We start from the raw sequence: 288,358 nt of genomic DNA, 5'->3' as shown, positions 1-288,358 counted from the left end.
CCACTCATCCATGAAACTCGCTGAGTGACTCTGGGTCAGTCACTTATCACTCAACCTAGCCTACCTCACAGGGTTGTTGTGATGATAAAGATGGTGATGTACGCTGTGTTGGGCTTCTCAGAAAAAGAGTGGGATAGAAATGTAAAATGAAGCAAGCAAGCAAGCAAATCAACAAACTTCTACATGTCTATCCAATCAGCTCTTTAGTAATAATAGTAATAATAATAATACAACACATGAGCTACAGAAGGCCACACTACTCGGAACAGCATGAATACTACGACACTATCTTTAATTTTTCTTTAGTTATCCTAGACCCTTGGAAAGGGCCTGATAATTAAAGTATCAAATCCAGTCAATAACATCTGGTAGACTGTGTGTAAATAGATAATAAATAATAATTATAACAACAACAACAACAATGAATGAAATGGTCTAGACCAGACATTATTTTGCTTTGGTCCACTCAATTTCACATAAAAGTCTATGTGGCTAAGGAAAAACTAGAGGAATGAGGAAAATAAAAGGAACTACTTGCTCCCCCCCCCCACCTGCTCCCGGCACCCTCAAGGTTTGTAGAGTTTTCAAGGTATTGAATGTGGGCTAGTAGTGCCATGATAATGGCAAGCAGGTCGAGAGGAACAGGCCCAGGAACATAGGAATCGGCCTTCTACGGAGTCAGACCATTCGTCCATCTCGTTCACTATTGTCTACCCAGACTGGCAGCGGCTTCTCCAAGATTGCAGGCTGGAGTCTCTCTCAGCCCTGTCTTGGAGATGCTGCCAGGGAGGGAACTTGGAACCTTCTGCATGCAGAGGTTCCCAGAGCGGCCCCATCCCCCTAAGGGGAATATCCCACAGTGCTCATATGTAGTCTCCCATTCAAATGCAAACCAGGGCAGACCCTGCTCAGCACAAAGGACCATTCATGCCTGCTGCCACAAGACCTGCTCTCCTCCCCTAGAGTCATCCTGAGCAATGATCAGCTGCCCACAGCACTTGAAACCTCCCAGCACTCCTGGCAATGAGGCCGTGGGAGAATCACATTAAGGGTTTAGCTCAGGAGGGCAGACCAGACGTTGGCTGGGAAAGATCTGGGCACACAGCCCCATGAATTCCCCTCCCCCTGTCCTTATTTAACAAGAGCCTCGTGCACATAAGGATAAATGAGGCTTGTTGTAATCAAATCAAAGGGCTGCTTTGTAAGGCTTAATTTCTGCTGAATTCTCAGCATTCTTGTACCTACCACCGGAGACACCCACAGGGAAACAACAGCAGCCTCTCGACCCCACGCAGGGGGAAAAAACCCCACTGGTATTACAGCTGTTCCTTGCCTTTGAGCAAACAAAGTCTCCAAAAACTCACACACGCTTCACATTAAACACAGTGTGTCCCATTTAAAATGCCGCCATTACGCTAATGGCTTTGCCAGACTAGTGTTCTGGATGGATTGTCATTTGCTTGCTGTAGAGCGGCTACAATCTGTTCTGCAGTGAATTGACCATCCAAATTAATCACTTTAAAAATCCCTAGAGGCTTTACACACAGGGCTTCTGCCCCGAACCTGCTTCAGAAGAGATGGTGTGCGTTCACACACCAGCCAACCCTACCTCGAAGTCCCCTTTGAGATTCTTGGACCTACTCCACACACAAATCGGGCTTTGTGATGCGAATTCTAGCTTATCTTGACCTATTTCCGGATTTTAAAACAAGCCGGTTTTAAGGTACTTTTTCTGAAAATGCTGGAGCAAATAGGGAGAGGAACTGACGTAGAATCATTAGCATGATAAGAAGGATGTTCTCTTTAGAAATGCAGATATCGCTCTTAAGGAAGCTCTCACTCTCCCCTGCACCATTGGCTAGAAGGAAAACACAGAACATGCCATGTGAACTTGCATCAAAACAAAACCTGAGAGCAGAGAGGAGGGGCTGCTTCCCTCAGTGCCTCAAGTGTCATTCGAAGGGGCTTCGCTCAACATTTACCCTGCAGCCTGAAGCCATGTGCAAATAACTCCCTGGCGATGATGGGAGTTGTGGTCCCACAACAGTTGGAGAGCCCAAGGTCAGTCACCCCTGCATTATGTCCCATGCTGGGCTTTTATTCCCTGCAGAATCTGCTCCCTGAATGGAAGGGAGGAGAGCTGGTCTTGTGGTAGCGTGCCTTGTCCCTTTTTCTAAGTAGGGTATTCCCTGGTTTGCATTTGAATGGGAGACTACACTTGAGCACGGAAAGATATTCCCTTTTGGGGATGGGGTTGCTCTGGGAAGAGCATCTGAGGTTCCAAGTTCCCTCCCTGGCAGCATCTCCAGATAGGGCTGAGAGAGACTCCTGCCTGCCACCTTTGGAGAAGCTGCTGCCAGTCTGGGTAGACAATACTGAGCAAGATGGACCAATGGTCTGACTCAGCAGATGGCAGCTTCCCTATGACTAGCTACAGCCCTGCTTTTCTGCCTAAGAATAAATCTTGCTCTATGACTAGAACACAGAATTACAATACCGAATCAAAAATGAAGATATTTATTCATTTGCTACATTTACTGCACACACTGAAGTTCTTCTCACGATCCATGAGAAGAGCTTCTGCTGGTCTTGCAGGGAGAGCAGGCTTAGCCCACTCTCCCCGCAGATGAGCAGCCGCTTGTAGCTGGGTGGCCAGATCAGCCGTCCACACAGCTGCCGGCTCTGTCACGGAGCCAGTGGAAGCTGTGGGGTTTGGGGGCCGCACGGCCCCCGGGAGTCCGAGGACGCCCGGCATGAGTGCACGGGGCATCCTGGCGAGACCCCCGAGCCCAGGAGGCTGCTTGCAGGCCTCCCGGCAGGGTCTCCTTGTGTGTTGCTGCAGCACGGAGCCACAGCAGCAAATGAGCAACCAAACAGGTTTAGTGGAGTGCTAGCTCTGCTAACTTTATTTAACGGGAGGGGTACTTTAGGCACTTTGCTGCCAGGAGCCATGTGACTCCTGTGGCCGCAGACGACCAGGAGAAATCAGGCTAGGCTCCCACGCTAGGAGCCAGCATGGTGTAGTGGTTAGAGTGCTGGACTAGGACCGGGGAGACCCGAGTTCAAATCTCCATTCAGCCATGAGACTTGCTGGGTGACTCTGGGCCAGTCACTTCTCTCTCAGCCTAACCGACTTCACAGGGTTGTTGTGAAAGAGAAACTCAAGTATGTAGTACACTGCTCTGGGCTCCTTGGAGGAAGAGCAGGGCATAAATGCAAAATAATAATAATTATTATTATTATTATTTCTCCTGGTCATGTGAATAGCTTCACTGTCTCTCTACTAATGTATTTAAGGCAGTTTACAGTTTAAAATTATGGCATACAATCTAACAGTGGTGGCACTGGCTGGTGGCTCCTGAGACTGGAGTGGGCAGGGGGGGCGCTAGGCAGAGCAGGCGATGGGCAGAGCCAGGGATAGTGAGAGGTGGAGCCAACTGAGGGGCCCCCCTCTCTCCATGCTTTGCCATGACCCCTTTCTCTCTCTCTCTCTCTCACCAAGCCTATCCCTCTTCTATCTCTCTCACACACACACACACCAAGCCCCACTCCCCCAAGCCTCCCTCCCTCCCTCTCACTTGCCAAGCTTTGTCATCCAACCCCCACCCTCTCCCTCCCTCCCTCCCTCCCGGCACAAAAATAAACACAGGAAGATCAGACTAACAACAGCCAGTGAACACTCCTGAGCAGAGAGCTCCCTCCAACCCCTCCCCCTAACTGCCTGTTTTACTGTTACTGGCTGGAACAGCCTGCTCATCAAGCTGCTCCAGCCAGTCTGATTGCGAGGGGATGCTGGCCTGGCCCCGCCCACAAAAGGCATTTAAAATGGGTGGAAAATGCAGTTCCTTGTGGCTTCAGGGGCTGTATTTTCAACCCAATTTTTACTTCCTTGAGTGGGCGATGCCAGGAGCTGCCCACTAGGGATCAGAAGCTGGAGCAGCTAGATTAGCAGATGTTCTAACCAGGAAGTTACAGATAGGGGTGTGCACAAAATTGATTTACCTGGTTCAGTTCGAATCTGAACCAGACTCGAACCGGACCAGGCATGTTCGATTTTGTCACCCCCAAACTAGAACTCCTGCTCAGCTCGAACTCGAGCTGGTTCCGGGTTCTAAACTGTTATATATATATAAACGTACCACTAGGTTTGGCAGTCTCCGGCAGGTGGTGCCGTGGGGGTGGGGTCTCTGGAGGGTCCCCCTTCCCCTGCCAGCCTCCCCCTGGTCTTCTATGGGCCGTTTTGGCCCTCTCCATAATCATGGTGGCCATTTTGGAGGCCGCTGCACATGCACCCTGGCCATTTGCATAACCGGATCATGAAAACGGCCCAACGTCTTCTAGGAGGCAGGTGAGCCTGTGGGAGGAGCTCTTGCCACCATCTCTGGCTCTACCACTATCTCTGCCATCCTGCCACACAGTGGTGGTTTTAAAAGGCAGAAAAAAGAGATTTAACTCCCCCTGCAGCTCTTTCCTTGCCGGATTCTCCTTTACATATATCACCATTGAGCCCCTGAAGCTGGAGTGGCAAATCTTTGGTTGCCTATGTGGGTGGCAAAAAGCTTAATTCGACCTTTCTTTCCGCTGAGTGAGACCATGTGGGCAGGGAGCTGAAAGGTTACTCCTGCCCTGCAGATTTCAGCGGGCCTGCTACTGACCTCTCTGCCCACTCCAGTCTTTCCTGCCACATGGTCTTGGATAGGAAAAGAAAACTAGCCTAGGAAGAAGACTCGAAGTGATTGCCTAATCCCAAAAGACAGTTTTTTTCTCAGAGCAATCTGGCTAGGGTTGCCATATTCTGGCTTTCCAAATCCGGGCACCTAATCTGCATATTATGTAAATTGGCTTGAAAATAATTTTGCCTATGCAGATTAGCAGCTGCACTTTCCAGTTGATTTGTATTTGCTCTGGATCTCTACCAACAATAGTTGGGGAAGATATCTTTGCCTGACCATTTTCCTTGACAACAGAACAAAAATAGAAATAAACATTGCACAGCTTATTATTATTATTAAGTTCGATTTCTATACCGCCCTTCCAAAAATGGCTCAGGGCGGTTGACAGGATAATAATAAATAAATAAGATGGCTCCCTGTCCCCAAAGGGCTCACAATCTAAAAAGCAACATCAGATAGACACCAGCAACAGTCACCAAAGATACTGTGCTGGGGATGGATAAGACCAGTTGCTCTCTCCCTGCTAAATAAAGAGAAACACCACATTTTAAAAAGGTGCCTCTTTGCCAAGTTAGCAGGGGTTAATTAAGGCTGCAGTTCTGTACACACTTATTTGAGAGAAGATCGGATTGAAACCAAAGGTGTTTATTTCTAAGTAGGCATGCATTGAACATAAAGCCAAGAAAGTCCTTAAACATTACAATACACAGCCTGGCAGGCAGGTAGTGATTCACATTAAAAGCAAGATATCTTCTCAACTGCCTGAAAGAGATCCCCTGCTGATAGCAAACAAGGCAACATTCCTCAGAGGATTACTGTACTTGTAAAACCCTGTCAGCTAGCATCCTGTGCTCTTCCTCTTTTAATCCAAGCCCAGTGGCAGAATAGTGACTGTACATTTTGCTCCATAACTCAGCTTCTACAAGGGCTAGATCTTAGCTTCTTCTTCTTCTTCTTTTAATGAAATCTGAAATCTGGGTGAATCGAGGTGGGCAAAGCAATCTGGGTGAGATGCTTGAAATCCGGGTGAAACCTGGAATTCCAGGGGACATGGCAACTCTAAATTGCAGCGTGGTGAGAGAGCCAGCGTGGTGTAGTGGTTAGAGTGCTGGACTAGGACCAGGGAGACTTGAGTTCAAATCCCCATTCAGCCATAAAACTAGCTGGGTGACTCTGGGCCAGTCACTTCTCTCTCAGCCTAACCTACTTCACAGGGTTGTTGTGAAAGAGAAACTCAAGTATGTCGTACACCGCTCTGGGCTCCTTGGAGGAAGAGCGGGGTATAAATGTAATAATAATAATAATAATAATAAATCTGGCCCATTTTCTGAATAAGTTTGAAAACGCCAAACAAGCTTCATTAGTAAGCAAACCAACTAACAACATTAATTACCTCTGTAAGTATTTGATGTATAGCAAAATCCTTGCTCTCCTAATAATGTTCCTCTTTGCCACCTCTTTGTTCCTTCAAACTAGTTATTCTATCTAGAGTCAAACCTGGTGATTTCCCAGGGACAGGTGGAGCCTTTGCAATAGCACACCACATATTTGTGGGGGAACTTGAATTGTTAAACAAAACCAAAATGCTGAGAGACAAGTCACCTGTGCACTCAAACATCCAAGAATCAAAGTGAGAACATTCTCCTCCTGTTTGTTTCAGATGCAGCTTAAGCGTGAGTACAAAGCTTGCCAGGGGAAGCGTGTGAGGATACGTGTGTGACCTTCTTTTATTCAGTCCTGCCCTGGCACATTTCTCTTTTTTCCTTGGCTATAAAGCCCTCATTTCCTGCCTCTTCATGATATCATGCTAATTGGATTAAGAGAGAGGTGCTCATTATCAAAAGAAAGAGCTAGTAACCAAGGTGGCCCCAATTACTTGGTTGCAAAACCTTGGATAATTTAATAGCAACGTTACAATTACTGCGCCTGCTGTATTAAGTGGAAGGGACACCACTGGCCGATGGTGATGCTAAACCTCCCCCTCCCCCCGCCCAACCACACTGAATTTCTTTATTGCAAGGTGCTAATGGGGGAAAGGCAGTTTTTCACATTCAGCAGCCTTGAGGGATTTGATTGCTTTCCCTTTCTGGAGGCACTTTCAAATAGGGGTGTGCATTTTGGAATTTTCTTGTTTTGATTTGTATCCGAATTGAAACATCCCCGTTTTGTTTTGTACCCAAATTTTCTGAATCCGAATCAGCCCTGTTTTGTTTTGCAGCCAAATTTTCCGAATCTGAATCCGAATCAATTTGGATTTTTAAAAAGGGTCCCAGGGCAAAAAGAGTGAGTGGTGGTGGTAGTGTCCAATGGGTGGAAGCTACCACCCAGATTTCAAAGGAATTAGGCAAAGGGCTGTTGTTTTTTTAAAGTTTACACATCTTTAAGAATTTTCCCATAGGGAATAATGGGGATTCTAGCAAATGTATCGCTTCAAATCAAGGGGAAAGGGATGACCCAGAGCAGAGTGTGGTGGGTGGTAGTGCCCAATGGGGGCAAGGAAGCTTCCAGAATTATTTCAAAGGAATTGGGCAAAGGGCTGATCTTTTGTGATTTGTTGAAGTTTACATGTCTTTAAGATTTCTCCCATAGGGAATAATGGAGGTTTCAGCAGCCCCATAATTCCACTTGGGGGGGCGAGGGGTTGTGTAGTGCACGTAGGGTGCCAACCACCCCCACACCCACAAGCCTGTGGGGTACTGGGTTTTGTTGTTTCTGAGGTGTTCATTGTAGATTCTCTGGTAGCATATGAGATTTTCAGTGAAAAACAAGAATCTACTCTCATATGCTACCAGAGAATCTACACTCAGAACACCACAGAAACAGCAGAACCCAGCACCCCATGGGTTAGCAACCCTTCCCCTGGCCAATGTGGGGTCAGTAAAGAGTGGGAAGAAGCAAAAGAGCCAATGCGGAACAAGGAGGGAATTGTCAGCAGGTCAGCCCATGATTTAGGTCATGATTAGAAGGCTGGAAGAGTGGGAAATTCAAAGAGATGTCAAACACAAAATGGAGACTGACTCAGAGATCACCACAAAATGGAGGTCCGAAACAACAAAACGTTTTGTAGCTGAAACAGGGGTGTTTTGTTTTGTATACAAAACTTTTGGATCTGGAAAATGGGTGTTTTGTTTTGTCTACAAAACACCCGAAACAGGCTGTTTTGGGTACAAAACGTTTTGTATCCGAAACGTTTCGCACATCCTTACTTTCAAAGATGAAGCAGGCATCCCAAGGTGTTATTTCCTCTGTTGTTTCTGCTGCGTTATCCTTCGAGTTTTAGCTAAGACTGGGATTCTCCCATGTGGGTTCCCAGTTGTTGTTGTTGGACTACAACTCCCTTCATCTCCAGCCACATCATCGGAAGCTTCACTTTGGAGACTTATTATTATTTTTTTGTTTGTTTTACATTTATATCCCTCTCTTCCTCCAAGGAGCCCAGAGCGGTGTACGAGATACTTGAGTTTCTCTTTCACAACAACCCTGTGAAGTAGGTTAGGCTGAGAGAGAAGTGACTGGCCCAGAGTCACCCAGCTAGTTTCATGGCTGAAGGGGGATTTGAGCCCTTTGGAACATGCCCCATGAGGTAGGGGTGCTGGCAACCCGCCCTCCTCACGGGTGCCTGGCTAGGGTTGCCAACTGGGGACTTTAATAGAGGACATGCAACTATTTTGGGGACCAAACAACTTTTTTTTTCTTTTTTTTTTGCATTAGGAGGGATAGAGATTATTTTGGGGACCAAACAACTTCTGTGTTTCTTGTGGTCTCCAAAGTGCTGGGGAGCAGCTGGAATATGTTGTTCTCTCAGAACACTTTGCTCTCATCAGCAGCTTCTCTTCCTTGGTCTCCTTCCCCTGCCAGCCTCCTACTGACTGACCATCCATCCAATAGGGAAGCCGGATTGGAGCTTCTGCTTTAGTGGCCGGTTGCAGAGCTGCGTGATGCAGGAGCACAGATAGGTGGGCCCAGCACGTGCAGCTGGCTTCCTTCATGTGGTGGCGGCAGTGAGAAGTTAGCAGCTACCCCTGCTAACTGAGTAAAAAGGTGCCTTTTAATGTGGTGAATCTCATGGGGAGAGCAATTGGCCCTATCCATCTCAGCACAGCATTCCTTTAGGTGCTGATGCTGGTGTTACCTTGTGTTTCTTTTCAGATGGCGAGCCCTTTGGGGACAAGGGAGCAACTTATTATTTTTATTTGTTTGTTTGTTTGTTCTATTTGTACACCACCCCAAACTGTTGTCTCTGGGTGGTTTACAACGAAAACAAATTAAAATGGACATAAAACCCTTAAAACGATTTAAAGTCTGTTAAAAAGCTTGGGTGAAAAAAATGTGTCTTTAAAGTCTCAAGAGTTGTCAGAGATGGGGAGGCTCTTATTTCAGCAGGGAGCACATTCCAGAGTCTCGGAGCAGTCAGAGAAGACCACGTGCTAGTGGCAACTGCAGACGAGCTTCTCCAGATGATCTCAATGGGTGATGGAGCTCATAGTGGAAAAGGCATGCTCTTAAATACCCTCCATTATCTCACAATTTTTCTTTGAAAACCATTGTGAAACCTTCTGCTGAAAAGCAGTTTATAAATGTTTGTAGTTGTAGAGAACAGCAAGCGAGTGGGAGACCGTCCGTGCACGCACCACTGCGCCAGCATGCAAAGAGCCTGGCCTGGCTGCCCGGCCTCGAGCCAAGAGGTGAAGTTGCTGGCCTGGTTGGGGAGAGCAGGTTGGGTGAGGGAGACAGAGGGCTGGGTGGTAAACCTAACCAGGAGATGAATTTACGGTTCAGAAGCAAGGGCCTTGAGAACTCTGCACCTAGACAGCAGACTGAGCAGACATACAGCTCACCTGGTCATCTGTTTCATAGAGGTGATCTGTATTTTTTGCTTGCAAATTATCCAATTTGTGTATAATACCAATAAACATATGCGACTTTTAGGCGAAGTGAAGACTTTGTCCTCTATTTCCATGTTTTTGTGATGGATATGGATTTTTTAAAAAACCATCGGCACCTGGCAACCCTAAGCTTTGCACACTTGGATCAGAAGCTTCCCATCAGAGCCTTTCAAAGCCTTTGGCAAAGGCGCAGTGGAAGCGGAGGGGAGGGTGTGATGGCAACCCCCGCTCCTTGCTGGGTGTCTTTGCAGAGTTTTGCAAAGGTTGGGTGGGGATGCTCCCATCAAGCATTTGCAAAGCATCTAACCTAAAGGATGATCAGTCTTTGCAAAACATTTTGGCAGCCTTCTCTGCTTTCACGGGGCGGGGGGTGGTGTTGGTGTTTCATTTCAGAGCCTTACAAGGCTCAGACTGAGAGCTCACCATCAATGCTTGTAAAGCTCTTTGCAAAGAGGTCACGCAAGGGGAGTGCTGCTGGCAACTCTCATTCCTCACAGGGTTCCTTTGCAGAGCTTTGCAAAGGTTGGGTGCGAATGCTCCCTTCAAACATTTGCAAAGTGTCTGGAGAGGCACCGTGTGGGGAGGCATGTTGGGGTTTGTGATTAGTTACCAAAGCACCAAGGAAGCGACCACTCCAGTTACAGAGCGCAGAGTTTTGTTTTTGCAGCTATTTAAGGAACACATATGGAAATGACTGTAGAGTCTAAACTAAATTGATTTATGGGTGAAGTACATTTGAGAGAGGAAAGACCTGTCCTATCTATTAGCTACATAATGAATAGGTAGGGGGAGAGCGGGGTGTGTGTGTCCACCTTCTCTCTAGGAGGAAAGGAAAAGGACTGACCAGAGGCGTAACTATAGGGGGGGGCAGGGGGGCACGTGCCCCGGGCGCCATCTTTTCTGGTCATGTGGGGGGCGCCGCCATGACAAAAAAATATTTTTATTTTATTTTTTTGTTAATACAAATGTTTCCTGCTCAGTGCAGCAGCACTGCAGCAGTCAAGGGAGCGCATCGGCGCCCCCTCCCCCACGAGCAGTCCCTTCCGCACTGCCCACGCCCCCCCCCATTGCTTTGCTGGCACCTGGAGGCCAGTCAGTGGCCTGGCTTGGCGGCGGCGGGCGCTTGTGAGGAAAAACCTAAGTATAATGTAGTATGTTGGGGGGGTGGGGGGCGCGGGGGGGGGCGCCATTTCAGTGCTTGCCCCGGGTGCCATTTTCCCTAGTTACGCCTCTGGGACTGACTTACTACAGGAAGGACCTGAGGAGTCAAGGCAGGAGTCATAGAGTAGAGGCAAGCAGGGACAGGTAAGGAGACCCTCACTAGCTACCTCTACTCCCAATGCCCCTAGTGGCCATTAGGATAGTTGGTGCAAAAGATCGATGATGCACTGGAACTCCATCTCCAACACGGCCGTCTTCCCATCTTGTGTGACGCCCTTCCAAGGCCTTGCGAGGGTCTAGTGGAGATGCTCCCACCTGACTTTTGCAAGCCTTTGGAACATGGAGTTAAGGAGAGGAGGCTACTGACTGTCAGCTTCTTCTCACTAACCAGCACTCCTTTGGTAGCCTTGAAAGGTGGCCCAGGGCGTTTTCCACACAGGACTTGTAAAGCCCTTTGGCTTGGATCGCCTCCGGAACGGAGGGGTGTGTGTTCACCTATCGGGCAGATTTACCCCGAAGTCCCTGTGAGCTATCGGGTAGCAGTTTACACACCATTCGGGTTTTTCACTGCACGTTAGAGTGTAGCCCGATTTATATCCAGGGTAAAAATAAAATAAAATTACTTTTTGAGTTGGTTCTTTTTGGACAGCTTCCAGTTCTCAGTAAAGCCTTGCAGTAAACCTGCAGGAAAGGCCTGCTGTGTGAAGAATGCCCAGGTGACATTCCTGCTTTTGTTATTGAGTTGCAAGATTTAAAACGGACTCTCTCTCTCTCTTTTATTTTTGGTTGCTTATTTGTCTGTCACAGTTTGTGGGAAGCTTATTCTTGTCTTTGAAAGCCGGACTCTGTGATAAGCGAAAGGACTCCTCATCTTGCGTCTCCAGGCACTGTGTGGCATTTTCCAGGCTTCTGTACTCTCCTTTTTTTCTTCTCCGACTGACAACAAGGCACTGTAGGCTGGGGAAAGCGTTGCTGCCTTTCTCGATTGTGTGCTCCCCCGGCTGGGTGTCGTTTAACCCATGATGAGCCCAGGAAGCGGACAGAAAGCCAAACCTGAACAAAACCAACCAGCCAAGTTGGCAGTAGTGGCTTGTCCTAACGAGCTGGGAGGTGCCAGACAAGGCCCAGCTGCTTCTGGTTAGCTCCCGTGGTTCCTCCCATTCATGGCTGACCAGTCATCAGATAGAGCTGTGCAGCTGTGCTAGAAATGAGCACAAGGAGGCTGGGGGGAAACACAGGGGCGTCTGGGAAATGTAGTTCTCCTATGGGAGTAGTTTGGGGTGGAATTTCAGACACCTGCGCGCTTTCCCCCAGCCTCCTTGTGCTGATTTCCAGCCTCTCCTGCATCAGTCCTCACCCACCCACCCCTCCAGATGCATGCACTGTTCTCCCCCACCCGTCCAGCCTCCCCTGTCCCAGCGCTGGATCAGAATTTAAATAACTGCACCACCTGGGGCAGTTGCCCCACGATCGGCTGCCTCTCCGTGGTGGTGGGGGGAGGAAATTCCAACACTGGGCTTTCGAATAATCTGACTGCACAGAACCAGTAATTGCCATGCATTGAGCCATTCCTAAGAGATGCGTTGGGGCACAAAGGTCTGCCGGAAAAGTCTTAGTATCATAGAATCATAAAGGGCCAGTTTTGCCAATACTCTCTGGCTCATGCGATTAAAAGGCAAATGTACCAAAATCATCATGATGTCTTTTGCGGATGTCACAATGCATCCCTTTATCACATGTGGGGTGGTGGTCCTAAGCGTGGAGATGACCTAGGTTCTGCCACCGCTGCATCCCCCCAGCCCCGGCTCCAGTGACTGACGTATGACGCAGGGCATGTTTAGCCATGCCCCTGCAGCATACATCATATATAGGGGGTGGGGCTTCACTCCCCATGGGAGTGGGGCCACATGGGGCCACATGGCCCTGTTCGGGAGCGAAATCACCAGCACTGAATTCTCAGAATGGCCGGAGCTACTCTCCCTGCCTAGCTGCTCTGGCCGTGCTGCGAACACAGCGCTGGCTGATCTAACTCCCGAATGGGGCTGCGCGGCCCCGTTTGGGAGCGAAATCATGCTCCCATCTGATGTCAGATGTGGGGGCGTGTCTGGGGCCACAAGGTGTGGCCCCTGATTGGTGGTGGCCCGTGTTCTTTGTACCCGTTTGCCCAATGGTGGCTCCGCCCCTGGGTGGACAATGGGAACTCTAGTCCAAGAACATGAGGCAGTGATCTTCACTCTTTTTCAAACTCTGGCAAAAAACCACAACTTTCAATGTGTGAACCATTTCCCACTGTGTTGACCTCCACACAGTACTGCACTTTTCTCAGCGCTGTGGGCCCCTTCAAGAGAGCTGCACTTGCTTAAGAGCTCTATGGGGAAAGTGCTGGAAAGGAACCATTCCCCAGCACTGAGTGCATGCTTTCCAAGATGGTGCAGAGGCCCAAGAGGGCTCCATTTCCCTTAAAAGAGCCCCACCCCCAGGGTGCTGGGCAAAGTGCAGCACTGCCCAGTAGGGAAGATGGCCTCCGAAGGGTGCTAGGGGGACTGCACAGAGCATTCCACTTCAGCTGAAGCATCATACAGGCCCAATAACCAGTTAGTTAGGGAGCAGCACTGAGAGTGGAAAGGCACCCGTCACTGGTCCCTGGAGCTTACAATGAAGAAAACGGGGGACCCAAGATTAAGAACGTCTGTTCTAGAAAGTCAGCCATTGGCATGCCTCAGGGCAACACATTTCATACATGAAAGAACTTCCCATTTTTCAACCAGGGCACTTTCCAGACTAGCTGCTCAACAGCAGAAAAATGCCTCTGTTCAGGCATGTCGCATTTGAAGTGTAACCAGCAGGGGGAGCAGTCTCGCGGAAACTAACAACCCAAAAACCCAGCAACTTTCTTATGCGGGATATATGATGTCCTAGCTCTATATCTCAGCGATTAAATTCAAAACAAGGCATTGGAAATATGAATGGCACCCTGCTGTCCTCTTTGGGACTGCGGTGTCACAACACAGGAAGTGTGGAAGCACACTTCTGAGATACACCATGACTCCATTGCAGGGTCTAATCTGGAAAGCGCCCAGAAGCAAGTTTATTTGATGGGCCTCTCTTCCTCTTCACGCGTTCTTCTCCCCAGCATGAAGGACTAGAATAATCAGTTATGCAAAATTACATACCAGTTTGCTGCGGTGTGCATAGTTATTCTCATTGCAGAATCCAGAATCCATATTGCAGAATTTTCTCAGGGCAGAATGTGGGTCACATTGAAACAGAATTTGGCCTGGTTAAGCCAAGAATGTACATGGCTCTGATTTAAGTCTTCTGACTCGGATATATTGGCAGTAGCTTATTTTAGCTCTTAAGCTTCACAGGCCGCAGCTTCAAGCAATTGGTAATGTTAGCAGAGATCTTTCACAGGCTAACAGTCCTGCAGGACAGCGTCCATCTTTGTACCTTTGCAAACGATCGATGCAAAGATCACTCAGCCTCTTATGACATAACAGTGGCACGAACAGCAGGGGCAAACCCTTGCCTGTGTGTGTGACAATATGAGGCCAATGGAGAGTGACCTGGAGAGGAGATCACAGTGCATGGGGACAGCCGGCAGAGACAAAGGGTCTGAACTTGACAAATGTTCCAGAAGGCAAGGGGGGGAAAGAGACGCTTCCCTGAGCAATGTGGAGGGTCACGGCGACAGTGAGAGGACCTGAATTGTTCCTTCTGTAGCCTGCTAAAAAGGGAGGAAGAAAGGATATACGAAGCTCATGTACTCGTCTCATTCCACAGTCACATGTGCAGCTATTATCCATCCATTCATCCAATTTATATACCACTCATCCTAAAGTGTCTCGGGACAGTTTACATTAAAATCAAAAACACATAATAGAACAATTAAAATTAAAAAACAACAACATTTAAACCAGATTAAAAGTAATTAAAATTAAACTAGGTATCATTAAAAGCCAGGCTAAAAAGGTGGGTCTTTAAGGCTCTCCTGAAGGCCTCCATGGAAGACAATCCTCTTATATCCATGGGGGACACGTTCCACAGCCTAAGGGTGACAACTGAGAAGGCCTAATCCCAGGTTACCACCAGAGGAACTGGTGGCACCTGAAGATGAACCCCTGCTGATGATCTTATGAATGGTGGGGATCTTGAGGAGAAAGGTGCTCTCTCAAGTCACCCTGACCTAAGCCATTCAGGGCTCTAAAGATAATAACCAGCACTTCATATTTTGCCCATATATCGGCAGCCAATGCAGTTATTTAAGAACAGGCCTCGGGGGGAAATTCAGATGCCCTCAAGACCAATCTGGCTGTCACATTTTGAATTAACTGATGTTTCCAAACTATGTACAAAGGAAGCCCTACATAGAGTTCATTGTAGTAGTCCAACCTGGGGGTTACCAGCTGGTGTACCACTGTTTGCAGGTCATTCTCCTCAAGTAATGGGTGGAGTTATTGAATCAACTGTAGATGGTAAAAAGCATTTCTGGCCACAGCCTCAACCTGAGGCACCAGGATGAGGTTCAGGTCCAAGAGCACTCCCAGGCTACACACCTGTTCTTTCTGTGGGAGTGTAACCTTTTCCAGAACAGGAACTTCTACCCCATCTTGCAGATCACAACCCCCAATAACGAGCACCTCCATCTTGCTTGGATTCATCTTCAGTTTATTATCCCTCATCCAGCCCATTACTGCCTGTAATTAAGGGGCTAATGCCATTTCCTGATATCAGTGACAAGGAGAAATAGATTTGGGTGTCATCAGCATACTTATAACACCCAGCACCAAATGCCCTGATGACCTCACCCAGTGGTTTCATGTCGATGTTAAAGAGCATTGGTGACAGAATGGAGCCCTGAGGGACTCCATATATTACCTCCCATTTTGAAGAGCACCTGTCACCAAGTTCCACCATCTGAAATCTACCAAAGAGATAGGAGAGGAACCACTGTAAAACACTGCCTCCTTTCCCCAAATCCCTCAGGCAATCCAGAAGAATACCATGGTCGATGGTATCAAAAGCTGCTGAGAGATCCAAAAGAACCAGTAGAGTTACACTCCCTCTGTCAGTTCCCTGGCGAAGGTCATCTATCAGGCCAACGAAGACCATCTGAGCCCCATAGCCTGCCCTAAAGAAAGTTCAAAATGTGCCTATGTAATCAGTTTCCTCCAAGACTTCTTGGAGCTGGGTCAGCCACCACCCTCTCAATCATCTTACCCAACCATGGGAGGTTGGAGACTGGCCTATAATTATCCATCACCAAGGACTCCAGAGCAGGCTTCTTAAGAAGAAGTCTAACCATTGCCTCCTTTGAACAAGGTGGCATCCTGCCCTCCCTCAGTGAGGTATTAATGATATCAACTAGACTAGCTTCAACAACCTCCCTACAAGATGAAATCAGCCATGTTGGGAAAGGATCCAAAGAACAGGTGGCAGGCTGTTCTGCTCCAAGCAGTTTGTCTACATCCTCAGGAGTCACGAATTGAAACTGATCCAATCTAGTCTTGCAAGAGGGATTGCTGGACACCTCCCTAACTGGCCCTGCAGAAATACTGGAGTCCAGATCAGCCCGAATGTGAGAGATTATATCTGCAAAGAACTCATTGAATGTGTCAAAATGATGCATTGTTTCCGGAAACAGATTTGAAACAGAAGGGGGGTTGAGTTAAATCCCTAACAATCCAAAACAGCTCTGCTGGACGAGAACTTGCAGGCTCAATACACAGGGGTGGATTAATCTTGTCCCATAGGCAGCCAAAGATTTGCCGCCCCAGGGACAAGAGTAAGGGGGCTTGTGGGGGAGGGAAACTTCACTCTGTTTTTTTACCTTGAAAAATGCCACTGTGTCGCAGCGGAGGCTCCGCCTGCCTCCTATCATCACAAGAGATGAGGTCAGGCACTGGAGGATGGTGGCGAAAGAGGTCCTCCCTCAAGCCCGGCTTACTCACAAATGACACAGAGCAGGCGATTTTGAGCGATGGGGTCTCGGGGGAGAGAACAGCAACCAATAAATTGGGGTGAGAGGGCGGTGGGTTGGTGGTTTGCATTGTCCACAATGGAGTTTATTCTGCAGCGTAAATGTACATAGGGGTGAGGGAAACAGATCTAGGAACATGCCAACAAATGCTGGGGGAAGACCCCAGGTGCCGGACCAGAGAAAGATCCAAGGCTAGTTATCTGTTACTCCAAGAAGGGATATTACTGACTTCTTAGGAGGAATATGTATATGAGGGTGGGCAAACAATCCTGGGGTTTGGTTCATTGTGACAAAGGATGCCCCCGGATTTGCAGACCAGGGCCAAACAGTCAAGGAAGCCTCAACACACTTTTGCCCTGTGCCGGGTAGGGAGTAGCCTTCTCATGAGAGGGCCAGTACATCAAAGAAAAACAGAGGCACCATGTGCTTCAGCTCTCTGTTTGACTGCACTCTCATGAGGTAGACCTTCCAACTATAAGGGGGCTGCCGATGATGTGGGGCTCCCGGTATTTCTGGTTAATAATAGGACTCATGCTCCGGACCATCCCCTCCCCACTCAACCCATGGTGTCTGGTCTGCTTAATGTGTCCGAGCGGTTTAGCAATAGCAATAGCAATAGCACTTACATTTATATACCGCTCTATAGCTGGAAGCTCTCTAAGCGGTTTACAATGATTTAGCATATTGCCCCCCAACATTCTGGGTACTCATTTTACCGACCTCGGAAGGATGGAAGGCTGAGTCAACCTTGAGCCCCTGGTCAGGATTGAACTTGCAACCTTCTGGTTACAGGGCGGCAGTTTTACCACTGCACCACCAGGGTGGGAAGAGTTAGGAAAGACCAGGGATGGATCCTACGCCCAGAGCTAAACAAACTGGGCTGAGACAGGCGTATGTAAATCGACCACTGTTTGTTGGGGACACCCTTACCCCAACATTAGACCCAGAGTTACCAACCCAGAATTATATGGAATCCAGGCCTGTATCTGATTTCATTTTATTAAGGAATCAATTAATGCCTGAATTCAGATTAACTGACCCAGGTCTCATGAATTGCCTCTGGACAGATGGTAATTGCTCTGTGAAGGAAGAGGCAATCCAGCATTGTTTATCAATGTTTGTGAAATGGGTAGTTGAGAGACAATGGCCAGGCTTGGTTTCCAGTCTCACACATATCCAAATGCTATCACTATGAAATGCCTTTACAGAAGCATGGCAGGAAGATTTACACACACTAGCAATTTGGATATGTTGGTGCCTAGCTCATTCATGTTGAATCAGAACTCATAGCCCAGTGGGCTAGGTTGGGCTCTGATCTTTGCCAGTGCTACTGAACTCCTTGCAACAGGAATTCAAATTGAGTAAAATGATTAAACTCCTAAAAGCTGCCTGAGCTTGCTTTCAGGTAATATCTTTGGGAGAAGCTAAGAGTTGAGCTTGCATTCCCTCTTACAAAAAGTCTGTGTTAATCATTGGTGATTGCTCTGCTTTGCCAAAGGGGATAATCCTGTCTCTCTCTGAGAGGTATTTGCTATGTAGAATTAGAAGTATCGTTATATTTTATTTTATTTATTTTTATTTATTTTTGCATTTTTATACCGCCTTTCGTTAAAATATAGCCCCAAGGTGGTTTACAAAAGTTAAAAACATACAATAAAAAATATAAAAGTTATACCCCATTGCTGTCTTTAGAAATTCCACCCTAGGTAGATGCACACAAAAGAAAATGATTTAATTGTTGTCTCACACCTATAGCTGTGATTCTTCTTTGCTAACACCTTTTAACACTTTCTGGGGACCAGGCACCAGAAAAATCTGGGGACAAAAGAAGAGGCCCATTTGCAAGCTCAAGTATGTAGATTTGCTTTGGGAATGTCAGTAGAACAATACTCTGCCCAAGGACTGTTAACAGAAGATGGGATCCAGATCACCCTGCACTGAGCTAATATCCTGAACTAATATTAATAATTAAAAAACAATATCCAGAGGGTAACAGCAATTAACACCTTTTGTGATCCAGGAAGGAGGATGATATTTTGAATAGACTCTATGGAGATCAAAAGGTAGAAACAACTACAAGAACTGAGCTCAGAGGGCTAGCAAGCTTTGCCTAACCAGCAGATCTTTGCTCAAGTGCGCATCCTGAATGCCTGCTGCCTAGCTGCGTAGTTAAGCAGAGGCCTGCAGACAAGAGGCTGCTCAGTGATTCTTGCCGCAGGGCGAAGAATCAAGGGCTGACTCTGTCTGTGAAATCCAGCACCAGCCTTTTTCCACCTGAAGCCTGCATCGCTCTCAATCCCCAGCAATGAACAAGCCCTTTCAAGCCTTCTTCGTGAACCTGGTGAGATGTCTATTCAATACATAGCCCAGCCTGCTCCCCCCTTCCCTCCTCCCTACTAATCACTGCCACCCCTTTTCCTAGGCCCTCCCTTCCTTCTTCTTCTCTCTGTTTCTCTCTAAATGCTTTATTAGGATTTGTTAGACAGCTGTAATTATTGATTGCACACACATATGATAGCTGGACACATCACACTACACCTGAACATCTATCTATCTATCTATCTATCTATCTATCTATCTATCTATCTATCTATCTACCTACCTATCTATGCACAGATTTATAGACATCCCTCTATACAGTTGGAGGAGTGTCCATGGGAACTTTAAAAATACAGACAATGTTCAGGCATGCAAGGCAACCAATGTCCTGCTGCCCAACCAGACAACAAACACAACACCTTTAAAATGATGCCTTGCTGAGCAGCCACGCTAGATGAGGTGTTTTGTGAATGAAAGGGTTCCTTGCATGTGCATCTCTCTGCTCCTTCCCCAGATGGAAGCTGTCAAAACGTTTTTTATGGTAATTCGAAGTAAATATCCTGCATGCCGGGCAACGCACCAAGGTGTGTATTGCAGGTTGCTCAAGAAATCCGATCTTCAATCCCTCTTGATGCCAAGCGCACAAGAAACCAACCATCCCTTCCTTGGAGTAAGTCAAGTTTTGCCATTGGAACCCTTGTCTTTCAAATTTCAGCACAGGAGAAGTGCCACAAAAAACCTGACTTGCTAGCCTCCCACCTTCCCCAAGCACACAAGTCCCATAGTTGATGAGTAGGTGCAATGGACAGAGACAGACACCAGATTTGTTGGGCGACATGTTGTCTCTTTAATAAACTGGACCACAAGAAGGTTGCCATGGCTGGGATTTCTTCTGGCGTGTTCCTGATGTAGCTTTGATGAGAACTCCACTGTGCACAAGGTCAGCACATTGGTATTTCTGATAAGCGCCCTTTGTGGGAAAACAACCTAGTTGTTCAGTTTCTTGTGTTACCTGGACTTCATGTGTTTGTGCACAAATCACTGCAGTCCTGAATTGCTGGAGTACTCTCTTGCTTTCGCCACCTTGGCATCCCACCCCATTTATTTATTTATTTGAAATATTTATACCCCGCCCCTCCAGTACATTACTGCTCAGGGCAGCTCACAAAATTTATAAAACAGTTACAACATAAAATCAGACTAATAAAATTAACCAAATTAAACAAGTTAAAAATCCAAGCTAAAACCACAATCACAATTAGCTTTTAAAATTTCAAATTAAATTCTTAAAGCTAAAAACCAAGAACTATATATAAAAAAACTAACGAACCTACCAGATATATGCAACAGGTGAAACATTAAAAAGCCTCTTTTAAAAGATGTGTTTTTAGTTGTTTTTTAAAATCACTGAGAGAGGGAGCATGGCGAAGCTCTTCAGGGAGGGCGTTCCAATGCCAAGGGGCCACAACCGAAAAGGCCCTGTCTCTATTCCCTGCCAATTGGATCTTTGTTAGTGGTGGGGCCATGAGCAGGGCCTGAGATGATGAGCGGAGGGCCCTGGCAGATTCATATGGGCAAATGCGGTCCAACAGGTACCCCGGCCCCAAGCCATGTAGAACTTTAAAGGTCAAGCCCAGCACCTCGAATCTAGCCTAGAAGTGGACTGGAAGCCAATGAAACTGATGCAGGATGGGTGTAATACTCATGAAGCGACTTGCACCCATGAGCATCCTCGCAGCAGCATTCTGAACCAGCTGAAGCTTCCAAACCGTCTTCAAGGGCAGCACCACGTAGAATGCATTGCAGTAGTATAATCTGTACATTACCAAAGCATGAGTGACTGAGGTCAGGTCCAACTTCTCCAAGTAGGGTCGCAGCTGGCGCACTAGCCATAGCTGGTAAAAGGCACTTCTGCACACCGTCGCACATCCTTTTAGTGAGAATGGACAAGGGGGACCCATAAGACACAGGGGAAAGCAAGTATTCACCATTGTATTTGTTTCCCTTTAAATGCAGGAACTGCAGGGATGCAGCATCCCTGCAGCCAAGCAGCAGCAGGAGGAGAAAGGAGACTTCAGAGGGCGTGGTGTCAGCTCTGAGAGGCAGCCAGCGAAAAATGTGGCTGCCCTGGAACGGACACATTTCTGGGCTCCTCTGTGCTGACCTCACAATGGCAGTGGGTGGAGCTTGCGCACAAAATCAAGGTCACAGTGGTGGCAGAATTCGGATGACACAATGCCGCCTTCTAACCTCAGGTTTCTGCACTGAAACTCACTACAAACCAAAGGTTCAAATTCAGGTTTGGGAGCAAAACTGGAGCCGCGGTTGAGTGATGAAACCACAGTTTCATGCATTCGGATGACCACAAACTCAAACCTCTGGCACATTTACCTATGGTTTGATGTGGTGTCCGAACACGGCCTCAGTGTCATGTTTTAATGGCGTGGATGTTGTTGTCTTTTCATGGTGTTTAGGGGACGTGCAGTGAATGGGTTGTGCTCTCAGGATGTGATGATAACAGTAGAATCCCATTCTTGCTAGAAATGCCGAGAGATAATCGCTGGTATTATGTTGAGATAATAGTCAGGCAAGGAGTTGGCATTTTCCCCTGGGGCGTTAACACTGAATTCTGGGGGCAGCTAAAAGCCCTTGTACCTCCAGGGAACACTTCACGGCTTTGAAGACTCAGTGCGAAAAGGATGCATAAGCTTCAGTACAGAACATTGAGTATAACCTCCCCCGTCCCCAACAAACAAATATGAACCTTCGTGGAAAGATTTTGCTTATATTACAGGTAAATGAAGGAGTGTTTCCAGATTGCAAACTTTACTGAGCGGTGAGAGTGGGGGAGTGGGAGTGGCTTAACTTAGCTTGAATTAGGACAAGAGTATATAAATCACCTTTATGTACAGTACATATCGCTGAATGGAGAAGAGAGCTTGTCTTGTGGTAGCAAGCATGACTTGTCCTCTTAGCTAAGCAGGGTCCACCCTGGTTGCATATGAAAGGGAGACTAGAAGTGTGAGCACCGTAAGATATTCCCCTCAGGGGATGGAGCCGCTCTGGCAAGAGCAGAAAGTTCCAAGTTCCCTCCCTGGCAGCATCTCCAAGATAGGGCTGAGAGAGATTCCTGCCTGCAACCCTGGAGAAGCTGCTGCCAGTCTGTGAAGACAATACTGAGCTAGATAGACCAATGGTCTGACTCAGTATATGGCAGCTTCCTATGTTCCTATGACCGTAAATAAGCAAAAACTGAATAAATTTAGGCCCTTCACATTGCTGCTGCTACCACCCCCGCTGGCTTCACCTTCCCTACCGTCTCCTCCACCTCTTTCTCCTGCCTCCATTAACCAGCACCCACCTAGTGACTGGGCACCCATTCAGCCCCTTGCTAGCTTGCTGAGGTGGGCAGAGCTTTTCGTTTCTCTTGTGCGTGAGTGAGAGAAGACGCCCGCCCCTGCAGCTTCTTGTTTCGCGCATGTGGGAGAGAAAGGAACTGCTCTGCCCTGCTCGCCATCTTGCCAGCAAGCTGGCAAGATGAAAGGTTGGAAGGGGCTCCTCCTTCTCTTGTTCCTGCCAGAACGAAAGGAACCGCCTTGCCTGGCTTGGCAAGCCAGTGCGAGGCTGGAGGAGGCAGGGAAAGAGAAGGCTGGGTGGGAAATGGCGGCAGCAGCAGGAGGAGGTGGAAGAGGCAGGGAAGGCGGGGGCAGTGAATGCATCCTCGTTCACGTGGGGCAGAAAAGAGAGGGGATCCCTCAAAACCATTTTTAAAAGTGCAACTTTTATTTAAAGATGCATTTATTTATTTTATTTATTTATTAAAACATTTTTATACCGCCCAAAACTTACGTCTCTGGGCGGTTTACAACAGGATAAAAACAAAGTAAAACATTTGTTAAGACAAAAATGGGGAGGGGGGAAACACACACATTACAACAATTAAAATTTTTTAAAATAATATTGTAAAACAGCATTAAAACCATTAAACTAACCCTAACCCTAACCCTAACCCAGTGGGCGGTGGGGTTCATGCAGAAGAAGGCGTTCCCTTAAATACCCAGGGCCGAAACTGTTTACTACACATTAAGGGCAAATCGTCAAGAAGAAAACTCAATCATGCCTCTGGCTGTTGCTGTACTGAAGTCACTTTAAATTCCTGCTTCATATGAACAAACCCTGACCCTAAGAATAGGGATGTGCTGCAAAATCACCATTTGAAAAAGCCCCAGGCTGATGCTTACAATCCTGGACAGAAATTCATTTCATAGATCTTCTCCAGCTTGGTCTCCAGATGTTGTTGGACTGCAGCTAGGGGGAGTTTTAGACCCACGGCATGTAGAGATGCCGTGGGACTAACCTCAGCTCCTGAGGTTGATGTGGGGGTATGGCCACCACGGGGCGGGGTGTGTGTGCGTGTTTGTGCTGCTAAGGAAGGTAGCAAGTGAAGCCACCGATTGCATTTTTTAAAACAATGCTCAAAGACATGTCTATTTTTCAAGACCTTTAAAACACTAATCAGTGAATAACAGCTGCTTTTAATATTGCCTTTGTTGTTGTTGTTGTTTTAGAAACAATTTTTCTGGGCCATCTTTTGGCTGTTTCTAAAAGGGAAAGGCCCGGGGGTGGGTGGGGGTGGGGGAGAGATAGAACTAAAACAAATAAATGAATGAATCAGAGTCCCTCTTCCTTTCTGGGTTTCCCTGGCATTGCCTGGACCTGGGTAAAAAGCAAGGAGAAGGGGCTTGTTTTACAAGCTCCTCTTGTCAGCTTCATCCAGTGATCTGTAAATCAGTCTCTAAATATTTACCCAGTGCTCTTCGCTGGAGTTAAGAGGGAGTTTATTCTCTGCTCATCTGTGCAGGCATATGGTAGCGTGGCGAAACGACAGTGAGTTGTGGAGCGTGAAGCAGATGCCCCAGTTATTAAGAACAAACCAGCAGACCGGTGCTAAACAGGTATTTACTAGACAGGGCTCTGTGTCTTTGGCACCAAAATTCCCATATTCTGCAGGCGCACATCACTGAGCGTGGCACATCGTTTTTCTGGATTACTTCTAGCAGCGTCATCCAGAATGAGCCATTGCTGGGTCCAGTGGAGCTGCCGTATGCAGGAACCTAGAGCTACAGACGCCAGGTTAACTACGTGTATTGGGGACTGTGGTTGGCTTCCTGGGACAGACACCGATTTTTTGCTTTTTTGTGTGTGTGCTTGTTTTTTGTGGCTAGGGAACCTAACCCTTCAGTTCTCATAGCCCTAACACCCTGTTTATCCACTGTTTCACTATCCACGCCCCTCCCCCATGGAATGCAACCCCCGCAGATGACGGGGTTTTCCTGTAACATAACCATGTGCACTGCTCTGGGTTCCTTGGAGGAAGAGTGGGATATAAATGCAAATAAAATAAATCAGGCCCAGAGCAACTCTGTTCACTCTTCATTTGACTCTGCGCAGAGAGAGGAGTTGTCCTTTTTGACTCCTGTGCAGCCTCCCTTGGTAAACATAGTTTCACAAGCAATTTGCTCTGCATTTGTTCAAAGTATAAAAGCAAACAATGGGTGTTAGTAGATCAATTAGCTTATGTGATATATTTTTAGAACCCCCCAATTGATTTTCTGAGGGAGCCGATCAAAAGAGAATGCTTTGAATTATTTATTAGCCTGAGCTTATATGTAATGTCTGAATCTACAGTGCTTGTTTGCTTGTTAAAGCTTAAAATAAGGGCAACAGTCAGCTGAGTTTTCTGCAGGCTGGCATTCAGCTGCTTGGTGGAGATTTCCTCCCAGACCTTAAAAAAAAGAAAAGAAATTCTGATGAAGAATGTCTGCAGGATTTGGTACAACTCAGCACTGGCCAACCTGAAGCTCTGCAGCTGTTTCTCTTGCTAGACTACAACTTCCATAAGGATATAAGGACATTAGGACGGTCCTGCTGGATCAGGCCCAAGGAAGCCCATCAGGCCCAAGGAAGCCCATCTAACATAAGAACATAAGAACATTTCCTCATCAACGACTCCTGAGGAAACTTAGCAGTCATGGGATAAGGGGACAGGTACATGTGTGGATTGCTAACTGGTTGAAAGACAGGAAACAGAGGGTAGGTATCAATGGAGAGTTTTCACAGTGGAGGGAAGTAAGAAGTGGGGTCCCCCAGGGATCTGTACTGGGAGCGGTGCTTTTTAATTTATTTATAAATGATCTAGAAGCAGGGGTATGCAGCGATGTGGCCAAATTTGCAGATGATACCAAACTCTTCCGGGTAGTGAAATCCAAAATGGATTGTGAGCAGCTCCAAAAGGATCTCTCCAAACTGGGGGAGTGGGCGACAAAATGGCAAATGTGGTTCAATGTTAGCAAGTGTAAAGTGATGCACATTGGGATGAAAAACACCAACTTCAAGTATATGCTGATGGGATCTGAGCTGTCGGTGACGGACCAGGAAAGGGATCTTGGGGTTGTGGTGGACAGCTCGTTGAAAGTGTCTATTCAATGTGCAGCAGCTGTGAAAAAGGCAAATTCCATGCTAGGGATCATTAGAAAGGGGATTGAAAATAAAACGGCTAACATTATAATCCCCTTATACAAAACTATGGTGCGACCACACTTGGAGTACTGCGTACAATTCTGGTCACCACATCTTAAAAAGGACATTGTTGAACTGGAGAAGGTACAGAAAAGGGCAACCAAGATGATCAGGGGCCTAAAGCACCTTTCTTACGAGGCAAGACTACAACACCTGGGGCTTTTTAGTTTAGAAAAAAGACGACTGCGGGGAGACATGACAGAGGTCTATAAAATCATGCATGGCGTGGAGAAAGTGGAGAGAGAGAGATTCTTTTCCCTCTCACACAACACTATAACCAGGGGTCACTCCATGAAACTGATTGCCAGGAGGTCTAGGACCAACAAACCGAAGTACTTTTTCACACAACGCGTGATCCACTTGTGGAACTCTCTGCCACAGGATGTGGTGACGGCCAACAACCTGGATGGCTTTAAGAGGGGTTTGGATGACTTCATGGAGGAGAGGTCTATCAATGGCTACTAGTCAGAGGGCTGTGGGCCACCTCCAGCCTCAAGGGTGTGCCTCTGAGTACCAGTTGCAGGGGAGTAATGGCAGGAGAGAGGGCACGCCCTCAACTCCTGCCTGTGGCTTTCAGCGGCATCTGGTGGGCCACTGTGCAAAACAGGATGCTGGACTAGATGGGCCTTAAGCCTGATCCATCAGGGCTGTTCTTATGTTCTTATGTTCACTTTCTCCACACCATGCATGATTTTATAGATCTCTGGCATGTCTCCCCGCAGTCGTTTTTTTTTTCTAAACTAGAAAGCCCCAGGTGTTGTAGCCTTGCCTCATAAGAAAGGTGATCTAGGCCCCTGATCATCTTGGTTGCCCTCTTCTGCACCTTTCCCAGTTCTAGAATGTCCTTTTTTAGATGTGGTGACCAGAACCATCCCTAGCTGTAATGCTCCCCAAAATGTAAATCAATGTGCACAATGTTGGAGGGGAGACTAAAACGTACTTGCACATCTGAACAAGACTTCACACTTCTCTTTGCCTCAGAGTTGTTTATTTCCCTTTGCAAATGTGGGAGGCAAGCACAAGGAACAACAACCAGAGAATATTTGAGAATATTCACCTTCAAAATCCACAGAGGGGAACTGGGATGTAGGGCATTGATGGGATTATTTTCTGCAGCTTTTTGCTCTGGGAACTGGGCAAAATGGGCATGCAGAAAAGCCCATGGTAGCTATCCAAAGAAAAGGACATCATGTCTTCCTTCCAGGATTTTGCTTAAAGTTTTTATAAGGGCTGGCTAAAGTTGGAGGGATCCTCAGCCATTTGCCTTGGTATGGTTCCCAAGCCTTAGTGGTCCGGAGTACTGCCATTTAAAAAAACCAAACCCCAACAATGCTGTATTATCAGGTAATGGTATAATCTCACTAAATGCCTACCTACAGGGAGTAAAGGGTTGGATGAAATATTGTTTGTTTTATTTAGTTAACAAATTGAATCTGAGTCTGAACGAGATCGAGCTGCTCATCTCGTGTGTGTGTGTGTGTGTGTGTGTGTAGGGTTATAACTCAGATAATGTGATAGAACGTCCTGTTCTGGATGGGGCTACACTCCCCTAGAAGGAACAGGTACACAATGTGAGAGGGCTTCAAATGTGGGTGATATTGTTTCGGCCTTGCCACTATTATATGAGGTCATGCACATGACCTCTTACCTGGGCCGATGAGGAGGGCTGCCTGCCTCCCGGTACACAAGTAAATGGGTCTCCAAGTTTCTGCCGCTCACGTGGCACACAAACCACGCCGGAGCATTTATGGCTGGCAGAGCGGGGACCCAAAGGGGGAAGTCCTCCTGTGCATCCCTCAATGCACCGCACCAGGCTAAAGGCCATGATTAAAAGTCTGGGCAGGGCAGAAGTGCTGGGATTAGACAGGGCGGTTAGGCAAGGCAGAAGTGCTGGGATTGGGAGCAATCACCGCACTACACATGAACAGCCTAACCCCGGCTGGGCTGCCCTCGCCTGGGTTAGGCTGCTTGTGAGAATAGCCTTAATCTGTCTTGGAATCCTGCAGGGTAGATTGCTGTAGTGAGCTCAATGCAGGGCTGCACCCGAAGACACGTTGTCCATGTCATTTAGTCCAAAATGCAGCAGCACAACTGCAAATTGGCACTGCTGAGGGTAGATCTTGGAGAGTTCCACATTTGGGGAGAACATTCCCTGGGATTCTGGTGCATTGGAGTCGCTGGAGCATGTTTTTCTACATGGTGTTTTCGATCAAGAAATTTGCTTCCTCTGAATCACACTAGTTCTATGGGATTTTCTGAGACACTTTATGTCAAACATCTGCTTTCAGCCCCAAATGCCCAGGTTATGAGTAAGGCGGCTATATTTTGTGCAGCTGAGCACAGAACTTGGCCGGAGTTGATGGCAAATTCGGATTAGGTTAACTTAACTTTTATTGTCTCTATATTAATTTAGTTATTTTATTTGTTTAGACTGTAAAGTGCTGCTTTTTTTGCTGTGTTAATTTCTGCTGGTCAGGGACTGAACATAAGAATGCAAGAATAGCCTTGCTGGATCAGACCAAATTCTTATCTAGTCCAACATCCTGTTTCCCACAGTGGCCCACCAGATGCCTCTGAGAAGCGCACAGGCAAGAGGTCTGTGCATACCCTCTCTTCTGCTGTTGCTCCCCTGCAATGGATTGAGAGGCCTCTTGCCTCTCACCAGACTATAGCCACCAGACATTGATAGACTTGTCCTCCATGAATTTATCTAAATGCTTGACTAACAAGCAGAAGGTTGCTGGTTCAAATCCTCACTGGTACTATATCAGGCAGCAGTGATATAGGAAGATGCTGAAAGGCATCATCACATACTGTGCAGGAGATGGCCATGGTAAACCCCTCTTGGATTCTACCAAAGAAAACCACAGGGCTCTGTGGGCGCCAGGAGTCGAAATTGACTTGACGGCGCACTTTACTTTAAACCGCTTTGGGAACTTTTGTTGAAAAGCCGTATATAAATATGCATCATATATAAGCAATAAATATTGATTGATTGATTGATTGAAACTGGCACTACTTGCTTGGACAATATTACACCAGTGTTGAGAGGGCTTTGCTGGTTTTAGGTGGCACCTTAAATCTGGGAACTCTTATGTGTGATCCAGGTTTGTAGAACATCAGTCAAAGAAGTAGAGAATCAGCAATTACAACTACTATGTGATTAGTACTTATTAACTAGCCAATTAGTGGAGATGTCATTTGCAGAATGAAGGCATGAATATAAATGAGTGTGTTTCCACCTGACACAATTGCATGAATATATTCATTCATTCATATGAATTGTGCATTCATTGCACTTATGGTCAACACAAGGGATTGAAGGTTACATTCACCTGATAAAACCAGCAAGCCTATTGGGGGGCAGACAGGCGGGGAATCGGCATGGACAAAGGAAAGCCTCATGCGGCTTTCCTGTCCTCTGTCATGGATGCCAGAATGGCACAGAGCGTTATTTTATACAAACTGTGGAGCCAACAGCTCTGTCCCATCAGTTGCGCATACTTAATGCTGCTTGCTAATTAAAGTAATTATTTACTTTGGGAAGTAGGGAGTTGTTTGTTTCTGAGCTCTCTTAAGAGTTTGCGGCACTTTTAAATAGGATACTCAGTGCAGGAAGCTGCTTGGGGCGGAAGCAGCATCTGGGAAATCCTGCATTGTATATTTTAAATATCAAATGATTATCCTCGGTTTACGAGGAGAATTAAAGTGCTTATCATTTTCACTCTTGCACCAAAAAGGGTGGAAATTACAAGTTGAGGCAGCCACCTTAACTTCTGTACCATATAAGCATTTGCATTGCTCAGTTTTACCCTGCGAACTGAGCAAAGAGGCACTTTTTAAAAGTGGTGATTCACTTCATTTAACAGGGGGAGAGCAACTGGCCCTATCCATCCCCAGCACAGCATCCTCCAGTGGCTGTCGCTGGTGTCTATCTTAAGTTTCTTTTTTAGATTGTGAGCCCTTTGGGGACAGGGAGCCTATCTCTCTCTCTCTCTCTCTCTCTCTCTCTCTCTCTCTCTCTGTAAACCTCTTTGAGAACTGTTGTTGAAAAGTGGTATATAAATATTTGTCATATTTGTATTTGTAAGCAATAAAGACTTTGTACAGACCCATACATTATGCTGGTTTACAAATTAGGCTCTGCGCACCCACATTTTGCCTCGGTCTTTCAGTTCAGCATTGGGCTGGGTAGGAATATGGCCATGCAGAAATTCGAGAGGTTCAACTCACTAGCTAGAGTGCAGCTGATGAACTGCTGCCTAATGGGTCTGTTATGAATGTCCATTTATTTACAGCTGAAAAACCTGTTGAACTGGAATGTATTATCTTTCATTTCCCCCCAGCTTTTTCAGTGCAAGCTTTAAAATTGCCATTCCTCAAGCTTTTCTCAATGGCTATGCACCACATTTGGACAGGTGCTAGTGTCTGTCACCTAGTTATTCAATGCTAAAATTCAGGCAGATTGTACAGTTTTTTTATGACTAATAGAAAGTTGCACTCAGACTGCCTCTTCTGTATTTGTCTGGGTAAAAAGTTGCCCTTTTTTTTTTTTAAGATCACCATGTCTGTGGGTGCCCTTCTCTAATAATGTTTGTGCTTACAGTCCAATACAAACCAAATTCACAGCCCACAGGACGGGGTTCTTGGGGACCTCAATGGAGGTATTTTTTGGCCAATCCACCATGTTGATTTCAGTATGGTGATGGCTCAGACGCTAGGGAAAACCCTTTTCTAACTTATGTACTGACAGTCAAATACAAACCAAATTCATAGCACATAGGAGTGAGGTCATAGGTAAGAATTATCATATTAAAAGAAGTGGAATGTAGGCTGCATTAGGTCTACTTAGAAAAACTTGTTTTTGTTAGGTGACACATATTTTATTATGAATAATCAAGTCCCACTTCTGCTATGTGCTGTGATCTATGCCAGACGTTAATCCCCCATTGGAAATAAAAGCAAGTTCAAACTGTAAGAACTTTGGGAGGAAAATCAAACAATATTTCTCAAAAACAACAAAAGCATAATTTTGGAATACGCTTAAAGGAACATAAAACCCCCCACACAGATGACATTCATTCATTCATTCATTTTCATTCATTCATTCGATTTCTATACCGTCCTTCCAGAAATGGCTCAGGGCGGCTTACACGGAGAAACAACAAATAAATAAGATGGATCATATTATCCTTGTGTAAAAAATGCCTCAAACATGCGAAGCGGTTTCTTCAGGGTCTTCCCAGACTAGACCCTACAATGGTGTCGGGACAAATCTCGGAAGTGTGCTTCCACACTTCCTGTGTCATGACACCACAGCCCCTACGTGGACAGCAGGGTGCCGTTCACAGTTCCGATGCCTTGTTGCGAATTTAATAGCTGCGATTTAGAGCAAGGGCATCGCATATCTGGCGTGAAAAAGTTGCTGTTCTTTCAGGTTGTTAGTTGCTGCGAGACTGCTGCCCCTGCTGTTTACGGCCCGAATGCAACTTGTCCGAATGGAGGCATTTTGCTGCTAATGAGCAGCTAGTCTGGAAAGCACCCAGGGTAAGTTTTCAAATTGATGTGTATCGTTCGTTTCCCAACGGATCTGCACCGCATTTGGACAGGTGATAGTTCTGCTCACTCTGTGCCAAGTTTCAGGTGGATTAGGTGATTTGGTTGGATGTTACAAGTAATAAAATGTTTACAACTTAATATGGTGGAATGTTTTGTTTACGACTCACCCAGATGCTTTCATGTTTGGTTACTTTTGGGATATCAAGGCAGATCTGAGGACCAAGGCACTTCCATTTTCAACATTTTGGTGTTTTATTTAGCTGTGGATCAGTCTGCTCATCAGTCTGCATATCTGCACCACTGACCTACAGAGCCAATCCAGAAAATACTTTCCCAGTTCATGTGATTAGAAGGAGTATGCACCAAGAATATGCCCATCTTGATGTCTTTTGCAGGTGTATTCTTGGTGGGACATAGGAATACAGGAAGCTGCTGTATACTGAGTCAAACCATCCGTCCATCTAGCTCAGTATTGCCTACACTGACTGGCAGTGGCTGTCCTGGGTTTCAGGCAGGAATCTTTCCTAGTCCTATCTGGAGATGCTGCCAGGGACTGAACCTGGGACCTTCTGCACACAAAGAGGATGCTCTGCCACTGAGTTATGGCTCTGTTCCCGTGGAATTTTTCTTATTGTTATGGGATGTGTCAGGAGGGCATCTGGAGAGTGTTGGGTTTTCTGTAGAGAATGTCCTGATGGGCACACTCAGGGGCATCGGGAGCTCATCGGTGGCTGTGGGACAAGCACTAAGGTGTGGGGGAAAGTGGGGGGCAATCCTCTGGTGTCCCCCCAAAGTGCTCAGGGCCACGGCGGCTAGAGGATGCTTGCCCCCCCATGCCATGCAACTGGGCACACTCTCAGTGCGCTCCCTTTCTGTTCATGTGTGTTTCCAGGAGGCTGTTGGGATATCTGTGGAGTACCTCCCAATAAACACACTCATGGCGCACACACACACACCCTGTTTATGTGTGCTGCCAGCTGTATTGTTTTAATCGGCCCAGGATCAGAGCTGTTTCTGCTTCATTGAACTTCTTTGGTTTCCTTTGGTTTCTTCTTTTGTGTTTTAGTTGTTTAACAGAGGCAAGTGACTTTGTTGTTTCCTCCCCCTCGAGGCCTTCACAAAACAGATTGAGAAATCTCGTTCAGTTCCTTCAATTCAAAGGGACAGTGGCTGGTATCACAGTATGTGAGATCATTCAAAAAACCAAAAAAAAAAAAAAAAAAGAGGAAACACACAGAAGAGTGTTTCGGCACAGAAGTGCTTTTAGTACATTACAGAAACGAAATGTTTTACAAGACCAGCTCTGCATAATTATTATTAGTTGCTTTCCTCTCCTGCCCATTTTCCAAGCAGCTCAGGGTGGTGTCCGATATTCACACCCCCTCCAGTTTATGCTCACCGCAGCCTTTCAAGTGGAGCTCAACCATGAAGGTCATAGACCTGGAACCAGGTCTCCCCACTACTAGCCTGACAGAATGGTTTACATACCACACACTCGCCCATCATTCTAAGCAAGGTGCACACATGCTGTATCTTGCCTGTGGGTGCTGGGTGCAGAGGTGGGGCTCCTCACGCCTCCAAAGCACAGCATCATGGCCGCAGCGTTGGAACAGGGGTGAATAGTTCTGTTCCCTTTTCCTTTTACAACAACCCTGTCTCCAACTTGGCCAAAAGTTCTCTGAGGAAAACGTTTGGCCCAGCCTTTTAAAACCGGCCCAGATTTAAACCAGATGGCTGGTTTTTGTTTCGTTCTGTTCTGTTTTCTCAGCCTTGGTGGTTATGCTGCAGACTTTGCTATGTGAGGACTTTGGCTTGCAGGGAGGGGGGAGGGGGTACAGGAGAAGGGATACTTTTAGCAGCTTCAAAGAAAGGCCTGATTCACGGATGAGACTGGCAACAGGGAGCTCGTGTGTCCAGGGGAATCTGTACAGGGTTTAAAATACTCTGCGGTAAACACAAAACAACTTCAGAAGAAATTGCCACTAAGTAGAGGGAAACGGTGAAGCTAAAAAAATAAATTAAAAAGAAAAAAAAACCACCCAAGGGGGCTATTTAAAGGGTGTAGTTTAGGTTGCCAGCAGTATTTGGATGCTACCTCAGGAAGGGATGTAGACATAAACAGCTGATTAGATTTCTAGGTAGCTACACAAAGGGTCACTGTTCTGTCCAACATCCTGCCTGGAGAGACAGCTAAATAAGCAGGTCCAGTTACAATGATGTGGCAGTGGATGGGTCCTTCTCCTTCCATGGTTTTCTCAGGAGGGCCAGCCAAGTCGTTGTGTGGGACGGAAAGTTCCACCTGAATCAAAGGAATGTGGATCTACCTGTGACTCAGCAATAAAATTGGCTTCTGTGCCTTGGCATCAGGTAGCATCCCTGGTTTGTCTTCAAGGAGGCCTCAGGTGCTGAAAATGCTTCCCCACAATGCACTGCAAGTGTGCTTTTGTTTTGCATGGAGGTCCAGTTTTTAAATGGAGCTGTATTGCTACTCAGTGGACACACCTGCTTGCCAGTACAGGGCTGTGGGCAATCAAGGTAGAAGCCACGGTAGTGGGCTGCCAAGGTTCATGCTGAGTCACAGGCCAGCATTGCCAGGGAGCTCTACGAGCCATTGGCCACACCTGGAGTACTGCGTACAATTCTGGTCACCGCATCTAAAAAAGGACATCGTAGAACTTGAAAAGGTGCAGAATCGGGTAATGAAGATGATCAGGGGCCTAGAGCATCTTCCTCCTTATGAGGCAATGTTACAACACCTGGGGCTTATTAGTTTAGAAAAAAGACGACTGTGGGGAGACATGATAGAGGTCTATAAAATCATGCATGGTGTGGAGAAAGTGGATAGAGAGAAATTCTTCTCCCTCTCACATAACACTAGAACCAGGGGTCATCCCATGAAATTGATTGCCGGGAAATCTAGGACCAACAAACGGAAGTACTTTTTCACACAATGCATAATCAGCTTGTGGAATTCTCTGCCACAAGATGTGGTGACAGCCAACAACCTGGATGGCTTGAAGAGGAGTTTAGATAATTTCATGGAGGAGAGGTCTATCAACGGCTACTAGTCGGAGGGCTATAGGCCACCTCCAGCCTCAAAGTCAGGATGCCTCTGAGTACCAGTTGCAGGGGAGGAACAGCAGGAGGGAGGGCATGCCCCTTTCAACTCCTGCCCGTAGGCTTCCAGCGGCATCTGGTGGGCCACTCTGTGAAACACGATCCTGGACTAGATGGGCCTTGGGCCTGATCCAGCAGGGCTGTTCTTATAAGGTTCAAGGCTTTGTGCAGTCCTCCACCAGGCTGCTGCTCATTGGCTGAAGTGAGAACTGAGGCATTATTGGAGAGGCGTGTGCATATCCTTCCTTCATTGTCTGTAGTGGCCATGAACAGGAACCTGCAAGCTTCCATGGGGCATCTGGAGAATGGAGGCAGCATGGAGGCCAGGATTTCATCACCTCATTAAGCTTCAGGTGGACAATGTGCTCCAGCAGACCCTGTTGCAAGAGAGCCCTTTCATCTCTCCTGAATGTTCCCTGATGTTCCTTTCTGGGCTCCACCCCTTCTGGTGCCGAGTGAAGATTCTGAAAAGGGCAGCCCCCGGGGCCGGAGCTGGTCACTCCCTTGCCTGTCTGCCATTTCCTGCTCTTCGTGCAACAGTGAGTAGGCACTGGGGAGTGAGTGTCTGCCTTGTTTGCTTCTATCAGACATTAATAAAATAATTTTTAATGTTATAATTTAAGAAATATGCTATATGTGTGATAATCTAAAATAATTTAGTGGTCTAATGCTTGTTGGTTATCGCACTTCCTTTGCACTCACTGGTCAAAATTTATAGTTTTTGCATTTATAGTTTTTATGCATGTATTTTATAGTTTTTAAATTAGATTCATTTTATATTTTTAGCTTAATGTTTTAACTGTCATTTTATTGTGTATTTTTAAACTTTTGTAAACCACCTTGGGGTTGTTTTTAACGAAAGGCGGTATATAAATTCAACAATCAATCAATCAATCAATCAATAAAATACTGAGAAGTGGGAGGTGGTTTCAGCCGTTGAGCCAGCTGAACGGCGGCCTGGGTCTGGCCCCACAAGACGGCCCCCTCCAGTTACGCCCCGTGCATGTGGTGTCAGACGCACGAGTTCGCGGCTCATGCTCCAGAGGAGCCCAGAGCGAACTCCCCACTCCTGCCTGGGCTGCCGAGAGCCCGAGTGAATTCTCTGTTATTTCAGGCTTTGTTATTGTTGTTATTTTCTCTCCCTGGAGGAGAGAAAGGGGGAAATGTCCTATTGGGCAGCCAGTGCTGCCCGAAATAACCAACAGAGAGGTCGCTTGGGCTATTGGCAGCCCAGGTGTGGGAGCGGGGAGTTCGCTCTGGGCTCCTCTGGAGCTCGAGCCATGTCCCCCTGCAGGCTTTGGCGGCCCTATTCATTGGCGGCCCAGGTTCTTTGAACCCATTCGTACAACGGTGGCTACACCCCTGTGTGCTTTGCTTCTTACTGCGCAGTTGGGTAGAATCCTGCCTACACTAATTTCCTTGTGTTTCCACAAGTATGAGGGCTAGAGACTTTGGGTTGTTCAGACCTCATGTGGAACCATGGTTGAAGCCTGGCCCCGTACAACATCCCTGAGCCTTGGATGCAGGTACTCGCTTCTCTGTTACTCGTGCAAGTGCCTGCTTCCAGTTTAGGTCAGAATAAACCAAGATCAGTCATGATATCTGATCTCGGTATATTCTAACCGACTTGAAATAAACCGTGATCTGTAACTCACTTCAGAACTTTGGTATACTGTGGTTTAGGTCAAGTAAGTAGGTTGTAGTAAACCAATATCAGTTGGTTTCAGAGGTGCAGCTAGGTAATTTGGGAGCCTGGGCCGAAAGGCTTTTGGAGGCCCCCCTTCCTCTGCAAATTAAGCATCATCATGTTCGGCTGGGCGACCACACAACCCAGGACAGACTGGAGATGGTTCGGGGGCTCCTAGGGGCTGTGGGAGCCCTGGACTTCGGTCCAGGGCTAAGAGCACCTCTGGTTGGTTTATTCTAACTTAAATCAGAAGTAGATACTTGTGTGGGCAAGAGAAGGGGGAGCGCATGAGCCTAAGTCCTGGGAGTGTCAACCAATAAAGCAAGGGCGGTCAAAACCATTTTGCTGCCTGAGGAGAAGGCCAAAATTCCAAGGGTGACCTTAGCTGTAGCTAAATTCCTATCAGTTGCTGTAAGAAGGAGGAAGCAACCTGTGAACCTATGATGATGGAAGGTCTGTTTCGTAGCCATGGGGTGGGGTTATTTTGGGAGGAGAGCTGGTCTTGTGGTAGCAAGCACGAATGGTCCCCATTGCTAAAGGGGGTCTGCCTTGGTTTGTGTTTGGGTGGGTGACTACATGTAAACATTTTCAGCTGTAAGATATTCCCCTTAGGGGATGGGGCCAGAGTTCAGTGGAAGAACATCTGCCTGCTTGCATGCAGATGGTCCCAGGTTCACTCCCTTGGCAGCATCTCCAGGTAAGGCTGAGAGAGACTCCTTCCTGAAACCCTGGAGAGACGCTGCCAGTCGGTGCAGACAATACTGAGTTAGAAGGACCAATGGTCTAACTCAGGGTTTCTTAACCTTGGGCCCCCAGATGTTGTTGGACTACAACTCCCAGAATCCTCAGACATGGCCTTTGTGGCTGGGGATTCTGGGAGTTGTAGTCCAACAACATCTGGGGGCCCAAGGTTAAGAAACCCTGGTCTAACTTGGAGCAAGGCATTTTCCGATGTTCCTTTGGGTCAGCTGATGTTCTGTATGTACTGCGTGGCCGGTCTTACGCTGCCATATCTTATGTCATGGCTATGATTGCTTTATTTTTATATCTGGTCAGTGCAATAAATTTACTGACTGACTGAGGCAAAGGATGGTACCATTCCTGCCCCCATCTGTGGGGGCGGGGAGGCACGGTAGGGAGCTCAGAAGCTAGGTTGCCAAGGCAGTGCCCGAGACACATGGGCCCTCTCAGATTTTGCAGGCAAACCAGGCAGTAGTAACAGAAGTGTTCTTCGCTCATGTTGGAGGGGGGGAGAGAAGAGGTGCACCCCAGTGGGGTGAGGAGGGGGCTATGAATATGGATGGCAGTGAATAGGATAGGACCTAGTGTTATGGGTGTCCGTAGGACTTTTTCCAGGGGAGGCAAAGGCTGCAATCCTATACTGACTATCCTGGGCGTAAGCCACATTGAATTCAATGGGTCCAAGGTATTTAAGAGTACACCTTCTTCTTCATGAACCCCACAGCCATCAGGGTCATCTGGTTGTGGTTGCCACTGGCTCAGTTGGTGGTCACTCAAAACTGGGCCTTATCTAGGGTTGTCCCAGGACTTTGGAACGTGCTTCCTAGCCAGATTAGAATCTCCCCTTCTTTGGATGCTTTAAAGCATTTAAACAGGTATCTGAAAACATACCTGTTTAATCAGGCTTTTAATTTATAGTTTTAAAGGTTTTTTTAGGGTTTTTATCTAAATTTTTAATTGTTTTAATTGTATTAATGTTGGAATTATTATGGTGTTTTAAACTGTAAACCTTCTCGATATTTTTATATGGGGCAGTATAGAAATATGCCAGTATTATCTATCTATCTATCTATCTATCTATCTATCTATCTATCTATCTATACATCGTATTTGTATACTGCTGTTTACAATTACAGTTTACAGGGTGGTATACAATTTAAACAAACAGCAACTAAAACCTAAAAAAACATATAAAACAGATTAAAATTACCATAAAACAAACATTAAAACTTTTAAAACATCATGAAGCCTGATAAAACAGGTGCCTTTTCAAAAAGATCTGGAGATGGGGAGATGCTGATTTCATTGGGGAGCACATTCCAGATCCTTGGGGCAACCCTAGAGAAGGCCTGGTTTGGGATCACCACCAAGTGAGCCGGTGGGAAACTCAGCTGGACCCTCCCCCAATTATCTTAATAGGTGGTGGGGTTCATGAAGAAGAAGGCACTTTCTTAAATACCCTGGTCGCAAGCCATTCACATAAATAAATAAATAACTAAATAAATAAATAAGACAGTGGGATGGGCTCAATCCGGGGGCTGGGGGCTGGGATGGGACTGCCCTCATTTGCCTCCCCACCAGACGCCCGTCGTGGATAATGTGTCCGGTGATTCCTACCGTTCCTGGCCAGCTGAGTGTGTGCATGCCAGACCAATGGGAGGCCTCTCTTTACAATGTCGTGGCATGGCATATATCTTGCATTCTGCATATTGTTAATCTGTTTATTTTCGGTGTGTTTTTCCTAAGCTTTGGGTTTCATAAAGCAGAACCCTTTGGGCTTCTGATAAAGGGGAAACAAAATCTAGACGTTTTTGTTGTGGTAGATTCCCTATAGAAGCCCTTCCTAATGGACTGATAACGACTCCATAAACTATATTCATTTTACAGAAGCAACATTGCGTTTCTCCTTCATCTGTGTTCTCTTTGTTCCAACATGGGGTGGGGTGAAGGGTGGGCTGATTAGATTCTTGGATTTCTGAAAAGCTTTTCTTTCTTTATTTTTTTAAAAAGAAAGCAAAAAAAAAAAAATCACCATCAGACTGCAAAACCTTTTGAAGATGATTCTGTGGCTGACGTCTTCTGGATTTGGAAAGGATGTTGTGTGTGTGCCCTCCCAAAATGTTCTGGCCCTGCAGGCTTCCTGGACCAGGTCCAAAGTAACTAATTAGATGTTAGATGCTACTAAGGGCCTTTCTGGAGACTTCTGCAGGCTTTGCTCGGTGCAGTTGGCAAGCTGTAATTTGAGCGGAGAATGCTGCTGTGCAGTCCGCGGCTGATGTCAATGCATCCTATTTAAAAAGCAAAGACAAACAGAGATGTCCCAAATAACCCAGTTATTTACCAGTGGCTTGGTGTATATTTTTAATCTACTTGATGCAAAACAGAGACAGAAAGACGGAGAGAGAGAGAGAGGGAGAGAAGAAGGGAGAGAGAGAGAACTACTAACTGCAATGCTTGGAAAAAATCAATTTGCAGTCTGTGTTCTGGATACAGTTGCAGGACTTAAGTCCTTCCCAAACCCTGTTTTCATTGTCAGTGTGATAAGTCCCAGTATATCCGACATGACAAGGCCCAGTAGAGACAGCGTGGTGTAGTGGTTAGAGTGTTGGAGTACGGCTGGGGAGACCCAATTCAAATCCCTGCTTCTACATGATCCCCACTGCACGTTAAGGTCATCTGAGGAGGTCCGTCTCCAGTTGCCACCGGTTTGTCTGGTGGCGACGCAGAGACGGGCCTTCTCTGTAGCTGCTCCTGGGCTATGGAATGCACTCCCAGCAGAAATTCATAATTTGAGATCATTGCTGCCCTTCAAGAGAGCCCTTAAAACCTATCTATTTGGCCTGGCCTTCCAGAGTTTTAAATGATTAACTGTTTTAAACTGTTTTAAACTGTTGCCCTGATTTTCAGGGCTTTTAGCTTGTTGGTTTTATTGTGTTTTTATATTTTGATTTTAATTGTTAATTTGTTTTAATTGTTTTTATCATGTTGTGAACCACCCTGAGCCATTTTGGAAGGGCGGTATATAAATTAAATAAATAAATAAATAAATAAATAAATAGTCATGAAACTCACTGGGTGACTCTGGGTCAATCACTTCTCTCTCAGCCTACCCTACCTCACAGAGTTGTTGTGGGGATAAACATAACCAGATCGATCCCTCTGAGCTCCTTGGAGGAAGAGTGGGATATCAATGCAAATGAATGAATGAATGAATGAATGACATCTGACACACACCTGCACACTCGGCAGCCAGTTGAGCATCCAAAAGGGATGCAGGCTCACTGCTTCCATCTTACTCACTAGCACGTGGATGCTTCGAGCATTCTAAGCACTGCATCAGAGCATAAGAACATAAGAACACAAGGAGAGCCCCACTGAATCAGGCCAAAAGCCCATCTAGTCCAGCATCCTGCTTCATGGAGTGGCTAACTAGGTGCTCAATGCCCCCTCCCATTGGTGTCCCCTAGCACCTTGTTTTCGGGGGCATGCCACCTCTGATCTTGACAGAGATATTCGGCTATCAAGGCTAGTAGCCATTGATAGCCTTAGAGGTAGGGCAGAATTGAGGCAGTTGACCAGTGGGTCAGTTGCTGTCACCGTTTCCGCCCTGGCTCCCTCTTTCATGGCTGGGTGTGGTGTCTTTCTGCCCCCTCTCTCTTTCTCAGTGCCCAGTGAGGACTCCCACATTCTCCACAAACTCCATGGCTATCTCATCATCGACTACTGCTTTATATGCCTCCCTGCACTCTCAGTGGGTCTTGCAAGAGTCCAGGGTCTCGTCTTGCAAGATCTCAGGCTCTTGTGAGAACCAGAGGCAAGACACGTTTCCTGCCAGGTCGCCCTTCCCTTCTGCATCTTCCTGGGCATGCCACTCATCCCTTCCCAAACCATGTGAGATGGGTCCCAGTGCCACCGTGACCCGGGCCTGGTCCAAGGAGACCTCAGGCAGCGGGGAGGCATGGCCATAACAAACAAAATCAGTATTCCAGCAAAAGGCAACCCATGATATACAAATCCCGATAACATATTCAGCCCTGTTAAGATGCCCATAAATCCTTATTTGTATGTTAATAGGTTTCAAATTAATGCTGAATCGCTGCCTAAGAATTAATGCTGAGTCGTCACACACCTTTCCATTGCATCTGATTAGGAGGTGTGCCTCATTCTTGCACAATCTCAGCTCATCTGTGTTCTCCTGAATACTGCTATTATTTATTATTTTATTTATTTAGTTATTTGATTTCTATACTGCCCTTCCAAAAATGGCTCAGGGGTGGTTTACATTAAAACAAAACAATTAAAATCAATTAACAGTTAAAACAGAGACTATAAAACACCATAAAACAATTAACAATTAAAACATTCAAAACAATTTAAAAACCCTGGAGGCTTTACACACAGGGCTTCTGCCCCTAATCCCCTTCCGAAGAGATTGTGTGCGTTCACACACCAGCCAAACTTATCTCAAAGTCCCTTCGAGATTTTTGGACCCACTCCACACACATACCGGGCTTTGTGATGCGAATACTAGCTTATGTCTGGGCTTATAAAATGCTGGTTGCAACTTTCAGGCTACTTTTTCTGAAAAAGCCGGAGCAAATGAGAGAGGCACTGATGTAGAATCATTAGCATGTTAAGAGGCATGCTCTCTTCAGAAATGCAGATCTATCTCTGCAGGAGCTCTCTCTCTCCCCTCCCCCCTCGCCACCATTGGATAGGAGGAAAATACAGAGCATGCCATGTGGTCTTGTTTCAAAAGTAAACCAAGAGCAGAGGGGAGGGGCTGCTTCCCTCAATGCCGTAAGTGTACTTCGAAGTGGCTTTGCTCAACGTTTACCCCGAAGCCTGAAGCCAAGTGTGAATAACTCCCCTAGAAAATCAGGTTACAGCAAGTTAAAACCATTTACAACACATTAAAAACCCTGGAAGGCTAAACAGATAGGTCTTGAGGGCTCTCCTGAAGGCCAGTAAAGAATTCAAATTACGGATTTCTGCCAGGAGCGGATTCCACAGCCTAGGAGCAGCTACAGAGAAGACCCGCCTCTGTGTCGCCACCAGACGTACCGGTGGTAACTGGAGACGGACCTGCTCAGGTTTGCTTGCCCGTTACTCTTGTAAATGGGCCTGGCAGTCCTTGAATCAGAAAGCTGAGGCTTGGAAGGACCAGACGTGACCACTCTTATGACGTAATGGTCACAGTTGGGATTGTTTTCTCCTGATGGGTTAAAGTTCATCTGTTGACTAGGCAGATCCAGCTGTCACCAGCATGAGTTCTTGCGGGGTGTTGCAGCTCCCTGGGCAGAAGTCGTGAGCAGGGCCTGTCTTCTAGCTGGCCGCTGGCTTGCTTGCTTCATCCCACACACCCCTCTGCCCCCACCCCCTCCTTGCCTTGCTCTGCCCTGTAACTGCTGTGGCTGTTCAAGAGGAAGCTTCAGGGGCCTAGAGCTCCTTTCTTATGAGGCAAGGCTACAACACCTGGGGGCCTTTAGTTTAGTGGGGGGAGACGACTGCGGTGATAGAGGTCTATAAAACCATGATAGAGGTCTATAAAACCATGCATGGTGTGGAGAAAGTGGAGAGAGAGAAATTCTTCTCCCTCTCCCATAACACTAGAACCAGGGGTCATCCCATGAAATTGATTGCCAGGATATTTAGGCCTAGCAAATGGAGGTACTTTTTCACACAACAGATAATCAACTTGTGGAATTCTCTGCCACGAGATGTGGTGACAGCCAACAACCTGAATGGCTTTAAGAGGGGTTTGGATAACTTCATGGAGGAGAGGTCTATCAACGGCTACTAGTCGGAGAGCTATAGGCCACTCCCAGCCTTGGAGGCAGGATGCCTCTGAGTCCCAGTTGCAGGGGAGTAACAGCAGGAGAGAGGGCATGCCCTCAGCTCCTGCCTGTGGGCTTCCCAGCGGCATCTGGTGGGCCACTGTGTGAAACAGCATGCTGGACTAGATGGGCCATTTGGGGCCTGATCCAGCAGGGCTGTTCTTATGTTCCATCCTGGTTTCTCAAAAGCCCAGAGACCCAAAGCAGCGTTCACCATGCATGTGAGGGTTGGCTTGGGCCTGGTTGGTTGCAGAGGGAATTCTGCTCCTTGCAGCACTGTCAAAAGCAGCCTCTCAGGGAGACAGAGAGGTTGGCTGGCGCTGAGGATTGCTGCTCCTGAGCTGCTGAGGGGAAGGAGGCAGAAGCTGCAATAGAGGATGGGCAGCTGTTGGGCAGGTTCTGAGCTCCTCAACTCTTTCCCCACTCCCGCTGTATCCTCAAGCCAGTGTGGCTTGTCTTTCGACCCAGCAGATCAGCTGCCTCCGTGGCTCAAGTTAAAGACAGGGTTCCACAGTTCTTAGCTGGGAGTGGGGCGGGGCAGGACACACACACCAAAGTCAAACTTTGACTGGGGCACTGCCCTTTTCGCCATTGGGGGAAGCAGGATTAACACCATTGGGGGAAGCAGGATTAAATATGGTGCTACTTGAGGGGTGAACTCCGTCTCGCTCACCTGGTAGTAACTCAGAATTGGTCCAATTTCCCCCCTCTCCCAAACTGGGAAGTAACTGGGTCATTTCCAGTGTTCCCTCTAACAGGGATTCCCAGATGTTGTTGTCTTCTACTCTCAGAATCCCCAAGCAAAAGCCATTGCAGCTGGGGATTCTGGAAGCTGTAGTCAAGAACATCTGGGAATCCTTGTTAGAGGGAACACTGGTCATTTCCCAAGCTAATATGAGACGGGGGCGGGGGGAATACCTGCAATACTCTATCTACCTGATCCCCACCATAATTAGTTCTCGCAGCCTTCAAAAGATGTCCTTTCCTGCACTGGGAACAGTGGTGAGAGGTGAGTGGTTTGTTGCCTAGACATGTTGCACTGGAATGTCACCCAGGGACCTCAGTGCATCAGGAAGAAAGGCACAGTGGCTGTTGGGAGTTGTAGTCTTTGTAGGGGCTACTGCCAGAGGGATGCAGGGGCAGATTGGAAAGACCATCCTCTCCCTCACTGCCATCCTGTTGGTCTTGTAATGCCATCAAGATAAGGGACCACACAGGGCAAAAAGCCACAAACAATAACAAAAATCCCCTGTGTCAGACAAAAAAAGTATGTGTCTGAAGAATACCACCAGAATCTGTGCACCTGTAGGGTACAAAGTTGTGCACATGTACCTAATATTGGGAAATTGGTTGCCCCTGAAAATACCATACACAATATAGTATGAACAAGGACATTTACTGCATAAATCAAAACCAAATTAAAAATGGTTACAATACTAGTTAGTATGGACATTCATGGACATTAGCCTTGGGTATCATTTCGTCAGAATTCAAAAACGTATTTATTCTGATATATGTGTACATATGGTTTTTGTTCATCATTTATTCATTTATTCATTCATTGTTTCATTTTTCCTATTGGTTATTATTAGGATTTTATTTGGAGTTTATCATTATCCTTTACGGTGTTGTGACCATTTTTTACATGTACATGTACACAACTTTGTACCCCACAGATGCACAGATTCTGGTAGTATTCTTCAGACACACACTTTTTTGTCTGACACAGGGGATTTTTGTTATTGTTTTTGGTCTTGTAATGCCAGCAGATTAGGTGAGTAAAGGTCCATTTGGGAAGGTTTGAAAGCTGGCAGAGAGGGCTAGTGGGAAGGGGGTGGTGAACTTTTTTTAACTTGAACTTTGGGAGGTTTTGAAGCTTGCTTCTCCTTTATGGAGCAGTCACAAAGGAGGAAGACGTTTCAAAAACACCACATATGAACCACAAACTAGAACCTCAATTAAAAGGAAAAAAGAATACAAATACACATATAGGAAATAATCTGTATTATTAATACAACAAATATTTATATACCACTTTCAACAAAAGTTTCCAAAGCAGTTTACATAGAGAAATAATAAGAAAGAAAGAAAGAAAGAAAGAAAGAAAGAAAGAAAGAAAGAAAGAAAGAAAGAAAGAAAGAAAGAAGGCTCCCTGTCCCCAAAGGGATCACAATTTAAAAAGAAACATAAGACAGACACCAGCAACAGCCACTGGAGGGGTGCTGTGCTGGGGGTGGATAGGGCCAGTTACACTCCCTCTGCTAAATAAAGAGAACCACCACGTTAAAAGGTGCCTCTTTGCCCAGTTAGCAGGGGTTGCCCAGTTAGAGGGGGGTATGAACTGTATCAAACGTATAAACTGTACACAGTATTTATGTCCTTATCAAAAGCTTGAACTGTACTCAGTACTTCATCTCCTAAAATAAATGCAGATCTTGCTAGTCTTTCCTCCCGGTCTCTCCTGCTGTCTCTCCCCTTCCTTTGTTGTGTTTCCCCAGCATCAAATTCTATATTTTAAGTTCCTTGTGGCAGGGATCTGTCCTCTTATGCTTCATAAAGCACTGGACACATTTATGTCCTCCTCCTCCTCCTCCTCCTCCTGATCGCACAAAGGCAGCTCATCTCTTTTTGTTACTCTTGTTTTAAAGAAGGAATTGAGACCAAGCTGTGCCACCACCACGGTGTCCCCTTTTCGTGCCAATTAACTTCTCTTGTACAAGTGCAGGCAGCGAAGTGGCGTGCCAGGAGATGGGCGAGAGCGGCATGTGGCCGAGATGCGACCCATTCTTATCCTCACTGACAAGGATGAAAGATGCCATTGTGTGCACTGAGATCCTACCCCCATGCCAGGGTGAATGGACAGAAGGCTGGAGTCAAATATTGGGCTCAGGGGTTAAAGGAACTTATCACCATAGAAGGACCACTTAAAGGACCCACTTTGTCTCCTGGGTTTAAGAGATGGTCTTTCTGGAGAAATGCTTGCTCTGCTTGGGGGAGGAGAGCTGGTCTTGTGGTAGCAAGCATGAATTGTCCCTATGTTATACTGGATTATCACCTGAAAGGCAGAGGTCTCTGAATTTAAGATGGCCCCCTGATATCTAATATCAAATAACTTGGAAAAAACCTGGTCTTGGATTCATGTAAATACAGTAACTGCACCAGTGCACCAGGGAAATGACAATTGTTGACACCCTTCTCTTCCCCAGGAAGCCCTGTGCCACCTGAAAATATGTCCCTGAGGACGGCACAACCCTTGGGGACATATTTTTGAGGGCACATAGTACTTCCAGGGGAAGGGCATTAAAAATGGCCCCTTCCCTGGTGCATTAGTGCAGTTAGCCTGCTCCTCTTGCTGCACTCGTGCTTCCTTGCTCTGTATGTCAGCCATTGTTTTTATCCAGTTGTTGTTCACCTGTGGGAGGGCTAAGTAATTCCAGGGTGGGGTGAGGCCTGGCTCCAGGCTGGAGGAGCTCCTGAGCTGAGGACCTTCTACTTCGTAGATGGGTCCACCTCGGTGTGGCCCAAGTTGTAATGAGGCCCCCCCCCTCCAATCTGCAGATGGGTGCTCAGCATTCTCAAGCCAAGTTTCCAAGGCAGCTGCCTGCAAACATTCCCAGACTATGCTACTAATCCAGGCATTGACAGGAGAGGAGTTCCAAGCTCACGTGAAGAGAGGAAATCAGAGGTGTGCCCCAGAAAAGTGAGGAGAGGAAAATGGAGCAGCATGCCTCAGAAGGGTGGAAGCAGACAGCTGGTGTTTGTCACACACACACACCCACACCCATGCACCACTGCCTGAGACAAACAACTCACTCAGCTTCATGGAAGCTTGTCCCACTGAGGTCCCACTGAGGTTGTGGGAAGCTTGTCCCCCTTGTCCCACTGAGGTTGTTCATTGGGATTTACCTGGTGGCACCAGGCAGCTTTTAAAAATTTGACCCTTTATAACTTCTCACCACTTGCATCTGCAGCAGAGGTAGAATCCAGAGGCCTCCAGTCCCAGTCTTGGGTTCTCAGTGATGTCCTGGATGCAGCATCATTCCAGGCCCATGTGAGGAAACCAAAACGGAAGCCTAGAGCTTCACATCCATCAGTGGTGGTGAAAGGTTGTGGGGTTTTTTTAAAGTCAGAGAGAGAGAGAGAGAGAGAGAGAGAGAGAGAGAGAGAGAGAGTGTTGTCCAGAGCAGGCACAACCCAACGGTTTTATGCACCAATGCTGGACTTGGGTGGGGTATAACTGTTTTAAATACATAACTATAACAAAACATATTTAACATCTCCTGAATGCCTGACATCTCTGTGGCTTTCGGTTGTCACTGAGCAGACCAGCAAGAGAGCCTGATTCAGACATTATGCTGAACACCCGTCTGAATACTTGTACACATATTTATGTGAGTGACTGTATCTGGGTTCATTTTAAAAGTGAACCCTTCAAATGCATGGTACAGAGAGGAAGTGTACTTCTGTACCTGCGTTCAGCATAACATGTGAATGATTGGACCTGTGTACAGATCTGTACCTGTGTACACTGTACACTCCTTGTATGAGTGTTGAACATAACGTTGAATGCACCTAAAGCCTATCTGTTAAGTACTGTTTTCCTAAGCATATAAAAGGCACCAAGTGCACCCTTGAGATTTTCTACCGATGTGCTATCCTTATATGAAAAGGAATGCTGCCCAACGAAATGGAAAGGATGAATGAAAATATGTCGCTTCCGTGGTGGCTGGATGTGTTGCTGTTGTTTTGTGCTGGGAGCTGGGAGCTTATTTCCCTGCCAGCCTAGTTGTATCCATACCCCGTTGCTATGAGTGCCTAGCTGGGCAGAGAGAGAAATGCTTCTTTCTCCTCTCTGTCTTGCATGCATGTCAAGCAGGTAGTTTGGAGGGATACCGAGAGAGCTTGCTAGCACCGTGCTGGAGTATTTTGTTTTATGTGGTAGGAGGCATCTCATTAACAGCAACTTGAGAGGAAACACACCACTGGCAGGTGGAAGACAAATGCAGCAGCAACAGCATCATTTATCAAATCAAGGGAGGGCGACCTTTGCTATCTAGTTCAAAGGGAATAGAAGGCTTTGAGCTTGAACTTGCTTGGAGTAGAAAGCGCCTGTATAGCCCTCTGAAGATCTCCAGACAGTGCTTTGCCTGGATTAATCAAAGAGTACGTTTTGCAAGTGCTTAACCAGTGGTTGGTCTAAATTTCACACACACACACACACACACACACACACACACACACACACACACACACCCCGTATCACTGACTGATGTACAGAGCAAGGATGCCAACTGACGCAGCAAGAGAGCACTCTAGCAGAACTTCCCAAATGCTCCAGTGCAGCATGGAAGTGGCAAAATACATCCCTGAGGTTGTGTATCCCTCAGGGGCAGATATTTGGGTGGCACAGAGGGCTTCCTGGGAAAGGGGAGGGTGCTTCCCCACTGCACCGGTGCAATTAGTGGAGACGTTCTGTTCGGCTGCTCTCTTGATGCATCAGCCCATCCTTGCTCTATATGTCAGCCATCACAATTCTTTGTCATTCCCCTTTCCTTTTATTATTTATGTATTTATGTATTTGATTTCTATACTGCCCTTCCAAAAATGGCTCAGGGCGGTTTACATTAAAATAAAAACAATTAAAATCAGTTAGCAGTTAAAATAAAAATCTATATAAACAATATAAAACCATTAACAACTAAAACCGTTTCAAAACCCTGGAAAACCAGGCCAAACATTTACAGTTTAGAAACAGCTTAAAAACCCTGGAAGGCCAGGCCAAACAGCTAGGTTTTAAGGGCTCTCCTGAAGGCCAATAACGAATTCAGATTACGGATTTCTGCAGGGAGTGCATTACATATGCATAGGGTTTTATAAAGGTAATCTCCCAGGAGTTCCCCCTTTACAACCCCCACTGCAAGTAGAAAACTAGCTGAGGAAAGAGAGGGATGGGTCAATCCTTTCTTTTAGTGGTGCTACTTTCTTTTAATGATGTGAAGCTTTTAACATGGGGGAAAATTTAAAAATGGTACCATGCACATAAGAACAGAAGAACAGCCCTGCTAGATCAGGCCCCCAGGCTATCTAGTCCAGCATCCTGTTTCCCATTGTGGCCCACGAGATGCCTCTGAGAAGCCCACAGGCAAGAGATGAGGGCATGCCCTCTCTCCTGCTGTTGCTCCCCTGCAACTGGTATGGAGAGCCATTTTGCCTCTGAGGCTGGAGGGGGTCTATAGCCTTCAGACTAGCAGTCATTGATAGACCTGCCCTCCATGAATTTATCTAAACCCTTCCTCAAGCCATCCAGGTTGCTGGCTGTCACTCTTCTGCACCTTTTCCAGTTCTACAATGTCCTTCATAAGATATGGTGACCAGAACTGCATGCAGTACTCTAAATGTGGCCGCACCATAGATTTGTATAAGGGCACTATAATACTAGCATTCTTATTTTCAGTCCCACACAATACATAATTAATCTATGGAATTCTCTACCACAGGATATGGTGATGGGCACCAGCTTGGATGGCTTAAAAGGGGCTTAGACAAATTCATGGTCTATCAATGGCTACTGGTCTGGTGGCTGTGGGCCACCTCCAGCCTCAGAGGCAGGATGCCTCTCAATACCAGTTGCAGGGGAGCAACAACAGGAGAGAGGGCATGCACATACCTCTTGCCTGTGGGCTCCCCAGAGGCATCTGGTGGGCCACTGTGTGAAACAGGATGCTGGACTAGATAGGCTTTGGGCCTGATCCAGCAAGGGTATTCTTATGTGGAACCTTTCCCCCTTTTTGGTCTACTAATTCTATCGTGGTTTTAAATAAACACCATGCATTCTGGAGTGAAGTGACTCTCTTGATTTTCCCTTTCCGTTTTCTTTTCACCAAACTACTAATTTTAGTGAAGTTTCCTCTTCTGAAGTTCAAAGTGCCTGTATTAGACTTCCTTGGCGATTCTCTCCTCGCATATAAACTGAATTTGATCACCCTGTGGTCACTGTTCCATAATGGTTCCACGCCATGACATCTTGCACCAGGTCCCGTGCACCCATGACCTGCAGTGATGACACAGTCCATCATGCCAACTAATTCTGCTGTTAAGTGTAGGCCAGGTCTCACTGGGCTGTGTGAATTAGCAACAAGGGTCAGCTAGCCAGTGTGCATATGCAGGGCTTTTCAATACTGGCTGTGGGGCCCAGGCCTGCAACCACAGCACCTGATACTGGCCATGCCCCCCCATGTGAGGAGAGCTGGTCTTGTGGTAGCAAGCATGAATTGTCTCCTTTATTAAGCAGGGTCTGCCCTGGTTTGCATTTGAATGGGAGACTACATGCCAGCACTGTCAGATATTCCCCTCAGGGGATGGGACCGCTCTGGGAAGAGCACCTGCAGGCTTGCATGCAGAAGGTCCCCAGTTCCCTCCCTGGCAGCATCTCCAAGATAGGGCTGAGAGAGACTCCTGCCTGCAACCTTGGAGAAGCCGCTGCCAGTCAGTGTAGACAATATTGAGCTAGATGGAGCAAGGGAAGAAGTCACTTCTACTCAGTAGAGGGCAGCTTCCTATGATCCTGTGTTACCCTCCCAGGAACAAATGACGCCAGTCCACCTCCTTTGTGTGTCTGCAAGGTGGGCCAGTAGAGGCTGATGAAGGGCCATGTGGAGGAGAGAACAGACGTTGGGGGAGAGGCCACCCCACCTCCCTCTCCCTGGGGCCATTGTTCTGCCTTCTACACACCTTTGTCAGCTGGATTTGGGGGCAGGGGTGGGGGTGCACTGCACAGGGCCTGGGGGGCTGTGAGGGCTTGGGGCAAGTGCCCGGTCCGCCTCCACAAAATGGGGTGTGTGTGTGTGTGTGTGTGTGTGTGTGTGTGTGTGTGTGTGATGGCTTCAGAGATGCTTTTGCCATCACCAGCACGGCTCAGAGACTTGATGCTGGCTTCCAGTCCATTTCTGGCCCCAACCCAAAGTGCTAGTTTTAGCCTTTAAGGCCCTCAATGGCTTGGGACTGGGTTACCTGAGAGAGCACCTTGCTCCATTTGTCCCTTCTCGGACCTTAAGATCTTCTTCGGAGGCTCTGTTCTAAATGCCCCTGCCAAACAATATGAGGTGGGTGGCTACTGAGGGAGGGCCTTCCCAGTGGTTGCACCTGTTTATAGAACAGCCTCCCCAGTGAGGTTCGCCTGGCACCCATCACTTTGTTCTTTTAGATGCCAGGTGAAGACCTTTCTGTTCACTCAGGCTTTTTAAAATTGATTTTTTAAAAACAAGTTTTTAAATTGTTTTGTTTTGTATTTTTTTTGGGGGGGGGGAGTTTGTGTGTTGTGATTTGATGTGTTTTGCGTGTTTTTATTGGATGTTTTAATGTTGTGTTGTGAGCCACTCAGAAAACAATTTGTTATGGGGCAGCTAAAAAGTGCTTTATTTATTTATTTTTATTATCTACTTATTTACTTATTTATTGACATGAGCAGAGACATAGGCAGTAAATGCTGACTCCAGAGAAACAAAGATCTCATTTTGATGCAAATGCACAGAGTGTGAATAAACAAAAATAAATACAAAATAACTCTTCTTCTGTAGAGGAATTATCTCTTTCTGGATGCGCTTATCAAACATTTCCCTCTGCAAATCCACTTTTCATATATTTATGCAATACAATACCAACAACGCCTGAATCCATTTCCCAATGAAGGTGAGACGGACCTATGATTTTTACAGGTAGTCACAGTGGTTTCCCCCTTGACCAGGGACTTTTACACACATGGCTATTAGCTCGCATCCCCTCCGGAATGGAGGGTACAAGTCCACATATCAGCTGGATTTCCCCCAAAGTCCCTGTGAGCGATCAAGGAACAGTAAACACCCGATTCTGCTTTTCCCTGAATTACTGCTGCACATTCTAGCTTGGCACAAATTATGTCTGGGGTAAAAAAAAATCCTCTATTTGCAGTAGCTTTTTTTTTAAAAAAAACTGAGCTTTCTGGTATGCCCTCTTACTTCTCCCGCGATGTGTGGAGGGGCTATTGCCAGTAGTTCGGCTTCCCCCCCAAACTCGCACTTTTGCAAGACTAAATGAAGGGGAGTTTGACATCTGTGTTGGGTATGGTCTGCTCTGAGTGATCTGCAATTGCAAGTGCTGGGGGCAGGAGGGCTTGTGGCAGATTGATGAAATTCTGTGGAGGGAGTCCAGAGCGGGAGGGAGGAATTCCTGAGTTAAAGGCAAGGCTTGCTATTGCTGCTCCTCCAGTCCTTTGGCTACTTTTAATTCATATATAAGTCTCTGGCTTCGTCTTATTGAAGCCTGGTCACCATAGGAACATAGGCTTTACATATGCAGATGTTGTTAGAGGATGCCTGGAACCTAGCAATGGAGACTACAGGTTCGATGTGACCTGAGTCCTTTGGGTCTGAGCTGATTCCACCAGGCCCGAAGCATGAAGCCATGTCTGAATATCTCCTTGCAGTGAGATCCCAGCTCTGCCAGTTGTATTACGGATGTACCTTCTACACAATGGAATACTGGATCTATTACAGTCTTCCCCTTCTCCATGTACATAAAATAGGAACACGGGAAGATGCCTTATACCAAGTCAGCTCAACATTGCATCTAGCTCAGTATTGTGAGGAGAGGAGAGCTGGTCTTGTGGTAGCAAACATGACTTGTCCCCTTAGCTAAGCAGGATCTGCCCTGGTTGCATATGAATGGGAGACCAGAAATGTGAGCACTGTAAGATATTCCCTTCAGGGGATGGAGCCGCTCTGGGAAGAGCAGAAGGTTCCAAGTTCCCTCCCTGGCATCTGCAGATAGGGCTGAGAGAGATGCTTGCCTGCAACCTTGGAAGAGCTGCTGGCAGTCTGTGTAGACGATACTGAGCAAGATAGACCAACAGTACATGGCAGCTTCCTATGTTCCTATGTCTACACTGACTGGTTGTGGCTCTCCAGGGTTTCAGGCAGGAGTCTCTCCTAGCCATACCGGAAGATGCCTGGGAGTGAACCTGGGACCTTCTGCATGCAGATGCTCTTCCACTGAGCTGTGGCCCCATCCCCTAAAGGGAATATCTTACAGTGCTCCCATGTAGTCACCCATCCAAATGCAAACCATGGTGGACCCTGTTTACAAAGGAGATGATTCATGCTCGCCACCACAAGACCACCTCTTCTCCCCAGCTTTCCCTTTCAATTTTATTGTTAAAAGTGGTTTGTGTACATTTATTTGTTTATACATCCATCCTCCAACTTGCAAAAAATAAAAAATAAAAAAGTATCATGCTAAAAAGGATACAAAGAAAGATGCTAGTCATCTTGCTCTGCTAGAACAAAATCCCAAAGGCCACTTTGGATCCAAGTCATCCCCGGTCAGATTCTGGCTCTCTGTCCATTGCCGTGCATGCATGCTAAGGCGGCAGTCTCTCCTCCCTCTGCAGGGAAGAGATGAAAACAAGGACAATGTCTTCACCGGCTAGAGACCTGAAGACCCTGCAGATTGTCAGAGGGATCATGGCCTCTGCGGGTTGGCATTGTTACCACCAGCAGCCGCTTCAATCCATCTGCCAACTCCTTCTGCCCCCTCCATCTGGAGGGAAGAGCCTGAGACATGGACCAGGCCAACAACTGCCAGCAGGGACCAGGAGACTCTGCAGATCAGCAGAAGGGTCCCCCCCCCCCGTGCTTGTGCAGAAGTGTGGAATGGTTTGTTCCACTGCTGCGAACCTTGCTGTGGTGGTTAGGACAGAGTAGCCCAGGGACTGAGAAAAGGGAAATTTGACAGCTGAAAAAAAGAGTTGGAAACTGGAGTATTTTATTGATCAATCTGATTTATAACTTGCTCTATCCCAGAAGCTCAGAGCGGCTGACAGCATTTACCCCAAACCTCGCCATTAAGGTGCAGTTAACGTTCTTTTGATTGTGAGCTTGATCTGTATCAACGAATGCAACCTTTTTGGCTCAAAAGCAGTGATCAAGTGTGTTGCACTTACTCCCCAAGCATTTGTACCCCTTGAGCATTAAAGTCAGACACGGAAAAGCCTCAAGGGGGCTCTTCAAGCCATTGGCGGAATGCTCAGAGAGCGGAAAGGCAGCTCTCCTGCAGCTGCTACCCCGTCCTCCTCCCCAAGGGCAAAGAAAACATCACTTGGGCTGGGGGTAGCAGCTGGCAGAGAGCTCCAGCCATATTGGGAGAGACTGCAGGGACACGCTCAACTACAAGCCCCATCACCGCTCGCAGGAAATGCCTCTCGGAGCGTCGTTTTCTGCAACCGCAGAGGTCACAAGCGGCCTTTCCCGGAATTGCTGGAGGTCTCTGCTGACTGCTCCCCTGCCCTTCTTTCCTGAGGGCAGGTGTTGGGGTCAGACTTGCCCCCGTTGGAGTTTCACCTTGAACGGGTTCATGCTGGTCATACTTGAGGTAAGAGACAGAGGTTTTGACTTGCTCTTGGTAGGCATTTATTGATCGATTGCCCATTCCAGGTGCAGCATGGCTCATTACTGTGATGGCCAGCCAGGTGCCCTTGTTGCCATGAGGTCATTCCAGTGGATACCCTCCAGGCAGCCGAGGGAGCATGGCTCTGAGGGATGGCTGTTGTAAGTTGCTGCCCTGCTTGGCATCGCACCTGCTTCCTGGGTCTACCAACACTGACCATATGCCCACCACGGGCTCAAAAAGGCGAGCCAATTGACCCTCCGTCAGGGCCCCCGCACATCCTCTGCATGGGCCAGATGCACTGGAGTCATGCTGGTCCGGTGACGGCTCCCATGACATCCTGCTGTGAACTGCACAGTCCCCAGGTGCCACCACCAAAAGGACCCTGCTCATAGCAGGGTTGTTTTTTGTCCCGGGGGAGGGGTATGGGATAGCAGCCAGCAGCCAGCTGGGAACGTGAGCAGGGCTGAGGAGACAGGTCAGCTCAAGGTTGCATTGAATATTCGCACCATCTCTAAATAAAACACATCCAGAGTAAAACAGCACCACTGGAAACTTCCAGCATAAAACCAATCAAATCTGGTTGGTCACTGTGGGAAACAGGATGCTGGACTAGATTGGTCTTGAGCCTGATCCAGCAGGGCTGTTCTTATACTATGTTCTTAGATCTAAAGGCTTGGACCAATAAAAGGGTTTTCTCCCAGTGCCAAAAATAAAGTAGGGACAATGCCAGGCAAACCTTTCTGGGTCGCGAATTGCTTTTTTTTTGTTTTGCAAAAAGTAGGGTGCCACACTTGAAGAGGCCCTGTCTCTGCTCATCACCCAGAAGGCCAAGTTGTGGGGAAACACACAGAGCAGGGCCTAAAAGGATAAGCAATATCTGGACAGCTTTGTGTGGGAGGTGGTGAGATTTTTTGCTGAACTTGTTCTTCAGTTCCTTGAGGATCAAAAGTTCTGATTCTGCAAGGGTGTCTGCATTTCCAAGCAAACCTCTCTGGGGAGGGAATTGTAAAAGCAGGATGCCGCAATTGAAAAAGCCCTCTTTCTGATTACCAGGCAGAATGGGGGAGACAGAGAGATACACAAAACAGAGCCTTCTAGAGTCATCTGAGGGCAGCTTCATGTGAGAGGTGGGTGGTGAGACTGTTGTCAAACTTGTTCTTCTGTTCCACGGAGAAGAAAAGCTCTGATTCTGCAAGGGGTGTGTGTGTGTGTGGGGGGGGGGTTCCTGCATTTCCAGTTCTCTGTTGTTCTTTCTGGCTCCTTTTGGCCTCCTGTAAAGGCTTTAGCAGTGCTGTTGACCTCTGCTGCAAATAACTTGATCCTTTCCCCCAAGCTGAGAGATGGCTGCTTGCCAGGACCTGATGCAGAAATTTCACCTCGGCATAATGGAGCCCTGAAGCCTTCGTCTCTGCTCCAGTAGCAAATTAAACACAACTTTGTGGCTTCAGCGGTTTGCTGGCAAGCAGCAGTACAGATCCCCCTATTAATACTTCATGACAGGATTCCTCTAGAGTTTCCTTGGCAGCCAGGCGTTCTTTGGCCTTAATTCCACTTGTAGCAAAGGAAGAAGAAAAAACACCAAAATACTCCCGTACTAACCTCTCCCTATGAATATTTGTATGACTGCCAAAGAAACTCTAGAACAGGGGTTCTCATCTTTGGGTCCTCAGATGTGGTTGGACTACAACTCCCATCATTCCCAGCCACAATGGCGTAGCCCTGCTCTAGAGGAATGCTGTCATGACGTAGTCCCATCCCTGGGAGCTGTCTCTCATGATCATTTGCTCTCACGATCAATCGAGCCAATGTTAAAGGCAGAGCTACTGGGGTTGGTGGAGATGTTGGCAACCATTGTACAGGACTGATGCACAGAAGTTGGATGCTGGTTCTTAATCATTTGTTTCTGTCGCCTAGGAATCTTTCTTTCTTTCTTTCTTTCTTTCTTTCTTTCTTTCTTTCTTTCTTTCTTTCTTATTTAATTCAATTTTTATACCGCCCTTCCAGAAAGGCTCAGGACACTTTACATTAAAACAAAACCATTAAAATCAGTTAACAATTAAAACAGAAATTATAGAACAGTGTAAAACAACAATAATTAACAATTAAAACATCATAAAACAGCAATTAAACAATCAGAACAATTTAAAAACCCTGAAAGCCAGTTTACAACATTCAAACCCATTAAAACAATATTAATTAAAAGTTTGGGTGAACAAGTGCATCTTTAAAGACTTTTTAAAAGCTGTCAGAGATGGGAGGCTCTTATTTCATTAGGGAGTGCATTCCAAAGCCGAGGGGCAGCAGCGGAAAAGGCCCGCCCCTGAGTAGCCACCAGACGAGTCGGTGGCAACTGCAGACGGACCTCTCCTGATTATCTCAGTGGGCGGTGGGGTTCATGATGAAGAAGACACTCTCTTAAATCCCCAGCGCCCAAGCTGTTTAGGGCTTTATACACTGTAGGTTATAACCAGCAGTTTGTATTCTGCCCGGAAACATATTGGCAGCCATTGTAACTCCTTCAGTACTGGAGTAATATGGTCCCTCCGAGATGACCCAAAGACCAACCTGGCTGCAGCATTCAGGACCAACTGTAGTTTCCGGACTACATACAAGGGCAGCCCTACATAGAGTGCATTGCAGTAATCCAGTCCGGAGGTTACCAGCAGATGTACCACTGTTTGGAGGTCGTTCATCTCAAGAAATGGACGCAGCTGGCGTCTCAGCTATAGAAGGCACTTCTGGCCACTGCCTCAACCTTGGTTCACCAGGGAATTTGAAATAACTTTTCCAGTCCTGTTTGTAGACACCACCAAGTTTAGTGTCTCCCTTAGGGGAATGGGGCCATAGCTCACTGTCTGGTGGAGCATCTGCTTTGCAGGCAGAAGGTCCCAGGCCCACTCCGTGACAGCATCTGCAGGCAGGGCTGGGAAAGACTCCTGCCGGAAACCCTGGGGAACTGCTCCAGCCAGTGTCAAGAGTACTGAGCTAGATGGACTAATGGTCTGGCTCAGTATAAGGCAGCTTTTTATGCTCCTACAATTACTCCCCTGTCCCTACATCTACACTCCCTTGTCTATACATTTGCTAGTGCAGGGGAACCCCAGTCCTGGGTCCCCAGATGTTGCTGGACTACGATTCCCATCATCCCCAGCCACAATGACCTTGGGGAACTTTCCTGCAAGTGCTAAAGCAAGGGGCCCCAGCCTTGTGCCCCCAAATGTTATTGGACTACAACTCCCATCATCTCCAGCCACAATGGCCTTTGGGGATGAAAGAAGTTGTTGTGCAACATCAGGGGACTCAAGGCTGGGAACCACTATGCTAGTGCAAGAGCCGGCTGGACTCAGGGGTGGAGCTTCAATTGGGAGGATGGGCTCAAAGAACCCAAACCACCCAGATTCTGGGAGCCACCTGGCTTGCCCCTTGCCTGAAATCTGGCCAGCCTCATTCCCAACTGGCTTTGTTGTTGGCTGGGTATTTTTCTTCTTCTCTCCCTTGCTGGGGGAGAGAAGGAAGAAAACACTCAGCCAACAACAAAGCTGGTTGGGAAATGACCTCTGTAGAGCCATGCGGGGCGGGCACTTCTGGGTGCCGGCCACGCCCTCTGTGTGTGATGTCACATGCAGGGGGCGAGGTCGGCACACGTGAGGGAACGTCAGGGAGAGGGGTGAACATGAACCCGCAGAACATACTTACACAGCTCATTAATCAGGGATGTAACTTTATGAAGAATAACACCTGAATTTGTGTTCCTTCCCTTCCAGATCTCTTTCTCCTGGTATTCTGCTTGTTAGATTGTAAGTCTATTGGCAGAGAATGTGTTGGTTTACAAAAAAGAATATTTGTACAGTGCCTAGAAAACCTTTGATGCTTTATGAAGTATATTAAGGAATATGAAAAAGAATTAATAAGGGTTAGGGTTAGAGTTTAAAGTATTTGAGAGCAGAGAAACCTGGTTCAGGGCATTCTATCCATTTGCAACATGGGAGCAAGGTATTTTAAAAAGTGTGTGTGTGTGCGTCTGTCTAACTTGTCCTATTAATTTCAATGGGACTTACTTCCGTCAAGTAATTGAGTCAGGATGCCAGCCAATATGTACTGTATATTGAAACATAATAGACCATAAAACATATTATAACAAGAAGCAATATCAATGTACTGAAGCTAACAATATGTAGGATGCATTATTTATAGGGTGGAACTCTTCTATGGCTTGATAAAAATAAATGTTTTATGACGATGATCCCAGCTAGTGGTAGAGGGCAACAAAGACGGAAAGTGTGGGGAGGTTCTAAATTCATGCAGGGAGCGGGGGCATAAGGAGCAGCGAGGGCTGAACAGATCTGGATTTGTCGTCTCGCATCCAGCACAGCCGTCGCTTTTGTGCTTCCTACCTCTTGGCTGAAAGTGTTCCTTGTTAACAGTAGCGCATTTCAAAACCAGGAGAGAGAGAGGAAGAATAAGCTGCTTTGTCTCTGTGGCCCAACTGTGCCAGCCGTGTTCTGTGGGCAAAGGGCAGCGGAGGGGGGAAAACCCAAGAGAGAACGGACCCCTTCAGCACCAAGGTCTATTGATCCCTCCATCAGCACGAACAATGGGAGACCGAGCACGGTGGACGCAGGGCAGGCAGCTGCGACTTGGAAGCAGCCACCTTAATTTGATCTGGCAGATGTGTTTATCTGGAGCTGCAGGCGGGGCTGCCACAGTCAAAATGTGGATCTGGAGCACACGAGATGCTGCGGATTGTACGGGCAGAGGGGCACCTTGCAACTGCCGCGGGACTGCTTCCAAAAGTGGCAGCAGGCCCGTATCGAGTGCCTCCCCTTTGCTGCATCGATTGCAGCTTATATCCTGACATGATGTGGGTTTCTCTGCCCATGCTATGCATCATTGGCTACCACTCGAGGGGGTGGGTGGGAAATGCTCTTTGGGGTGAGGTCAAGGTACCGAGTACGCTGCACTACATGGAAAGAGACGCTGCACTGCCATTTGCCAGCCGTTCCATGGCGCTTTCCAGATTAGACCCTGCAACGGGGTCATGTCGGATCTTGGAAGTGTGCTTCCACACTTCCTGTGGTGTGACACTGCAGGCCCTGTGTGGGCGGCAGGGTGCCGTTCACATTGCCGATGCCTTGTTCGAATTTAATAGCTGAAATATAGAGCTAGGACGTCGTATATCCGGCCTAAGGAAGTTGCTGTTTTGGGGGGTTGTAAGTTTCCACGAGACTGCTCCCCCTGCTGCTTACGTTTTCAATGCGACTTTCCTGAACAGAGGCATTTTGTTGCAATTGAGCAGCTAGCCTGGAAAGCACTCATGCTACTTATAAGTATTCTTAGGTGGGGGGAAACAGACAACTGGGTGGTTTCCAGATAGCAAGCCTTACAAGGCAAAAAGTGGTGTAAACTATAAACGGCAATGTGCTGTGTGCTGAATTCAAACCGCAGTTTAAATCTGTTGTAAGCTACAATGGGGAAATACAGCTATTTTTCTGCGACACATATACAGCGTTATAGGACTACAAAACAGCAACAAAATCCAAAAGAAGGCATCGGAAATCTGAATGGCATCTTGCTTACAGCGCAGGGACAGTGCAGGAAGTGTGGAAGCACACTTAAGGGATATGTTGTGACACTGGTAGCGTGCAATCTGTAAAACGCCCAGTAGCCTGGTCCTGAGATTTCTTTTTGGAACTGATATTCATTCATTCATTCATTCATTCATTCATTCAAACCTTTTTCTATGTTCCATGCTCAAAAATTATGTGCTGGGTTTTTAATTGTATAAGTGATTGCTTTAACATACAATCTATCTGCATAAAGGTACAATTTAATTGCCTTTTATTTATGCCAGTGAATCTAGGAAAGCTTCCAGATCCTCCACACTTGAAGTTCTCCCTAGATTTTGCCTCTCCAGTTTACCAAGCACTGTCTCTGAAGTGCAACTCATGTGTTAAGAATTCTCCACTGATGCACTGATAAAACACTACAAAAAAGTAACCAATGAGATTGTATGTACAATCGTGTTGAGATGCTTTTTGTGTTTTGCCCATGTGAAAGAGCACATGTCCACATCAACAAACACTGCATGTGCGCGTGCGCGCACACACACACACACACACACACACACACACACACACACACACCAATCTTGATGCAATTATATCTACAATTACATGGGAAAAACATGTAAATGAACTGAAGGAAATATATGCTACTGCAAACAGTGAAGGCTCCCCATTCCAAAACTAATTTCAAAAATTCTTCTAGTTAAACCAGAATGCAGAGCAGTTGTGGCCCCCAAGCCTCTTTGTACCTGAGGCAGAGTGCCAAACGTTACCCACTTCACACATATATTGTCCACTCCTCTTCCTTTTTTTTCAAGTGGCGGAAGCAGCAGTAGCCACCACTGTTTGATTGTGCATAGGAACATAGGGAGCTGCCATATACATCTAGCTCAGTGTTGTCTTCACAGACGGCAGCAGCTTCTCCGAGGTTGCAGGCAGGAAGCACTCTCAGCCCTATTTTGCATACTGTATGCTTTGGTAGTTTGTTGGTTCAATAAAAAAATCTTGTCCTATAAAAAAATAAATAAATCTTGTCCTATTTTGGAGAAGCCAGGGAGGGAACTTGGAACCTTTTGCTTTCCCCAGAGCAGCTCCATCCCCTGAGGGGAATATCGTGCAGTGCTCACACATCAAGTCTCCCATTCATATGCAACCATGGCAGACCCTGCTTAGCTAAGGGGACAAATCATGCTTGCTACCACAAGACCAGCTCTCCTCTTGCACATGCTCAACTTTGCCTCCTCTGCTTTCTCTTCCTTTGCGGTAGCAATAGCCGCTGCATGATGTGTACGCCCTCCTCCACCTTGTTTCTTCTTTGCTGCTGGGCTGATTATGAGAAGGGGGAGGAAGCAGAAGAGAAAATCAGGGAAGGCTGTTAGAGTACTGTAGACACTCTATGGAGCATCTACAGTACTCTAATGCTCTTTCCTTATTTTCTTTTCTACTTCCTTCTCCTTCTCACAATAAGCCCAGTGACAAAAGAGGGAGGAGGAAGAGGAGAACACATGTGCACCCCATGGCAGGCAGTGGTGGTAAAGAGGAGGAGGAGGAGGTCAGAAGAAGAAGATCAGGAAGTAAGGAGCTGTGCTACCACTTGGTGAAGAGCCGCTTAGAGGGTGGTGGGTGGCAAAGTGTGACAACGGGAAGCATCTTGGTGCCCCACTGGCATCCTGGTAATCTGCTGCTTAAGGCGGGACTGACCCTGGTCTGGCAGAGTGGTCCAGAAGATGAAGACAGGAATGGAATGGGGGGGAATCCTCTCATCCCTGATAGCAGCGCTCAATGTTTCTTGGAGAAGGGTAATGCCCCTTTGCAGCAGCAGGCAGAAGGAGGGGATCAGATGGTTGGTGGCGGCGATGTCAATCCCTGCCATTGACTTTTTAGTGCTGAGAAGTGCCTGCAATAACCACAGCTTTGGCCACATAAATTAAATTCTGGATATCCTGCAATGCTACAGTTCCATGGAACAATCAGTTGCAGCTCCTGATATATAACTGGTCATGCGCTGGAAAAGCACTGCTTGGGAGAAATAATCTGCACTATGCAGTTTTGGTAGGAGGACAATGCCAGCCTCCCCACCCCTCCCCCCCAAGAGAGAGTTGCAGAAATGATCCAAAGTCCACCTCCATCTGTAGGCAGTGACCTTTGCATAATTGGGGACTTGTTTTGTGCAGTGAAAGTGTCGGGTGGCTGCCTTGGTGTGGTTGCTTGCAGTCTTCCCTTTGAGGACACGAATTCCCAACATGATTGATTGGCTGCACACTTTTAACACTGCAAGATTTATAAGCAGTGAGCATTGGCTGGAGGCCCTGTGAGGGGAGACGTGCAGGCTATTTGGATTTCTGGACCACGACTGCAGATAGAACAGGAAAGGGGCTGCAAGATGCAAGATGTGGCTGACAAAAAAATATGTGGGCTTGGTTGCACGCAAAGAAGCAAATCCATGTAACGAAGCCATAATAGCTCCTTTTTTCTCATTTTTCTGTAAGCAGTGTTTGCTTGGCTCAGGGTATCTAAATATCTTTGCTACCAGACTGTTTCCATCTTTCTACTCTTTCACACAGCCAATGAAGGTTAGGAAGCAAATGCAATTCAGGTTCAAGAACGAGCGAGAAAGGAATGCTTGTTTGCTTCCCAGTGAGAGCAATTAATCACTGGAAGAATCCACTGTGCATCCTCCATGGTATGCATTATCCAAGTGAAAACTAAATGCACATATAAAAGCCGTGTTCTTGTACCGTGCCTAGACATTGTATGTGCAAGCAAAGACACAAAAAAGTAAATAAATGGTTTTAGCCTAACTCAACAGCTTGATTTGGTCGTAACAGCTTAAATAACAAGCAGCACCCCACCAACCCAAGAGTGGGGTTCACACAGGGGTTCTGTTTGATCCCAAAGCCTGTCCTTCTGCTAGTAAGCAAGGAGAGGCTCTGTGGCTATTATGAATTGTGTGTGTCAGTACTGCTGCAACAGCTCTCCCATTAGGAATGATGGGGAAATGGTCACCGCACCACTGATGCAAGTCTTAGTATCCATGGGGCCCCTCTGTGCTTGCTAGCAGCAGGGATGGGCTTTGGAATCAAATGGAATCAGCACTCCTGCCCCACCCTTAGATCACCAACTATGTGGTATGTAAGCTACAGAGAGGAAATGCTGTCTGCGTGTCCTGCATTCTGCTACTGACATACAAGGCTCTCCTGACAGCAGTCAGGAAGGATCATGACTGATTGAAGGCTTTGAACTTATGGGTGGAGACAGAAGTAGGTACTTTGAGGGGTGACTCAGTTGTGGGTCCACACTCATCCCAGTTTAGACAGACGTACAAACTCCCAAGCTGGGTTCAGTTTAGGAGCAACTGGTTCTTCCTGTTTCCAAGGAGAAGCCGGCTGTGCAAGCTGCTGATTGGCTGGCTCTTGCTGAAATTGTGAACCCATTCCCCCCACCCCAACCCAGAGCAGTGCTTCAAGTTGAAACAGTAAAGGTGTGTGTGTTTTAAGGATGTTGAATAGATTATTTTAAAATGGATAAACATGCTGGGAGACTGAAAAGGGGAAAAAAGCTTCTAAAAAGCCTGTCAAAGGCATGGGAGGGAAGGGCATAAAACCAAAAACAGCTCTGGATAATAAGCTAGGTATGTGAGACAATAAAGGTAGAGAAGAGAAGAGTTCACCCTACAGGAGGTCTTCCAAATGGCAATTTACTCCTGCTTCGCTACTATTAGGGTTGGGGGGAATTCAGAGGAGGAAGGCATTTACAGCGACTTCGATAGGTTGCTGTTCATACAGCCAGCGGCATTATTCAGCGATTTTCCTGACCTTGATGCAGAGTATAAGCATCTTTTGAAAGTTGTACTTTGGGGATGTGTTGAAAACATTTGCGTGGGATACTTGGTGCTTTTGTGGAGCCATAGGGAGAGACCCATGGGATAAAGCATGGGACGCCTCCCAGTTCCCAGATGCGCTTTAGCCCCAGTTTTGGGCTCCCACATGGCCTCCGAGTTTGCCTTTGGGAGAGGGGCAGTGACAGCACCTCATTCCTCTTCTCCCTCTCAGTTCTCACCGCCAGAATCACAGGGAAGCCTCCAACACACTCCTGAAGGCTCCATTGCCCTCCTCTACTGCTGGCCCTCATAATCAGCCGAGCAGCCCTTCAATGGTTTGCATGGCACATCGGGCAGGTCTTTTGCCAAAAGTCTTTGCCCCCATTGGGTCGCATGCTGCATTGCCCCCAAGCCCATTCCTCACCCCCTTCTCCCGGTGCAGGTTCTGGGAGGCTCTGTTTGCCGAGTCCGGTATGCACCCCATGGCGTTATCCGCCTGGGGCGTCGGGAGATGTGTGCACAGCCGCAGACAGTCACGTCCAACTCCCTGGGTATGTCTGGCAGACATCGCTCCTGGTGGCTCCCGGCAAGCATTGAGAAGATAAAGAACAGCCATGCTTCCTCCACTCTTTCTCCCCACCACACAGCTTTGTTGCAGGCATTGCCTGTACATTTCCATTCCCAAACCTATCCATGCCCCCAGTAGTGTGACTCTCACCTTCCCCTCTTTTCCTCCACGCAGCCAGCCAGCCAGCCAGCCACCCACTTTGTGCTGTTGCAGCATGGCTGCAAAAGCCACCAGCGCCCCAGAAAGCGTGTGCCATTCAGAGCCCAGCGGGGATCTCCCACTCGCGCAAAGGATGGTGCCTCTTCTCCTCTGCCTGCCTCCTGGCTGCATGTTTTGTGTCTGTTGCAGGAGCTGGCCGGGACCCCACAACCACAGGACGTGAGGAGAACCGATTGTGTGGGTGCACCAGCTCCAAGACAGGTAAAAGCTCCAGAAAAACATGCTGTGTATCAACCAGAATGGGACTCAAGTCTCTCTGAATTGCCCTGCAATCCCTCTTGCACACCCACCCACAGCAGACACAGCAACAATGTGAACGACCCCAATTTACTCTGATGTATGCGATTTCTGGTTCTGTTTGCTTATGCATGCTTTATATACTCTTGTCCTAACTCGTCCTAACTTACACCAGTTCCCCACACAGTAAAGTCCCCAGTCTGAGAAGCCTCCAGCAGAAAGGTTCACTCCTGCTCCTGGATGAAGATAGATCATGTATATGTATTTTTTGCACAATGCTTTTTCTGTTTCCAGTCTGTTTCCGGGTACAAGTCAAGGTGCTGGTTATTACTTTAAAGCCCTAAACAGCTTGGGTCCCAGCAGGTAGTTTAGGGACCCTCTGCTCCCAGCTGAATCTACCCACCTGACTAGATTGGCTGGGAGGGCTCCACTCTGTGTGCTGCTGCCTGTTTGTCAACCACCCAGAATAGGGCCTTCTCAGTGATTGCCCCCAGACTGTGGAACTCACTAATGGTTGAGACCTGTATGGCTCCCACCCTTCAAGAGGGAAGTGAAGACTGCCCTTTTTATTCAGGCTTTTGGCCAATGAGCTGTCAAAACGAAAAATGTGAGAAGCCATATATATATAACAGTTGCAGCCAACTATAAATGTTAAAGAGGAAATGAGGGAGGCGATGAAATTCATTGGTTATTGCGTGTATGAACTTCATTATGCTTTTGTGTTCTTTTCCCTCCTTCCAGTGTTTTTCCTGTATGTGATATTGGGAGTTGCACAGGATTGGTTGATTGCCTCCAGTTCTTTAGCTGAATCATGGTGTGGAGTTGTAGTTTAAGTACAAGACCCAGCCACCTTCGTATAGCACTGAGGATGATGTCTTACACCGAAACGTTTGCTATTTTGCTGTTTTGCTGCATCTGTGGTTTAGTTTTTAAGTTTTTAAACTTTTTAAGTTTTTAAACTTTTAAACTTTTAACTTTCAATTGCATGTTAAAGAAGGTCATTGAAAAAAGCTTTGGAGTTTGGAAACGCGTATCTCATCGCCCTTACACCATCTTAATTGTTTCTAGCTTGTTAACTGCCTTGGGGTCTTAGGACAAAGGGGAGTATATAAATATACATATAACCCTTCTCTAATCTGAGTGGTAAGAGAAATGCAAGGGACAGATAGCCTCTACTGGGTTTCCTTTGAAAGAGAGATCGCTGGAGCCAAATGGCATTTCTTGCTTTGTCTACAAATATGCACTTAGAACCTACGCAGAGGCGACCTGGTCGTCCCTGCATGGCCGCAATTCCATGACTCCTTACCAGATTCTCAGGGCGGATTCAAACCTAACAGTGGCAGGCCAGGTTCTGCAACTGCGGGTCCCAGTGAGCAAGCACTCCTGGCGGTAGTCACAACTTCCACTCCTGCTAATATCCGGTCCCCCAACTGCACTTCCCTCGGAGAACCTGACAACGGAAACTCAGATTTGGAGTTGGTTACAGATGCTGGGTTCCAGTGGCACTCTTACCCCTGGGCCTCCTCACCCCCTGGGGCCCCCCAAATCCTCTTTAGTCTGTCCTGGGTGGTGTGGTCACTGCTGGCCCAGAGATTTTTTTAACCCGAGTGTTAAAAATGCTGCATGTGTCACTATGTGTATGTGTGTGTAGGGGGATGATGCTTAACTTGTGGGGGGGGGAAGGGGGGAGGGGCAGGCTTCAGCAAGTGGGGGCCTTCCAAAGGCCTTTAGGTCCAGGCTCCAAAATAACCTAGGTGCACCTTTGTTGGGTTCCCAGAGGGAAGTATGGCTGGGGGATCCGACATTGGTGGCTTTGGACGGCATTCTTGGTGGCTTCGTATTCATTCATTCATTCATATTAAAACTTTTATACTGCCCTTCCAAAAGGCTCAGGGCGGTTTACATTAAAACATTAAAATCAATTAATTAAAACAAAAATTATAAAACAGCATAAAAGTATGGCATGTTGGGACCAGAACTCATCATCAGGCCCCTCCCTCCTCCCTGACCTCTTCCGGAACAGAAGGGCAGCAGGGGAGGCCGCTGTCCAGAGCGGCGGGGAAGAGAGCTCCTGGCCTCACCTGGCTCTCTACTGCTTCCCCCTTACGTAAGTGCTATATTAGATTATTAGAGACTTGTCAAAACATTCATAATTTTTCGGGGGACCGGTATGATTGAGTTTACTTTACCAAAGTGGGGCTGTAGGCCCAGGCACTGGATCTTGTAAGTACCTTGCAATGCCTCTTTACACACACACACACACACACACACTGACACTGTCTGAGGAGAGCTGGTCTGGTGGTAGCAAGCATGACTTGTCCCCTTAGCTAAGCAGGTTGCATTTGAATGGGAGACTTGATGTGTGAGCACTGGAAGATATTCCCCCATAAGGGATGGAGCCATTCTGGGAAGAGCAGATGGTTCCCAGTTCCCTCCCTGGTGGCATCTCCAGGATAGGGCTGGGAGAGATTCCTGACTGCAACCTTGGAGAAGCCACTGCCAGTCTGTGAAGACAATACTGAGCTAGATAGACCAAGGGTCTGACTCAGTATAAGGCAGTTTCCTATGTTCCTCTCTCTCTCTCTCTCTCTCTCTCTCTCTCTCTCTCTCTCTCTCTCTCTTATAATATTAGACTTTTAAATACATAGATAATTATTCTTGGGGGATATGATTGAAAGGGAGACTATTGGCCTGGGCTCCCGATCTTTTAAGTACCTAACAACACCCCTACACCTACACACACACACCCACACACACACCCCTCCCCTGAGCTTGGCGTGGGATCACTTTCTCCAAGCCCTCATGGCAATCTTCTTCAAAAGCACTCAAGAGAGAACTCCAGCTGCCTCTTTACTCAGATGCTTGGTGGTCTGTCATTATTTGCTGTAACTGTTTTAATTGTATTTATTGAGACTCATATATATCATGTATAAAAATGGAATGAATGAATGAATGTCCAGTTTGACTGGGACAATTATAATCTAGGTAGGACAAACAAACAAACCCAATTGTTTGCTACGTAGTACTGGAGAATACCACCACTAATGGTGCTGCAGGGAAATGACTTGATTAGCAAGCCAGGGGTTGCTGGTTCGAATCCCTGCTGGTATGTTTCCCAGACTATGGGAAATACCTATATCAGGCAGCAGCGATGTAGGAAAATGCTGAAAGGCATAATCTCATACTGCGTGGGAGGAGGCAACGGTAAACCCCTCCTGTATTCTACCAAAGACAACCACAGGGCTCTGTGGGTGCCAGGAGTCGAAATTGATTTGACGGCATACTGTACCTTTACGGGAGAATACAGCTCTGTTTTTGATCATGATTTCAGCTCTAATATGTTCAATGGGCAAAGTCTTTCTTTCTTTCTTTCTTTCTTTCTTTCTTTGCATTCCTCTGGAGAAAAAGCCCTGTTTACTGGAGACTTGTCACGGCCCCTTCTTTTCACTCACCAAAGAAGCTTTTTCTTCCCTTTCCTTTCTGTCTTGGTTGCCCCCTCTCTCCTGATGGTACTGACAGTCACTGGGATGCTCTTAGCTTGCCCCTCATCTCTAGCTGATCTTGAGGAGACTTGTGTGTTTCATACAGTTCAGGCTGCTGGGTGGCTGTATCTGATGCCATTTCTGATTGTTCCGCAAAGCACCAAGAGGAAGGTGCCCACTCCCGTTACAAAGAAGTGCAGAGCCTGATTGTTGCAGTTCGTCAAGAACAAGGGTGGAGATTGTAGTGCAGTATAAAGTAAACTGTTTTCCCTCTCCCTTAACACTAGAACCAGGGGTCACCCCATGAAATTGATTGCTGGGAAATCTAGGACCAACAAACGGAAGTCCTTTTTCACACAATGCATAATCAACTTGTGGAATTCTCTGCCACAAGATGTGGTGACAGCCAACAACCTGGATGGCTTTAAGAGGGGTTTTGATAACTTCATGGAGGAGAGGTCTGTCAACGGCTACTAGTTGGAGGGCTGTGGGCCACCTCCAGCCTCAAAGGCAGGATGCCTCTGAGTACCAGTTGCAGGGGAGTAACAGCAGGAGGGAGGGCATGCACATATCTCTTGCCTGTGGGCTCCCCAGAGGCATCTGGTGGGCCACTGTGTGAAACAGGATGCTGGACTAGATGGGCCTTCATCCAGCAGGGCTGTTCTTATATTCTTATGTAAATAAGATTTATAAGAGTTACGTACATTTGAGACAAGAAAGGCCTATCCTAACTACGAGCTACTTAGTGAATAGGAGGGGAGAGACAGAGATGCTCCCATCTGCTCTCCAAGGAGAAAGGAAGTAGACCTGACTCGCTACAGGAGATACCTGAGGAGTCAAGGCAGGGGTCATAGAGTAGAGGCAAAGCAGGGACAGGTAAGGGGACCCTCACTAACTACCTCTACTCCCAGTGCCCCTAGTGGTCATTAGGATAGTTGGTGTGAAATGTCAATGCACTAGAACAGGGGTTCTCAGCATTGGGTCCCCAGATGTTATTGGACTTCAGCTCCCTGAATCCTCTGTCCCAGTGGCCTTTGGTTGGGAATTATGGGAGTTGAAGTCCAATAACATCTGGGGACCCAATGTTGAGAATCCCTGCACTAGAACAGGGTTTCTTAACCTTGGGCCCGCAGATGTTGTTGGACTACAACTCCCAGAATCCCCAGACATGGCCTTTGTGGCTGGGGATTCTGGGAGTTGTAGTCCAACAACATCCCAAGGTTAAGAAACCCTGCACTAGAACTCCATCTCCAACAGTCTTTGCTTTCTAAAAGTCAGGGGTGTCTGAGAGGCAAAGAGCTGGATGGGGAGCCGAGCAGGGGCAGTGGGTGGGGTGGGTGGCAGCGTGAAGCCCCTTGTATGAGTTCACTACCAACTCCCCTGGAGGAGAAAAGGGGAGCGTGTGGGGAGGAAATGTACTTGTGAGCATAAACTGAGAGGAGTGAAAAACCTCTCAGAAGTAAGGCTTGGTACTCTCTATAGGAGTATCGAATGCTGTTTGCCCTGGTTCATTTTATCCCATCCTTCATGCTAATGGGTGGGATATCGGAAGTGTGCATGAATTTAAAAGGTCTGCAGCAAAAGATGTGGCTGGTTCTTTCAGATCTATATGTGCTTCCTCAGCACGAATACCTCTTCTCTCTCCCAGTTTTTCCTCAGTGGTCCTGAGACCCCTGCCTTCCCTTGACTCCTTTGGACTTCTCCACTCCCCAATCCTTGTGTTGTATTCAGGCACTGTGACTTAGCTGTGCACTGTCCCTTTTAGCACAACCAGCCTCTGGATCTCCCCACTCTCCTTTCCCCTTGGTCTAGGACAGGGGTCCCCACCCTTGGGTCCCCAGATGATGTTGGACTACAACTCCCATCACATGAAGGCCATCAACATCTGGGGACCCAAGGTTGGGCAACCCTAGCCTAGAAGAAACCCTGCTACAGGCCTGTGTTTAGAGCTCTCCTAGGAAGCTGTATATATCCTTGTTTAAGAATCCTGTTGCCTTTCCAACACCTTTTCAGAGCCTGAATAAGTATTGAGGTTCCATGGTCAACAGATTCCTCCCCTCCGCCCACATTTCCTAAGCCCCTTACTTTTCTTGGGCTGCTGCCTTCTTAGCCCTGGACTCTTGCTTTCCCAGGGTTGCCATATTCTGGCTTTCCAAATCTGGGTACCTAATTTGCATATTATGTGAATTGGCTTGAATATAATTTTTGAGCAGAATAGTAACTCAACGTTTTGCTCCATAACTCCGCTTCTACAAGGGCTAGAGGTTAGCTTCTGCTTCTTCTTTTTAAAATGAAAGCTGAAATCCGGGCAAATCAGGGTGAGATAAGCAATCTGGGTGAGGTGCTTAAAATCCGGGTGAAACCCGAAATTGGCAACTCTATACGCCCATGTTTCTTCTGTTGGAAGTGAAGGACTTTGCTCTGTCTCATGTCTCAATGACAGAGGGGGACAGACTAGTGAGTCAGAGGGCTAGAGAGGTCAGGACATTGGTCATCCCTTCTCTACTGCTCTGACATTATCCCTTTGGTATGTAGATTGCTACTCTCAGGGACACTTCCTTCCTACCTGCCTGACACTTCCTCTTTCTTCTTCTTCCCTTCCTTCTCCCTTGCAACATGCAAGCTCCTCTCTCCCTGCACTATGTGTGCAGAGATGCATCCATGTGCATCCAGCTAGCTAGCTAGATTAGAGATTCTATCTCTCCACTTTACTATCTAGAATGGAGTTCACTAATAAATACTCCTTATATTGATTTGAAACTATGAACTGGCTCCAAGTTATTTTGCTCTCAGCATACACGCATGCCTGGGCAGACTCCGCTGTGTTGTGCCTCTGTGCACTCTGCTGTATTAGAAGAGTATCTCATACCAGAGAGAATTCCCAACGTCTTCCACCCCCTCCTTTCCTAGGGCTTTCTGCCTGCCTTGCCTCTCTCAAGGATCCAACCACCTCAGGTAATGGCAGCCAGAGATCTTTCCTCTAGCCCCAGCTCTTTGTCAGAACCTCCTTCATTAAGAAATAATCCCAGAATACATTTCAATATAGGGAAGTCTATGTTTGTGGCCAGATATCTTGCCCCACAGGAGAGCTGGTAACCCCCAGCATAGGACTTTGTCACTTCAAAACAAGAGAACAACTTCTTTTCCTTCTCCATTCTCCTTCTTCTCCTTTCTTCGTCACTGCACAGTGATGCCAGTGGTCAAAGAGGAGTTTTGCCAAAGCTATTTGCACATGTTGACGAGGAGGAAAACTCCTCCACAAAAGGCCTCCTTCACCACTTTAGGAAGTCAGCATGAGTAATCCCAACGCGCAAACCACGAGATATTTAAAGTTCTTGCTGATAATTGACTGCAGCTGTGAGAACACTCCTCAATGACTGCCGCTGCGGAGCTGCCGAGAAAGTATTTGTTGCTTCAGTTACAAGAAGGAATTTCTGCAACTGCTGGAAATAATGGTTACTGTGCCTCACAGCAGGAGGCCGCGTTGGGGAGGGTGGGTTGACCCGCAATAGATCAGGATACAGATTGAGGCTTTCTATTCCCAACCTGGCCTACCAGGCGCACAAATAAGCAGGTTTTCACATCAAGTGGGCTTGACATATGGGGTGGCCTAGCAATAGCATGACTTCAGAAAGTGTGAGTGATCGGCCATTACTCAGAACGATACACAGAGAAGAATGAGAGAGAAAAGAGCAGAAGAACCATCCACAGATGGATAATCCATGATCCTGCACACTTAGGGCAGACAGAAGATAGACTAGGATCTCCTGGCACTGGGCATACCCCTGCTAACTGGGCAAAGAGGCACCTTTTTAACATGGGGGTCCTCTTTATTCAGCAGGGGGAAAGCAACTGGCCCTACCCACCCCCAGCAGAGTACCCCTCCATTGACTTTTGCTGGTGTCTGTTTCTTTTTAGATTGTGAGCCCTTTGGGGACAGGGACCCATTTTACTGATGTATTTATTATTTCTCTATGTAAACTGCTTTGGATACTTTTGTTGAAAAGTGCTATATAAATATTGGTGGTTGTTGTTGTTGGCTGACTTAAAAAACAACAACAACATTTACAGTGGGTATTGGAAAGAATCACCCCCTTTCAGGGGCGTAGCAAGGTTGGAGTGGGCCCAGAGACAAGATTTTAAAATGGGGCCCCCCCACTCAAAGTCCAGGGCCTCCGCACACCCCAGGCCCCCAAGGATTTAAGTCTGATATTCCAAAATAAGTATGCTGTCTGGAAATACATTTCACTGAATACACACACGCACACGTTACAATATACAGTGATATACATTGAGTACTATACATTTGTTTTACTTTTAATGCCTAGAACACACTAGAAAGATGAATGATTAAAATGGGCCCCTCGCTGCAGATTAGCAAAGGAGACTTTCAACCATGCAGGGTGAACCTATGTTTGTTTTCTCAGAATTCTGAACAAATTCAGTCAAGTTTGATTGCAGGAGGTTTTTCACAGGAGGCTTTTAAAGCCCTTTAAGACACATCTCCTCTGGAATGGAGGTGCTGCATTCACATGTTGGCCAGATTTACCCTGAAGTCCCTGCAAGTTATTGGGGAGCAGTTCACACACAAGAAAAATAAAATAAAATAAAAGCAGAAGACATGCTTCACAGTTCTCACTCAGACCTTCTTTCTGGGTTGCAAAACAACTTGAACATAAGTGCATTTATAAATGAATGAATAAAATAAATATAATACTGTTTCTTCCAGAAGTTTTTGTAATTTTCTGCCATGAAACAAGCCACTTATAGGACTTTTTAGATAGTTTTTTTAAGCCAGCAAATTTTCCAAGCTGTTTAAAAATAAATATTCAGAGACTTCTCAGTCCCTCCCCCCCATATCAAAGCCCTATGGCAAGCAGATCCCTATATATCCGGGTGGGGGGGTGGGGAAGGTAACCACAAAAAGGAGTTCACACTCTACCTGGCAGCAGGGGGTCTTCTGCTGCAGAGAGCAGTGGTGGCCACTCTGGCTGCCTCCTCCTTCCTGGCTGGCTTGGGCCCTACTGGAGTTCAGGCTTCACAGAGGCCTACACCAGACCTCCGTGGAAGCCCCGCCCACCCGCCGATCAGCTGAGAGGCGGGAGAAAAGGAGCTCTTTGCAGCGTGTCTGCTGCTCGATTGCCGGCCAGGAGAACAAGCTGGAGAGACGGCGAACAGGGCAAGTGGCTGAGGAGCCTTGGGGCTGGGCAGGGGGCAATGGGGAGTCACGTGAGGTGCCTCTGGGGGGCCCCTCCAGGCAGTGGGGCCCCCAGACAACTGTCTCCCCTTGCCCTATGGTTGTTACGCCTGCCCCCTTTGATAGACCTTAAATTCTGGTTCCCTTACATCCTGAAATGAAAACACAAAGAAAATTCCCTTCACCAGCTGTACTTATCCAATGCAACCTATAACATCCAACTGAAAAACATCACAATTACAGTCCAGAAAAAGTGTCAGAAATAAAAAACAAGAATTACTGAGATTGAAAAAGGATCATCCCCCCAATGTCAATATTTTGTTGAACCACCTTTTGCTTTAATAACAGCCTTGAGTCTGTTGGGATACTTCTCTATCAACCTTGCACATCTAGACGGAGCAATATTTGCCCACTCCTCCATACAGAACTTTTCAAGTTCGGTCACATTGGATGGTAGGTGTTGGTGGACTGCTATCCTCCCTGGATCCGGTCGGCCCTCCAAACTGGATGGAAGAGCAAGGAGGAAGCTGGTAAGAGAGGTTACCAAGAGGCCAATGGCCACTCTGAAGGAGTTAAAGGACTTCATGGCAAAGAGTGGTTGTTCTGTGCATGTGACAACAATTTCACGAGCGCTCCACAGATGTGGCTTGTTCGGGAGGGTCGCAAGGAGAAAGCCACTTCTCAAGAAAGGCCACATTAAAGCTCGTTTGAGCTTTGCCAGAAGGCACCTTGAAGATTCTGCTGCCAAATGGAAAAAGGTCTTATGGTCAGATGAGACCAAGATTGAACTATTTGGCCTCAACACCAAACAGTACACTTGGCGTAAATCCAACGCAGCTCACCATCCATAACACACCATACCTACAGTGAAGCATGGAGGTGGCAGCATCTTGTTGTGGGGGTGTTTCTCTGCCTCAGGGACTGGGGCTCTCGTTAGGGTAGAAGGAAAAATGGATGGGGCAAAATACCATCAGATTCTGGAAAAAAACCTGCTACCCTCTGCCAGACAGTTGAGGATGGGCAGAAGATTCACCTTTCAACATGACAACAATCCGAAGCACACAGCAAAATTGAACACAGTGTCTGAAGGAGAAAAAAGTGAACGTCCTCATGTGGCCCAGTCAGAGCCCAGACCTAAATCCCATAGAAAATCTGTGGGGAGATTTGAAGATAGCAGTCCACCAACACCTACCATCCAATGTGACCGAACTTGAACAGTTCTGTATGGAGGAGTGGGCAAATATTGCTCCGTCCAGATGTGCAAGGTTGATAGAGAAGTATCCCAACAGACTCAAGGCTGTTATTAAAGCAAAAGGTGGTTCAACAAAATATTGACATTGGGGGGGTGATCCTTTTTCAATCTCAGTAATTCTTGTTTTTTATTTCTGACACTTTTTCTGGACTGTAATTGTGATGTTTTTCAGTTGGATGTTATAGGTTGCATTGGATAAGTACAGCTGGTGAAGGGAATTTTCTTTGTGTTTTCATTTCAGGATGTAAGGGAACCAGAATTTAAGGTCTATCAAAGGGTGTGATTCTTTCCAGTACCCACTGTATATCCTGCTCTTCCTCCAAGGAGGCCAGAGCAGTGCACATGGTTATGTTTATGCTTACAACAACCCTGTGAGGTAGGTTAGGCCAGGCATCCCCAAACTGCGGCCCTCCAGATGTTGCTGAACTACAACTTCCAGCATACCCAGCCACAAAAAATTGTGTCTAGGGATGCTGGGAGTTGTAGTTCAGCAACATCTGGAGGGCCGCAGTTTGGGGATGCCTTTGTTAGGCTGTGAGATAAGCCAACTGGCCCAGAGTCACCCAGTGAATTCCATGGCTGAATGGGGGTTTGAACTCAGGTCTCCCTGGTCTTAGTCCAACACTCTAACCACTACATCACACTGATTTGTAGATCACCAAGAGTTTGACGATTAGAACCACAAAAATTGGAACCCTCCACTTTTGAATTAGGTCGCCAGTTCAGTGAACACCAACAAGGAGCATGAAAGGACTGTGAGCTCAATTCTGGCCCTGAAAACAAAGCTAGGATTCATGATCGGCAGGAACTCGGATGCAGAGCTGTAGCTGTATATGCAGGTTACACTACTGTACGGTTCATGGGATGCACTAGCAAATGACGGGCTCCTTCCTCCGAGTCAGGTTTGTATCGGTTTGCAGGGTTCTCAACCTTGGGTCCTCAGATGTTGTTGGACTACTACTCCCAAGGCCTTTGGCCATTGTGGCTGGAGATTATGGAAGCTGTAGTTGAACAACATCTGGGGGCCCAACGTCAAGGGAGCCCTTGGTGTCCTGGCTCTTCCCACAGAGCCATTATTTTGCTCCTGGCTCTGGCCAGTGGACCTCACTCAGGACCCTAGGAAAACAAGGAAGCAGATTTTGCAAGCCCAAAGTGTGCCCACATTTGCTTTACAGTGTGGAGACTTTTCCTGTGTAAAGGAAACCCTCTATGTTTGCCTTGGGACCCAGTGCATTGCAAAGGATTCTGGGACAACTCCTTGGCACGTGCTTAGTTCATGCATTGCACCTGCAGAGTCTGCTTGGGTTTGCCTTCATCATGCTGCCTTTCCCGGAATCCCTTGGTCCATCTGGCTCAGCATTGTCTACTCAGGGGCATAGCAAGTTTGGAAGTGGCCCTGGGGCAACAACACAACAAACAACAAACAAATATTCCTATACCGCTTTTCGACAAATGTTCCCAAAGAAATTTATGCAGAGAAAACAATAATAAATTAAGCGGATGGATCCCTGTCCCTAAACGACTCACAGTCTAAAAAGAAATGTAAGGTAGACACCAGCAATAGCCACTGGAGAGATCCTGTGCTGGGGATGGATAGGGCCAGTTGCACTCCCCCTGCTAAATACCATATAAGAGAGACACCATTTAAAAAGGTGCCTCTTCGCTCAGTTAGCAAGGGGCAAGATTTGAGGATGAGCCCCTTTGCCGCCTGCTGGCCTTCCTGCCTCCCGCCCTTCACCATTCACCACCTACTGCCTGCCTGCCTTCTCCACCTCCTGCATTGGCTGAGATGCAACCTCGTGATGTCACCGAGCCATAGGGTTGCCAACATTTCATTGCCAGAATGAGGGACACAAGTTTGTGGGGGCTGGCCGGGGAGGGGGAGGGGCCCAGGAGGCGTATGGAATGGTAATCAAGAGCCTGAGTATCGCTGATGTCTATGTAATTGAATTATATGCTACTGAATAAATGAGGGACATATGCTGCCCCTATAGGGACCAACATTTCATCCCTGAAATGAGGGACATCCTGCGTAATGAGGGACAGTTGGCAACCCTACCGAGCCAGCCCCAGCTTAATGAGGCAGGGCTGTGCCATCTTGCACCAGCTGCTGCTGTTTCTCAGCAGGAACAGGCCGCTCTTAAAGGGAGCTCACTGAGCAATGGCAGCAGCTGGTGGGAGTTGGGGCTGAGTGCCCAGTGCAGCGGGAGGGGGGGCGCGGCTGGCAGCCCTTGGGGACCTGTGGCCAGGCTGCAGCAGCGCCCCCTGATGCAGTGGAGGCTACATGCCTGTGTCCACTCTGACTGGCAGCAGCTTTTCAGGGTTTCAGACAGGAGGTCTTCCTTGATGCCAGGGAGTGAACCTGGGACCTTCTGGCTGCAAGGCTGATGCTCTGCCACTGAGCTACAGCCCCATCCTTTGACTCTTCCTTGAGAGAACCAGTCCTCTTGCTGAGCTACTCCTGGGTGCTTTCCAGACTAGCTGCTCAACAGCAGCAAAATGCCTCCATTCAGGCAAGTCACACTTGAAACTTAAACAGCAGGGGGAGCAGTCTCGCAGAAACTAGCAACCCGAAAAAACAGCAACGTTCATATGCCGGATATGCGACGTCCTAGCTCTATATTGCAGCGATTAAATTCGAAACAAAGCATTGGCAATGCGAACGGCACCTTGCTGCCCACGTAGGGACTGCAGCGTTACAACGCAGGAAGTGTTGCAGCACACTTCCGAGATACAACGTGACCCTGTTGCAGGTTCTAATCTGGAAAGGGTTGCAGGTTCTAATCTGATCAGCTTCTGTGGAATGCCATGCTGCTCTGGAATACGTTCCTAGAAGCCACATTTTACTGGGCAGCAGCACTAATTATTTTTGTGACTGTAGGATTGTAAACAAACTGGAACAGGTTCAGAGGAGGGCCGTGAAGTTGATCAAGGGTTGGCTCTGGAAACTGAGGAAAGGTTGAAGGAACTGGCCATGTTTAGCCTGGGAAAGAGAAGACTTGGGGGACAGGGGCATGATCACACCTTCCAAATACCTGAAGAGTTGTCACATAGAAGAGGGCGAAGATTTGTCCTCTGCTGCTCCAGAGGGCAGATCTAATAGGCTTATGTTACAGGAGGGTAGACTCAGCGGAACAAACCATAAAACAGGTTACATAGGGATTGGGCGGTTTGAAGTGGGTGGGTGGGGGAGTTCCCCAGAGCCCCTGTTCCTATGGTCCACCCCCCACATTGCAGCTCAGTGACAAAGACTACTACAACAATGACAACAGATATTTATATACCGCTCTTCAACCAAAGTCCTCAACACGGTTTATATAGAAAGTAAATCATACATAAATAAGATGGTCTACTGTCCCCAGTGGGCTCACAATCTAGAAAGAAACATAAGGCAGATACCAGCAACAGCCACTGGAGGGAAGCTGTGCTGGGGTTGGATAGGGCCAGTTGCTCTCCCCCCACTAAATATAAGAGAATCACCACTTTTAAAAGACTCTTCTAGTTCTGGCAAGGCTGGAAAAATACTAATTCATCATTGGGGGAGGGGCATGCTAACTAATTTTGCCCTGGGCCCTGCAAAAGACATCCCTGCCTAGGAGACTGGTAGGCTCCCTCCAGCAGAAGCTGGACATCCATGTGTCGGCGATGCTGAAGCTCCAGATTTCTGGCACTGAGCAGGAGGTTGGGCTCACATGACCATTTGGGGGGTGGGCTGGAAGGCAGGTGAGCTCCGATCTGTCCGCAGCAGATGAGGATCACCTCCATTTGGGTCTGCAAACCCAGGAAACAGACGATCAAGTCAGCTGCTGGGTCCATTGCTGAACTTGGTTGCTGCAAGCCCTGCCTTTCCATAGAAAACCCTCCCAGGGCATGTATGCCTTCCTAGCATGCTTTGTGCTGCCAGCAGACTGGAAAAGCCTCATGACATCAGTGGCTGCCCTCCCATTGGCTGTGAAGGAGCAGGAGGCTGATGCAGCCCTGTGAAATCTGCTCCAGCTTCAGGATCATAGAGTGTGCTTTGCAGGGGAGCATGTCCCTTGCTGATGGCTGCTCTGACCACCGATCTCTATGGCTGCTGTGCAGGGACAGGTGGGCAGGGGGCCGTTTGACTGGGTAGAAGGGGCACATGGATTCTCATGACCAGAGAAATCAAGGTAGGAGGCTGTCCTCTCCTCCACCCTCAGTGAAAACGTTGGGTAGCCCTGCTGGAAGCAACTGTGGCTGGAGGGATTTTTGTGGCTTCTGACATCGTGCAAATGTGTTTAGCCTACTCTGTTCCCTCTAACAGTGATTTCCGGTTGTTGTTCACTACAACTCCCAGCATTCCTAGCTGCAATGGCCTTTGGCTGGGGATTATGGGAGTTGTAGTCAGAAACATCTGGGAATCCCTGCTAGATGGAACACTGGTAGCCCACCTTGTAACCTGACGTTAACAGTCATGTGAACCAGCCTTTTGTATAGGATTGTACTGTGTATTTTTAAAATGACTGTATTTTTTGTGGCACACTACCAGTTATCTCATGGCACACAAGTGTTGTGTTTGTTTATTTATTTACTATGTTTGTAGGCTGTGTTCCAGTTGTAATGGCTCCCGAGGCGGTTTACAATAAAAACTAATTAAAACAATTTGCAATTAAGTCTATTCAGGTTTAAAAATGTTCCCTGGCATACAGTCTCTGGAAATTACTGCCCTAAATTAGAAACCAGGCAGGCAGTCTCATTCTGTTTTTATCTTTGCAGAGTTCCTGTTGTGGTGGTGCGGCTGTTGTTTATTATTTAAATGTTTAATAATATGAATAATATTACATGGATATTCCTTCTAACAAGGGAAGTCCAGCTCCCCTGTTCTTTATTATCTACCTGCTGCTCCCCACTTTGTTTGTGGATGAGAAGCTTCTTGCTGCCTCTCTGACTTCTCTCCTTCCTTCCCTCCCTCCTTCTCCTTTCTCTGGTTTACAACAGCGAAAATGTAATTTCAAGATGAAGAGGCTATTATTCCAGCTCACCCTCTTTGCCTCCTCAGCTCAGTAGCAGAGACAGTTCCGCATAAGTCACTGTCAAAAGAACAGACATACACTTTTTGAAAACAAAAAATGCATTAACCCAGTGCTGAATTTCGGCACCCCTGAGGTTATCTCTGAGCCCAAGCTGGATCCATCCCACAAATCCTCAGAGTCATGCAAGCAAATGGGTCTAACCTCTTGCTCTAACCCAAGAAGAGGGGAGTTTTATATCTTCTGTATTTTAGGAACTGACCTGTAATTTTCAACATGCATTCCCATAACATGATGTATTTGCATGTCCATTTAAAGTAAACCTAATCCTGATGCCATTATGCAAGAAAGGAGGCACCCAGGCCAGGGAGCTCTTGTCCTCAGCTCCTAGAAAGGCCAACAGCCTGAGACATCTTTTAAAAAATCCTCTGTAATTTGCTTCTTTTAATATTGTAAACCGCTTTGGGTGCCTTTGTCAAGGCAGAAAGGTGGTATTAAAATATAGTAAATAAATAAATAATAAATAAATCATGCTAGCACCACACCTATAGCGTCACAATTTATGTGCAATTCCTATTACCCAGATACACTCCAATATCCCACAGCAACATGTTAATGTTCTTATTAGGTTACCCTCTTTGTACTGGTAGAAAAAGCCCACATGCATTTTGAGGTAAGAAGAACCTCTTCCTCAGGGGAAAATGTACACGGTTATAAAGGAAAGACTTTTCTCCAAAGGTCATTTTTACTCATGTACATTTTCCCCTGAGGAAGAGGTTCTTACCCAGGGCTGCACAACTTTGGCCCTCCTGCAGATGTTGCCCTATAAATCCCATAATCCCTGATTGTTACTGCAATCCCTGGGGATTATGGGAGTTGTAGTCCAAAAACAGCTGGAGGGCCAAGTTGTGTAGCCCTGTTCTTACCTCAAAACAAGTTGGGACCTTTTCTGGCAACAAATGGTTGTCGCATCGCCCCCTCCTCCTGTCTTCCTTTCGCTTATATCCCTGTGGTACCATCCCTGTTGTCTATTTCCACCCTCTTTTCACACCAGGGACCACTGTTTGAGAATCTGGTCACAAAATTTAGAAGTACTGTGATCTATTCTATCTAGTTATCTTTTGTGTTTTGTGGTTTCGATGTTTGTCCCAGTGGGGAATTCTGTAGAGAGTGCGGGGGTTGGAGTCAGAAAGAAAAGGGAGCGAAAGGAGAAGGAGCAAAAATGGAGTTGCTGAATAAACACTTCATTAAAGCAGCATAAGATTTCTCCGTGTTTATAAGTGATGCAATTATAAAATGTATTGCAAAGAGGGTGTTTGTATTTTTGGTTAGTATATTCTAGGAAAGGGGTTCCCAACCTTGGTTCTCCTAAGATGTTGTTGGACTACAGCTCCCATGATCATTCCCAGCCACAACAGAGCCTTTCCCCCAATTTCGGAGGCCATTCACAGGTGGCCAGGACTTTCAGAGGCTTTACCCCATGGTTTCCACAACTGGCAGAAAAACTGGAAGATTTGGTGTGAACACCACAGATAGGAGCACTGGACTCTAGGGTTTGGGAGAAGTACATGGGCATTGGGCAGAAGACCAGAGATAGGACACATGTTGAAAACAAGGCTTGCAATGGTCATAGGAACCAAAGTGTTTTGTCAGTGGGAGCATGGAGGGAAATAGTTCTGGAGAACACCAGAAATGGAATGCAGCAGCTATGCCGAAAACTGATATTTTAAGAGCTGCACAAACTTTCTTTGCTCCACACTTCAGTCTCAGTGGTATCTTTCTATAAATGTTGCAGGAGCAAATATTGCATTGCTGGTCAGTTCCAAAACTGGGGAGAATGGGGCCAGGGGACCCATGTTTCCTCTCTCAGCAATCCTGCTGGGGGCTGTCTTGTATCTTGCCTTGGGTCCTTGAGGAACCTAAAGGAAGATGATCTGGGCTATATAGCTTTGGATGTGTCCAATAATATTTATCGATGCATGTATGGGGAATGAAGTTCGTTTGATTTAGAACAGGCAAGAGCAGAATACAAACCCCAAGGTGTCTGCATTTGAAGTAAAACGTGGAAGATATGGGGAAGCTCCGTGAAAGATGGCTTGCTGGTTTCGTTTTATTTCTCACATGGTTTACCAAAATGGGTTTGTTTACTCTGACAGTGACTTATGGTGCAGTTTTCTTAGCGGCTGCCTCAGCCTAATAAAGAAGATAAATCTGTAATAATTCAGCTCCCGGTTTTTAATACAGTCTCATCCTTCTTCCTCTTTCTCCCTGGAAGCTGATAGGAAAACCCTTGGTGTTTTAAGATTAGCTATTTTCCCCCATTTCCCTCTTATCACTGGAAAGGATGGGCAGATCTCCACCAGGGAAATTAAAGGAGAGAGACAATTTGAGTCATGCAGAGCTCAAACCTCTCAGCCAAGCAGGCTAATCCTTGGGTGCTACTGGTGGCAATTTGAAGGAACATCCCATCTCAAGCTGGCATCCTGTGTTCTACTGTGATGGGGCTGGCATTTCTTGTAAGGGAGTCTCCCAGCTCACTGCTTTTCCATTGTGCGCTTCCCTTTGTGACCCATACAAATATGGATGTGAGTGGGGCGGGCGTCTCTTTTTGGCAGTACCTGTACCTCTTTTGGAGGGACTGCCCCTGTTTTACAGTATCTGTCCCTGTTTTGCCCCTATCATTCAATTTCTTCTAGAACATTTATTCCTGAACAGGAAATGTCTCTAGCGCACATGGAGGTAAATGCATGCCTATCTATCTGTCTATTTATTTATTTATTTACATTTATATCCCCCGCTCTTTCCTCCAAGGGGCCCAGAGCGATGTACTACATACTTGAGTTTCTTTTTCACAACAACCCTGTGAAGTAGGTTAGGCTGAGAGAAGTGACTGGCCCAGAGTCACCCAGCTAGTTTCATGGCTGAATGGGGATTTGAACTCGGGTCTCCCCGGTCCTAGTCCAGCACTCTAACCACTACACCACAATGGATATGTATGGATAGTAAGGTGCTATGAAGTACATAGCCTGCTATTTCTTGCAGGGAAGAGGCTATAGCAGAGGGGTAGAACATCTGCTTTGAGTGCAGAAGGTCCCCGGTTCAATTCCTGCCATCTCCGTGTTGGGTTGGGTTTTGGAAGGGATTCACTTGATTCACTCCCTGGAATCAGTGTAGACAATACTAAGCAAGAATGGACCAATAGCCTAACTCAGCCTGAAGGTATTGGGGCGGGGCAGGGGCTTGCTGGGTAACCACACCCTAGGCTTGTTCACATGACCACCATTAGGGTAGGAGGAGTGCCTGGCCAGGGTAGGGGAGCTGTGTTGGTCGCTCCCGATCAGCAGTCATGTGCACCTCAACGTCAGGTAGGAAGTGGGGTATGTAAGCATGTACAAGGTGGGAACTGGGTTGGACAGCTCGTTGTCCCCTTTTAGTAAAATGCTGGGGGTGGAATCTGGGGAGGGTGCGCCCATCCAGCCCAGTGTCCATATCACACAAGGTCCCTCTCCCCTCCTCCTACCCTGACATTTGATTGCACAGGACTGCCGACTGGGAGCATCCGACACGGCTCTCCTACCCTGGCCAGGCACTCCTGTGCTAATGGTGGTCATATGAACAGACCTATTGTGTTGAAGAGTCCCTCTCGCTATGATCCCTTGCACTCCCCAGTCCAGCACTCATCTGAAGGGGCCATCCAAAGGTCATAGGAACATAGGAAGCTGCCATATACTGAGTCAGACCATTGGTCTGTCTAGCTCACTATTGTCTTCACAGACTGGCAGCAGCTTCTCCAAGGTTGCAGGCAGGAATCTCTCTCAGCCCTATCTTGGAGAAGCCAGGGAGGGAACTTGAAACCTTCTGCTCTTCCCAGAGCGGCTTCATCCCCTGAGGTGAATATCTCACAGTGCTCACACATCAAGTCTCCCATTCAGATGCAACCAGGGCAGTCCCTGCTTAGCTATGGGGACAAGTCATGCTTGCTACCACAAGACCAGCTCTCCTCCCTAGACTAGAAAATCCTCCCTAGACTAGAAAATGTGACGTTAATTGTGTCTTCTAGATTGCTGTTCATCCTCATCCTTGCAAGAACCCATTCAGAGAACGGTAATTTAGACAAACCCTTTGAGAAAAACTTGAAGGAACTGGGCAGGTTTAAACTGGGAAAGAGAAGAGGAGGAGAGAGGAGAGCTGGTCTTGTGGTAGCAAGCATGACTTGTCCCCATAGCTAAGCAGGGTCCACCCTGGTTGCATATGAATGGGAGACTTGATGTGTGAGCACTGCAAGATATTCCCCTCAGGGGATGAAGCCGCTCTGGGATGAGCAGAAGGTTTCAAGTTCCCTCCCTGGCTTCTCCAAGATAGGGCTAAGAGAGATTCCTGCCTGCAACCTTGGAGAAGCTTCTGCCAGTCTGTGAAGACAATACTGAACTAGATAGACCAATGGTCTGACTCAGTATATGGCAGTTTCCTATGTTCCTAAGATGGAGCGGGGTGGGACATGATGGCATTCTTCAAATATCTGTAAGGCTGTCACAAATAAGAAGGCAAAGGTTTGATCTTGGCTACTCCAGAGGGCAGATCTAATGGGCTAAAATTACAGGAGGGTAGATTTGGGTTGAATATTACTTGTTGAGCAGACAGAGGAACTAATCAGTTTGGGATGGGTGGACTCCATCTTGCTGGAGGTCCTCAAGCAGAGGCTGGGCAGACATTTGTTGGGGAAGCTCTAGCTCTGCATTCCCTGTGCTGAGAAGAGGTTGGACTAGATGGCCTCTAAGACCTCTCCCATGATATGATGCTATGAAATACATCATTGGACATGTTTAACATTGTGACTAATTTGCCCTAATAAACAAACCATATGACCCCAAAGTTCTCAAATCAGAAGCTTCATTCTGAAAGGCAAAAGAAAGTCGGCTCAGAATATCCACTCCATCTTGTAATCTATTAATTTTGACATTAATAATATGATTAACTGCTTTTATCCAGTTGCCTAAAAAAGAGGAAGAAAACAATGAGAGAGAGAGAGAGAGAGAGAGAGAGAGAGAGAGAGAGAGAGAGAGAGAGAGAGAGAACTCCATCTCCCCACCAACTCCCTAAAGAGAAAAAGCTGAAAAGCCTTTGGATACTTGTTAAGGCTGCAAAGATAAAACAACATATAAATAACTCCAAAGCGAAACATGGACTTGAAACATTTTCACTTTAAATTGTTCATAAATAAGAGGGTGTTAAAAAATCCCTGAAGAGCAAAAACAACAACAACAACAACAAACCCCAGCCGTTTAAGGCCATCTATTTTCATCTTAGAAGATTAAACAGAATGGAAGTGGGCTGGAACAAAAGACTTTACACTGTTGTGTTCAGTTGCTGGTAAATCAAAGGCCGGAGGAGAGTTCCTTCACCTCAGCTCCACGGTGTTAAGTCTGATTCCACACAAGAAGCGATGCTAGGCTTGACTTGATGTCCTTTCTCCAGTACTGATGCGTGGCTTAGAGCCAAAGTGTCCAACTGCATGTCATACCCATGTATCTCTTTCCCTTCATGTCCTGTTCACTGAAAAGCAGTCAGGAGCATAAGAGAGCTAGGCAAAGCAAGTCTTCTTAAGCTATATCCCCCATGGTTGGGAAAGCAGATGTGGGATGGATGCTCTTGCTAGGTACTTAATATTGGAGAGACAGCTCCAAGAGCATCAACTCTTTATACCTTCTGTCCTATTGACCACTAGGGGCATTGGGAGTAGAGACAGCAAGCAAAGGCCTTCCTCTTTGTTTCCCCTCTTGTTCTCTCTCTCTTCCCTCTGGCTTCCTCTGTTTGGTAGACTGAGATTCCCTCTCTTCTTCCTACCTGATTGCTGCATTTTTGAACCCCCTTTCCTCCTTCCTTCTTCTGCTCTTGCACTATGAAGGCAGAAAGCCCAGGGGCACAGGCTTTCTGTCCAAGTATATAACTTCCCTAATAAACATTTACAAGTTGTTGGACCTTGATGGGCTTGGTTTTTCTCACACACGCTTGCTCTGCTATAATTGGGATCAATGAAATCCCTCCCCTACAACACTTTAAAGATTCTGGGCATGGGCCCACAGGGTAGCCCCTGGGCATGAGGGCTAGCCACTGCCTCTCCACTGAGCCCAGCAGCTGGGTTGCTACTGGGCACAAGGCCAAGGGCCCCATGTAGGGAAAGAAAGCTGTCAGTGACTGGCTCCCCCTCCTCTTTGTGTGCAGATGAGAAGGGGAGAGACAGTGTGCGGAAGAGAAAATGGGGAGAAGGTGCTCAGCTCTGCCCCCCACCACTTCCTTTACAACCTGTGGAATTCTCTGCCACAAGATGTGGTGACAGCCAACAACCTGGATGGCTTTAAGTAGGGTTTGGATAACTTCATGGAGGAGAGGTTTATCAACGGCTACTGGTTGGAGGGCTGTGGGCCACCTCCAGCCTCAAAGGCAGGATGCCTCTGAGTACCAGTTGCAGGGGCGTAATGGCAGGAGAGAGGGCATGCAGATACCTCTTGCCTGTGGGCTCCCAGCGGCATCTGGTGGGCCACTGTGTGAAACAGGATGATGGACTAGATGGGCCTTGGGCCTGATCCAGCAGGGCTGTTCTTATGTTCTTAACTGCATGGAGGGTGAGGGAAGCTCAGAGAAAGAGGAGGCAGTGATGGGGAGCACCTGTTGAGTTGGAACTTTTAATCCCAGTCCAGATCACATCCCCTTGCCACTGCTTCCTACTCCATAAAAAAAAAATGTTGTAGGTGGTGGTGGGGGTGCAGGGGGTGGGCAGGCAGGCAAGAGGTTTGGGGCACCCAGCCAAACATTCGGAACATGTGCTCTTTGTACCCAGTGCTAGCAATGCTGATGGGGATGAATCTGAACAGATTCAGCAGCAGACTATAATTAGCCAGCGATCACATTTTAAAAAAAGACTACTACTATTAATTTGGAATATTTATCTACTGTAAGAAAACTCACAAAGTGGATTTGTAAGAAAATTCACAAAGTGGTTTACACATAACAAAAGGAATGTGAAGATGGTTGCCTGTCCCAAAGAGACTCACAATCTAACAAGAAACAGGAGGGAGAGACACCAGCAACAGCCACTGGAAGGGACGTTATGCTGGGCTGAATATGGAGACAGTTGCTAAAATCCCCCTGCTAAATAAAAGAAAGCCACCACTGTAAAAGGGACCCTTTAACCAGTTAGTTGGGGTGGTTCCCAAACTGTGTGCCACAAGGAAATCTGGAGATGGTTCTCGGTCCTCAAAGGGATCACAGTCTAAAAAGAAATATGAGGGAGACACCAGCCACTGCAAGAGCCCTGTGCCTAGGGACAATTGCTCTCCCCCTGCTACGTGTAAGAGACCCACCACTTTAAAAGGCCCTCTTTGCTTCCTCTTCTAAAACAAACAGTCTTTAAATGCAAGTTGTCACACATGCATCCACTGGCTCTTGAGTCGTATAAAGCTACTGTCTACTGAGTCAAATCTCTGGTCCGGCAAGATCAGTCTTGTCTGATAGCAACTCTCCAGAGTTTCAAACAGGGGTCTTTCCTACCTGGAAGTATCAGGCACGGAACCTGAGACCTTTTGTATGCAAAGCCTGCCCTTCATACCTGCTGCTGAATGCACAGGTGACAGGGCCACACACTCACCATGCCACCACCTGCTCCGCTTGTGATCTGAACATGATTTGAAGGTGCGAACAGGCCAGAACTGTGCCTGAATGTTGAACTGAATGTTGACACCAAATTAATCCCTTTATTAAGTGGCTTTCAAACTTTGGTCCCCAGGTGTTGTTTCCAAGTTCACAAGAGATTACAACTCCCATCATCTGCAGTCACAATAGCCTTCAACCATTGTGGTTGGGGATGATGGGAGTTGTAGTCCAACAACACCTGGGGACCCAAGTTTGATAATTCCTGTGCAGTGGTGGAGCGTGACCGCCGGTGGCCCGTGTGGGGCTGCGGCCCCACTCACCCCGCCCCCCACATCTGATGTCAGACACGGAGCTAGCCATGCCCCCGCGTCTGACATCAGACGCAGGAGTGTGGTCTGGCTCCCAAATGGAGCCACAAGGCTCCGTTTGGCAGCAGATGGAGTCTAGCTCCTGAAGGTGCCGTGCAACCCCTTCGGGAGCTAAATGAAGGCTGGCGCTGCGTTCGGAGCACAGCCAAGAGCGGCTGTTCCCTGGGAAGAACCAGGGCCCCTGGAAGAACGCGCGGCCCCTGCAGGAGCTACCTAGGCTGGTGCTTGGGAGCAAAACCAGCACCCCCGCGTCTGACGTCAGACCCGGTGTGTGTGTGTTGGGGCCGTGAGGTGTGGCCCCTGATTGGGCACGGCCCGGGTTCTTTGAACCCTGTTGGCCCAATGGTGGCTCCGCCCCCGCTCCTGTGCATCTCAGTGTTCAATGCATAACAAACCATTTCTGAGAAACAAGCAGGCCAGTTCTTAATTCGGGAAATAACCAGGCCTGCTCAGGCAGAAAGGCTGCCCGTGTGGTTCAGGCACTCTGACATACTGGCCTTTGAGACTGCCAATACAACCACTTTGACAGATGCTGCGGTGTCTATGAAGGAATGGACTGCCCCGTGGTCTGTTTCCAGCATTGAGGTATACTGCCTCTAAACCAGGAAGTTTGCTTTCTAATAGCTGTAGATATAGATAATAAAATAAGAATCCGCACAGTTCTTGTGTGTTCACTGTTAAACTGAACCCACGAACATTTCTGCCAGAGTTTTGCATTGTATTTGCTCAAAGCCCTTTTTTGTCCCACCAGGCTTTTGGATGTAGTGCCAGTTCTTTCCTGCTGCTCATGCAGCTGACAGTGCTGTTTTTAGAGCTGCACTCATGCTGTATAGCCTTGTGGCTTACACCAGCTGCTCAGCCAGGCAGAGGTGAAAGTGACCAGTTCTGCAAAAATAGGAGAATTTGTCAGAGTTAAAAGTACAGAAGACCTTGTCACACCTTCTCCCGCTCCCTGCCCACACATCACTTTCATCAATGAATATCCCAAGTACATTTATTAATCTTTAATAAATGTACTGCTATGTCTTATTTATTTAATAAACTGCTATGTCATTCTTCCTTTTCACTTACTATTTCTTCCTACTGACTGCCTCTTTAGATGCATAACACCTTCCACGTTTGTTATGTTGTCATATCTGTCTATAAGTGGTTTTATTGTTTTTGTGTGTTTTTAAAAAATTTTTATAAAGAACTCCCTAGGGTCTTTTTGGGTGGAAAGGTGGCTAACCAGTTGCTTTCAGAAAGCCCACAATCATGGCATTTGGACAACAGCACTCCTCCATTATTGACCCTCAGCATCTGGTGCTCAGTGGTATACACTACCTGGAGGTTCCATTTACCTATCACGGCTGTTCCTGATATAGCCACGGTCTCCCACCGTAAATTGGCCTAACCCCGCTTTCTAAACCCATCCAAAAGCCTATGGCCACCACACCTTGTGGCAGTGAGTTCCATGGGTTATATACATGAGAAGAACTTTCTTTGCTTGTTCGGGATCTCCTGCCCATCAGTGTTATCCTGCCAGAGCATCGTGTTATGAGTGTGGGTGGAAAACTTCGCTCTCCATTTGCACCGTTGGCATAAGACCTGCGGGGTCATTCAGTGCAAATCTTCCTCTCAGTTGCGCGCACGACGATGAGGATGGCACCGCCTCAACCCTTTCCCACGACTCCAGTAGGCGGCGCTAAATCGTCCCTCCGCTCCGCCTCTTCCCCCGCCCCGTTTCTTAGGAAGCTGACGTCAGTTTGAAAAAGGCGGAGGTCCCTTTAAGAGCCTGCTCCTCTCGCGTCCCTTACTCTCTGTTTACATAACAGAACGGACCAGACCATCGCAGGTACCAACGGGAGGGAAGAGAGAAAAGAACGCGAGGGGGGCGTGGCCTCCACGCCTCCCTGGCATCCCTCCCCTTCCCGAGGCGCGACTTGGTCTCTCCCGATCCCCCTCTGGCCGTGGTGGTTGTCGTTGGGAGCTCGCGCGGCGGCCGTTGAGGAGAGACGCAGCAGCAGCAGAGTCTGCGCCGGCGGGCGCAGGAAGCAAAAGGCGCTCCGGCAAAACTCGCCCGACCGCTCGGGGAAGAGGGGCCGCGGAGCGGGCTCCCGCTGCTTCATCAGCATTGTTTTGGTGTTGCCCCGCATGGGATTATAGTGGCGACAGCAACGGCGGCTGCGGCGGCCCCATGTTTTCTCCCAGCCAGGAGGAGCACTGCGCGCCCAACAAGGAGCCCGTCAAATACGGGGAGCTGGTGGTCCTGGGGTGAGTGGCGGCGGCGGCGGCTGGGGAGGGGGGCTGCTGGAGGGGAGCAGCAGCAGCAGCAGCAACGGCCCGGCGGGCACCCGTGGGGGGGGGGGCGGCGGGAAAGGGGGGCGTCCTTTGGGGGGGGGCTTCTCGTGGTGTGCGGGGTGGTCTCGTCAGGCTCGGCGCCGGCGGGGGCTCCTGTGTGTCTGCGTGTTGTGAGGAGAGGGTGGGAGGAGTGACCCCCCTCCCGGGTTGAGGTGAGTGAGGGGCGCTAGTCTCGGGGGCCCGTCTGGGTGGGGGGGGCGGCTTCCCTTTGCCCCTGGAAGGGACCTTCGGGAGAGGGCGCTGATTCGAGAGGGGTTTGCTCGTCGTCTCTTTAAAAAGAGGGGGCTTGTTGGGAGTCAGGAGGAGGACCCTTCTCTATGGCGTCTGTCGGGGGAAGGGGATCCCTGTTCTGGGGAGATGTTAATTCCAGAGACGTTGCTCTGCGGGAGGCCCTTGGAGTTGGGGCGGGGGGGGGCTGCTGCTGGTGGCTGAACCTTTGGGGTTGTGGAGCCCAGGTGGGGGGGATCTCTGCTCTGGAGCCCCCCTCCCCACCTGGACGGAGAGAGCTGGGGCTCTTCCTAAAGGGGGGGAGGAGGAGAGAGAGAGTACGATGTCTGTGGGGTCTAGTCTTCCCACCTCTACTATTTTTTTATATGCTGCTTTTCAACCCAAAGTTTGCAAAGCGGTTTATATGGTGGTAGTAGTAGAAGAAGAAGAAGAAAGAAGGGGATGATAGTTCCCTGACCTCAGAGGGCTTACAGTCGAAAAATAAACACAAGGTAGACAGCAGTAACAGTCAAGAGGGCTGGGAAGCGGAGGGACGCTGCGCTGGGGTTAAAATTAGGGCCAGTTGCTCTGCTCTCCCCCGGAAAACACGAGAATCGCCGCTTTAAGAGGTGCCTCTGTGCCCAGTTAGCAGGGGCTGCTTAGGATTCAGGGGAGTCTAAGGTAGGTGGAGAAGAGGAAGGGTCGCCTCTTGGTGAATCAAAACATCTCTGGAGTGGGAAGGGGTTTGGTGGGTGGGTGGGTGGGCTTCTTTGAAGTAGTGGGAGCAAGACAGAGGACGCATTTGTTCTTGTAACTTCATTTTGTTACAAGGGCTGATCTGAAGAGTTCAGGAGGTAGGAGTTGGTGCGATGGTGAGGCTGACTTCATAGGGGAAGCTGAAGGGTGCTTAAAGGGCTTCTTTTTTTCAAAGAAAAGGAAAGCCCTGAGGGCTCTGGAAGGGGGTGGGACTTGGTTGGGGAAAGCATCTGGCAGGCGTGTGTGTGTTGGGGGTGGGGAATTGCAAAGGTCAGCTGGGAAGGAGGAGCGAGAGAGACGAGTTGATGGCAGGGGAGACCCCTGGGAGGGAAAGGCTTAGGGGTTGGAAGAGGAAACAAGGAGCTATGAGGGGGACCGGGTGGGTTTAGTGAATATGCTGGAGGGGAAGGAAACAGGGGGAGGCGAGGGAGGGGCAGGCAGGTGCTAGCATGTGTGCCTTGTGTTGAAAGTTAACGAACAGAGACATCAAAAAGTTGACCCACTCCTTTGGATTCTTAGCTCGTGTTGAGCTTTAGGAGAGGCATCACATTTTCTAACCGTGGACAGGTGTTCTGCTTGGTGCTCATTTTCCTCCACTGGTGTCCTGCATCTTCTCCTTTGGATGTAATTGTTAGAGCATATGAAAGGAAACCTCTCCTCAAGGAGGGAGAACGCTTCTGAAATCTTGGGCACAGAGAGGGTGACAACTCTGCTCCTGTATGACGGCTATGTGGCCCAGCTGTTTCTGGGGCTTTGTGTTAACCAGAAGTTGTGCACAACTTGTACGGGATGATGTGCTTGGACTAATTAATCCCTATTCCAAGGTTTATGCAGTTTTTTGGAGCCTGTGTGCGCTTCTGGCCTAAAGTGTACCTGAGGGCTGGATTTCTGTCCCTTCCTTGGCTGACCCTGCAGGATTGCCGAGCATAATAATTGTTCTTGTTACATGAGAGCACTCTAGAAAGTAGAGGGCTGCGTATTGGACCTCTGAGGTATGCACTGCACTGCTTCAGGATGAGGAAGGAATCAGTCCCTTGGTGTCTGGTAACAGAAGAGCTGCTTCCAGTTTCATTAGCTCTCTCAACATGTAAACTTGCAACATTCCTAAGCATGTAGTGTGATTCCTAAGCATGTAGTGTGATCACAGCAGCGATGCATACAAACAATATCTTTCTAAGTTTGTCACATTCAGAGGAGTGTGCAAAAAGGAGATTACGCTTCTCTGCTCAGATCCCAGTCTGCAAATGGTTTCTATTGGTCTTCATGGTGCTTTTCTATTTAAAGGCTTCATGCCATCCACTTCCTGCTTTTCTGGCAGTGTATTATTCACGATGATGATTGTTCTGTTTCCCCAGATGCTCATGTCGGTAGTGGTTGGGATGAACACTGGAGGATGGGGTGGGGACGGGACATTTGAGAAATGGAAGGACATGCCTACTTCCATGGAAATTCCATAGGGAGAATGTTATCTGTGTAATCTGTCTTGGTTTTATGCTCTTGCCCTGCTTTTCTAGCTTCGAGCCTCTTTGAGTGCTGCAGAAGCTGATGATGAACGTAAGGCAGCTTAAGCCCTTGTTCACTGAGCCCCAACGAGTCCTGCAAATGTGTCTAATCTTGATAGCCGAACGTGCATAAAATGTACAGCAAGCAAGTGAAGTTGTTCGATCAAATACCCAAAGCATGAAAACGGACTGTGGAGCACAGTCTGCTGCATTGAAAACGCAGCCCTTCTGTGAAATAATGCTGTTGAGTACATTCCAGTAAGCATTAGCCATTTTTGGACATATCAGAGAGGATGTAGGATCAGTGGGCTGAAAACAAAACCAGTAGGAAAAAACTGCTCTGACTTGAGCCTTCTGTTCTAGGCAAAGCTTTGTAGCCTGTGGTGTGGCTTTCTTAACATGAGTGTGTTTGGCAGCAAGAAGAATCTGTCAAAATCTGGTTACTAGGGAATGGATTATTTTAGCAATTGCTGTGAAAATGTAACTCTGCTTGAAATACTTGAAAGGCCTGAGTTATGGCAAAGCTGTTTATCTCAGTAGTTTCAGGTGGAAAAATCCATGTTAAGTTGCTAACAGCAGAGAGTGGTTTCCTTGGAAAAATGACAGAGGTACCTTGAAAACTAACATGTTGTAGCAAAATCTTTTGTGGACTATAGTCTACTTCATCAGATGCATGATGTGTAATCCTCAGTAGGCAGCTAGCTGGGGTATCAGATGGCTAGAAGTACAAGGGGCCTAATCTAGAGACTCGCTTTAAGAGTGTAATTTTAAAAATAAGTTTAATCAAAAGTATACAAAATAAGACTGGTCTGTTCTGTATAAATAGCAAAAGAACACTGTTGGCAGATACCGTATTTACCCAAATCTTAGTTGAGGTTTCTCCTAGTTCTTGCCTGTTAAATATGAGGGTGGGTGGGTGTCATCTTAGATTCAGAGTCCTCTTTCTTTTGTGTAAATACAGGTATAAATGGTATTTAATCTCTAGCTTTTAAGGCACCATCTTATGTTTTAGAGTAGCCTTTTATTTGAGTAAATATGATAATGGCATACCATGTTGGGAATGAGCACGCTTCTGATTATATAGGTGACATTATTGTGTCCTGTAATGGTATTGCCTAAGTAGATATGGAACAGAGTTGTCATCTGGGTTTGTGGCAGGGTCTGGTCTCAGTTATATAGTTTAATGAGTAGCTTTTTAAGATTAGGGGTCTGTACAGGCTTACCACTTAAGGCCTGTGACAGAGAAGTGTCATTGTTTAGGACAGGCTGTATATGTTGGAACAGTTTTAGTTGAGAACTGTCGGTGACGGCTAGTGGTGGTTTATTTTTTGCTTATGGGTCTGTCCTGTAGTAGGATGTCCCTAAGTATGACACATCAGAAATAGCTACATTCAGAAAATACTGGGAAAATGTTGTAATCTTTCAGGACCTAAAAGTGACAATTCTTCTTCAGAAAAATCAGTTGAATTAGAACTTGAGGCTTTATGCCACCTCCCTAGGTCTTAATTGAGACAAAGGGCTTTTTATGGCATTACATAGTTAACTTAGGGTTATTAGGAGGTTATTGCCTATTTCTGCTTTTGTGAATTTATCTTGTGTACTTTTAAGCTAGTCACTTAAGACTAAGCCCCTTGCATTTCCTGCCATTTGACACCCTTGTGTCAAGTGGATATTCCCTTAATATCTATGTGTTGCTTAGTGAGGATTTATTATTCATGTTCTGACAAAGTGAATTACAGTTCACAAAAGTTTATGCTAGAATAAATTTGTTAGCCTTTAGGTGCCACAAGCCTTTGTTTGGGCTGCTATAAAGTAATATAACTACCCCCTCAGGGAGTGGTTTTCACCATACAACTGCACCAAGAAAGCAGGGATCTCATCTATCCTGCTCAGGTTGTCATTTGTGGAAACCTTGCTTAATGTCAAATCTTTAATTTAATTAAGTGAGATAGATTCATTTTGTGGTGTTAGCTTCTTCCTTGTACGCTGTATGAGTAGTCTGCTCATTTTTTCTGTTTTGTCATTAAAAAAAAAATACTGAAAGTGGATAAATGCAGGACACTTGAGCTTTGTGTATATGTACACAGACACCCACTAAAAATGTGTGTAAACTTTTGCTTTCCATGAACAAATGTATCTTCCTTTAGTTCAATGGAGGTTTTGTATTGTATTATGATGATGAGCAGGTTTTCCTCTTCTTTCTCTCTTACTCCAGAGCGTGAAATGTTAGATTTAGGGTTTTGTATTGCTTTGAGTGTATTATGATCTCTAATACCCCCCCCCCAAATAATGGGTTGTGGAAGTATTTGAGATTTCGTATACTATGTCTGCATAAATGGATAGTATTAATTATGTTATAAAAATACTACCCATCAGCATTCCTAAAACTTACTATGCTATTGGACTTGTTTCATGGAGTAGTACCAGTAAGATGTCTAATCCTGTCTTAATTAGATTGTAGCAAACCACATTTTCAAATGCAGGGAGACATTAGTCTATGGCATGTGTTGTATTGTGTATATCAAGGGTGAGGGTTGGGATGGAGCCAAAAACAATTTACAGTAGTCTGCTTTGGGGGAACTTGAGATTTATTAAGATTTATTAAAAATGTCTTTCTGAAATGTCTTTTCTCAGACCCCTTTACAAGATGCTTAATCATTCAGCAGTGCCACAAATAGCATTATGCTATTTTCCCCCAGAATTGGATCATTAGTAGGAAATAATCACAGAACAGCTTGAGCATCTGTTCGGCATTCTAAAAAAGTAGATGGAATAAGTCATCTTATGCTAGTACCAGTGCCTGAAAATGAAGAACTGCAGGTAACAAGGTTTTGAATGAGATAATCACATCCTTGGAGGATTAGAAATACTTGAATGGTTTGTGGTTTGGAGGTGTTAATGTATCATAACAGTGCATCTTGTTGTGACAGTTGCTGAATTATGGGTATAGTAAAATGACCCATTTAGCTGATTTTCTTTTTTTCATTTGCTACTTAATTTCCTTCAAGTGCAGGAAGTAACTTGAAAAGTATGAGAGCTGCTAGGTGGAGATGAATGTTTTAAAGGAAAATATGCTCAACCTTCTGAGTTGCCTCTGTTCTTCACTAACTTCTTTACACTTAACATTCTGACCTGTGTCTATACAGGGATAATTCCATATATGAATGAAAACTTGGGGTGGGGGATGAATTGTGCTGGAAGAACAGTGCACGCTTCCCAGAAATAGGATCTTGTTTGCAGCCATGATTGCTTTGCATGTTAATCTGCTCTTAGGGTAGTCTAAAGCGTTTTAACTCTATTGCTCCAAATGTTTTGTTAACCTTTTTTGTGTGTGTGAATATAAGTGATGTGTTGGTTCATGTTGTGAGGAAGGATTTCTTGTATAGGTATGTCACTGATATTGTTGTGAATAAAAAACAAGTTTCTGTCAGTTAAACCAGACAAATCAAAATGACAAGCTGCAAAAATGATCTATGTGATTGGAAAGAGCATCCTGTTGCAGAGTTGTCTGTTCCTCAGACTTCCTGTATATTTACACTCTACCACTTCTTGGGTTTCATTTCTGAGGCAGGTTGGTCTGCCTCTTAATTAGCAGTGTATTTCATATATGAAGAATATAAAGTGAATCTCAAGATAATTCTAATGAACTTAGCATGTCATTTTGATTTTTGGGGGGTGGGTGGGGAGTACAGAGTAAAAGTAATAAAAATGCTGAAATAAAAAAACATTTTTATTTCAGCATAGATACATCAGTGGTGTGGGTATTCCAGGAAAACTTTGAATTGGGAAATATTCTCATATTTTCTTTGGGGATGATTAGATTAAATATAGTGGGGCCAGATACAGAATTTGTAAACAAAACTAAAAGAATGCTATCTTTACATGCTATATAATATCTCAAATTTTCAAAAGTATTGACTGAATAGTTGATCAGAAGGAAAAAACAAGTAAAGTGCATTTCATATGGTTTAAATACCATTGAAACAAATTTATAGCTTTACTTGGAAATTTTTATTGGGATACTCTTAAATATTTTAAGACAGGACAACTCAATAACGAACTTACTTGCATTGTTTAACAAAAATGAAAGCACTGAAGAAATTGTTAAACTTAATTTTACTACTTCCAAATTTTTATATTCACTTACTTCCTAGTGATATTCTTGTGAAAGTTAAATACAATTTAGGGGAGTTTTAATAACCATATTATCCTACTGATTTAATGAAACAATTCATTTTTAGCAGTGTAATTCTCCACTGAAAACTTTTTTGCCCCACATCATGGATGAAAATGCAGACCTGCAGTTCTGGATTAAAGAATAATTTTTCCCCCTATACCGCCCAACATATACATCTCTGTATATGAATGTCCCATGAGAACAGAGCACTCAATTAATTGTGAAGATGATTGCATATGGCATAAAGTGTTTATGCAGTACAATTTTATTATGATCACACATTTTGAAATCCCTTTTTCTTGCAGGAAAGCTTGGCTTAAAAGTCACTGGGCTAGCAGCCAATAGTTTATAGTTAGACTGTCTTTCCTGGTATGGCTGTTGGTGTGTTGGGCTGTTTCTTCTTTTAAGTAATGACAGTACCTTACTGCCCCGAAATTACTCTCGTCCTTTGGGGATGATTAGATATTTAGGTGACAAAATGCTTTTCACAAATTTCCCTAGTAGTTGACAGCCATTACCAGAACCAGGTCCTCTTCAAATAATCAATTTTTACAGAAGGTATAGTATATTAAAGGGACACTTGAGAGACTAATCCTTTGGATTGACTTGTTCCTCAGGCAGAATACTTTGATGCAGAGCCCATGTACTTCAAAGGGATTTAAAATTTGGCAGGCAGATTCTGTAGTCCAGCTAAAGTGGCTGCTGTGCTTCTGCTTGTACCAGTGCAAACTATTCATCATTCTATGCTTGGCCAGCAGTACCACACCAACAAAATTAGCACAAAATTGAAAACTCTGAATGCAGGAACTGTGATACACCCACAGGGGCCATAGCAGCTGAATGGTGTTGCACAGTCCACCAGTCGTGACAACCTACTCAGAAAACCTCCTGAGCACCAGCACTAACTGGAATGCCACAAAGTCACTCCTGTGTTGCTAGCAACACCTAGTCTGTTTCCCTTCTCCTATCTCTTCTCCCCCCAAATGGCTACTAAAGTTTGCAGGGATAGGAACCTCTTGTCTTCAGTGATGCAGACTAGTGCGTGAAGTGTTGCATACATGGGAGCTTCAAATTCTGAAGAGATTGTAATTTTCTCCTACCTGCATTATTTCTTCCCGATGCCATTTAAAAATTGACACACACGGTCATTTACAGGTGTCATGGAACACTGGACAGTGTGGTGTGCTCTTAGTCACCTCCAAAGGTGGGGCATTTAAGCTCCCTGCTTTTGAAGCTGACTTGCTCTATAATGCACTGGGTTGATGCACGCAGTGTGTACAGGAGGGACATGAGGCTGGGGGAAGAAGGAAATATAAATAAATAAAAGTTTGTGCACTGGTGTTGCTGTTGCAAAAAAAAAAAAAAGCGGGGGAAGTGTGTCTGTTGGGGTAGGGGCAGTCTGCCTTAATTTTTTTTAAATGTAAGTGCGCCACAGGATGAAAAATTGAGAAACACTGATCTTCATTATTGAAATTCAGGGGTATAAGAAGGCGGTGGCAGCATGGTAATTGAAGCAAGATCAGGTCAAAGCAGGTAGCCTCTGCTCAGATTCTATACATTAGTGTCTGAGTGCTTTATTAAGGACTGGAAGAGCCAAGTTTAAATTCTGCTGATCATACTGTGGTGTTGTCACATCTCCAAACTTGTCCACCACAATCATGTTTGTTGATAAAACTCAGTATTGCTTCAGATATTTTCAAACTAGGTCCTGTTATTGCGTATAGATTCCTGTGCAAAGCCTTCGCACAAATTTAGTAATCGGCTTGGTGTTGATTTGCACATGGTTCATAATATGAACAACATGACAGTTTGATCATGCTGGCTATTCCTACTGATGTTTGGTGTTAGAAGTTCTAGCTGGAGCAGAGCGTCAACATGGGATGACTGGAAGTGGTTTAAGTGATTCTGTTTTCCACAAAGCTAGATCAAAAGCATTGTGCACCTAATAGGAAGTATTCCTAAATATTGTGTAGTTACTGTGTATTCCAGGAGTCTGCATTAGAGATTATCATAAATGGAGAAATGTAAACAATCTTTGCACATCTTGTAGCCATTGTTTCTGGGCCTTGAGTATCATTTAGAGTTGTTTCATTACTTTGTTGTAATGCATGGAGGCTTTTGCTGTGTGAGTCTTATTTAAACAAGGGTTTATGTGGCTAGAAGTTTAAACCAGTCTTGACTAAACACAACATTGGTTACTGGGGCCTAGAGACAGGGCTGTTTTGTTTGTGGTCCCTTTGCTTTGGAATGCCCCCTTGGAACAGCTTGCCAGGCTCTATCTCTCAGGTATTTTTTAAAAAAAGACAGCTAAAGATCATCTTTTTAGAGAGGCCTTTTAATGTTTTATCTGCAGCGTGTATTGGATGGGTTTTTAACTTTCAACTTTTAAATTTGGTTTTATGTTTTAAAAAAAACTTTTATCTGTTTTACTAACTTTGTGAGTCTCCCTGAGATTGCACTGGAGCAGTGGGATATAAATATTTCTCCCTCGAAGTAGGAGGTCACGGCTCACAAAGGGTTAACTTCCACTCCTTGCTCCCGATAGACAGGAAATCTCAGGTGTTTTTCAAGTAGCTGAAGTCCGTCCCCCTTCTCCCAGCATGCTCAGGTGTGATTCCTCAGTTCCTTCCTGTCTTCGCTCCTCATCAGACATACACCTAGGCTCCTGCCCAAATTCTAATCTGCATTCATCCTTCTACCGGTGAGCCTTTCCCCTTTCTACAACTGGGCATGGGCAGCTAGCAACCTGGGGACACCTTAGCAGGTTCCCACAGAAAGCATTGGGGCGGGGGTGGTCAAAAGAAGGCCCTTAAACAGTGCCGCCGCAATTTCCCTGCCTCTCAAAGAAAAGAACCCCCCCCAAGAAAGGCTGGGGGGAGGGGAACAAGGGACCCTAACTGCCTTTTTTAGTCCTCAAACTGAGAGTCTCGATTGCTCCTTAGAACTCCTCTGAGCATCACTGTGAGGTGAGGTCTCCTCCTGCCTGCTACTGCAACTACAGCCTTACCTCCCTCCTGGACTAATTGGCTCAAGCCTAAAATTGTCCTAAAATTGTGCTATTCTGCTGCAGCAGCCACTTAATGAAGGGGTCCCCCCCAACTCCCAAGTTACACTCAGGGGAAAGAGGGCTGGTTTTCTCCCTGTCCTTTCCAACAGGCAGCAGCCCCTGGAGGGGCCCCTTATCTTGATCCCTGCCTCAACCCCTGTGGCTATGCTAATCCTCTAGGTCTCAGGTTAACCTTTGACCATGACTCAGTGCTAAGCATCTAGCAATCCCCCTCCTATTAAAGAGGAGGAAGTACTGCAATTATCTTCGTTGCTTAGCTTACTATGCTAATTCTCAGGAAGCAACCAATAGGATTTACCAGATGAATTCTAAGCATGGCTAGCACTTTAATGAGGAGGAAGTACCTCAGCTAAATAGCTGGGGAGAGGAGGCTGTCTCTTGATAGCAAAGGTGAATCTCCCCTTTGCCTAGCAGAGTTTGCCCTGGTTTGCCTTAGCCAACTCTCTTCCGTCCTCTAAAGGAGAGCTAGACTACTGCCAGTGGGAGGACTGCAACATGCAGAAGGTCCCAGGCTCAGCCACTGACAGCATCCCCCAGTAAATTCTGGAGAATTATTTGGTTCAATATAAGGTTACTTCCTATTTATCCCTGCTTCTGGCCACCTTAGTTGGCCTGGCCTCTGAAACGCGGGGGAGCTGCCCAGCTGGGGTGATGCAGACATGAATTTCTGCCAGCAAGGTGGACTTTGGGCATGACGCCAACATGGGAGGACCTGAATGACCTCGACCTGGGGTTGGCAACTCTCTCCCCAAACAAGGGGAGCTGGCGTTTGGGAGAAGCCTCTGGCCCCTCACCCATGCCACAGGTGACTTGGTGCATAACAGATGCTGTGAGGAGAACCCAGTTGGCATCGATCTGGGGTTGGCAGCCCCCTCCCCAAACATGGGGAGCTAGCATTTGGGCGAAGCCTCCAGCCTCTCACCCATGCCACAAGTGACCTTGGCGCATGACAGATCCTGGTTGGAGAACCTTGGTTGGCCTCGACCTGGGGTTGGCAACCCCCTCCCCAAGCATGGGGAGCTGGCGTTTGGGCGAAGTCTCTGGCCCCTCACCCACGCCACAAGTGACCTGGCACATAACATATCCCGCGAGGACCAGAGGCATCTGCTCAATGAGCATCTTGATGCGCTTCCGTGCTCAGCGGTCAGTGAGCGGGCAACCAGGCTGCGCCTACAACGTGGACCCATGTGCCAGATGGGCCACAGAGGCTACCAGACAGGGACAACAGCATGAGGCAGTAAGTCTGGATCCTCAACAGGTGAGTGGTGCGTGCGGAGATCAATCTACTCCAGTAGCCTCTGAGCCCTCCACCAGCCACCCGGTGGAGGTGATTGTGATTTCAGCTCCCGCAATGGAGCTATTTATTCCATCAGCCTCTGATCCCTCCACCAGCCACACTGTGGAGATGATCGTGATTTCAGCTCCCATAATGGAGCCCTCTACTGCTGAGCTTCCTGTTCCCATGCTGCAACCTCTGTCGGAGAAGAGCGTTGTATTTATTTGGTGGTCCCCCCTCCCATCTCCTAGACGCCTGCCCTCCTGCTTAGTCCCTCTATGACTAAGCGAGATAATTTAGATACAAGTCGATTGCAGTGATTCGCTGCAACAGCGGGGAAGCCTGAGGCTGCACGTGGCTGGTGAGTCAGCAGTGGGGAGTGGGGCTCGACTCTCTCTGGCCCCTGAGTCCACCCACTCTGGACCACAAAGAAAGGGGAGGTCTAGCTGGTTCCTTCCCAGGACTCCTCCGACCTTGGGGGTCCCTTGACGCCGAAATTGCCGGTGGAAACTCACAGGCTATTGCTACGTCTCAGCCTAACACCACCACGGCCCCCCTGATCTCGGAGACCACAGCGGCAGTTGGGGTGAGGCCATTTTCCTCACCACCCCACAGCTCAGCTGTGCGGTGGTGGATGGCGGGCCTGTGGCGCCCCCACTCAGGAGGATGCAGTTCTCTAAGGCTAAGCCCACAATCTATGATGTGGTCCCTCCCTTTACATATGGTTTTTAATCATATTTATTTTTCCCTTCTAGGCCTTCACGCGGGGTATCTGCACCACCCCCCTTCTGGGAAGCCAGGAGGGTTGAAGCCATTCCTGCTTTTTCCAGCCAATGGGGCTTGTCCCCTCCCTCGGGTGGTCGCTTCTGTGGCCCCTTCTGTGGCCCAGTCACTGTCTACATAAGAGTGGCCACTAAGAGGGAGGTACATCTAAGGCAGCCGCCTTAGGTGGCGCAGCAGGTAAACGCTTGACTGGCAAACAGAGGGTTGCCTATTTGAATCCCCGCCGGTGCTGTGTTGGGCGGCAGGGATGCAGGGCGGTGCTGAGGGCGTCGTCTCGTGCTGTGCGGGAGTGGGCAGTGGTGGCCCTTTCTTGTGTTCTGCCATGGACATCCACACGGCTCCTAGGTCCCCAGAGGATTGCCAGTGCAATCTTCTCTTAGGTTAAAACCTGCAGCCTGGGCCACTGTGTATAGACCGCTGGCACTAGCCCCATCCTCAAACTCCATCTAACCAGTTGGCCAGTTCTGTGGCCTTATGCCTGATTCAGCTCTGTACGTCATTCTTAACCTGCCTAGACTGGGCATGTGGGGGTGACAGCACTATGCACTCCCTAGCTATAGCATGGGACACTGGGCCCATGTTTACTTGGATGATATTCTTCAGTCACACAGTTGTCTGGTGGACGGGACCAAGAACCAGCTCCAGCCATCCAATGCATTACTGCACCTGGGGGCCTGGTTCATCACCAGAGCAGCAACCATATCCCTCCCCACAGACAGGAGGAAAAAGATCTGCAGCCAGATCCGACCACCCTTGGTCGCAGGTGGAGGTCTTGACACTGGCTCAGCTTCTGTGGTCTTCTGCCAGGAGCAAGGGGGCATGCACGCCTGGCAGTGAGCACCGCTGCTATTCCAGACATTATCACAACTGCTTGTTTGGGAGGGCCTTCTGCTGCTGCAAGTGCAGCAGTTCCACCTCTGGGGGCCCTCCCCAGTGGTGACAAGAGGAAACTTCCTGAGGGAACCTAACAGGGTCACTGACATGACCTACGCCAGCCTGACCGGCTGGGGGGGGTACATTGCGAGGAGCTTCAGTGCAGGACCTCTGGTTCCCTCAGGAGGCCCTACACAACATCATGGCTAGAACAAAGAGTCATCAGGTTGGCTCTAGCCCATTTCTCAGTCCGCTTACAGGGGCGGCATGTATTGGTGAGAACCAACTACATGATAGCCAGGGCCAATGCGTATCCAAGGGCGGACCAAATCGATCCTGATGAAGGCGACCAATGCCCCTTTTTTCCAGTGGGCAGAAGGTCACCTAGCTTTGATCGGGGCAGCGCATCCAATGTCCAGGCAGACTGGCTCAGCTGCCAGACAGTGGACCAGTCGGAGTGGGCTCTCCATCCCGAGGTGTGTGTTCACATACAGCAATGCCTGAGGATCCCCAGGTCGATCCGTTGCGACCCTGTTTGCGATCTTTTGTGTCCCGCAAACAGCGGGTGTAGTGGTTAGAGTGCTGGACTAGGGCTAGGACCGGGGAGACCCGAGTTCGAATCCCCATTCAGCCATGATACTTGCTGGACAACTCTGGGCCAGTCACTCTCTCAGCCTAACCTACTTCACAGGTTGGCTGTGAGGAGAAACTTTGGTATGTAGTGCACCGCTCTGGGCTCCTTGAAGAGCGCATGGTGTAGTGCTTGGTGTGCTGGACTGGGACCGGGGAGACCGGAATTCAAATCCCCATTCAGCCATGAAACGAGCTGGGTGACTCTGGGCCAGTCACTCTCTCTCAGCCTAACCTACTTCACAGGGTTGTTGGGAGGAGAAACTCAAGTATGTAGTACACCACTCTGGGCTCCTTGGAGGAAGAGCGTGATATAAATGTAATAATGATAATAATAATAATAAGTGGGAGATAAAATGTTAATAATGATAATGATAGTAGTGATGATGATGATGATAATAAAATTAATAAACAAGCTTCTCCACTTCTTCACGAGGGCATGGACGCACTCGACTCTCCTTAGCTGCAGGGTCTCCTGGATGACCTCACCTCGGTAGGTCGTCGTCCAAGGCTGATGGCACAACTCTGACAGAGAAGGGCACAGGTAATCTAGGGGCCCCACTCTAAGGCAACCATGGTTTGCCGGACTGGTACCCCTCTCTGTCGCGGCCTCAGTGCCTCTACTGCAACGGCCAGACCTTCTTACCCAAGGGCTGTTGCTTCAGCTAGACTGGGCATGGCTCCACTACATTCCTGGAGTTAACCGCACGCTGTTAGCGAAGAGATGGTTATTCCAGAACGGTGCAAGACACAATCTGGGCCACTAGGCGCCAAAGCACCAATAGGAATTACCAGATGACTTCGGCCGTCTTCCTCAGAAAGGCTGCCTTAGATGGGCTAGGCATAAAAAAATTGAGAGATGCTTGGCCAAAGTCCCCCAAGATCCGGCATTCCCTTCCTACAGGCAGGCCTGGACCAGGGCCTGAGACCCATTACTCTGAAACAACAGACCTCGGTCTTAGCTTCGGTCCGGAGCCTGAGGAGAGCAGGGAGTATTCAACTCTACCTCTCTTGTTTTTTTGAGGAGCTACCAATATCGCTCTTCCACTGATTCATTGCCTTTCTTCATGGAACTTCAATAAGGTCCTGAATGCCCTCACATGGGCCCCTTTTGAACCGATTTAGTCTATCCCGCTAAAGTAGCTATCTGACAAGGTCCTCTCCTAGTGATGATCACTCTGGCACACAGAGTGTCGGAATCGGGGGGTGCTCTCGGTTCGAAGGGAGCTCTGCGTCTTCCAGCCAGACGTGGTGGTCCTTAAGACGTAGGGTCCCTTGACCCTACCTTGGTCAAAATAAAGAATTAAATATATTAACAAACTCAGTCTTCCAAGCCCATACATTCCCTTGTATGCTTGTACACAGTTGGCATTCCCTGGAGGGTTGCAGGGCCTGACGTACCTACATACAAAGGACCTAAGGCGGTCCGAGGTCCTCCGCGTGTCCTTCCACGCGACTTCACAGGGCTCTAAGGCGCCTAAGGTGACCTTAGCTCGTTGGCCGAGGGCACGCATCACCACAGCCTACCAAGCCCCGTCAACCCAGCTTCCATGGGGCATCATAGCGCACTCTACCACAGGGCAGCCACCTCAGTGGCTTTCACAGCACAGGCACCGCTGGGGGAAATATGCCGGGCATCCACATGGCCTGCCATTTCTCCCTTTCTAAAGCACTACAAAATTGGGGGATGGGTGCTCCAGCAAGTGGTACAGAACTGATCCACTTCCCCCCCATGGTAACTTATAACTGCTCTGGTAAGTCCCTTTGTGAGCCATGACCTCCTACTTCAAGGGAGAAAGAAACATTGGCCCTACCGTGAAGGGTTCTTTCTTCTCTGAAGTAGGCGGTCATGCGGTCCACCCATGGATCAGGGACTAGTGTGGTGTCAGGCCATGCCTCTCTGCACCAACCTTCGGGACTAATAGTTCCGATGCTAATCTTGGAACAACCTCCGTTTCTACCTTGATTAATATCTCAGGGCTTCCGTCCTCTATCCTACTCCCTTTGCGTGCTAACCTTTAGTTCCACAACACTGGAGTTCCGCAGCCGAATCATCAAAACTGTGGAGTTCTGCAGCCAAATCATGAAATGCGACAGTCAGAACTGGGGAATCACACCTGAGCATGCTGGGAGAAGGGGGACGGACTTCAGCTACTTGAGAAACACCTGAGATTTCCTGTCTGTCGGGAGCAAGGAGTGGAAGTTAACCCTTTGTGAGCTGTGACCTCCTACTTCAGAGGAGAAATAACCCTTCACAGTAGGTCCAATGCTTCTTTCTAACAAGACTTCACACACTTTCAGAATGCAAATTTAGGCTTTTGCTTGTTGCTGTTTATGAAACTGTAGAACTGTTTGGAGATGTGGGACTGTGTGTCTATTGCACACCTGAAAAAAAGACCCGAGTTCAAATCTCCATTCAGCCATGAGACTTGCTGGGTGACTCTGGGCCAGTCACTTCTCTCTCAGCCTAATCTACTTCATAGGGTTGTTGTGAGGAGAAACTTAAGTATGTAGTACACCGCTCTGGGCTCCTTGGAGGAAGATCAGGATATAAATGTAATACTACTACTAATAATGTATAATCTCCCTGTTCTTTGGAAGCTAGCCATTTTTCCTTACTTCTGTCAGCCTGGGAAGCATGAGTACTGTTTCATCTTTTTATTCATCACAATGTGGGGAGAGCTTCAGGTTGATCACTGTACTGATTCGCAGTCAAGGCTAAAAATATTTTGCTCTTAAATTGGGTCATTGGGAATATTCTGTCTAGTGACCTCTCACGTTGGTAATGGCTCTTCCTAACAATAATAGCTAAACACCTTCCTCTAGTGTGTCTTGAGTAATGCATCTTCCTCTTTACTTCTGTGAATATTCACGATTGAGCTGGAAGGGACCAGAGCAGAGGTCCTACAGTCCAGCCTTTTGCTTGGGGATGGGACCCTTAAATTGCCACCACCCCTCTCCCCATAGAGCTATTCATGCTATTCCACAAGCAGAGGGCAGGTGCAGTGCAGAAAGCTACTTGCCCAGATGTGGCATCAGAACCATTTACGCTGAGGGTGTCTGTAAATAATGTAGTTCTTTCAAATAAGCTGAGTAACTGCCCTTCCTGTTCCTTTTCTGTCTGCAGTTGGCAGTACATTATCTACTGAAGTGTTTGGAAGGACCTCTGCTTACCCTCAGAAGGCTTGCTTCTCAAGTTACTTTATTAAAAAAATGGTGTACATTTTAATGAGTCTGAATATAGGAGGGAACTGCAGTATCTGCAAGGAAAGAACATGCATATGGCAGAACTTCAGAGTTTCAAAATTCACAAGTCTTTGCTTTTAAAAATCGGGTGTGTGTTTCATTTCTGGCATTATATGAAAAAAGTCTGTAGACAGTTTGTCCTTATTCACCTACTGGGGGCAATGTAAGAATCACTCTGTGACCTATACTGTGCACAAAACTCTGTTGAGGGTTCATAGTTTAGTGATAACTTTGTTCTCAAATTCTCTTTAGTATGAAGTATTGGGTCTCTCTAAGCCACCTAATGGCACACTGAGAAATGACTTGACTAGCAAGCCAGAGGTTGCTGGTTCGAATCCCTGCTGGTATGTTTCTCAGACGATGGGGAAACATCTATATCGGGCAGCAGCCATATAGGACGATGCTGAAAGGCATCATCTCAGCTTGCGCGGGAGGAGGCAATGGTAAACCTCTCCTGTATTCTACCAAATAAAACCACAGGGCTCTGTGGTTGTCAGGAGTTGACACTGACTTGATGGCACACTTTACCTTTATTGGGTCTCTCAGGACATGACCCCTGACTTAATTTCTTGAGCCTTTGTTCCCTCCCCCTTTGACATAAATATCCAGTCTTTTACCCTGATCTACCTTTGCTAGAGAGAATGCGTATTAAATGAAATGGGGGTGGGGCTTTGAATATGCTTCTATCTTAGCCTTGTTGAACTGTGGTATAGAGTTTGGGGGAAAACGAAGTAAGAGATTTGAATTTATATCTTTGTTTCTGTACAGAAAACCATAGTAAGTTTTCACACATTCTTGGCTTGGAAGTTTTGTAGCCCTGATGTTGGTTTCTGAAGATGGCAGAGTCTAGAGGCTCCTGCTTCACTTGAATTTTCAGTTAGCTTAGCCTCTCTGCAAAAGAGGCTGTTACACCTGGATTGAGTTATAGAACAGCTTTTTTCAGTTGGCAAACATTTTGGCAATAATGTCACTGTTTTGTGTTTGCTTGTTAAAATGGAACATCAGAGTGAGAATGTACTCTGTATTAACCCCGCCCTGGTAACTGGATGAAGAGGTGCTTTTAAAAGTGATAACTCTTGTTTTTAGCAGGGGGGTTGTAACTGTTCCTATTCATCCTAGCATCACATCCCTCCTAGTGGCTGCTGCTTGTTTGTCTGTATTTCTTAGATTGTGACCCCTAAAGGACAGGGAACCATCTTCCCTTTTCCTCTTTCCATGTAAAGCTTTTTGAAAACTGAAAATAGTTATGTGAAGTATAATATATTAAAACGTGCGTGGATATAGGTAATTGTATCTGTGCTGTTGCCTAACTAAACTTTAGTAGAGTAATTGAATGAGTTTTGCTTGGTTAAACATGCATGCAAGTAAAAAGGAAAAGTCTTGAGAAGCACTTCCATCATACACACGGTAAAGGCAGCTTAAAATATTTTTGAAAATACAATATATAATTCAGTTTACATTTGAGCAGAATAGCAGCAGGGCCAGTAAATACAAAGATTGAACAAAACATTCAGGCAAAAGGCACGCCAAATGCTTTCCTAAGCAGAAATGTCTTTAAATGGTGGTAGGGGTAAAAAAAAGAAAGAAAAACAGAGAGAGCAGGAGGAACTTTTTGAGGCAAGGGGTTATGAATAAGACAAATATTTATATACTGCTTTTCAACAAAAGTCCCCAAAGTAGTTTATGTAGATATAAAGAAAGAAAATGGCTCCCCAAAGGTCTTCACAGTCAGTGTTCCCTGTAACAGGGAACTCCAGATGTTGTTGACTACAACTCCCAGTTTCCACAGCTGCAATGATCTTTGGCTGGGGATTTTGGGAGTTGTAGTCAACTACATCTGGGAATCCCCTTAAAGGGGAACACTGCTCGCAATCTTAATAAATAAATAAGACACCAGCAACTGCCACTGGAGTGATGCTGTGCTGGGGGTTTAGGGCTAGTTGCTCTCTCCCTGCTAAATAATGCAAATCTCCACTTTAAAAAGATGCCTCTTGTTCTGCCTTGACTCCTGCTCTTTTTCTCTTGTCCTCACCAACTGAAGCTCAGTCAATGGTAGGACCTGCAAAACTGTCCTAAGCTGACCAGAGACCAGACAGGGTCATCTGGGAAGAGGCAGAGGCTTTCTCAAGCTGTTTAGGGTAGGGCTTGACAAATCCCAGATGTCAGGGAACCATGGCACCTAAACTAGGGTATTCAGAGGCAGAGTTATTTGTCCAAGGCCCCCTGTTTCTGTTCCAAGTATGTTACTTGTAGAGGAGTTAAAGAGAAGCCCACTTACTCCCCTGCCCCAATGTTAACAAATGTCTGTTGACAGGCTCTTAAATTCTTGGGCTAGATCCTAGATTCAAAGAAAATCTGTCAAGGCCTTGTTTAGGGCTTCAGAGATGGTAGCCAGCACTTTGAATTGTACATGGAAACTAATTGGCAGCCTGTGAAAGTGGGATAACGTGCTCCATGAAACTGGCTTTGGTTAACAAACTGGTGAGAGCATTTTGGTCCATTGACGTTTCCAAATACTTTTCAAAGGCAGGCACACATAGCATGCATTGACCATAGCCAGATCTACTTTCTCCAAGACTTGTGTTGTCAAGGGGAGCACTACCCAATTCAAAGCTGGCTGAGTCCCATTCACTGTCCTTTTGACTTGAAGCACTTCTTTCTGTTCTCTCTGGATTAAGCCAGAGATATGAGTCTTCTAGAAAACTTTACATCAAGTTATGATGTAACTCGATGTTTTTTTAAAAAGCTTAAAAAAAACACTCCTCATGCAGTTTTTTTTAATATTTGGGTTATTTTCGCATCAACATCTTGTTTTTGAACCCTAAAAGGTTTTAACTAGTCAATATTTGTTGTAAAAAACAAACATGACCCACCATATTTTCCCAGAGCTCTTCAAGTAGCCAACTCAGGAAAACTTCATTATTTATTTATCATATTTATATACTGCCTTATATATACATCTCTAGGTGGTGTACATAATCCAAATTACAATATAAAAACAAAAACAAACAAAACACTTTCACAGAATAAAAATAATTAAACAATTCAGAGTGAAACAATTAATTTTTTTTATTTTGGTTTTGATTTGACCTGTGTAGCCAGAGCTCTATGGAGAAAGTGCTGGGGAGGACTAAATTTTTCTGTAGTTCTCTGAGTGCATCCTTAATCCTGGGTTGTATTCCAAATCATGCCTCAGGAGACAAGAAGTAAAGTCCAAAGCTGTTGTCCAATATCTGGTGTTTAGGTAAGAGGTGCCAGAAAACCCCAGTTCCGGACTGTGGAGCCAGGTAACCGTAGAAGCTATACAACGAGACTTTTAAAGTACTGGACTCTGCAAAAAAGAACCCTTCATAGGTAAGACCAATGTTTCTTTCCCAAAATTCCTTGCACCTTCCAAGATGCTCTAGGGCTTCCTGCAGTTCATTTTAAGGGTGTGCATGGATCACTCTGTGCAAAGATGGGCGATGGGAACGGCTGCCTCCACATGGGGCTAGAGTGAAGTATACATGCTACAGCTGCAGCCCTTTAAAACCAAACCATTGGATAGGCCTAGGGATGTGCACAGAACTGTTTGGCACTCCATTCTATGAGCGCTGAACTGCTTCTGGCAACTGGTGTTTGAACTGGGGCAGGGAAGGCGCTGCCTACCTGCCAGTCCCTGCCCCCCCACTCCCCCCACACTGGCGCTCTTCCAAAAAATGGGTGTGCGGGGCTGCAGCATGCCTTCTTGCAGCTGGGATCACATGTGTTGTGCATTTGCATGGTCATGCTGATCCTGACTGCAAGGAGGCACGCTGCAGCCCGCACACCTGCTTTTTGGAAAAGCGCTGGTGTGGGAGGAGCAGCATGATGGGGGTTGGCAGGTAGGCCACGCCTTTTTGCCCCTTAAAGCGAACCACCCCGCCCTCCCGGGAGTGCATGGAACTGGTTCCGTGCACATTCCTATATAGGCCTACCAAGCATAACTATTGAAAGGAAAAGTAGTTTTAGTAGCTTTGACTAGGGGCACTTGCTCTTAGCCTTCAAATCTGAAATATTTCTCTCTCCTCCTTTAACACTCCACTTTGTGCTCCTTGGTCTGCTATGGAGTAGGGGCGTAGGAATGGTCAAGGAGAGTAGAGGAAATGATAGAAACATAAGATAACTACTTAACAGCACCTGTCCCTCTTTACTACTTCTAGGTAGTCTGGTAGAAGTAGGCAAGCATCTGATTTCTGTGTCTAGCTGTGGTTTCCTCCCCTGCCTCAATCTTGCTCCCTTCTCTTTATGCAAGGGGTGTGTGTGTGAGAGAGAGATGGCCGGGAGGGGTTACAGTTCATAAGAAGCTCTGCAGAATAGAGGGAAAGATGTGCAATAAGAAGAGACAGACAAAATGGAGAGGGGATCTGAGTGGTCTTTTCTACTTGCTTTCATATTTGCATATTCTTTGCTGCAAGGCTTGACAACTGATAGGCCAGGTGATTCTGGTTTTTGGCTGTATCGAATTACTGCTGTGATAACTATTTTTGAATGACACTTTTTTGCTATTGTGCTTCAAGCCAGAAGACAACCTGACTTTCAGGTCCTGAAAGGACCTGATGTCTCCAAAGTGTGCTGCAAAGAAGGTAATTTTTTAGTTTGCATGGAAGTGGAAGAGCCAGCATGTTGCTAACATGTAACTTTATAGCAAGCTTTCCAGGAATCACTTTGCTTAAAGGACATATACACATATGTGAATATGTCGGGATCTATACCATTTGTATTGTATTGGTGAAGCCCCTGACACTGTTTGGCTGAGCTAGTGTGATGGCTTGGAGTGTTCATTTACACAGAGAGTAGAACAGTCTGCTGCTAAATTTCTGTAAGTGAAAGGAAATTCATCAGTTTGGTTGGGATTAAAACATCACATGGGGTGCTAAGGACTGAAACTAAGTGATAGGAGTCAAGGATACTAATGTTTGGTTCACGCATAATTTGAAACCATGGTTTGGCATTTATGTGCCTAAACCTTAGGCTTGTGCATTTCTCCTGTGCTAGGTTTGTGCTAGCCCTGTCCTAGGTTTGTGCAAATTATAGTTTGCTGTTGCATCCAAACTGGTAAACCATGACTTGCAATCTTAGTTTGCAGGACACATGCAAACTGTGGTTTGCCAGTTCTGTGGTGGTAGTTAAAGATAGTGTTATGCTGCTTTTTGCGCAGGGTTTGACAAAAGTACTGTTTGTTTAACCAAGAAAGTTGAATTGGGGAAGGGGATGGCATGAGCCTGAGGCTTCCTTATGTAACTTCAGGCCATGATTTGGCATTGTGTGATCTGAGAGTAAGGGATAGGGGTGTGCACGGAATCGCAGAGCTGCCATCCGGCACTGGGGTGGGTTCCTTTAAGGGTGGGGAAGGTTTACTTACCCCTCCCGCCGCTTTCCCCCCTCCAGAGCTCGTATTTATTGTAGTAATTGGGGCAGCAGGATACCTCCCTGCCGCCCCTTGTCCCTCTGCAATGCAGCCTCCAGGACGGGGTGGGCGCGTGCGCGGCTCTGCGAAGGGAAGAACCTGTTGCCGAGGCACTCACGTTTTAAAAGGTAACTGCTGATGCCAATGGTAAACCCGAACGAGAAGCTGGCACAGCACCGAGCCGGCCTCCGGAGTCTCTCCGCTCGGCGGCTCCCGCATCCTGAGCTGCCGCCAGCAGCCACTGAGAGGAGCTCTGCCAGGGAGGACGCACCGACGCGCCCAGTCCACCCTCACTTCCGGCTCCCAGGTGACTTCCCCCCACATACAGTGTGGCCTGATGGGAGGAGGAGAAGGAAGGCAGCCACGCTATGGGAAATACCAATATTGGGGAGAAGTGATATAGGAAGATGCTGAAAGGCATCATCTCACAGTGTGCAGGAGATGGCAATGGTAAACCCCTCCTGTATTCTACCAAAGAAAACCACAGGGCTCTATGGGCGCCAGGAGTCTAAACCAACTTGACGGCAAACTTTACTTAATAGTCATGTTAGAGTAGGTTTATTAACAGGGGTCCACATACTTTGGCTGGGCTCAGTAGCCATGCATTATTGGTAGTTTTCACTGACCCTTGCTTCTCCAAGTCCTGTAGAAAATGTTCAGAAGAGGGATGAGGGAGTTCTTGTATGTGATTTTCTGCTTCTCTCTGCTCCAGAGCACACTCACCACAGTGTTGTTGCATTTGTTCACATAAGTGTACACTACATGTGTGTATCTGTACTCCTAAACTGACTTGGAGAAACTTGGCTCAAAATCAAATTTGCAAGTGTACATAGAAAACTAAGAAAAGTTATTAGGGGCAGAATGCATATGTGGGTAATTTGGCAACCTTGATACTGTCACAGTTGCATAAGGAGTGAAGGCAGCTTCCAGGGAATAGATAATAGGGAAGGGGGAGTGAAGGTTCTAACAGCCTAGCAGCTAGCAGGCATTGGTAGTGTAGGAAGGAGGAGGAAGTGGGGACAGAAGAATGAAGGGGAAAGAGCCTGTCCACATCTGCTGTTTCATGTGTAATGCCAAAAAGATGACTTTCAGCCAGGAGAATATTTTGGGTCCCCCACAAAGGTGTTGCTGAAGCAAGAACAAGGAAAGGCATGGTATTAAGGTCTGTGGCCCTACTTGTGCCCACCTGGGTTTCCTGGCAGCCCTCAGCAAGCTCATGTAGGGGATAACCTAGCTTCTGTCTAGAGGTTCTCAGGTGGTTAGGCACAGGGATGCTCCCATGGCAAGCCTCTGCAGCGAGCGACCCAACGACTCAGATTTTCAAGAACACCCAGGACTGTCTAGTGCAGGTCTCCTGCAGGAGGCCCATATAAAGAATGCTCAAAGATAGTGATTTCTGCCCAGTAGAGATTTGGGATCTCAAAGTCCACTGTTCAGCCTGGGGCTCAGGCTTAGAGGGGAAGGAATTTGAGTACACAGTGGGTAGGTTCCGATACAGTAACAGGCAGCTTGTGCCACCCGGCTTCCAAGACAGCAGATACACTTCCCAAGAATCTTGAACCCATGTGTCTGGGGGACATGACTCTTTATAGAGTTATGTCCTCTGCATAGTCCCTAAGGCAGGAGAACTTTAGGTTTCAAGCTTGACAAAAGGACCAGGCTTGAGGATGGCATGGGTGTAGCAGTGGCCATTGGAATGAAGCATGGAACAAAAGAGTTTCATTGTGCCAAATCTGTGTAATTGACTTGGGACTAGAATTTGATTGCATTCTGGAGTGCTTTGACTTTTTAAGGGCTCTTCAGCCTCAATCTTTTTTGCTGTGTCAAGAACTGAAGTTTCATTAAGAATTCACAGAATTCAGAAGGCATGTGTAACCTTTTGCTAGGCAGTTTGTACAATGGTTTGATCTCTTTGCTGCTAACTTTAAAAGTGGTAATTCTCTTATATTTAGTAGTGGGAGAGCAACTGGCCCTATCAACCCAGCACTGCATCCTTCCAGTGGCTATTGCTGGTATCTGCCTTGTGTTTCTTTTTAGATTGTGAGCCCTTTGCGGACAGGGGACCATCTTATTTATGTAGTATCTATTTTTCTATGTAAATCGCTTTGAGAACTTTGGTTGAAGTGCGGTATATAAATATCCATGGTAAAGTTTAAAGTCGTAAAGATTGTGACACAGCTACTTGATCCAAGCAGAGATGAATTTCCTTTTGGCACCAAGTGCCTGTCTATGCTCTGTTTCTGTGGCTTTCTGTAGAAAGCCAGTTTCCCAAAGAGAAGATTCTGATGTGCAGGGAGAGGCTAACAATCAGGTGGAGGAGATCACAACCATCCCCTCTTCCCTCAGTCCTGTGCATAGCCCAGAGGACTTGGGGAGGGGAAAGTATAACAATGTACTGAAGTTTGGAGCAGAAAGAAGTTTCTGTATGCTCTAAAGATCAGCATGATGCAAGAATCTGGGAGCTATGAGGAGGGGATCTGTTTTCTGGGTGAGTTTGCCAGGAGCTATTGCCCCTGATGAGACTCCTTATGTAGACTTCTTAATGTCACACAGATGATATTGAGTTTGTTGCTCCAAAGAGTGCTTCAGTTATATTGCAAAGAAGGTCGTGGCAGGGTGGTCTTGAGAACCTTTTTGCTAACACACTTTGTTCTTGAATACAGAAGAGAAAGTGCCTCCAGGCTTGCTCATCACAGACAATGAATACATAATTGTACGTGTTTTACAAAGCACTAAAAAGTCTTGTGGGAGGAAAGCTGCCTATATCTAGGAATAACTCATTAAAAAGTGTGTGGGCAGAACATGGATTGCAGGATGATTTCAGGCTGACCATGATTGTCCTATACATCTCAGTTTCAACTGACTGTACTGTCTTCCCAGTTGCTGAAGGACTTGTTCCTTCTGTTTTCCATACTATTGTCTTCTGCGCCAGTGAGAATATTGTTAATACCATCCTGTATGAGGACCTAGATTGTGATTCCCAGCTGTAGAGTGCTCTGGAAGCAGGTCAGGCTGGGTGGAAAGCATGCAAGAAGGAAGAAGCCCCCACATCCGGAGTAATGTCCACCTAGGTCTGTCTTGCCCTAAGCTTTTATTTCTTTCTAGGAGTTTTTAAAACTTTATTACAAGTGTATGTTGAGAAGCAGTGGGTGGCCCTGAGAGGAACTATGACAGGCAAGCTGAGCCTTGGCTATGGAAATGAGCAAGGTATGTGCTGGACTGCAGTGGATGGTAGAGCAGCTGCTTGGATTCCCCTCTACAACATATTTTTCTTGTCCTGGGATGGGATTTTATGGGAAGCCGGCCCAAGAGCTCACCACCAGCACTGTTTCTCTGTTGCGCTCATCTTGTCTGTATTTCCCTAGGCCTGCCCGGGAGAGGGGACATGTTCTCTTGAGGATAGGAGGACTTTTCTAGGTGGGTTAGCTGTTGCCTTTGATTAGGAACACAAGGTTGAAAATCTTTGTGACTGAGGGAGGGGTTTTTTGAGCTCCAAAGAGCTTAAGTACTATTTTTTAGAGTAAGAGAGAGAATAAGTGAAAGAAATGCTTGAAGAAAAGACTTTTATTTCAGTCAGCAAGTGGGCAAGGTAATCCAGGATACTCTTTCAATTCAGTATTTGCCCTCTACCTTCTCCTCCATTGGTGTCCTAAGTGCCCCCCTCCCCTTTACTGCTTATCTTTTAACTTATCCAAAAGCCTGGAGAAGGATTCTTCGACGTGGTCTCTGTGCTTTACATGAATGGGCTTTGCACCTGCACAGAGACAACTTTGGAGCTTCCAAGGTAGAGTTCTGCTTTTTGGCGGTAACCCCGCCCCCTCGGTATATAGGTGGCTGCACGGCCTTCCCCCTCCAGTCTTTCTTCATCTGCGATCGATGACACATCGTTGAGCTCTTCCTTGCTATACGCTTTGCAAGTACTGCATTCTCCTTCCCTCTTTTCTCCTCATTTTAGTTCAGTACTTCCCTTCTTTAGCGTTTTTATTTCACCCCCGGTAGGCCCCCCCCCGGATAACTCTTAGTTTCATTTTTTCCACCTCGTCGTGGCCTTCGGGCCTGGCGTTCTGCGGTTCCTTCGCCTCTGCTTCTCTTCATTTACCTTCTTCAGCCTATGGCAAAGACTACAAAATTTAAGCAGTGTGGTCACTGCAAATCCAAGATCCCTTCGACCGACAGCCACAAACTCTGCCTTTTTTGCCTTGGCGAGTCCCATAAAGTTGGCTCTTGCATACACTGCACGGCCTTTACCAAACAGGCGCGCAAAAATCGGGCCTCTCAACTTGTTCTTGGCTTTGGGAACAGTCGTTTTCCCCTGAGTAGGAGATCCTCAGGATGGGTAGTGAACTGAGCATGCTCGAGACAGAACTGGACCACGTGACTTGTTTGTGGGCGTAGTCTCCTCCGTCCTAACCCCAGTTCCAGTTCTGTCTTGCTCTGGATAGGATGTTTTGGGAGAGAGCTCATGCAGTTAAGCCTTTTCTTCAGTTTGTTTTATTTATTCTCCTTAATGACCAGCCTCTGGCTACTGAGGGAAACAGGAGTCACAACTCTTCTGTGTCTGCCTGGTGGTTTCCCTCCCCCTCCCCCCTTTCCCTTAATCCTTTTAGCTTGCATTCGATTTGATTGGCTACCTACTAAAGTATTTGCATTTGTTTGGAGGGGTTCCCTTCGCTTGCTCTGCAAGGGTGGTGAAGGGAGCTGCCTCTATTTGGAGCCAACAAACAAACAAACAATCAGATAAGATTTCCTACTCCAGTTAATCCTTTTTTTTTAGCTTGCATTCGGCTTGATTGGCTACTTACTAAAGTATTTGCATTTGTTTGGAGGGGTCCTGGTCAGCGGGACAACGGAGTTCGCTCTCAGAGTAACTCTTTCAGGGCTCAGCATTGGAGCTCAGGCTTCTCAGCTGCAAACGTGCTTTCTCAGCTCTTGTTGTTGCCGCGCTTTACTCCAGCATGACTGCTCCAGCTTCCCCCTCGACTGCATCCGTGGCTCAGACAATGGAGACGGGGACCTTGGGGTGGCACTTAGCCAAAGCCCCCAAGAGGTCCAGGCGCAGTGGACGCCAAGAAATAGAGGTGCCAGCCTGAGTGAGGCCTTCCAGCATCTGAAAGGGCACAACGTACTTTTAAGGGAGCGCCTGTTGATTCAGGTGGCCAGCTGGAAATCAAAAGCGAAAGCAAGCAAATAGCGCCAAGTGGAAGGCTGAATCAAACAAGCGCCTTCGCTTTGAGGGAGATGCCCAGAGCCCGGTGGGCACTATCCTGGCATCTCATCCTCCGGCCATTGGGGCCTCAGCGTTTGAGGGGGAACTGGCTGGTCTGCACATTCCCTCCACGCTTCATGATGGATCGCTCACACGCTCCCTGCACAGCCTCAGCAGTCACCTCTGTAAGTAAAGTCCTTTTCTCACCCAGGATTCTCAATGGCTGCGTGAGGTCTTTTTCGGAGCAGTGGGAGGAGAGTGGTCTTGTGTCAGCAGGCATGAATTCCCCCCCCTTTGCTAAGCAGGGTCTGCCCTGGTTTGCATTTGAATGGGAGACTGAGCGCTGTAAGATATAAAAGTTTTCCATTGAGCCACCCACAGCCTTGCCTGCTACTCCCCTAGCATGGCCCTTACCAGTTCTGCGGGGGCCTCACCCCTTACACGCAGGGACACGCGTGTTGTTTCCACCTTTGCTTGAACCCAACCCATGGCTCAGGGGTTTTTTCCTCTGTATGAGCATGGTTGGTGTATGCCCAGAGTTTTTGCCATGCAAAACCAAGAGAAGGTGCAGGGATTCTTTCCCCTCTTCCTCCCACCCTCACTGGTGGGACAGGAGTTGTTAACGCCCCATGCTCCCCAGTGGAACCAGTGTGGTGTAGTGGTTAGAATGCTGGACTAGGACCGGGGAGACCCGAGTTCAAATCCCCATTCATCCATGATTCTAGCTGGGTGACTCTGGGCCAGTCACTTCTCTCTCGGCCTGGCCTACTTCACAGGGTTGTTGTGAGAGAGAAATTTAAGTATGTAGTACCCTGCTCTGGGCTCCTTGGAGGAAGAGCGAGATATAAATGTAATAATAAGGCGGCCTTCCGGTCTCACACCGGGTCAACTTGCACCATTCCCCTTTTCCCTTCCCCCCCAGTCACCTCAAGTGGTGCAGCAAGGAAATGCTTGATTAACAAGCAGAAGGGTGCCAGCTCGAATCCTGTAGCTATACAGGTACCAGCGAATTACGAAGAGCCCAAAAGGCATCACCTCGTACCCTCCCCTTCCCCAAAGACCGAGGAGGCCTACAGCCCAGTTACCACCTGACCATCAGTCAGAAAAAGGGGCTCCTTGCAATCTCTGCCTCTGGACCTTACTGGGCCATTGGAGCCAGACAAGGAGGAAAGGGAATTATTGGGGGGGTGCGTGTGTGATGCTGCTCATTTCTAACTCTGCCAGACCTTTTTTCCTCAGCGGAACTCAGAAGGTTTTACTGTCTAAGGCGCAGCGCACAATCAGTGCTGTCTCCCCGTCGAAAACTGCAGAGCCGTCTTCGTCCCTTGACTAACAAGTTTTCCCTGCAGCTGATCCGGTAACATCCACAGTTATGTTCCCCCCTCTATTTTGCAGGGTGATGTGCGCGGAGTGGCAGCGCCCGGCCTCGGCCAAACCGATGGTTGACCTCCCCAAGAAACATTTCCAGCCCCAGGGGACCCCTCAAAACCTTTGGTCATGCCTAAGGTTGTCCCTTCCGGGGGCTCAATTGGTCTCCTACACTCAGAGGATAGGGACCTCTCTAGCCCCAGGATGACAGGCGCTGACACTCCCTTCTCTTGAAGGTCCGAGACACCTTCAGCCACGTCCTTCAAGATATGCACCACCAACCCCATCTTGCTTGAGCGTTCGACTCTGGACCAAGGCACTGTTCAAGGTGGTCCCTCCTGACCGGCCTAAGGTTTCACCAGGGCATTAACTAAATGACCAAGACTGCTGCTCTTAGGGCCAAGTCTAACTTAGATTGTACACAGTCGAGCCATAGCGGTGGACGTGGCTGTATACAGGTCATCTTGGCTTAAGACCTGAAATGCTGACGATAATTCTAAGTTTCCTTTGATTACTGCTCCACTTGTGGGAGCTACCCCTTTTGGTCCCACTTAGACCCGGTTTTTGGTCGAAACATAGGATAAGAGTAGGCTATGCCTTCTCCACACAGAGAGCCCAATGGGCCCCCCGTAGTTGGTCCGCTTCTCTTTCACCCTTACAGGCAACACTACTTCACACCGATTCCAGTGGTACAGCTCTCTGCCGGGAGGCTGAGTGCGTTAACTTAGTAGCCAAAGGCCACAAAGATGCTTTTCTGTCAGAATGTATTATATACCCTGTTTCTCCAAAAGTAAGACCTAGCAGTAATTTCTGATGTACCGCTAATATGCCCTAGTGCATTTTTGGGGGCTAAAATTAATATAAGACACTGTCTTATTTTCAGGGAAACACGGTAGGAAAGTATAACAGGATGGCATTGGAGTTCTAAACTTAATGGCCTAATATGAAGCCTCGCATCTTAGAGATATTTGGTGGATAATAGTAGACCTGGAAAAGTTCTGGGTGAAGATGAAGGTTCCCGACGAACGTCTTGGTAATTTCAACAACCAGTTATTAATATTTGAACTTATTAAGAGTTCTAAATATGTTACAAATCCACCTTAAGTACCACCTTTAAGATCTGGGGGATTTGGCATAAAATTTTTGCCCTCCCATATTTCCCCTTGTTAACCATTTGTAGTCATCCCAAATTTCCAACTTTCGACTCTCCCTCCCGGATTACTTGATGTCTGGGAGGTGTCACACAATAGATTAAAGGATTTTTATTATTTCGATACGCCAGTTGATTAGAACCATTTTGGGAGAAGTTTACGAATAAGCATTGCTCTTGGTTAAATTTTCTTCAGTTTCACTCCTCTATTTCATATCCTGATATAGTTAAGCAAGCTAATAGGAGTTTGACTATGTTTGTGGAATTAATATTAAAGGCTTCAGAAGACTCTAAGGGCCTGATTTCTAGATTATAGGAGATTGTAATAAGCCAATCATCTGATCCATTAACTGGCCTTCAGTTGGCTTAGGAAAATGACCTATAGCAAACTATTAGCGACTTACTATGGAAGGGATACCAAAATGGAAGCTGCTGTTTTTCTACCTCTTCCTGAATTAGAGAGTATTTTGTTAAGCTCTCTCTCAGGTGGTATTTGACCCCTTCTAGAGCAGCCCACATCAATCAGAGTTGGTCTCCATTATGTTGGAATGGCTGTTGTGATAGGGGTACATACTTCTGTTTATGCTGGTCTTGTCCTGCTTTTGGACAGAGTTGCCTCTATTACATATATTTTCGGAAGTTAGTTTGACATTATCATATAAGGATATTATAGTTTTTATGTTAACTGAGGCTGGATTTTCCATTGCACTACGTTGGAAGCATAAAACGATGTCGACTTCTTGGTACCAGTCTTTGTGGCATATTACCATATCTGGGAAAAATTGACTCATATTATTTGTTTTCGAACAGATCAAGCTAATTCTCCTGATTTTTCTTTATGATCTGGTCAGTTTTATTCTGTTCACAAATCAAGATAATTTTAGATATTCTCCTCCATCTAATTATTTACATATCTGGAGGGATGGTTAATGGATGTTTTTTATGTATCGGTTTTACTATTATGTGTATGTATTGGCAGAAAGAAAGAAAGAAAGATACTACAGGTCTAGGACACCATTCCGGCTTCAGACACCAATCAACCAATTGAATATATCAAGCCTCCTGGCTTGCCTTCCGCAGAGGGTTGTTCTCACATAGAGAGATCCACTCCCCACAGGGGTGCCTGAGGTCCTCACCTTTCTCCAGGCTGGCCTAGACCTTCCTCTGCAACCAAGCACCCTGAAGCACCAAGCCTCCTTACTAGCCTCGGTTTTGCCAATTTTTTCTTCCACTGACTTGGGCCAACCGAATCTGCACCCACTCTCATACAAATTCCTGGGGAAGCGACACACCCGTCTCCTCTCTAGTCAGGAGTTCTTTGCCTGGAACTTCAACCGAGTTCCTAAACGCTCTCATGAAGGACTCCTTCGAGCCAATTGCTACCAGTCCACTGAAGCTCTTGTCTTATAAGGCCCTCTTCCTGGTAGCTATTACCTTGGCTCAACGGTTTCTGAGCTAAGTACCCTCTTGGCACAGAAGGTATATTGCACCTTCCAGCTAGATGCAGTGCATCATGGCCTGAACACCACCTCCCTCCCAAAATGTTAATTCTCACTTTCATATATCCAGAGTTGACATTCTTCCTTCATTCTGCCTTTCCCCTGTCCAGCCAGGGGAATGATTATAGCACAAGCCTGATGGGCCCAGGGCTTGGCGTTCATCGCACCAGACACATTCACAAGTCCAACACTCTCCTTGTCTTTTTCCGTCTCTCCTCTTTGGGGAACAGAGTTTCTAAGGGCACCTCGACTGGCAGGATTGGATCATGCATTCACCTGGCCTACTCGGATCTAAACATTCAGTTCATGGCGCGATCGACCAGAGGCACAGCTACCTTTGCAGCCTTTTTTCAGCCCATCCCACTATCGGGGATCTGCAGGGCAGCAGCACTTGGCCTTCCGCTGCTCCGTTCCCCTAGGCACTATAAGGTTCTGACCACTCAGCGGCACAGGCAGCCTTGGGGCGCACGGTGCTTTGACAAGGGGTTTGAATACATCCTTCCCATCCCAGGGATTAGTGTCTTCAGCTTGGGCACATCCCATCCTGAGGATCTCCTACTCAGGGGAAAAAGGAACATTGGTCTTACTGTGAAGGGTTCTTTTTCCCTGTAGTAGGAGATCCTCAGCCCCACCCGGATGTATTTTCGGGAGCTAGATACACAGATGGTTAATGGGGCCAATTGGAGGATGGCCCTGATCGGGGACGGAGGCAGCCCCTCAGGAGTAGACTCCTAGGCTGTTTTTTGCACTTGTCTGTCTTATTCTCTAACCTCTTGTCCGAGTTCTTCCCACTTTTTTCTTTACCTACAGCTTACAGAGTACTGACACAGAGCTCTCTCCACTCGACATACCACCTCGCTCAACAGCCCTGGAACTGGGGTTAGGACGGAGGAGGCTACGCCCACAAACAAGTCACGTGGTCCAGTTCTGTCTCGAGCATGCTTAGTTCACTACCCGTCCTCAGGATCTCCTACTACAGGGAAAAAGAACCCTTCACGGTAAGACCAATGTTCCTTTCCAACCTATGGGCTCGGACAAACTGTCCACCATGCAGGTTTCGTCCAGTACCTCTCCTGAAGCCCGGGGCTTACAGCCCATTTCAGTCCCTCCGGGAGTCTCGGCAACTACCCCTGAGGTGTGTGTGCCCATTGATCCCGCAGCTCGGGCTTCAACATCGATACCGAAGAGTTCGGTGGCAGTGTCAATCTCGACGGCGGCCTTGATTGGACCGTGTTCCGTCCAGCCATCCAAAAAGAAGAGGACCGTCGCGCCCCTTCTGAACCTGCAGCAAAAAAGCACAGGTTGACACACAATACTGAATGTCGATCCTGAACTCTACACACTGAAACTGTCCTAGATACTGTGGTTGCTTATGACTCCAGCCCACACAATCCTGTGTATGAGTCCGACCACGACTCTCAGCCTGAGGAGCTCCCTCCCGAACAACCATGCTGCTGGACCAGCAGGGAGTTGGAAGCTGCTCTCAACGAGCACTATGGCAGACAAGTTGAGGAAGAGGCTGACTACTTCTACGCTCATCAAGAGGTTCGCCAATGCCATCGGGCCTCCACGGCTGCGGAGCTGCCCCTTCGATGTTCTGTCTCCTCTTGCTCTTCTGCTCGGCCTCGGTTCTGCTCCCGAACCCACCTTCGGGATCAACAACTTTGCCTCCTCCTCCCCCTCCCCGGACCACATCTCTTCTGCCTCCATGGGTTCCACCCAGAAACTCGCGGGTGCAGGCGGCCATGGCTACTATTGTCCCCCGACTCCAGGCCAATGCCTCGGCTCCGGATTCGACCCCTTCAACCTCCGGTATCGACCGACGCGTCGGACTTGTCTTCGGATGAAGAGGGTCCGGAATCCTCCTTATCTGATGAGATATTTCTGGGATCTTTGCCCCCTTCTTTATTGCTGGACCTGAGACCCAGCTCCCTGTCGGAAGACGTCCGTGTTTATACAGACTTTGTCTCACGTATGGAAGCTTCCCTTGGAGTCCAACTGTCTCTGGGAGACAAATCTGAGCCGGACCCTCTTTTTCAATTAATCGAGGAGGATGCCCACCAATCGGTATTGTTACCGTTGAACCCGTCCATTCTCAAAGTGGCCAAAACCTGTTGGATCAAACCGTCTTCTCTCCCACAGACTTCTAAACGGCTAGACTCTTTTTACAAGGTTCATGCTTCCACGGAACAGGATGATTCCTTCTTAAAACAACGTTCTTCTACGGATTCGATTGTGGTCGAATCCTCCCTTTCCAAATTTAGGGGCTATACCTCTTCCACCCCACCTGATGAGGGAAAGAAATCAGATGGGTTTGGAAGACAATTATACTCAATTGCTTCTTTATTGACCAGAATCACAAACTACCAGGCACACTATGCCAAATATCAGTCCTTTCTTTGGGACCATGTTGCTCCGCCAATCATACTCTTCTAAACAGTACTATCAACCCCAGGACAAGTCCTTTTGCTCCAACAGATATCAACCTTACAGAAAGTGCTCCAACTTCACCGAATCCAAAATGCAGCTCCGATCTAAAGGTTCTCAACCCCCAGCCAAGGGACAATGACACACACCCTCTACCCCACTGGGGAACCAGGCTCTCCATCTTCATTGCCGCCTGGGAGAACATCACCACGGACTCCTGGGCCTTGACCAAGAGTCCAGGATGGGTTATGCTATAGAGTTTGCATCAGTCCCTCCATACAATTCTCCGTTGTCCACTCCACCCACCCTGACTTTCCTGCAGGAGGTTGACTCTCTACTTTCCAAATTTGCAGTAGAACTGGTTCAACAATCTACAAACCCCGGTATTCCATTCCCGGTACTTCACTGTTCCCAAGCGAGACGGCTCCCTTCACCCCATCCTGGATCTCCAGGAACTCAACTCTTACATCACCTACCGCAGGTTCCGTATGGTCACGATCCCTACAATCATCTCCCTTCTGCAAGAGAACCAGTGGTTCGTTTCCATCGATCTCAAGGATGCATATTACCACATCACTATCAGACCTCAGCATCGTCGTTTCCTCCGCTTTCAAATAGCACACAACACCTACCAATTTCGAGCACTTCCTTTCGGACTGGCATCTGCGCCCTGGGTGTTCACCAAATGCATGGCCCCGGTGGTGGCAGCCCTGCAACAACAAAATATTCAAATTTTTCCACAACTCGGCGATTGGCTCATGGTAGCTCACGATCCACAATCCCTCCTCAGAGACCTTCACACGGTCATCACCCTCCTCTCCAATCTGGGCCTGCAGGTGAACTATGACAAGTTGAAGCTCACACCCTCCAAAACCATAGAATATCTGGGGGTCCTCTTTGACTCCATGCAATCCAAGATCTTCCTTCCTCAATGCAGAACCCAGGCCATCCTGGACTTGTCGGCCCACCTACTCTGCCACCCTACCCAATCAGCTCACACAGTGCAGTGCCTGCTAGGACATATGACCTCCACCACCTGTGTCCTCCCTCACACCAGGCTATGAGCCAGACCTCTCCAGCACTGGTTTCTCTTTGTATTCTTTCCCCACGAGGACTCCCTCACTGTCAAACTGATGCTTCCGCCTCCGGTTCTGTGCTCCCTTCTATGGTGGATGGACACGGCCAACCTCATCGCCAGCTCCCCCTTCCATCCTCCCCGTCCAGCCCTCCTACTCACCACGGATGCATGCCTGGACGGTTGGGGTGCCCATGCCAACAATCACAACATCCACGGCATCTGGACCCCGGTGGAAGCCTCCCACCATATCAGTTATCTCAAACTCTTAGTGATATTCAAAGCCTTGAAGGCCTTCCTTCCCCTCATACGGGGCTCCCATGTCCTCGTCCAGACGGACAATACTACTGCCAAAGCTTACCTGAACAGGCAGGGCGGCACCTCTTCCACCCCCTCCTGTTCCTGTCCATGGACCTATTATTTATTTATTCGATTTATTTATTCAGTTTATTCGACCTATGGCTTTGGTGCATTCACCACGATATCACGCCTCTGGCAATTCACATACAGGGACAGGATAATGTCACGGCAGACAGGCTGAGCAGGACCCCAACAACATCTCACGAGTGGCAGTTACATCCCTCCACACTCCGCTCCCTCTTCCGCCATTGGTTCCTCCCAGAAATAGACCTTTTCATGTCAGAAGCAAACACGCAATGCCACCAATATTGTTCCAGGTCCAGGATCGGACCCAACTCCCTGGACGAACCATTTACCCTTCCTTGGACGAACCGCTTTGTCTTCACCTTTCCTCCAATCCCTCTACTTCCTCGAGTCCTTCAGAAGCTCTCCCAGGACCTCCCGCACTGCATCCTCATTGCCCCGTGGTGGCCCAGGCGGCCCTGGTTTCCCCAACTCCTTCGTTTATCCAACTATCTATACCACCGCTTCCCGAACGTCCCTCACCTCCTCTCCATGCATAACGGTCACCTTCTCCATCTGGACCTACAGTGTCTCTACCTCACAGCCTGGCACATAGTCCCGCCCTCCCGGCGGACCTGCTATGAATAGTCCAGGCCTTGCGCAAACCCTCCACAGTCTCCTTTTACTCCCACAAGTGGACCCGTTTTCAAACCTATCTAAACGACAGAGAAATTCCTCTACATACTGTTTCTGTAGAATATATTTGTGCCTACTTGCTATCCCTCAAGCAGGCCGGACTTAAGATCCCGTCCTTGCGGGTCCACCTGGCAGCCATAGTGGCTAACTCTCCCACCTCCACACCCTCGTGATTCCAGCATCCCACTGTTAAGCGCTTCCTCAAAGGTCTCACTCACCTTTATCCGGACCTTCCGGTCATGGCCCCGGCCTGGGACCTGACCTTGGTCCTCTCTTCGCTGATGAATGCTCCCTTCGAACTCATGGCTACAATTTCTCTCGACCTCCTTTCCTGTAAGGTAGCCTTCCTCACGGCTATCACCTCGGCCAGACGGGTTAGTGAACTCAAAACTCTTAGAGTTGACCCTCCTTATCTCACCTTCCACAAAGAAAAGGCCGTCCTGTGGCCGAAAATTGCCTTTCTTCCAAAAGTAGTCACTTCGTTCCACTGTTCCCAACCTATCTCCTTACCTGCTATCTAAATACCTCTTAAAGCCATCCAAGCTGTTTGCTGTCACCACATCTTGTGGCAGAGAATTCCATAGGTTGATTGTGCATTGTGTGGAAAAAGTACTTACTTTTGTCGGTCCTAAATTTCTTGGCAATCAGATTCATGGGATGACCCCAGTTCTAGTGTTATGCGAGAGGGAGAAACATTGCTCTCTATCAACTTTCTCTACACCATGCATGATCTTATAGACCTCTATCTCCCCCCCCCTTGTCTTTTTTTACAAATAAAAAGCCCCAAGGCGTTGTAGCCTTGCCTCGTAAGGAAGGTGCTCTAGGCTCCTGATAACCTTGGTTGCCCTCTTCTGCATCTTTCCCGGTTCTACAATGCCCTTGTTAAGATATGGTGACCAGAACTGTGCACACTACTCCAAATGTGGCTGCACAATAGTTTTGTATAGTTTTGGATTATAATATTAGCATTAACCCCCGCCCTCCAACTCCTTCCTAATTATTCCAAGCATGGAATCAGCCTTTTTTCACAGCTGCCGCACATTGAGTTGACACTTCCGATGAGCTGTCCACCGTGACCCCAAGATCCCTCTCCTGGTTGGTCACTGACAGCTCAGACCCCATCAGGGTTATATGTGAAATTGGGTGTGTTTCCCCCAATATGCATCACTTTACATTTGTGGTTAAAATGATAGCATTTGCCATTTTGTTGCCCACTCCCCCAGTTTTGATAGATCTTTTTGCAGCTTCTCTCACTCTCTTTTGGATTTCACTACCCTAAATAATTGAATGTCATCTGCAAATTTGGGCATCTTGCTGTTTAACCCAATTTCTAGATCATTTATGAACAAGGTAGAGAGCACTGGTCCCAGTACAGATCCCTGGGGGATCCCACTTCTTTCTTTCCTCCATTATGAAAACTCTCTGTTTATTCCTATCCTCTGTTTCTTGTCCTTCAGTCAGTTAGCAATCCACACATGAACCTGTCCCCTTATCCCATGACTGCTAAGTTTCCTCAAGAGTCTTTGATGAGGAACTTTGCTGAAAGCGTTTTGGAAGTCCAGGTATACTATGTCAACTGGATCACCTTGATCCACACACGTTGACACTCTCAAAGAAATCTAAAAGGTTTGTGAGGCAAGATTTACCTTTGCAGAAGCCATGCTGGTTCTCTCCCAGCAGGGCCTCCTGTTCTATGTGCTTTATAATTTTATCCTTGAGGATGCTTTCTACCAGTTTGCCTGGAACAGACATTAAGCTAACTGGCCTGTAATTTCCCATATTGCCCCTGGATCCCTTTTTGAAAATAGGTGTTATATTTGCTACTTTCCTGTCCTCCGGTACAGAGCCTGATTGCAAGGATAAGTTCTATATTTTAGCAAGGAGGTCCGCACTTTCACATTTGAGTACTTTGAGGACTCTTGGATGGATGCCATCTGGCACTGGTGATTTGCTAGTTTTCAGTTTTCCTAGACAGTTTAGAACATCATCTCTTGTCACTTCTATCTGACTCAGTTCTTTAGTCTCCATCCCTGAAAAGCCTGTTTCAGGAACAGGTATATGCTCAGTATTCTCTGCCGTGAAGATGAACGCAAAGAACTCCTTTAGCTTCTCTGCAACCTTCATATTCTCCTTAATAATCCCTTTCACTCCCTCATTGTCTAATGATTCAACTCCCTCCCTGGCAGGTTTCCTGCATCTGGTGTATTTAAAGAAGTTTCTGTTGTTCTCCTTGATGCTTTTAGGTAAATGTCCTTTCAAATGGTCCCAGAGACCAATCTGGCTGCGTTCTGTACCAAATGTAGTTTTCGGACTATGTACAGAGACACATAGAGTGCATTACAGTAGTCAAGTCCGGAGGTTACCAGCATATGTACCACTGTTTTAAGGTCCTTTACCATTAGAAATGGACGTAGCTGACGTATCGGCTGAAGCTGATAAAAAGCACTCCTGGCCACTTACCTGCCAGGAGCTGCCTCAGTTTGAGAAACCAGGGCTAGCTTTGGGTCCAGGAGCACTCCCAAACTACATGCCTGATCTTTTGAGGGGGGCGGGGGTTGTAACCCCATCCAGAACAAACAGTTCTAAACCATCTCATGGGTCCTGAAACCCACCCCCCGTCAGTGTGCCATCAAGTCGATTTCTAATTTACCTAGTCTAAGTGTGGGTAATTGAAGTCTCCCTAAAATGGCTTTCTAAAATGGACAGGTCTCTTGTGGGGGTTGGGGGGCATTTATTTTTATATGTTATAATATATGTAGGTCTCCAAAGGAGATGGCAAGTAACATATCACTTCATTGTGTGTGTTTTCCCCTTACATAAAAGATTATGGAGAAGCAAAAATGATGAAATATGTGCTTGTATTTTTCCTCCTGTGGCTCATAGCTTGTTTAGTGTTGTGTATGCGAACATTCATCTTTAATTATAATTTGTGAGTATATAATTATTTCAAGTCTTAGTGGAGAATGTGTAGCAGTTGGGGGATTGTTGGCTATCAAGTGTTTTAATCCAAAACAGTGTTCTTTGTGGTATGTACAATGGAGCTATTGCTTCCTTTTATAGTCATGCTATACCCTGTATTTGCTTACAACTCTTAGACTAAACACTAGTTTGTTTGTTCTAAAATATGCATTGAAATTTATAAGGAACTTTCATAAGAAATTGTGCTGCCCTCCTCCCCCTGCATCTGCTATACCTGCTCATGAGGTTTCAGCCCTCCATGCTGCATTCACTCCCTGCCTGGATATAACATTGTAATTCATGGATGGCATTAGCCTGAGAATTGCAACTGGCAGAATTTAGTAACTTGGGCAAGTATATTGTACCATGTCACGTTGTCAGGCTTCAATGTCTTTGTTCTCCCTGAGATGCCTAAAATGTGGCATCTGGAATGTTCCAATCAGCTTCATGGTTATGCCAGCAGAGTAGTCAGTTGATTGGAAAACTCACTTGTGTGTGCTGTGCAATGGCTTCCTTGGGAGCAGACACTGTTTAAAGAAACAGCATACAATTTCTTTATTTCATCATGCTTTTTAGAAAAGGACTACTTCTGTTGTGTTTGTCTCTGTTGAAACTAGCTTTGCTTACCACAGAGAAAGAAGCAAATTATACATCTCAAAATCCGCATATCCTCTTTTCTACTTCTGGTTTGCTTTCCCAGTTAAGAACATTCAAATCTGCATGTGTTCCCCCCGCCCCCCAAAAGTGTAGCTTATATTTTGAATTAGTATTGAACAGAGAAGTACATGGAAGTGTAATTTCCTATGTCCTCTTATTGAGAACTGGAAAAATGTTTCAAATTTCTAGCAGCCAGCCCCACAACAGGTTTTCACATTCTTACCCTGAGGTATGACAAAGTTTTGGGGAATGAAGTTGGGAACACTCATGAAGTTGTGGAAAATAAATGAGTTTGCTATGCCTTTTTGTGGCCTCACCAACTGGTTAAAGTGCTCAAACACTGCTGAGAGATTAGGATCAGGACTGGTTCTTACTTTACATTTGAAGAGGCAGTGTAGTGAATGATACTCCATGTTTGAAGCTATGGGAAAATGTAACATGAGGCAGAGAATATCGGTGTCTGACTTGGAGCAAAGACCTGTGCATGACATGACCATTAAAAGGTCGTCTCTTTCCAGAGCTGAATACCTTGATTTTACTAGCTTTCACTCTTGCTCTTGTGTCAACAGGCCTTAAATTTATTTTCTTTGGATCTAGGAGCCAACCCCCAAATTTAGAACAGAGTCAATGGACTCACTTGGAGCCGTGGTGGACAGCTCATTGAAAGTGTCGACTCAGCTGTGAAAAAGGCTAATTCAATGCTAGGAATCATTAGGAAGGGGATTGAAAATAAAAATGCTAATATTACAATGGCTTTATACATAACACTAGAACCATGGGGTCATCCCATGAACTTGATTGCCGGGAAATTTAAGACCAGCAAACAGAAGTATTTTTTCACACAATGCATAATCAACTTGTGGAATTCTCTGCCACGAGATGTAGTGAGAGCCAACAACCTGGATGGCTTTAAGAGGGGCTTGGATAACTTCATGGAGGAGAGGTCTATCAACGGCTACTAGTTGGAGGGCCACCTCCAGCCTCAAAGGCAGGATGCCTCTGAGTACCAGTTGCTCTCAACTCCTGCTGTAGTCTTCCAGTACATTTGATGGGCCACTGTGTGAAACAGGATGCTTGACTAAATGGGGCTTTAAAATGGGCTTAAACACATTCATGGAGGACAGGTCTATCAGTGGCTACTAGTCTGGTGGCTGTGGGTCATCTCCAGCCTCAGAGGCAGGATTCCTCTCAATACCAGTTGCAGGGGAGCAACAGCAGGAGGGAGGGCATGCCCTCACCTCTTGCCTGTGAGCTCCCCATAGGCATCTGGTGGGCCACTGTGTGAAACAGGATGTTGGACAGATAGGCCTTAAGCTTGATTGCACAGGGCTGTTCTTATGACAGTTTACAAAATTACTGGGTTTAGTGATAGACATTGTGGAGAGGGAGGGTAAGTGAGTTTTATCTCATTTACAAGGAACGTACTTGGAATAGAAACGGGGCTGCCTGGAATGTTGCCGACATCTGGTAATCCCTGTTAGAGGGAACACTGCTTCTACTATCCTAGTCTAGGTGCCACGGTTAAATTTCCACATACTTTGTCTCCATGGCATCTGGGATTTGTTAAAACCCTATGCTAGAAAAAGCCAGTTAAAGTCTGAAGCGATCATTCCCCTATTTTCTTTGAGTTCTTATTCTGTTCCTCATACTTGTAGTATTTTGAATACATTGCTGTGGGACACTTTTGAAGGATTATTTAACTTAAAATTCAGTGAAGTAGTTGTATGGACTACTAGTGAGTCTGCACTGATAAAGTACTATCTCTAATCCAAGCCTTCTCTGGAGGTCCTGGATTCAGTTCCTTGATTCCAGTTTATTTCATGTTCAAGGGTTGAAATATGGGTTGGTCAGAGAACATGTGATACAACCTTGCAGAAGCTAAACAGGTCGGTCTGATTGGCTGCTTGGGTATCCATATACCCTGTATTAAGTTCGATAATGAAAGAAAGGAGGAACATAAACAGAGATGTGGGTTTTCTGGAAATCTTTCAATTGGGAAACTTGCCCATGCAGCTCTTTCTCATTTGTATAACATCCCCCCCCCCCGATAAACAACAAAAACAACCCCTTCACTATGCAAATTCTCCTGATGCCCTAAATAGATTGTGATCTGATTAGGCTTCTCTTTTGTCCTATATTTAGTAAAAACAAAATGAAACACAAAAACCCACAGTGTATCTTAAAGTTTTTTCCCAAGTAGTTGAACTGTAATATTTGATTATCGAAAAAAATTATAAAGACACTTATTGGCATGTGTAAAACATGTGTAAAACATGTGTACACTCTCATTCATTCCTAGGGATAATCCTGAAAAACCATGCCTGCACCACTAGCAGCCCTGCTTCTGAAACACGGATATTTGTGTGGGTCAGGGGGATATATGAGAGAGAGAGAGCGGGAGAGAAGCCACTGCCACTAGCAATCCTAAGGTTCCCTGCAGAAGCAGGCAAGTACAACATTTTGGGAGCAGCTGCATTTTGAGACTTAATTTAAAAGGCAGGTTTAAAGTAGCTATTACAAATGTGTGAAGACCCTGAGATGACACACACATGTGGCTCAAACATCAGAAGGTCCTCATTTGTGTGGACAGAGCCTTGACCTCTGAATACTGTATATTAAGATTCACTTGTCATTTGCTTTCTGTCCTTGTTCTTTCCCTTTTATAGCAAACTGATGGGAAGCTAGTATAGCAAAGTAGCCTGATAAAGCATTCTTAATTCGTCCTCACTTTTCCTGCCCCTTTCCTTTTTCTCTACTGTTCAAAGAATGGCATGGAAGGCTATACTTCTTATAGCAATAATCTTTCCTCATCTTAGAAAGTTGTCCTCATAGTTGGAGAAACATACTTCTATATCTGCTGTGCTGTGTGATATTTTGTTAAATTTCTGGTGCCATGTTCCTTCGCAGACCACAGGAATGCTTTTTAAAGATAACTGTCTTCCCCTACTGTGATCATTTTTGAAATGAATTAATTTGTCTTTGACCCACTCTGTAGATAGTAAAAAGACTGCACAAAGTCATGGGAGTCTTCTGATATACGAAGGATAAAAAGGAGACACATATTCTGCCTAACCTTATTGAGCTTTTAAACTGTTAAATGATGCTTCCTGGTCAGATATGCTAATTCTTCTTTGTGGTCTCTGCTCTGGTACACATGTTGAAGTTCTGTGATGGTGGAGAGCATTCTGTGGGAACTTGCTTGAGTTTCAAGATTTCCCTCTCTAATAATAAAGATTATGATGATGATGATGATGATGATGTGAGTCATCCAGAGAACAATTTGTTTTGGGGCAGCTAACAAAGTTTATTATTCTCCCTCACAGGCTGCCCAACTTGAAGATCCTTGTCAGAGGCTTGTCTCATTGCTCTCTGAAGTGAGGCAGATGTTATGCATACCCCAGTCTTCATAGCTATACTGCCACTGTATTATGCTGTACCCCAGCTTTCATAAAGTTTTGCTGTTTTATTTTAATCAGTTATACTATAATAGCTCTTATAAATGTGAATGCAGGAATATGTATGTCAGCAGCTAAGCTACATCAAGGTCATCAGACACTGAATGTGCTGACAGATTTATGAATGCCTTGCTGGGTGGGAAAACTACAACAAGAGTGTTAGATTATCGGGGTTCTAGATATCTTGTTAATCACTTCTGTGTATTAACCCCATCGATGGAGTAATAATGAGCTTAATTCTGTAACCTTGCACTTATTATATTAGTATAATTGTTTTTAACTGTGTTAAATGGTTCTGAATTGTGTTAAATTTGTTTTTATATTCTTTAATCTGTTGGTTTTAAATGGTTTCAGTTTTTTATATATTATATATATATATATATATATATATATATATATATATATATATATATATTCTGCTCACAAAAAGTGTATTAACTTGATGCAAGACCATATATTCTACCAAGGCAAACTTTAAAAAGTAAGTAAATGTGCTCTGTTTTAGTTTTATTTTATTAAAATTTTCTTATATACTGCCATCTCCAAAGACTCTAGGTGATGCACAACAATAATACCAATAACAATTTTAAAATAATAATAATATTAAAGGGCAACCACCTGGCAAAACAGGTGGTCTTAAGAAGGGCCTTAAAAGTAGCCAGGGAGGGGGCTGAACGAATCTGGGTATGTTCCAAAGAAGAGGGGTGGCCACAGAGAAGCCTCCCCCCCAGGCGTCACAGCGGGCCCCCCCCCAGGCGTCACAGCGGGCCCCCCCCCAGGCGTCACAGCGGCCCCCCCCCAGGCGTCACAGCGGCCCCCCCCCAGGCGTCACAGCGGGCCCCCCCCAGGCGTCACAGCGGGCCCCCCCCAGGCGTCACAGCGGGCCCCCCCCAGGCGTCACAGCGGGCCCCCCCCAGGCGTCACAGCGGGCCCCCCCCAGGCGTCACAGCGGGCCCCCCCCAGGCGTCACAGCGGGCCCCCCCCAGGCGTCACAGCGGCCTGGGACATTGAGGACTAGCTGAGAAGACCTCATAGGCTGGAATATAACTGGCCGAGAGAGACGATCCCAGAGATATACAGCTGCTAAGCCTATAAGGGTTTTGTAGGTGAGAACCAGCACTTTTGAATTGGACCTGGAAGCGAACAGGCAACCAGTTCAGCAACCGTAAAAGAGGTGTGACACTATCAAATCTACAGCCACTCATAAGGAGGTGGGCTGCTGCATTCTGGACTAATTGAAGCTTCTGAATAATTTTTAAAGGCAACAATAGTTAGAGTGCAATACAGTAAACTAAACGAGAGGTCACAAAGGCATGAGTTACTGTTACCAGGGCCTGCCAATCGAGAAAAGGCCGTAATTGGCGAACTACCCGAAACTGGGCAAAGGCACCCCTGGCCATGGTCTCCACCTGCTCTTCAAGCAGGAGCCGTGAGTCCAGAAGGACCCCGAGATCACTAATCTTTTCTCTCAAGGGAAGCATAACCCCGTCAAGAGATAAACTCACACATGGCAATTGGCCAGATCGCAAACTGAACAAGAACAACTCAGTCATGGAGGGTCTTTGGCCCACCCAGGTCCTGAGAGCCTCTAGGCACTGGCATCACCTGTTTCGCCAGGGATAGAGATATAAAGCTAAGTATCATCAGCATATTGATGAAAACCTACTCCAAACTGGCAAATGACCAGACCAACTGGTTTCATGTAGAAGTTTCATGAAAGTTTCATGTTAAAGAGAATGGGAGTAAGGACCAAGCCCTATGGAACCTCACAAGAAAAGGGCCAGGGCAGAGGACACTCACCCCCAATTGACACCGACTGGAATCGCCCAGTGAGATAGGATCGGAACCACTGAAGAACACTGCCCCCAAGGCCCTGTTTTCTAGCATCAACTTCTTTTATCCTACTACGTACAATCCAGCTCCCTTTTAAATCATCAATATGCAAACTTAATTCCAGCAATAGTTCAGCTAATATTCAACTAAGAAGTTAATTTTCAAAAGTACATATTTCTGTCTGGGGAAAAAGGAAAATCTCCTCTCATTCCGGATTTGGCTTGGCATGCAGGTCCCCCCAGAGATTGTGTATTTTTTCCCCATGGCACTATAGCATCCATTATTACTTAATATGTAAATATATTATAAATAATTTATTAGCAGAACTCCTACCTCAGCGGAGGCTGGAGCCAATTATTGTTCATCTTTGTAAGTTCCAGTAAATGTGTTCAAAATTTATATTTGTGCTGGTTAACTCACATTAATTATGCCATGTTACTTAACCTATTGGAAAAGTGATCAGTAGGAAGGCAAATTGCTTTGATGTGGCAACCAATCTCTTGCAAAGGCGATCTTGCTTCTTAGAGCCAAAGCAAATTGGAGCTTAGTGGATAAGATACTGGTAAGGCTGTCAAGGGCTCACCACCAGAACTCAAATTTTGCCATTTAATAGGCAAAGAGTAAATAAACATAAGAATTAGGGTAATTGTGAGCACAACTGCAAAAATGGTTTTCAAGAACCCAGTGGGCTGCTGTGAAGAGAGTGGAATGTGAAAGTTCTGTTATATGAACATGCTTGTGCAACTTAAGCTAAAACTCCATATCTGCTTAGTAATCTTAAGATTATGTGTCACAGTAAGTAGTAGCAAAATATTTTGTCTTTTATAACTTGTATTTTTCTTTTTCTCCCATTGTTCCAAAGTGGTCCTAGTTTTCTTAAGCAATGTCTAAGTTTACATTATATTTATGAGCTTGTAAAGTATATTTTGGGAAAATACCTTGAGTTGCCTCTCCGCCTGCTGCTTGGACTCTTCTGCGGGGAATCGTCTCCCTCCGAGAGTGAGTCCCATTCGCTGCCACCCACTACCACCATGTGGGCTCTTGCCAGGGCAAGATTGATCTTGTCCTTGCAGATCTAGCCTGCCCTGGCAAGAGCACACGTGGTGGCAGTGAATGGGACTCGCTCTCGGAGGGAGACAGAAGAGCCCAAGCAGTAGGCAGAGAGAGGTGGTGGAGGCAGTGGTGGGTGGTGGGTGGGAGAGAAGAGAAGCCAGGCAGGCAGGCAAGGACTGGAGGCAGTGGGGAAAGGCAGTGGGGGGAGAGCAGCAGCTGCAGTGTGTGGCTCTTAAAGATTGCTGTGTGCGGGGCTTGGAGGGAGTATGCGCATGCAGCTGTGCTCCTTAGAGGGAATGGTGGACCCAAGCCCAGACAGGTGGTGTTGGAATGTTCATAACTATAAGATCTGGATAGTGGTTCCATGGATGTGAAGGCTGGCCCCAAGAGCAGTCCAGGACTAAGAAAAATATAAAACCAGAAGACTCCAGACTCAGTTCTTGGAGGGCAGGTGCAGAAGATGTCTTCTCCCTCTCCAATGCTGCACCGTCCCTGCACCCCAGCATAGTGCAGCTCACCTTTTCTTTGAACCCTAGCATTTTTTAAAATATCTTTTTATTATTTTTCCAACAAGATAACAGAAATAGAAAAGAGACATAGAAAAAGAAGAAAGATAAAAGTAACTTTACAGTGAAGATTTTTTGGACATCTCATAATTACATACATCAATCGAGGTGTTCAGCAGCCCTCTGTTCTCCACCTTCCAAAACACACACACACAACCACCCTTGCTAAGAATTGTAAAAACAACAACAAACCACAGAAATAACACTTTAATTAGCTGTCTATTCTAGAAAGAAAAACCAAATCTTGGATGAGGATGTTGATCCTGTGCTTAATTGTAAATTATGAAAGGCTCCCAAATAGAAATAAATGTTTCATCTGAAGTATTCCGTAAGTAAGCAGTAACCTTAGCCATAGAGGCATATTCCCATAACTTTAACCACTCATCTACAGTCGGGATTATTTGTTGTCTCCATTTAGCAGCATATAAGGTCCTGGCTGCAGTAATCCTATACAAAGATAGCTCCGTATACTTGGTAGGAATATAGGATTTAGTCATATTTAACAATGCTCCGATTGGCGGGGCTAGAGATGGGGCCTTTTCGGTTGTGGCCCCTCATCTTTGGAACACCCTCCCTGAAGAGCTTCGCCATGCTCCCTCAGTGTTTTTAAAAAACATCTTAAAACACACCTTTTTAAGGAGGCTTTTTAATATCATTATTTTGTTATATCTGGTAGGTTCTTTAGCTTTTTATAATTTTCGGTTTTAATTTGAACCTAATAATTGTGTTTAATCTGACTTTTAAAAAAAATATTACTTATATCTGTGTCTATGTTGTTGTTGTTAGCTGCCCGAGCAGTATTGCACTGGAGGGGTGGAGTATAAATATTTTAAATAATAATAAACAAGAAAACCTCTGGAGAATAAGAAAAATTGATGTTTAAAATTTCTTGCATCTTACAGTGAATTTCCCCCCCAGAATTGTTGTGCTTTGCTACATGTCCACCACATATGATAAAATGTTCTCGCATGGCTCTTACACTTCCAACAATCTCCAGAGTAATTACTGTCCATCATTGTAATCATCATGGGAGTAATATACCATTGAAAATACATTTTTTACCAATTTTCCCTTCAGGTGCTATTTGCTGTAAATTTAATGTTCACCTTCCATTGATATTCCTATTGTTGCATATCAAATTTGAACCTTAGCATCTTCATCCACCGGAAGAAATCTTGATCTGGCCAATCAGTTGGTTTCCCTCAGCTTTGATAATTAACGTTTCCTGTTCCCCCTCCACTTCTCCCTTTCCCCTTATAACTATTGCACCTCTCCAAAGATCTATTTCCTTAAGTAAAATTATAACAGAGATTTCTGGGTTGGTTGGTTCCTCACACATCCATTGGGTAGATCCCTCTCAACTCTTGCATTGAAGGAGCATAATGATCTGCAGGAACATTGGCTGCTGTAAGCTGGGTAGGTAAGCCTCTTCAGAGCAAGCAAGCCCCGCACCCTTCTAAAATGGAAACGGGTTGGTTGGTGAAGTCTCCAGGCAAAAGGGTAGGTAAATCTCCTCTGCCATAGGGAGTAAGCCTGCTTGAACTTATTGGGTGAAAACTATAGTCCAACCAACTAGCTGGCAAGGTCCTTCAGGCAGTAGCGGCTGGCAGGTATTGGAGTGGGGTGGGGCAGGGGAGAAGCTGGTCACTGAGTCGGAAGCCTAACCCCACCACACACACTTTCCGCCAAGTCAGCGGGCTTGGGTATTTACCCAAGCCTATCGTATCAAAGAAAACAGAAAGAGGGAAAAAGAGAAAAGCAGGGGCAAAAGTAGTTTTGTGGGGGAGTGGGGGGAGAAGGCAGAAAGCAAAAAAGCAGGCAGAAAGAAAGAAGGAAGGGCAAAAGGCGGAAAGGACATAAGGGAGAAAGCAGGGATTGCATTCCCCCTCCCACCAAACAAACAAGCTAGTAATAGCAATAGCAATAGCACTTACATTTATATACCGCTCTATAGCCGGAGCTCTCTAAGCGGTTTACAATGATTTTAGCATATTGCCCCCAACATTCTGGGTACTCATTTTACCGACCTCGGAAGGATGGAAGGCTGAGGCAACCTTGAGCCCCTGGTCAGGATCGAACTTGTAACCTTCTGGTTACAGGGCGGCAGTTTTACCACTGCGCCACCAGGGGCTGGTGGTGCAGATTAGCTTTACCAGTAGCCAGGGAATCCTCCAGAGCAGGGAGCTTCCTCCAGCCCCTTCTCCCCTGCCTGAAACTTCCTCTTTTGGTCTTACTGGCTGGAACAGCTGCTACTCAAGCTGCTCCAGCCAATCTGATTCCTAGGGGGCTCCTCCTGGCACTGCCCCCAGGAAGAAGGGGAAAATGTATTAAAAATATACTCCCTGAAGCAACCAGTTAGTGCATTTTAACCCATTATTTAAGTTATTTGTTTTCGTATATCTGATCCCCTGGGTCAGTCAGGTGACAAATGAATATGAGCAGGAGGCAGAGGAAAAAAGTAAGATGTGGGTGGGGGGAGGTCTGCCCCCGTCATGGAGCAAGATGGCATTGCTGAGGGTTTGCAATGAGTCTACCCATTCCCCAGTGGAGTGTAAGGTGTTCCTGACTTGCTGGATGCCATGCCATGCCAATATGCATACAGAATTAATGACATGAGACACACTTCAACACACATCCTGACACACCCACCCACTCTGCCCTATAGAGGTGAAGAGAGAGATAAATATTTTATTCATTTATTTGAATATAGTTTCATGTAGCTAAACCTAATTGAAAACAACTGGTTCATTTATGTGTATTCGCTGGTCCTAGATCTGCATATGTAAAAGCAAATGATGGATCCAAAAGAGAATGTTCCCTTTGTTCTCCTAGCTTTGTTTGCTCCGTAACCAGTTAGTTTAATCTTTTAAAATAGTGAATATGGCATCCCTTACTATGAAGATAAATAGCTGGGCATAGCCCCAGATGGTTGAGAATGTTAAAAGCCTTGCATAATTGAACTGAAATGCATTTAGTAGTGTTTAAAATTGCAAGCTAGATGCCATTCCAATATTAATGGCATACAAAAGCTTACAGGAAGATGCCTCTGTTATGTGTTCTTCTTATCCATCACCAAAGGAGCAAATATTGCAAGTTTTCTGGGGGCTACATGTCTTCTGGGCAAGATATGTTTGAAATTTCTGAGGCCTATAGTGATGAAAAGCCACAACTAAACATGAATAAAGACTAGAATTTTGTGCATCACATTGTATTTGTGTTACAGTATGATACAGAGATCAGAGTTCTTTGCCTTCCTAGGTAAAACCCATCACTGAACCCTTGTTCTGAAAGATGAAGTCCACAAGCAAAGTTAATGCCATTTGCATACTGATCAGGTAGTTTCCCAGCATAAATATTGTATGACAACAACACCTATATGGTTAAGAGGTATATGTGATAAAAATTTCAAAACTCCAGGACATGTAGGAGGCTGTAACGAAATAAAAAATGTATTTGGATTCTAATCTTGGGCTGTGATACCATGACATCTTTCTGAAAGTGTGTGAGTTTGAATCTGAGCTTTCAGATTCTGAAGTGGAGTTAAGCATCAAATTTGTATTTGGCAAGCTGAAACCTGTCGGCATATTTCTCACAAAGTGTAGGAGGTCATCTAACGATGGGTTGTCTTATTCAATGTGCTCCTTTTAGATAGGTTTGTTCTCAGGCAGATAGATCAGGTGATCAGCCCGGTAGTCTGGCCTCCTTACCCAGCAGGAGCAGGATCCTCCTAGTCTTGCTCTTAAGATAGTTACCACGAGAGCTCTTGCTCCCACACCTCTGGCTTCCAGCTTCTTATCTCTCCTTTTTTGGTGAGACAGATCCTAGTCTGTCTCCCCCCGCCCCCTTCCGTATGTACTGTATGTATAATCTATCTCCACTCTGTACTCTTCTCTACCTCACTATGGATTCCTTTCAGGCTGGGGGCATTCTTGTAGTTTCCCTCTCTGAGGAGCCCACTTCTGCTGAAAGTGGGCAGGCCCCTACCAAACTAAAGGCCACCAGAAAGCACAGGCATTAAGGTTAAGATATTTTGTTGTTTCTAGTTAACTGTTTTAATTGACAGTTATTCCAGTGGCTTATATAGTGCTTCACTGACATTTTTGAAGTACTTGGCTTGATGTCTGTGGTAATAGAAGCGTCCCAGTTTTGCATGGCTTTATCAATTTCATTTCTTCACAACATGTCTTTGATAGCACAATGAAGTAATCTGTAATTCTGGTTTCTCTATTGCTTTAGGGAGTGACTCTAAGTCCAGTGTCTGGGGAAGGCCAGGGAAGCTATGGAATAACTGTAAACATCTATTTTATCATCTTACCTGTCATGGCGGCTGCTTCTTGTGCCCTGGAAACATGTTGATCTTGAAGCCACAGGGCTGGGACCAGTGCTGTCTCACTAAATGTTGCACTCTCCTAGCCCAACATATTTTGAGTGAGAAGAAACCATCAAAATTGGATTCTGCTCACATGTATTCAACATGCATACCTCACTGTCATGGGATGAATTGGGGAAGCAGCTTCCGCACTGCTATAGCAAAGTGAGAATCAGGTCTAAGGAACTGGGGGTGCTTCAGCTGCAGTGGCACAGCAGGGAAGCAGCTTGTCTAGGGAGCAAGAGGCTGTTCGCATCCTAGCTGGTGTGCTTCCTAGACTGTGCCTAGTAAATATATATTTGTAGTCACCTATATCGAGCAGCAGCAATATAGGAAGGTGCTGGAGGTGGATGCTCACTTCAGTGACGATGATAAAGGCATCATCTCATATTGTGTGGGAGGAAAGCAGTGGCAAACTACTCTTGTATTCTTCCAAGAAAACCACGTGGCTCTGTGGTCACTAGGAGTTGACACTGACTTGACAGCACTATCTTTCCTTTTTTCTTTTCAGCTGTTTATTTTGGTATCTTAGCTGGTCTTGCGATATTAAGCATGATTTCTCCCTTTTACTAAGCAGGGTCCACCCTGGTTGCATATGAATGGGGGACTACAGGCATGAGTACTGTAAAATATTCCCCTTTGGGGGCGGAGCTGCTCTGGGAAGCACATGAATGTTCCAAGTTCCCTTCCTGGCTTCTCCAAGATAGGGCTGAGAGAGATTCCTGCCTGCAACCTTGGAGAAGCTGCAGTCTGTGTAGACCATATTGAGCTAAATGGACCAATTGTCTGACTCCTTCTATATAAGACAGCTTCCTATGCTCCTATCCTCCATGTTGTGGCTTTATAAAAGAAGTGTTGCTTTATTCAGTATCATAAGCAGAAGCAAAGTACCATTGGAAAAAATTCTCCAGTCCCTTAATTTGCGAACTTGGACAATGTATGGAAAACCCATGGTTTTTAAAGCATCAACACCACCTTGTACGACTTAATAGACACACTCCCCCCCCCTTTTTTTTGGTGGGGTCCCTGCTTGAATGCAGCTGTTGGGCCATGTTCCCTAAAACCTACTGTAAGATGACAAGGAGAAACATTTGAGCATTTATTTGTGTATTGATAATCTTAGTAGTCACTTGTAATGCTTGATAAGTAAAATACTACAAAGAGGATTGTAGTACATCATGTGCTAATCTATAAAGTGGGGGTAGACAATGTGTGGCTCTCCAAATGTTGCTGAACTACAACTCCCATCATCTCCAACTGTAATAAATTGTGGGTGGTGGTGATATAGTTCAGCAACATCTGGAGAGCCACAGGAAGGGAGATCTGGTTCCTGGAGTATACTGGGAGAGAGGATGGACTTTCTACTACCTGAAAATCACCTGAAACCTTCCTGTCTACTGGGAGCAAGGAGTGGAAGTGAACCTTTGTAGACAATGATCTCCTACTCTGAGGAAGAAAACCCTTGTCTGGAACCTTGAAGAGCTGCTTCTAGGCACTGTAGACAATCCTGATCTTGCTGCTTCTAGGCACTGTAGACAATCCTGATCTTGAAGTCCATTTGGCAGAATGTCTACACTGAATTTATCATGATAACCTGAATTGCTTCAGAATGTACCATGAGAACAAATCTACAGAAATGTAGTTACTGGTCAAAACATCCAGTGTTCTTGCATGGTTCAAGAAAATCAGGATAATGATTGAAACGCTTCTTAGTAATATGAGATATTATGGAAACATATTAAGTTATACTATGTACAGTGGGCAGCATTCAGAGTGGTGCTAGCAGAAGATCATTAGTGCAAGCCCTTTTCTTGGGTCTCTCCTTGCTGTAGCCCACTGCTCATGTCACTGAAAACCTTTCACTGAAAACACTGAGACCTTTGCAACAGCAAAGGGTGCACCACAGGAGGGGAAGACCCTGGAAACAAGGGTGAGAGCATTTCCATAAGCTTTGCTTTTCAGCAGCATCAGGAGGCTTCAGTGAGGGAAGGGGAGTTGTGCAAAGGATTTTTGCTAATGTTCTGCTAGTGCCACTCTAAATGCTACCCAATGCCTCGAAAGCCCCAGATTTTATCAAAAGTTGGTCATCTTGCCATCAGATGTTTGGGAGTTTGCTCACATTCTGAAGATGAAATATTTTCTCGATTTGAATCTTGGCTGCCTCTGTCCATAAAAAAAAATAGTCTAATATTTCTGTTAGTCTATTTTTTAAATGTTAACCAAGTACTTGGTGTGATGGGCTGTTGGTGGTTATGTTTTGAATCTATTCCCTGATGGTGGTCTTCATTTTCTTGGACTTTGAGCTCTGTCTACATGCCTTCCTTGATGTCACAGTGGGTATGTTGGGAAAGACATCCTTCTGACTGCCATTGACTTAACTCCTCTGATCCTGTTGAGATGCTTGCCAAACTGGAATCAAGCAGTTGAGTGCATAAAGAAACATTAGAATTTTATATTCTGAAGTTCATGAGGAATCTGTGATAAGTTAAACTGTTTCAACTAAATCAGTAGGTCATGAGCTGCCAAATGATGCTTCATTGGGATGGATGATCATTCTGGGAGCCTTTTGCTGGCAAAGGGGCAGATGGCTTCTAATTAAGTACGGTACTTCAGATAAGCAAAACTTCGTTTCAGTAGCAAGGAGTTTAGTAAATAGGAGTGTACAGAATTGTGAATCTCAGCCAGTTCAAGTGTTTTGGAATGAAAACAATACTTATTAGCCAAGTCTCAGCTGCAGAATGCAAAGTTTATGTAGTCCTTATGATCACTGCCTGAGCCACTTCCAGCTTTCTCTCCCAGTGTATGCCAAATAACTTGGGGTAACGTCTGTGTTTTTTTCTTACTAGGTACAATGGCTCTCTCCCAAATGGTGATAGAGGACGTAGGAAAAGCAGATTTGCTCTCTATAAGCGACCCAAAGCAAATGGCGTCAAACCAAGCACAGTTCATGTGATTTCAACACCTCAAGCATCCAAGGTATGTGACTCCCTCCCCACCTCACCAAGTCCAGAGTCTCAATGCTTACCTTGCTAGGTGGTGGCTAGCTGAGTGTGTTTGGCCTCCATCTGCTCATTCCTTGAGCCACTTCTTGCTGGAAGATATTTGGTCCTTGAGAAGATGTTCTTGACTCTTCAGTTCTATTCTCTCATCATAGGTGGTCAAGCAACAATCTTTTAGGGAAAATGTCATATTTATGTTTTTTGGCAAGAAATTGCACTTGCTTGGTAAATGTAAATATGTTTTATTCAGCTAATCATATAATACACTAATGCTTTAAGGGGAAAATAGCTTTGCTCTTTTTTTGATAAATTGTCTACGATATGCAGATGGACATTTTGGATGTACTGTTGACTGTATCTGTGGCTAGAAAGTAGAGGAAATGTAGTCTCTGTGCATACCCTGATAGGCTGAGGCCCAGATGGCTGGATTTAAGTGGGTAGTAGACTCAGGGGTGATTATACCCTAACTGGGAAAATGCCTAGGCACATACAGTTTTATTCTGGTATCTAAGAATCTGAAACATTCTCAATCCCAGAGTCTAGTTAACAGTTGTTAAATACATTGAATATTGCTCCAGCTATAAGTTCATATGGAGATTCCTAAATGAAGGAGCAATGTGAGTCTGAGTACTCAAGCTTCCATTCTTTGCTGTGATGGCAATTTAATCTTGGTTATCAGAATGGTACTAGTCTGAACAACAGCCAGCTGTACTTCATGGATGTTGAATGTTTTTCTCATGTATTGAAGCTCTAGTGTTAGACCTAAACATTGTTGTTAATTCCTCTTTTGTTGCTTAGCTGATAGGAAAGCAGGTAGAAAAGAGTGAACTCCTCCTCTAAGATGGAGAGAAGTTGAGGTCTGTCTAATGCGGCTGCAGATAAGAGTGGAACATGAAGAAAGGAAAAACCAAACCAAACTGCTGTTATATACTGTAACTGTGGCTCTGGTCTGGTGTCTTGGAGCCATTGAGACCCCCTGCTTTCTTACCAGAAGGCAAAACTGGACTGGGGATTGGGGGCAGAATCCTGGACTTCTCTCCTTCTGGGTATAACAACTGGATTAGCTCGGCCTTTTGACTTGGAAGCGTTTAGCTCTTTTCTGCTCATAGAATGGAAAGGAAAATGTGATGTCCAATTTCATGTTTTGAATCCAGGTGTAGTAAGTGTGTAAGAAAGATGTGGTCAACAGAGGAAAGAGTGAAAAGGAAGGAGGAATGTGGGCAAGTGTAAGGTAATGCACTTTGGGACAAAAAACTCCAATTTCAAGTATACGCTGATGGGATCTGAGCTGTCGGTGACTGACCAGGAGAGGGAACTTGGGGTTGTGGTGGACAGCTCGTTAAAAGTGTCGACTCAATGTGTGGCAGCTGTGAAAAAGGCCAATTCTATGCTAGGGATCATTAGGAAGGGGATTGAAAATAAAACGGCTAATATTATAATGCCCTTATACAAAACTATGGTGTGACCACACTTGGAGTACTGCGTACAATTCTGGTCACTACATCTAAAAAAGGACATCGTAGAACTTGAAAAGGTGCAGAAAAGGGCAACCCTGATGATCAGGGGCCTAGAGCACCTTTCTTATGAGGCAAGACTACAACACCTGGGGCTTTTTAGTTTAGAAAAAAGACGACTGCAGGGAGACATGCTAGATATCTATAAAATCATGCATGGTGTGGAGAAAGTGGATAGAGAGAAATTCTTCTCCCTCTCCCATAACACTAGAACCAGGGGTCATCCCATGAAATTGATTGCCGGGAAATCTAGGACCAACAAACGGAAGTACTTTTTCACACAACGCATAATCCACTTGTGGAATTCTCTGCAACAAGATGTAGTGACATCCAACAACCTGGATGGCTTGAAGAGGGGTTTGGATAACTTCATGGAGGAGAGGTCTGTCAATGGCTACTAGTTGGAGGGCTATAGGCCACCTCCAGCCTCAAAGGCAGGATGCCTCAGAGTACCAGTTGCAGGGGGGTAACAGCAGGAGAGAGGCCATGCCCTCAACTCCTGCCTGTGGCTTCCAGTGGCATCTGGTGGGCCACTGTGCGAAACAGGATGCTGGACTAGATGGGCCTCCTTGGGCCTGATCCAGCAGGGCTGTTCTTATGTTAAAAGAGTATCAAAAACAAATGCAAGATTAGTCAAGAGAACGGAAAACTTTATTATATCAAACATTTAAACAAACATGGATAAACAGAGAGGCAATAGTAAAACTGGATTTTACTGGAGGCTTTTGTGTTAATACCTTTATTGCAGAGATAAGTGGAAAGCTATAGAAGATGCAGTAATGCTTTGTAAATGATTTGCCAAATGAATTTATTAAATAGGTTTGTTTTAATAAACCTCAAAATGAATGCTACTTGTGATGAAATTACTCTATTGACTTCCAGTCAAGTCCAGGTGCTGTTTTAGTGTTTGAGTATTCTAACAATTGCTTAGGGTTGTGGTAATAAGTTGACCTAATAATTTGATCATTTCTGGTGAACCAGGAGTTGTGTGTAAATAAGGGCTACTCTGACATAGTTATACAGATGGCTTGAATGTCCCTCAGGGCACTTGGATAGATGCGGTTGCATTATACAAAGCACCTTGTAAGAAATCCAAGGATCAGGCTATTAATGCCTTTTGCTTAAGTTTTCTATTACACCATTAAGACAATTATTTTGTGCTCAGCAGAGGGAGAAATATTTTGAGTCCTGATATGGTAACTTGGGGTAAAAATTTGGCATCCAGCTGACCATTCTCCTATTTAGGCATTGTATACTGCATTTTAACTTGTTTGTACATCTGTTTTGCTAAAATTGACTACCAGAGCTTAGAAATCCGGTCTGAAATGAACATTTCTGCTCGTGTGTACTCTCAGCTTTCATGATACAAGAGGGAAATGGAGAGGGGGAAATGCAGTACCATATTTTCTAACATCTGGATTTGAGAATACATAAGCACCTGCTGGAGGTTTATTGAGGATGCCTGAGGCACCTTGTTAGCGAAAAGAACAGCTTCATACTCATCACCTATCTGTGCACCTTGAATTTTAATGTGTAATATAGTGACTTTTGTTGTTACAAAGACAATAAGTTTTAAGTGTGAGATGGTAATTAAAATTCTTCACTGTTTTGCATTTTAGAACTTGGAAGAGGAAAGAGATGCCAGGTTTAGTATGGCTCTCTTGCACTTTCTTTGAACCCTTATGAAAGATTTTGTGCTTTTTAAATCTGTTTAAGGTACGGCTTCTGGATGTCTGCCCGGGGAACAGTGATGAAATGGGTTGCAGCAGCGAGAGCTCTTTCCAAAGTGCAAATGCAGATTTGAAGGTCTTAAAAAAAACCCCAAACCTTCTTGGACAGCTTTTCTGAGAGTTTAAGGAGCCTGAAACTAAATCAAGAGCGTTAGAAACTATTTTTGCGTGTTCCATAGAAACTTGGTTTCCAAACTGTTCAACTCAGATGCAAAGGAGTGAAAAAGCATGCTTTGTCCTTGGAAGAAGCTTCTAGTTTGCCTTGAAAAAACCTCTTTGGTTCTACTCTACCTTTTTCGGCATTAGTCTTTATCATCCATAAGAGACTAAGTGAGATTTTCATTTCATGCAAATATTAACATATTCTGGCCTCATGCTTTTTAAAAAAATGTATAGTATATATTTCTACTTTTTTGGCCATATGGAGGAGGATATATTATTGACTTTACGTTCTGATCAAATAAGAGAGATTCCTCTCACATCCTGCCTTTTTCTTTGTGAATGTTCTAAATATGGCTTGTTCTGCTTGAGATTACTTCTTGACCTGTTGGCTATATCAGTGTGATACTGATTTGAGATTTGCATCTGAAGGCAACCTTGCTATAGTGGCTGCAAGTCCAGGTTTTCTTCCCGGAGGAGCAGAATGTCTCTACCTGTATTACTTTTCATTCTGTCAATAAGCAGAGCTTTAGTGAGGCATTTTAAAACTGCTTCAAAACTATTGAAATGAGGACGAATGTAGACCATCTGCCAAAGCATGCTGGACTGTTCTAGTACAGAATTGTATGAAACTGCTAAAAAAGAAAGAGTGATCTTGCAATATTGTGTTGAAAGTAGAGTGCACATTTTTAAAAACAGCTGGTATGTTAGCAGTAGCTTCAGGCTGTTTAACATTGTAATCCTGCTATCTTGGATCTGTGTGCTGTTTAAAATTCTGGATTGACATTGCTCAGGGGAAGACTCCAAGAAACTATTTCCGTCTTGTAAATAGCCACCCACCTGCTTGCCTGTGGTGGGTAAGACTTGCCTCCAAGGTATCTAGACAGCAAAGCATACAGATACTGGAAGAATTGTGATATTCTCTTTCAAGCTGTAAATATGCCACAGATGATTAATACAACTATGTATGGCCAGGCTGGTGGCTTCTGTGGACTCAGTTGTAAGACCATTTTGTTGTCATTCTCATGTCTCCAGCAAGACAGAAGACAAACTGCTTGTGGAAAAGGAGATGTAGATCTACCTTTTCTGAACATTTGAATTAATATCCTCCATATGTTGATCATCTGCAGCACAGCTGGATTTTATATAAGAAGGGAAAATCCTTCAAACAGCTCTGCAATACAAATGCCAAAAAATGGCCAGAGGGGTCTTGGCATTGGATGGCTTAAAACTGTTTTGGTTTCACATAGAAGTACTAGAGCTACCTATTTATTAATGAGTAACTCCTAGTGAGGTGTATTTCATAAATGGTTATGTGAGCTCTGCAAGTGTTTCTCATGAGGCTACTCGTGAGAGTAGAGTAGCAGAAGCAAGTCTTCTCTTCTTCCGAATAAGGGTAGCGCAGCGGGGAAATGCTTGACTAACAAGCAGAAGGTTGACAGTTCGAATCCCCAGACTGTGGGAAACGCCTGTATCGGGCAGCAGCGATATAGGAAGATGTTGAAAGGCATCATCTCATACTGCATGGGAGTAGGCAATAGTAAACCCCTCCCCCCCGATATTCTGCCAAAGAAAACCACAGGGCTCTGTGGGCGCCAGGAGTCGAAATCAACTTGACGGCACACTTTATCTTTAGTGCAACATCTGCTGCAGTTTTAAGCACACTTACTTGCATTGGTTTGGCTTTCCTGATCCTTCTAGTCTTATTATTTATTCGATGTATTTGAAAAGTCTTCACTTTCCTAGCATACGTAAGGATAAACTTTGGCTTTTGCACTCCTTCATTTGAAAGGGAGGAGTAGCTCTTCTCTCCCTCTTCCCCCAGGTTGGCATCAGCAGTTCTGAGAAGTGATCTGCATAGACTCCTGCAGTCCTGATTCAGTTTCATGCTGATACTGGGCAACTAAGTACAGTGTTATAGGTATGATTTCTGCATGACCAGTGAGAAGGCAGGCATGTGTGGTCTCTTGTGCTGTATTACTGATATAGATTTGAGGAGGAGCCAGATTTCTCTCTAGATTAGCAGTAAAAGCAGTAAAAGCTGGCACTTTGATAGGGTATGGAAGCCTTTAAAAAACCAAGGCTTTTGCAAAAATGTAGCTGGCACTCAGTTTAGAAGTTCTTAGAAGCTACTTTATTCAGGAAGACTCTGGTCCATACTCTCATGTGTTTGGTTTCTAGTTAGATTTATATCCCACCATTCAACTTGCTGTAAACCACCTAGAAACTTCAGTAATAGGCAGTATACAAATTGGTTAAATAAATAATGCATAAATAAATATTCAAGGTGACTAACAAAATTTGCTATTGCAGAATGGCTTGGGTAAAGGAGGTTGCTGATTTCATTCTTCTGTGCCAGTGGAGCCTTTTTTGTAGCTTCAGACATGAGCAACTGGGTGTGAAGGGAATGTATCTTGTTGCCTGATTTTAGTAGTAAACACATGGCTAGTCAAATCCACGGAAGCTGGGACTATCCCCATGAGCTGTCACAAAGTGGGGACTGAAAGAAAATAAGATTGTTTTGACAATAACTTGTGGATTACTTGAGCCTACAAAACATGGAATGTAGTATCAACTCAAGCCTTGACGTTACCCTAACTGAAAATGTGGTCTTGCATATGGGAAGAGAGGTCACAAGGCATGGTCTGAAGGGATACTAGATATCATCTGGCCAGTGCCCAGATGGGAGACAGAGTTATGTGGGGAAAAGGTTGGATATAAATGTAAGCAAATTGAAATAGATAAGTAGAGAGGGTAGTCCTTAATCTTTGCTTTCTGGGTACTATATCTTGAATAAATTCTGAATTTCTTTACAAATGAGTATGCCATTTGGAGAATATCTTGTGTGTGCCGTTTCTTTTTCTCCTTAAGCCATGATAGAGCCAGCATGGTATAGTGGTTAGAGTGCTGGACTAGGACCGAGGAGACCCAAGTTCAAATCCCCATTCAGCCATGAGACTAGCTGGGTGATTCTGGGCCAGTCACTTCTCTCTCAGCCTAACCTACTTCACAGGGTTGTTGTGAAAGAGAAACTCAAGTATGTAGTACACCACTCTGGGCTCCTTGGAGGAAGAGCGTGATATACTGTAAATGTAATAATAATAATAATAATAATAATAATTCCTCTTGCTTGGTGGTCTGGGAGCAGGAGGAAGCAACAAACTTGTATTTCTCTCCTAAAGAAGACATCAAGCAAGGGAACATAGCAAAGATATAATCAATTAATTAATTAATAGTTAAATAAATAAATAGATAGATAGTTAGTTAAATAAATAACCAAGAAAACAGGAGGGGGAGGAGAAACTGTTAGGGATGGAGATTTTCTAGGGTTTGTTTTCTGGCTGGGTAGAAGTGTTTGTGTCTTTGTCAGAAGAGTAGCCTGAGCAGGGGATTTACTCCAGGTGAGTACTTCAGCTTGTGGGAGGGGACACATTCCTGAGCATAGTCAGTTTGTCTGCTGGTCTTGAATACAATGGTGAAGGCCTGCGAGCATAGCAAACAGGGCATTATTATTATTATTATTATTATTATTATTATTATTATTATTATTACAACATTTATATCCCGCTCTTCCTCCAAGGAGCCCAGAGCGGTGTATTACATCCTTGAGTTTTGTGGGAGTTTAGTGGGAAGTGTGCAGGGGAGCCTGAAACAAGTCCGCTTGATCACTAGGAGCCCAATAGGAAGAGAAGATAAGTACTACTCTCTGCTTCATATTCTTGATAAAGGAAGTTTGAACATTTGAACATTTAAATAGCACCAACACAGCTAAGATCCAACTTGCTAATAAACTATCTCCAAATACTGTGAACAGCCAACAAAACCTGTTACTGTTGTTACTATTGTTTAAAATATTGATACCCCACCCCTCCAGTGCACTACTGCTTGGGGCAGCTCAAAACAATAAGATAGACACAAGATACAGTAAAAATAATAAAATTAACTAAATTAAACAAAAAAAGTTATCAGATTAAAAGCCACAATAATTATTAGGTTCAAATTAAAGGTCATTTTAAAAGCTAAAAGCTAAAAATCATAAAAAGCTAAAGAACCTACCAGGAAAAAAAAGTTATGAAGATAGAGAGGGGGCACTTCCCAGTGAAAGTGTCGCATGTATGACTATTCCCAGTGTCGCATGTATGACTATTTGCTCCTTGGGCAGAAGTCATGGGTGTGTGCTCAATGAAAGGAGCTCCTGGCTCTCAGGGAACATGTTCATTGCCTCGAGACCAAGGTGGTGGATCTGGAGAAGCACAGAGAGGCATGTGGACGAGACCTTCAGGGATGTGGTAGAGGAATACCACTCCAAGGCCGATAGCTCTTCTGCTGTCAGGGAGAATGAAGGTCTCGGGCAAGGAGGACATTGGTCTGAGGAAGAGGGAAATGCTCCGTTAGAAGGGACCCCTTCCATGGACGATGAGCCCATATCCTCTCTCACAGGGGATACTCCTCCCAGGGGGTTGGGAGCTCCTTGTAGTGGGGGATTCAAACATTATAGGTATAGAGAGGTGGGTTTGTGACCCACGTGTTGACCGCACGGTGACTTGCCTGCCTGGTGTGAAGGTTGCGGACATCATGCAGCGTCTAGATAGGCTGTTAGACAGCTCTGGGGAAAAGACAGCTGTCATGGTTTACGTTGGCACCAACAATGTGGGGAAATGTAGTCGGGAGGCCTTGGAAGCCAAATTTAGGCTGATAGGTAACATATTGAAGTCCAGGACCCCCAAGGTAGCATTCTCAGAAATGCTACCTGTTCCATGTGCAGGTTCAGCTAGACAGGCAGAGCTGAGGGATCTCAATGTGTGGATGAGACACTGGAGGGGTTTAGACTTGTTAGGCACTGGGATACATTTTGGGGCAAGAAGGCCTGTACAAAAGGGATGGGCTTCACTTGAACCAAAATGGAACCAGACTGCTGGCGCTTAAAATAAAAAAAAGGTTGCAGAACAGCTTTTAAAATGACGCCTGGGGAATAGCCGACAGGAGCTGGGCAGTATCCAGTTTGGTAAATGGCATCTCTGGTCCCACAACCCCTGTGCATGGTGTGTGAGACAGTGGGCCCCCCAACCAGAGAGACTGGCATCCGTGGTGACCACCACCCTCCTGGGGGTTTCCAGTAACACACCCCTCTTTATGGCTGGAGAAAGCCACCAGAGAAGAGAGTACCTGACCTTCCGAGGCAGCCGAAGCATCAGCTGCCGTCTGTCCGTAATGGCCCCTTGATGGGGAAGAAGGAACCACTGAAGCGGTCTTTGCAAGGGTGCATAGGATTCAGATAAAACAGAAGGGTACAGAGCAGATCCACATAAAAAGCAGACAGGAGGCTGTGCTAGCTTGTCAAAGAAATCAAAGAGCTAAAAGAAAGATAGCATACATCAGCTGAGAGATTCAGCATATAGGTGCTTATATGCCAATGCCAGAAGCCTCCGAGCCAAGATGTGTGAGCTGGAGTGCTTGGTTGCGAACAAAGAAATAGATAAAGTGGGCATAACAGAAACATGGTGGAACAGTGAGAACCGGTGGGACACTGTTATCCCTAGATATAAACTCTATAGAAAAGACAGAGAGGGGTGCCTTGGATGTGGAGTAGCACTGTATGTTAAAGAAGGGAATAGAATCTAACAAGCTAGAAAACCTAGGATGACATGAGTCTTCCACAGAAACCCTGTGAGTGATAATACAAGGCCTGAAAGGAAATGTCTTGCTGGGAACGTGCTATCGCCCTCCGGATCCAAATGCTGACAGTGACTGGAAGTTACAGAAGGAAATCAGAGAGGCGTCAAGGAGAGGCAGGGCTGTAATAATGGGTGACTTCAATTACCCACACATAGACAGGGTAAATTCACAGTCAGGCCATGACAAAGAGGTCAAATTTCTAGATATGCTGATTGACTGTGCCCTAGAAGAGTTGGTATTGGAACCAACCAGAGGGAAGGCGACCTTGGACATAATCCTGAGTGGCACCCAGGACCTGGTGCATGATGGAACTTGGTCATCAACCCATTAGGGAACAGTGACCATAGTGCGATCAAATACAATGTACATGTGGGGAGAGAATCACCAAGGAAATCTATCACAAACACTCTGAATTTCAGAAGAGGAAACTTCTCCAAAATGAGGAATATGGTGAAAAGAAAACTGAAAGGGAAAATCAGGAGAATCACTTCACTTTAGAAAGCATGGAGTTAACTCAAAACCACAATACTAGAAGCCCAGTTAGAATGTATACCAAAAAGGAGGAAAGGTATGGCTAGGGATGGGTCTGGACCGGTCCGGAGGCCATTGTAAAGGCCTCCGGACTGTCCTGACTGGTTTGGACCTGGCCAGTCCGGTCTGGGTGGAGGGGCTTCCCCTAAGGGTGGGGAGGGTTTACTTACCCCTCCCGCCACTTTGCCCCTTCCAGCGCCCGTATTCTCTGTAGAAATTGGGGCGGCAGGATACCTCCCCGCCGCCCCCTCTGCCTCCTCAATGCTGCCTCCAGGAAGGGGTGGGCGCGCGCACGGCTTCGCTTTGCAAAGATCCTGTTGCTGAGGGACTCATGGTTTCAAAAGTAATTACTGCTGCCAATGGTATTAAAGCCGAACGAGAAGCCAAGCCGGCACAGCATGGAGCCGGCCTCCACTCCGGCGCCTCCCCCATCCTGAGCCGCCGCCGCCCAGCAGCCACTGAGAACAGCTCCGCCAGGGAGGACGCGCCGATGCGCCGCGGCACCCAGTCCACCCTCACTTCCGGCTTCCATGCGACTTCCCCCCACATGCAGCTGTGCTGTGCGCACGCGCCCACCCCTTCCTGGAGGCGGCATTGAGGAGGCAGAAGGGGCCGGCGGGGAGGTATCCTGCCGCCCCAATTTCTGCAGAGAATACGGCGCTGGAGGGGGCAAAGTGGCCGGAGGGGTAAGTACACCCTCCCCGCCCTTAAAGGAACCCACCCCACAGTGCCGAACCGCAGCTCTGCGGTTCCGTGCACACCCTTAGGTATGGCAAACAGGTAAAGTCGAAGCCATAAAAGGGAAGAAGACTTCTTTCTGAAACTGGAAGGCCTGTCTAAATGAAGAGAACAGAAAGGAATACAAACTTTGGCAAAAGAAATGCAAGGTGACAATAAGGCAGGTCCAAAGAGAGTTTGAGGAACATTTAGCTAAAAGCATCAAGGGGAATAACAAAAATTTCTTTAAATACATTGGAAGCAGGAAACCTGCCAGGGAGGCGGTTGGACCGTTAGACAATGGGAGAGTGAAAGGGATTATTAAGGAGGATATGGAAGTTGCAGAGAAGCTAAATGAGTTCTTTGCATCCATCTTCACGGCAAAGGATACTGAGGATATACCTGTTCCTGAACCAGGCTTTTCGGGGATGGCGGCTAAAGAACTGAGCCAGATAGAAGTGACAAGAGGTGATGTTCTAAACTGTCTGGAAAAATTGAAGACTAGCAAATCGCCAGTGCAGGATGGCACCCATCCAAGAGTCCTTAAAGAATTCAGATGTGAAATTGCCAATCTCCTTACAAAAATTTATTTATTTTATTTTATTTTTTACATTTATATCCCGCTCTTCCTCCAAGGAGCCCAGAGCGGTGTGCTGCATACTTAGTTTTCTCCTCACAACGGCACTGTGAAGTAGGTTAGTCTGAGAGAGAAGTGACTGGCCTAGAGTCACCCAGCTAGTATCATGGCTGAATGGGGATTTGAACTCCGGTTTCCCCGGTCCTAGTCCAGCACTCTAACCACTACATCACACTGGCAATAATTGGATAAGATTTTAACTTGTGGTCTTGGCTCACAGTCTCTCAGCTATTACTGTATACCCTTGTAGACAAAATGAGTTTTTGTATTTGAAGGTAAATGCTTTGGATGCAGAACCATGAAATCGGAAGAAAATGGACAATTATTTGATAGCAGTCAGAGCAGCAGGAGACCTTGGATTTCAATGGAAAATCCATTGAAGGGGAGAAGTAAGCCCTAACCACTAGCATTGAACTTGCAATTTTGTATTCAATATAAATTTCAGAAAACAGTCTGTGAAACGTGAAAGAAGCTTGAGGCAGTGAGCAAGAACCAAGGCAATGAGATGCAAGATGGATTTTTCACTCTTATGCCATGTCATTAATCACTGTCAGCAATGTTTTCCTCAGGCTGAAATGGCAAGCTGTAGTTGGTTTCTTATTTATATGAACCAGTTTGCTCAGGGCACTACAGTAGTTATCTCTGATCTGTATATAGAAGACTAAATAAGTCGCATCTGCTCTGCAAAATAGTAAAAACTAGAGCTTAAAGTAGTTGTGTGCATTTATATGTCAAGTCCCCCAACACCTGATCTCTCACACACATGACCAAGAAACAAAGCATGGGGTGAAGCTTTCAGATGCAAGTGGGATTGATTCTGATTGGCTAGGGGCAAGAAGCACATGCAAGGAGCCCAAGTGCCTGCCTCTGCTTTCTCCCATGTAAGTGAATAGCTGTTTCAGTATTGGTCATATTGTTACTTTGATAGCAAAACCTGTTTTGTTCCCACCCCTGTCATTAAGCAGGCCAGCCCTCCCTGATAGGGATTCTGTAAGAGGATCCTTCTGTTCAAAGATAAACTCGTATGTAACCTGCCTATTATTAAAGGGCTGAATTCTATCACATGAGCACATGATACTAAAGTAATTGTTGAATATACTTCCTGGCCCCCTTCCTTCTGAAGTGATGACTATAGAGATGGACTCTGGCAGATCGAATACTCTCTCCAGGGTAGCCCGCCTGGTGCCAGATTTGATGTTCACCTGGTACAAAAAGATTTATTTACCCATGCTTTCTAGATTGCTGTCTAAGCTGGGTTTCATTTGATGTTTTTTACTGGTGTGGTTGCTGTATTATCACTCTGCTCGGGTTTTTCTTTGACTGTGTTTTGTATGTCTGTGTTTATGTCTACTCTGGGAGCTTTGTTAAACGGAAGGGCAGCATAAATGTGTGATGTTTGAATTTGACACATTTTGCTAGTGAACAATTCCCCCTTTCTGTGATGACATATGACTCAGTTGTTGATAGGAAGGAGTGATGCTGGAGGAAGAAAGGGAAGGTTTTTTTCAAGGTAAGGATTGTAAAGGGCATTACTCAATAATTACTTCCTATATTTAAATTCAAAATAACCAGTAGATTGCAACATTGGAGGCCCTCACTCTGATGAAAACCCAAGTTCAGGAACTGAGTTAATATTCAAACCTCAGAAAAATAATTTTCATAAACATGTATACCAAATTTTATTGTAAAAGAGGACCAAAATGGGGGTGGGGAACCTGCTGGTATTTTGCTATATCTTATAACTGGACTTGACAAATCCCAAGCATCAGGGAGCCATGGCACCTATACAAACATGTATGCAAACCTACTTTTATTTTGCATAAAATTGCTCAATTTACGCAGTTCTTTCTGAAACACCTACTTGGTTTGCAACAGCTACAAATCTGTCATCCTTCTGAAAAAGTAATTGAAACTTAGTTATTCAAGTGGGTAGTGTGACTTCAGTTTTAAAAGAAGGGATTAACTACAGATAATTTGATTTGTGATTAGGATAATGACCATAGAAATTATTTTACCTGGAACACACTATTAGATCAAGACACTTCCTACTATAAGATCTATCTATCTATCTATCTATCTATCTATCTATCTATCTATCTATCTATCTATCTATCTATCTATCATTAAATTTGTATACCACCCTTTCCTTAAAATAATCCCAGGGCGGTTTGGGATAGGATCATGGTACCCCTAGAGCAGGCCTGCTCAGCCTAGACTCCCCCAACTGTTTTTGGACTACAACTCCCATAATCCCCAGCCATAGTGGCCAATAGCCAGGGATTATGGGAGTTGTAGATCAACATCTGCAGGAGGGTCAAAGTTGAGCAGCCCTGCACTAGAGGCTCCACTGAAGCTAGTGAGGCTTTGTGCCAGTTGATGAGCATCTTTTTGCACAGAACTCCATGTATTTGGGATGAGCACTGATTCCAGGTGTTTTGTTTGTAGCTCTATAATTTGTTGTTCCATGTTTGGAATGTCAAATGCTTTTCTTATACTATTATTCTTCAAAGTGGTTGACTCTGAACACCGGTAATTTACAATTGAATCAATTAAAACAATAATTGCAGAGGGTATCTGTGGGGGGTGGGGAGATGGTATTGTGTCCCTGCTAGATGTTCCGGTTGCTGCTTTATTCCCTCTGTAACCCATTCCTCCAGTTACCCCAAGTGTCACACATACAGATACTTTAGTATCTGCATTGTGCATGCCAGAGACCACCACCTGTGGCTGCTCTGCAGACCTAAAGGGCTGCTATAGCAGACAAACAAGGAGTAGGAGTTTCTGTTCCCTAGGACAGGATTCCTTGGTCTTTAACAGGTGTGTCCCCCTTTCTGTCTCAAAGCTTTGGCTCAGGTACCCCACGCCCTCAGCAAAGAGTTGTGACACACAGAAGTAAATCTTGCCAAAGTTGGTGGGACATAAAATGCAAGCCAAATTAATCTGTTTTGGAATGGGGGTGGGGGTGGGAGAGAATTTGGAGTCTTTGGAGACTTGTTGCCAGGGGTCTGCAGCATCCTCACTAGGGATGTGCACAAGCTGGTTGGCCAGTTTGAAGGGGGGGGGTATCTTTAAGGATGGGGGAGGGTGCTATTATTCCTCCTGCTGCATTTCCTCCACCGGCACTGCCTTTTAAAATGATCTGGTGGGGTGGCAGCGTACCTCCTTGCCACCCCGGTGCTGCCTCTGGACTGGAAGTGGCCGAAAGTCCGCACATTGTGGGCACTCAGGGCAGGCATTTCCAGTCCGAGGAGGCACCAGGGTGGCAAGGAGGTACACTGCCACCTCACCGGACTGTCTTAAAAGACAGCGCCAGTAGTGGAAACACGGCGGGAGGGTTAAGAGCACTCTTCCACATCCTTAAAGTTATCCCTCCCACGTTCGAACTGCAGGCACCGGTTCCATGCACACCACTAGTCCCCACCCCTCCTTCCTTGTGCTACATGCTCATGCGCAGTCCATTCCTCCCTCAGCTTGGCTGACAGGCACAGCACCTAGGGAAATGCTTAGCATCAGCCTGTTGGGATATGCAACAGCTGCAGCCTAACTTACTGTGTATAGTTTGCATGTAATCTTCTATAAAGCCAGAGGGGGCACTGTAGTTTCCTCAGTACTGGTTGGGCTAGCTAGGAGTTTCTATTCTACTTCCTGTTCCTGTGTGTGTCAGCAAGTTCTGTACTGACATCTGTTTGTCTCACAAGTAAAGTTATCTTAAACCTTTCTCTGGTGTTTGTTCTGAAACCACGCAGACAGCTCACATTCTGCAACAGAACCAGTATTTCTTTAATTGCTGAGCTTGTCAGTCAGGTTGAGGGACAGGTGGCTAAGCCTGAGCACATAGCAAGGAGGGAGGGATGCGGTCTGAAACACCCCTGTTATCCCTTTTTTGGAGAGGAAACAGAGAGTCAATAGTGCAATGTGTCAGTGAATTGGGGAGGTAGGAGGGTTTTATGTATCCCCTGCAATGCTCCAAAGTGCTCCCAGGGTTCTTGTATCCCTAGCTGAAAATCTCTCTTCTAGGACATCATTCTCCCCCAACCAGTGTCCCGGCCAGTGGAAGGCTGTAAGGAGGTAAACAGAACAATACAAATACATTTTAGCACTTTTCTCTTTGTCCTGCACTGCTTGCTTGTGTAGCCTTTGGCTTTCAAAATAGATACCGACTTTATGGCAGAACTCCTTTACCTTGAACTGCATAGAAGGATGAATTTCAACAGGGGTAGCTTCATTTATTTCTGCATCAGCTGCATTTGCCAAAGAAACTGGTGCTTCCTTAGAAGTGTTTTTGACAAATTCTGGCACTTCATTATGGAGGGGTGGCTTGGATTTTAAGGAACAGTCTATGTATATAATTCTCTAAGGTGTACCCATGACTAATCCCGTATATGTCAGCTCTCGCTAGAGTTTGTGAGTGGAAGCACCGTGGTGATTGGGCAGTGGGAATTCCATATGCAGATATGGAGGAGGAGCTTGTTATGGTTAAGGTCAGTTGGAATGCAACTGTTACTTGTTGGAAGATGTTCTTGATTGTAGAGGAGAGGAATCTGTATATACATACGTGTGTATGTATGTATATAAATAATAAGGGATAGTGGACAGGGGCCTGCGAAGAGAGGGGTTGTGAGGGAGGAAAGAGCCCTTTCAGGTGAAAGAGGCTGCCATTGTGTGAATTAGATGAGGAAACAAGGAGAACAAGATTTGTTAACTCAGGGAAGGAGTGGGGAGAGAGAGAGAAGGGAGGGGAAGAAAGACAGGGAAGAGCAAGTGGAGGAGAAAGAGAGAGAGAAGAAGATGAGAGGGGGACGGGCCCGAGCCTGTCAGCGGCCTATGGGGAATGAGTGGCTATGGCAGCAGCATCAGCAAGGGAGGGCCCAGTCAACCTCTGCTGCTGCCTGGGGCTACTGAGGCCATTGACAGTGGGAGGCAGGCAGGCAAGAGATGGGTCTGGGCCTGCCTGAGGGGAATGAATGGCCATGGTGGCAGTGAGGAAGGGCCCGGTCAACCGCTGCTGCTGCTCCTGTGGGGAGGAGCAGGAGAGGGGCTCAGGTGATGGTGGGGAGGTCTTTGGGGGTAGGGGGCTGCAGCTTGGCCAATAGGCACCAGCAACGCTGCAGCTGCAACCAAGAGGGGTGAGGGATATGGCATAAAGGGATGGAGGAGTGACCAAGAGGCTGAGGGGAATGGAAGCAGAAATGTGGCTCAGGTGAGGCTGGAGAGATCTCTGAGGTGAGGAGGGCTATGGCAGGGGATGAGGAGAGCAATCGAGTACTAGTGCACAGATGCTCTGCGCGGGTTAAGCTAGTAAGCATTAACAGCTTAAATATTTGTAGCCTACTTGCATCTGTGCATATATATGCTTGTAAAATTACCATCTTCTGGAAAATCCTATGTGCAATGTATGAATGTTACCATTACCTTTTCAATGTTTACGGTCCTTGCAAACTTATTCAGCTGTATTGGATAAGAGTTGTTATCTTTTTGCAAGGAAAAACATGTTACTCATCTGCAAGCGGTATTTTAAATTAGTAGGGTCTCTAGGCAAATGCTGCCTGCTCCCCACCCCCACCCCTGTACAGCTTCCAAACTAAAGGCAGAAGAGCGTTAAAGAGGGAATAGCATCTGTAGCAACAGGAGTTTCCAGCACACTTGCTAGGAGAGGAAGTTGGGTTCCCATCAGTAATTGGTGGCAAAAATGGCATTTTCCCAGGGCCCAACCATATTGTCCCTGTGCAGCAGCTCTTTTGTTTTGTTTTTAAAAGAAAGATGGAAGCAGAGTTACACTTCGTTTGGTTCTGAAACACAGTCGTGAGGGAAGATATCTCAGTTCCTTGCCAGAACTACTGTATGTAATGTTTTGTTTTATGAATAAAATAGAGCATGGACATGTGCTTTTAAGTTACTGACCCTTACCTGATGTTTATGGTTGTATGTCAATAGCTCTGTCCTTGTGGCTGCTCTGCCAAGAGGCAAGCCAGAGTTGACATGATCCAGTTTTTAGGTGGCTCTTGTATGGGACTTATCAGCTCAGGAAATCTGTAGGTATATTCTGGCTTTAAATCCGCTCTCTTGAGTTGCTTGAAGAAGTAGATAAAAACAAAACCGGAAATTCCAACAGCATTCTTGGAATTCTTATAGCTGCTTTATCCTACAAAGGGCACAGTCATCATCCAGTTGATGTCAGTGGTAAAGCTATTGAGATGAATAGGTGAAAATGTGTGTGAAAACTTATATTCCAGTTTTTTGTGCAGTTGTCTCTTTCCTCCTGGCACTCTCAATGCCTTGATTTCACATGTGTAGCTTTGTAATGTGTCTCTGTGCCGATCTTCTGTGGTGGGGAGGTGTGCAACTTACCAGTCCCCCTTCTTTTTAAATAAAACTACTGGAGAGAGCACTTTATTTTTTGTTTTGATTTGATTTATATAACACCCTTCCTAAAGTGGCTCAGGGCAGCTTACATTAAAATAAAAACATATAAAGCAATTAAAGCTAAAATATATTTAAACTAGATTAAAATTAAAACTAGATGTCATTAAAAGCCAGGCTAAAAATATAGGTCTAAGGCTCTCTTTAAGGCCTCCAAGGAGGATGATCCTCTCTTGTCCACAGGGAGTGTGTTTAACCCAGGGGCTAATTTGTTTTCCGCCTCCACTCTGTGATTTATCAAAGTCTATGTGGAGGTCAGTCTTTTCTGAATTGCCCCACTTGCCTGAAGTTTTGCTCAGTGGAAGATATTCTGTTTGTAAAATGTAATATTGTAACGTCTTATATTGACATTAAAATTACACTAGAAGTGGCAGGTTACGTTGTAAACTGTGCTGCGGTCATTACTGTGTTCAAGTTATGTGTGTGCTCATAAGCGGGCAGTGTGCACTTCTGCAACTTCTGGTTGTTGATAACATTGAGTGGTGTATTGTTAGCTGTTGTGTTAGCCGTTTATTGTGCATTGGGAATTACTAGTAGTAGAATGATCAAAACTGTACACTGATAGCCAGTTTGTTTCTGGGCCCAAGTGGTGGTCATTGTCTTCAAAGCCCTACACGGTCTGGGACCAAGTTACTCTGCCTCCACTGCATATACAGGCCAGTGGAGCATTTCTGTGTAGCAAAATCATTGCTTCACACATTCTGCTGTTCATTGGGCAGGGGTGGTGGGTGGTGGTGGGAACCATCCTCCACCCGTTGTGATTCATTTCAGCATCATCACTTAACATCTTTGCCACCCCATAACTTGCCTTTGCCAAGCACTGACCCACTCTTCATGAACATGGGGAGCAGCAATGGGTTATCAGCTCGAGCAGACTTAACCCTATTGCCCTCTAGCAGCATTTTCAATTTGCTGCTGTCAGCATCTGATTGGAGGATAAGCGAGTTGAATTTACTGTCGTTGGTATAAAATAGGTATAGTATACACAGACTGCATTGCCCCTACTAAGAGTATAATGGCCGTGGACTGAACAGATGGAAATTTCCAAACCATCTGTACAAACAAGCTCCACAGAGAGTTCATTACAATACTGTAGTCCAGTTGTGGTCAGTGTATGCGTAATTTAAGGTACATCAGATAGGGCCATTTATCAGCCAAAGGTGATAAAAGGCTCCTCTGGCAACTGCTGCTCCCTGGAAATCCATGAATAATTCTGGGTTTGAGAGCACCCCCATACTATGACTTTTCAGGGAGTGTGCAATCCCATCAAAAGAGGATTATAAACCTCCACCCAGATCAACATAGTTTTAAACCAGCAGCTCCTCTGTTCAGAATTTCTGTGTGAGGCATCTTACAAGGCATAGTGTTTCTCCCAAGATACCACCTATTATATTGTTCTGGACGAAATTCAACATTTTAAAAAACCAGATTTCTGGCTGGACACTTGTTATAGATGCCTCAGCCAGAAATTTAGAAGATGGAATATGGCTAGTGCCTGTACCCATTGAATGTCTGCCTGGATGCATACTCCCCAGTTTAGTGTTGAGCAGCAAGACTAAGGAATAATGTAGGTGCATGGAGGAATTGTAAAGCCAGCAAAATGTAAGTTTACAAAAGCCTTTATAGCTTATATGGTGAAGATGACCACTTAATTTGCCATTTCTATGCTTTTTGAAGTAAAAATGACAATTGTAAGTACCTTAATGCTCATCTTAAATCAAAGAAGTAAGGTTTAATTAGGTTGTGTGTGTGTGTGTGTGTGTGTGTGTGTGTGTTTTTGAACTGTCCTTGTTTTTTGAAAGGAAAATGACAGGAGAACCTTGTTACTTGCAGAACTGCTATTCGCGGTTCCACATATCCACGGGGTGTCTTATTGACATTTCCATTATTCACGGATACTAATGGGTTAAAACCCACATATCTGCAGTTCCTAGAGGGTCGAAAGTGACTTCAGAGGTCACTTCCAGCTGCCATTTTGTCTTGAGGAAGCCAAGAAGAGATAGGAGGTACCATTTTGTGGCTCATTTCTGGGGATGGGGGAACCCAGACTTTTTTCCTTGATTTTTCATGGCTTGAGGGGCATTGTGTCTTTTGGGGGACATTCCTGGGTACATGGGGGACCCACAGAGCATGCCAGAGGAAGTTGTGGCCCATTTGGGGGCTTTAAAAAAATCCCCCCTCCACCCTGGAACATAATCCCACTTTCCCCATAGGCCTAATGCCTCATTACCCACAGTTCCATTACTTGCATTAGTAGGTGAGGAATGGAACCCTCATGAGAAACAAGGTTCTCCTGTACTAAATTATATGTGTGTGCTGTTTATGTGGAGGGGTGTGTGCATGTGTGACATTTTTACCTCTATAACTCTTAAAATTGGCACAGCACTCTTAGAATGTTCAAACATCACCTGTACTATCTTATTAAATGTGCACAGAAATGTGGTGTACTTCTTTAACACAACCTTTTCAAGACCTTGTCAATATTAAATAATTTCAAAGGTTGACCCAACAAATCCACTATAGATTGAGCTAATACTTTTCAGAAATCCATTGCCCATAAATCTTGCAACTGTTTAGCTATGGTGGTTACATACAGGTGAAACTCGAAAAATTAGAATATCGTGCAAAAGTTAATTAATTTCAGTAATGCAAATTAAAAGGTGAAACTGATATATGATATAGACGCATTACATGCAAAGCGAGATAAGTCAAGCCTTAATTTGTTATAATTGTAACGATCATGGCATACAGCTCATGAGAACCCCAAATCCACAATCCCAGAAAATTAGAATATTGTGAAAAGGTTCAACAGTCTAGGCTCCAGGTGTCCCACTCCAATCAGCTAATCAATCCATAACACCTGCAAAGTGTTCCTGAGCCTTTAAATGGTCTCTCAGTCTGGTTCATTAGGAATCACAATCATGGGAAAGACTGCTGACTTGACAGTTGTGCAGAAAACCATCATTGACACCCTCCATAAGGAGGGAAAGCCTCAAAAGGTAATTGCAAAAGAAGTTGGATGTTCCCAAAGTGCTGTATCAAAGCACATTAATAGAAAGTTATGTGGAAGGGAAAAGTGTGGAAGAAAAAGGTGCACAAGCAGCAGGGATGACCGCAGCCTGGAGAGGATTGTCAGGAAAAGGCCATTCAAAAGTGTTGGGGACTTTCACAAGGAGTGGACTGAGGCTGGAGTTAGTGCATCAAGAGCCACCACACACAGACGGATCCTGGACATGGGCTTCAAATGTCATATTCCTCTTGCCAAGCCGCTCCTGAACAACAAACAGCGTCAGAAGCGTCTTACCTGGGCTCAAGAAAAAAAGAACTGGTCTGTTGCTCAGTGGTCCAAAGTCCTCTTTTCTGATGAGAGCAACTTTTGCATCTCATTTGGAAACCAAGGACCCAGAGTCTGGAGGAAGAATGGAGAGGCACACAATGCAAGATGCTTGAAGTCCAGTGTGAAGTTTCCACAGTCTGTGTTGATTTGGGGAGCCATGTCATCTGCTGGTGCTGGTCCACTGTGCTTCATTAAGTCCAGGGTCAACGCAGCCGTCTATCAGGAGATTTTGGAGCACTTCATGCTTCCTTCCGCAGACGAGCTGTATGTGGATGCTGACTTCATTTTCCAGCAGGACTTGGCACCTGCCCACACTGCCAAAAGTACCAAAACCTGGTTCAATGACCATGGGATTACTGTGCTTGATTGGCCAGCAAACTCGCCTGACCGGAACCCCATAGAGAATCTATGGGGCATTGCCAAGAGAAGGATGAGAGACATGAGACCAAACAATGCAGAAGAGCTGAAGGCCGCTATTGAAGCATCCTGGTCTTCCATAACACCTCAGCAGTGCCACAGGCTGATAGCATCCATGCCACGCCGCATTGAGGCAGTAATTGCTGCAAAAGGGGCCCAAACCAAGTACTGAATACATATGCATGCTTATACTTTTCAGAGGTCCGATAGTGTTCTATTTACAATCCTTGTTTTATTGGTTTCATGTAATATTCTAATTTTCTGGGATTGTGGATTTGGGGTTCTCATGAGCTGTACGCCATGATCATCACAATTATAACAAATTAAGGCTTGACTTATCTCGCTTTGCATGTAATGCGTCTATCTCATATATCAGTTTCACCTTTTAATTTGCATTACTGAAATTAATGGACTTTTTCACGATATTCTAATTTTTCGAGTTTCACCTGTAGAACCTCCATATTCAGAGGTAGCATTGCTCTTAATACCAGATTCTGGGGACAAACCATCTAGAAAAAGTTGCAATAAGTCTGTAGTACTGCACTATTATTACAAATTTGCAATTGAGGCTTAAACTAACTTTAAAGAGCAAAATGACACACACTCATTTAATAATAATTCAATTTCTATACCGCCCTTCCAAAAATGGCTCAGGGCGGTTTACAAAGAGAAATAACAAATAAGATGGCTCCCTGTCCCCAAAGGGCTCACATTCTAAAAAGAAACATAAGACACACACCAGCAACAGTCACTGGAAGTACTGTGCTGGGGGTGGATAGGGCCAGTTACTCTCCCCCTGCTAAATAAAGAGAATCACCACGGTAAAAGGTGCCTCTTTGCCCAGTTAGCAGGGGTAGGGGTAGGGGTAGGAATAGGAGAAGAACACGGCTATCAATATTATTATGATAGTTATCACAGCAGGCCTGCAGGGCAGTTTGCTGTGTTCATTCTGCATATGGGAATCAGACAAACTTAGAAGTGAAAAAAATGAGTTTACTGAACCTGCTTTGATTGTACTGTATCTTCAGTTTTTTCCAGCTTCAGAGTAAATTTCAGGCTTTAGTTTCTGTTGTTTCCCAACAGATCTGCACAAAATTCGGACAGGTGGCACCACTTGTCGGCTACTACTCTGTGACAGATTTCAAAAGTATTGGACAAAAGACTTCTATTTTATGATCAATAGAATGTTCAGGGTTTAACATGGTAGAATTTACTCTAAGTAAATTTGGACACTGTTGCACTTGTAGAACAATGCAGTATAAGTACAAATAGGTTGTATCATAATTGCACAAAATCTTTGAATTTAATTTTTTTAAGTGTACCTTTAATAGAACTTTACAAAAATTGTTTGGGATCTTTAGTTTTTAAAAGGTAAATAGTAAGTGTATTTGTATGGTGCCTCTGATGCATCCCTTCTATTTTTAAATGATATTTTTCGAACCTGAGGAGATTGAACTCAAAGTAGACTAGCAAACATTAGCATGAGGTTTAGGGTAGAATAGTGAAGTTGCAATGCAAGGTTTTTACTTGCATTTTAAATTCTCCCTGAATATGTATTATTGACTTTTGTAGCATAACCAATGTTAAAACTATTGCTTTAAAAGGAAAATAAACCAACACTATAACAATCTGAAATCAACTCAGTACTCGGAACTGCTGTGCAGATTATCAGTGCTTGTATTTTTTTCTGTGTTAAGTAGAAATGGAATATATAGTATATTTCTAAGGCACATAGGAAAAACAACAACCCAGGTTTAAAAAATGGCCCAAGGAGATCATTCAAGGTATGCTGTCTGCTTGGCAATTGTTGTTTGGTTTGACTGATAAGCAAACATGCTGTTAAACGTTCTGTGCATGTTTAATAACCAAGCATGCAGCCCTAATGTTTATATGTTGAATAGAAATCTCTTTACTCCCAAGAGTGTTTCTTCTTACCATTTCAGCCTTTGTTCTGCATGGCTATGCAAATGCACATCAATTAGATATGTGCATGAATTGAATTCCAAAAATTCATTTAGAATTTTAATCTGGTTTGAAAATTTGATTTGAATTGATTTGGCCCTCTGTTGGCACCTTTTAAAACCAATCAGAGGGCCTGAATGGTTTAAAAAAGGTGCCCAACGGCTCTTGAATCAAATTCCAAAAATTTGAATCAAATTGCCCTTTTAAGGGGTGATTTGATTCATTTCACCCAGATTTGAGTTGAATCGATTCGAATTTGAATCGATTTGAAAATCTCTAACAGCAGTCCAAAAGAGCTGTAAATGCTGTTGGGTCTCAGTTCTTCAATGCTTAATTTTTATGGGTGCTTGAAGAGGGGCTGTTTACTATTTAAGTCTAAGCCCATTAGTATTCCCTGTCTGCGTGTTGAATGGATTTATATCCTTCATTACAAACAAAACGTTAACAAAATTTACAGTAAAAATTGTCATAAATTAGATAAAACAAGCAGGCAAAACAACCCCCCCACCAGAAAACTAGATACAATGAAACATAATTCTGTAGAAAATATTATTTAAAAACAGCAACCCGGCAGCCTACATCCAAATTAAGAGTTGCGAACAGGAATGCTTCTGCACACAGAGGGAAGGGACAATTTCCCCCCAGTAATATCCTCCCTCCCTCTGTAGCTGCCTATGGCTCCTGAAAATATACTTGGAGTGTCCCTGCAATCCTCAGGGTCATATTTTCAGGAGGGATAGGCAGCTGTAGGGACAGGGGCTCTCTGGAAATTGTACCCTCCCTCCCTGCATATGCATAGAAGCATTCTCAGCTCTTAGTTCAGTTGTAGGTCAGTGAGAGAAAGAGCCTTCTGGATCTCTCTAAGAAGGGAGTTCCATAACTGTGGGACCACCATCAATAAAGCCCTGTCCCTGGTATCCACCACACAGATCTCGGCTAATGGCAGATGAGAGAACAAGGCCTTGGTGGTAGATCTTCGTGGCTGGGCAGACTGATTAGTGGAGTAAGTGGTTCTTAAGGTAGCTAGGTCCCAGATAATTAAGGGACAAAGATTAAAACAGCACTGGGAGATGGCCCCAGAAACAATTATTATCTGGCATCTTATGGACTTGGACAATGATAGGTCAGCGGAGAGGGGCAGGGATGACCGTTAACCCTCCCAGAGTAATGTGAAGCAGTTTACATATGTTATCCTTTGCACCCCCTCTGGAAAATATTCCTGTGGCCGTCCATGAGTATAATGTGCTCCTCTGGGTTTGCCCCTGCTAGTAACCTAGTGATGGCATTCCGAATTGATTGGCACGTCTAAGCTCATTTTAGGCCCCCCTCCCAGCTGTTTTTGGATTACAGCTCCCATAATCCCCAGCCACAGTGGCCAATAGCCAGGGATTATGGGAACTGTAGGCCAACATCTGCAGGAGGGCCAAAGTCTAACAGCCCTGTTCTAAGCCAACCTGGCATGGTGACAAAGGGAGAGATTCTTGCTGGCTCGGCTTCCTGCTCATTGATCTGTCAAGCTATGGTATGGGAGGGAAGAGAGGGTGTGTGTGTGTGTGTGAGAGAGAGAGAGAGTGAGTGAGAGAGAGATTTTTACAAAAAGTACTTATGCATCTGTACTCTGTGGGGACGGAATATCTGTGTCTTGTGGCTGAAACCCTGCAGTGTTTCAAGTTGGAACTCAATTATGGCTATATGAATGCTATGTCTCCTCTGTGCCAGCTTCTGATTTGTGGAACGCCATGTTCAGTTACCATGCCACTCTGGTACCCCACTAAGTGCTCTGTTGCGCTGCTGTAGTGTGGCTTTTGCTGTGAAGCAGTGTTCCTGAAAGAAGATTCTAACTGCTTTTGCCACAACAGCAGACTATAGAACTAGGAGAGCTGGTCTTGTGGTATTAAGCATGACTTGTCCCCTTAGCTAAGCAGGGTCCACCCTGGTTGCATATGAATGGGAGACTTGATGTGTGAGGAATGTAAGATATTCCCCTTAGGGGATGGAGCCGCTCTGGGAAGAGCAGAAGGTTCCAAGTTCTCTCCCCGGCAGCATCTCCAAGATAGGGCTGAGAGAGAGTCCTGCCTGCAACCTTGGAGAAGCTGCTTACAGTCTGGGTAGACAATACTGAACTAGATGGACCTATGGTCTGACTCAGTATATGGTAGTTTCCTATGTTTCAGTGATGTACAGTGTATTGATCCAGTATATGATTCAAAGCCCTGGGTTTGGAAACATTACAAGCTGGATTCCAGATATAAGTGTCTTTGAAAGAGAGTCTGTTAGTTCCATAAAATGGACCCCCAAACAGAATTAGTATTGACGCAACTGGATACTGGCTCAGAATTACTTGGCGTCAGATTTGTGGCACACTAAGTATGTGAAAGAGAGATATACTTGGCATCATGAGAACTTTGGCCCTGGGCAGATGATATAAATATTGTTGGGCATATGTTATACAACGTCTAAGCTAGTCTGGCTGTTTTTCTTTTCCTCATTTTGTTTGGATATAGGATGACTCTTTATAACCAGTGTTACTATTTCAGATGGTCTTATATGTTTCTTACTCAAGTTGTCTTGCCAAGTTGTCAGAGAACTGTTTTTAACCATCTATTCTTGTATAGTAGTGGGCTGTGTTTTAAAAATGAGATCATACTGCTTAGCAGGTTTCCAACCAAAAGGGCACTGTGGTTCTTTAATGAGTGGAAATGCAACAGATTCAGGGGAAGGGTTTCTTCAACTCTTGCCTTGGGATCTATTGCCTTGTACTTTGAACAAAGCTTACGTTATCCACACAATGCAGAACTACTGCTCTGAACATATGAAGCTGTCTTCTACTCAGTCAGATCATTAGTTCATCTAGCTCATTGTCAGTATCAATTGGCAGCAGCAGTTTAGAGTTTCAGACTGGGCTCTACATGGCAATGCTAAAGATTGAGCCTGGGACCTTCTGCACTCTCCATTTGTGCTCAGCTATTGAAGTATGACCCTTTCCCCCGTTCAGCCCCTGCATAGTTTAACTACCTGAAAATTTTATGTTTCTTTGAATAAATAGTAACTTCCGGTTCCACATGGAGGCCCAGGGTAGTGGCTATTGATCATAGAGAAATCAAAAGGAGCCTTGGGTAGTTTTTCATTATCAGGAGATGGCCTGTGGCTTCTAGACTTTGCTTGCTTGCATGCTCTTTAATCTATGCCATCTGTTGTTTATCCTCTGCTATGCCAGCCCTTCCAAAATATTCTATTTTTCTTTTTAAAGGTCATGCAAATTGAAACTATGATTTGTACAACTTGTGTAACATATTAAGAGCAGAATTTGGCTTTTGATTAATACAGAATAGAGTGAGTGTTCTTTATACATCGAACTTGAAGTGCTTTGACAGAGTTCCTGTGGTCAGTTTTCAGAATGGCTGATTAAAACAATTACTAAAACTCCCCAGCGTTTCAAGCTAAAACATAAAAATATTTGCTATAGACTCATTGCACTGGCCTTCATGGCTGCATTAAAACTTACATATGATACAGTGTAGCCATATGTGTCTGAACATTTCTGTGTGTTCAGCTTCTTCACATCGCACCACGTACGTGGATCATCTGCTGGAACTTCTGGGTGGTGCTTGTCTGGTAAATGCCTGAAATTTTATAGACGCTGTGCTATGAAGCACACTTCATGCCCTTTGCAGCCCTTAGCTTAACAGATGCATTCTGGGAGCTTAGAGTTCACCAATAGCAGTTTTTTTCTCCCTTGATCTTGCTTCTGCTTAAGAAGAAGAAAATTCAGGTTGCTTTTCATCCTGCAGCTCATGTTTCAAGTGTGTGGAGAGGTTAAAAACTACTTTAATGCTCCATTGCATTTTGTGCAGTAGATTAATAAATGCTCTTACATGAGCAGGTATTTACAGTAGCTATTTACCCACACAGTTTTGGCTTTTGCCTTGTCGTATTCAAAGGAGTCTGATAAAGAGCAGGTTAAAATATAATATGGAAAGAAATCTGTACTGAAATGTAGCCATTAAAACCCTGCCCAAGCAAGTGACAGGTTATTTCTTCTTAGCTTCTGTCAAATACCATATTGGGGGCTGCAGACATTTGGAGAGAAAAAAACACTCACCCTGGTTTCCCAATAAATCTTTGTGGGGGTGCTGGGAGTGGCGGTGGGGTGAGGAGTTAAATATTTTCCCCACCTGCTTTCCTGGCAAAAACCTCCTTCCCTGACATGACAGAGCAGGTAACATGCTGGGAGTGGGGGGCTGGCTAGAGATAGGAGAGACCATTCTGGCTTCTCCTTAACTGGAAATGATGATCTTGAGCTTGCTTAGGAGTGTTGTTTCCTGCTAGGGAGCATGGATTTGTAATTTTCTCTGCTCTCTGAATTGAATCTGAAAGTGGAGGAAACGAATAAATTTGGACATATCCCTGACAGGGAGCATAGATCAGCAGAGGCTGGGAGAAAGTGTTTCTAATGAACCCATCTTCCAAATAGAGACAATTCCTGCCCCCCCCCCCCAAATACCTTGGAAGGGAAGAGGGGCTGACAACAATGATTTGCTAGCAGTGGGAATAAACTCTGTTATGAAATGACCTAAATTTGAAGGGATGTGGGCCTGGCTTGAAACTGGTGAGGCTTTTCAAACTCTCCAACAGCAAATTGAACATATTAATGTGATTGATTGATTAAGTGCTGTCAAGTCGGTATCGACTCTTAGCGAACACATAGATAGATTCTCTCCAGGATGATCTGTCTTCAGCTTGGCCTCTTAAGGTTTCTCAGTGGTGCATTCATTGCTGTTGTAATCAAGTCTATCCACCTTGCTGCTGGTTGTCCCCTTCTTCTCTTTCCTTCAACTTTTCCCAGCATTATGGATTTCTCAAGGGAGCTGGGCCTTAACATAATGTGTTCCTTGGCCTTTTCTGAAACCAGCTTGAACATCCGGCATTTCCCGTTCTGCATAGGGCTTCTGCATTGGATTATCCTGAGCTTCATTTTGCTAGCCTGTGAAATTAAAGATATTGTGCGATGGTTTGCACAATCTGTTACGTCTCTTTTCTTTAGTATGGGTGTATAGACTGACTTCTTCAAATCGGTTGGCCACTGCGTGCTTCTACAAATTTGCTGGCATAGTTTGGTTAGAGCCTTAACTGATTCTTTTTCTGTTGCCTGCCATATTTCTGTAGCTATTCCATCAATTCCTGTAGGCTTCTGACTTGGTAATGACTGGAGTGCCGATCTAGCCTCACCTTCCCATACTAGAGGTTCTTGCAAGTAGGGAATATCTTCTGGAGCAGGGATTCTCAGTGTTGGGTCCCCAGATGTTATTGGACTTCAACTTCCATAATCCCCAACCAAAGGCCATTGGGCCTGGGGATTATGGAAGTTCAAGTCCAACAACATCAGGGGACCCAAAGTTGAGAATCTGTGTTCTAGAGTATTTTGGATGTTGACGTCCCTGCTGTACAGATTTTCAGTATACTCCTTCCATCTCTGTTTGATCTTCTCTGAATCAGTTACTATCTGTCTTTTGGCATCCCTTAACATACCAATTCGAGGTTTAAACCTCCCTCTTGAGTTCAGAGATCTTTTGGAAAACTTTCCTTGTTTTTCTGTGTCTATTTTCATCTCCTGTAGTACTGCTCCTTGTCTCTTCTAACAGCTTTTGGAAATTCCCTATGAAGTTCCTTCCTGAGGTCTTTATATTTCTTGACTTTGGCTTCTCTCCTCTTCTTAGTAATTTCCACCATCTGTTCTGATATCCATTTTGCTTTCTTCTGTTTCTTCGTCTTTGACAGTCTCTTTTAACATTCGTCCTTAACTTCTTTGATTGCATTCCACAATTCCTCTGGTTCCCTATCAATGAGGTTCAGAACTTCAAAGTGGTTCCTGATGTTCTCCTTGAAAAGGGTGGGTACATTCTCAAGATCATAGCATAGAAGCTTTGTTTTTGCACTTTAGCTTGACATGGAACTTGCACATGAGCTGTTCATGATATGTTCCACAGTCGGCCCCCAGCCATGTTTTTGCTGTTATAACTGAGCCCTTCTACCTCCTTGCACCAGTAATGTAATCAATTTGATTTCTGTGTACTCCATCTGGTGATGTCCATGTGTCTAGGCGTCACTTTGGTTGTTTGAAGACTATGTTAGCAATGAAGAGATCATTGGCTTGGCAGAAACTAATAAGTCATTCTCCTGCTTCGTTTCTGTTTCCTAGGCCATATAGGCTGACTATGTTTTCCTCCTTACTTTTTCAACTTTGGCATTCCAGTCGCCAACCACCAGCAGCACATCTTGTTTGCATGTTCTGTCAATTTCAGACTGGACTTGAGCATAAAATGCATCAACTTCCTCTTCTTCTGCATCAGTCGTTGGGGCATAGACTTGAAGAACTTTCATGTTAAAGGGTTGCCCACGAAATCCAATTGATATTAGTCAGTCACTGATCAGCATTGTACTCAAGTACTGTCATTGCTATATCCTTCCTGACTATGAAAGCAACACCGTTCCTTCTTTGTTTCTCATGTCCTGAGTAGTAAACGGTATGATTTTCTGACTGAAAGTGTCCCATTCTAGTCCATTTCAATTCACTGATGCCCAAGATGTCAGTCTGTAGTCAATTCATTTCATCTTTCACTCTGTCGAGCTTTCCCATAGTGACGCTTCTTATGTTCCATGTTCGTATTGTAATTCTGTCTTTGCAGCTTCCGATTTTCTTCCCACATGGCAACATCAGCTGCTACTAGTCCAAAAGGCTTTAATCTAACTGCGTCATAAACACCATCAGTACTCTGAGAGATCCTCAGCTCTTCCTCAGTAGCATGTTGAGTACCATCTGACCTGAGGGGCCCATCGTCCGGCACTACATCGATAATCATTCCATTTTGTCTATCCATGTGGTTTTCTTGGTAAAGTACAGGAGTGGTTTACCATTGCCTTCTCCCACGCAGTGTGAAATTATGTCTTTGTTGTCACTGACGTGATCGTCCGCCTCCAGCACCTTTCTATATCACTGCTGCCCAATATAGGTGCCTGCTTGCTTTAGTTGGGCAGCTGGAATGACCTTTGCTCTTTGGGTGACCTTACTGGGAGTGTACCTCCCAGCGTACTTTGCTCATCACCCCCAGGAACACCCCCCTCCCCCGCCAAGATGAGGCAGAGTAGCAGGACTTTGGGGCGATAGTACAGTAATGTACAGTACCTTTATATAGTCAAACCATAGATCCACCTAGGACAGCGTCAACACTGTCAGTAGTTCTCCAGTGTTTCAGACATGAGCCCTTTCCAGATCTACATGGAGCTGCGGTTCTTTCTTATTATGATTAAAATGGAACAATCTGATTAAAACAATTTTGTACTCGCAAGTTTTAAATAGTTATTGTAAGGTATCCTGCACAGTAGCTCACAGAATTGTTTGAGGTCATGTTTTAAAGCCAATTTCAAATGTGAAACCTTCCAATTAGATATACATTTTTTCTTAATAGACCTGTGAAACACAAGTGGCTATTTATGGACTGCTGAGTTTTGTGTGTGGTGGTAACATGGGCTCCTGTATGTACATAAACATGTGTGCACTCTCCCTGCCACACGCAATAATGCTGGCCCATGGGAGGGGACAAAGCTCAGTGGTAGAGCTCGTGCTTTGCAAGCAGTCTCAGATTCATTATCTGATATCTCCAGTTGAACTCTGCCTAGAGGACACAGCTGACAAATCAGTGTAAACAATACTGGACTAAAAGAACTGATGGTCCAGCTCAGTATAACACAGCTTCATGTGTGCAGTGGAACGTGTTTATGAGAGACCATGTGTAGGACTGAACTGAAGGTAAATTTTTATACAATTACACTGGAGATGGCTCCTAAGCATTTCCCTCTGTAGTCTCCTGTCTTTACCAAAATTGTTTAGGTTCTGACATTGCTTCACTTGAGGAGAAAAGTGTAGGATGCATGCTGTGCCTTATAGCGGCTATTGCTCAAAACTATCATTTTCTCTGTCACTTTTTTCTTCTGATACTAGCTTCTGGCTAGATAAGTAATCTCTGTGATAAATGGCAGAATGCTCCCTTCACTGATCTACATTGCTACAAATAAACCAAATCTGATCTTGGAGCCAGAAAAAAACCTCAACCCATTATTTACATTGCACTTTTATTCATGATATAAAATACCCTAGACTGCAGCTATCTTTTACCATGGTATGGGGAGGACATCCTACACGTGACGGGTTATCAGCCTTTGCATGATCTGAGACAGGACTAATCAAATTTCAGGCAGGTTTTTCCTATCCAGGCAACTGTCACTCCAACCCCAGTTCCGGTCCTGCCTCACTCCATCAGACAGTTCTTGGTTCGAGTGACTGCTCTTCTATACCTGTCAGACTAATTTCAGGCTATTTACTGCTCTTCTGATTTCCACTGTTCAGGCCAGTTTTCCCCTTCCTGCTTCTTCTGTGTTCAAGGGTTGGAAGGAAGTTGTGCTTTATTATTATTTTATCTGTTTTCAGTGTTAATTTGAGGAGTACGTTCCTCTCTTCCTCCCTGATCATGGAAGCTTCCCATCTGGGCAATATGCTAGAGAGGTCCCTGTCTGAAGGTCCCTTCTCAGAATCCCAGGAGCAAGAGAAAAAGAGGTGGGTTCCCTCGGTGGCTAAAAGGACTTGCTCAGTCTCCCCTCAGCATGATCGTGTGCCTGTTTCCATAGCCGATTGGGCTGCTGTTTTCATCCTCGTGGTTCCCTCAGTTCTTGCCCAGCTACATAAAAAAGCGGCAAAGAAATCTAAGAATTTGAAAGATCAGGAGGGAGCGAAGAAGAAAAGGAAGCATAAGCGCGCCTCCGGCAGGGCTCTGCTCAATAAGAGGCTACAGATAAAAGTGCTCAGGGTGCAGCAACCAGAACCTTTTCTGCCCAAATTAACTGCTACATCTCCGTCGACCATTTTACATGAAGCTTGGGCTGCCACGGTAGCAACCCAGATGGCCATTGCACAGAGTGCTACCGTTCCGGGGTCTAGCTTGCTAGATTGCAGCGGCTCTTCTCAGACCAACCAGACTCCTTTAGGCTGTGACCCCACTTGGGGTCTGCATTTATTTACTCCCCGCCCCTCCGTGAGGTCCACTAGTTCCGTTGGCAGCATCTGTGACGCTTGACCCTCCTCGGGGTCCATTGTTGCTGGATGTTAATCCTATGGAACGGCTCTGATCTGTTGACCCCCTACAGGGTCCGATATTGTCAGGGACAACTGCCTTTTTCCTCCATGCTGCTGAGTCTGCGCTAGCCGCTCCTGCTGGTGAGGATTTTGTGTCTGTGGGTGAGTTACAGTGGCTGGGGGAATTTGTTAGGAAGCATTGCCTGGCTCTTGTCTCTCCCTTGATTGGATCTACTGGTCCTGTGGGGCCACCTGTTCCTTCTGGTTTGCCAAGCACTTTGTCTGTTTCTGGCCCCTCTGTTTCTCCGGCTGCTTCTGTTCCTCCCGCTTTACCCGAGGTAGCAAATACAAATGTACAGGGGTCTCTGCTTGCCCCAGTTCCCCTCTGAAAATGTAGATGCCCTTCCTTTTCCTCCTCCTAAGAACATAAGAACTAGGGATGTGCACGGTCCGGAGCAGTCCGGACCGGCACCGAAGGGGGGGCCTTACTTTTAGGGCAGGGAGGGCTTACTTACCCCTCCCGCCTCTTTGCCCTGTCCAGCGCCCGTATTTAATAGACTAACGGGGCGCTGGAAACCAGCCGCCCCCGCCGCCCCCCCCGCCGCGAGCAGATTTCTCCAAGAGGTACCCATACCCCTGCCGCCGCCGTAGCCCGCCAGCCAGCCAGCCCTTCCTCCCTCCCTCCCAGCTGCCCGCCCGCCCGCCCGAGTCCTCACCGGAATGCTTTGTTAACAAACGAGAGGAGCTCTCGGACAGAGCTCCTCTCGTTATGAAGGCCTGCTGCAGAATGAAGGCGCTTTGCGCGCGCATGTGCGCACCGCAAAGGACACCGATCGCCGGAGGCCCGGTCTACCCGGCTGGGAAAGGGCCGGGTAGACCGGGCCTCTGGCGATCGGTGTCCTTTGCGGCGCGCGCAAAGCGCCTTCATTCTGCAGCAGGCCTTCATAACGAGAGGAGCTCTGTCCGAGAGCTCCTCTCGTTTGTTAACAAAGCATTCCGGTGAGGACTCGGGCGGGCGGGCGGGCAGCTGGGAGGGAGGGAGGAAGGGCTGGCTGGCTGGCGGGCTACGGCGGCGGCAGGGGTATGGGTACTTCCTAGAGAAATCTGCTCGCGGCGGGGGGGGGGGGCGGCGGGGGCGGCTGGTTTCCAGTGCCCCGTTAGTCTATTAAATACGGGTGCTGGAGGGGGTAAAGAGGCGGGAGGGGTAAGCAAGCCCTCCCGCCCTTAAAGCAATACCCCCCACCCGGACCCGAACCAGCAAGCGCCGAACCGGTCCGGCAGTTCGGCCATTCTTTAGAATGGCCGCCGGACCGGTTCGGACTCACTCCTAATAAGAACAGCCCTGCTGGATCAGGCACAAGGCCCATATAGTCCAGCATCCTGTTTCACACAATGGCCCACCAGATGCCTCTGGAGAGCTCACAGGCAAGAGGTATATTCATGCCCTTTCACCTGCTGTTGCTCTCCTGCAACTCCTCCCCTGACTCCAGCCCGGGCAAGCATGTCATTCCACAGGGAGAGTGCAAAAGATCTGTGAGAATGTACAGGAGACCTTACTGGAAGAGGAAGGCTGATCCTTCCTCTTCATCTTCAACTTCTGAAGGGGCCCAAGCACCCAACCGTTCTGTTACCACCCCCACACCTAGTGCACCAGTGGGTCCAGTGGAACCTCTGCCGGCTGCACCAACTCCTCCTCTTTGGGGGCCGCAGCCCACTCCAGCTGTTCCTATTAATCCCCCCCCCAGCTGACATAGCCTCATGCTGTCCCACTCTCTCCTGACACGCAGTCTGCAGATTCGGAAAAGGAGGAGGAAGAATTATCTGGTGAGCAGCAGGCCCCATCAGAGAAACCTAGTACCATTCACCTTTTCTCTACGGCCGAATTTGAGGTGCTCCTAGCCAAGGCCAAAAGGGCCATTAAAGATGTTTCTCAAGAGGCTGGTATGCCTTCAGTGTCAGTTTTGAGCCAGGAGGTCTTTCCATCCATTCCGGCTACCACTGCCACTGCACCTTTCCCGTTGTTATTCAGTGATGTTATGTTTGCTGAATGGGGTGTGCCTGTGGCTGCCAAACCTGCATTATCATTTCCCAAAAAACTATACCCTGCCTACTGATGTAATGTTTCTCTTAGCAGTGCCCGTGGTGGATGTGCCAGTCACACAACTTGTGTCAGGTCCTCTCATGAATAAGGAGGGGGACAAGTATATTAAGTTACCGGAGGAGAAGAAGGCAGACCATCTGCTTCAGAAGGGGCATGAGGCAACTGCCACCATTATCAGGGCAGATGCACTAACTCGATCTTTGCCAGGGCCTCCAATCTGTGTACTAAAGAGCTGGTGAAATTTATACCTCCAGAAAATGTTAAGTTCCATCAGGGCTTAAACAAGCTGGCCAAGGCATCCCCCTCCCTTTTATGCTTTTTAAATTTTATTGGATTTTACAGTAGCTTTTTCATTCAAATTGCATTCATTTATCTAATTTCTACACATAAGTGAATATTGACTTCCCGCTTGCCTATCTGCGTGGTTCACAATAACTATACATATAAACCATTGCTATAATAATTCAAAACATACATACTCCACAATACTACTCGATTTTACCCAACCCAGCTTGCTGTTATTACTATATTTCCAACCCTACTGAAAAGTCCAAATTAGAAAAATAATTCTTTAAGTAAAGCAAAAATGCTTCCCTATCTTCCTTAAAATATTCAAATTTTTCATCTCTTATAAGTGCTGTAAGCTTTGCCATCTCGACATACTCCAAATTTTTTATCAACCAGTCTTCTTTTGAGGGCATTTTAGTGTCTTTCCATTTTTGCACATATTCTATCCTGGCCGCCGTGGTTGCATACATGAAAAATGTTGGATTTCTTCTGGAGAACTCTCTTTCAGTTATTCCCAGCAGGAAGGATACTGGCCTCTTAAGAAATGTCACTTTAAAGATTTTCTTCAGCTCATTGTATATCATATCCCAAAAGGCCTTTGCCTTCCCGCATGACCACCACATATGGAAAAAAGTTCCTTCACATTGTCCGCATTTCCAACATTTGTTTGAAACATTTTTTTACATTAACACTAATTTTTTCGGTGTCAGATACCACCTATACATCATCTTATAACAATTTTCTTTTAAAGTATAACATGCAGTAAACTTTAAATCAGTTTTCCATAATTTTTCCCAAGCAGCCATATCTGTATTATGACCCACATCTTGAGCCAATTTTATCACAGTCATTTTGACCACATCATCTCTTGTCTCCTCCAAAAGCAACAACTTATACATCTTATTAGCTTGGGTGCGTCCCATCAAGTGTAGGATGCCCTACACATACCATGGAAAAAGAAACATTGGTAGACTTACTGTGAAGGGTTCTTTTTCAAGGTATGGGGAGGGCATCCGGCCCTCCCACAGATGAAAAGGGGGGAGTGTCCTTTGGGGGTATTTTAGGGAAGTGGGACGACATCCAGGTTTGAAGAGTTATCTGTCCCTTTCTTCTTCGACTGGTTCTACTGTTTTTTCATTATTTGTGTTTTCTGGTGGAGTTCTCTCTCTTTATCCTTTATGCTCTACATTCCCGGAACTGAGGTTGGAGTGACAGTTGCCTGGATAGGCATAACCTGCCTGAAATTTGGTTTGTCCTGTCTCGGAGCATGCAGAGGCTGATAACCTGTCATGTGTAGGATGCCCTCCCCATACCTTGAAAAAGAACTTTTCACAGTAACCTACCAATATTTCTTTTATTGAACTGGCTCCTACTTTTTGTCTTAACACCAGAAGCTTCTTCAAACTGGTCAACAGCATCCAAGGTTCTTCGGTGCAGGAAGAGAAATGCCAAGTTCTGAATGCTAGAATTGGAGTCTTTGGGACTCAAAATCCCAGTTGCTGCACAATGTTTAAATACTTTCCTGGCAGAATGTGTGCATGTGCTTGTTTTCTCAGACATAAAGGCTAAAAGTCTTCAAGCCAAGTCGGTAAGAACATCCTGGCAACTATTGACACTGCCAGATATTCTTGTAGTGTCTTTTCCTCTAGTATAGTAGAAACTGCTTATGTGAATCTCTCATCTCAGTTATGACTGTGCACACTGGATAGCATCTGTAGCAGTTCTGGCACAATGCCAGTAAAACTCTATGCAGCTTGGGGCCGGAGTAACCTGTTGGACTGGATCGCCCATATGAACATGTCAGGGCCCTCCACTCAGCATCAGGCCCTTGCTCATGGCCCTGACACTAACAGAGATCTGGTTGGTGGGGACTAGACAGGGCCTTTTTTATTGTGGCCCCTCAGCTTTAGAACACCCTCCCTGAAGAGCTTGTCCATGCTCCCTCCTTCAGTGTTGTTTTAAAAAAATTAAAAACACATCTCTTTTTAAAGAGTCCTTTTAATGTTTTCCCTCCTGATAGGTATTTTTAGTTTTTTTGTTTCTTGGTTTTTAACTATTAATAACTTTAAATTGGAACTTTAAAAAATTTAATTTTAAATGTGGTTTTAGACTGGTCTTTTAACTTGCTTAAGTTTACTAATGTTTTATTTTACATTGCATTTGTTTTGTTGATGATATGGGCTGTCTCAAGCAGTAGTGTACAGGAGGGGCTGGGCATAAATAATAATAAAGGGCCAGGAGAGGTAGTACATGGAATCACTGTAGTGCTGTGCTGCTCTTTCTGCCTCGCAGTAGGAGGTTACGGTGTACAAAGGGTTAACTTCCATCACTTGCTCCCAATAGACAGGAAATTCAGGTACTTTCAGGTATCTGGAGGTCCATCACCTCTCCCAGCATGCTTGGGTGTCAGATCCTCAGTTCCTTCCTGTCTTTGCTCCTGGTAGGACAGGCAGCTTGGGACTCCTACCCCAGTTATCCTTCTTCATCCTTCTATTTTGGTGAGCTGCTCCTTTCCTTCCCGCCTCCCTCCCTCTGGAAAGCATTTAGGCATGGACCCTTCACAAGCGGGAGAAACTCTCATGGGCTCCGTTTTAGAGGACCCCGGGGTGGAGGGGGGGGGCAAGGTCAGGCACAAAGCCAAGGACACTAAGAAATGCCACCATCTTGTGTCACCAGAACGGCACAGGAATAAAGAGTGCCATTAAAGGGCGTGAAAGAACAAGCCCCAAGCACAAGCCCTCTATGCTGGCCACTTACCAGCAAAGTGAAAGAATTTTGCTGAAGGTTGTCTTACAGGGCAGCAACCGGAAGAGCTGGGGACCACGTGCAATCGTTCCAGTCACTTGGGTCTACTGGGGGGAGCGGGGGCTCGGTTTCCTTCCCCCCACCGCCAGCCTCACAGACACAGAAACAGCGGTGAAGTTTTCACATGTTGAGGCTGCACCCACCTTTCAGCAGGCTGCACCCGCCTCATGACTGATCCCTTCCAACTGCCAGGAGTCTTTCATGCTTGCGCTGCAGCAAGCCACACTCTCTTCACCTCTGGCCAGAGCCCACACCGCTCGGCTCCCTGGCTGCTGTGGAGAAACACCCTCCGCACCGCTTGTTTCTGCCGCATCAAGCCCCACAGCCGCTTCAGGCTTGGCAGCAGCCACGCCATCTGCCACCTTGGCAGCTGTGGTGTGCCCCACAGCTCTATAGGCTGGGCAGCTGCTGCACTGCCCAGCTCTTCAGCCGCCGCTGCGCCACGTTCTCCACGCCTTTGGCCAGGGAGGGCATGTTAGCTGCTACAGGCTTCGTACTGCCTGCCTACCCAGCAACTGCCATACCTACTTGGCAGCGCCCTATACCACAGCGGGCATGGGTGTGCCTGCCAACATATGGGCGCCCACATCAGTTACCATGCTCGCATCCCAGTGTGATGCACCTGCAGGATCGACCCGAGTAAGGGAACAGGGTGCAATGGGCGAAGCCTCCAGTCCCCTTACCCTCAGTGATAGTCTCCTCCCTTGCACGCAAGCTTATACCCCCAGTGGGGCAGCGGTGACGGCACATAGAGCAGCCATGACCGAATGCTTGCTCGAGCAGTGCCTGGAAGCGCTCCCCTGCTCTCCTGCTGCTGATGAGTTCGTGAGGGCTCGCCAGAGACACTGGGATGTACAGTCAGGGCAGAGTGTGGCGATTCAATCTCACCAGATGGGTGGCACCAGGGTGCAGCCGAGCCCTCAATACACCACATGGTGAGTAACATACACTGGGATCGGGAATTCCCACAGGACATGTCCAAATGGATCAGAGGAATGATGGTGAGTGAGCCATGAGTGAACTCACAGGAGATTTCATGTTCTATTAGGGAGAGAGTAGCGCAGGAGATGTGAGGTTTGATGCAGACCACGGCACTCCAGACACCCGTCCCGGCTAGCACCCAGGAGGCATCCAGTAGGGAACCTGAGTAAACAGGCCATTGCCCCCACCCAGGGCGGCGTTAGCTTCCTCTGATAGCAGCCGAGTGGCACCACTTAGGACTAGACGTAGGGGGTGCTGCCACTCATCGTCCAATTCGAGCCTGGTTACCCTGGTGTTTGCACGCCTGCCATGGGGATGAGATGAGGGCAGCGCAGCCCTTGGGTAGATCATTTGCAAGGGCCACCACAGTGGCAGACCCACAGATGACTGAAAATATCAGTGATACTGATTCAGACAGAGAGGAGGAAGAGCTCTGAGAAAAAGGCCACGTCTCACCAGCCCAATTTTGTAGCTCTTTGCACAGGAAACATGCAAATTGGAAACCACCTCTTCCTATTTGCACAGGAAGTGGTACTGGCTAAGGCCAGGAGAGCCATTAATGCAGCTTCACCACCAGCTGAGGCACCTGCTGACAATAGCCAGCTTACCTTTTCAAAGGATGTGTTACCCTCCCCTAGTCGTTGTCAGCTGGTGGTGCTATTCCCTCCCCCCCACAAGGCTATGCTCTGAGTGGGACAACCCTCCCTCCACATGTCCAAGAGCAACCTTCGGTCCTCCAGGATGGTACTGCACCTGGGAGTCTGGTTCAACACCATCTCAGCAACCATCTCCCTACCCCCAGACAGGAGGGGAAAACTCTGCAGACGGATTCAGCCACTCTTGCGGCAAACCCAGGCGGATGTCATGGGGCTGGTTCAGCTCCTGGGATCTATGATTGCATGCATAGAGTGCCTCTTGTGGGCGAGATGGCATGCACAACCATTACAGTGGACACTGCTGCCATTGCAGAATGATATCACGAAGTGCACCAGCAGGATGGTTGCTCTCCCCATGCAGGTGTGACAGTCTCTGTGCTAGTGGCTTTCCTTGGTGGTGACGAGGGAATCCCCTTTGGGAAATCACCATCATGACATATGCCAGTCTTTCGGGCTGGGGGCCCCACTGCGAAGACCAGATAGTGCAAGGCCTCTGGTCCCCGAAGGAACAGCCCCACAGCATCAATTGGCTAGAGCTGAGAACCATCAGATTGGTGCTCATCCAGTTCACACACCTGCTGCAAGGAAACCATGTGCTGATTCGGATGGACAACATGATGGCTAAGTCCCACGTGAACCGCCGGGGGCAGGGGACCAGGTCCAGGTCCCTGATGGAGGAAGCCAATCTACTCCTTCAGTGGGCCGAGAAACACCTGGCTTCAATCAGGACAGAGAACCTAAAGAGCTCTGCAAACGTCCAGGCGGTGGACCAATCAGAGTGGTCCCTCCAGCCTGAGGTCTTCAGCCAGATACAGTGCCTCCTGGGCTTCCCCCAGGTGGACCTATTTGCGTCCCCAAACAGCAAACTGCCACGTCTCTTCATGCGCTTCCAGCAACCTCTGGCAGGGGGCACAGACACACTCACATCCCCTTGGCCACCCAACTTCCTGTATGCCTTTCCCCCGCTAGCCCTCATACCAGAGGTACTGGCAAGGCTCAGCAAGAGAGGGTCATAGGTAATTTTGGTGGCTTCTCTCTGGACAAGGCGCCGGTGGTTCACCGACGCCACTGCCACAACGGTCAGACCTCCTGTTCCAGGGACCTCTGGTTCATCCAGAACTGGCATGATTGCAATTGCATGCCTGGAGGCTGAGCGTGCGGCCTTAGCAGCAGTAGGATATCCCAGTGTCGTGCAAGACACCATCCTGGCCTCCCAATGCCCAAGCACTAACAGGATCTATCAGGCCACCTGGGCTGCTTTTCCGAGATGGGTGAGGAGGAAGAATATAGAGCCCCTCATTGTGGCAATACTGCAGGTACTGGCATTCTTCCAGGCCAGTCTGGACCAGGGTCTATGGCCCAATACCCTTAGACACCAGACCTCTGTCCTCTCATCAGTGCTGGAGCTGAGGAGAGCCGGTGGCTCATCCCTTCACCCTCGCATCTCTCATTTCCTGTGGGGGGCAGTCAATGTCGCCCCACCACCGGTCCATCATTTCCCATCCTGGAACCTCAATAGGGTCTTGAATGCCCTGACCATTTGACCACCATTTGACCACTCGCCTCAATGCCCCTTAAATGTCTCTCATACAAAGTTCTATTCCTTGTCGCAGTCACCCTGGCCCGCAGGGTGTCGGAGCTGGGAGCACTCCTGGTGTGAAAGGAGCTCTGTGTGTTCCAACCTGATGCGGTGGTCCTGAAAACTGATCCTATCTTCATTCTGAAGGGCAACTCCACTTTTCATCGCTCTCAGGTGGTTGGTCTGCCTTCCTTTTGCCTGGGACCTAAACTCTTGAAGTTTGCTGGCACACCCTAGATGTGTGTAGGGCTCTGCACATCTATGTGAGGATGGCGAGGAAGCTGAGAAGGCCCGAGTCGCTCTTCATCTCCTTCAACACATCTTCCTTGGGCACTAAGTTCTCCAAGGTGACCCTGGTGCACTGGATTAAGGTATGCATCTCCACTGCCTATCAGGTTCTCTCCCATACAGTTCCCCCAAGGCATTACGGCACACTCGACCTGCAGTGCTTCCACCACTGCACCCCTGGGAGAGATCTGCTGTGCAGCTGTGTGTTGTTCCATCTCCCCTTTCATCAAACACTATATGATCAACTCCTTTGTCCCAGAGTAGGCAGCGTTTAGGTGCACGGTCCTTCAGCAGGTGGTCTAGACTTGATCCACTCCTGCCCAAATTCTTCACAGCTTTGCTATATCCCTTTGTAAACCATGACCACCTCCTTTGAGGGAGAAAGAAATGTGGGACTTACCATGAAAAGGTTCTTTCTCCTCTGAAGTAGAAGGTCACGTGGCCCGCCCATGGATCAGTGTATGGGTCTTTCGGGGTGTCAGGGAGGGTCCATCCTAGCTACATACTGTACTTACCTGTTCTCTTTGGTACCCTGTTTGGGGTTGCTGTGATTGTCTTAGCCTCAGGGCCTACTTCTTTTATCTCATGATAACCTATCCTTTGCATGATAACTCCCTGCCGGCTCTGTATGGATCTCCATGGAACACAGCAGTCAAAACTGGGGATCTGACACTCAAGCATGCTGGGAGAGGGGATGGACTTCCAGATACCCCAAACTACCTGAATTTCCTGTCTACTGGGAGCAAGTGATGCAAGTTAACCTTTGTAAGCCGTGACCTCCTTCAGAGGAGAAAGAACCTTTTACAATAAGTCCATATCTTTCCTCCACGCTAGACATTGCAGAGCGATCCAGGTGGGATAGTGCCGGAGTAGTCTTTCTGGTTGGAAGAAGAATGTTGTGGAGGTGTGTGTGTGTGTGTGTGTGTGTGTGTGTGTGTGTAAGGGGAGGAGGATGCTAGCTTGGAGATAGTTGCTATCTCTATCTCTTTCAGGACAAGCTTAGAAAGAGATGGTGGGAATTCTGATCTGGACATGTTTGTAGCACAGTATTGCAGCAGAAGGGCCAGTGAATGTGATTGGGTTGCTTGGAAAGACAATATGTTTGTGCAAGGAAGTTGTATTGTATGCAGCTCACAACGTTTTATTAATGTTGCGAGCCACCCACCCCAAGCAGTAGTGTACTGAAGGGGCGGGGTCTAAATATTTTAAATAAATAAATAAATAAATAAATAAATAGTTTTAATATTTTAATGTTGGGTTTTAAATGATTTTAATTTTTAAATGGTTTTAATTGTAAACCACCCAGACATGCAAGTTTTGGGTGGCATAGAAACGCATTAGATAGATAGATAATAAGCTTTATTATGGAGCAGCTAACAAATAAATTGTTCACTGAGCTGCTTACAACACCACATTAAAACATGAGATAAAAACACACATTAAATCATAACAGACCAAAAAGGTGGGTGGGGGGATACAAAATACAGGGAACCTTATTACCATGGATTTGTGTATCCACGTTTGGGAAAAAGACACCTGGCGTTGGAATACGCGGGGTGGGGGCATGTTGACCCAGCATATCTGTGGGTCAGGAGTAGCCGGAAATGACCACGAAGGTCATTTCCGGCTGGCATTTTGTTTATCGGAGCCACAAAATGGCCCTGTTTAAGGGACGACCCCAAAACCTGGTGATTTCCAGCCACTTTGGGGGCATTCTAGGGCACAGCGTGACTCAGAGCAACAAAGCATGGTAAGGAACTCCCCCTGCCCCCCCCCCCAATTTGGGCAATTTTCAGCCAACTGTGAACCTAACCCCCACGATCTTATTGACTTTAATTCATCAATATTCACAGTATCCATATCTGCGGCTGCATCCGGGAACAGAACCCACACGAATATTGAGGTCCTCCTGTACAATACGATAGAAAAACAATTTTTTAAACATTGTAAAATTGGATCACAATTTTAAAATATATAAAAATTAAAAGGCCAGAGTGAGCAAAAAGGTCTTTACCTTGCATCTAAAAGAACAAAGTGATGAAGCCAGGCGAACCTCATTGGGGAGGCTATTCCATAAACAGGGTGCAACCACCGGAATGACCCTCTCCCTAGAAGCCACCTGCCTCACCTCATTTGACAGAGGTACCTGGAGAAGGGCCTCCGAAGGAGATCTTAAGGCAAGGCACTCCATCAGGTAATCTGGTCCCAAGCCATTTGGGGCTCTTAAAAAGCTAAAACCAGTACCTTGAATTGGACCCGGAGATGGACTGGGAACCAGTGCAGCTGATAAAGCACTGGCGTAATATGCTCAAAACATCGATTACCAGTTAATAATCTTACAGCCCTATTTTGTACCAGCTGCAGTTTCTGGACCATTTTCAAAGGCAGCCCCACGTACAACGCATTGCAGTAATCTAAGCGAGAGGTTACTAATGCATGAATAACTGTGGCCAAGCTAACTCTGTCAAGGTATGGTTGCATTTGGCATATCAGCCGAAGTTGATGAAAGGCACTCTGAGCTGCAGAGGCGACTTGATCCTCTAGTGATAGTGCTGGATCAATGAGCACCCCCAAGCTGCAAACCTGGTCCTTATAGATATTAGAAATATTCTGATATAGAATTAGTTTAGCATTCAAGCTGGTGTGGGATAAGACTCTCTTGACTTTGTCATCTCTGCATGTCATCTTGAAAAAAGATGGGAAATTTAATACTGCTCAGGCAATTGAGGGAGAACTTGGCATGACCTTTGTGATCAGAACAATAACAGTTCAAGGAGAGTACAGGTCTGGAAAGCTGCTGTATGTAGATTTGTGGCTTATTTGCATCTACAAATCTTTGTCATAGCAGCTGGCATAGTTTTAAATCCCTTCTTTATCCCCCTAGTAGCTGACTGGTTTATATTCACTGTGAGATTTCTGGGGTCAAAACAAGTAGACTTGGTCACACTGAACCCTTCTTGAAAAACTGTTTTGAATTGAGTGATCTGAGATGTTTCTTCCCCAAACCCTCAAAGCTAAATGGGCTGCAGATGAAGTAACCATTGTGATGAAGAGGCTGTTACTTGCAGGTTAGTAAGTAGTAAACAATGAATGGGTAATGAGGCTTTTTCTATGCATCATTCATTCATGAGCTGACCTCTCTGGTGTTCTCAGCTATCCCTCGCAGATTGCTACCAGGGGCATTGTGCATAGCACAACCCTTGCTCATTTTGTAAAAGCCAGAATATAATCTTTCAGAGAGGCTTATTTCTGAAAGACTTCAAATTTACAAACCTTAATCCATCTCTCCACAGCATTAAAGCAGATCTCTTTATAATGTGACAGCAATGTGATTATACTGCTACTAAATCTGTTTGCAACTACATGTCTTGTGTTTTGTTAATCTGGAGGGTACTCTTGTTCAGTACACAAATACTTAGGCTTTCTTGAGGATATTACCCACTCAACATTCAGTGTGTGTTCCATTGCTTCACTCTTTGCACTGCTCTAATTTTTCAAAGGAGGATAAGCATCCAACATTATCTTCTTTCTGCATGCATTATCAATGATTTCTTTGGAAGAAGGAAATAACACTTTTGATCAGTTTGAATTTTTGTTAAAAACAAAAACTATTTTTATTTATCATATTTGTATTTGTATACCGCCTGATATATAGATCTCTAGGTGGTGTACATAATACAAATTACAATATAAAAATAACATACAATTAAAGCACGTTCACAGAATAAAAACTATAAAAAACAATTCACAAAGTGAAACCATTAAAATTTCACAGGATAAAAATGATACAATCTGTTGTTTATTCAGTCACTGGCCGAGGGGGAGGGGCCCATACATCAAAGCATAGCAAATTATATCCAAACAACTACAGAGAGGTTAAGAGGCTATATAAGATATCATAACTTGCTTAATCCTATTAGCAGTCAGAAGAAATTTGGCCACACTGTATGTAACTTCAGCATCTCGATCCAACAAAGGATTCATCTGAACGTCCCAAAGAATTTTTTTAAAATATGGAGCAATAAGAGCAACCCGAAAATCATTATAAAATTTACAGTATAGTAAAAAAAGGAGTAATTGACACGACCACTTTATCAGCACATGATCAAAAATGTGCTGAATAAGGGACTTTTTTGTACCTGTCCTTCAATACAGCAGAAAGTAGTTCATTGAAGTGAGCTAAAGAGAATATTCTGTATTTAGGAGCTACAAGTGAATTTAAATATCTGGCAGGTGAAACTTCAAATAATTGCAGTTCATAAACAGATCTATCAGACAAATTTAAGAGAACGTCTTAAGTATTTAAGAGAACGTCTTCTTCGTTATGAACCCCACTGCCCAATGAGATCATCAGGAGAGGTCCGTCTGCAGTTGCCACTGGCTCATTTGGTGGCTGCTCGGGGATTGGCCTTCTCTGCTGCTGCACCAAAGCTTTGGAATGTGCTCCCTGCTGAAATAAGAGCCTTCCCATCTCTGATATATTTTTTAAAGTCTTTAAAGATGCACCTATTCACCCAGGCTAGCTTGTATTGTTTTAAGTTTTATCATCATTTTAAAATGTTGTTTTAAAATTTTAAATTGTTGTAATGTTTTAACTCTTACTGTGTCATTTATTTTGTTTTAACTACTGTTTTAAGTTTTTTGTTTATTTTAATTAATGTTTTAGTTTTTTGTTTGTTTGCCCAGAGACATGATAGATAGATAGATAGATTAGTATGTTCTTCTTGATAAGCCACAACCAGTATCCTCTGCTTAAGAGCAAGCTTCGCTCACTCGTAGCCCCCATCAAGGCAGAAGAAAAACCAAAATGGTGTAATTTGGCCTCAATACAGGATCTCCAACTGGAGTGGAATTATCTGATAATAACAGAGGGATAAGACCTTTAGAAAAGAGATGTCTTAACCAAAAATTGCAGATTAAGATCCAAGCTCTAACTTCTACCCTGTGCATACCTGACTGCAAATGTATAACTACATTAGATCAATACCAAGGGACTTGGAACAAACTCCTCAAAAATTTTGATTGAATAACTCTGAGAGATGCAAGGTGCTGATAGGGATATATTTGAATTCCATAGAGCAACTGAGCAAGAGCCTTAGTTTCATATAGTCTAACCTTGGCGGGGATAAATAGTCCTCCTTTAGATCTATAAAAAGCCAAAATGGCTGAGAAACTTTTTTGTGTATTCTGTTTAAAGTATTCTTTATAGGGGTTCTTTAAAATGAAAAATTACACCCAAATATTTAAAACTATCTACTCCCTCAATCACATGACCATCAATTGACCTTAAAAAAAAAAAAAGCAAACTGCATTATTTTGGTCTTATGATAATTAATAGATAAAGCATTTTCTCCACAAAACCTGACCAAAACTGCTAAGGCTCTTTTTAGCCCAGTCAAAGACTGAGTCATCCGCATACAAAAGGACAGAGACATGCTTTGAGGATAATTTCAGAGGGTGAAATTCTAGTTAGTTTAAATGTTCAATAGTATTTATATATTATTCAATCAATCATTTTATTTATGGCCGTAAGCCAAAATATATATATTATTTAAATAAGAGGGGAGCTAAAATGCACTGCTGCTTAAATCTTCAATAAGTGAGAATCAATTTATATGATAAACTTGAGGTTAGTGCATCTAACCTTTAGACAAGCATTAACATAGTTTATAGATAAGCGAAAGCAGTATCTTGTCCACAGTAGATGCAATAAGTCTACTCTGTAGAATCTCTCAGGAAATTGAATCAAACGCAAAATGGAAATCCACAAAAGTGGCATATAAATCTGCCAAATGTTGAAGTATCAAACTCGTAAGGGAGAACGACCAGACTTAAAGCCAGCTTGTTCTGTCACAATAATTTCCTCTGACTCAAGGAATCCCACAATTTCTCATACAGGCAGTGTGCACAGATCTTGCTAATAATGTTCAATAAGCTTATGGGGCGATAATTACCAGGATCATCTAAACTGCCCTTTTAAAAGATAGGAATTATTATAGCCAAATCTCATTCATCAGGTATATGGGCAGTCTGATCAATATAAGTAAATAATGAAGCCAATACCCACCAGTCTTAATCATTTTTAATTAGTTCAGGAGGAAAACTCACTGCCAGAGGTTTTTCCTGATTTTAGTTTTCTTATCAGAGAGGTCTCTTTAGAAACAGTGACAGAAAGCCACTCAAGGTTCAAGGCAAAAGAATTTGAAGCCTCAGCGACATATAATTGGTCAAAATGTGTTTTCCAAGATGAAATTAGAATATGGCATTTGAAATAGGTTAGACCATAAGATGGTTTCTTAGCTACTAGATGCTGAAACAATGCAGAATTCTTTGACTTGACGGCCAAAATTAGTTTATTTAAACAACTTAAAATTTTAATTTTAATTAAAAGTCTCTGAGAAAACAGGTGTGTCTTAAGGGTCTTTTAAAGCAATCAAAGATGGAGAAGCTCTTATTCTTACAGGGAGTCCATTCCAAAGCACTGGTGCAGCCAAAGAGAAGGCCAGGCCCCAAGTCGCCCCCAGACATGCCGGTGGAAACCATAACCGGCCCTCCCCAGATGATCTTAATAGGCAGCAGGGTATGTGACAAAGGTGGAAATCTTTTAAATACCCTAGGCCTACGCCATCCAGGGATTTATAGGAAATGAACAGCACTTTGTATTTCGCTCAGAAACATATCAGTAGCCAGTGCAATTCTTTCAGAATTGATAGAATGCTAAAAATGAATCTAATGTTAACGTAGAGATGGGTCCTGAAGTTTTTGATGCATCCTTGCTTCACATTGATGATGGGCCATGACTGATTTTTTGGTGTCTGTCTTTCTGTAAGATTTCTGCTTCTTTCTCTTCCCATCCCCCACCATTATTGCTGCCCATACCCATCCCCCGAGGGCAGTTCACAATAACACTAAAGAAATAAAATTCCAGAATTAGAATACTAGCCCAAGGCCCATCTAGTCCAGCATCCTGTTTCACACAGTGGCCCACCAGATGCCACTGGAAGCCTACAGGCAGGAGTTGAGGGCATGCCCTCTCTCCTGCTGTTACTCCCCTGCAACTGCTGTTACTCCCCTGCAATTGCATTGTGTCCACACAGTTCAGATTATTTTGGGATAGTTGAGGGCTGAGATTCATGTTCTTTAATGCCTCTGCTTGCTACCAAATGGGCTTATTAAAATGTAATGCCATACTATTGTTTAATGTTATGAAAATGAACTTTGGGCTTGTTTGCTCCTTCCTTCCCTTATATGTTGAGATGAGAAACTTTGGATGAATCGGGAACTCCTTTATCAAGGTGGCTGGGAGAGAAGACATGGCTGCCATTTTCTGCAGCAAGACATGGGCTTTCATCCACCTCCTTCTGTGCTTTGAGTGGAGGTATACACTCGTGCTTGGAGTGGAAAGCTTGTGTGAGATGGGGACTCATCTGGCTGTATGTTAGCAAAAAATGGAGGAAGCAGCAATGAATACCTTGGTCTGTTAACTGCTTTTTCTAACAAAATTTTACCCAAGCAAAAACTATCGCTTTCCCTCTCTTTTTGACCCCAAACCTGATAATGTGGTTGTTTTTTTAATGGTTTTGTGTCTGTGGTTGCTTGATAGCATCTTGTGTATTTAATTAATTAATTAATTAATTTATTTATTTATTTATATGCCGCCCTTCCAAAATGGCTCAGGGCGGTTTACAATTAAAACAAGCCACTAAAACAATGAAAAGCTAAAACAAATTGAAAACAATATAACAACAATTAACAATTTAAAAACATTTTAAAACAACAATTAAACAGTTACAGTAATTAAAAGCCCCAAAATCGGGTTAGAATTTTAAAACCCTGGAAAGCCAGGCCAAACAAATACGTTTTAAGGGCTCTCCTGAAGGCTAATAAATAATTCAAATTACAGATTTTACTTTCTTCTTATTGATTCTGTGAGATGTGAACTTCTATTTAAGAAACCACCACCAACCAAATACCTTTACCATACATGTTTTGAATGTAACTTACTTTATTTGAATGTAACTTATTTTAACTTTTGTAAACCTCCTTGAGATACATTATGAAAGGCGGTATAAAAATTGAACAAGAAAGAAAGCATCTGCCTACAAGCAGATGTTGAGATATCCCTCTTGGACTTGTGTTGTGCATGCTGGCACTGAGAGGGCTAGGATATATTTGCCCTTGATTCCACATAGAATGCTTTGCTGAGTGAGTTAACTAAATGTACAAAACTTCTGTGGCCGAGGTTTTGATATTGTATAAATGTCTTCAATGAAGCACAACCTTCTAAACAAACAATTACTTAGAAGCACAGAGTACCCATTATCTATAATTGTGAATGAAGGACAGCCTGGATCTATGTGGGATGAAGAACATTTTTGTAAATCTGTCTGCCTAGTGGAAAATTCAGTAAAGAAAGTGTTAAAGATACCAGTACATGAAGCAGTGTTTGACCTGCAGTATCTCTGAGAATCTGTTAATAGTTTAAACTGTACCATTTTAATCCTTTTTTTTAATGAGCATGACTGAGTAGTTTTCAACTCCACCTGGTTACGCAAAGGTGTATTTGCAATATAAATATTTGTAATGAGTTACCTATGAGCAAATATCTATGTAGGTGGTACTTAGAATGACTTTTATGAGACTTCCCAGCACTTATGTCATGTAACAAGGGTGTAATTAGCACATTTATTTATTGAATTTATATACTGCCTAATATAAAATCTCAAGGTGGTGTACAAAATTAAAAACATAATACAAAATATAAACATTTAAACTTTATAAGAAGATAAAAATCATAATAGATAAACACACATCAAAACCTTAAAAATTAGATTTCAGTTAAAAGCCTGGGAAAATAAGTAAGTCTTCGGGGTCCTCCTAAAAACAAACAGAGAAGGAGATGCTCTTATTTCAGTAGGGAGCGCATTCTGAAGCCCAGGGGAAGCCACAGAGAAGGCCCGGTCCCAAGTTGCCACCAAACGAGTTGACAACAACCGTAACCAGACCTCTCCAGATGATCTTAATAGGTGGCAGGGTTCATGACAGAGAAGCGCTCTCTTAAATACCCTGAACCTAAGCTGTTGAGGGCTTTATAGGTAATAATTAGCTCTTCGTATTTCATTCAGAAACATATTGGCAGCCAGTGCAGTTCTTCTAGAATCGGTGTTATATGGTCCCTTTGGGTAAACCCAGAAACCAATCTGGCTGCTGCATTCTGAACCAATTGTAGTTTCCGAACTACATACAAAGGCAGCCCCACAAAGAGTACATTACAGTAGTCAAGCCTACAGGTTACCAGCATATGTACCACTGTTTTAAGGTAATTACTCTCCAGAAGTGGACATATCTGGCTTATCAGCCAAAGCTGATAAAAAGTACTCCTGGCCACTGCCTCAACCTGAGAAACCAGAGAGAGTTTGGAGTCCAGGAGCACTCTCAGATTACGAACCCGATCTTTTAGGCGTAGTGTAACCCCATCCAGAACAGGCAGATCTAAACCGTCTCTTGGATCCCAAAACTCTACAGACAGTACCTCCATCTTGTTTGGATTCAATTTTAGCCTGTTATCCCTCATCCAGCCCAATATCATTTCCAGGCCAGGGGGTCATGCCAGTTCCTGATGAAGTTGGTATGGAGAAATAGATCTGGGTGTCATCAGCATATTGATAGCATTCCTGATGATCTCCCCTAGTGGTTTCATGTCGATGTTAAAAACCATTGGAGACAGTATGGAGCCTTGTGGAACCCCACACTTTAGTTCTTGCTTTTCAGAACAGTCTCCAAGTGACACCATCTGGAATCTGTCAGAGAAGTAGGAACAGAATCACTATAAAACAGTGCCACCCATTCTCACCTCTTTCAAGCAACCCAGCAGGATACCATGGTCAATGGTATTGAAAGCCACCAAGAGATCCAAAAGGGTCAGCAGAGTCACACTCCCTCTGTCGATCGCCAATTGGAGATCATCCATCAGGCCAACCAAGGCAGTCTCAACCCCATAGCCCACTCAAAAGCCAGTCTGGAAAGGATCTAAATAATCTGTGTCATCCAAAACTTCCTGGAACTGAGAAGCACCACTCGCTCAATCACCTTGCCCAACCAAGGAAGTTTAGAGACAGGTCTGTAATTGGCTAACTCTGAGGGATCCAATGCAGGTTTCTTCAAATAAGGTCTAATAATAGTCTCCTTAAGAAAAGGAGGCATCCTACCCTCCCTCAGAGAAGCATATATGATATTTACCAGACACTCTCTGATAATATCATTGTTAGACGAAATAAGCCAAGTTGGGCAAGGTTCAAGAGAGCAGGTGGTAGGGTGTATAGTCTGAAGCAGTTTGTCCACATCTTTAGATGTAACAAACTGAAAATGATCCAATTCAGTCTTACAAGAGGGATTGCTGGGCACCTCTACGATAGATTCTGTAGTAACTGTGGGGTCTAGTTCAGTACTAATCCAAGATACTTTATCTGCAAAAAAGTTGTTAAAAACATAGCGAGTAAAAAATGGTTCCAAATTCATATTCAAGGTGGAGGGGGCATGAATTAGCCCCCTCACAACCCTAGACAACTAAGCTGGTTGTGAATTTGCAGAAGCAATGTGGGTAGAGTAGAGCTACTTCTTTGCTGTCCGCACTGCCAGAGCATAGGTCCTCAAATGAGCTCTGTGTTGCAACCTATTGGATTCTCGCCGAGTCTTCCTCCACATGCACTCTAGTCATCTACATCGCCGCTTCAACTCCCGCACTTCATCCCACAGTTAGTTATAAGTTATAAGTTAATTCGGTCATTGACCAGCAAAGATCCCACAGTTCAACATTCCTCAGTTGATACCACGGGGCCGATTTTAAAGTAGGTCGGAGAGGACGCTTAGGAGCAATTGTGTCTACTGCTCTGGTAATTTCTTTATTCCATATTTGCACCAGAGCTTCAATAGAATCACTATAGCAGAGCCAGCAATGCCCTAGAGTTGACTTTTGTATGATTTAACTGGGGGAGAACGATTAAGCTACAGGCAAGTTTTTGGTATTGTAATTGATACTTGTTCTAATGATGAGATGGAAGTCCTTTTTGTTTGTTTTGTTTGTTTTGTTTTTTGTTTGTCTTGTGTGTGTGTGTGTGTGTGTGTGTGTGTGTCTTGTGTTGTGGAAAAATTGAATAAAAAATTATTGAAGGGGTAAAAAAAAACTATAGCAGAGCCAGCTTGAAACCTTTCCGATTGGATCCAAAAACCTTCTCAGGCAGTCCAACCTAATGGGTCCTTCACCCCTACAGAGGTGGGTTGTGGCTGCGAGTCTTACCTTAAGACCATAAGAACAGCCCTGCTGGATCAGGCCCAAGGCCCATCTAGTCCAGCATCCTGTTTCGCACAGTGGCCCACCAGATGCCACTGGAAGCCACGGGCAGGAGTTGAGGGCATGCCCTCTCTCCTGCCATTACTCTCCTGCAACTGGTAGCAGATGGTGATCCGTCCATAACAGGGGAGAAATAACTGGTCCCCACCCACGGGACACCACCCTGATCAGAGCAAAAGACCAAGTTGAGCGTGTGACCTGTATCATGTGTCAGTCCAGAGACCACCTGGGATAGGCCCATAGTCATCATGGCCACTATGAACTCCTGAGCCGCCTCTGACAACCCAGTCCTGAAATGGACATTGGAGGCCCCCCACCCCCGACAACGACGACAACCTGGTCCTCTCTAATGCCAACTCAGCAACCCAAGTCCATCAGCTCAGTTAGGCACTTCGTTGGACAATGGGGTGATCGGTATACCAACAGAAGTCCCAATATATCCTTGGTTCCTAGACAGGAACACACATTCAATATAGGCCAACTCCTTGACAGGGATCCAGGTAAAGGAAATAGTATTCTTATAGACCACAGCCACCTCACCTACTTGCCCACATCTCTCACCTGCTCTACCATGGTGTAACCCACTGGGAGGAACTGGGATCAAACCGAGCCACTAGCCTCTCTCGACCAGGTCTCCATAATGCACATTAATAAGAGCAACTGTGTGAACAGTTGCAACTAGGTTTTTGGAGCCTGAGCCATAGTACATCTTTCTTGAAATATGTATTTATTGTGATCAAGATTAAGAACGTCATATTTTGAGGAAAAAGCCAAAATACAGATAGCTCTGCTACTGATTCATTAATGCACACTGGGCAAATTACTTACTGAATGATGTCAGCTCTTTTAGTCATGTACTTGCCTGGAGTGCTGAGACAGCTTTGAAAGAGTGTTAATTAACTTGTTTACTTAGGTTTGGCTGTGAGCTGACTCCTTAGGTCTCTCACTTTGACTCCTGTGCAGCTTCTGTCATGTAGATAGGATATGGCAGCATGTTCTCTGTAGATCTTTTTACTCACCATCTACCCTCAGCTGCCTCAACTTGGCATGTTGAGAAAATATAAGTTATGGGGTATATGTCCCCCTCCCTTATATACCTTCATGATTCTGCTTCCCTGTTTTAAGCTGGTAAGAACATCTTGGAAAGTTTTTGTTTTTATAAGGACTGAGGTGTCAGAGAACAAAAAAGATGGAGAAAGGGGAACTCGTCTGTTCCCAGCAGCAATATGGTGGCAGAAGAGGAGTGGATCTGGAAGTACAGGAGATCTTCTTGCAGAAGAAGGGGAGCTTGTCAACTGCAGCCCTTGCAGCTCCCCAACTGCCAGACTTCTGTTAGGCTCAACTTCTCCTAGTCTGGCTGTAGTTGTTGAGAAAGGGATGAGGCAGGATTATTACGCACTGAGCATAGTGTGGGATCATTTTGAGATGGTAGGAAATTGCAGCTATGTTACCTGAAAGCACTGCAAAAAGCAGCCAAGCATTTCACCCCCATTGCAATGCTACCGCATTTAAAGAGCCAGCATCCCCGATGGGGGGTGGGGAGGAAACCCCTCTTGTTCGAAAGCTCTCCCTCTAATAAGTAGAGAGAGACCTCCCTGGACCAGTGTGGGAAGGGCAGAGGCAACGTGGCGAGCATGGCTGAATCAAGGGAGGTCATCCAAAAAATTGGGGAGATGCTTGCTTTTGATGACAGGCTGTTCAGCCTGGTTGAGCAGGAGGTCTTTAGGCAGCTTATTGAGCTTGTGGCACCATATTATACAGTGCTCTTATATAACACCTTTGGTCGGTCTGGTACCCTCATACCAACATACATTCAGCACCTTTAGTTGAATGGTGGTGGCAACATATATTTACAATCTTTGCCCACAAAAGAGCCCATGACCAGCTGCTCTTGTGAATTATCATTATTCATAGCTTGTACTGTATACATTTTAAGTTGTACATAGAACTCTTGCATTTCATGACCATTTGACATCATTGTCTGCAGCTCTTTTCTCTGTAACCATGTGCATATATAAATACTTGCCAATTGAGGATAACAATTCATGCATCTGATGTAGTGTTCCTCAGTTCATGAGAGCTTATGTCATAATAAATCTGTTAATACTTAAAACGCCATTAGACTCCTTGTTGTTATTCCAGGTAGGATGATTTATGGGCAAGTCCCTTTGCTATAAACACAAGTGAGTTTTCCACCCTCTGTTTGAATAGCAAAACGAGTAGTTTTCTTTCAGCTGAATGGCTCAGTTTTTAACATTGTGTTAAATTTTAAATTATTTTAATGTTTTAACATTTTAATTTTGTTTTGATTTGTATTGTTTTATTGTAAACCACCCAGAGACATAAGTTTTGGCCGGTATGCAAACAAACAAACAAACAAACAAAATTTTGAGACATTTCATAAATTCATTGTTTTGCTCCATATCATCAGGTCTTACATAAGAGTTCCTGTTTGACTTGGGAGATCCTGTTTCTACACTCCCTAATGATTTTGATAAAATGTCCTACTTGCTAAATTGCTCTGAACATATTTGTTGTTATAAACCCCTTTTGTCAATATGGTGCAGGTATTGCCAAATGCTTGTAATAATAGCTGATGCTAAAATATTCTAGGGCAGAGAATAAGGCTGACATAGAAGCATGTCAGCTTCTAGTGGCTCAACTAGAAGCATGCCAGGTTCCCAGAAACCATGCTAGTAGCTCTAACTGCATGTGGCAAACTTAAAGCACAGGATTTTAAGATGCCTCCTTGAATAGAGTGAGGAAGTTCCCTAAGACCTACCGCAGGGTGGGCTTAAGGAAAGCTGGCCCTTTCCATTATTTGACCAGTGTGTTAACAGGTGGCCTAGTTGGATGCCGAAGCTTCTCTTTAGATTTTGTGTATTCCCTGCCTAAGGGCAGATGTCTAAAGCTGCAGGAAACAGTGTGGGCTAATTTAAATCAAGTTGATTTAAATTATTGATGGAATTGTGGCTCATTGTTGAGTGACTATATTTTTAAATCAGGTTTTTCACTTCTTCAGATGCTATCTAAACAAAAGTGCATGCTAACTGCTATAACTATTAAAACATATTTGTAGGAGAACCTGTGCTTATGAAGCCAAGAGAGTGAGGGATATTTGCAAAATTAATGGATTTCTGGTTGCTTTCTGATATACGTATAAGGTTATTTTAGACTAAATGCTAAATGCTGTTAACAGACTAAATGCTGTTTCTCTCTTCCCAGAAGAGAGAAACAGTGGTGGAGAGATGAGTGTTCTTTTCTGTAAAATGTGAAATAAATATTCAGGTAGGTAGGCAGGCCATCCTGTCTGAGAACTGCATACACTGTTGAGCTCAATATGGAGGGAGGGTGGGGCGGTGAGAGAGAGAGAGAGAGAGAATGAGATTACCCAAGTTGCCTCAATGAACAAATGATCTTGGTGATATGCAGACTGATCATTCTTGGAAGCAGGGTCTGGATCTCAGTCCCTTCCTACCGCCCCGCCCCCCCCGGTATCAAGCCCATAATAATGTAATGCTCAACTTTGCTACATTTACAATCTGTGACCTCCAAAAGCAAGTGTTTACTCATGAGTTGTTCCTTTACATGCAAAAGGAGCTTTTTAATACACCTTTTTTCTGGCTTCGTGTTAAGTATTAAGTGATGCCGGTTCTGTAAGCAATCAATATAGGCTTTCTTTTGGCAGGGGTTAAGTTATTGACTGTGTTCATTTCTCACAAGAGATTTTTTGGGCAGCTCTTTAAAGGTCTCTCTTAGGGTACTTATCTAGAGAGTCTTTGACCATCAATACAAATGGATTTGTGTCAGATTCAATTTATAGCATCTGGAAACTGTACAATTATCCAGTGGGTCTCATTTCATTTGTATACTATGCCAATGATGGCATGTGCTATTTATCTGCTAGAACTCAATGTTGCTTTCATTAGGAACTGCTCTCTCATTGGTTGATTTGGAAGCTGTATTGGACAACTTAAACTCACTTCATATTTTTTTCTTTTCTGGAGTTTCAGCCTATGGCTGTATGTATGCGTGACAAATGTGACTGGTCATTTTGCTTAATGAATTTATGCACAAAAACTCTCCACAGAATGTGTAGAAATGCAGAAATGATGTTGCATTTTAACTATTTGAGTTCCCACACATACCACAAATGGGATCTGTTTTGTGAAAGCTGAAGTTTGACTACTTACATTTTAATACCTTCTCTCATTAAAATAACTTCAGTGTGTTTTGGTGGTTGCTGACTATGAGGTATCTCTTGGTAGGGGAATGAAAGCTAATTCTGGAAGCTGTGTAGGCCTGGTTTAGTAAGCTTTACCACCCAACTTCCTTTTCTTCAGTGATGAGTTGCTGAGGTGTTCTGAATCTTTGTGCTAGAAGGTATTTTGTGGTAGGAGGGCTGAACAGCCATCATTTGTCAAGGCAAATATCCTGTCACAGTTGGCTCTATTATGGTAAGGCATGGGTTTTCTTTTATCCTTCCAACCTCTACACAAGTGTTCTTAATTGCAAGGCCCAGGAGCCAGTGGTTCATTGACCCTAAGTGCAGCTCCCTAGATATCCCCCCCCTCTCTCTGTATACCACCTTGGGATTCTTTGCAGTATATAAATTTAACAATAAATGCTTATTAGTCCTGTGCAAACTCTCAGCCAAAGCCAGATCTGCTGCATAGCTCCCCTGGCACTGTGCAGTGCTGTACTTTTCCTAGTGCTGGTGGGGTTCTGTTAAGGGAAGTAGAGCCCTCTTGAGCACCAGCACCAACTTGGAAGATGTGCTTGAGACACTGGGAAGTGTGGCCTCTATTCTCTCTATACTTCTGCTAGAGCTCTCTGTTTGCTTCCTCCTCAGGAAAAAAGGAAGCTGCTTTATACCGAGTCAAACCATTGGTCCATCTAGCTCAGTGTTGTCTACACAGACTTGCAGTGGCTTCTCCTCCAAGGTTGCAGGCAGGAGTCTTCTCAGCCCTATCTTGGAGATGCCAGGAAGTTAACTTGGAACCTTCAGCATGCATGCAAGCAGACAGGTGCTCTTCCCACAGTGGCCACATCCCCTGAGTAGAATACCTTACAGTGCTCACACATCTCCCATTCCAATGCAAACCAGGGTGGACTCTGCTTAGGAAGGGGGACAATTCATGCTTTCTACCACAAGACCATCTCTTCATCATAAGAGCTTCTGGTGGTCTTCCCCCTCACTCCTGACCACTCCCATTTGTTGGTGCCATCCCCCTCTGCCCACTGCCTGCACACATCTTTGTACTTACTGGATTAGGGATATGTGATTATGCAGTGAATGAGATGGTGACATGGTGCTGTGTAGCTAAACAGATTTGTTTTCCTGATGATGATTTTGCGGGCAGTTTAAATGAGTGTGGACATGTTTTTTCTTTCAAGGAGTGCTGAAAAATTGCTAAACAGGGAGGCATCCTTTGGCACTGCCCAAAATGATTGTTTAGAAAAACAGTTAGTAGCTCAGCATAGTCCTATTTTACAATACTTATTTTTATTCATTGTATTCCACCACAGCACCACCTTAATGAACTGTGGAAACTGTCCCAAGTTCCTGGAAAAACTGGACTTAAGAAACAAAACACAACTTTGTTTTGCTCATGTAAATCACTTCTGTTAGCAAGAAAAACACTGAAATGGCTAGGTACCTGGTGAAACAAACTGCAGATGGGAAGCTTTAAACGTAACCCAACAACAAAAGAACTGTTTCTATTATTCTGCTTAAAATGGGCTTCCTTCTTGGCACTTGCAAAGCTCATGAGGTTTCCATGGCAATGTTCTTTTTGCTAAAGGTTATGAGAAAATTACACTTAATGGCTGTATCGGCAACACAGATCAATTTCACTTCGCAGGCTTACTGAAGTTTTATAACATAGGAGCAATAATTTTGGTCATTTAATCTCAGGGATGTGTGTGTGTCTTAAGCTAACACAGGATCAACCTTTTTATTTACATACAAAGTGGTGACAATCCAAAACTGTTCCCCCACCCACCAGATTGATGATCTCTTCCACCATTTGGATTTTTAAAAATGAGCCAAATTTATTTTATGAGCAATATCTACTTCTCAGTCTGTGGTTTGAGTGTGCGTGCATATATTTGCTCAGGGTCAGTGGGAAGCTTAGGCTGGGTCCTTGCGTTGCCATGACAGTAGGGGAGCTGTAGTAGTGTTGCTCTTCCTTCTACCATGTGAGAGGTCTAGGACCATGCGGGAGGAAGCCATGCTGCAGTTCCACCCTAGTGTGGGGGTACTTGAGTGTGGCCTTCTTCTTCAAAAGCACAGGAACAAGAGGCACTGCTACAGTGCTCATGCCACCAAGGGAGCCTCACCCTCGTCCTTGGCTGTATAAGAACGGCCAACCACAACTGTAGGTAAAGCATAACTGTGAGGGTGTGGGCTGCTGCTTGTAGATAAGCAAAAAGAATATATGCAAGCAAGCTGCATGTAACTGAAAGCCTGTCTCAAACCTATAATCTCCAAATACCCAAGCCTTGTTCAGACTGAAAATAAGAGGGTGTACATGAGTACAGTGTCAAGAGAGTGGTCCGGAATGTCCACCCTTGCATGCCACTCACCCTCCCCTTGCACGCTTCACAGTTATGGTCCTTGTCTGAAGGGGCAACTGCCGTTAACACAATGGCAGGAGTTTCCATGATTGGCAGGCTTGGTGGGTCCCCCACTTAAAACAAAAACAAAAAAAGCCCCTAGAGAACCAGATTAAATCTTTGTAATACACACATGCACAAATGTGTTGGTACCCCTCCATGAAAAAGGAAGAATCCCCAATTGTCTCTGAAATAACTTGAAACTGACAAAAGTAATTGGCACCCATCATTGTTTATTCTGCATTTAACAAAAATCAGACTTTGCTTTAGAGTTTTGATGCAACAGAATATTTCAAATAATAACACAAATGAAAATGGCATGGGCAGAAATGATGGCACCCTTAACCTAATATTTTCTTGCACAGCCTTCAGAGGCAAACACTGCAAGCAAGCGATTCCTGTAGCTCTCAATGAAACTTCTGCACCTGTCAAAAGGTAGTTTGGCCCACTCTTCCTGAGCAAACTGCTCCAGCTGTGTCAGCTTTGAAGGGTGCCTTCTCCAGACTGCATGTTTCAGTCCTTTCTATTGATGTTCAGTAGGAATAGTCCAGTGTTTTGTTCTTAGCCATTCTTGGGTGCTTTTAGCTGTGTGTTTTGGGTCATTATCCTGTTGGATGATTCATGACCTGCGACTGAGATTGAGCTTTCTGACACTGGGCAGTACGTTTCATTCCAGAATGTCTTGATAGTCTTGATATTTCATTGTTCCCTGCACAGATTCAAGGCACCCTGTGCCAGTCGTAGCTAGGGATGTGCACGAAAATCTTCGGCGCCGACGAGGGGTATCACTTTAAGGGCGGGGGAGGGTGTACTCATCCCTCCCGCCGCATTTCCCCCGCCAGTGTGCTGTTGATTTTAAGCCCCTCAGGGTGGCAGCATTCCTCCCTGCCGCCCCGTTTCCCCCGTCAGCCGGAAGTGGCGAGCGCGCGTGCACCCGTCTGCGTTTTGGCGCCGAAACCGCCCCCAGTGCCGAAACATTTCGGGCACAAGCCTAGTTGTAGCAAAACAGCCCCAAAACATAACTGAGCCTCCTCCATGTTTCACAGTTGGTATCGTGTTCTTTTCTAAGAAAGTTTCATTTTTTCGTCTATGGACATAGAGTTGATGTGACTTGCCAGAAAGCTCCAGTTTTGTCTCACCTGTCCAAAGGACATTCTCCCAGAAGCATTGTGGCTTGTTAATATGCATTTTAGCAAATTCCAGTCTGGCTTTTTTATGTTTTTATTTTATTAGTGGAGTCCTTCTGGGTCTTCTTCCATTCAGCCCACTGTCACTCAAAAAGCAACGGATGGTGTGATCAGACACTGATGGACCTTGACCTTGGAGTTCAGCTTGTATCTCTTTGGAAGTTGTCCTTGGCTTTTTGTCTACCATTCTCACTATCCTTCTGCCTATTCTGGGGATGATTTTCCTCTTATGGCCACGTCCAGAGAGGTTGACTACAGTCACATGGAACTTGAACTTCTTAATAATATTAGCAACTGTTGTCACAGGAACCTCAAACTGCTTGGAGATGGTCTTATAGCCTTTGCCTTTAACATGCTTGTCTATAATTTCCTTTCTGATCTCCTCAGACAACTCTCTCCTTTGCTTTCTCTGGTGCATGTTCATTGTGGGACACACGATGATACCAAACAGCAGAGTGACTACTTTTCTCCATTTAAATAGGCTGAATGACTGATTGCACAATTGGAGATATTTGCGATACTAATTAAACAGCTAATTTGAAAAATCACTCTAATCCACTTATTTATTATCTTTTCTAGGGGTACCAACAAATGTGTCCAAGCCACTTTAGAATATCTTTGTAGACTAAGCAATACTTCATCTCTTTTCACACTTGCTTTGCTTTACTCGATGATATATCAAAGGCATGCGGGTATACATTGGACAATTGCTTTTCATTTAATTGCTTTTCAGGAGGCATAAAACACTTTTCCAATGAGCTGTAAGGGTACCAACAAACTTGTCCATGTGTGTATGCTTCTGAGATTTACCATCTGAAGAATTGTCTAGCTTCTTGCATTGCCATGACAGTATGGGACAGTAAAAGAACGTGTTAAAATCAACTAGTAACAGTTTTGAATAAACTGGGGGGAAAAGCCCAGAAATACAGTTTATTTCGTATACAACATGTGGCAACACACAAAACTTGGTTACAGCATAAAATAGCAAGATATTGATTTAATTCCAGCAGTGAGGATCTTTCATATAAAGAAGCTGGCCTATCTCCTGTTATGTACTATAAGTCTTTCCTTTTGAAGCTTTATATAACACACCTGACCTTGAGATTAAACTGGTTATCAAACTCCAAAAACATAATAATTTATAATTTGTCAGGATAGCATTATAGCTAAAGTTCAAAAACGCAATAAAATTGGAATAACTCTTCAGGTATAAAAACCAAATAGCTTTGAAGGAATAACCCTTTAGCCATTACCCATTAATCTGTTTATGAATAGGACCCAGTGATGGTACTTAACTGATACATATATGGTCTTGTGCAAAAATGGCATGCAAAAAGAGAGTATTTAGCCATTATGCTGTTCCTGTCCCAGTAGTGATGAGTACATGGTGAACTTCTGGAAAATATCTTGAATCTCAAAGGCTATATTGAAAGAGTGTTTTTTATCTTATTCTGCTAATGTAAATAAATACTGGTACAGTTGACTAAAACTATTCCAAAATATTTATGGGAACATAATTGGAACTAACTTTCTTCTTCCACCATCCCACCCGCTTCCTGATGTGTCAGATTAAGGAAGAAAATGTTTACAACTTAAGTCTAGCTCTCTCACTGAAGTGGTAAACCTGTATCTGGGCTGTACTACTTCAGAATACAGCTTAAATAACTGGATGCCCCTCCATACAGAAACACTCCGTCCACTCAGAAAAGTGGCATGTTCAGGAGAATGGTTCTAGCTTACTCTTCTCTTTGACATGTCAGTTTTCTAGGTGCATTGAGTGCTCTTGTAGGGAAGAACACTCAGTCATGCAAGTTGCTATATGCAGCCTGAAGTAGTGCAGCCCAGAATCCAGGCTGACCACATCAGTGAGGACTTAGACCAATGATCTTAGTACAAAAAGGACCAGAGATTGATTTTGATTGATAATTGTCTCACAGCTATAGGCAGTGGGAAATAGGGATGTGCATGAGCCGGTTTAGGGGCCCTTTTACGGACCTCGGAACCAGTTCAAAAATTCGGCCGGCTCAAAGGTGGGGGAATAGCTTTAAGGATCGGGGAGGGTGCTCTTATCCCCCAACCACGTTTCCCCCCACTGGGGCTGTGTTAAAAAATGGTCCTGTGGGGCGGCAGCGTACCTCCTTGCTGATCCAGTGCATGTTGGGTTGGAAATACCCCCAGAGGTACCCGGTGCACGTGTATACACATGGGGCACTTCTGGTCTGATGTGCACCGGGGTGGCAGAGAGGCATACTGCTGCCCCGTGGACCATTTTTTAACACAATGCAGCGGGTGGGGTAGAGGGGGTAAGAGTACCTTCCCCGGACCTTAAAGCTATCCTCCCCACCTTCAAACTGGCAGTCACCATTTCCATGCACATCCCTAATGGGAAATGCTTAGAGGTGAATCTGATTGAATTGTCTCTCCTTAGTTAAGAAGTTGAGTTTTGTGAATGTATATTTTGTTCAGAGTGATTTTGCCCTTAACATCTGGGATACCAGGTATGATGCTAATTACATCCATTTTGCATTTTTAGTATAGAAGTTCATTTTGTATGCTAGGAGTTCTTATTCAATTTAATTAAACAGAATTCTGTCAATATTGTCTACCTTTAAAAAAAAATGGGGAGGAGCTCACACAGGATAACAATCTTAAATCAATAGCCTATGAAACAAATATAGAGACGCCTTGAATAAAGAAGCGATAAGTCATTAGCAAATTGGAAATACTTGTTTAAAAATAGGAGAGGTAACAGTGTACTTTCCAACTATCCAACAATCCTCCTCAGCTGTTGTGCAAAATGGCCAATTGAAAGAAAACATCTGTTAGCAATAATTAGTAATGAATATATGTATTTATTCTAGAGAACATTCCAAGTAAATTAACTTCTAAAACACCTGGCATATAAAAGAAAAAGAGGTTATTCACAAATTTCTTATTAACAAAACCTAATGTTCATTTAAGAAGTGGCACTTAAACAATGGTAGTATTATGGCATGTTGTATGTAACAGAGTACACAATATATCGAATTAATTGGGAAATATGAAAAATTTCAGCACATCTTAAAATGTCAACTCATACAGTTAGATTTGTGTTAAAGGCTGCCATGGGCTCCTCACAATACAAGTTAACAAGGACAGGACTCTGCTCTGCTACCTTAGGCAATGGAACTAAAAATAACTCATTAGGAATATTCTGTCCTGACTAGTTCCCTAGAGAAAAATGAGTCAAATTTGCTTGAACAGCATTCATGTTAATAATCTCAAATTATTTTTCTATTAAGTGGGAAGGATTCCATAAAATATTTAGGAAAATATTGGGAAAGTAAAAGGCAGTTGTAACATTACACTAGAAATTGGTGTTAGACTTAATTGTTCTTTTTCCCCGCCCCCCCTCCCAATTGCATACTTCATTGTATGCTCACTTTACCAACCTTCACCAACTGCAAGTGTTCCGTTCTGGCAAAACCTCTCCTTTGGCAAATTCGCAGTTGGCGCGGCATTAAAGTCTATAGGAAACAAGAGGATAGGGGAACCACAACCGGAAAAAGACCTAAAAATGAAAAAATACAATTTTTTTTGTTAAAAATCACACAATCCTGTAATATTACCAAGAGTCACCAAGAAGAATGAGCAGATCAAACCTCTGGAAATTTTTTTGAACCCCTCCCCCCAAAAAAAGAATCACTCAAAGGCATTTTAAATTGGCAAGGGTCACCAAGAAGAATTAACAGATGAAACCTCTGAACCCCCCCCCCGAAATTGATGAAACCCCCCATCACTAAAAAACCTCATCAACCACAGATATTTAGGTCACGGTTGGCAAGATGTGCCACAGTTTCCCATTCACATATACTCAAAACTATGGTTAGCAAAGGATGACTGTACTGTTGTATTTCTCTTGTTCTAGAGCAGGCCTGCACAACATATGGCCCGCGGGCCAGGCTTTTTTTCTTGGCCCACGGGGCCATTTTGCTTGCCCCCCTCCCCTCCTGACCTGAACCTCCGAGTATTACTTTAAAAAAAATTTTTTTTTTGCCACCGCACGGCCGAGGGATGGCTGCCAGGGGGTGAGCCAGGAGTAGTCCTCCTCCCCAGCATCAGCGGCTCCCAGAGCAATGCAGGGCCTGCCATTTGGCCCTGCATCACTTCCCAACTGCGAGGAGTGCCTGCGCAGTGGAAAAATAGTCGCAGGCTGGACTTGTGATGATCTTTCCACTGCGCAGGCATGCCTCGCAGTTGGGAAGAGACGCGGGGCCAAATGGCAGGCGCTGCATTGCTCTGGGAACCGAATCTGCTCCTTGGCGGTGGGAAGAAGGACTACTCCTGGCTCACTCCCTGACAGCCATCCCTTGGCCATGCGGCAGCAGAAATTTAAAAGCAAAAGCACGGAGGTTTGGCGGGATGGGGTGCCTCCTTTCATAAAGCCCGCATTCCCCCTCTCCCCCCTCACAAGCCAAGCCTCCTGCCCCATCCTTTCCCTATTTCTTTCCCCCTTCCCCCCCCTCTCTCCCTCAAGCCTCCTGCCCTATCCTTTCTTTCCCCCTCTCCCTTCTGATCAAAGTGTAATATTCTTACCCCAAATTAGAAGAAAAACTACTCAAATTTTTTTCTTTACAAGTGCTCCATGTTAAGTGTGATGATTTGGCAGAGGTGGAAAGGAAGAACAATGCATTTTATTATGTATTTTGTACAGATTGTATTGTATTTATTAGAATGAATTTTAATTAGATTTATTTTATATTAATTTAATTTAATCTTGGCCTGCCAGAACTTCAAAAGTTAAATTTTGTTTAAATTCATTTTAATTAATTTCACTTTAATTTGATTTAATTAATTGATTTATATTAAGTGTTACTTTAATAATCAGCACCCTAAAAATTGACCTTGGCCCCCATGAGCCAAATCACGGCCGGTTTCAGCCCACCAGGTCATTTGAGTTGTGCACGCCTGTTCTAGAGTTATGCAATAATCATGCTATTTCTCTTTGACAGCCGCTTAGTAAGTAAGCCACTTTGGCCATGCCTTTGCAAAGCAGGAACCTTGCTGTGCCTGGCATAGCTGCTCAATTATCTTATTGCAAGCAGGCGTCTCATTGCACTGGTAGTTTGCTCTTCTGTGCACCAGTACCTTGCAAACGACATCCCCCTCATTCCCAACAAGAGGCTTGCTTGCTGTTGGACACTCTTCTTTTTCTTCCCTATCCTGCCTCCCTTGCTCCATCTTTGAACACCCTTGTTCCTCTGTGGAGCAAAGTCCTCTCTCAACCTTCATCAAAGCTTTCTCGTTCCTTGATCTGTGCAGACAGCATACCTCTAATCACAATTTATTATTACAGGAGAGGTCCAGGGGCATAGTCCTGAGGAAAAGAGCACATTTTGGGCTGAAATGTTCAGCTTCAGATGCATGCTTAATTCCCTGCTTTTTTGCACCTAAGTGAATTTCAGGAACTTATACCACCATTGAAGGAGGTGGTGCTGGTCTTGGAGCTGAGGCACCTTCTTAATCTTAATTTTTACCTTAACAATAAATCTTAATTAAGGAAACAGGTACTTGTGTGAATTCCACCATCCTCATATAAACATTCCTGTAACTGTTTGCATGGAGCTTTCCCAGACAGCAAGCTTTAGTTTACTGAGAAGCTTTACTGCTAGTTTGGAGTTGCCCCCCCCCCAATGATACCAAAAGTGGATATTTTAACCCCAGATATAAATCGGGCTACACTCTAACAATTAAAAAAACCGGAATTGTGTGTGAAGTGCTCCTCGATAGCTCACAGAGACATCAGGGTAAATTTGGCTGATATGTGAACGCACCTCCTCCATTCCGGAGGAGATGCAAACGAAAAGCTGGATGTGAAAAACTTCCTGATGACTTAAGGTTATTTCATACCTTAGTTCAGGACTTGACAAAATCCAGGCACCAGGGATCCATGGCGCCTAGACTAGGATATTCAGAGGTAGTTATTAAGTAAAATCTTTATCCCAGGTAGCTGTTTCGAAGTATGTTACTAGTAAAGGGGACAAAGGGGAGTCTATCACACACACACACACACACACACACACACACACACACACACACACACTGTCCATCACTAAGTCCAGTAATTTTGTCAAGTGTTCATTGTCTTTTCCCTAGATCCAAGGAAACTTTATCAAGGCTTGCCTGCTTGCCTTGGCAACAAACCACCACCAGAGAGTATACTCCAAAGGGAGCCATAACCAGTCTTTCTGACAAAAGTGTGCGTGCGCACGCATGAGAGAGAGAGTGAACACAGTTACATTTAACAAGTAAAATGTTAGGCATGCACCTTCTAAAAACCAAAACCTGTATTGGCTCTTATCCTGGGCTAGAAAAGAGGTGAATTGAGGAGCCCTGACTATTGGCTGATGTTCTTTCAATTTACTTCCAGCTCTGATTCATGCATTGCAAATGTAAACAGAAATTGAACTGGAGCTGTTATCCCAAGGTAACTAATCATGTAAATCAGGCTGTATTCTCAGTTTTCTGGGCTTTGCAACTTAATATTCTCTCCTGCCCATCCTCCTCTCTTGCATCCTTCCCTTTTGTTATGGGAGGGCCTGTAGCTGAGTAGCAGAGTACATGCCTTGCATTCATAAAGTTCCATGTTCATTTCCCAGTATCTCCTGTTAGATTTCTAGCTACTTGGGCAGAAAAAGACCTCTGCCTCAGATATTGAAAAGCAATGGTACTGAACTAGATGGATTATATATAAAACAGTTCATGTATCTCTCCCCCCCCCCCAGCTTTACTTCTTTTTTATGACAAAAGTTCATTATATGAAGAACAGAGTTTGGATTGAAGGTCTCTGTCTTGCCCCTTTTCTTCACCATGAATCAACAGTGTTCATTATGCTTTAGAATGAAAAGAGGTGGATTTTACAAAAGGCTGTAGCAGGGAAAGAGACACAAGCCGTCCATCCAGATGACAAGCAATTAGTTGAACTTTACATTAGCTTTGCAGTTCTGGGGTATAAAAATGGAAGAGAAAGGTTGGAGAAAGTATTTCTTGGAGTAGGTTTTGAGGAAGAACTTGATTATACATTTTGAGATGCATTTGAGACACATTTTTAGCAGGGGGAGAGCAACTGGCCCTGTCCACCCCCAGCACAGTACCTCCAGTGGCTGTTGTCTGGTGTCTATCTTATGGGGTTTTTTTAGATTGTGAGCCCTTTGGGGACAGGGATCCATCTTATTTATTCTTTCTCTGTGTAAACTGCCCTGAGCCATTTTTGGAAGGGCGGTATAGAAATCGAATGAATGGATGAATGAGATGGTGCAGTAAAAGATTTGTGGAAGGAAAGACATTCCCGTTGCAGCAAGCAAAATTTTTATTGTGGATCTGTAGTGGGAACAGAACATTAGCTCTTGTTCTATGAAACATGGATGGTAAATCTATTTAAGATCTTGGTATTCCCCCTGCCTGCCAGTAAACAAGATCATGGGTGATTCCATCTTGGTTGTCAATTTGCTAGCAAAGTTACCAAGGACCACCATGTTCCTTGTGATCCAAGGTGGTGGTCGGGAGTTGGTGGCCAGGAGTTGTTAAAATGAAAAGACTAGCTATGCTTATTCTCCTAGGTACTTGTTGTGAAGTGTATAATCTGATTGAAGTATCTATTGGGAGAACTTGGTAACTTCTTGTAATAACATCTACACTCAGTTATGTTGTGTTTTTCCCTGACAAAGGTGTTACTTAAACATTTTAATAAACACTAGCTGGACCCACATTGAGCATCTGTGTGCTAATGCACTCGGCCTTTCCGAAACTTGGCGGGGCAACGGAAGTCCCCACTCGCGCTTTCCTCTCCCCCCACCCACTCGCCACTTGGCTTTTCCTCCTTTCCTCTCCAGCACACCCGCTCGCCCTTTCCTCCTTTCCTCTCCAGCATGCCAGCTCGGCCTTCCCTCCCACCCCCCGCTCGCCGCCCGGCCTTCTCTTCCCCCCCCCCACTCTTGCTGGAACTCTCTCTTGCCGGAACTCTCTCGAGATGTGCCACATACCACCGAGATTAGCCACGGGTCACCTAAACGTTTTAATGTATAGATATTTTATGTACAGCTTATATCTTGTTGGTTTTTAACTTTTGTTTTTACTGGGTCCTATTTTTAGTATATCATTTTATTAATGCTACATGCTTATATTGTTGCATCTCTTTCATTCTGTGAGCTGTTTTGAGCAGAATTGCACTGGAGGGGCAGAGTATTAATATTTTATATAAATAAAATACTTAAAATAATTCCTGTTTTATTTCCCAGGCCATCAGCTGTAAAGGGCAACATAGTATCTCTTACACTCTCTCCAGAAACCAGACCGTTGTGGTGGAATATACACATGACAAAGACACAGATATGTTTCAGGTAAGTGTACTTGCATTACCTAAAAGCAGTTGCTTGTGGTCTGTAATAAATATATTTCTTCAGAGATTTTCCCTCTGTGTTGAGACACCTGAGGGACTATGCACCCGAGTAAAAATATGCTGACTATTCTGAAACTTTATAGCAGTTAAAGTGTCAGCTTAGTTGTCACCCCACTTTTTGGCGTTGGCGTTGAATACATATACCACTTTGTTGAAAAGTGGTATATAAATTATTTGTAGTAGTAATGGTAGAAATAGTGTCCTGGTTGCAGTGTTGGCTTTTAAAATTTCATTATTTTGTACTAAAAGTCTAATACGCACACACTACACACTGTTAGTAAGTGTCTTATCCAGCATTTTGTAGAAATTCATAGCTTCAGTATAGAAAAAAACATTCAAATTATGAAGATTGCCTCAAGGGCTTGTTTAACTTCATTAAGTATGTATTAATCTATAGTAACTATAATCACTCCCTGACTTAAGAACATCCATAGATACGAGCAAATATCGGGCCTTGTAGAAGCCTGAGATCTTGTGAGATTTCACAGGAGCCTGGGATCTGATTTGTGAATAATTAACTTTTTCCCTTTACTGTTCTTTACTTTTGGAGTTCACAGAAAAATAACTTAAAGTTTGGTAGTGGGAGTTGTGTTTTGTTCTGCTTTGTTTTGCTTAATGCTGTATAGGGTGTTGCCAGCTATTATATCAACTTCAGTATACTCCAAAAGAATACACAATTCTGAAAATGAGGTGATAGCATTTATTTTACAGATAGCAACATACCGTGAACAAAATTATGATCACTGTGTACTTATCTCGTAGTATGCAAAAAAGATTAGGTTGTATCCAGACCTTGTGTGAGCAGAAGTAACAAGTAAACGTTCTGCAAGCTAAGCCTGAGGGTCAAGGATCCTTGGGGAAGGGATGGTGGCACCTTTTGAGTGGAAATCTGCGGGTACATCTCAATGCAAATCTCTGACAAACACTTCAAAGCAGCTCCCTGCTCTCTCTTTGTTCTCCAACAAACCCGATAGTGCCCCGCACTTCAAAACAAGTGGGCGAAGGAAGCACAGAACAGCCTGCTCCTGCCAGCGGACACGCAATTATTACTTTATTTGAATTTGATTTTAATAGGATGTCTCCTCCTACCTCTGGGGTACAATACATCAGAAGGCAGCTCACAAAGAAGGTAAACAAACCCATAAACAGTTATATGGAAATATTAGGTCCAACATTGGTGCGTGACATCAGTGTCATCGACCCTTTAGGGAACAGTGACCACAGTGCCATCAAATTCATCATACATGCAGGGAGAAAATCACCAAGGATGTCTAGCACAGACATTTTGAATTTCAGAAGAGGAAACTTCTCCAAAATGAGGAGTATGGTGAAAAGGAAGCTGAGGGGGAAAATCAGGAGAGTCACTTCGCTCCAGAATGCATGGAGTTTTCTCAAAACCACAATACTAGAAGCCCAGTCAGCTTGTATACCCAAAAGGAGGAAAGGTACCACTAAGTCCAGGAGGATGCCAGCGTGGCTAACGGGTACCGTCAAAGAAGCCATAAAAGGGAAGAAGACTTCCTTCCGAAATTGGAAGGCATGTCCAAACAAAGATAACAGAAAGGAACACAAACTCTGGCAAAAGAAATGCAAGGTGACAATAAGGGAGGCAAAAAGAGAGTTTGAGGAACATTTAGCCAAAAGTATCAAGGGGAATAACAAAAACGTCTTTAAGTACATCAGAAGCAGGAAACCTGCCAGGGAGGCGGTTGGGCCATTAGACAATGATGGAGTGAAAGGGATTATTAAGGAGGATATGGAGGTTGCAGAGAAACTGAATGAGTTCTTTGCGTCTGTCTTCACGGCAGAGGATACTGAGCATATACCTGTTCCTGAACCAGGCTTTTTAGGGATGGAGGCTAGAGAGCTGAGTCAGATAGAAGTGACAAGGGATGATGTTCTAAACTGTCTGAAAAAACTGAAAGCTAACAAATCACCAGGCCCGGATGGCATCCATCCAAGAGTCCTCAAAGAACTCAAATGTGAAATTGCCGACCTCCTTGCTAAAATATTTAACTTATCCCTGAAATCGGGCTCTGTACCAGAGGATTGGAGAGTAGCAAATGTAACACCGATTTTCAAAAAGGGATCCAGGGGCGATCCGGGAAATTACAGGCCGGTTAGCCTAATGTCCGTTCCGGGCAAATTGATGGAAAGCATCCTCAAGGATAAAATTGTAAAGCACCTAGATGAACAGGCCCTGCTGGGAGTGAGCCAGCATGGCTTCCGCAAAGGTAAATCTTGCCTTACCAACCTTTTGGACTTCTTTGAGAGTGTCAACGAGTGTGTGGATCAAGGTGATCCAGTTGACATAGTCTACCTGTACTTCCAAAAAGCTTTTGACAAAGTTCCTCATCAAAGACTCCTGAGGAAACTTAGCAGTCATGGGATAAGGGGACAAGTACCGTATTTTTCGGACCATAAGACGCACCGGACCATAAGACGCACGCAGTCTTATGGTCCGAATGCTGTCCCCCGCCGCCCCCCCACCTGATTAGGGGCCAAATCGGCCCAAGCTAACTGCCGCCGCGGCCGCCCCCGCCGCCGGCCGACCGCCCGCCCGGATTAGGGGCCAAATCGGCCCAAGCTACGGTAACTGCCGCCCCCCGCCGCCAACCGCCCTCACAGCTGCCCAGTCCTAACCTTCTAAGCCCGATCAAGGACCCATACCGGTAACTGGAGAAGGAGAGAGGAGCTCACAAGCACAGCTCCTCTCTCTCCAAAGCCTCGGCCCGAACTGGCGCTTTGGCCGCAAAGGACACCTCCCAGGCATCCTTTGCGGCCAAAGCGCCAGTTCGGGCCGAGGCTTTGGAGAGAGAGGAGCTCTGCTTGCGAGCTCCTCTCTCCTTCTCCAGTTACCGGTATGGGTCCCTGATCGAGCTGAGAAGGTTAGGACTGGGCAGCTGGGAGGGCGGTCGGGGGCGGGGGCGGCCGGGGCTGCAGTTACCGTAGCTTGGGCCGATTCGGCCCCTAATCCGGGCGGGCGGGCGGGCGGGGGCGGCCGCGGCGGCAGTTAGCTTGGGCCGATTTGGCCCCATATCAGGTGGGGGGGGCAGCGGGGGACAGCATTTGGACCATAAGACGCACCCTCATCCCCCCCCACTTTTTTTGGGGGGGAAGTGCATCTTATGGTCCGAAAAATACGGTACATGTGTGGATTGCTAACTGGTTGAAAGACAGGAAACAGAGGGTATGTATAAATGGAGAGTTTTCACAATGGAGGGAAGTAAGAAGTGGGGTCCCCCAGGGATCTGTACTGGGACCGGTGCTTTTTAATTTATTCATAAATGATCTAGAAGCAGGGGTAAGCAGCGATGTGGCCAGATTTGCAGATGATACCAAACTCTTCCGGGTAGTGAAATCCAAACGGATTGTGAGGAGCTCCAAAAGGATCTCTCCAAACTGGGGGAGTGGGCGACAAAATGGCAAATGCGGTTCAATGTTGGCAAGTGTAAAGTGAACCCCAACTTCAAGTATATGTTGATGGGATCCGAGCTGTCAGTGACGGACCAGGAGAGGGATCTTGGGGTTGTGGTTGACAGCTCGTTGAAAGTGTCAACTCAATGTGCGGCTGAAAAGGCAAATTCCATGCTAGGGATCATTAGAAAGGGGATTGAAAATAAAACGGCTAACATTATAATGCCCTTATACAAAACTATGGTGCGACCACACTTGGAGTACTGCGTACAATTCTGGTCACCACATCTTAAAAAGGACATTGTTGAACTGGAGAAGGTACAGAAGAGGGCAACCAAGATGATCAGGGGCCTACAGCACCTTTCTTATGAGGCAAGACTACAACACCTGGGGCTTTTTAGTTTAGAAAAAAGACGACTGCGGGGAGACATGATAGAGGTCTATAAAATCATGCATGGCATGGAGAAAGTGGAGAGAGAGATTCTTTTCCCTCTCACACAACACTAGAACGAGGGGTCACTCCATGAAATTGATTGCCAGGAGGTGTAGGACCAACAAACGGAAGTACTTTTTCACACAACGCGTGATCCACTTGTGGAACTCTCTACCACAGGACGTAGTGACAGCCAACAACCTGGATGGCTTTAAGAGGGGTTTGGATGACTTCATGGAGGAGAAGTCTATCAATGGCTACTAGGCAGAGGGCTGTGGGCCACATCCAGCCTCAAGGGCAGGGTGCCTCTGAGTACCAGTTGCAAGGGAGTAATGGCAGGAGAGAGGGCATGCCCTCAACTCCTGTCTGTGGCCACCAGCGGCATCTGGTGGGCCACTGTGTGAAACAGGATGCTGGACTAGATGGGCCGTGGGCCTGATCCAGCAGGGCTGTTCTTATGTTCTTAACATTGTAAAACACAAATGATAAAAATCAAATTAAACTTATTGATTCCTAGCAAAATGCTAGTCTAGTCCCTGGCCTCATTCAAGAGGGCTGTACAAATGCTGACCTTTCATTAAGCTTTTAATTTACTTTTTTAGTCCCCTGTTTTAAGTTTAACTTGATTTTTATCATTTGTGTGTTAGGACCAAATATTTTCATATAACTGTTTATGGGTTTGTTTACCTTCTTTGCGAGCTGCCTTCTGATGTATTGTGCCCCAGAGGTAGGAGGAGACATCCTATTAAACTCAAATTCAAATAAAGTAACAATTGCATGTCCACTGGTTGCTGGCAGGAGCAAGCTGTTCTGCGTCTACTTCTCCCATTTCCAAGCCCCATACAGAGATAGCAGGGAACTGTTTTGAAGTGTGGGATACTATTGGGCTTGCTGGTTGCGACTCAAATTCAAATAAAGTAATAATTGCATGTCCGCTGATTGCTGGCAGGAGCCGGCTGCCCTCCGCATCCGTTGCCCACTGCTCACCCCTATAGAGAGAGCAGGGAACTGTTTTGAAGTGCGGGGCACTTGAAATGCGGGGCGGGCTGTTTGTTGGCGAAGGGAGAGCAGGGAGCTGCTTTGAAGTGTTTGTCGGAGATTCGTATTGAGTTGTCCCTGCAGTGAGTCGGCCATCTTGAGGTGTCCCACAGTGAGTTGGCTGCAGAGAGTTGTCCCATTCCCCTCGTATTAAGAGTGTGCTGAATAATAAATGCATTTCTTTCCTACATTGACCTGCCCCACTTGGAGTTATTGCGTGTGTGTGTGTGTGTGTGTGTGTGTGTGTGTGTGTGTGTGTGTGTGTGTGTGTTCAGTGTGTCATGCTTTTGAAATTCACCACTGCATTTTGTTGTTGACAAAAGAACAGCGACATTCCATGGACCTTCAAATAATAATCTCCTGCCTGGACTGCATCCCATTCTTGCTCTTTGGAAAACACTCCCAGTGGGAACTAGTGGTGACTGCATTATTTATACTTTCATTTAGTGATGCTCTCTAGATCTTTCTGATAATATGTTCATTCAGCAGTAAATATACTGAGCTACAGAAATATATTGGGTTTTTTCCAGCAGCACTAACAAAGCAGTTACTTAAATGTACTGTTGAGATTTTCATTGTTGTAGAAATAGTGTTGGATTGTTTATACAGCAAGTAGATGCATACTCATTTTTTGTTCTCTCTCACTAGATTCAATGAAAATATTTTCATATCTGTGTGTTCTTCACAGAGACATGAGCTCTCTAGTGCTTGCCAACTCTAAACATATTTTAGAGGATTATTATTTCTATCCTTTGTATCCATACTCTGGAAAAGTGAGTGTTTATGTGGGGCTCCACTGAGTGGGGAAGGCACACTGGCCAAGTTCACATGTCTTTTACTTAACCAGCATTAGGGGATTAGGTGCTCCTAGATAGATTATAAAATGAAGAGTAGTGTGCGTAAGAAAGAAACACACACACACACACACACACACACACAGAGGGAGAGAGTCTTATCTTTTTAAAAACCTGTTAATTTTGTTGTTAATGGCTATCTGCTTGTTAGTTCTGGTCAATGACTATAATAAAGGTATCTATCTTTATTCTCCTAGTCCGGAAATGGCCAGTTCAAGGCACTCTAGTTGTGTTTCAACTACAATTTCCATCATCCCCAGCCACAATAGACAGGGATTACAGGAGTTCTATTTCATCAACAGCTGGAGGGCCTCAGGTTGTCCTAGACTATTCACTGGTCTACGGTGCAAACATAAACTTTACCCAGCACATATCAAATCCTGTAGAGACTTGAGCTTTCTGAGAATTCCATGTTCTATTGAAAATTGTAGAGCAATCCTCATGATTTGAGGGATAAGTCTTTAAAATGTGCTAGATGTCTGAACATTTGCAAGCTGAAGGAGACTTTCAGCCAGGCTTTTGGTAACTGGTGGCGGGGAGAAGTACTGTGTGCTGCACTCTCCCTTTATCACTATTGTCCCACCCTTTCACTTCCTGCACTTGGCTATCCTGCTTGAGCCAAAGTTGCTAACCTCTTCAAGGTGTACGGCACTTGTGTTACGTTTCTTTGAAGGGAATCATAGTATGAGTCACTCTTTCTTTGTTCAGGCAATCTATGGCAAATGCTAGAAGATCACAGCTAGCTTTTAAAAGTACAAGTGATGTTTTTAATTTATTTTATTATTTATTTATTTATTGCTTGCTGCTGTGTGTGTGACTTCAGATAGCTATCTTAGTCTGCTTCACTCAAAAGCTGTCTAGATGAACTCGGATAATTGAAATAATTCAAAATGTAATGTAAGCAAGGATCTAAGAACATACATGTATTACCATGACACTCACAGAGCTGGATATTAGGGCTTTTTATTAACGCTTACACAACACTTTTAAGATATGACATATTTTAATCTCATCCTTTTTTCATAGCAGCCCTGGGCAGTGGATTGTCATTAACTCGGTTTTTGCAGTTGGGGACTGAGTCTAAGAACAGTGACTTGCCAAAATTATTCTGGTAAATCCATGATTAAGCTGTGATGTATATGCTGATCTCCCATGGCAGAACCTAGTATTATTATCTTTCATCTGCTGAGCTGCTCCTAGTTTCAAGTTGACAGCTGACAATCCTTATGCTGCAATGTCAAATTGTATAACGGTCTCTTCAAACAGTGAGCTAGTGCTCCCCTTGTCTGCAAAGTCATAATGGATTCTTATACATCACTTGATGTCTTGCTTCATTAGATGTGGATATTAGATTTTAACCTTTTTTATAGAGACTTTTGGCATAATGGCAGAACAGGTCAGGAAAGCTTACCTTAATTAGTTTGTCTTCCACAGCAAATATTTCTAGCAAAGAATAAATTGGAAACAATTTTGCTGCAGTTAGAGGGCAAATCCTATAAAGATATTTCAGAAACTGAACTACAACAACACAGCTACAATCCTATACCTTCATGGCAAATGTCAAATAACAGAAGAGAAAACCAAAACCTTAAGCCTGATGATCTTCTTGTTATCTAGGAAGCTAATCAAGTTGGGTTATGGTGCAGCTCTGAGAGGCAGTATTTGTTTCTAAGAGTAAAGTGGATTTATATTACATTTACGGTAGTTAAAAACTGTAATGGAAAGTACTTGCCCTACATATGGTTCATTCTTCCAGGTGAACAATTGGTAATAGTCTTGATGCAAAACATACCTCTTTTTGAAAAGATAATCTTCAAGTTTTTGAGGCCTGGAGCACCTTTCCTATGAGGCAAGACTACAACACCTGGGGCTTTTTAGCTTAGAAAAAAGACGACTGCGGGGAAACCTGATAGAGGTCTATAAAATCATGCATGGTTTGGAGAATTTGGAGAGATAGAAATGCTTTTCCCTCTTACACAACACTAGAACGAGGGGTCACTCCATGAAATTGATTGCCAGGAGGTCTAGGACCAACAAACGGAAGTACTTTTTCACACAACGCGTGATCCACTTGTGGAACTCTCTGCCACAGGACGTAGTGACAGCCAACAACCTGGATGGCTTTAAGAGGGGTTTGGATAACTTCATGGAGGAGAGGTCCATCAATGGCTACTAGTCAGAGGGCTGTGGGCCACCTCCAGTCTCAAAAGGCAGGATGGCTCTGAGAACCAGTTGCAGGGGAGAAATGGCAAGAGAGAGGGCACGCCCTCAACTCCTGCCTGTGGCTTCCAGCAGCATCTGGTGGGCCACTGTGAGAAACAGGATGCTGGACTAGATGGGCCTTAGGCCTGATCCAGCAGGGCTGTTCTTATGTTCTTTAGCTGTTTAGCTGTTGACTTGTCTCTGCATCGGTGTGCCAAAGTCATTATTTATTTATTATTTATTTATTTTACATATTTTTATACCACCCAAAACCTACGTCTCTGGGCCATTTACAACAAAATAAAAACAACATTAAAACATTAGTCAAAAACAAAAACAAGTAATTTAAAACACAACAATTTAAACTTTTTAAAACAATATTCTAAAACAACATTAAAAACAATCAAAACAGTATCAGTTAAAAGCCTGGGTGAACAGATGTGTCTTTAAAGACTTTTTAAAAATTGTCAGAGATGGGGAGGCTCTTATTTCACCAGGGAGCGCATTCCAAAGCCTCGGGGCAGCAACGGAGAAGGCCCGTCCCTGAGTAGCCACCAGACGAGCCGGTGGCAAATGCAGACAGACCTCTCCTGATGATCTCAATGGGCGGTGGGGTTCATAACAAAGAAGACGTTCTCTTAAATACCCAGGACCCAAGCTGTTTAGGGCTTTATAGGTTATAACACCTTGTATTTTGCCCGGAAACATATCAGCACCCAGTGTAACTCCTTCGATACAGGAGTAATATGGTCTCTCCTAGATGACCCAGAGACCAGCCTGGCTGCCGCATTCTGAGCCAACTGTAGTTTCCAAACTATGTACAAGGGAAGCCCCACATAGAGTGCATTACAGTAATCCAGTCTGGAGGTTTCCAGCAGATGTACCATGGTTCTTTCCCATTACCATTGAAGAGGAGAATATTTCACAGAAAGGCGTATCCTGGAATGTTTTTGTGACCAAATTTATGTCAATAGCTCCATCTCGAATAAATGCTAGGAAGCAAAGTATTTGGCAAAGATCGAATCATTGTATTGTGACCAGAAGGCTCAGGCGTTGATCTTAAAGTAATCTAGGATCTTAGCACTGCATATTTAAAAGGAGATTGTAAAGCTGGAAAAGGTGCAGCAATGGGCAAACAAAATGATCAGATGTTTGAAGCAAGTCCCCTATGATGAAAGACTACAACATATGGGCCTTGGTAGTTGCTTTAGAAAGAAGGCGGGTAGGATGGGGACACAATAGAGGTATATAAAATTACTGTATTTACTTGAATCCAATAATAGGTTTTATCAACTTTTTCAATATTAGAAATCATTAGGTCATCTTAAATTCAGAGTGCTGTTCCTTTTGAGTAAATAAAGGTATAACCTGTATTAACCTCTACTTTTTAACAAGGTCATCTTAAATTCAGAGTAATCTTAGGTTTGGGTAAATATGGTATGCACAGTGTGAATAAAGCAGATAAAGAGACATTTTTCTCCCTTTCTCATAATATTAGAACCTGGGTTTAGCCATTGAAGCTGAATGCTGCGAAATTTAGGACAGGCAAAAGGAAGTACTTCATTATACAATATGTAGTTAAACTATGGAATTAACTGCCATCAGATGTGGTGATGGCCACCTATCTAGATGGTTTCAAAAAAGGATTAGATATGAAGGATAGGGTTATCAGTGGCTACTAGTCCTGATAGCTGTATATTTCCATCGGGGTGGGGGGGGGCATGCCCCTGAACACCAATGGGAAGTGATGGTTGCCCTCCTTTACCTACTTGCGAGCTTCAAAGATGTACTTGATTGGCCATGCATGAAGCAGGATGCTGGACTAGATGGGCTTTTGGCCTGATCCAGCGGGGCTTTCCTTATGTTCTTATGTAGTTTATAGTTGATCTCTTAAACAGAAAAGTAACAGTAAAAGCAAATATTTTTACCTTTTTTTTTGCTGTTGTCAGTAATAATAGGACAAGTTGAATGAGGTTTTAGATAATAGGGTTATGAGAAATGGGGAACAAAATGTTATTGGTCTGCTGTTACAATCTTGCTAAAGAGGTTGTAGAACTTCTTGTGGAGGTTTTTCAAGAAAAACCAGAAAGAATCCTGCTGGGAATGCTTCAGATGGAGAACGGCTAACACCAGGAAGAGGTCTGGTTCAGATGACCTCTTGGGCTGCTCTAAGACTCAGTTTTGAAACCAAGAGTGGGCAAAATAAGACAGATCAGTGCATGGTTTCGCACAGCTGGTGTCACATTTAACTGGGTTGCTAGACCCCATGGCGTACAGCATAAGCATGCCAAGTTTCTTTGGCTCAGATACATGCCATGTTGACATGCTAACACTGTATCAGTTGGTGCTGGTGACCCAAATTAAATGTGGCACCAGCTGCATGGAACCCTTCTGAGTAAGGTGGTTGAAGGTTTTTTTGTTTGTCTTATTTATATACTGACCCAAACTAGTGTCTCTGGGCATTATACAATAAAACAACACAACTTAAAAGAAAGTTAAAACATTAAAACTATTTAAAATGTAAAACAGTGTTGAATTCTATGAGTCTAATTGAAAGCTTGGGTGATCAAATGTCTTAGCCACCTTTTTGAAAGTTAGCAGAGATGGGGAGGCTCTTATTTCAGCAGGGAGCGTATTCCAAAGCCTCAGGGCAGCAATGGAGAAGTCCTGTCCCTGAGTAGCCACCAGACGAGCTGGTGGCAACTGCAGACAAGCCTCCCCAGATTATCTCAATAGGTGGCAGGGCTCATAATGAAGAATGTGTTCTCTTAATTACCCTTTACAATTAGGCTGGACTCTAAGATCATTTTTGTGCAGACAATACTGTCTGTCCTATAAAGCTGAAGTGGACATTTTGAGTGCACATTTTAATCTTACTTAGCCCCTACTGTATTACCATGACTTCTGTTGTTCTGTGCATCTCTGCCATAATTTGTATCATGAAACCGATATATCCTGCGGGGTTGAATCTATTCATATCTTGAAAGATTGAACTCAGGGTGAATGCTAGGGGCGTGCACGGAACCAGTTTTCTCGGTTTGGTTTGAATTCAGATCAGTCCAGTTCAGGGTCTGGCCGAACCAGGTCGAGTCTAGTTCGCTTGCCATTTCGGATATATACTTGTAAAGAGGAAACTGGTGAGGGGCAATCCCTATTGTAAGAGGGGGGAGCGAAAGAAAGATACCTGCTATTTGCAGGCAGCAATAGCAGAGATGGTGGTGGTGGAGGCAGTGGGAGCTCCTCCAACCCCCTCACCGGCATCACAAAGATCAGCCAGGGCTGGCATGCGCAGAAGCCATTTTCATGACCTCCGTGCATATGCAGAGACCCTTTGTGTGGTGACACAAATGGCCTCTGGAGGTCACAAAAATTGTCTCTGCACATGTGTGGAGGCCCGAACCAGGCCACTGCCAGCCCAGGCTGATCTTCGGAAGGGTGACGGGGCCGCTGCAGATGGCACCTGCAGATACCTTTTTTTGCCCCCCACCCTGTACTTAAGCTAAGGATTACCCCTTTATAAATATACCCAAACCAGTTCAGACAGTTTGGCCGGGTCTTCAGCCTGTTCGGGCTTTCTCCGGCGCTGCACAGAGACCCATTGTGCAGGTGCAGTGGCCTCCAAAATGGAATGGCCAGTTAGGGTGGCAAGGAAGCCTGTGGGGGAGGGGGAACCCCCACGGACCCCCCACCACCACCTAGAGGAAGTCCCCCGGAAGGGGGTAAGTCATTAAGAAATTTTTTAAAAATAAAATTTATTTAAAAATCAAACTGGGGGTGGGGTGGTTTGAGGGAGTGCCGGACCGAACCGGCCTAGTCCGATTCGGGTCCAGTTCGGACTCGAACCGAACCAGGCAAGCTGGTTCCATGCTCACCCCTAGTGATGGAACTATCATTTGTGCAGTCGCGCAAAGAGTGGTGTTGATGTTGTATACAATGCCCACACTGTTGCACAACTCAATTTGCGCAATTTTTGCATGTTCAATTCTGTAAATGTTACCTTTCACTGTGTGCATAATATTGTGCAGTCTGTCAGCTAGGGAGAAGAAAGTGGTGGGGGTGAGTGGAGTGGGCTCAAATGAACATTCTTCCCCCTGGCCTCTCAGAGTCTTAAAAGGGTCCTCTGTGTGTGTTTGCATTTATATACCGCCCTATATAAAAGCTCAGAGTGGTTTACATTTATATTCCATCTTTCCACTGCAAACATGCAAAGCCCAAGATGGCTCAGCAGTATAAAATGCAATATAAAATAAGGGCTTTGGGTTTTTTAAATGATAAAACAGTAAAGGATATTATGAGGGGGAAATCAACACATTAAAACTGTTACAGATTAAAACCTTACATGTCTACATCACTTGGTGGAAAGCCAGCAATGAAGGAGCAGATGCCTCCAAATTTTAATCTGAGCACCTTTTCAGAAGAACTGCAAGGTCTACTTCTTTAAAGGCTGGCATTTGTAGCTCAGGGTTAAATTAGGAGAAGGTGGAGGCATTTCAGTGAATTATATTAAATGTTATTCTGGGTTGTTTTTGTCAGTTCCCCAAGCTTTGGATTAGGCTATGTGTCTAAATAAATAAAACCACACTCACTCAAATGGAAGCCAGATACTACACCTGGGGTGCAAAGTTCTTCAACGTGGTCTCTCTTTTACATCAATGGGCTTTGAGCCCGTGCAGAGACTCATCGGAACTGAACAAGCTCAATCTCCTGCTTTTGGCAGAAATCCTGCCCCCAGTTGCTATATGCAGCTGCACCTCTCCTCATCTCTTCAGTCTTCATCATCCGCACTTCAGTAGACATCAGAGAATTACTGGCTCGGCAACAGGTAGAACGAAAAGTATTGTCATTAATTCTTTCGTTCTGTTAGTTGTTTCTCCTGCCATTTCTTTCATGCCTTGTTATTTCTTTCTTTTCGGGTAGTTGCATTTTTTCTTTGTGTTTTTATTTTTTTAGGGACCCTGGACAGGACGGAGCTTTGAGGCCCCTGCATTTTATATGCTGGGCACAACAAATTTTAAAAAGTGTCAGTTGTGGATCTAAGATTCCTTACCCCGATACCCATACTAGGTGTTTGCTTTGTTTGTGGGGAACCCACATTGTTGAGACATGCTCACATTGCCAAAACCTTACGAAGCAGGCTCAAAAAAATAGGGCTTTGCTTCTGCATGCCAGCCACCCTGTGGGAATTGGCCCTCCATTCGTCCAGAGGCTTTATCTTTGAAGCAGTCATTGAAAATGGCTTCCTTGACTTCAACAGAGAGACTGAACTCTGCTCCTCTGGTCCTTGCACCAGCCTCTAAATTGACTGGGGTGTTGGGGTGTCAGCTCCCCCTACAACGTCGGTGTCATTGCCCTTGCCGACCCCTCCTCCAGGATCGATACAGCCTACAGCAACGCTTGTGGTTCTCAAAAAGAAAAAGAAGAGGGTGGCCCAGGCCCCACCTCTGCCAGCGGGAGAACATCTACCACCCATTCCTAAAAAGAAGTCCTTGTAAGTGGCTGCTTTGGAGGAACCAAAGAAAAAGAACCCTAAGGTCAACTCTTTGAATAAGGAAAAAGAGGGAGTTCAGCCTCCGCTGAGTGCTGACTCTGCCCCTGAATCCGTACTGGCAGTACCAAGGGACAAGGTCTTGCCATCTCGTAGAAATTGTTGTTGTTTATTTACGATCTTAGATCAAACATCAATATATGCAGAATATACACAGTAAAAAGAAAATAATGGAAACAAAGTCTAAAATGTCATCAAATATATAAAATCAGGAATCTTTGACAGTAACCAATTGCTGTGCTCTAGCTTCTCTTAGTTTGGTCAATGTGTAACAAAATTTAGCAACCGCCAGGGATATTGTTGGACTCTGGTTTCTCTTCAGATCGTATAAATCTTTCTCTCGTAGAAATTCACCAGCAGACTGATCTTACCTGTACCGTTCGACCTGGCGTGATTCCCCAGGACTGAATAGAGGGGAACTGGAAGGCGAAGACAAGCCCAATTATTGCACATCAGACTATGAAACCTGCACACTGGATAGAGGGGATGCCCACTCAACCTGGCTCTCTAGACGGCGCTCATCACCTCTCAGACATATTTGCCAGGTTTTCCCTAGGGATCGAGGGGCACATTAGGACACTGGAGAGCCTTCTTGGGAATGTCAGCATGGAAGAGACTGGGACAGATATAGCCAATTTTATGGTGGCTGATACCATGACTCCCCGAGAGGATCTCTATACTCTGCTGAAGTGACTTCCCCCTTTTTTCAGGGAATGACGTCGTGAGGAAGGAACTTTGAGTGGCTATCGATCGGAGCTGGGGAGGTCCCAGTACGAGCCTCGGTACTGAGAAGATTCTTATGACTGGGAATGGGGGGATTGACGTGTTTTTTGTCCCCCAAACCCTTCTCACTCACAAAGCAGACCTCGATCCCATTCACCACTGAACGACCGTCGGGAGCATGTTTTTGACCACTCGCCTCCATTGAAAGACCCAGTACAGATGACAACAGAGCTGTCCTTACCCATACGAACACAAGATGTTTCAGTACTGACACCATTGGATCACCCATCAGGAGAACCTAGTTCCTTTGGAAACAAGTCCTGTACCTGTGGAACCTCCAGATACCTCCAGATGAGGAGGGAGACCCTCAATCTCCAGATTCGGACCTCACATCCTTAGGTTCTTCTCCTTTAGACAGTTCTTCAGAATCTAAGCCGGTATCACCATCAGAGGATTTGAAGCAGTATTCTGCCTATGTGGCGTGCATGGCATCAGCTTTAGGGGTGAACTTGGATGTACAACAAAAAGGAGAATTGGACCTGTTGTTTGGGCTAATTGACACAGAAGTCAAGGTACCTGCTTCTTTAGCTCTCAATATGGCTCTCCTGGAAGTTATACGTAGCCATTGGAAGAAGCCTTTGATACTGTCACGACCCAGCAAGCAGTTGGAAAACTTTTATAGGGTGCAGAGGCAAGATAACAGCATGGCCGCCTTAAAGAATCACCCGCCCCCAAACTCCGTTGTGGTGGAGGCTTCTCTTAGCAAATCAAAGGGTCACAAGCAGTCTAATCCTTGGGACAAGGAGGGGTGTAGCTTGGATTCCATCTGGAGACGGCTTTACTCAGCATCTGCTCTGCATTTGTGGGTTGCGAATTATCAAGCCCATAATGCCAAGTAAAATATTTTTTCTTAATGGGAAAAGGTGACTCCTTTCTTGGACTTCTTGTCACAGGATAAACATGATCCTGCTAAAGTCTTCCGATGAGAAGCGTTTTAGGTAGCAAAACAGGAGCTGTACTTGGCATGACATTGGTTGAATGTTCAGCTAAAGTGATGGCTAGGTCTGTTGCCATCAGGAGGCATGCATGGCTACATTCCTCTGGCCTAGCCTACGAGGCCAAGGGCTGGAATTGAGGACCTTCTCTTTTGAGGGCCAAGCCCTCTTTGCAGAACAAATGGATGAGACCTTGCAAAAGGTACAAAAGCTGCAGAACACCGCAGAATCTATGTCCTACTTGTCCACTGTGAGTAGGCCACAAAAACAGTCAAAGTGGTCTTACCCTCACGCTAAGGCAGTTCGACACGGATCTTCTTCAGAACATTCCTTTCGCCCTAACAGATTCCAGCCTCACTACAAGTCTGGGTTTCAGGACAATAAGCCTGCCTTCCAAAAACAGCGGCAAACCACCTTTCAGAAGAAACAATGACCGGTGGGGATTTTGGACTTGTCCGGCCCCATTTACCTCAGTCTGGGGCAAAGTGACAGTGGACCAAGGGTCCTTACCATTATACGGATAGGTTATGCTTTAGAGTTTGGCCAGACACCTTCCCTGTCAAGAATAGTGACTACACCATCAACCCCCGCTCTAGAGGAGGAGGTCTCCTCCCTCTTCCTGAAAGATGCAATAGAAAGGATCACCAACGTAAATACACCTGGATTCTGTTCTAGGTATTTTACAGTTCCACAGCTGGACAGAAGCCTACATCCTATATTGGACCTCAGAGAACTCAACAAGTACATCGTTTACAGAAGGTTTCGCATGTGGTCAGTGCCAACCATCTTGGCCCTGCTGGATCGAGACCTGTGGATGGTTTCATTAGACCTTCGAGATGTGTACTACCATATCTCAATATGCCCACAGCACTGTCGCTTCTTGAGGTTCAAAATAGGAGGAAATACCTATCAGTTCAAGGCACTCCCTTTGGGTTGACAACGGTCCCCAGGGTTTTTACAAAGTGTCTGACCCCAATGGTGGCGTTAAAGGAACAAGGAGTCCAAATAATGCCATCCCTGGTAGATTGGCTCATTGTGGTGGGCTCAAAGAGGGCGACTTTTGAGTCTCTTCACATCCCTATAAACACTCTAGAAAGCCTGGGTCTACAAATTAACGTCAAAAAATCACAGCTCCTTTTGGTTAGAAGCATTCCGTTTTTAAAACTTGTTTTTGATACTTGCCTGGAAAAGGTTTTTCTCTTGAGAGATCGAATGACTATTGTGAGGCTAGCGTCCGCCTTTTTAGCAGGAGGGCCACAAACGGTCTGATCTGTACAGCGCCTCCCGTGCCATATAGCAGCAATGATATATGTGCTACCCCATGCGTGTCTCAGGATGCACTTCCTTCAGAGGTGTTTTCTCAATGTGTTCATTCCCCTTCAAGATTCGGAGCGTACCCTACTCAACCTTCCCTGAGGTGTGTGCAAAAATGTGACTTGGTGGGTCAGTGGTCGGCATCTCACTTTTCAGTGCTCCCTTTGTTTGCCCCTCCCAACAACTATCATTACTATGGACATGTTGGAGCTAGGTTGGGGTGCACACATGGACCAGTATCATCTCAGTGGCCATTGGACTGCAAAAGAGGCCATAGACGTAGAACTGCTGGCCATCCTTTACACCCTAAGAGGTTTTCTGCCTATGATCAAGTGCTGCCAGGTTACGGTCCAAATGGACAACACAACGGCCAAGGCTTATATAAATCAGGAAGGAGGTATGGGTTCCAAGACACTCCTGTCCCTCTCCATTGACCTGTGGCTTTGGTGCATCATGCAGGCAGCAACACCGCATGCGATCCACATTCAAGGGGTCAAAAATGTTCAAGCAGATTGTCTGAGCAGGTCAAGGACAGTCTCGCACAAGTGAATGCTGAATCAGGACTTTCTTTATGAACTGTTTGCTAAGTGGGATGTGCTGATCCTGGATGCTTTTGTCTCACAGGACAATGCCAAATGAACCCTCTACTGTTCCAGAGGAGGGAGAGCGCAGTACTCCCTAGGGGATGCATTTGTCCTTTCCTGGAAGGACCACTATGTTTACATATTCCCACCAGTTCCACTCATTCTGAAAGTGCTTAAAAAGATGAAGGCAGAAGGGGCTCGGGCCATCCTGATAGCACCATGGTGGCCCAGGAAGTCGTGGATTCCATATCTGCCATACCTCCAATCTCAAGTGAATGGTCAGATGCTCCATCGAGAGGTGTGTTCCCTTCATCTGACTGCATGGAGGATTTTACCTGTTTCCTATTAAAGCTTAGAGAAATTCTCATTGCAGTTCAGAATTCTTCAGCTAGGAAATCGTATGGGCATAAATGGGCACACTTTTTATCTTTCGCTGCTCAACAGGGCTTTGAAGTTGTTATGCTTACCTTTTACACTTAAAGTCTTCCAGCCTTAAATTATCTTCTCTTTCAGTACATTTGGTGACTATTGTAGCACACTCACCTGGGCCTGGGGTTTCTTGGTTTAAATGTCCTCTAGTGATGTGATTTTTGAGGGGATTGTCACATTCTTTACCAGATGACTCTGTCATGGCTCTGGCCTGGGATTTGTCAGTCATTTTTGCCAGCCTTTTGGTTTGATTGAACGTTGCTTATTTACGTGAAAAGTGGCCCTTTTGGTGACCATTACCTCGGCCAGAAGGGTGAGTGAACTTTGAGCGCTTGGATCCAACCTGCCTTACCTCCCAATTTCATCGGAATAAAGTGGTGCTCCGTCCAGATGTTCAGTTTCTCCCTAAAATTGTTTCCACTTTTCACTTTTCCCAGCCAATTAACTTACCTGTGTTCTTTCAAGATCCATCATCTTCTGCAGAGCATAGATTGCATTGTCTAGATGTCAGATGGGCCCTGGCCTTCTATGTTCAACGGTCAATGGCATGGAGAAAGGCTCTTTCTCTGCTTGTTTCATATGACGGGCCTCATCGAGGTCTACAGGTTTTGTCACAATCACTGTCCAGGTAGATTGTCTCCACCATTGAACTCTGCTACATGTTGGTGGGTAAGTAGTTACTGGGGACTATCAAGGCACACTCAACTAGGACTATGGCAGCATCAGTTGCTTTTGACTGTGCAGTTCCGTTAGAGACTACATGCCAGGCTGCTACATGGGCATCGCCCCACTCTTTCATACGACACTGTGCTATTGATGCCAGGTCACGCAGAGTTGCTACATTTGGCAGAGCTATCCTGAAGTCTATTTTCAATTGAATTGCTCTAGTTTTAGATAAATTCTGTTCTTCAGATTCACCTGCATCTATGATTTATTCATGTTCTGGTTCTTTCCTCCTCCTTGGGTGGCAGCTTGTTATGTGCCCCCTGGTGAAAAAGGCAGAGACCACGTCGAAGAACTACAGGTTGCTTACCTGTAACTTTGTTTCTTCTAGTGGTCATATGTCCTTTTTCATGCCCTCCCATCCTCCCCGCTGGGTTCTACTGAATGTGGATTCCGTGACTGAGGAGAAGAGAATAGGCGCAGCTGCATATAGCGGCTGGGGGCAGAGTTCCCACCAAAAGCAGGAGATCGAGCTTGTTAGGTTCTGATGAGGTCTATACACAGGCGCAAAGCCCATTGGTGTAAAAGGACAGATGACCACTAGAAGAAACAAAGTTACAGGTAAGCAACCTGTAGTAATTCTGCTTTAGTTCTACTATTACCTGCTTCTGTTAAAAATAACTAGCTTAACCCGCACAGAGCATCTGTGCGCTAGTACTTGATTGCCCCCCACACCCCCTGCCACAGACCCCCGCACCTCAGGGATCTCTCCACCCTTACCTGAGCCTCACTCCTGCTCATTGTCCTCCATCTAGTTGCTTCCATCCCCCTCACCTCTCTTGGCCGCGGCTGCAGCGTTGCTGGCGCCTATTGGCCAAGCTTCAGCCCCCTATTCCCAGACACCACCTCACCTGAGCCCCACTGCTGCTCCTCTCCACAGGAGCAGCAGCAATGGTTAACCGGGCCCTTCCTCGCTGCCACCACGACTATCCCCTCAGTCTGTTGACAGGCCCAGGCCTGTCCCTTGCACTGCCTCCCTCCACCAATGGCCTCGGTAGCCCCAAACAGCAGCAGCGGTTTACTGGGCCCTTCCTTGCTGCCAATGAGCATCACCATGGCTGCTCGTTCCCCTCAGGCTGCTGACAGGCTCAGGCCCAGGCCCATCCCTCGCTCTTCTCTGTCTTTCTTCGCTTCCCTTCTTTTCTTTCTCTCTTCCCTGCTCTTCCTCAGTTAACAGCTCTTGTTCATCTTGTTTCCTCATCTAATTCACACAATGGCAGCCTCCTTCTCCTGAAGGGGGTTCTTTCCTCCCTCATGACCCCTCTCTTTGCAGACACCTGCCCACTATATATATGTATATAAATATATAAAAATAAATTTTCATTCATCTCCTCCTCCCCGCTATCTGCATATGGAATCCCTACTGCCCAATCACCATGGTGCCACAGGCTCCTCCTCCCTTATGCATATGGAAACTCCACTGCCCAATCACCACTGTGCTTTTGCTTGTGAACTGAATAGACAAGTTTCCTGTGAATCTTGGACCCAGCCTGTTGTATTTAATAGTGCACTTACTTATCTCTCTTACTTTTTAGTATTTTCTTCAAAGTGCTTCACTTGAGAAATTTCTCTAAGATGCGGTTTTCAATGTTTTCAGGTTGGCAGATCAACTGAGAGCCCCATAGACTTTGTTGTAACGGATACCATTTCTGGGAGCCAAAACAGTGATGAAACTCAGATCACCCAAAGCACAATCTCCAGGTTTGCTTGCCGCATTGTTTGTGATAGGAATGCACCATATACGGCCAGAATCTTTGCAGCAGGATTTGACTCTTCAAAAAACATCTTTCTTGGGGTAAGTACACATACTTTCCATGCAGGCTGGAAAACAACCTCTCTGGCATGTGATAGAAGGCTTGCTTTACATAAGTACTTATTCCAAGATGAGGGTTGTTGGGATTTTTTTTATGTGAGCAAGGAGTAAATCTGAAGTACAAATAAAGGCAAGTCAAATATTTTCTGCACAGTTATTAACACCACCACTAGCTGTGTATCTGGGAAGCACTGTTATTTCTTGTGCTTTTTGCCTTCCTCGCCATTTCACAGTGCACCGGAGTTTCCTACTGGGCAGGAGTAGTGGGACTGCACTATCTCTCTGCTTGTGGAACTCAAAAATGCTCACCCTTTCTGTGTGTTTAAGATTACTGAGACAGTTACCTCTGGATTTGAAGTAACATTGGGGATGTTGTAAAGTCAAGTGCACAGACATTGTGTCATGCTGTCAATTGGGTAAATGAATCTTTAGAAGGAATTTGAATGTGCTTGTTGCTAGCATGCTTGCTAATCTTCTGCCCAGAGCTGAATATTATATTGAAAACTTGTTTTAATTCATAAAAGACCATGTATAGCTACTATTAATTTGATGTTTTTATTCAGTGGATCACAAATATGGTCACTGTAAGTTTATTTCTGGCATGTATGTATTGGATTTATAAACAGCCTGTTATAAAACATCACCAGGCAGTTTACTTAATTAAAAGCAAACAGTTAAAAACAATAAAACAGTTGGGTTCAATAACCACATCTGTGTAACTGAATCAGTATTATGATTCAGCTTGCACAAGAATCTATTCTGCTTCCTGACCAACATGGATATAGGTTCATTTGTTGGTAGAAGTAGTTGTGTACAGATTTTTTTAATGTAAGAGAAGTCTTGCTGAATCAGGCCAAAGGCCCATCTAGTCCATATAGTGGCCAGGTGCATCTAGGAAACCTGCAGCAGGGTACTACTTGGTGAAATCTTTTGGTGATTAGAATTCCCAGCAATACCTGATTATCTTCAGCAAGCTCATTTGTAGGGTTATGCATGAAATGGACTGTGTGCTTCGTTTCAAGCTTGAAACAAAACGTCTTGTTGAAACAGCGGTTGAACGTTTTGAGTGTTTTGGCCATAAGGAATAATGGGGAAACTCAGAACACCCCATTGTCCCCCATGGGTAGCTCCTAGGGACACCAAAGTGAGTTGGGTGGTAGGTCATGAGGGGTGCTATCCACCACTCAACTCACAACAGGAGGTTTGGGGAATGGTTAAAAATTTGCTTAAAATCGCCCACTTGCCCATTTGTTTTGTGGGTCCTATGGTAGTTAGCACCCCTCATACTCTACCATACAATCTACTTTGGTGTCCCTAGGAGATAACCATGGGGAACAATGGAGTGTTTCAAGTTTCCCCATGGTTCCCTATGGCTGGAACAAACTGCACTCAGAGCATGCACACACAAGTTTTGCATTGCACTTTGCAATCCTGCCTTGAAAAACATTGCAGAATCACACAGTAAAAGGCCCATCCCAACACAGAACACACATTTCACACACAGCCCAAAAAGGACCAAAAAAAAACCCCAAAACCACTGACACAGAACCCACTGCCATCCACAGTACCTGTGCTGCAGTAACATCTAGAAGCAGGGGTAAGCAGCGAGGTGGCCAAATTTGCAGATGATACCAAACTCTTTCGGGTAGTGAAATGCAAAACAGATTGTGAGGAGCTCCAAAAGGATCTCTCCAAACTGGGTGAGTGGGTGACAAAATGGCAAATGTGGTTCATTGTTGGCAAGTGTAAAGTAGGGATGTGCACAAAACCGGTATGCCCGGTTCGGTTCGAATTCGAACCAGGAGGGAGTGGTTCGATTTTGATTTTGCTCAAACCTCCCCCTGGTTTGGTTCGAATTCGGACTGGTTCGGACCTCCAAAAATGGGTAGGGTGGTAGCTGGCACCCAGGGGTGCCTACCACCCACAAGCTCCAAGGCAATTGGACACTCCTCTGATTTTTGGTGAATTTTAAAATTATTTTGGAATTCCTCATAGGGAATAATGAGGATTGCAGCAAATGTATAGCTTCACGTCGGGGACAAAGGGGTGGCCCAGAGCAGAGTGTGGTGGGTGGTAGTGCCCAAGGGGGGCCAGGAAGCTATCAGAATTATTTGAAAGGAATTGGGCAAAGGGCTGATTTTTAAGTGATTTTTGAAGTTTATGTGTCTTTAAGGTTAGGAATGAGAGTGTATTCATGATTTGTCATTGAAAACCTTATATGCTACCAAAGAATCTACACTCAGAACACTTCAGAAACAACAAACCCAAGTACCCATGGGTTAGCAATGCATGGGGGTGGTTGGCACCCTCGCTCTGGGCCACCCCAGCACCCCCCCAAGTGCAGTTATGGGGCTGCTGAAACCTCCATTCTTCCCTATGGAGAAAAACTTTAAAGCCACTTGTGGGGTGCTGGGGTGGCCCAGAGTGAGTGCTGGTGTAGTGAACAGAGGGTGTGAACCGGTTCGCACATCCCTAGTGTAAAGTGATGCACATTGGGACAAAAAACCCCAACTTCAAATATAGGTTGATGGGATCTAAGCTGTCGGTGACTGACCAGGAGAGGGATGTTGGGGTCATGGTGGACAGCTCGTTGAAAGTGTCAAATCCATGTGTGGCGTCTGTGAAAAAAGCCAATTCCATGTTAGGGATCATTAGAAAGGGGACTGAAAATAAAACTGCTAATATTATAATGCCCATATACAAAACTATGGTGCGGCCACACCTGGAGTTCTGTATAAAATTCTGGTCACCGCATCTAAAAAAAGACATTGTAGAACTGGAAAAGGTGCAGAAGAGGGCAACCAAGATGATCACAGGGGCCTAGAGCACTTTTCTTATGAGGCTAGGCTACAACACCTGGAGCTATTTAGTTTAGAAAAAAGATGACTGCGAGGAGACATGATAGAGTTCTACAAAATCATGCATGGTATGGAGAAAGTGGAGAGAGAGAAATTCTTCTCCCTCTCCCATTACACTAGAACCAGGGGTCATCCCATGAAATTGATTGCCAGGAAATCTAGGGCCAGCAAACAGAGGTACTTTTTCACACAACACAACTTGTGGAATTCTCTGCTGCAAGATGTGGTGACAGCCAACAAGCTGGATGGCTTGAAGAGGGGTTTGGATAACTTCATGGAGGAGAGGTCTATCAACGGCTACTAGTCGAAAGGCTATAGGCCACCTCCAGCCTCAAAGGCAGGATGCCTCTGAGTACCAGTTGCAGGGTTGTAACAGCAGGAGAGAGAGTATGCCCTCAACTCCTGCCTGTAGGCTCCCAGTGGCATCTGGTAGGCCACTGTGTGAAACAGGATGCTGGACTAGATGGGCCTTGGGCCTGATCCAGCAGGGCTGTTCTTACATCCTTATGTTCTTATGTTAACATTATTATGTTAACAAGGTGCCCTCTCACAACAATTATGACTCCTTCCTTCCTAGCATTGTGACAGCTGCCACATCAGCACCTTAGCAGCAAGCATAGCCATAAGCTCTACTAGAGCAACTTCAGCCACATTTTGACTGAGTACATCTTACAATGCAGATTGCAGAGCAGGCCAGAGCAGTGAGTGAAGCACTTGCTAGTCTCAAGGCAAGATATGGAGCTCATCACAGCCATCATCAATAATTATTACGCACACACACACAGAGCTGCCACTGTCCATTTCTCGCCACAACACTCCCTCACAAACAAAACAAACCACAACTCAGAGAAGGCAGGCACCCAAGTTCTCCTTTGTCAGACTGAGATCCAACAAAAACAGATAGTTATAGCAGCAGCAATAGCACAGCATATTGTGCTCAGTGTTGAAAAAAGAACATCACAAAATCAAACCCTCCTTCTATATCCAAGAGAGGCAAACTATAAGGACTTTCTCTGCCTCCCAGTCCCTTTGAATGAATTTTGAAATTCCCTCCTTCTAGGCTCCCACTTCCTCCCCACTACCCCCAGCCCATGGGGGCACAGTTGCCCATGTCAACACTTGATTTGTATGATAACAAGCCAACCAAGAAGCAAGGAGATCACAAGCCAATTGGAGGCCAGTGCCAGAAAACCAACCAGCACAGGAAAAACAAGCCTCCAAAATGGTGCTTGAAACCTTTCAATTGAAACGGGGTTGTTTTGTTCGAAACAGGCCCTTTATTTAAATGGTGTTTTGTTTCAAGCTTGAAAGCCACTTTGAGTCAAAACGTTTAGACGTTGAAACGGTTGTGCGCATCCCTACTCATTTGTGTAGTTGGAACCTGGAATGCTACTACCAGTTAGCATTTCAAATATGCAAAGCCTAATTTATTTCTATTTCTTCTGTGATATTATATCTAGGAAAAAGCAGCAAAGTGGAAGAATCCTGATGGGCACATGGATGGATTAACAACCAATGGCGTTCTAGTCATGCATCCCAAAGGGGGATTCACTGAAGAATCTAAGCCTGGAGTCTGGCGAGAAATTTCAGTCTGTGGCGATGTGTATACTTTACGTGAAACAAGATCTGCTCAGCAAAGAGGCAAGCTAGTAAGTCTGGAAGTTCATGATAACTAATTGTCCTGTAGTACTGGAACATGTGCTTCATTGGGGCATATGTTGGGTTTCCTTTGCATTATGTTGCAGGATAGCTTTCTTTCCTGCCACCTTCAAGGGAGGGGTGAATCCATCTTGTACCAAAATGTTGAATGTCCTTCTGATGTACAGCAGGCAGAAAAATGCTGTTTTGTATTCTGCTCAGCCTTTAGTTTCTGATTGATAGTTCTGACCGTGTCTGTGAGAGGCTGCAGTATGACCTTTCTGCTTCATTTAAATCCTAACTTGTTGCTCAGGAATTGCATGCCAAAAGATCTGAAGTTTCAGAAAGTTTAGGTTTTTTTGAACCTGAAAGATAAGTATGAAGCATCTTTAATAAATGCTAGCCTTAGCCATAATGAATTACGCATAATCATTACACACAATGCATAATCAACTTGTGGAATTCTCTGCCACGAGATGTGGTAACAGCCAACAACCTGGATGGCTTTAAGAGGGGTTTGGATAATTTCATGGAGGAGAGGTCTATTGACGGCTACTAGTCGGAGGGCTCTAGGCCACCTCCAGCCTTGGGGGCGGGGTGCCTCTGGGTACCAGTTGTGGGGGAGTAACAGCAGGAGTGAGGGCATGCCCTCAACTCCTGCCTGTGGCTTCCAGTGGCATCTGGTGGGCCACTGTGCGAAACAGGATGCTGGACTAGATGGGCCTTGGGCCTGATCCAGCAGGGCTGTTCTTATGTTCTTATGAATTGAATGTTGGGGGAGAGTGTTTTGCACACACCACACTGATTATCCCCATGGATTTACTGTGTTTATAACCTGGTCCTCTTGCCACAAGCAAAATCCCTTCACCATTTTCCATATATCATACATCACCAGATTCAAGAACAACTATGTTTTGCATAGGTGCAGCTATGTAATTTTTTTCCCTGGACCTAATGAGCTTATGCCACCCCCTGCCACCGCAAAATATGCATCCTTTTGGTATATGTACATTTAACCACAAACCCACTGGTCTGGGCCAGAGTGCGTGTGTATATATATATGTGTGTGTGTGTGTGTGTGTGTGTGTGTGTGTGTGTATATGAACATAGGAAGCTGCCATATACTGAGTCAGACAGACCATAGGTCCATTGTCCACTGTGTATTGTCTACACAGACTGGCAGCAGCTTCTCCAAGGTTACAGGCAGGAATCTCTCAGTCCTATTTTGGAGAAGCCAGGGAGGGAACTCGGAACCTAGATGCTCTTCCCAGAGAGGTTCCATCCCCCAAGGGGAATATCTTACAGTGCTCACACTTCTTGTCTCCCTTTCATATGCAACCAGGGTGGACCCTGCTTAGCTAAGGGGACAAGTCATGCTTGCTACCACAAGACCAGCTCTCTTCCCTAAAATATACTGAGAGACCATTGGTCTATCTAGCTCAGTATTGTCTTCTTGGACTAGCAGCAACTTCAAGGTTGCAGGCAGGAATCTCTCTCAGCCCTATCTTGGAGAAGCCAAGGAGGGAACTTGGAACCATCTGCTCTTCCCAGAGCAGCAGCTCAATCCCCTGAGTGGAATATCTTACAGTACTCACACTTCTAGTCTCCCATTCATATGCAACCAGGGCAGACCCTACTTTGCTAAGGGGACAATTTATACTTGTTGCCACAAGACCAGCTCTCCTCTCCTCACATGCATGGCAGCCAAGCACTGTGGCAACCACTCAAATGGCTGCCGTGCATGCACAGAGGCCAACTATACGGCAGGAGCAGGGCAGCCTCACCACGGCCTGATGGGTCAGGGAGCCTGCCCCTACTGCCACAGTGCACAGTGGTAAGGTGAGCAGCACTGCAGGGAGGAGAAGTGGCCAGTGAGGCAGATCCAGAAATGGGCAGAGCAACCCTGGAGGCAGGGCAGCATGGGTTCTTGGGACCCATGGACCCTATTGCAGCTTTGCCCCGGTCCAGCTAATCAGCATGCTATCTCCAACAATGGCCAACCAGAAGGTTGCAAGCAGAGCATGTAATAAAAGGCAGGCCCTGTAGTTTGCCTAGTGGTGCACTACCTCTGATCATAATTGTCATTGTTAATATCTATTGACAGACCACACGTCTATGAATATGCCTAATTCTTTTTAAAAGCCATCTAAGCTAGTGGCCAACACGATATATTGTGGCAATCAATTCCACAAGTGAACTAAATGCTGTATTTTACATTTGTGTTCTAGGCAAGTTTAGAACTTATATACAGATGCTCTCAACAGCAACAACAGTCTTGGATTAGATTTCAAAAAGCTTGTGGCTTTTTGTGTGAGTGGGTGGGTGGGACTACACAACCCACAAAGGATCAGTCTTTTTGATCATTCACTACAAACCCACAGATCTGGGCCCGAGTGCATTTTCCTAAAAAAATTTTTTTAAAAGACTATGCAAGCCCCAATGGAGTCACATAGCTTCTTGACCATTCATAAACTGTGAAACAACATGTGTCCCTCCACAGTTCAAACAGAAAACCAAATTGGACATATGGTGCATTTGTATGGGGGGAAATTAAAACCACAACACATGCCCCTTGCTTCACCATTCACATGCAGATCTTTTGGATCACAAATGAACTTGAGCTTGCTGCACTTGTGTAAAAATAAAATAAAATGTGCTGCTTCATTCAAATGTAACAGTTAGTTCAACTTTTACAAGATGTGAAGTACTCTATGGATAGAGATAACTCTCACAGCTTTTCTGCAATAGGAGAGCTGGTTTTGTGGTAGCAAGCATGACTTGTCCCCTTAGCTAAGCAGGGTCTTCTCTGGCTGCATATGAATGAGAGATTTGATGTGTGAGCACTGTAAGATATTCCCCTTAGGGGATGAAGCTGCTCTGGGAAGAGCATCTCTAGGTTCCAAGTTCTTTCCCTGGCAGGTAGGGCTGAGAGAGATTCCTGCCTGCAACCTTGGAGAAGCCACTGCCAGTCTGTGTGGACAATACTGAGCTAGATGGACCATTGGTCTTACTTGGTATATGGCAGCTTCCTATGTTCCTAAAAATTCATCAAAAATCACAGGATTGACCAATACAACTTGAAATAGAAGTTATTCTAGTAAGAACTAATCAGCCTACTTTCCTTTCGCTGTCTCTACAACTGGACTAAATTTAGTTCAGATCGAGGTCCACAAGCTAGGTCTCTTGCACCTCAAATTTTCATGCATCTGCCATCTTGGATTGGGGTGGATGACATCATTACAAACTACACCATTGAGATTTCCCTCTGTGCTACTCACTACAACTGTACCACATTTGGTTCAGATCAGTTAAACTGTTCACAGGTTAGTGCACTTGTGCCTCAAAGGTTTGTGTCTACCATCTTGATTCGGGTTGGATTGCATTGTTACAATCTACGCCATTTAGGTGTCCCTATTTGTCCCTACAGCTGTAGCAAATGTGGTTCAAATCGGTTAAGCGGTTCCCAAGTTAGCCCACATGCACCTCAGAAGTTTACGCATCCACCATCTTGGATCGGCAAGGATGACATTATCACAAAATATGCCATTGAGATGTCCCTGTGTGTCACTCACTGCAACTGTACATAATTTGATTTAAATTGGTTAGACAGTCCACAATTAGCCCGCTTGCACCTTAGGTGTTCACACAGCCACCATCTTGAATTGTAGTGGATAACATCATCACACACCATGCCATTTGGGCATCCCTATGTGTCCCTACCTACAGCTGTTGCAAATTTGGTTAAAATCTGTTAAGCAGTCCACAAGTTAGCCCACTTGCGCATCAAATGTTTATGCGTCTGCCATCTTGGATCCGGATGGATGACATCACAAACTACGCTGTTGAGGTGTCCCTGTGTGTCCCTAAAACTGTACTCAATTTCGTTCATATTGGTCCAGGCATCGTGAAGTTGATAGATGGGGACACACACAGAAAGCCAGGTGACCTCATAAGCCTATTGGAAAGTAGGCGAAAAAGTACATAGAGCCCTGCCATCTTGGACTACATGTGTGCCCAACTTCAGAACTCTAAGCCCATTCATTCTGGAGATGTAAAGGGTTGGGCAAGGGTGTGTATGCATGTGCATGTTACACTTTTTTATTAAGGCAAAGGGCAGATTCCTTCACATGGGGATGGAATGATGGTCCAAGAGGCGAATTCAGTTCCAAAAGTGTTCATAATTTTATGCCGTGAAACAAATCACTTATAGGACTTGTGGGGGGGTGGTTAAATTTTAAAAACCATTAAAAATTAATGATTGACTGATCTGCTTCAAAGTCAGTGCACAGAGTCCTGATAACCTTCCCTACATCTGTGCCAAATTTCAGAACTCTAGGCCAAGCCACTCTGGAAATATAAAAGGGACCCTCTTTTCCCTTAGGGAAAAGCATGGGGCCCTCTAGGAAAGTGGGCACACGGACCTGGGCCTCCAGGTCCATGCCTAATGGTGCCCCTGATGTTTTGGGTAAGACATAAGCAACAGAGAAGAAGCATGAAAACAGCCATGCAATTACAGTCGGATGCAATACAGAAAACATTGTATCAGGCAGTACTGATATTAGCAATTTTACATTGAAAATTATAGGATGTAAAATGCTGCCAGTGGGGGCTGTATCAGTCGGATGCGATTATTGTTGCTGTTTGATGCACAGCTTTGACCAACCTGAGTTACTACTTCATGCACCTGACAAAGTGATATTTATGCCAGAATGAATGTAGCTCTTAAGGGACTAAAAGACACTTTGCTGCAATCTACTTACATGACTACACTACACCTTATATCTGTGGCATCTGCCAGATTGTGTCCCTGGCCATGTTTTCAGGAGGCTCCAAAAATAGCCCTCTTTTTTTCTTCAAAGTTTTTAATTGAACTCTTTTCATTCTTTAACTACTGTGACTAGTAGTTGGTACTTGTACTGTTTTGTAATTGATAGGGTTTTTAAAAAATGTAATTATGTATGTTTGCTGTTCTTCACTGTGAGTGGTCTGTTAGGAATTGTCCCCCAAAGGCAGACTATTAAATGACTATAACAAACTATGTTAGTGTATGAACATGTTCATTGTGTGGTGTTTATAGAATGCCCTCAGTGTATAGGACAATTTAATAGAGAAGCTTATGGTCTCTGAATTTCGCTGATCTGTGAAATAATGCAGCTTGAAGAAGAAATTTAAGATGTTGGAGGGATTGATGTGTTCTGAGCAGTTTGCTTTGCAGAAGCTGTTGCTTGAGCACTTCTTCTGCACAAAATATTTGTAGGGAGCAGAAGTTGTTGAGATGGCTGAATTTAATGAGAGAATGATGCATCATTTAGATACAGAAGAGGTTAATGGAGGAGGAAGGTGGAGGGGAAAGCCTCTATAAAAACTCATTGCTTCAGGTGGGGTGGGTCATTTCAGAATGAATTAGCTGTCAGCTCTTGCTACATCTCTGCCTATCTCTTTAGGTAGAAAATGAAACCAACGTCCTCCAGGATGGTTCTCTCATTGATCTGTGTGGAGCTACACTCCTGTGGAGAACAGCAGATGGCTTGTTTCACACTCCGACTCAGAAACACATTGAGGCTCTGCGGCAAGAGATCAATGCTGCAAGACCCCAGTGTCCTGTGGGGCTGAACACACTGGCATTTCCCAGTATCAACCGCAAAGAAGTAGTAGAAGAGAAACAGCCATGGGCTTACCTCACCTGTGGCCATGTTCATGGCTATCACAACTGGGGACACCGCAGTGACACAGAAGCCAACGAGCGTGAGTGTCCCATGTGCAGGACCGTTGGTCCCTACGTGCCTCTCTGGCTTGGGTGTGAGGCGGGCTTTTATGTTGACGCCGGTCCGCCAACTTATGCTTTCACTCCTTGCGGGCATGTGTGCTCAGAGAAATCTGCCAAATACTGGTCCCAAATCCCACTGCCACATGGTACTCACGCATTTCATGCTGCCTGCCCTTTCTGTGCTACCCAGCTGTCTGGAGATCAGAACTGCGTCAAACTTATTTTTCAGGGTCCAATTGACTGATCCCATCTTACAGATGACCACAATAAAGCTCACTTTGTTAACAATTTACTGTGAAAATTAAGAATTTGCCACTAACTCTAGATTTTACCTTTTTATAGGATTGTTATTAATGAGGGCTTTGGGGGGTGGGGGTGGGAGGTGGCAGCTGCGCGTAATGTAGGGTGCAGAGGTACACTGATATCTGGACTCAAACAGATATCGGTGGCATTGCATGCTCAAAAGCAGCATGTTCATGATGACATCTTCTTGGTCTAATTGTAGTATATTTGTAATATTTTTTCTTAGTACCCTTGATCAGAAGGAAAAAAATACCAATGTCTTAATGATTTTTTAATCTTGGATTTTTTAACAGAAATGCTTTTTCTTCTAAACTTTGACAAGCCTTTAAAACACATATTTTTTCAAACTTAAGAGGAGCATACAGAATGTAATTTGTCTTTTTTTAATTTGCAATATAATTAACTTGAATAGTTTATTCTCAAGGAGGATGTACTGAATGTGTGGGAACACCTGGATGAATGTTCACTAGATATGTGTGTTAAAGAAGCTGCGAACATGAAAAGTTGACTTGGTGAACAATAGCACAAAAATATTAAGGAATTCTGCAGTGTGGTATAATGCAGCTGTCCAAAAAAGACACACAGTTACTTGAAATTTGGGGATCACTGTCTTTGGGCCACTACCCCTATTAACATTGTTTTGACACAGAAGTTACTCTTGCATGTCACTCCTGTGTTTAAAAAATGCTTGTAAAACATAATATGGGAAGAGTTACAATACGGGTTATTTGGTCCAACAGATGCATAGGACATGTTTATTGGTGAGCAAAATGATAGTTTGGAGTATTTCTGACTTTTTCAGAACTAACTCAACTGTCCACCAGCCATTGTGCTACCATCCTGCCCTCCTTCAGAATTCTCACAGCGCAGAAATGTCCCATAGGGCCCAACTTTGCTCTGCTTCATAGATGTGTTACCACAGTGGTGCAGGGGCTGCTTCTTTTGTGGCTTCATCTTGTGCCACCACGTTTCTTTCGAAAGGCCAGAACCATATGGCGGGACCAATTGAGCATATCCTTCCCACCCATTTGGCCTTTACCACTTGGCTCCATCCTTTCAGGTGTTACTGCAACACCATGAGATGAAGCTACAGAAAAGTGGTTCCTTTGACAATGGGGTAGCATAAGAATAAGGCCTATATAATATGGAAAGTAGTTTTAATGGAAATTCAGCGTTAAGGCATGGTATGGGGCCAGCCCTTTTCAATTTGCATATGGTGTGATTTTTTGAATTATACTTAACACATATCCAGTCAGCATTAGTTTTTTAACAGTTTTCTGTCTCTTTCTAGTTCTGCCTTTTGGCTTTCCTTGCACCAGGTATAGCTTACTCTTGCATGCCTTGGATCAGTGGGCAAACCAAAATGTAGCAACTCTTTATGAAACCTAGGTGGCTGTGCTGCCACACTAAGGAGAAAGTTTTAGTCTGATCTCTGCAGATATATGCTGGCCTTGATCTGATACTCAAGAGTGCCTCAGAATGACTCTTAAACATGTGAGTCACCAGGAATCCTCCTGCGAATGGTTAAGTATTTGGTAGCTATTTTTGAAAATTGATAATTGAAAAATAAGCTATTTTAAGCTTGCTTCTGCGTTACTATCCTTAATGTACAAACAGCCTTCCATAGTTTTAACACTGCTGTTTTGTTAACTTTTTTCATTTTGTCATCTGTCACCCCCACCCCACCCCCACCCCGGCAGCCCTAAATAGTGTCAGTTCCTCCCCCTCCGCCCCGCCCCACATTTTGCAATTCAGAGAAACACCAAATTTCACTGTTGAATACACAAGAGTAATTGTGTATTTCAGTGTTGAATACACAAGAGTAAAGCCCAGTGGGAGGAACTAAATTCCTTCCCATTCTGAAAACTGGTAGATTGGGATTTCATGTGTACTTTACTAATCCTATTTAATATTTTATGCTTTTTTCTGTTCGTGTGGTATCTGAGGTATCCATTATTCCAGGTTAGCATGAGAAAAAAGACCCCTTGGAGAAATTTTCACACATCTTGAGGTGAACCTGGCAGTTCAGATCTCCTTTCTGTTAAATTCATAGCAGTCTCTACTATATTTGTGCCCTTTGTGTATAAATATATAATTTATATGATTTTAATATATTGTGTATATACTTGAACTGGCCTGTTCATATTTTGGACATATTGTTTTATAGTTAACCTTTTAAACCTTTTAAAATGTCCATTGTCCACTGGGTGATGGGGCATATTGTTTTTATCTGCTGCTGTTTAATATAATTTTGCTGTATAAAAAAAGTTCAGCATTTTAAGTTGAAACATGTTTACTCCAATTTCTTTTGTTTGGAAATGTTTCATTCCCTCTGCATTATGTTGTGTACAAATCCTCTATTCTGTAGCTTGCTTGCCCCATGGGAAATGGGGCCAGTTGTTTTGGAAACACTTCTTCCTTGTGTCTGTTTAAATGAGATTGCTTGATTCATTGAGACCAGTGTGTAGCTCCAGTTCCAGTATTTTTACTCCGTGTGACCCAACCTCATCCCCATCCTTGTAGCATAGGTGCCTCAGGGTCCCTTCTGTATTGAGTCAGTATGTCATCTGTTTCTCCAGGCTCTGTTACCCAGAGGTCTGCTGCTGACCAGCAAAATGCCATGAAATTGCGGGCTTCAACAACTGCTTTCCTTATCAACTCCAGGGGCAGAAGATCATGGCAGCAGGCTCTTGGGTCCCGCACAGGGAGAAATATCCCCACAACTGTGTCTGCTTCCATGTGTGAATGTATTCCTAGATATCTCTCCGCCCGCCCCCCCGCAACTGAAGTGTCAGTTATAAGGAAGTTGCTTCAGGCTTCTTTCTGGAAGTATTTCTTGGATTGGTCCCATTGGTGATTCTGAATGCTTTATTTTAGTCTAAGTCCTAGGGGGCAATGGATAAAATGGCTTTTGGGCTTACTGAAGGAACAAAGCAACCCATTTGACTCTGCAAGGTCTGATGATGAATGTTCAACTTTACTCCTCAAAAGTGGTGGTATCCTGCCATATTCTTGTAGCTTGTGTCTGAACAGGCCATGATGATAGAAGGAATTCCCAGTTTCTTCAGCATTCAGCTTGCGTGCTGCAACTGTACAGGAAATAGCAGCAGGCTGATCATGAACATCCAGAGGGTTCCGGGTTGGACTACTTTTCACTCTACATAGTCTACTTTACTTTCCAAGTGAAGCCTAGTTTCCCCCCATCTTCCCCTTGAAAAGTCCAAGGGTGTGTAAGAGCTTTGTTACTCTTTGCGTCTGTAAAAGTCAGGTTATGATTCTGGACCTGTGTTCAGAAGGGGATTAGCGCAAGATATGCTGCAATCAGGGGAATAAAGTTTTCTCTGAATGAATCCAGCAACAGATTTTTTTTTATGCAGTGCTTGGGGGAAGTCCCCATGTCTCATTTCCTTCCTAAACGTAAAGTTTGTCTTCCTGCAAGAGCATTGTCAGATGCTTTTTTGAGTCCCAAATTTGCTGGTCTATATTGTAGTGTTTTGTTTCTGCATATTGATTTCCCAAATCAGTCAGCAATAATGTATTCCGAAAGTAAGATTCCTGCAGCAGCTCTTAGTCAATCTGATTTGACTAGAATCCAGAGCTACTGAAGTACCACTTCTAATTCAAAGTGTGTATTCTTCTCCTCTTTTAATTTTTTTCTTGTTGGCTTATGTATTATGCAGCTCTAACATTCCTCATGCAAGCCAACACTCTCTGTGTGTCCTTTCCCCCCCTTCCCTCCTTTCCCTTCCCCCCTTCCCTTCTGCACCCTTTCCACCCCTTTTCCCTGACAGAAAAAAGTCTTCATTGGTCATCCATGGGCTTCCCTTGGTCCTTATTTAACAACTACATCTGAGTGCATGAATGTGTATTGATTCTCCCCATTGTTAATCATGAAATGATGGTGCCTCAGGGCAGCTTGATCTAGATCATTAGAAGAAACCTACTTTTGGGGCTCAGTTGAAGGGAAAGGGAGTGATCAAAGTATTGGCAAAAAGCCATTTCCATTTGGAATAGCAAGCCAATAAGAGCATCACCTGCTCAGTATTGAAATTGCTAATCAAAATGAATCTAAGGCATTTGATGTACAATACTCACTCTAAAAAAGGCTTTTTAACCCCAAGTACTTTGGGACATGGAGCATTTTCTTGGTTCAATACACTTTCTGTGCACCTTGTGGAATATTTTGTAAAGGTCCTCAGTGGCCTCTTCTGTGGCCTAATGTTATCTTAAGAGAACTTAGCTTGTGTGCCGCCCCCAGCCCACAACTCCACCCTATCTCTTTTGGTTGTGTTTCTTTTTGGTGGGAAAAAACACCACATGTTGGGTACTCTTAAATATGCATGCATGACTTTGAATTTTGTTCCTGAATAGGTTTTGGAGTTCCTGCAAAATCCATTATATGTTTTTTTATTTTAAAAGCCTAAACATGGGGAGTGTTGTATGCAGGTGCAAAGAACTGCTAAAGGCTGGCCATTGCTACCATTCTTAATTTTCTCTGCTTGAATTGTCTCCATCAATTTACCAGACATTGATTCTTTTGGTTATGTATATGACTAGCAACTGAAGCTTTCTTTCTCTCAAAAAAAAAATGCTAGCTTCCCTTTTAGAGGACACCTCAAAACTCTTCCCATCTCACCCCCACTGATAATCATGGTATTCCACTTTAGTATAGTCATTCCCAAACTCTGTGAAGGGGCACACTAGTCTGACTTGAGAGAACCAGTAGTTTCCCCATGAACCTGGGGGGTGATGCCTCCTCCCAGTCAGTCCCCTTTGCTAATTTCACCCAGAGCTCTACTCAACCAGGGCAGAGGAGTGGACTCCCTCCCTCCCTCCCTCCCTCGGTGTAGTGGCTTTGAGGAGAGAGGTTGGAGAATTGCTCTCGGCCCAGAGGCTCCCACACTATGAGACTTCCCTATCATACCTGATCCAGAGATGTCCTAATATCCTATTAATTTAATGTCTTGTTGGCTTGCTTTTCTCTTGTACCTTAAGAGCAGTCTTTTGAGTGTGAATTGTGCCTCCCACTTGAAATACAAGAAAAAGTGTGCCTCAGGTTTTTTAGGAGACCCAGGAAATACTTCTGGGGTTGGGAGAGTGGGTGGTAGTTGCCGTGGCTTGTCTTATTTTAAAGAGAGGCATGACGGTGAAATGAATGCAGTAGTCAAAGTGGAATTTGTTCATTTTGTTGAACAAAGATGAGGCAGTTTCTCTCATTCTGTAAGGGTACAATGTCTAACCAGAACATGGACACGGAAGCACCTTTCCACAGCCTAAATTGAGCTAGCTTAAGAATATGTAGATGTTCTAATTTCTATGTCGTATTGAAACTTTGAATATGTCCATGGCAGAAGTAGCCTGGCTTATTACATGAGGCTGCCTGATACAATATGTATCATTGTTTGAGAACAACAAGGCAACACAACTATCTCCCGCTCCTCTTCCCACCCCACTCCCTGCCTTTTGCTGAACAAGCTCAGTACATGTTCTGGCTCATAAACCATTTTCCTGCAGCTGTTTGATCTCCCTTGTTTTCATGATTTCTAAGTAAAAAGCACACAAACCGTTAATGTCTAGGGTGGGGGTGGGAGTATATTTTAAGCTATCATATTGCATATGATGAATTTATGATGGCTGAGTGTTCAGTGAGGGTGAAGGTTCAAGCCATTCCAGATGCGCCCATCCAGCACACCTGCTTATTGATGTATGATCCACTGGATTGGGGAAATGGTAACAGCTTCTTTTCCTTCTGGCCCCAGAACATCTTTGTGAGTCAAAAGCAGTAGAAATGGGTGCGCCTTAGCAATGCCAACCCCAAGTGACATGGAAATGAATTCAAGCTGGGCAGCATATCTTCTTTGGTTCCTTCTTAAACAGGCATCACCACACTCCTCCATGTCTTGGCACCTGGATGAAAGAGGAGCATGATCCTAGATCAATGTGGTGGTTGGGATTCTGAGCATCCAACAAGCAAAGTATGTTGTTGCTATACTTCCAATTGAAAAAATAAAGACAAGATTTCTGGGCTGCTTCATACTTGGTTTCACCATGTTGGGTGTGTGTGGTGGGCGGGGGGCAGGGAACTCATCTCTTCCATCACCATCATGTGTGAAGATGGTGCTTGTATCTTTTTTGTCGCATGTTATGGGAAGCATTCCTGTACATGATAAAATGTGCTTGTTCTGTACCTGTGGGTACATATCCCCCTGCCCCTCCCCTTACACCTGGATAAGTAGGAGGTCATGTATGAAAGTGGTCTTATTACTCAGGCATAAGACATCCCATTGCATTAGCTTAGTGGTTTTCAAGTGTATAAAGGAACTCTTTCCACATTGACTTGACTGCTGAGGACTACTTGTGTGCCTCCTCTCACTCATTTCAAAGGATTCTGCTGTGCATTCTAGGATGTTCTGTTGGGCAGCGTGCGATCCTGGCTTGTTCGTCCTTGCCCACTGAAGATGGAGAATGTGTCCTTGAACATGCCCTGGCACATGCCCCAGACTCTCTTGCAAGTAAATTTCAGGGAGAGGCCAGTTGTGGTTGGCCAGCTGTCTCTTCCATGGGAACTTGCCTGCCTTTACCAGTGCAACAGAAGACTCTCTGGATTTCTATGAACTCCATTTGAAAACCATTGTGTTGGTCTTTGGCCAAGTATTGTCAGTAAAAATGCAACCAATTCATCCTGATAAAGACATGCAAAAAATTAAATATCCAGATCATTAATGGTGGTAATGTTTTAAATGTGGTGCACTTTCCTGAATTTTCTCTGCTGCCCCCTGCATATGAAGAAACCTTCCACACAGCAAGAAGCCTAATTTTGAAGGAGTGACTACAGATTATCCAAAACTGGCCCTGGAGTTTCTGGGTCTGATCACAAAATTGCATCTCATTCTAACACGTCCACTGGGAAGGATCAAGGGGGGTGGGTGAGAAGTGGCAATGTTTACTTCAGAGTGTTAGTGGCTGTTAAATGTTCTGAGTTATGTTTGTAGAAGCTGGCCTTTTATACATCAATGTGAATGGATATTGACACCATTTAACTGTTGTACGTTTTGGAAGTACAAGCCATTTTACAGGAGAGAGAGAGAAATTAAAAAGGTATTCCAGTATTATCACTTGCCGCCTTCTTGATTCTTTTTCACCCTTCAAAACTGCTGGTGGAATATAATATTTGGTTTGTGAGTAATGCTTGAAGTTGACTGCATCCTCCGAGATCTGTTGAGTAAATAGTTATAACTGTGTGCAATGCATGTGGTGTTAAATACAAAACTATACTATATAAGATCCAGATTATAGTACTGCCTGTCCCACATATCATGATGTGAGATCTTTCTTTATTGGACTGTCTGTTGAAAATGCTGGAAGCAAGCACTTAAATAACACAAAATTTCATGCTGGGCATAAGATTGTAAGCCACAAAATGAAAGACAAGCCTAGGTTGCTTTAACATTGTAAACGTGTGTGTTGAAAACCAAACAGCAAGGAGGTTGTTTATTATTATTATTGTTGTTAATAATAATAATAATAATAATAATAATAATAATAATAATAATAATAATTCAATTTCTATACTGCCCTTCCAAAAATGGCTCAGGGCGGTTTACACAGAGAAATAATAAATAAATAAGATGGCTCCCTGTCCCCAAAGGGCTCACAATCTAAACAGAAACATCAGATAGACACCAGCAACCAGTCACTGGAGGTACTGTGCTGGGGTGGAGAGGGCCAGTTACTCTCCCCCTGCTAAATAAAGAGAATTACCACGGTAAAAGGTGCCTCTTTGCCCAGTTAGCAGGGAATAAATGAAGTCTGTGTTGATTATGACTGCCCCTTCATCCTCGTGGATCTTTTGTAGCTGGATGTCAATTTAAGGAATGACCTGTTTGGTAAGCCCCATCTACCAGGGTGCATAACTTTATTCACAGGCTGAAATAATTGTGGTGACATTTTTAATAGGGGTGGGGGGAGGAAACTTGAAACGCAGGGAACTAAAAATTGCAAGACATCTTTTGAGTACAACTGGACTGTATCCAACTCATGAGCATTTGGCACAGATTTAGATTTTGCAACACTCTGGATCATGACCTTGTGGGAGGTAGCAAAGAGGAGTCCTCACACCAGATGAGTTCCCTGTGTGCATAATGATGCTCGGGTACCCCTGCTGTGTGGGATTTTAAAATGTTTTGGTATTGCTCCCTTCACTCAGTTTTTCCTATCCTATAGTCTCCTTAAGGAGATTGGATTGGGAGGAATAGGGTATGTGGAGGGGAAGAAATTCAGTTTGTGGCTTCTGTGAGGAGAGAAGTCCTGAGGGCTGCAAAACCAAATGTTATGAGGATATGGTGATACTAGCCTAAGCAGAACAGTTTCTCTTGTCCAGTTCAGCTTACAAATAGCTTCTCAGAGGAACAGGCTGAAAAGCAAAACACACTGGCTGGCATATAATGCAATGTTACGTGCCTGTTGCAACATGATGCCCTTGCAGTTGCACAAGAGTACTGATGCACTAAACGCAAGAATTACCTCGGATGGCCGCCAATTGCACATTTGCATTTGTGCAGTTCTGGCATTTAGTGCAAAGCACTCCTGCACAACTGCGTGGACACTGTTGCTTTCATCAGCTCATGGTATGGATCTTTCTTTTGTCTACAAAGAACTCCCCAAGGCAAGGAGATCTGCTGCCTCCAGGAAGGGATCATTTAGGCTGACACTTGAGGGCTTTATCCTCCAGCGTGCCGAAAGAAAATCAGTTGAGAGGATAGAGAAGGAAAAGGGTGAGGGAGGTGCTTATGGCCACACTCACAGAGGTTGGGGTCCTGAGTCCTCATTCGCTGGATATCCACCATCACCCCGCCCCCGGACCACATAATTTCTCCCTCTTAGTGTCAAATCTACATCTTCCCATGGCACCTGGCAACTCTTGCAAAACTGAAGGGAGTCTAGTTATGCAATATGAATAAATTATGGAAACCAAGCTGATTGGTATATAATAGTGCTTGTGTCAAGGAGTGATAAAGAGCAATGGAGATCCCGGCAGCACTGCTTTGTGGCCACTGCAAGCACCCCATGCTCTGACTTCAGAGTTTCCTCTAGTTCAGGACTGCATAACTTCAGCCCCACGGCAGATGTTGGACTACAAATCCCATCTTCCCTTACTATTGGCCACTGTGGCTGCGGATGATGGGAGTTGCAATCCAGCAGCAGCTTGAAGGCTGCTGCTGTGCTGCTCTGGTAGTCTCTTGCTGCTCTTCTTTCCAAATTAGTCTGAAGACAGAAGGGTTAGAAACTCATTTTTCTTATATAAATGCACAAAAGTCCCACCTCAAGCTAATGAAAGTAGTTGCACCAAATTCCATGCTTGTGAAAATATGTAACACACACAGTCCTGCTTGCTATTCTTGCCCACTATCAGTGTTAAATATTAAAATATACAGAACCTGCTGGATCACACCAAAATGTTCTCAAATCCAGAATCCTGTTTCCTACATTGACCAATCACATGCCTCAAGGTAGCCCATAGCAGGCCATGAAGACAACTGCCCTCTTCTGCTCTTGTCTCCTAGCAGTTGGTATGCTGTGGCAGACTGCCTTTGAACATGGAGGTTCTACACAGCCGTTGTGACAAATAGCTATTCATGGACCTCCTCTCCTTTTGTTCCAACCTCCTTTTTAAAGCAATCAAAACTAGTGACCATCGGCCTGTTATATTGTACTTTCTTACAAGTCTCTTACAATGGACTATAATCTGTTTCTGTTCACTTCCCTTCCATGAAATATTCCTGACTTGATCAGGTAGGAGCTTTAGTGTGTGGTAAATCTCTGATCAAAGTCCTCATTTTCTCTCTTCTGGAGATTAACTAATACCTGTCTCGCTCTTCTCGCACTGGTGACCTCACACTGTGTTAAGCTGCCTATCACTTCTATTAATAGGATTATTATGTAAAATGCTTGATAATACCCCAAAGAGATCAAACGGGAACATGAGGGAGGAATTATTATACATGCATGCTTCGCTGCTTTAATTTCCACAACCCTGTGAGGAAAAGCAAGTAGAAACAGGAGGGGTGCCCTTCCACATGCAGGGACAGGAAAGGGGCTTGCAGACGTGTGTAGGTGGGGAGTGCTATGATTTTAGCAGTGGCAGAGGCCATGGGGTTAAGAGCCCGTTTCAGAAGATCAGGCTGTTCTCTAATGGATGTGTGTACAATGGGGAGATAGAAGTCTCTGGACCCTCTGCTACAAGAGTTCAGGGGCATGTCAGAAATATGCGGATGCTTCTGCAAACATGCATGCCTGTCAGTATGGTGGTAGTGGAGTCCTTCGCCCCTGCTGCACATTCATGCTCAGGTACATCTGCAGAGAGGGTCCCGTCCAGCAAAGGATGTAGGATGTAAGAAAATGCAGTTGCGTTTAGCTCTGTTTCAGATGGGTGAGGGGGTTAATTCAAAAGTTTCAGGGAGGAGGTGGGCTTTGAGGAAGGGTTTGAGGGGCAGAGAGGGAAAGAGAAAGAGAGGACTATGGGGCAGCAAGGGAGAAGGGGCCAAATGAAATGCAACAGCAGCAAACTTGTGGGAGGTGGGTGAGGAGACTTGGTGTATTTGGATAATGGATACTCTGCAACTCAGTACTGCTGCTTCCAGTGGGCTAACGGATCAGCACTTCTGGAAATAAAATCATGTGTCCATTAAACCTAATGAAGCTATAAAAGACAAAATCACAGCATTGGAGTGAAGCCAAATAAACTGCCCAGAGAATTGGAATGAAGCCAAATAAACCTCCCAGAGACTTGCGTTTTGGGGGGTATACAAATATGTTAAATAAATAAAATAAGGGTTGTAACTCAGTCATAGAGCATCTGCTTTGCATGCAAAATAACCCAGGTCCATTCCCTGGCAGAAAGTCCACATGGGGCTGGTAAAGATTCCTGTCTGAAACCTTGGAGAATTATGAAACTATGCTGAGTTAGATGGAACAATGGTCTGACTCTGGCTGCTCTTCCTTCCCACCCTTGCAGAGTAGGATCAAAGAAAATAAGAACATATGCCCTGCTGGATCAGACCAAAGGCCCCTCTAGTCCAGCATCTTGTTTCATGCAGTGGCCAACCAGATGTATCTAGGAAGTCACAAGTGGGTGAAAGAGGGAAACCGCCCCTTCCTATTGGAGTTCCTTGGCACCTAGTTGCCACTCCCGATCTGATGGAAATGTACAGCTATCAAGTCTAGTAGCCATTGATAGCCATATCCTCCATGAATTTGTCTACTCCCTTTTAAAAGAGGTCTATTGGTGATCATCACTGCATCTGGCCACAGCGAGTTCCATAGCTTAACTACATGTTGAGTAAAGGACTTCTGTCTGTCCTGCATCTCCCAGTAATTTAGCTTCAACAGAGAACTCTGGGTTCCACTATTATGAGATCTGGAGAAAAACGTCTCCACTTTATCCACACCATGCATAATTTTATACATCTCTATCATGTTTCCTCTCACCCCTCCTTCCTCAATTAAAAAGGTCCAGACATTCTAGTCTCGACAGTGGCTCCTCTCTAGGAGAGTGTGGAGGATTTGCTGCAGAAAGGCCATGCCAGTAGCTCCCCATCAATCCCACTCCCTGAGGGTGGGAGGGAGAGAGAAGCTGGGGCTCCTGCTACTACTATCTCCACCCCTGGAAAGCCAACTCGGCCTCAGCCCTGACTCGCAAGGATGCCGTTCATAGTTTTCATCTCACTTGATTTTTTTACAAGGTCAGGCAATCCAAATGTGAGACGTAGAGGAGGTCGCAGCCTTTGAGGTATGGTGGAGCCAAGCCAGGCTGTTGAGGACATCCTAGGCCAAAAGAAGAACCAACCAAAGATCAAGTCAATGACCTACACATGGATGGAAATGCACCTAGTGGCCACTGGTAGACCCTGGGGCCCTGTCAAGCTCCAACTGCTGCTATGATGGTGAGAGGCTGCCATTTTTTGCTGTTATGTGAGCTCTCAAATGCTTCCTGTGGTGTGGGCACCTGCCCTACTAGCCCTGTGCCAGCTGGTACAGATGGCCAGGCTGCCACTGAGGCGTGAAGGGCGAGGCTTCCCAGCAGAAGGTGTTCCCTAGACTGAGCAGCTCAAGCCTTCCGATGGCCATATGGCTTGGAGCCTCTCTGAGGTTTTGTTAGGAGAAAGAGGCCAATCCTTAACTGGAGAGCCGTCCTCCTATCCCTCCCCCTGCCCCATGGTGTTCTTCATATCTGGACGAGAACTGCAGCTAGACTGCAATGTACTTCATGCACAGCTGAAGTACATTGCAGGACTTTTTCATCAGTCCCACCATTAGGAACAGAAGCAAATTCCAGTGGATTCCAGGGATTCCCAGCTGCACTGGCCTTTGGCTGGGGTTTATGGGAGTTGTCGTCAATGGCATCGGGGAATCCCTGTTACAGGGAACACTGGGAAACTCCCACGTGTGGGCCACCTGAATTCTATCAAAGTTGCACAGAAATGTAGCTATTTAAATCTCAAGAATACTTTCAGCTCATTAAAGGGTTGTGTGTGTGTTTTAAATTCATGAACAGCTTTCTTTTGCCCTCTGAGTTTTTAATGGAACAAATACTAGTTAATGGAAAAGGTTATTGACTTCCTGCTCTCTGTCTATGGTTTCCTGGAAGCATCTGGTTGGCTGTTGTGGGAAACAGGATGCTGGACTTGAATGGACCTTGGTCTTTCACCAGGAGTCTAATATTCTTAAGCAGGAGAAGCTTTCCCCACCATGTTCACTCATGCCAGGTGGGGCAGGGAAAGGCTGTTGTCTCCATCTGCTGCTTGTGGGCTTCCCAGTGGCATCTGGTTTGCCACTGTGGGAAGCAGGATGCTAGAGCTTTAGTCCATACATAGACATCTGCCTTCTACAGAGTCAGACTATTGGTCTGTCTAGCTCAATATTGTCTACACTGACTGGCAGCGGCTTCTCCAAGGTGGCAGGCAGGAGCTTTTCCCAGCCCTACCTGGAAATGCTGCCAGGGATTGAACCTGGGATCTTCTGCATGCAAGGTGCTGAGCTACGCTTCTATCCCCACAGCTTTACTCCAGTAGAACTCGTCATAGATTCTTTGCAGAGCATGCACTTTCATTTTGTCTGAAAGGGACCCTTTCAGACAAAACCAGATGAGGTTTTTGGCCTGGAAGCACCAGCTGGCTGCCCAGTAGCAGTCCTTGGGGTCAGCTGCACCAATGGACTTGGGAGAGGAGAGCTGGTCTTGTGGTAGCAAGCATGACTTGTCCCCTTAGCTAAGTAGGGTCTGCCCCGGTTGCATTTGAATGGGAGACTTGATGTGCAAGCACAGTAAGATATTCCCCTTAGGGGATGGAGCTGCTCTGGGAAGAGCATCTAGGTTCCACGTTCCCTCCCTGGCAGCATCTCCAATTTAGGGCTGAGAGAGACTCCTGCCTGCAACCTTGGAGAAGCCACTGCCAGTCTGTGAAGACGATACTGAGCTAGATAGACCTATAGTCTGACTCAGTATATGGCAGCGTCCTATGTTCCAATGAATCTGGCCTTTTAAATATCCTAAGCCAGGGATTCTCAAACCTGTGTCCCCAGACACACCAAATATTTATATGCCACTTTTCAACCAAAGTTCCCTGAGTGGTTTACATAGATAGAAATGAATACATAAAAACGGCTCCCTGTCCCCAAAGGTCTCACAAAGAAGAAACCTAAGATAAACACCAGCGACAGCCACTGGAGGGATGCTGTGCTGGGGATGGAGAGGGCCAGTTGCTCTCCCCCTGCTCGATAAAAGGAGTTGTCACTTCAAAAAGTGGCCACTGTGGCAGGGGATGAAGGGAGTTGTAGTCCAGCACATCACCTGGAGGCCCAAGTTTGAGAGCCTCTGCCCTAAGCGTCTCCTGCCAGTGGAATGCTGCGTCCTACTTTGTGGCTGCAGTATAACAAATGAATGTCTGGGAAGCTGCAGTTGGTTGGCTTCCTTGTCCTGGTGATGCAAATGTGGGAAGGGTGAGATAACGAAGCTTTTCAGCTCACTTCCTGAAATAACCTTTCAGTGCCTGATAAACGTTTTGCATTCGACAGCAGTGGCCTTTGAGAACTGACTCCGTCCATCCGTATGCTTTGCAGGGAGAGGAGCGGCTCCTGGGTGGGGTCAGCCCTGTCTTTGAGGGTGCCCCTGAGAACCTGCTGCCACCTTCCCTGGCCCTTGAGCAGGTGACGCTGCCTCATGGCAAGCTTGACCAGTGGTTTTCACACTCACATGTTGGACTACCACTCTCCCATCATCTGCATGCAAACATTTTGGGATGTGCAAGTGACACTCGGTGGAAGGCTTCCATGTGAGAAGCTGCTTCCCAAAAAGGAGATTGCACAGGTTCCCTATGTCTGTGCATAACATACACAAGAACAGCCCTGATGGATCAGGTCCAAGGCCTACTGTATTTACCTGAATCCAAGACTAGGTCTCCCCCTGCCCCAATTTTTTTTAATATTAGAAAGCAGGAGGTCATCTTAAATTCAGAGTCCTGTTCCTTTGAGTTAATGCACATATAACCTGTGTTTAATCTCCACTTTTAAAGGGGGGGTGTCATCTTAAATTCAGAGTTGTCTTCTTTTGGGGTAAATACAGTACTATTGATGTTGACCAAAAAAATGGATTCAAAAGCGGTGGTGCGGTTAGAGTGTTGGACTAGGACTGCAGAGATCCCAATTCAAATCCCCATTCAGCCATGAAACTGACTGGGTGACTCTGGACCAGTCACTCTCAGCCTAACCTACCTCACAGGGTTGTTGTGAGGAGACACAATCATGTACAATGCTGTGGGCTCTTTGGAGAAAGAGTAGAATATAAAATGTAAACAATAAAATTAGATAGCAGCAAAAAGCCAAAAACCTAGGAGGGCAGTTCACAGTTCACTCCCCCCTCCCCTTCATTCCACAGCTGAGTAGGAGGAAGCCCTCTGATCCAGCTGCTGATTAGCACAGGATTAATTTATTTACAGCATTACATTTCTATACCATCCCACACACACAGCCCATGGTGGTTTACAAAAACTAAAACAATAAAACCACAGTTAAAAACCTAGCATTAAAACAATTTTTTTTAAAAAAAAGATTTAAATTAAAACAGCAATACCTACAACAGAACAAACTTACAGTTGGTTGAAGGCTCGCTTAAATAACTTTTAAAAGCTGCCAGAGATGGGGACGCTCTTATCTTCCCAGGTGTTCATTCCAAAGTGTGTGAACTCAGCAGGCACAGCTGCCCAGGTAGGGCGAGAGGCTTCTACCAGAGTTAGGATTGCGTGGGACCTTTGTCAGAATGGCCATACCTTATGTATCCAGATGACATCTGGGGGCACCTATTGACATCACAGCGATATATTCAGTGCATCAGATTCTTCAGATCCCAAAATTCTCCTCTTAGAGCAAGATTCTAGTCCCTGTGATTGCAAGTGTAAACTTCCAAAGATTAAAGCCGCTGCTGCTGAAGGCAAGAGATTAGACAGGGTCTGGAAGGAGCTTCCCGCAGCCAAAGAGCCTGGACATCGACATTTTTAATCACGTCCCATCCATCTTTGAAAACTGCATTCCCACGTGCTCTGCTCTGACTCCCTCTTTGCCAAGATATCTACATGACTGGCCACCACTGCCAACACTGGCAAGTCCAATCACAGGAAATGATTAAGAATTAAGACAACGGGAAAAGAATTAGAGCGATGCCAAATATCACTCAGTTTATATTCTTGGGTATAAACTAGCAATTTCAGCAAGAGAGCACTGCATTCTCCCTGACAGGTATTACACTGTTTGGATTTTTCCAGCTTGGGCACAAAAATGGTACAGGCTTGGGACCCCTGTCAACATCCCCCACCCCCCACCAAACACACCACTACGCAGTCTGCAAAACTCTGAAATTTTTGGGAGAGGAAGTAGATCGCTAAATCCACTCTATGTAGAGTTTAGGCAGCAGGGTTAGAACAGAAGGAGAGCCTTGCTGGATCAGGCTCAAGGTCTGTCTAGTCCAGCATTCTCTTTCCCACAGCGGCCCTCTAGATACCTCTGGGTAGCCCAAGGCAAGAAATGAAGGCATGCTCTCTCTCCTGCTGTTGCTCCCCTGTAGCTGGTACTCAGAGGCATCTTGCCTTTTAGGCTAGAGAGGTGGCCTGTAATCCTCAAGCAAGTAGCCTTTGATACACCTGTGCCCTATGAATTTGTCTCAGCCCTTCTTAAAGCCATCCAGGCTGGTGGCTGTCACCACATCCTGTGTCAGAGAATTCCATAGGTTAATTGTGTATTGTGTAGAAAACGTACTTCCTTTCATTGGTCCTAAATTTCCTGGCCATCAGTTTCATGGGATGACCCTGGTTTAGTGCTGTGGGAAAGGGAGAAAAATGTTCCATCTATGTACCATGGGTTGATCGAAAGAGGGTCCTATTTGCAAATTATTGGGAAGTCCCAAAAAGAGACAATGCAAGTGAGTCATGCTTCCTTTTTGTGTGATTGTGCCACACTGGAAGGAGGAATGCAAACATTTTAAGATATGCATGCTACCCTCACATTGGAAGTTCATGCAGATTCCCTTTTCACATTGCCCCAGAAGTTCAAAAAAGATCAACCCAGCCATTAACATGCCAACTTGGTCAGAGATTATGAAAGAAAAAAGAGTTCAGTAGTAAGCATGTGGTTCAGTGCCCAAGGTCACCTCGTTCAGTCCCAGCACTGTCAGTTGAAGGATCTGGTAGCTGGAGATATGAAAGCTCTCGGAACTGGAGAATCAGTGCCTGCTAGAGTCAGCAATATTAGGCTATATGAGCCTATGGCCTAGCACAGGTATTTCCATCCTTAGGTTCCTGGATGATTGGGCTATAGCCCTCCCAACATCAGCATTTCATATCACCTGCCAACTGCACCTGGCATCTTGCACATGTGAATCATCTTCTTGCCACTAAACTATGGGCCCTCCCTTCTCCCATAATCTCTGGGCAGATTGCCATATTAATGATTGAGTTGATCTTTTTGAGCTCACATGGGGTAATGTACAACCACATGATTGTACGTTCTCCTATGAATTGCCAGGAAATTTAGAACCAACAAAAGGAAGTACTTTTGCACACCGCACGTAATTAATTCTCTACCATGGGAAGTGGTGATTGCCACAGGCTTGGATGGCTTTAAGGGGCTTAGACAAATTCATGGAGCCCAGGACCATGAATGGCTGCTAGTCTTGATGGCTATAGGCTACCTACAGTCTCAGAGGCAGGATGCCTTCCAAATACCAGTTGCAGGGCAGCAACAGCAGGAGAGAGGGCATGCCCATCTCTTGCTTGGAGGCTTCTCAGAGGCATCTGGTGGGCCACTGTGTGAAACAGGATGCTGGACTAGATACCGTAGGACAAGTAGAGGTTAAATACAGCTGTCATACCTGTATTTTCTCAAAAAGAACAGGATTCTGAATTTATGACAGCCTCCTGATTTCTAATATCAAAAAGCATGGGGGCGGGGGCCCTAGTCTTGGATTCAGGTAAACACAGTAAAGATGGACCACCACCACCATCATCCATATGGCCATGATGATGTTTAGACCAATATAACACACCAATGAAAAATATTAGTAACTTTTGCTTCTCTTTCTAATTCCTATTAAAGGAAAATGTGTCCTAAACAGCACTGAACTAGAGGAATTGTTTTTAAACCCTCTGTTATGGTCCTTAAACTGGTCAGATATTTGTTTAACAGCTTACTTGAAGCTTTGGGCTCTTGAATCGCTCATGTGATAAATTGAGCTGTCAGCATTCACTTTGTCCAGAGAGGAGACCAACCTCTCTTAAGCCATTAGTGAAATAAATCAAAAGTGTTAAAACCAGCAAATGGGCAGGTGACTCTATCCCCTGGCATAATGGCCATATGCACACTCTCAGGAATATTTGCAACGTGAAAACATGTGTTGTCCTCCTCCTTGGTTGGAGGAAACATTAGCAGGTGTAATAAAATGTATGAATAATATTCAAAAGGTTATATTTCACTTTCTCCCTCCAAAATATGTATATGGCCAAGGAGGCTAACAATAACATATAAATAAGCCCTATTAAAATAAATCAAACCAGTAACACAGTGCCCAGTGTTAACGAGACAGAAGCAAAAAACCACAAAGTAAAAACACAAAGACTTGACAGAAAAGGTGGTGTGTTAACCTATGGTGGAACATTGACAGTGAAGGCACCATTCTTGCCACCGGTGGCGGGAGGTTCCACAGACATAGTGCCACCACAGAAAGGGTCCTCTCATATTTTGTTGTCAGATTGACTTCTGATAGTGGCAGAGCACGCTTGAAGGAGTCGCCAACAGATCTAAAGAGACTGGAGGTCCTTAAAGTACAATTGATCCCAAACCATTTAGGGCAGTGGTTCCCAAATTTGTGTCCCTGGATGATGTTGGACTACAACTCCCATCATTCCCCACCACAATGCTCAAAGGTCATTGTGGCTGTGAATGATAGAAATACTAGTCCAAGAACATTTAGGGACTCAAGGCTGAGAATGCCTGATTTAAATGTAATGATCAACTCCTTTAATTTTGCCCAGAAATAGCCAGCCAGCGCGCACAATTGATACGGCACTGGCACAATATAGTAATCAAATCTAGCCCCAGATAGTACTTGAGCAGCAACATTTTGCCCTATATGAGATTTCCAAATGGTCTCTATGGGCAGTCCCATCACGTAAAGTAATCCAGTCTTGATAGAACCAATGCATGGATAACCGTGCCCAGGTCTGACTGATCTAGGAACAGCCAAAGCTGATCAAAAGTACTTCTGGTCACAGCTGCTAACTGGACATCTGCAATGCATCAAAGTTAAAGAACCCTGGCTGACATCCTGACTAACAAAGTGCTTGCATCATGAGCAAAGTTGTGCTAGGGGAGGACTGCATGGGAGCACTCAAATTCAGATTTTGCAGAATTAAAGTTCTTTCTAAAACAAACTATGCTGCAGGTAGCACAACTGGGGAGGAGAGCTGGTCTTAAATTAGCAAGTATGAATTGCCCCCTTTGTTAATCAGGGTCCACCTTGGTTTGCATTTGGATGGGAGGCCACATATCAACACTGTAAGACATTTCCCTTAAGGATTGAGGCCATTCTCACTCATTTGACAAAGAGCCTTTGCGATCCTTGCTAACTGGGCAAAGAGACACCTTTTAACGTGGCGATTCTCTTTATTGAGCAGGGGGAGAGTAACTGGCCCTCTCCACCCCCAGCACAGGACCTCCAGTGACTGTTGCTGGTGTCTGTTTCTTTTTAGATTGTGAGCCCTTTGGGGACAGGGATCCATCTTATTTTTTTATTATTTCTCTCTATAAACTGCCCTGAGCCATTTTTGGAAGGGTGGTATAGAAATCGAATGAATGAATGAATGAATGAAATACTCGGTGGAAGAGCAGCTGCCTGCTTGAATGCAGAAGGCCCCAGATTCACTCCCTAGCACGGGCCTGCTCAACTTTGGCCCACCTGCAGATGTTGGCCTATAATCCCTGGCTATTGGATCATGGGAGTTGTAATACAAAAACAACTGGGGGGGGGGGCAAAGTTGAGCAGGCATGCCCTAGTAGCATCTGGGGAAGACTCCTGCCTGAAACCCTGGAGAGCCACTGCCAGTCAGTGTGGAGAATACTGAGCTAGATGGACCAATGGCCAGACTCCGTAGAAGGCAGCTTCCTATATTCCTAACTGCTGCGCAGGTGCAAGCATGCTTGCGGTAGCACCAGACTAGTCATGAATGCAAGCTCCAGACTTCACACAAACATCTCCTGCAACAGCTTTGCACCAGTGAAACGTCCTTCCGCAAGCGGTTGTCAGCCAGTACAGTAGCACAGTGACATCCCAGACCAAACTGCCAAGAAATCTCATCCTAAATCCAAATCAGGAATGCTGAAAACAAAAGACAAATCAAAAGGGGGGGGGGAAATCCCAGCAGTCCTGTTGTGCCAGGAAGTCCAACAAAAACTGTGTACAAAAAGCCACAGGAAAAGGAGGGGTGTAAATGTAGCTGAGCCACTCAAAATCCAAGTGTTCTTACATAGGAAGCTGCCATATACTGAGTCAGTCAGACCCTCGGTCCATCTAGCTCAGTATTGTCTACACAGACTGGCAGCGGCTTCTCCAAGGTTGCAGGCAGGAATCTCTCTCAGCCCTATGTTGGAGATGCTGCCAGGGAGGGAACTTGGAACCTTCTCCTCTTCCCAGAGCAGCTCCATCCCCTGAGGGGAATATCTTAGAGTGCTCACACATCATCTCCCTTTCATATGCAACCAAGGTGGACCCTGCTTAGCTAAGGGGACAAGTCATGCTTGCTACCACCAGACCAGCTCTCTTGAATGTCATGGCCAATGCTGCCCTTGCTACTTGAACTATAAAGCCTGCTTAGACTGTATATGCCATGGCGCCCAAAATTCATACATGGCTAACGGGGAGAAGAAATTGGTAATTAGGATGCAATCACTGTAATTAGGATGTCAGCCAGTGTCTTTAAATGTAGGAGAAACATCCCATTTCTCACTCTTAACACACATGCAGATTGTGGTCCCTTTTGCCCAGGAAAATTGTAACTAGTGGCTGATGTTAGAAAGGAGAAGGGGCTTTAGGATGCAAACAAAAAGAAGGGCTTGTGTGATGACTCCTCTCAGCAGAGGTGCTGACGAAGGTATAGAGAATGAGGAGATACTCAATAGGGCAATCCACATGATCACAACTGGAGGCGAAGAAGCCTCCTCTCCTAATTCGGGAGCATCGAAGGTAGGAGGGGCTGTCTGTGGCTGTGTGCTGAGCTGCAGCTGAGTTGGAGGGCTGCCGAATGAGGTACGGATAGGAATATTTATATACTGCTTTCCAACAAAAGATATATGAATGAGTGAATAAAATGGCCCCCTGTCCCCAAAGGGCTCACAATCTTAAAAAAGAAAGACAAGACAGACCCCAGCAACAGCCACTGGAGGGATGCTGTGCTGGGGTTGGATAGGGCCAGTTGCTCTCCCCCTGCTCAGTAAAGAGAATCGCCACTTTAAGAAGATGCCTCTTTGCTCAGTTGGCAGGGGAACTGCAGGGGGGTGGGGGAGTCTTCCAACCCAGCTGCTGCTGAGGTTGGAATCCTTGTTTTTAACAGACAATCGGCAAATGGGAGCATGCAGAGCTCCCAGATTAGGCTAGGAGGCTTCTCCTTCCCTAATTGTGATCATGTGAATGGTCCTGATGCTGACCTGGTTTCAGATTTCACAGAGATGAAAAGGTGCGGTGGAATATTGAGTCATACTTGTGCCAAGAATGAGAGAGGAAGAATATCTGCTTGGATTGTGAAGGGGCAGAGCCAGGAATCCCCGGTAAGCCCGAAAGAACACAGCTTGGTGATGAACAGGAGGACATTCCGGCTAGAGTCTTCTTGGGTAATCAAAGCTGGGACAGCCCAGCTCAAGGGACTGCAGCATGTCAGGCAGGGGCCCCAGATGCGGCCTTCCTCACAACCCTGATGAGGGCCAGCTCCCTTCCAGGCCTGATCTTGCAAGCTTTGAAAGTGATGCAGGGGGCAGAGGGAAGGCGGAGGAAGGGGAGAGACCCTCCCTGCAAAGCTTGCCATGGGCAGAGTGTCCCAAAAGAGCTGCTCTGATGGCAGCAGTGAGGATGGGCCTCTTGCTCTCCAGTAAGAGAGCCAGCGCAGCGTAGTGGTCGGAGTGTTGGATTGGCTGGGAAGACCTGAGTTCGAATCCCCATTCAACCATGAAACTCACTGGGTGACTCTGGGCCAGTCAGTTCTCAGCCTAAACTACCACACAGGGTTGTTGTGAGGATAGAAATAACCATGTACTCCTCTGTGCTCCTTGGAGGAAGAGCGGGATAGAAGTGTGAAAATAAATAAAAAGAAAGAAAAAGAAAAATAATCCACCTGAGGTGCCTGCCTCAGCTCGTCGTCTCATGAACAATGGACCGTCTTGCACTTGAGCAAACCACAGACTCCCTCAGAAGCGCATATAATAACTAACTCAGGGCATGGTATGTGTGGGACTGGAGAAGAGGCAGCAGCAGCAGCAGCTGGAGACTGACAAATGGTTTTGACAGTGTTAGCACTGGTATGACAGAGGTGTTATTTCCTGTGGCACACAAATTCCTGCCCTTTGTTCCATTGTTGTTGCTAGTCAGACAGATCTTGCAGATAGTTAAAGCCTGTTGAAAACCTGCACAGGCCGTGCACAGAGATGATTGATAATGGGATATGCCCACGGAAACAATGCAGTCTCTATCCTGCCACTTTCAGCTCCAAATGAAACAATAATTACTTTGTGGAATTAGCTGTCCCAGCATTCAAAGGGCTGCTTGTGGAGACGGAGCCCCAGCACTTTCTCCTCCGTAATATGTATATATCCTGATGACATCACCACACATGTTTTCCCTACTCTGCTTCTCATTGGCTGCTGGTGGTGAAAGCGGGGGAAACGGACAACACAAAGAAGTCAGAGCATGGGGTAAGTGTCACTGCATGCCCTGTCTAGCTCCATCCTATCTCCAGCCATCATGCTTAGAGTCTGTGCAAGGTTTATTCTAACATGCAGCTAGGCACATCTTGTGTAGTGCAAAAACCAAAAAATGTGACATTGAACCTATAGGGCTTAATAAAGAAGTAAAGTAAAGTGTGCCATCAAGTCGATTTCAACTCCTGGCCCCCACAGAGCCCTGTGGTTTTCTTGGGTAGCATACAGGAGGGGTTCACCATTGCCTCCTCCTGTGCAGTATGAGATGATGCCTTTCAGCATTTTCCTATATTGCTGCTGCCTGATATAGTAGCAGCGGGGATTTGAACCGGCAACCTTCTGCTTGTTAGTCAAGCATAAAAAGAAATACGTCAAGCATAAAAAGACAAAAGTGGGGGGGAAAGAGCTGGTCTTGTGGTAGCAAGCTGACTTGTCCCCTTAGCTAAGCAGGGTCCACCTTGGTTGCATTTGAATAGGAGCCTAGAAGTGTGAGCACTGTAAGATATTCCCCTTAGAGGATGAGCAGAAGGTTCCAAGTTCCCTCCCTGGCAGCATCTCCAAGATAGGGCTCAAAGAGATTTCTGCCTGCAACCTTGGAGAAGCCGCTGCCAGTCTGTGTAGACAACACTGAGCTAGATGGACCAATGGTTTGACTCAGTATATGGCAGCTTCTTATGTTACTAAAGTGGGGGGGGGGTGAATACTGGGGAATACAGATGAATACTGGTGTATTTTCCCCATTCTTCATAATGTGACCCAAGAAGTGTATTGGAGTCTTCCCTTGCTCTCTTCCGTTCTCTGTGTTTCGATTTTCCTTGCTTCCTTTCTTTTTCTTTCTAATTTTTCCTTTCCATTCCTTATTAGTTTCCCTCTTCCCCCCTCCCCTCTTTTTCTTCCCACTCTCAATTTATCTTTCATCTTTCTTCATTTTGGGGGGGAAATTCGGGAGTAAGCGGATGCTCATGGAAAGGGGTAGGATGCACCCATCTCTTGGTCAGTAAGAAACAGCTTAAAAGAAATCTTGAGCTAGTGTGGTGTAGTGGTTAGAGTCTTTGAACTAGGAGCGGAGAGACCCAAATTTAAACCCCTGATTCGCTGTGCAATTCACTGGTTGATCTTAAGAACAGCCCTGCTGGATCAGGCCCAAGGAGGCCCATCTAGTCCAGCATCCTGTTTCACACAGTGGCCCCCCCAGATGCCGCTGGAAGCCTACAGGCAAGAGCTGAAGGCATGCCCTCTCTCCTGCTGTTATTCCCCTGCAACCGGTACTCAGAGGCATCCCGCCTTGGAGGCTGGAGGTGGCCTATAGCCTTCTGACTAGTAGCCATTGATAGACCTCTCCTCCATGAAGTTCTCCAAACTCCTCAGACAGTATAATTCTTAGCCTATCCCACTTGACAGGGTCATTGTAAGGATAAGCCATGTATGTGGAGTGGACTGAACTCCTTGGAGGGAAGGACGGGCAAGATACAAAGGAAATTAATATAGAGTCAGCAGGAAAAGCTCTCATGATGTCAAAACATAGGCCATGGATTCTCAAACTTGGGTCCACCGATGAAGTAGGACTACAGTTCCCATCATTCCTTGCAACAATGGCCTTTGGTCCCCACTTTCCAGATACTGGTGGACTACAACTCCCATCATCCCTATGTGGTGGTCTACAACTCCCATAATCTCGAGCCACAACAGCCTTTGCCGCTGTGGTGGGGGGTGATGGGAATTGTAGTTCAACAACTTCTGGAGACCTGAGCTGGAGAACCCACCTTGACGCAGACAATTGTGCCACTTAGAGCAATCAATAATTAGCGCCATGTAAATGAACACACATTTGCAATGAGTGCCTAAACTTTGCCAAAAATGGAAGGTATTTTTTGACACTGCCAAAAGCATTTGCCCGAAAACCTGTCAGCCCTGGCTCTGTTTCCCTCTGTCTCCATCACTGTCAATTACGGCTCAGGCTGTTCTGTAGTGTGTGGTGCAATCTTTTGTTCCTCTCTCCTGGCCATGCCCGGCTCTTGCTCTTCGTATTTGGAGGAGAATCCTTTTATGAAGCATAAAAGTATTCATGCAGGAGAGTGAAGGATCTCTTGTGTCTGTATTTAATCGCTTCCCCCCTCCCCTTACCGTTACTGCTTCACGATTCTTTATGCCCGATATAAATATTTTTGGCAATAAAACGGAGGCAAGTGGAATACGAAATGAACCTGGCGACATTCAGGATAGATTTGTGTGGCATAGGAGCCTGCAGGCAGGGATCTGGAAGCCAACGGCCGTGCAGCGGTCAGGCTTCAGTTTGCATGCACAGGCGTCAGTGAGGCACGGGCCCGAAGTAGCTGGTGGCACCACCTCAGAGTCTGCCCTTTGAGGCTGCTTGCTTTGGATTCATCCTCCTGAGGGCCCAGAAGCACAACGGTGGTGGATTGTTTGGGATTTTGCAGGTGCAGCAGTGATTGGTACCTGCTAAAATCTGAAAGAAACTTTATGTGCTATATGGTAATATAGGACCCATAGAGAGACGGCCCAAGAGGTAAGGATGGGGCCAAAAGCCCAGTGGAAGAGCATCTGCTTTGCATGCAGAAGGTCCCAGGTTCAGTCCCTGGCAGCCTCTCTAGGTAGAGAAACACTCCTGCCTGAAATCTTGGAGAGCTGCTGCCAATTTGGAGCTAGAGGGATCGTTGCAGGGGAGCAACAGCAGGAGAGAGGGCAGGCCTTCCCCTCTTGCCTGTGGGCTCCTCAGAGGCATCTGGCGGGCCACTGTGAGAAACAGGATACTGGACTAGACAGGCCTTGTTGGGTCTGATCCAGCAGGGCTGTCCTTTATATTCTTCTGAACCAATGGCTTGACTCCATGTGAGTCAATATCCTGCCATACCTAGCTTTTTAGGAGATGGGGCTGTAGCTCAGTAGTGGAGCATCTGCTTTGCATGCAGAAGGTCCAAGGTTCAGTCCCTGGCAGCATCTCTAGATAGGGCTGGGAGAGACTCCTGCCTGCAACCTTGGAGTGCTGCTGCCGGTCAGTGTAGACAGTACTGAGCTAGATGGACCACGGGTCTGACTTGGCATAAGGCAGCCTCCTATGTTCTTCCTAACCACAATTTTAAAAGGCCTTAGAACAGTAGAGGCGTGAGAGGAGAAATATTAAAGTCCTCACACAGCAGTGTATGCTCTTGAGACCAAGGTGGCGGATCTGGAGAAGCTCAGAGAGACAGAGAGGCATGTGGACGAGACCTTCAGGGATGTGATAGAGGCATCCCACTCCAGGGCTGGTAGCTCCTCTGCTGTCAGGGAGAATGAGGGTCTTGGGCAAGGAGGACATCGGTCTGAGGAAGAGGAAAATGCTCCTTTAGAAGGGACCCCTTCCGTGGATGATGAGCCCATATCCTCACGCACAGGGGATACTCCTCTGGGGGGTGGGGGCCTCCTTGTAGTGGGTGATTCGATCATTAGAGGGATAGAGAGATGGGTTTGTGACCCACGTGTTGACCACATGGTGACTGCCTGCCTGGTGCGAAGGTTGCGGACATTACGCAGCGTCTAGAAAGGATCCTAGGCTGTGCTGGGGAGGAGACAGCTCTCGTGGTGCACGTCGGCACCAACGATGTGGGGAAATGCAGTCGGGAGGTCCTGGAAACCAAATTTAGGCTGATAGGTATCATTTTGAAGTCCAGGACCCCCAAGGTAGTATTCTTAAAAATGCTACCTGTTCCACGTGCAAGTACAGTGAGACAGGCAGAGCTGAGGGGTTTCAATGCGTGGATGAGACGTTGGTGCCCGGAGGAGGGGTTTAGATTTGTTAGGCACTGGGACACATTTTGGGGCAAGCAAGGCCTGTACAAAAGGGACGGGCTGCACTTGAACCAAGATGGAACCAGACTGCTGGCGCTTAAAATCAAAAAGGTGCAGAGCAGCTTTTAAAATGACACCTGGGGAACAGCCGACGGGAGCTGGGCAGTATCCCGTTTGGCAAAAGCCATCCTTTAAAGTATGAGGCTGCAAAGAATTCAGATAAAACAGAAGGGGACAGAGCAGAACCACATAAAGAGCAGACGGGAGCCTGTGCCAGCAGGTCAAAGAGTCAAAAGAATAGCATACATCAGGGGAGAGATTCAGTGTATAGGTGCTTGTATGCCAATGCCAGAAACCTCCGAGCCAAGATGGGTGAGCTGGAGCGCTTGGTTGCTAACACAGAAATAGATATAGTGGGCATAACAGAAACATGGTGGAACAGTGAGAACCAGTGGGACACTGTTATCCTTGGATATAAACTCTATAGAAAGGACAGGGAGGAGTGCCTTGGAGCACTGTATGTTAAAGAAGGGATAGAATCTAACAAGTTAGAAAACCTGGGTGGGCTGGAGTCCTTCACAGAAACCCTGTGGGTGACAATACAAGGCCAGAAAGGGAATGTGCTACTGGTGACGTGCTATTGCCCTCCGGATCATAATGCCGACAGTGACTGGGAGTTGCAGGAGGAAATCAGGGAGGCGTCAGGGTAGTCAGGGCTGTAATTATGGGTGATTTCAATTACCCACACATAGACTGGGTAAATTCACATTCAAGTGAGGACAAAGAGGGCAAATTTCTAGATATGCTAAATGACTGTGCCCTAGAACAGTTGGTCATGGAACCGACCAGAGAGAAGGCGACCTTGGATCTAATTCTGAGTGACACCCAGGACCTGGTGCGTGATGTCAGTGTCATCGACCCTTTAGGGAACAGTGACCACAGTGCTATCAAATTCAGCATACATGCAGGGAGATAATCACCAGGGATGTCTAACACAGACATTTTGAATTTCAGAAGAGGAAACTTCTCCAAAATGGGGAGTATGGTGAAAAGAAAGCTGAGGGGGGAAATCAGGAGAGTCACTTCGCTCCAGAGTGCACGGAGTATACTCAAAACCACAATACTAGAAGCCCAGTTAGATTGTTTACCCCAAAGGAGGAAAGGTACCACTAAGTCCAGGAGGATGCCAGCGTGGCTAACGGGTACCGTCAAGGAAGCCATAAAAGGGAAGAAAACTTCCTTCCAAAATTGGAAGGCCTGTCCAATTGAAGAGAACAGAAAGGAACACAAACTCTGGCAAAAGAAATGCAAGGTGACAATAAGGGAGGCAAAAAGAGAGTTTGAGGAACATTTAGCCAAAAGTATCAAGGGGAATACAAAAACGTCTTTAAGTACATCAGAAGCAGGAAACCTGCCAGGGAGGCGGTTGGACCATTAGACAATGAGGGAGTGAAAGGGATTATTAAGGAGGATATGGAGGTTGCAGAGAAGCTGAATGAGTTCTTTGCATCTGTCTTCACGGCAGAGGATACTGAGCATATACCTGTTCCTGAACCAGGCTTTTTAGGGATGGAGGCTAGAGAGCTGAGTCAGATAGAAGTGACGAGGGATGATGTTCTAAACTGTCTGGAAAAACTGAAAGCTAACAAATCACCAGGGCCGGATGGCATCCATCCAAGAGTCCTCAAAGAACTCAAATGTGAAATTGCCGACCTCCTTGCTAAAATATTTAACTTATCCCTGAAATTGGGCTCTGTACCAGAGGAATGGAGAGTAGCAAATGTAACACCGATTTTCAAGAAGGGATCCAGGGTCGATCCGGGAAATTACAGGCTGGTTAGTTTAATGTCAGTTCCAGGCAAATTGATGGAAAGCATCCTCAAGGATAAAATTGTAAAGCACCTAGAAGAACAGGCCCTGCTGGGAGTGAGCCAGCATGGCTTCCGCAAAGGTAAATCTTGCCTCACCAATCTTTTGGACTTCTTTGAGAGTGTCAACGAGTGTGTGGATCAAGGTGATCCAGTTGACATAGTCTACCTGGACTTCCAAAAAGCTTTTGACAAAGTTCCTCATCAAAGACTCCTGAGGAAACTTATCGGTCATGGGATAAGGGGACAAGTATATGTGTGGATTGCTAACTGGTTGAAAGACAGGAAACAGAGGGTAGGTATAAATGAAGAGTTTTCACAATGGAGGGAAGTAAGAAGTGGGGTCCCCCAGGGATCTGTACTGGGGCTGGTGATTTTTAACTTATTCATAAATGATCTAGAAGCAGGGGTAAGCAGTGAGGTGGCCAAATTTGCAGATGATATCAAACTCTTCTGGGTAGTGAAATCCCAAACAGATTGTGAGGAGCTCCAAAAGGATCTCTCCAAACTGGGGGAGTGGGCGACAAAATGGCAAATGCAGTTCAATGTTAGCAAATGTAAAGTGATGCACATTGGGATGAAAACCCCCAACTTCAAGTATATGCTGATGGGATCCGAGCTGTCGGTGACGGACCAGGAGAGGGATCTTGGGGTCGTGGCGGACAGCTCGTTGAAAGTGTTGACTCAATGTGCGGCAGCTGTGAAAAAGGCAAATTCAATGCTAGGGACCATTAGAAAGGGGATTGAAAATAAAACGGCTAACATTATAATGCCCTTATACAAAACTATGGTGCGACCACACTTGGAGTAATGCGTACAGTTCTGGTCACCACATCTTAAAAAGGACATTGTAGAACTGGAGAAGGTACAGAAGAGGGCAACCAAGATGATCAGGGGCCTACATAACCTTTCTTATGAGGCAAGACTATAACACCTGGGGCTTTTTAGTTTAGAAAATAGACGACTGCGGGGAGACATGATAGAAGTCTATAAAATAATGCATGGTGTGGAGAAAGTGGAGAGAGAGAAATTCTTTTCCCTCTCACACAACACTAGAACCAGGGGTCACTCCATGAAATTGATTGCCAGGAGGTCTAGGACCAACAAACGGAAGTACTTTTTCACACAACGCGTGATCCACTTGTGAAACTCTCTGCCACAGGGTGTGGTGACAGCCAACAACCTGGATGGCTTTAAGAGGGGTTTGGATGACTTCATGGAGCAGAGGTCTATCAATGGCTACTAGTCGGAGGGCTGTGGGCCACCTCCAGCCTCAAAGGCAGGATGCCTCTGAGTACCAGTTGCAGGGGAGAAATGGCAGGTGAGAGGGCACGCCCTCAACTCCTGTCTGTGGCTTCCAGAGGCATCTGGTGGGCCACTGTGCAAAACAGGATGCTGGACTAGATGGGCCTTGGGCCTGATCCAGCAGGGCTGTTCTTATGTTCTTATGTTCTCTGGTGATAAAGAAGTTTAGCAAAGAAGAAGGGCAATGTCAAACATCTGTTGGGTATCTGGGAAAACACCCACGGGTGTGTATCTCTGGATCAGGCCCATAGATCCTTCTGTGTCCTTCCTGCACCAAAACAATAGCCAATAGTTAACAACAGCCCTTCTACAGTATTTACCTGAATCCAAGACGAAATATTTAGTATTTTCCTGAATCCAAGTTATTTGCTGTTAGACGTTTGGGAGGTCATCTTAAATTCAGAGTCCTCTTCCTTTTGGACTTTTCCTGTTTTGTTTTGTTTTAATGTGGGGGTCATCTTAAATGCAAGGGTATCGTCTATTCAAGTAAATACTCATGGTACATCCTCATTTTCCTTTTCAGAATTGTTCTCAGGAGAAATCTATACACAAGACAGGAAGCCACTGTCCAGACAGAACATGGTGAAACAAACTGGTTCCAGATCGGCAAAGGAGTAAGACAAGGCTGTCTACTTTCTCATTATTTATTCAACGTATATACTGAACATATACTGAGAGAAGCTGGATTGAAGAAGACGAGTGTGGTTTTAAACTTGGAGGAAGAAACATCAATAACCTGCACTACGCTGATGATACCACTCTGATAGCTGAGAACGCGGATGATCTGCGAGCTCTAGTAATGAAAGTCAATGAGTACAATGAAAAAATGGGACTACGACTAAATGTAAAGAAGACTAAACCAATGACAATGGGTACAGCAACCGGCCTCAGAACTGACAATGAAGGCATTGAAGTGATGCATAGCTTCTGCCTTTTAGGATCGACCATCAACAGTAAAGGATCCAGCAGTCAAGAAATACACCACAGACTAGCACTTGGTAGGGTTGCAATGGAGGCCTTGGAAAGGATATTTAGATGCCGTGACAGGTCTACACCTACAAAGATTAGAATCATTTGGACAATGGTTTTTCCCATGACACTCTATGGATGTGAAAGCTGGACTTTGAAGAAGCAAGATAGAAAAAGTATTGACACTTTTGAACTTTGGTGCTGGAGAAGACTTTTGAGGATACCATGGACAGCCAGGAAAACAAACAAATGGATCATAGAACAAATCAATCCAGAATGTTCACTCAAGGCACAAATAACCAGGCTCTAACTATCATATTTCAGACACATTATGCAAAGACCCAGCTCCCTTGAGAAGTCCATAATGTTGGGGAAAGTTGCAGGAAAGAGAAGATGAGGACAACCAGCAGCAAGATGGATGGACTCGTTGTCAACAGCAATGAATGCGCCACTGAGAGAACTTAAAAGGCCAAGTTGAAGGCTGATCATCCTGGAGAGAATCTATCTATGTGGTCACTAAGAGTCGACACCGAATTGACAGCACTCAATCAATCAATAACTCAAAGGATAACACATTGCTTCCCTTATTTTAAGGAATATTTGGGATCATAAATTATAAATTATGTTTGTTCTAAGACACTCAAAAAAGCCAATTAAAGTTCCTCAACATACATTAGAATGTGTATATTTTCCATTGTGTCAGTGATGCTTTTTTTTAACGAGAGTGGGGGGATTGCATGATATTGGATTTTTAACTTCCTTAGTGACACCAATTAATTATTAACCTGATAAGAATTCCACCACAGCATGTAACAGAACTCTGATGATGGGATCTACAATAGTCCAGGCCAGAAAGTCAATCGCTTATCAAATACTCTAATCAATGTGAACATGCTGAGGTCACTGGCAAGGTCATCTCTGCCGCAATTTTCATTTGTCCTCAGCTACTCCCCTCGTGCACGCCTTCAACGTGTTAATTAACATCAGCCTTTTTTCATTGCAAATTATTTGGTGCAACATATTCTGCTTTAGGACCAACAGTTTGCAAACACTTATTTATCTACTGATTAAATGGTGTTAGTGGGTGAAGGGATTGACTGACTTCATACTTGCTTATTTCTGAATGCAGAGGCTGTTGATATGGTCTCTGGGTTTTTTTCATTGCTAAAACCCTAATACTGATTTGAGTTTGAGTGCTCTCGCTTATAGAAATGGCCCGTTATTTTATTTTAATGTAACTTATTCTGTCTGTCTATATCTCTGTCATATTTTTATGCTGCCTGATAGGTACATCTCTAGGCGGTGTACAAAATGTTCTTATTGTGTAAGAAAAACAAAATTCTTTAAATTAGAAAGACAGGAATCATTGCTGCGAAGCTTTCCATGGAAATAGGAGCAGGTAGAGACCAAGTCCTATGAGGCACAGTTGAAGGAGCTGGGTATGTTTTGCCTGGCTAAGGAGATAGGTGATCACCAGGAACTGGGAGAGAGGATGGCCAAAACATGGACAAGAATGTGTGCATTCACACATTATGTATAAGTGTACATGTTTTCATCTGAGTCCATATGCAGTGCTGGCCCATCTCATTTTATTGTAATGTATTTATAGTTCGATTTCTATACTGTCTTTCATAAAACTCATCTCAGGGCACTTTATCAAAATTAAAATACAATAAAACTTCATAAAAATCACAATCAAACACTAAAATCAGTTAAAACAATTAAAACCACAAGACACCATTTGGCTGCCTGAAGCAGAGCAGAAAATGATGCCGACTTCCTTCCTTCCTTCCTACACCATCTCAGCTTTTCCTATTAAAAACACACTTCCAATTCCTTCTTTTGCCTGCCTTCCACTGCAGCCTATTCACACCGGGGGGGGGGGGGTGTTATTTATTTATTTATTTCTGCATTTATATACCGCCTTTCGTTAAAAGACAACCCCAAGGCGGTTTACAAAAGTTAAAACATACAATAAAAAGACAATAAAAACATCAAGCTAAAAAGTATAAAAACATATAAAAACAGGCATAAAAACAATACAACAGATAAAAACACACAGAAGCAGCAGTAAAAACGATTATGTAAAAGCCTGGGTAAAAAGCCAAGTCCTTACAAGCTTTCTAAAAGCCGTGATGGAGTCCGAGGAACGAATGGCCACTGTTAGGTGGGCTGCCTGCCTCCTACCCCTGAGAACTGGCCCCAAACCTGCCGGTTCGCTACCCATAGCCCTCCCTTGCTTCACGGGAGGGCCAGTCCTGACTCTACATGTCGGGTCAGAGGGTGGTTGGGTGCCCAGCTGGCGAAGGAATGGCTTGCTGACTGGGAGAGGGGCAAGCGATGGGTGGTGTGGCTGTACTCCAGGGCCAGCCATGCCCCACGTCTCAATGTGCTGACACTGGGGCAGGAGGTGCAGCCAGTTTGAAACCTTGGAGTGCTGCTCATCACCTTCCCAGCTGGCGAGCAGTGCCTTCACTGGCTGGGAAGTGCCTTGCTGGAGGGAAGGGGGTGCCCTTGGAGGTGTGCATGCACTAATTTTTAGAAGTCAGCATGAGGACTAGGCCCTACTGCTCAGGGCGGCTCACAATATGAATAAAACAGACACAGTCTAGAGCAGGCCTGCTCAACTTAGGCCCCCCAGCTGTTTTTGGACTACAACTCCCATAATTCTCAGCCACAGCAGCCAATAGCCAGGAATTATGGGAATTGTAGGCCAACATCTGCAGGAGGGCCGAAGTTGAGCAGGCCTGGTCTAGAGTAATAAAAAATTTAAGCAAGTTAAAACAGCAAGCTAAGGCCACATGTAAAAGTCCCAATCTAGTTAAAAGCTAAACGCGAAAAACAACAACAACAACAACAACAACAACAAACCTACCAGATATAAGCAGCAGATAAAACATTTCAAAGCCTCGCTAAAAAAGATTTGTCTTTAATTGGTTTTTAAAAAACACTGAGGGTGGGAGCATGGCGAAGCTCTTCTGGGAGGGTGTTCCAAAGTTGAGGGGCCACTAGATTGTGTGTACTGTTGTTAAACATAATATGTGTGAAACTGTCCATGTGTGCACCTTACACAGACCGTATGTGTGTCCAGTGTAGCAAGAACGAAGCTATTGTAAAGTAATCAGATGTAGAGAACTCAAGGGATAGACAGGATGGTGTGAACCGGCTTTCCATCAGAACACGTTTTAGTTCTCCCACTGTTGGTCTCTCAATAAACTGGCTCCCCTCCTCACAGCAGGCCCGCTCTAGAGATTAAATTCTAGGAAATGGTCCTGTGAGCAGCCCAGCGAGGTCCTTATCAAAGAGCCTGACCAGCTGACATCCTTAAGTGATTACGTCTGTCCCGGCCCTTCCTTTCCCTTTCAACACCTGCCCTGTTTGATTAGCAGCATCTCATGTATGTTGCCAAAAAGCAATTGACTTTAAGCACCTCCGTTCAGGGTGGGGAGGGAGCACTAATTTGGAGGGGAAGAGGACGCAAAAGGTCAGCACTCAGCCGAAGCTCTGACACATTGGCTTGGGAGATGCATTCCACGTCGATGGCTTCCGTGGGCCAAGAAGGGATTGCTGTCCCAGGACTGAAATGACCCCAAAGAGTGAACAGCAAAGGGCTGGGGTGACGTTTGGCTTCACAAGAGGCTGCTGCAGTTTTACGCATCCCTCCGGGTCTCCATTGTCACCTTAACTACTGAGAGTGAGACTTGATTAATCACTTTCCATTCAGAGCTGCATTTTTCTATGGTTATGGATGGGGAGGATTTTTATATATATGGAAGTTGTAGAAAGAATTGGCAGAAAACAATACTTTGCGTATCTATAAAGCAGGGGTTCTCAACCTCGGGTACCCAGAAGTTGTTGGTCTGCAACTCCCATCTTCTCCAGCCACCTGTGGTGGCTAAGGATGATGGGACCTGTAGTCCAACGCCGCCTGAGGACCTATGGCGGAGAACCCCTCTTTTAAAGTTGAGGAGTGTTCAAAACCCCACACAAATATTTATTGATTTATAGCAGAAATAAATGGCAAAAACACCCACACCACATACTTTTATACCGCCCCAAACTTATGTCTCTAGGGGGTTTACAACAGAACACAATAAATGACAACAAAAAATTAAAACATTAGTTAAAATAAATGACTGCAGAAAATTAAAACATTAAAAAAATTTTTAAAAATTTAAAACTATGTTTTAAAACAATGTTAAAACTATTAAAACAGTATTTAATTAAAAACCTGGGTGAACAGGTGTGTCTTTAAAGATTTTTAAAAATTGGCAGAGAAGGGGAGGTTCTTATTTCAATAGGGAGTGCATTCCAAAACCTCAGGGCAGCAGCAGAGAAGGCCTGTCCTTGAGTAGCCACCAGACGAGCCAGTGGCAACTGCAGACGGACCGCTCCTGAAGGCAGTGGGGATCATGACCAATATTAGCATGACCAACATTATCTTGGTAATCTTCACAACAGCCTTGTAAGGTAGGCTTGGCTCTCACAGAGAACCTGTGTCTATTGCAAAGTGTAAGGTTTTTACTCAGGAAAAAGACCTAGCCTGTTGGAACAGGGTTCAAATCATGGCTCAAGCTCCAGAGTAGGATAGATAGACCCAGTCAGCCTGGCTTAGATATGATTACTTTGAGCTTTACCTGGGAAGAGAGAAAGGTACAGGGGAGGGAGGGAGGGAGGCCAGGAGGGAGATGAGACCCGTGGAGAGAGAGAAGGGAAGAGAGCACGGTGTGGAGGAAAGGTAGGTGTGTGTGTGATTGTGTCCATGTGCACTAAGCCCAAGGATGGAGAGACGACATCCACTGGGGACCCAATAGGGTTATAGGTCTGGGCTGTACAAGCCAAAATGGTGTGGTGGCTAAGGAGCATAGGAAGAAGGTACTACTTGAAGAGCCCAAGTACTTTTAGTAGCCTAGGTGAAGTTTGACTTTGGCGCATGAGTCTGCACACAGCCTGCTCATTTGCTGGGTTGAATGACTGGCCCACTCGAATGACAACCGAATGATTAACCTACTCTGGTCTAAGTTTCCAGTCTATTATGGGGCCGAACTCTAAAACCTCCAGTGGTTTCAGACATGAAAAGGTGCTGCTGCTAATCTGGAAGTACAGTCCGAGTCCTTTTCTTCTTGGAAATGAATGTTGAGGCAGGCCATTCATCTTCCAGGGAGGGAGTGCAGCTTAGGAGGCCAGTCGTTTATTGGGGGCTGAGGTGCAGTGAGCAAAGAAGGCCGTGTCTTTTTGGGGTGCAGAACGTGCAAGCCCTTTGGGGAACAAGGTACAGGTTTAGATCTGACATTCTTACACGAGCGTGCAGTACTTCAGGGGTGCAATACAAGAGGGAGAGAAAGAATGATTGGCAGGGCTCTATTGGGGCACTGTTTGGGCACCCCTCAAGAATTGGTGCCCTAGATCTGGGATTCTCAATGTTGGGTCCCCAGATGTTATTGGACTTCAACTCCCATAATCCCCAAACAAAGGCCACTGGGCCTGGGGATTATGGGAGTTGAAGTCCAATAACATCTGGGGACCCAATGTTGAGAATCCATGCCCTAGATGACCAATAGACCACCACTAGACCATCCTAGGTCTGTCTCGTGGATGGTCTGGTCCTCCTTGAAGGAGAAAGGTGAGTACCAAGCATCTGTGGCTGAAGACCACCCCTGTGATGTGGGGTTCTCCCCCTGGAGAGAACACTCCTATTTAGATAATATGAGACATCTAAGAAACAGGCGGCAGCACTGTAGAGCAGGCCCACTCTCCTTCCTCCTTTGGCATTTCAAGACCCTTGGATTTCACAAAGTAATTGTCTAAGCCTTTGCCTCTGCAGGAAAGGCAGAGCAAGTGAACCGAATAATTAGTTTTTGCTCCTGCGATGAACGTAACTCACAAACAGGTAATCTCAACTCCAACAGGCATGCCTCCAGCCGCCCTTCTCCTGCGTGGCAGGCAGGAGTCTCCGTTTCCAGTCTCAGAAAAGACAGGCAGCTTCCTGAGAAAGAAGACCCTGGAACATCAGCATTCAGGCTCGCAGGGAGCTAGGAATCTAAAGAAGGGGATGGGAGGAATGCAGGGGAGGGGGGACCCTCTCTCATATAGCCCATTCTCACGACACAAGCTACCTAGGAGAGTCGTCTGGGCTACCGGGAGGCCTCCTGACTCATCTGCTCCTGAATTGGGTAGCCCAGATCCTCTACTCAGGCACAAAGTGAGGCAGGAGGAAAAGAGATTGCGTCCTATCTCACTCGGGGGTCATCTGGAGCACCTCAACGGTTAAAACACATGATAGAGACTGATAGGTTTGTGCACAGTGCGGAGAAAGTGGACGCAGCGAGATGGATCCCTCTCTTACTCTCATAAGATTAGGGCTCAGGGTGATCCTGTGAAATGGATTGGGAAGTGAATTGGGAGAAAAAGGAAGGGCTTCTTCACGTCATGCATAATTCGTGTACAGAATGATCTGCCACAAGATGTGCCCGCCCCCCTCCACTTAGCTTCAATGGCTTTAAAAGAGGATTAGAAAAATCCATGGAGGAAGAGAGGGCTAGCAATGGATATTAGCCACAAAAAGCTCAGTGGATCATCCATGCTCAGAGGCAGCAGGCCACGGACATCCGCTGCTGCAAATTGGCAGCAGCGTCCTTAGGAGCATAGGAGGTTGCCTCCCACTGACTCAGACCATGGGGCCATCTTGCTCAGTATTGGGGTCTGACTAGAGCCTTGTTCAGGACAGGTGTCCTAAGAATTCAGGGCGCTGCACTTGTCTATGAGAAGCTCCCTGAAGCCCCACATTGACATGCCCAGAAGCGCCACCCCTTGCTGTCCATGGCTGAAGAGACAAACGCTGTCCTTGTGGAGAGATTCTTCCTGTGGTCGGAATGCCAGCATGCTTCTGGTGAAACTTCTGAGTGCATCAGGGTGGGGCTTTGATGGAGCTCTGATCTGATTCAGCAGGTCTGTGCGAACGCTCCCTTGGCACTCCTGCCATCGAAATATGCGGAGGATATAGACTGACAGTGTAGAAAAGTGAAAGCAGAAATCAACATTTAACACTAGGAATGGGAATTGCCGTCGTCACTTGCTTCACTCACCTGCAACAAAATGGCTTCAAGCATTTATGGAATATTGGACAGGCTTCTTTGAGCAGAAAAGTGTGGTGTGTGCATAGGAGACCATGATGATCGGTGGCAGGTCTGGTGTGATTTTCCTGCTCATCCTTGCCTGCAGCTACGGGTGTAACCTTCATTTCCCACTGGAGCGTCTTTGCGGCAGGAGCGAGAAATAAATGAATTAACTGCTCCTGTGTGCGCTCAGCTGTGCCACACTTTTAAGCTATAACACTGATGTGAGAAATAAAGGGCAAGGCTGAAAAATAGGGGGTCTTTCATCGTTGTGGAAAAGCACCCACTTCAGCTTCCAACCCAAGAGAGCAACACTGGTTCGTTTTAAAGTCAGGCTATATAGGGAGGGGGCGAGAACTCAGTGGCAGAATCCATGCACTGCATCGAAACAACCCCTGGTTCAATCACTGGCATCCCAGGTGGCCAGACTGGGGGAAAGTCTCTGCCCCAGACCTGGGGGGTTTCCAGAAGGCAATCAAGTATGGGATCTGCAAAGCTTTTCCACAAGTTCCAAGCACAATCTTACTTACCGTACAGAGGCTCCTGCTGGCTTCCACACTCCATCCTGGTGTGATCTACTATTCCTACTAATTAGTATTTGCATACTGCTTTTCAGTAAAAGTTCTCAAAGCAGTTTACATTGAACAGATGAACCAACAACAAACAAGACGATTCCTTCTCCCCAAAGGGGCTCACAATCTAAAGAGAAGCAAAAGCCACTGGAAAAATTCAGGGCTGGGGCTCAAAAGGACCATGTGCTCTCCCCTTGCTAAATATAAGAGTATCTATGGGGATGGAGCCACTCTGGGAAGAGCATCTAGGTTCCAAGTTCCCTCTCTGGCATCTCCAAGGTAGGGCTGAGAGAGATTCCTGCCTGCAACCTTGGAGAAGCCGCTGCCAGTCTGTATAGAGACAATACTGAGCTGGATGGACCAATGGTCTGACTTGGTATATAGCAGCTTCCTATGTTCCTATAGAGCCACTGTGGTGTAGTGGTTAGAGTGCTGGACTAGGACCGGGGAGGCCCGAGTTCAAATCCCCATTCAGCCATGAGACTAGCTGGGTGACTCTGGGCCCGTCACTTCTCTCTCAGCCTAACCTACTTCACAGTTGTGAAAGAGAAACTTAAGTATGTAGTACACCACTCTGGGCTCCTTGGAGGAAGAGCAGGATATAAATGTAATAATAATAATAATAATAATAATATATATTCCACCAATTTAAAAGGTGCCTCTTTGGTCAGTTAGCAGGGATCTTCCCCTCTGAACAGGGACCTCTTGCAATTTTTGCAGCTCCACCTGGTAGTCAGCTATTGCATTCTGAGAAGAACTCACCCCTTTCCCCAGCTGCCAGAAAAGTAGTGAGTCCTTCTCTGAATGCAGGGACTGACCAACTGGTGCTGCTGCAAAAATCTCACAAAGCCCTTAGGAACATAGGAATCTGCCATATACTGAGTCAGACCATTGATCTATCTAGCTCAGTTTTGTCTTCACAGACTGGCAGTGGCTTCTCCCTTCTCCAAGGTTGCAGGCAGGAATCTCTCTCAGCCCTATCATGGAGAAACCAGGGAGGGAACTTGAAACATGTATACAGAGGATACATGTATTGCAATTATACAGAGGATAAGATTGTGTTAGGATGTTGTGCAGAAGCCTGCAGCAGCATGTGTACGGGGAGTAAGATGGTGCTTGGAACCTGTGCAAAAGCTTTTGCAGATCATACACTTAATCTGAACCAACCTTCCCTCCCCCTGCCCTTGGAGAGCTTAAATCCTATTGCTGTCAAATGTGGTCAATTCCCAGATGAGTTCTCGCAAATGGGAGATTTAAAAAAATAAATCAGGATGGGGCCATATAGACTAGTGGTAGAGAATATGCTTGGCATGCAGAAAGTCTCATGTCCAATCTCTAGCTAAAAAAAAAGAATCAAGAAATGAGCAATTATATTTATAATTATATGTTTCTGAAAAACAAATGATTTTGAAAACACAAGAGGGAGGTGATGGGGAACTGTTGGCCCAGGACATTGGAGAGCTGCTGGTGGTCGGAATAAGGGGTTCCCAGCCTTTTGCCATTGTGGCCAGCTAGGGTTAGTCCAACCATATCTGGGGACCCACAGTTGGGAATTCCTGGAAAGGACAATACCAATGGTCCGATGCAATTCAAGGCAGTTTCCTATGTACAAGATGTACATTCACAAATCATTTTGATTTTTTTTAAAAATTATGAGCATTAATTCATGTGTTTGTTTAAAAGATTTCTTTTTTTAACACTACCTCCCAGCTAAGGTAGCCATAGCAGTTTAGAAAAAGATTTATAAAACACTTCATAACTATTTAAAAGCATCTTCAAAGCCCAATAAAACAGCAGATAAAAGCAGTATTAAACAACCCCAAACAGCAATAAACCTACAATAAACAGGAAAAATAGCTATAAGAAGACCACAACTTGTAGGATTAAAATTCTTAAATGTTCATCTTGACTATTTGTATAATCATCGTAAAGGCTGATGTGATGCCAAAAGCTTAGTGGGAAAGGTAGGTTTTAAGGAGGAATTTGAAAGGAGATCAAGTAAAGGAGTGCCAGAGGGGGGTGTGTGTGTGTGTGAGAGAGAGAGAGAGAGAGAGAGACAGACAGACAGACAGACATAATGGAGAATCAGAGGCTCAGGGCCAGTTCAGATTAGCATGGCCCCCACCAGCTCCCTACACACAATAACACTAGGTCAGTGCTGTGAACACGCTCACCCCAATGTCACCAAAGGACGTGCTGATGTGTTCTTTGCACATCCTGTAATCAGGTGTGAGGGATGATCAGAGGCGTAGCAAGGTTGGAGTGGGCCCAGAGACAAGATTTTAAAATGGGCCCCCCCTCACTGAACCTCAGCTCATGAAGTAAAGAAATCTTAAATGAGGCTGAATAGTGGTAACAAAAGCATAGTAATCCTAAATTAATTTTTAAAAGGTTTTGTAAATTGTGGACGACAGTGCAAGTCATTTAATGGTACTAGAGAAAGACTTGCTGTTCTGGTAGCTCCAGGTCTTAATACTCACATCAATTTCGGAGGATGAATACAAACTGAAGGAAGCCTGGGCGGGTGCACAGCTGGGGGAGTCAGTCATGTGACTTGCCTCTGGCCCCCCCCCCAAGGCAGTGGGCCCCCAGACAACTGTCTCACCTTGCCCTATTATAGTTACGCCCCTGGGGATGATTGTTGGAATTGCCCCTCAAAGGGCAATCATCCCCACAAACGATTGCCCCTTGAGGGGCAATTCCGACAATCACCTGTCACTCACAACTACAGGACATGCCAGGAATACATCAACACACCCTTTAGTGATGTCAGGGTGGGCATGTTCACAGCATGACTCCGACATAATCGCATGGAGTCAATGGAGACCATATTCATCAGAGCCGGCCCACTGTTATTACCATGATCATAACATGGTTTGTGCAGTTTTCCAGCATGATGCATCTTGAATTCCTTCGATTCTTGAGAATCTAAGCATCCATGTTTTAGAAAAAATGAGATATTAACCCTTATGGCTCCTGAGTACGATTTCAATAAATCATCCGTGAGATTTTGAGGCAAGATCTTTGGCTGCACACAGCGGCTAATCCTGCTGCATTCTTTGACAAAGCAAAGAGACAATCATCCAGGCCAATATCAAAGAGAAGCATCACTGTGTGTTTGGGTTCTTTCCAGATGGGGAGCCAACTAGTAAAGCTCAGACTGACAGTTTTCTGCTTGCATTTGATATATTGATTAGGGACAGTTTGGGGCTGTTCCACGGGTCCGGTTACAAGTGCTAGGCACAATGCTCGTTCAGTTGTGTCTGCGTGCCCCCTCTGTGTGGCAGAAATAGGGCAGAGGTTCTGATATAAAGCAGCTGCTAGTGAGGGCAGCAAAGGAAAGATGTTCGTCTCTCCTGACATTTCAAGGAGGGGGACCAAATCCATTTAAAAAATTGATTTATGCTGTAATCGGTCTCAGGGCTTCATTATTGCCTGCATTAGCGTGACTGATCCGGGGGCCTTATTTGTTAATGCATTGAGAAAGAGACGCAGGCAGGCTGTTCTTTCATCTGTGACCCAACTGGCACGCGGATGCATCTCCCTGCCGTTGATGGATTAATGACGTCTTACTTATCAGAGGGGTGCGTTGATAGAGCTTTCTCTATCACACACACACACACAGACACACACACACACAGACACACACACACACACACACAAAACCACGGGGTTCCCTCCCCCTTGTCAAAAGTCTGATTTTTTATTGTGTTCTTCCTCATTGCTTCTGAAAGTAGAAACCTCAATCATCATTTCATAAGAGAGGGATTTCATGGCCTGCACAATTAATGGACATTTTTTATCCACCATGGGTAGCTCCCACCTCCACGCATCAAGGGACAATAGAGATGTGATTTGATTTATTCCACTGTGACATGTGGGGTAGAATAAAGATGTATGCAGATAATCTAAACTTCAAGGAGAAAAACATCCTACATTCTGCTATCAGTTTTTGAAATACAAGTATTTTTACACTTATTTACATTTATATCCTGCTCAGAGTTATAGTCTCCAATTTGATGTTGGGAGGTTGGAACTAATAATATGAGGGCCAGCGTGGTGTAGTGGTTAGAGTGCTGGACTAGGACCAGGGAGACCCTAGTTCAAATCTCCATTCAGCCATGAGACTTGCTGGGTGACTCTGGGCCAGTCACTTCTCTCTCAGCCTAACCTACTTCACAGGTTTGTTGTGAGGAGAAATTCAAGTATGTAGTACACCACTCTGAGCTCCGTGGAGGAAGAGCGGGATATAAATGTAATAATAATAATAATGTGTCAAAAGGCCACAGGGCAAGAGCGAGGATTCCATGGTTTTCGGCAAAAACTGCCCAGTGAGTTGAACCATTAAAAATTTGCAATCAATTCCAGTTCAGTTTCTTCAGTATTTTCTCTCTGTCTGATTCAGTTGTTTGGGAACTGGTTCAGACCCTTTAGGCTAGTCAACATCTATCTCATATAGAAGAATGTAGAGCTCTTTTGCTAGCATCTTATTTATTTATTATTTCTCTATGTAAAACACTTTGAAAACGTTTGTTGAAAAGCAGTATATAAATATTTGTTGTTGTTGTTGTTGTTGCAGTGCCACTCATTAAAATGAATACAAGGATAACTATTTCTTTAGGAAAATGTTTATGATTTTCAACAGTTTTGAAAAGAAAGATTTAAAGAAGGGTTGTTACAAACAAAATACAAAGGGCAGGATTTGAAAAACCAGGAAATGCCCTGTTCAGATCACTAATGGTAGAATTTATCTGTTCTTCTAGTCATTTCAAATATTTATTCAATGGGATGGCATCAAGATGGAATTGTTTTGCTAAGCAGGGCTGTGGGAAGCTTTGTGGAGGAGGGGAGGCTATTTGGTTTTGGCCTGCTTGTGGTCCAAACAGAAGTGTTGCCTGGTTGGGACCAAAACAAAGCAAACTGGACCAAACAATTTGGCCCTCTGAAGCTTTGTGCCCTCCCAAAGGCAGGGGGCGGGAGACATCTTTCTGTACCTTTGCTCCCAGCCGTGAGGGAGCAGGCGGAGTATCTTCCACTGCTTGCATTTCTGAATGTTCGGAGTATGATGTGGGAGCTGAGCTCCTGGAATTGCAGGCTGGGTTCACACAAAGTGGAGCGTGAGGTTCCCCCAGCCCCAGATATGGAGGGAAACTGAAGTGGGCAATGCACACGGGCCACATATCTCCACTTGCTGAAAATGGTGGCGTTGAGCCAGAGGTATGGCCCCTGGTCGGGTCTGCCCAGCAAAGACTGGCAGCCCTAGTGGGTGCTGAACTGATGCTGTGGAGGCACTGGCTGCCTCACCTGTCCAAGATGCATCTGCTGCTACTTCCACTCCTCCTCCTCCTCCTGCTGTGCTGTAACAGTGAGAGGGAAAGAGCCTGGCCCGTTCCCCGGCTCACACGCCACTGCCTGCCCACCCTCCTTCCTTCCCTGCCCAACGGATGGAGGAGGAGGAGATGTGGTAGCCAGCATGAACTGTCCCCTTTGCTAAACAGGGTCTGCCCTTGTTTGCATTTGAAGGGGAGGTGACATGTTTGAGCACTGGAAGACATTCCCCTGAGGGGATGGGGCCACTCTGGGAAGAGCATCTCCATGTTTGCATGCAGAAGGTTCCAAGTTCCCTCCCCGGCAGCATCTCCAAGATTGGGCTGAGGGAGATTCCTGCCTGCAACCTTGGAGAAGCCGCTGCCAGTCTGTGGAGACAATACTGAGCTAGATGGACCTCGGTAGGAGGCAGCCTCCTATGAGATAGAGGTGAGCTGTCCCATTGTCTCCTTTCCTTCCACAGAAGAGTGCAAATGAGCCAGCAAGAGAGTTGGGTGGCAAGGAGGAGCATCTCCTGACTCTTTACCATCAAATCCTCTGCTGCATGGCAGCTTTTCTGTGATTGACCGACACACTATTAGCTTTGACAGTAGCAGAAGAAAACAGGGCACTTGGCCTTGGTTCAAGGACCAAACCCTCATTTATAACATTGATTCCTGGGGAAAATAGATTCCCAGGCAAGAGGTTGCAACTTAAGACACAGAGGCTATTCCCATGATCAGCCGGAATCGGGCTAGGGGAGCCTGGTTGCCTCCTGGCGGTTAACCCGCCTAAGTACCCCTCCCCTTAAAAAGGGTTTGCAGAGTGAGTGCTCTGCAAACCCGGTTTTTCTGATCATGAGTAGCTGTGCCGTGGCTACTCATGAGTAGACCCCGGAGAGGAAGCAAGAAGCCATCTCCGGGCTTCTGGGGTCTCTCCAGCATGCCCTGCGCGCTTGCACAGGGCATGCTGGAGCTTCTGGGGGCCAATTGGCCCCTGCTCCCCCCAGCACCTGCTGGCTCCGTTACAGAGCCGGCAGTCATGTGGGCGGCTGGTTTGGCCGCCCAGAACAGACTGTCTGCTCGTGTGCAGGGAGAGAGGGCTAAGCCCGCTCTCCCCGCTTACCCTTACAAACCGGGTCTCACTGACTGTGAGACCCGGCTCACGGTGTCTTAGGACTTCGGGTACCCTCAATAGGGCTGTGCAGTTGTGTCAGTGCTACTCAGGGCCACTCAGGGTCTGAGAAGAAAAGCTGTCCTGCATGGTGCCTGAGCAGCTGCAAAGTGGCAAAGCCAATATTTCTCCAGGTCAAAGAGGAAGGGAGGCAGCTGTCCACCCAGGTCTCAGGTGAAGGAGGGCAAGGCAGGGTATCTGACAGACAGGCTGGAGTTCAGAATGGTCCTGATCCAACAGAGCTGACATGACCATTGAGAGGGGCTGCCATGGCCTCTCCCGACAATCTCTCTGCCAGTCTGGATCAAAACCCGTCATTTTGAGCTGTGCACAGGCCTAACATGCAATGCTGTAAGCAGCCCTGGAAATATTTGTATTGATAAGCAGCATATAGAAGTTTGCAATGAAGAAATAACTCCCATCTCTGCCATGGCTTCATACGTGGCAAAGTTCCCAGACGGAGATCATGACAACCTTGTAGGAAGCTGTGAGAATCTAATGACATGTGGCTGTCCTACACAGGTGTAAGTTTTTTCATATACATGCGCCGAGCAGCTACAATTGGCTGAGCCTTCTCTGAGTGAATAAATTGAACGCATAGAATATCAGATTTGATGATCTACCTGTAAGATTTGGAAAAGAGGCAACCATGGGGAGACATGGGAGAGGTTTATAAAAAATATGCAAGGGGTAGTGAGAATGGAGAGAGAGAATCCCCCCCCCCCACAGAACTGGAACACCAGGGGTCATCCCATGAAATGGATGGCCAGGAAATTTAGGGCCAACAAAAGGAAATACATTTTCCTTAATCCATGGAACTTTCCCCTTAATCTATGGAAAGGTTGAAAGCAAGGGTCGAAAGGAAGCCCGACTTGCCTGGCACAAAGTATGAAAGTACTTTTTCCTTAATCTATGGAATTCTTTGCCATGGGATGAGGTGATGGCCACTAGCTTAGATGGCTTTAAAAGGTGCTTAGACAGATTCATGGTGGGCAGATCTATCAATGGCAGATAGTCTGGTGGCTCTAGGCCACCTCCAGCCTCAGAGGCAAGATGCCTCTAAATACCAGTTGCAGGGGAGCAACAGCAGGAGAGAGGGCATATCCCCCTCACCTCTTGCCTGTGGGCTTCTCAGAGGCATCTCGTGGGCCACTGTGTGAAAGAGGATGCTGGACTGGATAGGCCTTGGGCCTGATCCAGCAGGGCTGTTCGTCTTCATGCAAATTCTCACATGGAAGCAACATCCACAGATGCTTTTCTCCATCTGTGAAGCAAACCTCATTGTGTGGTCTGGGTGAACTTTGGGTGCCGTCCAGTACTTTGTGTCTCCACCATAG

General features: G+C 45.6%; 1 protein-coding gene across 3 annotated transcripts; it reads left to right on the top strand.

Annotated features, from left to right (window-relative positions):
- The first annotated feature begins 89,167 nt into the window (after positions 1-89,167).
- On the top strand, positions 89,168-273,527 carry PELI2 (pellino E3 ubiquitin protein ligase family member 2). 3 transcript variants are annotated; one of them, XM_053274994.1, is made up of 7 exons: positions 89,168-89,564; positions 143,118-143,247; positions 211,627-211,728; positions 231,642-231,839; positions 236,176-236,364; positions 241,798-242,098; positions 272,409-273,527. In XM_053274994.1, the coding sequence occupies exons 1-7, from the start codon at positions 89,488-89,490 to the stop codon at positions 272,501-272,503; spliced, it is 1,092 nt and encodes a 363-aa protein (XP_053130969.1). In that variant the 5' UTR covers positions 89,168-89,487; the 3' UTR covers positions 272,504-273,527. The 3 variants fall into 3 exon arrangements, with proteins under 3 accessions (XP_053130969.1, XP_053130960.1, XP_053130973.1); XM_053274985.1 differs by lacking the exon at positions 272,409-273,527 and having other exon boundaries at positions 89,170-89,564; positions 241,798-249,535; XM_053274998.1 differs by lacking the exons at positions 89,168-89,564; positions 272,409-273,527 and adding an exon at positions 89,696-89,803 and having other exon boundaries at positions 241,798-249,535.
- Positions 273,528-288,358: the final 14,831 nt, after the last annotated feature.

The sequence above is a fragment of the Hemicordylus capensis genome, chromosome 1, assembly GCF_027244095.1.
Source record: "Hemicordylus capensis ecotype Gifberg chromosome 1, rHemCap1.1.pri, whole genome shotgun sequence".
NCBI classification, from domain to species: domain Eukaryota; kingdom Metazoa; phylum Chordata; class Lepidosauria; order Squamata; family Cordylidae; genus Hemicordylus; species Hemicordylus capensis.
The sequence above is the reverse complement of the archived record's forward strand: the minus strand, read 5'-3'. Positions and strand labels throughout refer to the sequence as shown.

What these genes read in the sequence shown, in the direction of transcription:
- PELI2 (XM_053274985.1), top strand. Translation starts at nt 89,488, where the DNA reads ATGTTTTCTCCCAGCCAGGAGGAGCACTGCGCGCCCAACAAGGAGCCC. An exon ending in GGGGAGCTGGTGGTCCTGGG is followed by an intron (nt 89,565 to 143,117) that starts GTGAGTGGCGGC and finishes TTTTCTTACTAG; the next exon opens with GTACAATGGCTCTCTCCCAA. An exon ending in CAAAAAACATCTTTCTTGGG is followed by an intron (nt 231,840 to 236,175) that starts GTAAGTACACAT and finishes TATTATATCTAG; the next exon opens with GAAAAAGCAGCAAAGTGGAA.